The sequence below is a fragment of the Anas acuta genome, chromosome 9 (assembly GCF_963932015.1).
Source record: "Anas acuta chromosome 9, bAnaAcu1.1, whole genome shotgun sequence".
NCBI classification, from domain to species: domain Eukaryota; kingdom Metazoa; phylum Chordata; class Aves; order Anseriformes; family Anatidae; genus Anas; species Anas acuta.
The window spans coordinates 15,714,454-15,958,246 of NC_088987.1; the positions used below are offsets into that span (position 1 = coordinate 15,714,454).

General features: G+C 49.0%; 1 protein-coding gene across 12 annotated transcripts; it reads right to left on the bottom strand.

Moving 5' to 3' along the window:
- Positions 1-114,142: 114,142 nt before the first annotated feature.
- LOC137860915 (uncharacterized) lies at positions 114,143-243,042 on the bottom strand. 12 transcript variants are annotated; one of them, XR_011099246.1, is made up of 26 exons: positions 205,453-205,841; positions 205,000-205,088; positions 203,968-204,198; positions 203,610-203,772; positions 203,082-203,306; positions 178,218-178,261; positions 174,855-174,909; positions 167,247-169,618; positions 164,499-164,566; positions 162,477-163,932; positions 158,965-159,016; positions 152,342-152,412; positions 144,706-144,819; positions 139,350-144,285; positions 139,090-139,207; positions 138,872-138,993; positions 137,303-137,732; positions 134,836-137,138; positions 134,539-134,673; positions 134,124-134,291; positions 133,874-134,032; positions 132,886-133,058; positions 131,839-132,023; positions 117,553-122,280; positions 117,378-117,449; positions 114,143-116,769 (listed from the first exon to the last, which is right to left on the bottom strand). XR_011099246.1 is itself a non-coding variant. In XM_068691727.1 (7 exons), exons 2-7 carry the CDS (start codon positions 131,911-131,913, stop codon positions 116,334-116,336), a joined length of 621 nt encoding a protein of 206 aa, XP_068547828.1. In that variant the 5' UTR covers positions 131,914-132,023; positions 132,612-132,866; the 3' UTR covers positions 114,143-116,333. The 12 variants fall into 12 exon arrangements, 4 of the variants coding, with proteins under 4 accessions (XP_068547828.1, XP_068547830.1, XP_068547829.1 ...); XR_011099248.1 differs by lacking the exons at positions 162,477-163,932; positions 164,499-164,566; positions 167,247-169,618; ... (5 more) ...; positions 205,000-205,088; positions 205,453-205,841 and adding exons at positions 153,954-154,044; positions 160,627-161,145; XR_011099247.1 differs by lacking the exons at positions 162,477-163,932; positions 164,499-164,566; positions 167,247-169,618; ... (5 more) ...; positions 205,000-205,088; positions 205,453-205,841 and adding an exon at positions 160,627-161,145.
- Between the last annotated feature and the right edge of the window lie 751 nt (positions 243,043-243,793).

Here is a 243,793-nt window from a genome sequence, read left to right on the forward strand (position 1 = left end):
GCACGAAGCTCGCACCAAACCACCGTGCTTTAAAACCCAGCCTCAAACCTGCTTTCACTCTGCCTTAAAGCCAGGCTGCAGTTCGAGGCAGCTCAGCAGGAATCCCTTGGGTGAGCCTCAGGAGAAGGATGGTGGAGGGGAATTACCCCTGCAGGCGTTGCCTGCAGGTTGCAGTGCTCCAATTGCTGCGGGAAAGCTTTAGTTCGGCTGGAAATCCTGCTGAGTCCTCCCCCGTAATAGTCCCTCTCCTCCGGGGACCCTTCCCTCTCAAACCTCCTACTGCCATTAAGTGCCACCAACCCTACGGTTGCAGAGTTTTCTGTAGATTGCTGTCTTCAGAGCACTCTGTATCCCCATCCTCCTGGCTTTCATTAGTGCTGGATCCTTTTCTCTCCTCCCACGGGCTTTTGGGGGAGCACGGGTGCCCTGCTGGGAAGGCTGCTTTATCTGGGCACGAGCTGAGCTCAGGATGCAGCCAGGTGGCTGAAACTCACTGCTGTGTGTTACACAAGGCAGGTCAAGGGACCACTGGGTGCGATGCTGAATATACAGTTCCATCTCTGTGAATGAGATTTGTGTTAGGATGGAAAAAAGAAAAAAAGAAACACCATAAAATAATGAGGATCTGAGAGGTAGGAATAGAAAGATGGAAGTCCTCCAAAAGAGAGACAATTATTGCACAGTGACTTAGAAAGTAAGACTTAGTATATTATTTTTTTATTGCTACAAGAGTCTGCTCGGTAATTGGTGCTGCCCTATTATTGCAACGGAATTAATTGCACAGTGGCTATTACTGAGCACCAGGGATCTGCAGCAGGAGCGATGGACGCAGCAGCTGAACATCCGTAACCTTCAGATCTGGGCTGGCGTGGGAGTTCTTGGCCATGAAGCTCTGTCCTTGTGATTGAACAAGAAAACGGAAGACCTGAGAATTAAAGGCTGAACAAATGACAGTATTCAAACCTTACAATGCAATTTTTAACTTAATAACAGCATCCCCTCTGGGCTACCTGCACAGCCGGTGCTGGCTGTCTCACTCAGCGTTCATGCCAAGGGCTGGAGCACCTTCACTTGGCTTTTAAGTACTTTGATATATCACATGAGGCACGCTGATTAAAAATATGGAGAAAAAAAGGGAAGAGAGCGCAGCAGGACCCAGGACCATGGAGGGTCAGTGAGATTTCTGCCAACAACGCCATCACTGCAAATGTTTGTCTGCTGCCACGACCTTAACCCATGGCTGACATCGGCATGGGTCTCGGTTGCACAAGGTCCCCTGAGGAAGCAGTGCTCAGGTAGCTGGAAAGAGGAATATTTTGAGCTGGATTCAATGTGGAATTTGGACAAAATGAAGCACGCTTTGCTGTTTGGACAGCATAGTTGCATAGTTAGAGGCTGCAGCAGGTTTTCCTGAGCACAGAGTTGCCTTTCTAGAAGGCAACCCTTGAACACAGGTGTGAGGTCAATTTGGCAGGATTTCTGTATCTGAAATACAGGAAAACAACCCGGCAAGCCAAGGGGCTAGCAACATGACATGCCTTGCAGGACCAGAGCTGTGATGATGTTCACTTTACGTGTTCCCCTTGTGTCAGGCACGGTCCAGCAGCAGCGCCGCGCTGAGCTATGGGTGTGGAGCAGCCCCTCGTGTTGCGCTTGCTAGGCAAAGGACTGCACCTTCATTTATTTATTCACCTGCACCTTTATTTTCCTCTTCCACTTCCTAGATGCACTGTGCAGCATTTTTTCATCCTTCCTTTTTCCTGAAGGGACCTGGTGTGCAGAGCCGGCGGTGCTTTCAGCCAGTGCGTTTCGCACGGTGGCTGGCCGGGAGCGCAGCCCTGCCCGTGGCTCACACCTATGTTAATATGCACACCATATAAACAAGCTGCACAGCCTGCCCTCACTTCACAGGGTTGCTTTGGGCACAGGAGCTGCCTGCACCCTTTTTCCTTTCCCGGGTGGCTTTTGACTAATTGCCAGTGAGGTTTCTGTGCATTGTTTCAGCCTAGGTAACAGCAGGAGTCTCTCTCCAGACCATTCTCCCCAGCCCTGCAGCTATCAGGAGCATTTTGGACATTTCTCAGAGCCCAGGCTGCTTCCCTCAAGCTCTCGCTGGACTGGCTGCTCATGGAGGTGGAGGAGATGCTGCTCTGAGGAGGCCACCCAACTCTGCCCAAGGCAGGAGGAGCTCCTGTAATGTGCTGGGGGGGCTTGGCCAGAGGAGGATGGTGGCAGTGCCTGCCTGCTGCTGATGCTTGCACTCTCCACACCGGCTTTGCTCCAGGCAGGCACAGAAATCTGCTTCGGCTGGCTTTGGCCGCAAGCAAAATGCACCCTGTGGCAGGGTACCCAGGGCCAGAAATGCTGTGCTCGTGCACTTTTGGCAGGATAAAGCAGATCCTTGCAGGCAAGTCCATACACTAGCACAGTAGCTATTCCAACAGTATCTGTGGTGTTTTCAAAGACATAAAATAATTTGGGACTAATTAGATCATTGAAGCTGCTGGCGATGGGTGATTCACACATTTATCTTGTGGGCTGCTGGAACTGCCTGAGGGATGGCCGGGAGCTGCTCCTGTGGTCCAGCAGCCACGATCAAAGGGTCATCTGAACCTCCAAAGCCACAGCAGGGATGTTTTAAGGAGCTTCTTCCATCACAGAGAGCTGCTGTATCATCCTTGTTTCGTGCTGCTGAAATCTGGAAGTCGTGCTATCCACTCTGGTGTGCTGTGTGGGTTTGGGGATGTGTTTAAATGGTGGGTCTGGTTGTTGAAGGGGGCAACGGATCAGGGCACCATGGTATCTGCAACATCTGGCTCGCAGCATACTACAAAGGCCCTGCACTAGGGCAGAATAAAGCTGAAACACACAGAAACCATGAGGGTGTCCTGGTCCACCAGGGGAATTATCAAAGGCAAGCTGGTGGCCCACTCTTCTAGTGCCTTAGACAGTCTTGCAGCCTGCTTAATGTGATATTTTAGGTGTATTTAGGAATATGTGACGAAACCTGATTGTTCTTTGAATATGTGCAATATATATAAGTTCATACACATGGCACAGGTTAGACGTGTTGCCTCAGGATCCGTCAGAGTGCTGGTTGCTTTGTCATGGAGCAGTGCTGTCAGGTCTCCACCGTACTGAAGCAGATGTACCGAGGGAAAGCATCACGGGTGCCCAGGGATCCCTTTCTGCTGAGGGCTGCTGGGCGGGCGCTGTTGAACTAGGGCAGCGCGTGGCTGTGTGGCTGCTGCCACCAAAGCCCCAATGTTTCCATGTTTCTGTGAAAAACTGGGATCCTTTGGAATAAAAGTTGCTCAAATTTAATCAAAATATGCAGGGAAAAATAGGATTTCACCACAGTTCTCACGCCACAGTGTCAGGAGAGGTGAGGAAGGAGATTTTCCGTACCCAGCTCTCTGTTACGTGTCACTTTTTGACTTTTTGGAGCTGGAACAAGGGTTTCCTAAAGCTGCAGAGATATCTGCTCTGCACACACTGCAGCTACCATGCACACAGGATTGTAGGTTTGCAAATGGACAGCTGATCACCCCGGTTCACCAGCCTCTCTCTTAGGCTCTCATAATGCAATAACAGGGGAAGTTACCACTGACCAGAGCAACTCTGTCAGGACTGCTCCTCGCAGTCCTTGACAGGACTCACCTGGCAGCTGGTGACAGCTGGAGGTGGGTAGATTTAAAAGCCACACAAAGAGAAGTGGTGCCTGGGGAACCCCACACTGCAATGTCAGTGCCCAAAGGCACTGGAGATGGGGATGGGCCACACCAGCACTGTGCTGGCCCCGTGTCCGTGTGGTGTGGGATGGTGCAGGTGGGATATGGGGCTCCCTGACACAGCCATCCCTTAATTTTCCCTGTCCCCCTGCTCCTCCATGCAGCGCTGACCCTCACTGGAGCTCACAACCCAGCCTCGCCTCTTCCTGGATCCCAACGCCTGAAATTAAGTCAGTCCCTGGTTAGTTTGCTCTTTTTATTTCAATGTGCCCATGGCTTAACATTCCCTGATCTTTCTACATAGAAAAGCTCTCTGCCACAGCGTTGCCTCAGTGGTAGATGCCCACGTTGCAGAGGGGAAGAGGCGTACATGGGGACAGATGGGTTTGGGTTATGGTTGTGGCACTGATACTCAGAGTTTTTTGGGTTGATTTTCAGGGAGACCTAAGGCTGTGAAACACCCTGGTTTATCCCAGCTGAGGTTCTGCCCCACACTGGCAATAAGGTCGCTGCTAATGCCTCTGGGTTTCTTACATGTGGAAAGCTAAACCTGTGCTGCCCATCAGGCTCCTCTCTTTTCCTCTTGGTTTACATCCGTGTTCCTTCTCTGGAGCTACCCCAGTGCAGAACAGCTCAAGCTGCTGTCTCTGGGGGGCAGGAGCATCCTTCCTCCTGGTTTCCCCAAGCCTCTGCTGTTTGGAGAAGGATTTTCTACTCCGTGCTTCTTCTCACGTTCCTTGCTGCTCCAGCGTATCTTGGAGGAGGAGGAGAGATCTTGCTGCTGGGAAATGTCCTGCTCCATCTCCTCCCTGCCAAGCCGGGGGCTGCCGGTAAGGTGGATGTACATCTTCTCCTCCCCTCCCAGTCAGCTCCGGCACGCAGAAAGCTTCTCGCTGAACGGTTCAGCAGCAGCCTGTATGCATGGCCTTGTTCCCAGTCCATAATGGATTCTGCCTAATATATATTCTCCTTCTCTCTAATTAAGTGGTAACACCTTGGTGGCAGAGTGAGCCTGTAAAATAATGAAGGGTTTTGCACTTGGAGGCACGGGAAGGCAGGCCCTGGGGAGTGATCCTCCCCAAGATACAGAAATTATTGCAATTACAGAGCGATTGTATGGAAAGGGGAATGGAACAGCAGACTTTTCAGACACACTTTTCCAGCATTAATATTTTTAATTAAGGTTATTGGCAGTGAGTTATGACTTTGGCATAACAGGCGGCACAACCTCTGCTGGCAAAGCACGTATGCTGTACTATCTTGTCCCGTGGTGGGAAAGTGCAAACGTGCTCCTGCAAACATTACCTCGGTCCTGCGTGAGCCCTCCTTACCCACCAGGATGGGGACACTATGGGGGAAATGCAAGGTCCTCACAATTCAGGGACAGTTTTATTAATGTCAGGCAATTCTGAGAGGCCATCCTGGCCCCTGGTCACCTCCTTGGTTCCTGCTCTTCCCAGGCAGGAAAGCTGGAATCCAGGAGATGTGGTGGGGTTTCAGACGATCAAAAGCATTTCATTTTTTTTGAAAGTGTCACTCGGCACTCGGGAGAATTTTAAAATTAATGTGTTAGGCACTTCTGGGACTCTTCCCCCTTGTTTAAAGTAACATTTTAAAGAGTTTACATCTCTGTAAACTGTAAATGTGGAGGGAAGGGACGCCCAACAGGGGGACCTGGACAGGCCTGAGAGGCAGGCCCATGCAGACCTCTTGCTGCTCAACAAGGCCGAGGCGTTCGGCATGGAGAGGAGAAGGCCAGGCTGGGTGGGCCTTGGGCAGCCTGGGCTGCTGTGAGGTGTCACCAAGGCAGGGGTAGGAACTAGGTGGGCTTTGAGGTCTCTTCCAGCCCACAGCATCCTCTGGTTCTGTGATCGTTGAGTATCAGGCAGCAAGTGGTTTTCCCAAGGTCACATAGAAAGAAAACGTCAGATCGAGGAACCAAGGCTGGATCAATAAAACCATTTATCATCCCAAACCCTCAGGGCAAAAAGTTCTGCTGTCACGGCTTTTTTCTTGCTGTGTTTTGGGGTATTCAGCAGCCATAAAGGGCTAACCCCCCCCCCCCCCCCAGCTACTGCTCTTCACACTCCCCCAGCTTCTTCAGCGTGAAAATGCCCCTGTTTGGTTATTCTGCCTCAAATGTCAAAGAGGTTGGCCAAGACCAAGCAAACGATCAACACAAGGAGATTGTCGACCTGTGCATGGGTTGTTCATGCACTTGGAGACACGGTCTGTGCGTGGCCCCACGTGCGACCCTGCAGGTCCTATGGGAGGAATGCAAGGCTGTGTGGTGGCTGGACTCAGAAAGCAGGAAGGCACAAGTACCCCAGAACACAAATATTCATGTTGTACTCATCAGTTTTTGGAGAGTCTGTTGTTGCATATCCATGTAGACATGCAGATAAAAGTAGAGCCATTGGTGTGACGCGGGTGTAGAAGTCACAGAAGAGGTGAGAAGTCAGGGAGGTGAGGAGGGGTCCAAAGGGATCGCAAGCTGTGCAGGAGTCCCTGATCACCCTTGTTGTGTGCTCTGGGATGAGAAGAAAGGAAGGGGGAGGTTTCCTTGAGATCTCCAAAATGACATCTAAAGAGTGTGCTCGTGTCTGGTAGCATTCTGGAGCATTTCGGGGAATTTCCAGCAGTCAGTTAAGGTGCTGTCAGTACAAATGTGCGCGGCGTTCCTGGAGTGATTGGGGGTTTCAAACCTCACTGCATTTATGACTGCCTTTTCTGGAGCTTAAATAAAGGTCAGCTTCACACAATGATGCCATATTTCAAAGTTAATGCCTTTTCTTCCACTTTGGAAAAACTTGACCTCCACTGTTGTCGGAGCCGACAGGCAAAGTTTTGTGCAGACTTCCCGGCACTGCTCGCCGTGGAACAGAGCGATGTGGGGGAGAAGTGAGATGGGAGAGGCAACCTCAAGCTCTGGGCTTGTAATGAAAACTGTTCTGATTCATCCTGATGGCACTGATAGCTGAAACCCAGCATTTCGCAGGTCATCCACAATCCCTGCATTGGAGCCGTTGGGTGTTGATATCATTAAGCAATGCTCGTTTTAATTATGTAGACACTAGGCAACTCTACACATCTCTACTACTTCTCTTTCCCCTCGGACACAGATGCAGTCTATCAACAAATGGTAGTTGTTTATTACAGTAATTCTCAAACTGTTTCTCAGGAACACACTCAGAGAATTTTATTAACAATACAAATTCCCTAGGATTTCTCCTTTTACTACGCCTATTAGTGTAGATGCTAATTTGATCGTTTAGATTTCCCATACGACCTATCCTCAAACTTTGAAAGTGAAGATCAGACCAGGTCTCAGTGCTTTGAAGGATGCTTTTCTCTTTGAGCACTGTAACATCCTCCCTAAAGTTTTGCAGGAGGGCTCCACGTGTGGGCTAATTCTGTGTACTGCTCTTTGCAAGGCCCCAGGACTCGGATCACTTATGCTTCTGGTCAGATCGCAGCGGCCTTGGCACCCAGAGCCTTGCCTCTAGGCTGCCAAAATGATCTTCCCACCTCTGGTGGAGTGGCAGAAGGTGTCAGGTCAGCCCTTTGGGCACCTCCCTGGGGAGGGAGGAGGAGCGCGGTGGGGCCGGGTGCTGCCTGCAGCGCAGGGCTGCACGCAGAGCACATCTCACCACAAGTCATTTCCAGGCGAAATTGCTGTAAAGAAAAAAATTGACTTTTGACATAGGCTGATAAGCGCTGATGTTTGTTTCCAAGAGTTTGTATTTTATGCAATTTAATGCTTAACAATGACTGACAACAGTAGTGATGGTGTAAAACATTAAAAATGGGGAAACTGCAGTCGCTTCAATTGGCTGCAAGCTTCTCTCCTGGTGGGTTTTCCACTACCTGAATCCCGTGATTTTCAGCAGAAAGCCAGGTCTTTCACATGCCGTTGGTTTTGCAGGTTGAGGCTTGTATCCCCAGATACCAAATTTCCAGCCGAACACAAAGCCAGCAGTCTGCGTGAGGGATGCACTCGGTGTTGTCCAGTCTTTCAGGGGGAAGCATCTTTCCATGATTATCTTCATGAATAAGAAAAATGAAATGAGTGTTAACATAGGTTCTGTCCTTCTGAGAAATGTCCCTTAATTGGGGTTCTTGCTGAAAGGTCTCTTTTGAAGGAAAGAAAGAGTCAGTTAAGCTCAGTGTTTTAGCTCATCAATCATTTCTGGTCAGATCGATACTTCCGTTAGGACAAATATAACAAGGGTTTGGAGGCAGAGGGCTGGAGGCAGGCTGGAAAGGAATAAAGAGCATCAGCCTCTGATTCTTTTTTAGTGGTGGGTAACATGGTACGGCCCCAAATCAATCGCTCCGGGAGTCTCAGGAGCTCTTTTCAGTGTCCTCAGCCCATTTACTGCTGCTCATCTTTCTTGGGGTGGAATATGGGGGCTTGTGGCTCAAACTGCTGCCTTCGCTTTGTGTCAGTACATTTCTGGGTCATCGCCGTAGCATGTACTGACCCAGGTGCCCAGTTTTTACAGACCGTCGATGCAAGGATCCTCAATCATTGTCTTCTCTCATGTCCTGGCTGAGAAATTCCCACCTAAACCCTGCCTGACACCTGTATGTAATGCTAGAGCTGCAGGGTGGTTAGAAAGTGATGGAGCCCTGTGCTGCGAGAGGGGTTCGGCACAAGTTGTCTGTTGGGAGCCTGCAGCATCCATCGGTGCTTCCTGCCAAGCAGAGAGACCCTTTGTTTATTCCCATCTTTATTCATCATCATCATCGTTATTTATTAATTAGCTTTGTTTGCAGAGCCAACAGTGTGAGCTCATGTCTGGACTCGAGTGCATCTATAATTAATTGCTAACTCTTGCTTGATGCTGTTGTGTGCAGAGAAGTGGTGAGTCACAGCAAAACGCTCCTGGGAATTTGGGGCTGGTGTGCAGGTCTGAGTCCTCCTGGAGCAGGGAGATCTGGAGTGAAACGCGTTAGCCTTGTGCCTTTAAATATATACATCTGGGCTGCACCTTCAGAAGTGAATGATCTGATGTCACCCTGTCAGAAATCTTCCTTAACAGCCCGGAGTCTACTCTAAATCAAATAAAGCTTTTCCTTTTAATAACAACTTACTTCCTCCGCTCTGCTGACCTTAAAATGAGAATCAAAGGGAAAGAGATATCATACATAAAACAAAAAGAAAGAAAAACACAAAGAAGTGAATTGAATTCCACCTAAATGTCACCTTGCGAGGTGGGTTTTATTATTTTGATAGCAAGGCAATTTCGCTGACAAATCTGTTACCGGCTGCGTGTTGTACAAAAGCAGAGGCAGGCATGTTATAGGTCATTGAAAAGTCGTTTTTAAATAACACCGGTCTAAGTAGTGCGTCGGAGCACTTGTTAGGGAGTATGTATATAACCGCACTCCGAGCATGCTGGAGAACACCGTATAGGGGGCATAAATCAATCCTGTTTAAGCCGAAGCGTTCCCTGAGAAGTCTCCTCAGCGTTTGGATGCATTGCAGGAGAGGCAGCGTGAGCTCCTCCGGGGGAGGGACGGGAGGCAGCTGCCTCCTCTCCCCGATAAGAGGATTTTGTTCTGCCCTGCAGCGGGCAGCCCTTCCCTCCCCTCCGAGACGGAACAGCCCGGGGAGAAATTTCCATACTTACCAGCAGATCAGGGGAAGGAGAAAAAGCCTCAGCCATCCCCTGCCCTCCCTGATTTTATTACCCTCCCATGCCTTAGGTGCTGCTGTTGCTGATTTACCCCTACAGGTGCTTTTCTCCCCCTGGGACACCGAAGTTGCATGAATGACCGCGGTGACAGCAGTGCGTGTGCTCCTTCCTAGCTCTGCCTCCTGCACTGAGGGTGGTGCCAGCGATGCCCCGGGGGCTCGCTTGGTGCAGCCTCGCCAGCTCTCATCTCGCACCACTGCGCCCAGGAGATGTCCAGCACGGAGCCAGGAAGGCTTTCAGCAGCCAGGAGCACAAGTGGGCACAGCCCCTGGGGGTGCGAAGCCAAGCGAGCCCACACGCACCAACTCAGCTTGATTTTTCAGTTCACTTGACCTCTTACCGACTGCCACGATAAGGATTTATGTGGTGATCCTCCCCCTTTCACAGCCTTTGTAAGCTGTCTTCCGTGCTTCTAGTTTCTAATGCTGCTCTAGGTAGACTTGCTTCTAGTTCAGTTGCTGACTCTTTGACGGAAAGAATTTAAAAATTTGCAGAGTTGAGCAAAAATCCATGCTCAAAAATGAGAGTAAGCCTTGTATTTCAGCAGTTTTATGTGTTTGTCTTTTTCTTTTATTAAAAGAGACATTTCTTAAAAAGCCACCATGAAATTCTAAGTGCACGGGGGCAGTTTTGTGCTGTAATTACACACTGCACGAATTACTGACTTTAATTCTGTCTGTGCAGTTGTGGGACCGCATGGGATGCAGCCTGTTGGCATGTGTGAAGCTCCAAGGGACCGCAGTGATTTTTTGCAGATACCTCCATAAGCTGCCTCGCTGCCTGTTTTGGTAATGAAACACTCGTGAGATTGATGGGCAAACCTGAAGCTGAAGCCAAATGAGCTATTTAGGAGTCAGGCCCATTAGCACATGCTCCCAGGCTTAATTTAGTGCCCATGCAATCCTGTAACTCCGTGCTGTTGCGAGTGATGCTTTCTTGCAAGGGCAGCACTGGCACACAGCGTGCTCTCTGCTGGAAGGAGAAGCAGTTGCCCAAACTTCACGGTGCCCTCCTCGAGGGGCTCCCTTCCTCTGCAGCCTCGGGGCTGTAAATCAGATGGGAGCAGGTGAGAATTGCACCCGTATCATCGGAGGCAGCAGCAGAGCAGTAGCGCTGAGGGTTTGCGTTGAGCATCCAGGATGGTCTCGCATGCGTAGCCGTGAATTTATTCGTTTTTTAGCTTCAACAAGGTCATTCACACTGCTAAGCATAATCCCGACACGTTAGCGGGAGTGCTGTCCAATTCATTCTCACTCCATTAAGCAACACGCTAGTCAGGTTTTCCTCCTCTCCCGGTTCTTTTTTCCCCCATCACATGTCGTGAATCATCTCTCAGAAGCCCAGGTACCCCTGAGCAGAGCAGAGCAGAGCGCATCCTGCAGTGCTTGCAGCACGCTTTTGGAGATGATTGCAAACCTCAAGGCTTTCAGAGAGGCATTCTGGTGATCTAAGCTGGACATACCCTTCCTGGAGGTACAGTGCCATACCCTGGCCTGGGTGCTGCTTGCTGGCTCGGGGACCTGCATCTACCCTGCAAAGTCCTGGACATCCCAAATGTCTTGAACGGCAATGTCTTCTTCACAAATTAAGGTGGCAAGATAATTTATCTTCTGCTTCAGCCTGAGATATGCATCCAACATCCTCCAGGCCTGTGCTAACATTTCTGATTTGCTTCCTGGTAGAAATGCCGTGCTGGGTTTTTGACAGCAACCGCTCCACCGGGTCCGAGAGATTCTCTTTGCCTTTGTTTCGCTGCCCTGATTTTGTGACAAAGCTCAAGGAGCCTTGCACTCCCTCATCCTGCTAGGATAGATGTCAGTTCTGCATGAGTTAGGCCAGCTCGAGAGGTTTGCAGAAGGAAATGTGCCCTGTCGATCAGACTCTAGGAAGTGTCAGAAGGAGAGGAGCAAGCCCATCTTCTTTGAGAGGTCTCCTCCTGGGAGCCGAGGCCCTTCACCGGTATAAGCTGTCAGCCCGTGTGCTGCTTGTCCATCCAGACGTGGGGTTCACCAGGAGACAAACTCCCCATCTTTGAAAGCCTCCTGCGGTTCCCTCTGCCTCCCCAGCAGGGCTGTCACCAGCTCGGACCTCGTAGAGGTGCTCCCTGCTTTCGGCACAGCCTGCAGGCTAACCATCAGCTACGGCAGCGCACTGGGAGTGCAGAGAGTTGTGCTTTAGTTCTGGTTACCCACATAAACACCTGGAGACTGCAGCGTGTGTGTCTCTTCCCTTTCGCCCTTGGCCATGTCTGGGTAGATTGTACAGGGATGAGGCTTGCTGTGTCCTGGTGTGCAGCTCTGCTCACCGAGCTGCCCCCAAAGCCATGGCGAGGGAGACACAGGGTAGTGAAGGCAGTTTGGAGGAGACCCCAAAGCTGAAGTTGGCGTCCTCCCTGCTCTGCTGGGAGCCATCGGGGATTGCTCCTCGTGCCCTGTCCGGGTGACGGCCCCACGGACGCCTCCTGCTTGCCACTCACACTCCGCCTCAGTTCACATCCCCACCTGTAACTGGAGCCTTGGTAGAAGAATGTGAGTCCATGGAAATCAATGGAGAAGAGCCGAAAACAATTGATTTGAATCAAAACACACTGCAATCAAATTTGGAGGGATTGAACTAATGGATCATAAGGTGGCTTGTGAATGGGCCTGATTGAATTGAACTGAAAGGTCTTGCATCTTCATTACACCTAACTGAAACTAGTATAAATGATGAATTTTCTAACCATGTTTAGAGTCCCTTTTTTCTGTACTGAAAACTGAACTGCAAAACCAGCGCTTGGGAATTAGCCCGTATCTACAGTGCTGGGAGAGATTGAGGGTGGGATTTGCCATTCACAGGTCCCCGCACGTATTCAGGCAGGGCAGTGGCTGGATTTCCTGCTGCTTGCTGCTGATGCCTCTGCCCTGCCCCTCCGGGCACTCGCAGTGTTAGCAGCATTTTCTTCTTGTTGTGTTGGAGCCTTTGGTGCAGGCACTGCTCTCAGTCTGTGCGCTCACCGAGGCGCCTTCACTGGGGCAGATTTGTTTTTGACAAGCGTGCTGTGGAGCATCTCCTCTTACTCCACCAAATCCTCGACATTCCTTGTTTGCAGCATCCTCGTGTCGTGCCCCTCTGTGGACAGAAGCAGACGGCATGGCCGAGGCAGTGCCTTTCTGTGACACCTCTCGGTGGTCAGCCGGCACTCCCCATGCTGTGAGCTGTGCTTTGTCGCTGCGGTGATTAAGGGACCTTGTGGATATTTCTGCAAATTGTCTTCCAGACCTGAAGGCTTGCCTAGGAGTCAAAAGACAGGAGAAATATATGAATAACTGGGCATGTAATGGAGCGTTTGAAATTTCCTATTAAGAAGACGCTCATATTTGTTTCATGCTCCCCTGGATAGGGGTAGTGAATCAGGAGCCGTGCTGACGAACTGCACTTGTTCCGTGGGAGCTGTGGTACGGGCGTGAAAGGGAAATGTTTTCTCGTGAGCTCGGTGCTGTGATTTATCTCGTGACAGCCTCAGATCGGTAGCCTCTCCTCTTGTCCCTGCGCTTGTTTTCCCTCTGGTCGGCCTCAGCCTGGCACGGGGCCCCAGCTTCTTGCCCCACCGGGCATGGCCATGCAGCAGCCCCTGCTGTTCCCTGAAGCACTGGGACCCCTCTCTCCTAGGTGCAGAGGAGTTCAGCCTGGAATACCTTTCCCAAAGCTTTCAACAGCCCATCAGCCTCCTGCACATCACTACCATGGAGGGGTCCCCAGCATTATTTCTGGGAGGGCAGCAGGGACAGAAATGCTTGGCAGCGGTGTGCTGCCTGACCCCAGCAGGAGCAGCATACGTATAAGCACTTCTGAGCCCACCACTGCACATTGTATGCAGATGAAGCTCCTTGGTTATGCCTGTCAGGTCTGAGCGGGTGGCTGATCTTTTTTTTTTTTTTTTTTTTTTTTTTTTTTTTTTTTTCCCTGCTTGTTTATCAGGCCTAATAGAAAATGAAGTTTCTTCGGGTTGATGAGCAATGTGAATCTCTGTCTCTTTCCTTGTCTACCCACCTGAAAGATGCACTTAATAACCATTGATTGTCTGGGAGGAGAAAGAGAGTGGCTGTAAATGTACCTTTCCACCCTTACAAGGTGTCTGATTAAAGAGCAGGGGCAGCAGCAGATCAACAGCAACTGTGGGCAGAGGACAGATGTGGTGGGTGCCGGTGGTTCTCCTTAACACCCCCCGAGCATGAAGGCCTGCTGTGGCATTTCCCAGCAGCTCAAGCCCAGAGGAGCTTGCACATCGTGGCAGGGCTTCCAGGAGGCTGAAGGGAAGGGGCAGTGAAAGCAGCAGGTCCATGGGGCTCCATGGGGCTGACATGCCAGGGAGGCTCAAGCCCTGGGGAGCAGCAGGTGGGCATCTGGGGGCTTGAGCAGCCACAGCCAGGGGGAGACTGCTGCGTCTCTGCTCCAAGGGCTTTGCTTTTCAGCAAGCTGTGAGATTTGCTGCTGGCACTGTTCTGTTTGGTCAAGGCTACCATAAATTGCTAGAAATAAGAGAGGGAGTTTGCGGATGAGGGCAACAGAGAGCTGCGATCGGGTCGTGTTTTGTGGAAGGCCTGTGAGTAAGCTGGAGGGTGTGGGGTCACCAGAGAATAATGAGGTTTAAGAAGAGACTTCTGAGCAGCATCTTCCAACACCAACACAAGGCTCTGTGGGTCCTTTGGAGAGTCTTCTGGGTGTCCCCAGACATAGCTGCCCAGGAGTCAAACCTCCCCGTGGTTCAGATCCCTTTCTCCTTGCCATAGCTACAAGGACACTGACTCCCTTGTTGCTCATGCTCAACAAAACTTCAGAACTGCAGCTCACGATCAAGCTTGGCTTAATGAAATCAGCAGGTCAAGGCAGTGCTCGCTTTGGGTTCTCTCTGGTGTTCTTCTGTGCCGGGATTTCTTACCACTGGTGTATCTCTGCAGGGCACCAGCCAGCTTGATAGCTTGAGCGTGTTTGCATGAATGGTACAGAGCTTTTTAATTTAAACCTGACTTTTGAATTAGAACAGAAAACAAAACCTTTAGATTTTAATGAACTAATTCAAAAGTAAGGTTTAAGTTAAAAAGCTCCTCCTGAACATGAACAGAGCTCTTAAGTCCCAGTCCAAATGGGTTTGTCTACTCCGAAACAATCCCGGGCAGGTGCACCCCGTGTGAGGTCAGGTGCCTGGCACAGACACCAAAACATAACATTTTGGTACTGTTCAGGTATTCTCCCCTGAGTTACATGGACAGTCCAAGCCACCACAGCCTGCTCGCTGATCTCCAGGCACAAACTGATCCCCGTCTCCCTCCTCCTTTAAATTGCCCTTCTCTCAGCCCTGCCCCAGGATGAGCCTTCAGGGATTCACATCTGGCTTTGATCAATGTTTTTTTGTTGATGTTCCGCTTTGCAGCAAACCCATGTCTTTAAGAAACCCCAATTTCTCTTTGAAGGTGGAACCGAGGTCCTTTGAGTTGCTCTGATAGCTTTGAAAATTGTATCTATCAACAGAGGGTGACAAATACTTGCAAAGGAATGTGCAAGGCAAGAAAAGAGGAAGTAAGAGACACATTTCTGTTGCTTGGCACTGATAAACATCCATCCTCAGGGTTTGTCACGCTATTTGCTCTATTTGAGGATGTTTTGAGGCCACAGAGAGTCGAGCTCACCTGTTCCTTATGAAAAAAATAAATAAATCCTAAAGAAAAAGAACAGCCTAGCCTTCAGAGCATTGCAATTGGCCACTATCGCAACCTGGGAGAATTTGTAGCAAAGAGACTAGCAGAAGTATATTTGCATAACAATTCAAATCAGTATCAATCACCTCCCAGAGCCGGCTGTCAGCTGCTCGTAAACATGTCCCTGCAGTGACAGATTAGCTCGTCTGCTCAGGAGTGCTCTGTCTGCAATCATGGACTGTCAGGACTAGCTCCCAGACAGTGCATCCTTCAAAGGGCATCTCAGAGAAAGAGTCCCAAATTCTCCAGGGTCCTGGGGTGACTGGGGTTGGCCTGAGCTGTTCCAGAGCTCTTGAATATCACGGTCTAAAGAGCTGGCTGTAGATTGCTGTTTTTCTTTTTTCCATGTGCTTTTGATCTTAAGGTTTTTTGTTTTGTTTTGTTTTGTTTTGTCCTTTCATTCTTAGTGTTTTTGAGAGTCCTTTCTAGTAGCCAGGGAAGATTTTCTCCATCAGCTCTAAATCCAACACCAAACTGGGCCCAGTTTACTTTGCAGCTTGCAAATCCAAAATGAAAACCAAAGCTGATCCAGCTGAAGCCGTCTCTACTAAGTGATATTACTTGAGCAGATACTAGCAGCACGATCATCCTGCTGTTGGGAGAGCTCTCCTCCACCGAGCCAGCTGCTTACAAACTCTGCCAGTGAGCATCCCAGCGAGGGTCTGTGAGCAGGCTCAGGCATTTCCCAGCAGCTGCAACCCCGACTAGGGTGGAGGGTGGGCACAGCTGTTGCAAAGACCTTTGAGAAATAAGTAGCTTTTGCACTTAACAAACTGAAGTTTGGTACTTCTGGTGGCTGGGTGTCACAGCAATTGTGTGGTCAGAAATCAGGAGGGCTTGTGGATTACCTAAAGCTTGCCCCGTGTTGGGCTTGTGCTTGGGGGCAGCAGTCAGGCTGAGTGTTCAGCATCCAGGCTCCTGGCCCCGTATTTTGCTACCTCTTGGAAGGGACGTGTGGCTGGAACAAGTGCAGAAGCTCTGTGCGAGGGCTGCCAGTGATCCTGTGCAAACACTGCTGGGAAGCCAGAAGCTTCTGCTAGGTGTACCTCGTGGTGAAGCAGCCAGCACCGAGATCTGTCAGCTAGCTCAGCTCCCCCTCGGGTTGGATCCACCAGCCAGCAGTTCTGGAGTTGTCTCAGATCTGTGGGTGAAAAGCCACGGAGCTTTCCTCTTCCCTTTGGAAGAGGTGGGAGCTCCTAACACGGGCCTGCAGGATAGTCCTGGAGCGATGGCTCCTTGTCATCACAGCCACGCACTGGGCAGGGTGTCTGGGAGATGTGTGGCGAGACCTTGCCATAATACGTTTGCTTGCTTGAGGGTAATTTAATCAGAAATAATACAAACACAGAAGTCTCATGTACATGAATTGCCAATTGTTATTCAGCCGCCTGTAAAGCTTGTGAAATAAGTGATAAAATGTATTCAGATCGCCAGAAATTTGTTAGACACCAAGGGCAGCGTTCATTTCACTAACGCATCTCATCTCACCAGAAGTTAGGCATTTATCTTGAGCTAATTATGTGAGTTACTTCTATCAGCAGAGGTGGGAGACGTGCGCTCGCAGAGGCATCTGATGGCATCCTGAGGTAGATGAGACAGAGCCAGCCTTACAGCCAAACCCCCAAATCAGGGAGCCGTGTACCTGCTCATCGTAGTGTATTTGTACTTGTGGACACAGGTCCTTGACACCTCCTGGGAGCTCCATTTGTTCACACTCCTGAATGGTGTCCAGAAAAATGGATTACTGTTCAGTTTCATGTCTTGTGCCATCTTTTGCTGTGTATCTCAGCAAGACCATATTGTATAGGAAAAAAAAAAGACACTTGAAAACTAGATGGACTGCAGAGTGAACATCTTGTTGTTTGGAAAGGGCCAACGTCAGTCACCTGGAGGTATGGTCACGGGTCTGGGTTACTCCTCCCTTTTCACATGTTTTCTAGTCCTCCATCCTGCTGACGAACCCTGTGGCATGCACCCCGCAGCACTCAGAGAAAGGGGCGATCCTCAATCAAGGCTTTGCTTCATTAAGAAGGGCTCCCAAGCCCAGCCCAGCTCTCGGAGCTCCTCTCACTCACCACTGACAGCCTTGCTGCAGGGGATGGAAAGGGGAGCCTTGCGTTTGCTGGCAATAACTGTGAGAGCTGAACCTGAAGATCCCTTTTTGTGCACATCCATCCTCCCTCCACTAATTGCTTGGCTTCTCAGTAGTGCTGCGGGCTGTCGGGCTCTGCACTTCAAACCTCACCCTGGGAAATTTGGCACAGAATAGCACACGGTGTTGAGGAGAACGCTGCAATTGTTCCGAAAACCCAGAGGGATTTCAACCCTGCCTTGGAATTTTTTTATTTTTTTTTATTTTTTTCTGAGGGGTGATTTTTTTCCTAGTAAATCACCAAGGAATATAGCATTGAAGATCAGGTTTCTCTAAGCATCCCATTAATTTTTTCATTTAGTTTGAGCTAAGCTAATATCTTCTCCTTTTGTGACAAGTAAAATGGAAACTGTAATGCAAAGTATTCAGGGCGATACTGCTGCCTATCGAGTCCTTGAAATACATCAGCTTATTCATCCCTTTTGAAACTAGGAGGTAGCTCTTTCTCCTTTGTCAAATATGTTCAATTTTGTTGATTTGGAGAGAAAGCAGGAAAAAGGTCGTCATGCACAAACAGTTGATACTCTTCCTTGTATACCCAACATCAGCCCACAGACTACCTTTGCCTTCAGAGCTACCATTTGACTTGCAGTGTTTGAAGACCCAAGAAATTCTTACTGCCTTGTCCGGAGGCTAGTATATTACTTTCTGAATTTTTTCTACAAAGGTTTTAGAAATGACCAGAGGACTTGTTTTGGAAAAACAAACAAAGACGGTGTTAACGTAACAGCAGGTTATTTCATTTTGGTACAGAACACAGCTCCAAAATACCCACACTTTCTCTACCTTCAGTCAGCTCTCGGATGGGTATTCTATTAACAGTCGATAAACATTGACCAAAATAACCATTGTGCTTAAATTAGTAATCTCAGAATATCTCATACCGCAGATCTTTATTCTGTAGCACCCTTAACCTGACTTAATGTGCTATATAGCACCCATTAGCAGAGTGTATTAACTTCAGATGTTCGCATTTGTACATTAATAATGCAATCATGAACTTATAGCAGGCGTTTTCTGCTCTAAATTGCGTGAGAAAGAGAGATCTGAGAAAACAGGAGAAAGCTTGTGCGCATCTATTAAATAAGAAATACATTGTTTTGTAATATTTTCTGTTAGCTTTCCGAGAGCGTGAAAACAAAATATTTGAGGTTTGGAACAAATGACGTGAAGATGAGCAAACCAACAGAGCAGCAGTGTGTTGGTCAAGGTTAAGACTCTTTTATCGTAATGAAAGATGTGCTCCTCTGAGCTTGCCATGGGCAATGTGTTTGTTCATTATAGGGGAAGCGTAAGAAGTCTGGTGTCATTTCATTTGCTGGCTTTTAACTGCTTGTGCTTTTGAAAATGAGATGATAGGTAATTATAATATAATTGCCACTTAGCGATCTTTATTAGCCTTTGGCATGATGGCCTTTCCGTGTGATTTGGGAGGCTTTTAATATGGTGGCCTGAGCAAATTCTTTATCGTTAAGACAGGAACTATTTGGCATACATTCGCCAATGCTTGTCTGGCTGGGGCTTCTCCACAGATCAGTTTTTCTGTGAAAGGAGAGAAAAGAAGGCAGTACGAACAAGTCACAATCATCTGGTTCTAAGTATCCAGTACTGACATCAGGTATCTTCTCAAAATCAGCTCACACGGTGAAAAAGAAAGGCTCAAAATCACCAGCCAGTGCGTTGAATAATTTTCAACAGAAAGAAACCACAATTAGTTCATGCACATACCAGAAGCAGAGAGAAGACTGGATTTGTCACGTAAATCATTTCTCATGAATTACTCACTCCATCTTAGTCCAGGTACCAGCAAGGCAGGGAATTTTCCCTGGGAATCAGTAACCAAAGATGGGAATAGGGGAAAAATCCACTTATCTGATAGCTCGGAAATGCATATTTCAGTATGAGTAAGGTGAAATGAAACATACAGCGTCATCTGAGGACCGAACAGTAATTCTGGTGTTTTCAGGTTGTTGTTAGCAGATGCGTCCGTGGCTGTGCTGATTTTCCTCCTGCGCTGAGATTCCTGTGCTCCAGCATTGGCCACCCCCGAGCTGCAGCTGTGTCTTTCCCGTTTCCAAAGGAAGCTCCCCCTCGGGTGGACCTGCCCGTGGTGTGTGCCCAGTGCCTCCCAGCAGGACTGTGATATTCTCGTGGTTCTCCAGGTGCTGCCCTGACATCAATAAATCATAATCAAGGAGTAATAGGCGTGCAGAACGAAGATGCAGCTAATACACCAACAGTCATCAGAGGTACACAGCTGGCATTAATTCATCTTAGCCTTGGCTGGGTGAATTTGCATATATGGATTAACAGGCTCCAGAAGCAACGAGTGCTGGCCAAGCCCTTGGCTGTGCCTGTGGGGTCCATCTCGGTATGCTGCCCAGGACCTGTCCAAGGGCCATTGCCTGTGGGTCACTGAATGAAGCTGGTGGCATGAAGGGAGCAGCACAGCCAGGTACAGTACGCACATTAACGGAGTTAACACCTCTAGCAGCTGTCTCCCTACCTCCTCTCTCTGTTTTTATTTATTGGGATCACCAGATATAACCTCTTCACCAGCATCGAAGCAGCTGGAAAAATAATAGGACCGAGTGGGAGATGCAGCCGTCGCCTTCCGAAACCTGCCCGAGTCCCACAGGAGCCGGGAGCATGCAGGAGCCCGGAGGGGCTGCAGCACCCACAGCTGCACCCAGAGCACTTGGAAAACGGCTGCCACCGTGCAGCATCAGCTCCCTGACCTCAATTTTCTCCGTGGAGAAAAGAGCAGGTCAAGTGGAAAGCGCTTAAGGAGGAAATTTGTTTCCTTGCAGACGAGGAGTCAGGGAAGATAGGCGGCTATCGCGTGTGCTGGAATAAAGCAAATTAATTTTGTACTGTGCGGTGAATGGAGGAGCTGGGGGCAAGGGGGAGAAGAAAAGAGAAGGCGTGGAGGATAATGGACTTTGATGTTTTACTTGAACTCAACAAAACACCTGGCAAGAAGCAGGGATGCGAAACAACCACAGCTCACAACGCTCCTAACCGAGGCAACTGCTTCCCTTTTGTTTTCTTTCTTTACAGTCTAATCCCGGGCATTAACCGCAGTGGCTTATATTTCCACTGTAATAAAAGGTGCATTGTGAAGGGGAGATGGAGACAAGAGACTTTATTACCTGCCCCCAGAGGGCCTGTGCCACCCCACTCTTGCTGCACCGAACTCCCCAAGCGAGGCCCCGAGGTTTCAGGGAGGTGCAGGGCTCTGGGAGGATGTAACTCCCTGAAATCAGGATTAATGCTGCATGTTTCTGGCAGGCTTCTTCCAAATGGCCATGCCTTCCAGCCGGTCCTGGGATCCCCGTCAGAAATGCTGCTGTCAGCACCTCCTGCTGCTGTCACGCTTTCTCCCTCTCTGTGGTCTCTGCATTGGATTCACATCCCTTGAACTAGCCTGGGTTTTGTTATATTTTTGCCTATGAATACCAGTCAAGCTCTCGTTCCTCACTTCTGGGGCAGGACCAGGTGAAAGCTATTCCAAATCTTGTCCACGATAACTTTTAAGTCGGGCTGGAACAAAAGTGACGGCACTCTTGTACTGCGAGCTTCTAAAAATACATTACGTGGTTGATAACTGAATGTGAGATTAAAGACAAGTTTTAAACCGGAGTAAGAGCTGCCTATTTCTGGCAAATTCCTGTCCCACCCCCTCATGAAATGTCATTGTGCATCGCTGTGGTTTGGCTGGAAATGTTGGTGAACTGGCAGTCTCTGGTGAAGAAGCATCTGGCTGGGTCGTTCTCACCTTCAGCTAGATCCGGGCTGTCTCCTACAGCCGTGCCTTCCCTGGGGTGCTGGGGCTGGTGCCGCAAGAGGCAGAGCCCCAAAGCCCAGCAAACCTAAGGGACATCTCTGCATCACCCACAGGGCTGGACAGGGGGGTGCAGCCTCCTGTCGCACATGGTTGCCCCTGTTCCCAAATCCCAAGCGAGGAGCTGCTGGGGCAGGATGCTAGCTAAGGATATTTTCCGTTGCTTCACCAAAAAAGAGGCCTTTCACCGAACAAAGAGGGCTTCCTCCATGTCTCTGCGCAAGAGGTTTGGCTTGTTGGAGGCTCATCATGGACCAGATCACAGATGACATTTAATAAGCGACTTCCCAAGCAAGGACATGACATCTTTTTTGATTGCTGTGAGATATTTATTATTTTTTTTGTGGCTATGCAATAAGGGCTGCCAGGATACCTTTGTTCTAATTTACAGATCTGCAGATCAACAAAGTGCATGAGACAGATAAAAGTGCTTTAGGAACCCCAAACTGGTTTTGTCCCATTTTTCACCTAGCTCCAATGCCTAGATCTATCTGCTTGGTCAAAAATGGGAAGGGTGAGCCCGTTACCTGTAGCTTTACTGAAACATTTGCATGTTTCCAATAAAAATGGGTTCTTTTCTCTCCTTTCCCCAAGTCACTGGTTGGAAAACACTGAAGCCACAAGCACACAACAGGGGAAGCCGGTCCTGAGCCATGCCCAGCCCGCAGCGAGGTTTGGTGCCACCGGCAGTTCTGCTCCTGCCTTTGTTGCAGCTTTTTGATCACTGCCAGGCCAGCGGATGGCAGTGTTGGAGGTGAGGACCTCTCCTGCTGAGTTTCTGGCCAAAGAAAGCCCATTCCTCCTTCCCTTGTATCCTGCGGCTCATGGGATCTGGAGGCCAAAGCATATAAATAAATAAGAAAGCAGAGTCTCAGTGAAAGTCAATGGCACTTTGAGCATCTTCTGAGTATGGACACGTGCTGATCGAGCGGGGCAGGGTGAGCACAGAAGACCCATCTGAGCATTTTGAACCTTGCCCTGCCCTCACAGGAGCCCGCTCCCATTTTCTGTGCAGCTTCAGCGATGGTCCTGGAGGCGGCCGCGGCTCTGCCTTCCACGCATAAATCCTCAGTAGGAGCTCATCTGGCTGAGCCTCAGAGCTGACTGCCTGGCTTTATGGACATCTCACACATTTGTCATCGCGTTTGCCTCATCGGTGCCGCTCTCCTGCCAGAATGTGAAGAGCCATGAAAAATCTGATCCCTTTGAAGCTGACATTAAATTATGGCAAATAAATATGTCGTTTCGATACAGTTATCACCGGCCATGTTGTTCCAGTGCGCCGTGTGAAGATACCATCCAAATATGTAACTGTTCATCTGACCTCCATTATTCTCCATAAGCTTTATTTAGAGGAGGGAAGTAAAAATAAATAAATAAAAGGCTTTTCCCTGGGGACTTCTTTTTCTTTCATACTGCGGTTTGCTAGATCTTATCTTACTACTGTGAATATATCTCTGTAAATCCGATTCTGTGGATAAAAAGCCTCTAGCAGCCTCCTGTGACCCTACCTGGTAAGGCTGCGAGGGCATTAAATAATCTGGTGTGAATTAAAAGCCCGGCGGAGGTGGCACCCCAGCCCTGACAGCTGGAGCGGGCGCAGGGAGGGCGGCGCTGCCCCGAGCGCACAGCAGCGTTCGCCCATCCCTTCTGTCTGCACGCCACCTGGACCAGTTTCCATCCTGTACTTTTTGAAGCTGTGCAATCCCCCAGGGACGCTCAATCTGTTCTCCCGTTATGAGCATGTAGTGTTGTGCTTGTAAACGCCTGCCCGTGGCCTTTTCCAAACAGCGGCGCTTGGGCACGCAGGTACTGCTGCTAGGAACGGGTGCTGCTGACGAGCGCGGAGCTGAGCATCTGTACGCGGGGGCAGCTAATGAAAAAGGAAGCAGAGCCCACGCTCGGGGAAGAAATGGCTTGCAAAATCCTTCCCTCAGCTTTCTGTACGTGGCATGTGCTGTTCCCAGCGCTTCTATCTGTGGTGGAGCAAACGCAACAGCCTCTGCTGCTGGCGTGGGACTCGTGGGTGATTTCCTGCAGGGTTTGTAATTACTTAATTAATAAAGAGGAAGAGCCTGGGTGTTGTCGGCTCGCACTCCGAGCTGGGAATCCTGAGCCAAACGAGAAAAAGTCTGAGCTAAATCCAAAGCAGCTCTGAACCTCTCTGAGCTGTTGAAAGCGAAACGTGGAGAGGCTGAAGCCTGGTTTGGTGCTCCCCGCACGTCTGAGCACACGTGGAGCTGGGGGCTTATGAGGGAGAGGTTTTTGTTCCGTGCATGCTGGGTGGATGGAGCAGCAGTAAGCCAGGTAAACTCCACAGCAATGTGAATACTGGTCCTGCTGCGGCTGCAGCATATAAAGCAAGTGTGTTGTAATGCTCGGGAGGAGCGGAGCCTGGCTTTGGCATTTCATACTTGGTTAATGATGCAATTCCTTGTGTCTGGGCATCTGACATGAGTACGCTGTAACCAGAGCTCCCATCTCGCTAATGTGGGTCTGCCGGGCTGCCGGTTCAGCCTGGTTAGCCGCTGTCGAGCAGCCCGGCTGGCAAAAGGGCTTGGACGTGTGCTTGTGATGCTCTGGCTCAGCGCACCCCAAAACTTGCTCCCCCACTGCAGCCAGAAGCTCTGGGCCTGGGATGCAGGGAATGAGCAGCCTCTGCCTCTCCTGGAGCCGGGCTCAGCACCCTTGTCCACCCCGATGGCTTTCTGGCCCTGTCGAGGTCTCCTCGCCCACCAGCCGGGCACAGTCCCCTGTGCAGAGGGGGCTCCCGTCCTGCTCATCAGCACTGGCGCGCGGATCGATGCCTCTCTCAGCGCTATTGCATAGCAATGTGGTGCTATTGATCCTCTCTGCTTTATTTTCTCCTACAACCCCCGAAACATCTCCTTTTTGTCAGGCTCCCGTGAGCTGTTCTCATGAGAAAACAGAATGGGCATTGTTAGGAGAAATCTTGCTGCATTTCCTCCGCTGAAAGAAACTCTGCCCTTTTGTTGCACATACAAGGTGTCTGAGCCACGCTGTTTTCTTGGGACCTTGTTTATCATCAAAATCCGAGATTTCTCGTCCCGAAAATAATATAGCTTCTTTGTCAGCATCCTTCCCAAATAAAAATGAGACGGGGTAGAGGCGGTCTCCAGGAATGTGTCTGGGAGTAGAAGGAAATGTGCTGGAACTATTGCAGTGGGAGAGATGAGCATCACGCTAGCAGTGCCAATTAGCATAATCTTCCTCAAATCTTCTGCGTAATAATGATTATTATCAAGTGCATCATCTTGAGCCCCTTTTTCTCTTTTCAAAAAAGGAAGCAGAGCGTTGTGATGTTTCCCGATCGCGTTGAGCTCTGTGCTGGTTTGCTCAGCGTCAGGGCTGCTGTCCCGTGCCTGCGCTGCATGCCAGCACAGGGCAGGAATTTGGGCTCCGTGATGATGAAATGACCCAGAGGGGGAGGAGGAGGAGATTTGCAGCATCGGTAAGCATCGCTGTAAGTGGGATCCCACTGATGGCAGAGGGCTGAAGTGCTGGTCCAAGTGCTTTTCTGTGGCCGTGTGCTTTATGCAGTGCCACGCACAAAATGCCAGTCGCATTACTGAAGTCATACTCCTGGGGACAGCTCTTCAGACAGGGACGAAACCATTGCCTCTACATCAGTGAGGCATCTCCAGATGCTGTAAATCTGGCCAGTATTCCTGTGGCCCATTCACCTGCACAGAGAAATCCACTGCTGCCAGCCAGGGGATCAGTGCTGAACACCAGCCTTGTTGCTTTTGCTCGTTGTTCTCCCTCCTGACCCATCTCTGTCTCGCCTAGTTAGGCTGCAAATTTGTCAGGACCAGCATCTTATGAGCATACATCTCCTCACCCTGCAGTGCTCTGGGTCATTATCTCCCTCCCCACGTGCTTCAAGGCAATTAATAAATAACGTTCCCCCTCAGTTTGGTTATTCAGCCACCAAACAACTTAGTGGCGAGGGAGTGTGCAGGGAATGGAAGCTCGGGTGCTGGGAAGGGCTCAGCACAGAGGCTGCCAATGCAAAGAGCAAAATCTCCCGGGTACTGCAGCTGCCCCTTTTGTTTGCCCCCTGCTCTCTTTAAGCCTCAGCTGGGCTGGGGAGGACCCGTCCACGCGCAGTGGCTGCAGGAGCAGTCCAGGCTCCTGGACAACTCTCATGCTGCTGCCCCATCTCCCCCAAATTTGGCTGTGGTTGTAGGGAGGGAGCTGGGAGCGCTCCCTCTGGTGCGTGATGTACAGCAGTCATTTCTGAGGCATGTGAGACGTGTTTCCCCAGTGCACAAATACAGGTGTGCAGCACCGAGATGGATCCTGCCGTCTAACAAGCCACCTTGCTTGTGACTGGCAAATGACAGAAGTTTTCTTCCCCGCAGACAGGCGGTACCTTAATGTAGAGATAAGGTGGCCAGGCAGGCAGGCAGGCATGCGTATGATTTGCAGCTCCAGTTTGAAACCCCTACAGAGTGTAGTTCAGGCTTTATAAAATAAAAGCTAATAAGAATCATAACAATTTTGCTTTCTCTCTATAGCCTGCAGCAAGCCAGCCGCAACATGGGAATTGAAGAATAAAGGCCATCAACTTCCCATGGCTCCCCTCCTACTACCTTCCTCCTCCTGCTCCAAATTGTTTTGAAAACATTGCTTCTCCCTTGCCTATTTCATTTTTGCAATGAAGTCATCAAACAAGATGACAGGGACTTTCCGAGACTGAAATCAATCAGCAAGTTTCTCTCTTGCTTTTTCTGCTCCGGCAGGAAATAGGGGAATAAATGTTAAGAGAGTCCAAGGGAAGGGAAGGGGGCAATGGGTGGGTTGGAGTCAGCTTGGGGAGGGGTAGGTAAGCAGATGGAGCTTCTGGACCCCGTCCAGCCCCTCAAAACTAAATAAGCCCCTAGCATGTGGTTGTTCTGTTGCAAGAAGTTGCAGCACATCACGACGGGGCTCTGCTGTCCGCCAAAAAATAAAAGAGACGTTCTCAGAGCATCCTGTCCCCTGCCACCGCGGCTGCGCTTAAAAGGGCACTGTGGGATCCGCAGAGGACTCCTGCCAGCGCCCCAGCTGCACGGCCCTCTTGCGGTGCTAAAAATCACGTTCAGCTCGAGCCGGGCTCCGACCATCCTGCTCACATCCGTCGTGAAGACCTCGCGTGCCATTCTGCAGTGCCGATGAGACATCATCATTTTTTGTGATGGCTTTTATGGCTTCTTCCCTATTCCTAGCTGCTGTTCGGCGGCGACTTGCCGTGCATGGGAAGCATGCTCTGTGCAGCGGCAGCCCCTTCTGCCAAGAGCCATCTGAGTGCAAATTGCTTGGACATTATGCAAGAAAAGTGCTGACCTGGTAACACGGGGATAGCAGGCACAAACCAACAGGTTTTACTGGAAAAGCATCTCCTTTCAATAAAAAGGGTTTGAGGCTCGGAATGCAAAGTTGACATTTTGCCCCCGGTTAACTACATCCTTTTACACTATTTGATTTGGTGAGACCCTCTGGGTTCTTGTCTTCTTCCAAAACAAAGCGAGCAAATGAGGCAAAAACGAGACCACTGACCGAGCCCCTTCAGTGCATTTCTTGTTGGCCACTTGTAGGGAGGACTTGGCTCAGCCTCGCTTTACTGGTGAGCATTGGTCAAGGCGGTAACGAAACCAGCATTTCTTGTGAGTCTTGGAAGTGTAAAATGAGTGTTTGCCACACGTTCCCAGTGTGTCTTCTCCTGAAGGGTTTTATGTCTTGCCTGTAGAGATGCGCACTCATGGCCAAGCCATTACCTCAAGTGGTACCAAATGTTGGCTTCATTTACTGTTATGTGTAACATATGTTCCTGTACTCAGACCAAGCCAGAGCATGCTTAGTAGCAGAAAAATTCATTTAGCCTTCGTTTAGGGTGGGGAGAGCTTGCAAGGGGGCAGTCCTGGCATGCCCAGGTTACTTGGATTGTCCTCCAGAGCTCCCGGAGCGCTGTGCAAGTGCTTTGGGATGGGGCACAGCCACCAGTTACACCCCGCTGGGAGGTGCTGTGGAGGAGCCACGAGGTGACAGAGCCTGCTGGAGGGGGGTCCCATTTCCCAGGATGGAAGCCTGGAGGACTCAGGGGCCCCAGAAGCCCATGGCCAGGGCCGGAGAAGGGGTAAGGGAGTTAGGCATGTGCCCTCAGCTTCTCCTAGAGCCCAGCGATCGCACCTCGTATTGTACAGCCGTGCCTCACCGTCGGGCTTGCTCGGCGACTTGAGCAGGGGACATCCTGAATGTTTCTTGGTCCCTGCCACCTCCAAAACTCGTGCCAAGCCCCCCAGCAGGAGCTGGGGCAGCTCCCGGTGCCAGTGACGGTGGGATGAGGACCGCAGTGCTGTCGTCCCCAGGTACCCGATGGCAGGAGCCAGCTACAGCATGCGGTGCCGGGACATGCTGCTGCCTTGTACGTGTAGCAGCACCGGCAGAGAGTGCGAGTTTGGTGTTAATATGGAAATATGGATAAGAGCTTATGCTGTGACAATGATTTACTGCTTTGGTAACTGCACCTGATAACGCAAATTTATCTTGGTCTCTCCACTTCAATTAGATTTTTTCTAATATGTGTTTTGAAATACAGATTCTCTTGGCCACATGAATTTGTAGGAATCACCGTGTGACTCGGAGCATTCAAATCGATACAGGAACACTGCCTTGCATTTTGCTCCAGCATCTCCCTATGTATATTCCACCTTGCCATATAATGCATATTTTTACACACTCTGCTTGAAAAAGAAAACAAACAAACAAACAAACAAACAAACAAAAATAAAACAAGCAGGTTCAGGCAGCACCAAGGGGATGTGGAGCGCATTGTTCCTAAAGGACCTGCCGGAGATGCTGTTGGCCCCATGTGGCCAGGCTGGAGATGGGGGGCTGGTGAGGCAGCGGGCATCCCGATGGGATACAAACCCTGCACATCTCTCTGCCTCTGTCTTAATCGCCTCTCCGGGAAGGAGGCACTGCAGATGTTGCTCCCCCCTGGTGGAGGTGCAGCAGCAGTGTGAGTGTCAGTGCTCCCCCAAAAGGGGACAGCCCCGGTGGGTTATTCATGCCTGTCTAATGAGGTAACGAGAAGGCAGGTGGGTCCCAAGCAGTGCTGTAAGTAGCAGTTGGTCTCTAATGAATATGTTAGGCGAGAAACCATACCAGGCAGCCGCAGCAACCAGAAATATGTTCCTGCCACGCAGCAGTAACCAAGGTCACTTTTCAGTTTACTCAAAAACACAGTTTGTGGCGCTGGTTTGGATGCTGGACATGACAAAGCAGCTCTGACCCTTGAGCGGGAGCAAATGCCAGCGTTGTGTTTGGTCCATAAATAATAAGTGCTGGGCTTTGCCGGTACAAGTCATTAGTCCACCTGCTTGCATTTCCTGGCTGATAGCAGCCATTATTCTTAGTCATTCTCCAAATTTCCGCAAAGAGAAACAGGTCCATTGCTTTTTTCCGAGGTTGCTGTTGCTCTCGCGGTCCTGCTTCTCACTGAGCGGAGTTCCTTCACCTCTGTGCGCCCTGGGGAGCTGCCGGGCACACACCATGCACCATGATGGGATGGGATGGGATGGGATGGGATGGGATGGGATGGGATGGGATGGGATGGGATGGGATGGGATGGGATGGGATGGGATGGGATGCCTGGGGATGTCAGGGGCTGGCACTGCTGGTGGCCTGCAGCAAGCTACCCCAGGCAGCAGCAGCCAGAGGCTGGGCAGGTGTCGTCTAGCAGGCGCAGTGCAGATCTTTTCCTTTCCAAGTCAGACTGCATCTCCCGCATGCTGTGGATCCCCCATTTGATCTGATGTCGTGGTTCAGCACCGTTGGATGGAGACATCACTGGTCTTCTGGTTGTGTGATTCCAGGAGCTGCGCTGTCTTCTGCCACCTGAAATCCTGCAGAGAAGCTCCAGGACGCAGCGTAAGCCCACACGTGTTGCTCGTGCTAGCAGCAAGGTCAGGGACACTCCAGGGAAATGCTCATCAGTGACACGTTACGGGCTGTCCTAAGGTGCGAAGCGTCTTCTAGAGTCCTGAGCCTTCAAGGGCCTTCGAGGAGGAACAGCACAGAAAGTTTGGACCAGATCACCCCATCCCTCTCGCACACATCTTCATTGGGTCTGGAGCTCCCCCTGAAGAGGATGTGACTGACAAACCCGCGGCAGCATGTCCCTCCTGTAAGATCGAGCTTTGCACAACGCTTCAAACTCCCGTCTTGTTTGAGCTTATCATTGCAGCTTCCCCGCGAGTCAGAGGGGAGGAGACGAGCACCACAAAGCTGGGACCTGGCGCAGTCACCGAGCTCCACGTCACCACGTTTCCTCCCAGCGGGCCTCACCTTCGAAGGGCTGTCGGAGCAATTGACATTTAGAGAAATTTTGAGTTTTGAAAGGACCTGATTAATTTATTCATGGTTTAGCTTCCCGGCGAACAAAGCTAAGGCAGGATCACCTTTCTCCACAAAGGCCTGACACATATTCTCCAAGATATTGGAGATTAAAGAGGCATTGCTCCCCAGGCAACGTGGTATCCAAAATTAAGTCCGGAAGACCTTCTGATGGACATTAGTAAGGAATACAGTGTAGTCATTTCCATTTCTGTAAAATGGACAGTAAATGGGTTGTGTCCCCCTGGAGGAGAGGGAACGTGGAGATCTGTGGAAAGCTCTTTCAGCTGTTTCCATCCCCGCCCCAGGTGTCATTATTGAAAAATACCGTGTTTCTGCCTGAAAATTGGGCCTGTCCTTTAGCTGTACACCCATCTTTCACATCTCTAATAGTTATCTCTGTAGCAGTAGAAGTGATTCCTATATAGCAAAAGATCTGTTGAATGGATGGGAATATTTGGATGGACCGAATTATGTAAAACCAAAGACATTGCCATCGTCATTATTATCACTATTACTGCTGTTAGGCACACCGGTCGCACATCAGTCATCCTGCACAAATAACACTCTTTGCAGGAGAAAGTCAGGAGCCAAAGAAGTTGTAAATTCCCCGTGTTGCGCTCAGCCAGCCGTGGTTACACTCGGCTGAGCAGAGCAAATAAAGGAATCGCGAGTGGTCGCCAGCTCCAGCTCAGGATTCAGTCCAACCGTGTCCGGGCAAATATTCTGTATTTGCACAAATGTGCAGAGAGGGACTTCTGTTCTTGCACGCGGGGTCTGGAAAGGCTCTGGGTGCTGGTGAGTGCCTTAGCACGCAAGCTGGGCCACAGGTATGCTGCTTGCTCTGGGGAAGGCGGTGAGGTGAAGGATGGGTGGGCTGCAAGCCTGGTGCAGGGAGAGGAGAGGTCCTGCTCTGTAATTCCTGCTCCAGGGGTTGTTGCTTTGCTTTGTGCCATGGCTGTTGTGTAAAATAAGTGTTATCTGGTTTAGGAGAGACTGAATCTTTCCTTGCTGGGGAGCCAACCTCCCCCAACGTGGAGATTTTTCCTCCTTCTCCTTCCTCCTAAGTGTCTGGCATTGTTGCTGTGTGGTAGCCCAGCTTGATCTCGTTACCAAAAGCACAGGTGCTGAGGCATCCTCGGAGGAGGAAGAAGACACAGCTGAGGCCAAGGAAGGCATTAGATCTGCGCCTGCCCCTTCCTCTTGAAGAAGGCAATGGTGGGTGCTCATCTTTATTGAGCCTCAGATGAGAGAGATGGAAGGATGTAAGCGGGAGGTGGCCGCTGACCTGGCCAGCCCCATGGTGATTTTTGGACGTGCTTGGGGTTCTCCTGGTTCCTGCACTCTGCTCGAGGTCCTTGGGGGTGTTTACATCCTGGTGGGCAGCAGGAGAAGGAAGAAACTGGTCCTTCGTTAGCCAAGGTGGGTGTAATTGACTCAGAGCTGCACACAGAAACAGCCCTTGGGTTCCAGGAGTTACTGGGATGACGTGGGAGAAAGTCACCCAGTGTCCCTTGTAGCAGGGAGAGCATTTGTAGGGTGCACCCACCGCATGTGGGTGTTGTACCAGAGCTGTGTTAAAGGCGGTGTGGGACCTAGGCATGCCCACAGTGGGAATCATGGGGGTACCACAGGTGGGAAGAGCACTTTGAGTATGAATCCCACCTGGTAGCCTAATGAAGCCATTTGTGTTCTTTCTCGTCCTCCTCAGTCAAGAAAAAGTCCTTGAATCACTATAACCAAATGCAAAAGGCCTTATGGTTTAAAAAAAAAAAAAAAAAAGGCAGCAAAAATCCCCCAGACCTCTTTAAACAGAGGTCAGGTTTTCCAGGTTTAACCCTGCTTGTTCAGGGTTAGCATCCTCACAGCTCCAGCCTCCCCTTTGCTCAGCCCTCCAAGGGGAAGGAGGGGATGGGATAGGAGGCTTCGTTAGCAGCAGGTGCCGTCTCTTCAAGTGTTCCTTCATCCTCTGCTTCGTCTGCACGTCCATCCCTAACAGCATTACAGGGGGTGAGGGAGAGGTGTTTGTTTGTGTGTCTCTGAATTCTGTCCTCCAGGAATGGGAACAAGGCTCCATTTATCCTTCAGCACAGTGATGGCAAAATAGAATTACTGGTTAATAAATCAGGTTAAATTATTTTCCTTTTAACGCTTCAGGAGAGGGAACGTGCCCGCTATCAGCCTGCCTTCAACCTGATGCAAAAAGCCCTGTGTGAACAGTTGGTCTACCCTCGTCAAAGCCTCTGTTCGCTTCCTAAATGCCACCAGGCTTTTCATCGCTCATCCCTGCTTCTCTGCTGGGTACTGGTGGCCCTGCTTAAATCTCCCCTCTGATGGATCAGATTTTCTCTGTACAGCTAAGCCCAGGATGGGGCAGGGTTGTGTGACGTGGTTATGAGCCATGGGAAGTTCCTGCGCTAGCATCTTGCTGCCTGGAGCTATTTTGTGGCTCCATCAGGAAAGCTTCCCTTGCTCGCACGCCTTGTTTTTGCCATTCCTAGTTGTTTTTTCTCCCTGTCGAAAGCACTTGTCTCTTGCAACCAAACAGAAGTAGCTGCAGTAAATGTTTGCGCTGCAGCGGTAGTTTTTCTGTTAAACAAACAATTAGAAAGCGACAACTTCCTGCCACTTCACATGGCTGTGTGGAGAAAAGCGAGCTATTTTTTTAGGCAAGCTGGAAAACGGAACCACACGCAGCCCCTGGAGAGTTTTTGCTCAGATTCAGCCGGCTAGCTGAAAACGTAGGAGGAGATCGTGTTTACCCCAATGCTTCCCTTTCCCCCCCAGGGGTGCAACGCTCCCCATGCCCCAGCCCCCCAGTTTTCCCCCCAGTGCTCCCACCAGCTCCAGAAACCAGGAGGAGCTGCCTGAGGGAACAGGGGCAGGACGGCACCGAAGATGTGCCCAGAGCTGCCCCTGCGTGCTGCAGGAACTCCAGCCTCGTGTCCCTGGCTGAGGACCCCAATGCACACCAGCCCCAGCCCCCTAAGCTCTGCGTGTGACCTTGAAAAGCAAAGGTATTTTATCCTGGCACCGAGCGGCTCTCCTAATCCCACGCTGCCGAAGGACAGCGTTATCGTGCTGGCAGAGTCAGGGGGAAGGGCTCACAACAGCCTCCCTCCCTCCCCGCGGCTGCTCCCGCATGATATTAACTTTATCTATCGCTTGCTGGACTGCCGGCGGGGGAAGGAGGGGAAGAAAGGCGAGGGCTTCTACTTGCTATGCCAGGCAGCGACCTGCTTTTAGGGATGGCTCCAAAGGGGGAATGTTAAAGAGACTCCATTTGGGGGGCATCCTGCGGTGGTACCTGCCTCGCTGCACAGCATCACCATGCCAACAGGCAGGATGCGGCCACCATCGACTTCTCTTCTGTGCATCCTCCTCCACCTGAAATGTCGCCTCCCCTGGGAGGTGTGCCCACAGCAGGTGGGGAAGGAAAGGCAGGAGCACCCTGCTGAACTGCCCGAAGCAGGGCAGGGAGGCTCTGTGCAGGGTCCTCAGCGCTGTAGAGGGGCCCACAGCACAGCTCGCCTCATCCCGAGCATCTGTCCAGGCTGCCCCAGGGAGGGCTGCACGAGAAATAGTGTTCGGGAGTTTAAGATCCCGTTCCTCACCCTCTGGCTTTTGCTCTGCATCGGGTCATTAAGTCTTGCAAAAAAGTCTCACATAAAACAAGAGGTGGAAAAGCACCTCGGGGAACCCCTGCCCAGGGAAGCCATGAGGAGGCTCCAGCTGCTGTGTTTAATTTGGAACCAGGGCTTGTATGGGGAGAAAACCACATCAGTGCCCCACATCCCATCTCTAGGGTCAGGAGCCTTCGTCCTCCTCCTCCTGCCTCTCGCCCAGCATGCGCTCGGGTGTGGGAGGCAGGAGGGCCCCGGTGGGTGAGGCTGGGAGGGGAGGTTGCAGCTTCCCAAGCTTCAGGAGGCAAAGCAACGCGGGTCAGGGTCTGGCTTCCCGTTACCCCTGCGGCACTTCTTGCTCTGCCTCTCCCCATCTTTGTCATCCAGGCATTGGGAAACCTTCCCATTGAAATCAAGAGTTTCTCTTTCAAATCCATGTTCTCTGGCTGAGGCCAAAAAAAAAAAAAAAGATGCATCCCTGCCTATGGGGCTCCCTCTGAGCCAGGGTGTCTGCAACACCCGGTGTCCCCTGCAGCTGTGGGTTTTTGGGGACAGTTCTTTTGGGGCCAGCAGCTGCAACCCCCCTGCATGCAGCCGTGGAGCCTCCTCCTCCTGAACCCAGTGCTGGCAGGGCCAGGGGAAGGGGCACAATCGCTCCTTGGGGCTCCCGTTCCCCAGCCCAGGGGATCGGGCTGGGTTTTCCTTCAGCTTGGTGTTTAACCACATGGCTAATCCGAAGCATGTGCTGCTCTTCCTGAAGCCGGCTGGGGTTTCAGCATATGCTTAACGTTAACTACAGCTTTACGAGGCTGTAGGCTCGGGAGGCTATCTCTGGTCCTGGATATCCTTGAGTTTGCCAAGAACATTTGCTTGCGTAGACATTCATAGCTACACCCCGGCGCAGATAAGCCCAAGCAACTGCTTTCCTTCCAGCAAATGTTCTCCCATTGCTGTCCCCGTGGACTTGTTCCTGCAGCACTTAACCCAAACTCTTCCTCCGGGTACCCTCTGGCTGGCCAGCCCTGGGGACCTTCGCTGCTCTTCCTCCAGTCCCAACATCTTCCTCCCCGAACTAGGGTTTTGGCAGGAACCGGTCCCTTCCAAGCCAGGTGAAGGGGCATGGGTTTGTCCTCTCCATGTAAAGGCCCTTCCAGAGGCAGTGCTGGCAGCGGTGTTCCTGCATTGCCTTCACCCAAAAAGAGCAGCAAGCGGAGGGGAAGAGCTGCGGTTGCCTGGCGTGGTTGGGCAGCATGTAACGCACATTAAGTATGGGCTGAGAGAGGGGAAAACAGCTGCTCTGGGCTGATAACCTCGGCGTTTTTGGAGCCTGGCTTTGTCGAGCAGCTGCAGAACTTAGTGAAAGAAATAAAAAGGTCTTCCTCATCTCCCTTCATCCTTTCCTCTCTTTAAATCAATTCCCTGCCCTTCGCTGCCGGTCACCTCTCCCACGAGCAGCAATCAGTCTTCTTTGGTTTTGCCTCCAGCCCCTGTGCCTCCCCGTGCTGTGCCCTGACCTGTGGCAGGCTGAGCAGCGAGAACATCCCTGCCCGCGTGTCCCCGGGCTGGCGCTGAGGGGGATGGAAAAAGCTGCTGGGACCCCCTCCAGGGATGATGGTGGCCATTATAGGGCCGGATTGTTTCTAATTGCAAGCCCAACAAAGTGATACGAGGAATAATGCTGCAAACCACTGTGAAAGGGCCAGAAATAATCGCAGCGGGCAGCTAGGTTGCTGCAGGAGCAGTTCATGGCTGGATGGAGGGGAGGCTATGGGAAAACAAGGCACGGGGCAGGGGAGAAACCAAGCCAGCTGCCAGGCTTTGTCAGCTTTGTGGCTGCTGGTTCCTTGCTTTTTCATGGCCTCCCTGCTTCAGCAGGGTGTTTGATAGGCTGGTTTACCATGAGGTTTGTGTAGGCTTTGGACTTGGCCATCCATGCTTGGCTGGGCTGCGTCTGGTGTCCCCGCTCGGGCAGGCTTATCGGACGCTGAGCACTGGGGGTTTGGGGCAGGAAACATTTTGTGGGGCTAAAGGCACTGCCCGTGGCACCGCAGTGCTTGGTGGAAGGGCATGCATCTCAGGGACACCCCTGGGTTGGGCTGCTGCGAGGGCAGCTCCGTGGAGAGGCTGCGCTCAGGGTGCCACTCCAGCTGGCGCTGAGCTTTGGAAAAACACATCTTCAGAGCTGGGTTCCTCTCCTGATACTAAAAGGTCCAAGCTTTTGGGGGCAGCTTTTAAGCAAACCTGACCCCTGGGCTGCAGCTCTCCCTTCTGCCCCCCCAGCCAGCACAAAATGTAAAATTTCGCCAGCCCTTCTGTGTGTTTGGCTGGGATTCTTGTCACCGCCCAGACACCCATTTGTGAACAGCAACACCAGCGAAAAGGTAGGTAAATCATCCCAGGTTTGTGGGAAGGTAAATACCTCACCCTCCAGTGCCCCTGACAGCCCGCGACATAGCTGAGCTCCCCCCAGGAGCTCACTGCCATCCATCTCCTCCAGCATGGATCCTTCCTCCTGGCCGGGGCTGCCATGGCCGCGGGTTCGGCTGAGAGCTGCTCCCAGCCCCGGCCTCGCAGGGGGAAAATCCGACGCTGGAGGGGAGCCAGCACTCACTTATCTGCCTTGCTTCCAGCTGCCGAGAAGAATGAAATGTTTTTCACTCGGTGGCTGTGCCGTGTTTTGCTTTTCCCCTTTACCTCCTTTTTTCTTTTCCTTTTTTTTTTTTTTTTTGACTTCTTTTAATGCGATGAGGGGAATCCACTTATCGCTGCCTGCACAGGGCTTTGGTGCTGAGCCGCAGCGGGCACTGCGCGTGCGGGGCCCCGCCAGCACCGCCACGGCTCTGGGATTAGGGAATGGCAGCCTGCACACCGCTAATAAGAAAAGGAGGGGAGAGGATTAGAATTCGTATTTTTTTTCCTCAAAGCAGTGCAGATTGTCCGTGCCAGTCAGCATCGCGGCGACGTGTTGGTGTTTTAGGACAACAGCAATGTTTTAGGCTCGGGGTGCGGGTCAGGAGGATGGGGGTCCTGGCACCCTTGGGCTCCGCACCAGGTCTTGTCTGATTTCACAGCCCCTCTCATGTTGTTATTGCTCTGGGGAAAGAAGCCTTGTTGTTAATTTGCCCTCTCGTAAAGCTGGATTCCGCCTCCCCAGCAGTGTGCCCAGTGCTCCCCGTGCTTCTTCAGTGCCTGAGCCGGTTCCATCCTGAGGGCATCCCAAAAATGTGAGCACCAAGGGAGGGATTTACCAACTAGTCTGGGTGGCTGGTGCATTTCGGACACCTAGCACCTACATATCCCCAAAACCCCTCGTAAATGTTGGGTCCCTAGCACCCAAAGGCCTTCCGAGGTGCCAGCCCTGTCGCCCACGGAGAGCTGGGTGTCTCGGGGAGGGAGGAAATGTTTTAACAACCGTGTTAAAACTGCAATTACAATTAGCATGTAGCAGCCTATGGACACTGCGTGCTGGGCTTTCCCTTCCCTACAACACCTGATCTCCAGGGCTGCTATGAGGTGCTGCCTCCGGAGGATGCTGAGGCTCAGGAGAGGAGCCTGTCTCCTCCAGCGAGGTGCAGCCCCAATAGCTCTGCTCTCCTGATATCTGCAGGGTAGAAGCAGCCCAGAGAGCAGAGCCCCTCGCTTTGCAGCTTGTTTTTTAACCACTGCACCCTTCCCAACTCCCCACAGCTGCCTAACTCACCATTTGTCTGCTCAAAGTGCTTTTAATTGCTGCTCCTCACCAGCAGGCTCACAAAGGCAGCCGGAAGGCGTAAAGGTCTCCTTTGCTGCAAAGTTAGACTTTGCTTTTTGTTTAATTTGGAAGACCTCAATTAATAAAATATTGCTCTTTTGCTAAGGTCAGGTTTAGCAGATCAAATGCTTTTTGCTTGGGATGTCTGCTTGGTGGGCTCTCATTTCTGTGCTCTTGTCCAATGTGAGCGAAAGCTAAACCTGAAACAAAGGGACCTTGTGCCATTGCATTTTACCCTCTCTGACCCAATAACCAAGTTGATTTTTGACTCGGTGCCTGCCCATCCTCCATATCCTTGCAAATCTCAGCAGATTTGGGCAGGATTCAGGACAATATGGTGTCTGGCAGCTGGATGCGGAGTCCTTCGTGCTCTGGCAGCAGGGACTTTGGTAGCTCTGGCTCATGGAAACACAGCCTCCGTGCGTGAATGAGGCCAGCGGAGCGACCCCAGATTTCCATCCTGTGCAGCTGGAAGCAGAGTGCAGCTCTTAGTTTCTAAATTCATAAGTCACCACCAGAACATCCATTTTAATAGAGTTCAGGCTATACACCCTTGAAGGAAATCGTTCTGCAATAACCAGCTCGTGTGTAATAGTTATGCCCAAAGTGAAAGCTTCTCACTGCAGTCCATGATTTGACTCCTCCCTGAGGCGCATTTCTTTGATGACTTACTATTATTATTTATTATTTCTACGGTACCATAAATGTGCGTGGCACTTCACAGCAAGCACAGGACAATATCCCCACATTGAAGAGGTCACAACGTCCCTGCCCTTGCTCCAGCCAAACTTGTGACATGACGCAGATAACTAACTGGCGTGCAGGCGAGGAGAAAGTTGCCTGCAGAAATAATTTAGCCTCGGTCCCCGCTGCCTGTTCATGGATGAAATACCAGGCATTAACTCAAATGCAAAGAGGGAAGTAGCAGAGAGGAACACCTAAGAAAACAGAGCTGGGTAGCACTGGGGAAACCACAACCACAGCATACCTCAGTGACCAGGGAGGACCTCTACAAGCTCTTGGCCTTCTCCCCTTCAACCACACTGCTCGGCACTGCATGCCCAGGAGTTCATATCCCACATGGGGGCACCTGCCCAAAGGGCGCCGTGGCTGCAGGCAGTGCCAGCACATCCATGTGCTGCTGAAAGCTGGGGTGCACAAGGTGGGCGCCCATGTGGAGGAGCAGCCCAGGCTGCGGTGACTGCCAAGTACTCCCCAGTGTGATCTGGACCCTGGACAAATTTCACCCAGGTGTGTTTTGTGGGGAACCGTGTTTTAATCCAGGCACTGCAACTTCCCAAGTCCATCCCCCAGATTTCTAGACAGGCCGTGGTCACCCCCACTTTACAAGACATGCACCTTCTGCAGGGTGACCCCAGCAGCCTCGGGAAAAGCTGGGAATGCTTTGGCTGTCACAAAGCTGTCACAGGGGTTTTGCTGTGCCCTGCAGGTTCTCCAGCGCTGTGCAGCTCTTGTTGACTGCGCTGCTTTCCTCCAAGCACCTTCGTCCTGTATTTTCTGCGGCAGCTGGGCTGAGCAGAGCAGCATTGCTTTGACACAAACAGTTTTGCCAGGGATTTCGCAATTGGCTGCCCTCCCTCACCTCCGAACCAGGACTTCTTGCCAAGTACGTGTTTCCCAGCAATGCACTTCCAACCCTGTCACCTGCAAACACAATTACTCCTTGCTTTCCATCAGCTTCATTAGTGATAGGGATGGAAAAGGACTGAAATGGAGCATGCTGCATTCACGGAGGGGGGGGATGTTGTTAGCAGGCGAAGGGAAAGGACATTTGCCAAACCATCTCTGTCAAACTTAGTGCAGCTGTTCCTGGTGAAGCTCTCACTGTCTGATGCAAGTCAGCGAGGCATGAAGAAGGCTTCTGGGAGCTGGAGAAGGGACCTTATTAAATATCAGTATATTAAGCGGAGAATGTGGCTGTAATAGGTTCACCAATGCTATGGGCTCCGACTCGACACCTTCCTTTCTCTGCGATGGCAGAGGACCTGTTCAGGGACTTGCACAGGGAGGCTGTTATCTTTGTTTGTGGTTTTTGACATAGAGTTTCTTTTGGTGGGGAAAAGCGGGCTGGGGGAATAAGCATGGTCATTTAATACATTGCACAGCAGTCTTTGGTAAGAATAGGAGAGAAGATTCAAGCTTTCTTGCCAATCACCACCTTGAGGAGTGCACTTTATTTTTCTGAATATTTCTAAATTGAAAGTATCTCAAGGTGTTGGCAGTACCCATGACCTTCCCCGCTCTGTCCCTGTGTGGTTAGGATGGTGGCTCTTTGTCCTTTGTTGTTCTGGGGCTCAGGGCTGCTTGATTTCCTCCAGTCGTGTTCCTAGTAAAGACAGGTAGTTTGGGAGAGATGGAGAGAGGAGCAATAGGAATCATGTCCTATTCTGTGTGACCATCCTCATGTCAGTAAGTCTGAGAACACAGCGCTCTTTCATGAAGGGCCAGGATCTGCCAGCTGGCACCCAGCATTAGTCCCTGTAGCAGGAGTTAAGTGGTCTCTTCTCCTGCATGCCCACCTCATGGGGACACCACGGCCTCCAAGGCTGCAGAGGCCTACCACGACTCACGCACATGCTCATCGCTCGTGGAAGGGCCAAAATGGAGGCACCTCTCTCAAGCACCTCTGTATGAAAGCAGCAAGAAATGATACACTTATTTTAATCTAATCTAGATTGGATTTTGTGATAGCAGCAGATTTTATCACAGAGAACGAAGTTACTGTTGATTTTCAAGCATGTGGCACAACAGCCTCATGTTCTTCCAACACAGGCAGCGTTTTCCTGGCATCCGCTGAAAACGTGGTGTCACCGCTTTTGTTAATGTTATCAACAACAAATTTGAGCCCAAAGCAGGCTGTGGGCATGGGCAATTTTTTCATGAGCCATTACAGTTTGGCAGGCTGTGGATGAACAGGGGATTCTGTGCGACCTTAGCAGTGGAGCCTCCTCTTGTAAGGGGCAGCTGCTGTCGGCACAGAGCGCTGTGCCGTGGGATGGGCTCACCCCTCTGGCAGCAGAGGCAGTGGAAGGGGGCTGAGGAGGGAGCCGTGACCACAGGGATGCCTCTTCCTATGCTTGCTCCCGTGGGCAACCTCACAGCACTCATCTGATGGGCCTGTGCTCGAGGCGCTGCTCTGGACATGACTGGAAAACACGCTTCCCACCGGCATGAGTGGAAACGTAGAGGGTGGTGAGCTCCCTGGAGAGAAAAGAAGAGAGGGTGTTTGTCGTGCTGGCCTTCACTGTCCTCCTCCTCTCCCCCCCCCGAGCTTTTGCTCTTGCTCAGAACTTCCCGTGGGGCTGACGGAGGGGGAGGCTGTGCAGCTGCACATTGGCCTTCTGGCTGGAGCTGGGCACGTAACAACCAGCTGCGAGCTCCCATCTCATCTCCCCAGGGGCTTTGGGCAAGGCAGGCTGCTTCCAGCGAGTCATTTACCCAGCAGGTCCTGAATGCTGGCAGAATTCATTATCTTGCCAGTGTCTTTCGTTGTCCAATTGCCTGTGTGTGTTCCTAACACCTTGCTATCTGAACACCTTCTGGTAGTGCCCTGAGCAATTCAGCTAGTGTCTGCTTTGCGTGGTTTGTTTTCCCATCCAATTCCCCAGGAGAAGTGAATGCAGGAGAGCGCAAGGGGGTATGGAAAGACTCGGTTTGTTTTCCATTGCTTATTCATAGCTATACACAGGTTTGTGTTTGTGTTGGAGAAAACACAGTGAGGGAACGGTCCTCACATGTGGAGCTGGTGCTGGAGAAGCTCATGTCCCAGTTTCTGCTCTGCAGCATAGGCATTAGGCTTTCACCTAAACCTGTAGAGCATCCCATGATGCAAAAATTTGTCCTAGCTGGCTTTTCCCTAGGGAGGAGGTGTGAAAAAAAAAACACGAGACTGGTCACGGTGCCTCATGTTCCTGGGGAGACCATGGTTGAAGAGCCCACGTGAGACCGGAGGCTCCCTCAGGCACTTCTCTCTGCCAACCAACATCAACAAACTTCGGCTGGAGTCAACTCCATCCAGATGCTGCTCTTGGCCAGGCGCTGGCCCATGTTGACAGCAGTCGTGTGGCAAGGCAGGAAGCCCCTTGCAGACAGCTGGTTCTTGGATCCATCTTGTCTGTCCAGCTTGTCTTCAGGCTGCTTCTGGTGGCGGAGCAGGGCTGGAGGGAGAACCGGTCTTTGTGCCGTGGGGGAAGCATAGGTTCCTGCTGTGGTTTGGGTGTATCCCACCAGGAAGGCCTCCAAGCATTTCTCACATCCGCTGGATCTCTGCCACCTTGCAGGCAAGAGAGCAGCACCGCACGCTCTTTCATTATCAGCCAGCAGCGTGGATGCAACATACTGCTTTCATTATCTTTATTTTTAGCCTCTGTCTCCTTCTAGCACATCTGCTGCTATCCAGGCTGTGCACCATTAGCCAGGAGCAAGTGGCCAGAGATGGAGGAGAGAGATCTCTGCTGAGCGCACCGCGAAGCTTGTGAGAGACCAAACCTCTGGAGGTTGTGAAGTAATTGTTCCCAGCTTTATTCCTGAGCTTTTGGTATTATGGAAGTGAGACTAGCCAAAACCTGGCTGTCCATCATTTGTTCCTGTCCTCCTGTTCTGTCTCAGGAGACAATCACTGCCTGCGGGCAGCCAGCCGGGATAGCTGTCCACAAACAAGATCTCGTTGTCCCTGAGCCATCCAGGCTTTCGTGCAAACAACATCACTGGCGTAGCCTCCTCGTGACACTCAGCCACGTTACATGTTCAGATTAGCTTCTTTCTCTACATCCACTACGCTCCCTTCCACCACTCAGAGCTCAGAGAAGGGTGTTTCAGAGCTTACACTGAAAGAGCAGAGCTCCTGGGATTTGTCTGCATCCCATGCCTGGAAGATCAGGCTGTAGCAGACTTGTCCACAGGTCCTGTGAGGAGCCACTTGGAAAACTGAACTGTCAGCACCTCACCTCACTTCAGTCCTCCTTTTTAGTTCCCAGTGGATCTGATTAGCTTGACAGAGAAATGAAAGCTGCCAAAGCACTCGCTGTAAGCAGAGACGGGGCAAAATGGGACTGAAGAGAATAGAGTGAGGAGTGCTTTTTCTGTAAAGGTTTCCAAAATGCCCTCATCTGATAGGCAGAAGTGCCTTATTAGAGAGAAATGGACAGAAGCCCCAGCAGTTACCTGCTGACGTGTCATTCATTCTGATCCCCAAATGTCAGCAAGAATGTTGCAATCCAAGTCGCTGCCTTAAAACCGGACTGAATGAGCTCCAGGTGGTGCGCCAAGGACAAAGACTCGAGGAAAGGTATGTGGCCCACTGGGAGGTGGGCTTTCGAAAGAGCCTTTGTACCGCAGGAAAGCGCCTGGAGGCTGTGTGACCCAATGGACACGATCACCGAGCCTCATCTCCGCTGGTGCAAGTCCCCTTGTGCTCGCAGTAATCCTTGCACAAGTCTTAGAGGCGGTGTGGTCCCCATATGCTCGATGAGTTGCAGATTTGTAATGAGACTTACAGGTTGTGGTGGCCCACAGCAGAGGAATGTCGTTTGCTGGGCACGTAGCAGCTTTATGGTGCATTGGGGAGTCCAGGATGTGTTTCCAGGATTCCATCCAAAGCAGCAGTTTTCAGTTTTGCTCTCAGTTGTAGACACTTCTCTGAAGAGATTGAACATAACCAGGGCCTGTAGGCTCAGGCCTTAATTCAGGCCCAGGGGAGGCAGATGAAATGCTGCACAAATGAAGACTAGGATGACTGAATGGATGCAGAAGCCGCCTGTCTCATCCCATCCTCTCTCTGTGCTGGTATTTTTCTGGAAAGGGGTATTGTTAGATCTCACTGTGGAAAACATCACTCCAAACATCCCCTAACTCACACCACAAATGCCATAAGGGAGTCAGTGTAATACCAGTGTAAAGCAATTCCCATGCCAGCTCCCCAGAGAAATCACTATGGGATCCAGTTGATTTTATATAGAGGATCCATCTCAACTGCTTTCGGGCTCCTCAAAGTTAGGCTTCCAGGCAAACCTGTTTTTTTTTAGGGCCCTGTAACCTCCTTTAATCAGAGGCAGGCAGCTCCAGAAGATGGTCCTGCCCTTCCACAGCAGGGTCCTGAGGCCAGTCTCTCCCCAATACATGCATACGGGTACTACAGCTCCACGACAGATGGGCCAGGTGAGGTTATTGCCATGAGGACTGTGCAACACGGGCTGTGCCTTGTCCTTTCATGGTCACTAGGACACGTTATTTGTCTTGAGTGCCCACTGATTTCTAAGCAGTGCATTAGGCCTATGAGAAGGAAGTATTGTAACTGAAATCCCCATAGCACAATGTGGAACATATGTCAAAATGGATTTTTGCTCTATTATTGCTATTGCCAAAATGAAATTAAATTAATCCAGTGTGTGAAAAGTCAGGAAAAAAAGCCCTCTGTGACACAGCAGGGTTCCTGCGTGAGTCTTTTAGCAGAGCCAGCAGTGCCAACAGCACAGGAAAGTCTCAGCTTTGTGATGGAACTGAAAATTGTGGCGTCTCCATGCTGGTGCTTGGCATCTACCAGAGAGATGAGGGGAGTAGCAAGGTGGGCATACAGGTGTTTAATCAGCCCTGGGACTGGATTGCCCAACCCATGGGCCCAAACAGCCGGGCGCAGATGAGCGAGGAGTGAGCTGGCAGGGCTAGCGCCTGCGTGCGGATCTGCTCTGCTTCTGGAGCAGGAGCCCCGATCCTAAATTCCTGCTCTTTCCCCGCTGCTCCCTACTCCATGGCTGGTAATTTCCCTGGCATGTAAAAGCTTTGGAAAATTAATATAGAGCGCCGGTTCACACCTTGTCACAAAGATGCAAAGTTTAATAAACTGTGGAGCCAAACTGCTGGCTTCTTCCCATCCAGGCAGGAGAGCAGCTGGAAATAGCTCTGCTGAAGCAACCCGCAGCAGGGTGCCAGAGCTGGAGCACCCAGAAATTCCCCAGCAGCTGCTTTGCTCAGCTGCTGCAGTGATTGCCTCTGGAAGCGGGCGCTGTCCTGAGCCAGCCAACGAGGAGCAGTGCCCCAGCCCGAAAGAGATAAAACTGCACGTACAGAGACCTAGGAGAACTTGTTCATTTTTCTTGTTTCAATCCCCAGCGGAGACTTTTAAGGTGAGCCTGGCCCTTTTTGAGGTGTCGCTGGAGCATCCGTCGCTGCTGGAGCTGCTGCAGCCCTGTGCTCCCCTGCATTTCCAGCAGGCCCCGTGGTTTGGGTGCCACCACACGCCTTTGTGCCCCCTGCCCCTGGCAGCAGAACATCTCAGCTCACACCAGAGCCTCTTGGCACTGCTGTGGGGACAAACCAGGACACCCAAACCAGCACGGAGTGCACGGCCACATGAACGTGTATGGACTGAAAGAGAAGGGGGATAGTTTTTACCAATGAAGCTTTCCGTGCTTCTTAAAGCAACAGATTGCAGACTTTTCCCCAGGTCAGACGACTCCGCTCAGACCTGCTGCAGAGGTTTGCGGGTTCTGGTGGTGCCTAGCGGCAGAGGGCAGCAGTGATGGGTTTTTGGGGGGCTGCGTAGGCTCGCTCAGTGCCAGGGCTGGGTCCCTGGGGAAGGAGGGCAGATCCACGATCAGCCCCCACGCCCGGGGGCTGCGCAGCCTCCATTCTTCTCCCCGCTGTAGGATCCACCCACAGCCTTTAATGATTCATATCACTCATTTAACCCCTTCTTCAATCACTTGCAGTCTGTTATTTAAGCAGATTTGCTAGGTCTCCTTTCCATCAGTGCTCCAGCCAGGAGGGCTGGGAAGGAGCTAGTTCAAGAGCGTGACCCAGAAAGATCCATGCCATAAGCAAGTGTTTTGGCTGTGGGATGGGAACAAATGCATGGCCATGGGAACCATATCCTGGATGCTCTGCCTTGACGTGAGGGGTGTTAGCTCCGTCCTCTCTGAAACTCCTCCATCTCTGTTCTATGCCCAGCACAGCAATAACAAATAAAAGTTCAAATGCCAGCAGGATGTAAATCTTCTGTGGGACATTTCTCAATATTAGAGTTCCCCTGGGGGTCTGCATGCTATCCATGGTCCAAGTACTGCAAATTGGGTCAATCTGGGTATTTCACCAAGTGAAGAAAGTACACAGGGCATAAGCTTCTTAAAGGAGCACAGCCATGCAGTGCGGGGAACGGCATTGCACAGCATCCCAGCGCCAGTGGTGGTGTGACATGCTGCTGGTCCCTCTGCAATGGTTCATTACACCAGAAACATGCTGGGATGCTCAAAGAGAGCTTTCCAGGTTCTGGCATGCATTGTCAGGCTCCGGGAGGCATTTCTTTTGCTGCAGGCTTCAGCGTTTTCTGTAGGTGTGAGGAGTCATGGAAAAGATCCCCCTGACAGCGGTTCCTTGACAATGGAGTAAGAAACATGGGGACAGTCTGGAAAAACCCTGACGTTTTCCAATTCCTAGCAGGCATCAAGAAGCTCCAAAAGGCAGAATGAAGTAACTCGGTGATTTTAAATACAGAACCCATAACAAGGAGACAATAAAAAACTTCCTTCTTAGTCATGCACACAACATCTGGACGAAGTGCAGGTGGAAGAGATCTATCTTGTAAAGGAGAGGGGGAAAAAAAAAAAAGAAAAAAAAGGTGGCACATTCCTTGTTAAATCTCAGGGGCGTAAAAATTCAAAAGTGGGATTAGTGGGAGAGTCAGAGCATCGGCGATGGAGTCAGAGCAGTAGGAAATATGTAGGAGTGGATTTTTCAGTGATGGGTCTGGGCAGCATCCCTGCGAGGCACAGCCACTCCTCTCCAGCATCCCCAGCGTGAAGCCCCCTCCTCGTGCCCCACGTGCCCAGCCCAGGAAGGGCTGTGAGCATTCAGTTCTGTGGCTCGGCCCCTTCCCAGGCACTGGTAGGACAAAGGCACCCCCAGTTTGCAACCTTTCCTACGCCGTTTGCACTATGTCCTGCTGGCTGCCGCAGCCTGGCACCACAGCTTGTGCTGCAGAGGGGTTGGAGGGTCACGGGCAGCATCAATGGCTCTAAGCACCAGGAAGAGGCTTGGCTGGAAGGGAGCATGAAACAGAGATGATTTTTATACCTTTTTTTTTTTTAATATATATATATTCTTTATTTTTTGTAATCATGAAGAGCAAATGCACCATTTCTCCCTCCCCTGCCATCTCCCAGAACCAATATACAATTCTGACAAATCAGCCCTGAATGCAAATCCAATAAAGTTAGCATAATTGTCTTTGTTATGAGGAGCTGGAACAGGCTGCTCTGCATGAAAATCAAAATAATAAACCACTAAAACAATACAGTCGGGTAACGGTGAACCTGGCTGAGTGGCCCCACGACAATGTGGTGCTGGTGGAAGGGGGGTCACAGGGCTGAGCTGAGGAGCTCTGGGCAGCTTTTTCAAGCTTCTGGCCATTTTTAATGCGATGGAGGTAGGAACAGCTTTTTTTTTTAATGTGTAGCAGACGAAGAAGTAAAACTAAAGCATTTTGTGATCACGAGGAACAACTGTGAGATCTTGCTACTTTTTCATGTTAATTGCATCTGATCTTAAAAGATTGTGCAAACGAGTATTGCAAATAAAACAAATCAAAACACTCAAAATGTTTTGCTTAGGAAATATCAACACAAAACCATTATATTTTTTAAAGGAGCTGTTCCAAAGTAAACAATGGCAGCGTTCAGGTAGTGAAAGCATTCCCTGCTTGCTCCTAAGCCCCAGCTCCGGGAGCCCTGAGCATGCGGGACTGCAGCTTGTGTTACAAACCAAGCAGACACAAAAGCTGTGGCTTTCCTGATTATGGAAGCGGGCTCGAGATGCGGAAAATGAACGAATCCTGCTGCGATACTGGGGAGGGGCAGGCCCGTGCAGGGACGGCCGTGGCCACGCTTGTCCCTGGGGATGCTGGGGCTGCCCTCAGCTCCCTCCACTTCCCTTATTCCCATTTTTCCCTCTGCAAACCTCCTGCCACCAGCTGCTCAGGAAATTATTGCTTTCTATAGGTTTCCCCATGCACTGTGGGGCCGGGAAGGCGATGTGACCTGGGAATGAGTCTTGCCCTGTCTCCTGCCCTGGCTCAGCAGGCAGCAGAGCAGCGCACGTGCCCCGAGCCCCCCGCCTGCTGCAGGGAGCCGGGGCTGCCCCAGCCCAGGTTTCCAGTTTTCCCAGTGGGTTTCCAAAGGCCCCGTTAAAAGAGGAGCAGCTCCAGCAAGCTCGGCGAGTGGGAGAGCAGCACTCGGGGTGCTGGAGGAGCCCAGGAAGAGCAGCTTGCTTCCTTGGGAGAAATTGATTTTCAAAGCTATTGATGTTGCTTTTGAAACGCAGCCTGCTGTTCGCCGGCATTTAGATTACCTTCCCTTCTGCGCGCCCGCCTTTGTTGTTCTAACATCAAAGAAGCGCTGCCCTGCCCCACGTGGAAGGCACCTTTCCCCGCTACTGGGGGCGTTTGTGGGGCCAGACTGCGGTTCAGAGCCCGGAGGGGCTGGGGGTGGGATGGGAATCGTGGCTGGAAGAGGTGGCAGCGGGGTGGGGATGCTGCCACAGGCATGGGGATCCATAAGGATGGAGGGCTGGGGGCTCCTGCACCTCATACCCCCCTGGGGGTTCTCTCATGTTGCAGGTCCCCCATCGCCAGCTGGGCTCAGCCGTGGCTTTGGGGGGCCCCCTTGGGCTACCATGGCCCTACAAGGTGCTGGTGGGGGTCACGCTGTGATGTTTTCTCATGGAAAAGCCAGCTCTGAGCTGCCTGAGCTGAAGGTACCGGGAGAGCTTGGCAAGCAAATCACGTCTGTAAATGACAGCATCAGTCCCTTTGGTTTTCCTTGGTGTCTTCTCCCTTCCCCCCCCCCCCCCCCGATCTCCTGTTTCAGCCCAAGCTCTTGAAGAAGGCTTTGGAGCTCATCTGTGCTATTGTGCAAAGGGAACGCAGAAAAGGTTAAACCTATCCAAATTGCTGAGCCTTTGAAATAAAATAAGAGTCCCTCCTAGCAGGAGACTGTGTGAACAAAAGGGCTGCAGCAGTCGGCTTGATTTCAGCAGCTCTTCCCCGAAGACTCAGAGGGACGACCCCACATCCAGGGGCAGGCCAAAACCCCTTGAAAATGAAGCATCTTCCCAGAGAGTCTCCTCCTGTCCCCCTTCCTCCTGCTCTGGGTGCCCCTGGCTCCACACTCAGCTCTCGGCCCCACACAAAGGGAGCAAACGGAGACCAGGAGAGGCCCTGGCTGTTTTCCTGGGCATTTCATCAGTGGGGATGCCTCGTGGTTTATGTGGATTTATGCTTTTTGCCTTCGTGCTGCACATGGGTTTCATGCTTACGGTTGCTTCTGCAAAATTGTTCCCTGTTCTGGGTGGCAAGCGGGCTCCTGTACAACTCCTCTTCCCTATTTGCATAATTAAGAGCAATTGCAGAGCATTTAGCCCGCTCTTAGTATTTACATCATAAGCCTCATGATATTTGCTTTCCTTAAACCTCCCCGTGCGGCCCACAAATCCCCCCCCAGGTAGGAGGCAATTTCACTCGCGAGCATTTTCTGCGAATGCCGAGGGCCAGACCTGAGCATGTCCTGGTGATGGATGTCATCAGAGACACTCCGTCACTTTTTATGTGCTTTGGGGAACGGAGGGTGGAAAATGAGGGGCTCACGCAGCATCTTGTGGCCAGGGACCAGCTACAGAAGGGCTGGGGAGCTTCTGCTGTGCCCGCCGGGAGTGGGGGGAGCCCTGTGGGGTGGTAGCAGGTCAGTGCCTGTGCCCTGAGACAAGGACATGGCAGAACCCCGATGTCAGCTGGGACATCACGGTGTTACCATCCAAAAAATGCATTTTTGCCTATTGCTTTTTATCAAGGCAGTTTGTTGCATTAGTGACACTCGCCAACCAAGCCCCCTGCCCTCCCCATTAGCCCTGCACTGGGAAACTCCGCCTGAGAGCTGCTTACAAAGGGTCTAATGAGAGAGGAAGGACTTTTTTCTGCTTGTGGAGAAGCCTAATTTTCTTCCCTAAACCTTTGCCAATGACAGACACTCTCGTAAAGCATTTTTATTGGATTTCCGAACAATTTAATTAGCGTCTCCGTCGGTGACGGCTGCAAAATTGGTGCAGAGCCGTCCCTGGGGATGCTAAAACAGAAGCAGCGGCCGTGCTCTGCGTGCAGGGGATGGAGGGAGGATGACGACGGAAACAGCAAGCACAAAAGGGTTTGGGGAGAAACAGCTTGGCCCAGTGCCTTCGGGTGTCTGCTTCCTCGAGGGGCTCTGCAGGCTGGGCATGGCCCTGGCAGGGTTCCTGGCTGGGCTCCTGGCATCTCCAGGCGGGGACGTCCCCACATCGTTCCCTTGGCCTTGGGTAGAGCCAGAGGATCAAGGAGCCTGCCTCACATCCAGCCACGGTCCCTCGCCACCCCAGCCCGCTTTGAAGTGGTGTGGCCTAGGAGCCAAGCCCTCAGTTGCCCCTGGGACCTCTGGCTGCCGCCTGCTCCATGCTTGAGGAGCTGCTGGCTCCTGAGCCTCATCCAGACACTCCAAGACCACATTTGGGCAGCTGCGGTCACCAGGCTCAGCAAGAAGGGCACCTGTGGGTGTTATCTGGGGGGCAGGGAGATAAAGGGGACGGGGGCAGCTGCGCCGCACAGAGGCAATGTGTTTATGAGCACCAATTCCAACCAGCGCACGGGGGCTGTCTGTTTTATATCAGCACGTGGCTCCCCTTTTATATGGGTACGGGACGTGCTGCGGGGCTCGTTCAGAGGCCACCGAGTCGCACGGGTTCCTGCGTCCCCGCCGCGGCTGCACCAACATCTGGATGGCTCGGTGCGCCCACCAGCCGCACGCCGTGCCGCGCCGTGCCGTGTGCCATGCCGCTCGCAGCGTCAGCAGCAGAGCTGACGGCTCCCCGAATCCGAAAAAGCAGGAGATGAGAAGCAGGACAGGAAAGAAACAGAGAAAGCAGAGGGTAAAGTCACGCGCTGGGGAAGGGCTGATGGAGAGCAGCCAAGAGGAGCGCTCGTGGCTTCCTGACATGGGATTCGGAGGAATTTTGCTGTTTGGCAGCAGAAATGGGGGTTGCTGAGCCCAAGAGCAGCCCTGAGCCCCAAAACTTCCACTCCTCCAAGGGAAGGGCCTTTTAATTGCGTGTCCCAGGGGAACAAAGCCTGCTTTTCAGGAAGGAAAAGTAAAACTGATAGATTTAGACTGGTTCGAAGGAAGGGGACTGGTTTACTTATGGGGAAGATGCATTTAGTGTTACCCAGTTTATTAACACATCCTCTATTCGACACGCAGGGACAAGCCTCCTCTCGCTCTCACTGACCTGTTGTGTGCAGATTTTCCCACATGGCTTTCAGGGATTTCAACCCAGAAAAGATTTCTTCCAACCTAGAAGGAGGGTGGACCCGGCACCAGGGTGAGAGACCCCGTATTTTAACTGGCATCACTGCTCACATCAGCTGGAGGCTTTTTTAGGGAGCACGGAAAGGGGATTTTGCCCTGTACAATGGTTTTCTGCTAAAGGAGGGAGGCGGGGAGGAAAAAATAAGCACCAAACTCTTTCATTTTTTATCGTAAAAAATGGTGGAAATGACTCTATAGCAGCAAATCTGTCCCTGTGGATATCCTCTTTGATGTGCAAAGGAAAGGAATGTTTTAGCTGATCTCAATATTTTTAATTCTCTTGCTGATTTCAAAACCCTCTTTAGCTCTAGCTACCAAAGGATGGCAGATTACCCTGTAAAAGCAGTTCTGTTATTGTCTCTCTTAACCCCAGCTAGCCTTCAATTTCCTCCCATCATTTTTATTATGTCTTCTTCCAGCTGGGAATGAGCAATGAGCTTTATTAGAAGAAAAGGTGAGAAATGCAATAAGAAAAGCCCCCCCTCATACCATGCCCGAGGCAGACACCCCGGCTGGGTACGCAGCACAGCACCTCCAGAACCCAAAGGGATGGAGCCGCAGGGGCTCTCATTGAGCACAACTTGCCTAATTCAAAGGATCCAGTCAGAAGTTATTATTATTTCTGCAAGGGATCTGTACCTACGGCGCCTTCGTCAGCTTGGTAGAATCATGGTTCCTTTTCAGAGCCAGGTTCTGCTCCTCCACTTTCAGGAGGAAAACATTTTTCTTGTCATTGGCATAGGGGAAATGGGGAAAAACAGGAAAAATATGGGAGAAGGTAAGCTTCTCCTGCCTTTTTATTTTAATGCTGGAAAAATAAGTTTCTTTTTTTCCCCTCCCATCAGTATGGAAGATTTTTGTTCTATGAGAAACACAAGAGAAGCTGCCAGGGGAAATTTCCTGTTGAGTTAGCCCCCTACTCATTCCTTTCTAAGTTTTCCAGAAACATGACGAGTGTCTCTCTCATTAAGCTCTTAGAATAAATTCAGGCCCTTAAAAGCCTTCCACTGCCCCCCCTCACATTATTACAGGCTGTTGTGCTGCTTCTGCATTTCCCACACAAAGCTCTAACGTAATCAGAATATTTTTGATACCAGGACCAGGCAAATGTCTCTTTACAGTCTCAGAATACTAAAGATTTTTTTCTCCAGTGGAAACGGCAAGGTTTACAATTAAGCAACCAAATGCTGCCTGTATTTCAGGAGATATTTGCTTCTGACATTCAATGCCTCGTTCGTGTGCCGGTTTTATGGTGCCACTAGTGGAGTACAGAATCTTTATTCCTTATATTGAAGATTTCACTCCTTTACCCTCTTTATTTGCTCCAGGATTGACTCTCAATGATACGGCTTGCTTACTCGGTGGATGGCTGTTTCGGATAATTGTTCTATTGCTATTAACACAAGTTCAAATGTTGTTTAATTGTGGGAATATACAGAACACTGTTGCCGATCGGGGTCATTTGGGAGGCGAGCTGAATGCTGATAGGGCTGTAAAGGCAGAGTTTATGCAGGGAGCCTCGCTCGTTCTCCTTAACGCTTTCTTTTTCATATCATTTTAAGATCTTAAAATAGTAGCTGTCTAGGTACGCTGACGGGCTTAGCGAGGGAAGATCGACTGGCAGATAGCAGGCGGCGCAGCAGCCCCAGCTGCAGCAGAGCACTGGTTTTGAAGTAATAATATATGGTAAAACTAGCGCACGTTGTGAGATAAAGGACGTTCTCGGGGTTGTGGGTGTTCAAACAGAACACAACAACATCTCTATTCATTCAGCGCACTGTTTAATTCACAGCTAAGATAGATCCCGTGTAATTGTAGCTTAATCCTGGTTGAAAACTCCCCGACAGTTTTCGGTAGAAACCGGAGTTTTATTGGAGAGATGTTTTCGCTTTCAGATCTGTTCTCCTTCAACGTTTGATTTTATAAAATCATCCAGCAGCAACAACAGAAAACCCCTCAACCGCTGTAAAATGCATCTGGAACCTGACAAACAAATCGGGGCTGGAGCCAAGAAGAAATCAGCGGCTTCCATCAGATTTCTGCTTGCTGGAGGGCTTGGGGGGAGGTGGCAGGTTTAGTACAACAATCCCGAGTTGCAGGGTTTGGTTTTCTAACACTTAAGTCAACACCGTCTCGGGAGAATTTGAACAAAGACAAAATAAATCTACTTTCATTTACATTTTCAGCAGAATGTTGCTGCTTTTTCCTGCCCGTTTCCCCTCTGAATACATGGTCTGGTTCCACCCGACAGAGCCAGCCCTGGCTTACAGCGTGCTCACCACCACTCCTACCCTGTCCTGGCATGCTCATGTCCTGGCTCCAAGGGAGAGCACTCTGGAGATTTGTTTCTCCTCTCATTCCCCTGCTTCCAAGTCTCACTGGAGCTCCTGGAAAGGACCTTTTGCTGTGCAGGAGCCCAGGCAGGAGCGGGAAGGTCCTGCTGTACCCTGGGTTAGTCTTTAGGGTGTGTGGAGTTACCACGGGGAGAAATGCTCGCCTCTTTTGGGGCAGGGTCCAGAAAATCTCTCACCCCACTTTTTCTCTGCCGGGAAAACCCACCTGTGGTTAGGGGTCAAACCCATCTGCTTACAATCGAGTCTGGCCACGCAGATACTGCCAAAACTTGTGTCCCAGAGCCCTTGATAGGAAGGAGGTGCATGTACCTCACTCGGATGTCTTTGCAAGACCCAGTGCCCAGCAGCAGCTCTGCCACGATGGGACTGGCCTCACCCCATACGTGGGGCTGAGGGCCTGGCCTCACCATACCTCTGCTCCCCCAGACTCTCCAGGGTCTTTCCCATGGGGAAAACACTGCTCCATCCCTCCTTGGAGTGAGGATGAACATCTGAGGAGTGTCACAAACCCTGTAATTGCTGTGGCACAAAATGGCACAACGTCAGCCGCCTTCCCCTCGCACCCGAAACGAAGCTCCACAGGCATGGACAGCTTGGCGTGGAGGCGGGGGGGATGCGATGGGCACCTGGTTCGGCTCTCTCCTTCTTGCCCCGACAACCCTGAGCCAGGACCTGCTGCCAGGCCCAGGAGCTGCAGCTGAGCCCCAGCTGTGTGCCCTGGAGCCATCTGCGGTGGGGTGTCGGTGTGGGATCGTGGCTGGGAGGCAGGTAAACACAGCTAAGCCCCCGTGAGCTGAGGAATGCTGATTGGGCTTATCTGCACGATGGAGGTAGGAACTTATTTCACAGTGCTAAGTGATACAGGTAATATTTCCAAAACAAAATCTCCAATTTGAAATCCAATTAGGGTTGCTTAGGAACAACATAGTTAACCAGCCAATATTTGCTAAACCCAGGCTTTTGCAAGCAAGGGAACAGCTTCAACAAATTGCACTAACAATATATAAATACGCTAATACCAAACCAAAACAAAAACGTGTAGTTTACTGCAAAACAAAACCTTTTAACATTGACTGCTAGGATTTTCTCGTTATCTGCCTGATTTCAGAAGCTGTTTTACTGCTTTTGACTTCCCTGGCTGGGCGCCTGTACTTGAAATGCAGCGTTGGTGGGACGGGCAAGGAGTCTGAGTGTTTGCTTCACGAGGTACCGCGTAACCTCCAGGGGAGCGTGTGTCCCACAGGCCTGAATGGGGGGGCCTGAAAAGCAACGCTGATGGAAGAGGCTTGCTTGAGAATGCTCTTTAATTGTCAGCTACTTCAATAAAACTGGTTCCACCCCAAAAGTTGCTGCAAGTTCTGCTGAAACAGGTTGTTTTCCATGCCCGATCTAGGCAGACACATGCACTGATCTCCAAATTCCCCGGTGAGCTCAGCTCAGAGCAGTGCTGTGAGCCGTGATGGCTCTCCTCCCTGCCCAGCCTCCTGCAGGGCCCAGCAGCTGCTCTGGCTGTGGGCATCCTTGGGACAACCGCACACCCCACGGGGACGTCCAAAACCAGGGCATTGCCCAGACACCAGGGCTCGACGTGCAGAGCCAGGCCAGAACCCACCGGGCACTGCCTCAGGTCTGCGGGTCCCACAGCTCTAGCAGCACGGCACTGGTGAGCATCCTGCTTTTTGTTTCGACTCCAGTTTTACTTTTTAGGCACTCCGTGGTCTTCCCTGTTTGGCAGGGCTCGAGGGAATGCCTCAGGGGTCTGCTCCCCCTGCCCCGCCGTGCCCCCCTTTGCCAACCGGTGGTGACAAGGAGCAGCAGGATGGGATGGGGAGCTGAATTCTCCTGCTGTGCTACAGACAGCAGCCAGATGGGGATTTTCTGGGCTGACACAGCTCCCAGACACCGATAGCCCTCCACGCATGCCTGGTGCGGATACCTCAGCGGCTGAGCCGCGCTTGCAGGAATCAAAGGCTTCTTGTCATGCTGGAAGGACCTCTCCCTCCTTGCTGCTTTTTTCTGCTGTAGCTGCTGTAGGCTAGCAAGCCTCCTGCATTTCTTTGGCTCCTTTGGGTCCCTGTAGGAGTGGAAGTCCAAGGCAATGGGCCTCGGCTGATGCCTGGGGCATGTTGATGTGCCCTCTGCGAGGAAAGCTGCTGCTTCGGTTTCCTGAATGCTCATTACAGCAAATTGCTCTGTCTCTGTTCAAGGATCTGTGTAAATATATGGACTAGAGATGGCAGGAGCTGCAGACTAGCATTTTTTTTACCAAGGAAAGATGATATTTCACGACTTCCTCCTTTTACATCAAAGGAAAGCAGAAAGTCTTCCTTAGATCAACCTGTCTTGAAGGTGGTGTCAGGCTCAGTTACAAGCTCCCTCCTCATTTTCGCGGTGCCGTAAGCAGAGTGTGGCTGGTGGCTGTGACAATAGCTGCATCCCCGGCTCTCTGCCAGCACCCCTACGATGGGGTTACCGGGGAGAGAGAGCCGTCACCCCAGGAAATCACACAGGCAGACCCCAGAACCACGCATCCACCCCACAAGGAGAAATGCAGTGCCTTGTCTGATAATCCCAGCAGGGACACGAGGCCGCCTGCAGCCCCCGTTGGGTCAAAGCTTGTGCCGGGGGTGAGACTCGGGGAGGAAAGCTGGCCGGGGCTTGTGTGCTCCTCGGGTTTTCCAATGACTTCAGGAAGCTTGGAAACTTGCCTGACGCAAAACAGTTTGACTCCTGACTGCCCACATCATGAAGGCTCCCTCATTAAGTAAATGCAACCAGGGAGTGGGAACAGAACGGACTTATCCCCGTCTGCCAAGACCCGCAGCCTCCTGCTGCTGCAGATCCCGGCGTGGAGCAGGAGAGGAGCAGGGAGAGACCCAAGGCACCTGCACCTGCAGAAAGCAGTGCCCAGGTGGCACTGCTGGCCAGGCTGTCCCCCCAGCAGGCATGCAGCTGGGACCCCAGGGACTGGAGCCTCAGGCTCTTGCCCAAATTCAGCAGCAAAGCAAGGCCTCGTGCCGGCCAGCCGAGGCTGGATGTAATGGAAGTAATGAACAGCGCGGCTTCAAATTAAAATAAAGCTAATGGAAAGGGCAAAGACCTTATCTGTCACTCTCATGCATCTCAGCAGAGTTGCTTATGCTGTGCTGAGCTCACCAACTCTGGGTAGCGTGACCCCCCGGGTCTGAGGCTGGCGTGCCATCCTAATGATGCACACCCACCCCTCCCAAGGGGAACGGGGTGAAGGGCTTGAGGAATGAGGGCTCGAGGGCAGACACCTTTATTTAATACACCATGACAATGCATAACTGCAGCTCTTTATCTCAACGGATTTTGCTGATAGGTGGCAGCTCTGGCATGGGTCTGATGCAGTCTGTCCCGCTCCTTCCAATGACATTGCTTTGGCTTTTGTCCCCTTGCCACCACTTCGCTGCTGCCGTTCTCATTCAGAGGGGAGCAGCACGTCCCTAAAGCTGGGGGACAAAGCCTACTAGGGCTGGTTCTTTTACCCCCTTGGTAAGGACACTGAAAGCTTTCCCAGTTATGTAGTAGCCACCTCCACAGCAGTTAAGAGCTTTTCATGGTGGGCAGGGGAAGCAAACAGAGATTTCCCTTTAGTTTCCTTGAAGGTCTTCTCCAAGGAGAACAGCAAAGTGGGGCAGAAGGCCAGCCTTCTCTCCAGGTCGCCTCTCATAGCTGAGGCTTTGGTTTGAAAATGCTCTTGGGCAGCCAGGGAATGAGTATTTGTGAGGAGAGTGCTTCTGAGGAGGAGGGCTGTGTGCCTTGGATGCTATAAAACCACTTCTGGGAGCTTTGTCTTACTCCTTAAGAGGTTTTGTACCTAATTGAGAATTCAGCAAACACTTGTGGGTTGAGAAAATAGAGCCTGGACAAACCACATGCACCAGAGGATGAAGGGGTAGGGAGAAATCCATTAAGGACCCCGAGTGTGAAAACTGCTGGGCTGCGACCCCCAGGTATTTCCCCCGTCAGAAACGCCTAGCACGTTTCTGCGCCCCACTCCCACAAGGCAGAAGTGCTAAAAGTCCTCGTTACAGGGCCAGCCTGCTAAATCCCAGAACCCCCCAGGTTTTCTGTGCCACGGCAGATGTTGCGGTACCGAACCTGGGCATCCTCACGTGGAGGGTGCCGGGGGCTGAGCAAGTCGGGTGCCCCCAGCAGCACAGCACATCGCGTGCTGGCAGCACACAGGTGAGGGCAGGCTGCTCGAGGGGTGCAGGAGCTGGCGGGTGCTGCCTTTATGACACTAACCTGCCGCCCCTGCAGGGCTCGGGGCCATCCCTGCCGCTTGCCGGTCCCCTGGGCTCTGCCCTCCCCTTCCCCTCGTCTCGCCGAGTCAAGAGGGGAATCGAAACTCGGAGGCCTCGCCGTGGATCGATCCGTCAGTAACCTGAGCAGAGGGGCTCCTGCTGACTTGGGCAAAACAGCCCGATGATAAATTGGATCGGAAAAAGCGCTGGGTGGTGGTGCCAGGGGAGGCTGCAGGACGGGGGGCAATAAATGGAGGCTTTGAAATGCCACCCTTGTGGCCGTGGCTGTTAATGGTGAGATGTGAGGTGCTGCAGGAGGCAGGGGTTCCTGGTCCTGTCCAGGGGTACAGCAGCTGTGCAGGGAACACTTGTCTGGTTTCAGGCCGATAAATGAGGCTGGGCACTGCAGAGGGTGAGGTGGAGGGGTGGCAGCGTGGCGGCAGCAGCACTCCATGGCTGAGGATGGTGGGAGCAGCCCAGGAAATCAAGTGGCATGAAGTGATCGCTCCATCTTGTCCAGAGGAAGGAAGGGGAAAAAAGACCTCCGAAACCCTCTCTTCCAGGAGTCTGACTTTCCCAAAAGCTGCTCTGCTGTCACCATGTCTGTCCACCTAGTCTTACTGGGCACCTCCCAGGGTAACAGGGGCAGTGCCGGACCTGGCAAGATGCTTATAGTAGCACATGGGAGGGATTTTTCTTACAAAGCAAACCATGGGAGCTTTGGAAATACAGTCCAAGCCTGTTTGCAGGCTATGCAGTGAGCCTCCCTGGCACCTTTGCAGTGGCTGTGCCCCAAACTTCACAAGAGGGCTGCTTGACGGGCTCGGAGCAAAAAGATTTGGCGAGTGTGGAACCTCTCAGCCCAGCCTGCTGGGCTGCAGCTCCTGGTGCTGCGCCCTGCGCACCTTGAGCCCAGCTCTGGAAACTCTTCCTTGCAGCTCGGGTGCTTCCCAGAGGAGCAGCACCCCAGCAGTCCTGATGGGGGCTTTCAGCACAGCCCCAGCCTTGGCAAACCATAGGTGGCAGCAAGGTAGCATCGCACGGGGGCAGAAAGCCTGGGATGCTGCAGTGAGCTGTGGCACTGCAGGACCACACAAGAGACCTTGCTGGAGGTTGCGGAGACACTCACATTTCCCTTGCTAAGAGCTAAGGGGGAGGACTGAGTCATGCACCAGGGCTTAAGCTGCTTCCCAGGTCCCTTAGAGTAGAGCTTAAGGCAGTGAAGCGATCTCGGGGGCGAAGAAGAGGAATTACTGAGCATCAGGCAGTCTGCCTGGGTTATGCCGGGCATCTAGGGCATGGAAAGGGACGACCACGGGTCTGTAGCAAGGAGAAGTCAGGGTGTGGATAGGTGGAGTCATCAGAAAGGATTAATGTGTGTCCTGCTGTGGCAACAAGCCTTCTACCTGTGTGTTTGGTTACAGCAGTTCCTGCCGACATGTGCGCCAGCACTGCGTATTTGGGGTGCTTCTGCCTCTGACCCAGAGCTGCTGAGGACGGGACGCTCATCCAGAGGTTGATGGAGCCTGAATACCTCCTGCGTATGCAGCACTGCGCTGCGAACCAGTAGCTGCATGAATATTTAGCATCTGCTGCTCTCTGCTCCGAAAGAATTTTCACGCCAGGTCCGTCTGCTCCGATCCTGCGAGGATGGGGCTGCGTGGGGCGAGGGCAGGGACCCAGCCGTGTGCCGTGGGGATGTGCCTTCCAGAGGAGGCTGGAGGCAAATGGCACCGCTAACAGCCGGTGTGACGGGGAAAGCAGCAAGTTGGGGAGCAGCTGGCAGCGGGCACACTTCACTGCGGAACACGTGTGGATGTACAGAGCATGGGTAATAGACCAAGAAGCTGCCGACAGCTCCCCACCCTTCACAGAGCGGGGGAGAGGAGGGAATGGGTTCGACCCCTGCTCCTCCCAGAGGTGGGGAACAATTTAAACACCGAGCTGAAGACCGCAGGCTCTCACAGCGTTCATCAGCTTGGAGCAGCTCAGTTGTAAATGCTGGTTTGAAATGAGGTCTGGAACTGGAGGGACACGGAAAGCAGTGAAACCATGTTGAAACCATGAAATGCCTGGGGAAATCTGAAGGAAACAGCATAACATTTAAATGTGCAACTCTATCCAGAAGAGTTGATTAAAATGTCACTGACTCCTAGGAAAAAACAGGTCTTTATGCTGGCCCCTAATACTACAAGCTGGAAAGATGTGGCTTGCAAAAAGGCACCTCCTGGAGAGACTGTGAGTAATTGGTTGTGAACCAGCCTGAACAAGGCTCTGAGGAAAAATAACCGTGGTTCTTCCCTATCAGCCTGAAACCAAGAGGGCTGGTGTGTGCAGCCAGGCTGGCTCCTGTCCCCTGCTTGTCCCCCCAAGCTTTAGTCTCTGCCTGGACCCCGCCACCTCCTGGGAGCATCTGAACCCCTGTGCCGTGCTCCTGCAAGCCTTTCCTACAGCACTTCTTTAACTAGCAAGCTTTTGTACAACTTCTTCTTACTCAAATGAGTGTGTGACAGCTCCCCACCAGCTTGGACAGTGTCCACGTATCAAGTTCCTCCCCCACGCCCGATTTCCTTGCCCGGGCTGCTCAGCTTATGGTTCGGGGTCAGCGGGAAGCCTGGCTGCAGATGCTGACAGTACAAATCTCTCTCTGGCAAAGGATCAGAGAAAGGCCATTAGGATGCTGGTGGGGTTGGAAGGCATCTCTGGTCCAGGCCCCCTCTAGCAGGGCCACCGGGAGCCTGGTGGCTGAGGTCTGTGTGACTCCCTGCCCCAAGGACCTTCCTGAAACCGAAGTGGCCCACGTAGCCTGGTCGTTCCTGCTAGCACCCCAGCAGGTACAGGCGGAGGACGGAGCTGCTCATGGGAGCCCCTCAGTACTGCATTGCCTCCTGCGGGGTATCAGATGGCTGCGTTGCCTTCCCTCCTCCCAGACGTGAGTTTTGGCAGTGCCCCCTCACCTTGTCCGTGAGTACCCACACGTCCCAGGCAGCTTCCCAGAGCTGGGTGAGCCTGTGAGGGGTTAAGTGGTGTCACTGTCTCCTGGGTTAATGATGTCCCCAGATGATGCAGGCAGAGCATTATTTACTGAGGACACCAAGCAGGCAATCGCTCTTCGGGAGAAAGTGATAAATCTTGCTACGTCTCAGTGATCCCATCACTGTTACTTACAGCCGCAGCGCTGCAAGGCTGCGCTTGCTCCTTCCCCCTGGATCCTGGAGCTGGGGGGGAAGCTGGAGGGGCTTCTGCCAGCATACCCCTGCCACCCTGTCCAGCCCCAGCCCTGGCCTTTCAGGTGAAGTTGTCCCGGTCATTCAGGAGTGTTTTTTGAAGGTCAGCCCTGAGGTGTATTCAGTGCAGGTCCTTACATCTCCTGGAGCGTGCCTTCCACCACAGCTGATCAGGCAAGCCTGCACTTAGCTGGGTACAGCAGAGCTCTTCCACTTGGCCCCTGAATAAATAGATGAGCTGGCTGGAGTTTGCTTTTGAAAAGCAGAAAACACGTTGACAAAATGAATGCTGGTGGTTTTTAGAGCAAGCCCTGGGGAGGCTGAGCCCGGGCTGCTGGTGTCATCGCTGGGTCCCCAGACCAGCCTCGTGGTCAAGCTGCCTGCTTGACCCCCAAAGAAAAGACCTACAGCCCCACATTTTGGGCTCTCTTTGTGAGGGGTTTGCTGACTGTCCAGCTGGTGAAGGCAGAGGGAATAACTGCTGTGGAGTAATTAGGAGACTTGGTGCCTTTCCTGACCGCTCCCAGTATGATCCTCTACGCCCATAAATTACAAGCCGATCCTGCACCTTTTCAGTGTAAGCTTTGATCTAATAAAGGATTTGTCAGGCTGAATTGCTACCAGGGTGATTTGCCAGCAATTAATGCTTTCCATTGAAACCGCCGCGTGCCAGCAGCAGAGGGTGTCTTATTTATGACAGCAGGCTGCCCTCCGACCTCTGCACGCCACATGCCGCTGCAGAGCTTCGCTGAGCATTGCTGGGGAGCTCTGCGTGGTGCTCCTCCGTGTCTCCCTCTGCTTGCAAGGCTTTGGGCAGCAGCCATGAAAGCCCCTCAGGTCAGTGGCTCGTGTCCCAGTGACCACATGGAGCTGAAGAGTCCCAGACCTGTCTCCAAATGGGATGTCAAACCACTCTACAACTCATGCAGCACTGCTCTTGCAGACCTCTGGGTGATGGTGCTGGCCCTTGTGGAGCTGGAAGTGGAACAGGAACATGCTGAGGATGCAAAGACAAGCCATTGCTCCGTGTGTGAGGATTGCTCACATGCTGGAAGGCAGGAACATCACAGAGGAGCATGCCTGCACTGAACAGTTCCTACATGAGGCTCCTTGAACTTGGTGACACGAGCATTTGTGGAGCAGAGGCCAGGATAAGGGGGAAATAAATGTACTGTGGCCTGCAGTTGTGCGGAAGAGTCACACTGACATACCTGAGCAATGAAATTGTGCACAGCTATAAGCTCCATCCTCTTAAAAAAAAAAAAAAAAAAAAAAAAAAAGCTGAGACTCTTCCTCCATCTGGCCCTGACCTCCAGCTCCTACCCTTCATCCTTTGTGAAGATGTGACCTTATCCTCCTCGGGAAGAGCCATCTTGGCTGACCAGGGGAGGCACGTTTCTGTCTTGTCAACCTTCTCAGGCACTTCAGAGGGGGAATGGCCATCAATAAATGGATTTTCTTGGCTCAAGCCCTGCCCAGTTGAGTTCTTGGATAATTTAGTGTGCCATTTCCTGATGCACTGCTAAAATGTATAGCGTGCAGCTGGCGAGAAAGGAGCCAGATCTTGTCTGCAGAGATGGGGTCGTGTCCTGCTGGAGGAGGGGGTGCAGTGGTGTGTCACTGAGTGTAACCTACGTGGTGTCCAGTGAGGATTGTTGTTAATTGAATTGAAGAAGACAAATGGCCATTAGCTCAGTCTCCAAAGGACAATAACTGTACTAATAATGAAGCTGAACTCCCTAATACTGCTCTCTAGTATCTGTGAAGTTATATAATGGATGGAATATCATTAGACAGGAGGAAAATGTCCAAATATGGGTGGGGAGGGGGGGGGGGAAGTTTACAGAATTTGCTGAGATCTGATGCTTGCTGCAAAACTTCAGAGCCAGCTTTTTTAAAGCGTGGAGACCTTTGAGTCTCATTTTTTATCCTCTTTCCCTTCCCTTCCCTCTTTTTTTTTTTTTTTTTAAAGACAAAATTACATTCTAGGCAATGATTGCAGTGACATTAAGCTCAAGTGATCAAAAAGTGTTTTGCTGCACCAATGTCAGCTGTTGAAGGGACAAGCGCTTGTGATGAATGTTTGATATCTGCCCATCTTGCTTGATATGTATCCCAGGAGGAAGACAGGAGACAACTTGATCAGCTCGGCAGTCCCGCTGGCATTTCTGTGGCCTCTGAAGCCATATTTCTCAAAGAACCTAAGGCCATCGTTGCAGGGGAGGGTCACATTTGATGCTGCTTTGACAAGGAGCCTTTGGCCACGGCTATAGGGCAGAGGAGGGATTTGTCATAATCGAACCTTTTTGCAGTTTCTAAAGGAAACTTGGGCAGAAAAATAAAAATAAAGTAAAAAGTGCTTTCTATTAGTAACATTAGGCTGGAACTAGATCAGCAAGCAAACCATGGCACCATCCTGCATGCCCCTGTTTCACCACCCCAAAGTCCCTCTGGACCAGGAAGGAGCGGTGAACTGGAGCATCCTGGGGCTGGGGACTTGACACATGTGAATGTTATCTCTGTGATAAATTGCCAGGTGATGATGTGATGAATTGTGTTTATCCTGAGCAGCTGACGGCCCTGTCTGCCCTCTACTTATTGCACCACAGGAGGTAGAATGCTCCCATCCTCAGAAGCACCTTCAGGCAGCAGTTGAGAGCTGCAGAAGCAACTATGGGATGGCTAAAGGCACGTGGACTTGAGGAAGAAGTCTCCTGGAGTTTTTTTGCGGGTTCACAGGTAAATTTGCTTTCCTGGAAGCAGAAACACTGCGGCTATTCCAGAAACCTTCTGCATAGTCTTCCGTAACAATCAGTCTCCTGGCTGTATGCTCTCCAATAACATCACCTAAGTGATTTCCCCCCAGGCAATAAGGTTAAGTCATGGGAAACAATTTCTATTTTTAATAACATTTTTGCTAAATATCCTGTCCCTGACTTTCCCCAGAGGCTTAGAATCCATCTGCAATAAGGGGGCTTTAAAAGGGCTTTAATAATAAATATAATACCGCCATTCTTTTATACTTGTAACTATTCATGCTTGAGTGAATTCCCTGATCTTTTTATGGGTCTGTTGAAATATATTGTGCAAGTCAAGGGCAGGCCTGTTTTTAAGCTTCTTGTGTTCCCCTGCTTTAATTCTTTTTATCTCTAGCTAACAGTCCAGATAATGTGGTCCTGATGTTGTATTTATCCATGCACAATAGCAACAAAGCCCAGGGAGCAGCACGCAACCTTGCTGCACCCCTAGGGGCTGTGACTACCCAGTGCTGTCTCTCGAAGACCATCAGGGCTCTGGTAGGAGTACTGCACTGAGCTACACCACCAGGAGACTTCAGTGGGACAGAGATGTCTACCCTTGGCCCTACCTTCAGTCTACCTGCCTTGACTTGGAGAGGAGTCTTAGAGCCATCAGAAATGTACATTTGAAACAAAAGGAAAAAAAAAACAAACAAACAGCATCCTTCTCAATACCTTTTCAGCCCAGCCCTATGCACATCCTGCAAAGGCATTCCTTTTGTTTACTTTTAGAGTTCAAACAGCCTGGAGATCTGTGACTTTCCCCTCCTCTTTTAGGAACCCTCCAGAAGCAGACTCCCTCGCTCTAAAGCTGTCAGAGCCCTGACAGCCTCAATGGCCCTGCCCAGCCTCACCTGGGCCCTCCACCCAGCCCACTGCTCCACCAGCTCTGTTTAATCTCAGATCTGAGCCTTCAGGCCTGACCGGAGCGATGCTGTAGGTGTGCCTGAGCTGTCCCCCAGCAGCTGCTGCGGAGAGAGCCTCTGTAGCTTCTTTCCTTGGAGATTTTTTTTTCATCTGAGCTGTTGCTTTCTGTGTCAGACCCTTTTCATCTCAGGCCTTTCTTCTGCTGAGCAGCCAGGCTGTGTTCCTGCCCTGGGTGTCTTTGCTCAGCTCTTCCCTGTGAATGAGTTTGTGTTGGCTGGAGCCGGCAAAGCCCTTGGCTGGCACAGCTGAGGGAGTTTGCCCTCTGAGCATGACAGTCAGAAGGATGGGAATTTCTGAACTAATTTGCTGTAAACAATGATCCATAATAGGTCGCTTTTCCCTTCAGCAGCTCAGCAATTAAATCTCTCGGAGACATGAATGTAATTGGACTGCTGGCAGTTGGCACTTGGAGGAGTCCGGAGAGCTCTTCCAGTGACTTCCATTGCACCACCTGGGATTTTATTTGCCTTTTGGCTGTGCTCGTTCAGCCCAGGAGTCCTTTGCTCAAGGATACCTGGACACCCAAGGGTTTAAGGTGTATAAAACTGAAGGCTGCTTGGTGAGGAGGAGGTGCAGGGCAGGACAGTGAGGGTGGACCCTCATGAGGAGAGGGTGGGCCAGGTCCAAGCCCTGCTTGGTGCCGGAGGCAGGTTGTCTGTGGCAGAGGCAGGCTGGTAGCAGGTCAAAGCAGGGCTGTGATCAGGGTCATTGTGGCTGTGCTGTGCCTCAGCTTCCCCCCGAAGGAGCAGGGGTCACTTGGGAGCAAGGAGGCCAAGCAGGGACACTTTGTGGCCTGGCACATACCGGGTGTCAGAGTGGGTCCAGGGACTGTGTTGTGGCAAGTGGCTGGGCTGTCCCTGTCCCCCCAGCCCTGGCAGATGCAATGGACAAACTGCTGGAGGTCAGAGGCACATAAATGACAGCAGTCACTAATAACTATTGGATTCAAGCCGATAATTCAAATACGTAGACACCACCTGGGCAATCACAGCATGAGACTGGTGTCCTCCTGGCAGGTATGAATGGGCTTTGATCATGCCTGTGGCTTCGTGACACCCAAGGAAGTAGGACTTATCTTGGGTTAAAAGGGGAAAAAGAACCTTGTTAGAAAAAAAAAAATGCACCAGATACCCCAGAGCTGGGACTAAAAATGTAATAATTTTTAAATTCTTGAATGAAAATGTTTCTAATCCCAGGTCGGGAAGCATGAAGAATCTCTTTGAATTCAATCTACAGAGCAGAAACTTTGCCAAGATCAGCCGTTGCTTAAAGAGTTTGGGTTGGGGCCAAATTTGGAGGCCGGCTGCCTTCTTGCTGAGCAGGTCTCTGGAGACAGCCTCAGTGCGCCAAGCTGAGGCTTCCAGGAGTGGCCACTGACGTTCAAGGCAGCTGATGTCTGAGGCAGCTCGAACCAGTCACCTTGAAAATCGGGGACTTTCATATCATTTCCAGTTGGACCATTAAGTATCAAAGCCCATAAAATCATTCATCCTCTTCTGCTGTGGCCTCTTCATTCTGCCTCCCCCTCTCCTTCATGGTAAACTGTTTCATCCAATCGGGTTTGTCTGAGGTACTTTGGATTTCAGCCACATATATATTATTTTTATCTCTCCTGCTATTTTGCTGGGCTTCTGTACATGCAGGATCACTGTTTTATCTGTAATTTTAACAGTGAGGATGTGAATTAGAGGATTTTTATTTCACTTGTGGCTTTCCATCCACTATTGTGTATTAAACCAAGCTTTGCTTGAAGACAATAATAATAAATATCCTTTGTGTCTTCCCTGTTATAATGTAGTGATCTGTTTGTCTGTATGAGAGAACAGTTCTGCAATATCATCACCCAAAGTCCCCAATATCTCTATCGTATCCCAGTTAATTATATGGTGCTGCTGTTTCGTATGGACCCCAGTTGGATCATTTTGCTGCAGACATTATTCTGGGAGGAAAGTAGATGCTATTAACTTTAACAAACAATTTTTTAAAGTGATCAAACCCACCCAAGTCTGGCTTTCTGCAAAAGTCCCAGGAGAAATCTGTGCTGCAGATGTACATGCTGGCATTGTCAGCATGAGTGGAGCTGGCAGGATTTAACCAGAGAGGAAGAAAACTTCTTTTGATTGAAAAATCTTACTTTCAGGGTAACAAAGATGATAATCATCAGTGGTGGATTGATTTAGGGACCTCAGTCTTCCCCACTGTCCTGCCAAGTGATTGATAATATCAGGAGTTTTGTGTAAACAAAAATGCATTAAAATATAGTTATTCAAGAAATAGAAAGGACTGCTGTTTTTAGTGAACCAGAGTTTGGAGGGGCCTTTCACTTTTGTCAGGAATGGTTGGAAAATCAAGGAGGCACTTGCCTAGCTGTCATCATACCACAACGCCGGGGACCTTCTCCAGTGACAGCATCTCTGGGCAAGCTAGCTAGTCCTTCACTGCAACTGTGTCTGGTTTGTGTCACTTTTTTTAGCATCTTGCTCCTTCTTTCCCTTCTGTCACTGCCTATTCAGGGCAGTGCTTGGGCTGTCCCCTCTGTGAAGATGGTGACAGAGGGCAGCATCCCTGGCTCAGAACAGGGAGGCACACAAGCTTGTGGTGAGGGAAAAGAGCCCTTGGCATGGCTTAACTTCAGCATTGTGCAAGTCAGCTGTCTGTTGAAGGGTGGAGAAGCCCTCTCCACCTCTATGGGAGTGGTGGTGAGAAGGGGACGCTGCTGATGTCAGGTTATTCAGGGACATGGGATGCATTTCAGGCATGCTTTGGGAAACCCTCTGCAAAGCAGCATAGGTGAAGCTTGTCTGACCTGAGATGAACACCACGTGTCAGATCTTCTCCATCAGTCAGTCTTTAAAACTTTGTCCAGCTGAGAAGTTAATTGTTAATCTGTTCTGTAGCTTTTGCAGAGTGTTTCCATTTACATGCACAGTCCGACCTTCCTCTCAGGCAGAATAAATAACCAATAAATTATTCAAAGAAGCATTTACCATAGGTGAAAATTAACACTTGCATCAGTGCAGGCAATTGGCTCTGGGGTGGGCTCGGCTCCGTTCCAGCTTCAGGGTGGGACTGGGAGCAGCCGGGGGGACCACAGGCTGAGGTGGGACAAACCACTTTGTCCCTGCGAGCTCTTCAGGGCCCTCCAGACACACTCCTCAGGGGAGGCTTAGGGGACACAGGGTGCTTTTCCCAAAGCTGGCAGGAAATCATGATGCCAGGATGAAGCTGTTGCAAAGGAGATGGAGAAATAGGAGAGGCAACCATGTTCTCTTATATTGAGAGAGGAGAAGACCTAAGCTGACCATGAAAGAAAATAGACATCTGCTGGCTCTTGCTCTTGCTCTCACTTGGAAAAAAAAGAAATAGGTCTGTTTGCAAAAGAGAGGCAGATAAGAAGCTAGATCCTGCTGCATGGAAAGCTAGATGAGGCTGAGAAGATATTGCAGCTGCACCCTGCAAGGCTGCCTTGCATCTAGTCATTGAAGGTGACTGCCATCCGCTGGTGTCACCACAGCTAACCATAGCTGAGGGGTGTGGAGACCTCCAGGGCTTTCTGGCAGCCCTTCAAAGCAGCAACAGCAGTGCTGTGCAAGTGGGTGCTGCTCAGGACCTCAGGCTGGTTCATCAGGGGACGCATGCCAAGAGATAAGAGTTCCACGATGCAGCATTGATCTGCACATACTCATCCGAGCTAGGGTGCTGCTTGGAGCTGGGTGTGCAGGCAGGCAATCCCTCCTGCTGCTGGCTAATCTGGTTTGAGCAGTTTCTGCTCTGATGCTGGTTCCTCGGTGTCATCAACCTCCCTCTCCTGATCAGAATTTACTGCTGATTTAGTCCTGCTGGCATAAATGTTGACCTGACTGCTCCTTAACTCTCTCCAGATATGTTTCTGGAGTTAAAATGCATGCAAGGGTCACTTGGCACAATGTTCTTTTTATTTACTTGCTGCAAAACTTTTGTTTAAATAACAAAAAATCTGTACTTTGCTAACTCATGCTGAAGGCTAAGTGTAAAGTAGGGAGGAGCAGGAGCAGCCTGGTGCAGTTTTTCTCATGGAGTCTGGGTGGCTGCGTCCAAGGGATGCACCCCAGGTCTGCATGTGGTGCTCGATTTGCCCTTCTGGGTACCGGGAGTGGGCTCCCTCACCTTCACATCGTACTTCTACAAGCAAGGGAGGGGACATCTAGAGGGAAAAGAACAGTAGTGAGACTAATTTGGGGGGAACAGGTGGGAAAACTTCCAAATGTGCCCTGCATCACTGCAGGGCTGTGAGTCTGGCAGTCACACGGCTGCTGAGATCACCTTGTTAGTCCTAAAACCCATCTCAGGCAGCCCATGCATTGCAAATAGCTGTTTATCTCCAGCTGTCCTTTTCCTCTCTCCGTCTCCAGCCCAAGGACTTGCTCAGGGGGTGGAAAACCATTTCGGGGTGTGTGGTGGGGTGAATTTTCTTCCATCAATGGGCAAGAAAATTTGCAGATTGAAAAAAAAGCAGATTGAAAATTTCCATTTTGTTTGCTGTTAAACCCATTTGTGTCTGAGAAAGGCTTTACTGAGAGAACTTGGATTGCTTCTTGTAATGGAGGAGTGCCCTCTGCTCCCTGAGAGCTGCAGGATGTGGGTGCAGAGGGCTTGGGCCTCCTGTGGGCCCCAGCTGGTCAGCTCAGAGTCCGCAGCTGAGCCCCGTGGGCAAAGAGCTGTAGCTGCCTGTCCAAGCCCTGTTGGCTAAAGCAGGATGCCTACAGGAAAATGCATCCTGAGCAGACCAAGTTGTTCTTAAAGGTCCGATCAACACGGTCATCATGCTCCACCACCAGGAGTCATCCCTCTGTCTTGTTCCCTGGCCTCTTGTCTTTTGGAGAATGCAGCATTCAATTATTATTTTAATAACTTTTTTTTTTTTTTTAAGCTACTCTGCCTGCTTTTCTGATTTCACAGAAGATTTCTGAACTCTTGGGAGCAGCAGCTTATCATGCTGAGGTCACCTGCTTATCTGTTTGCTCCAGTACAGCAGTGTCGTTATTGGGTTCCTCTCCAGCATTTGGCTGCAGCTCAGAAGAGGCGAGAGCTTCTTCAGGTATCATTTACTTCAAGGATAGTCCTGAACTCTCTATCAAGAAAATCTGAGCTCCCTGTAGGCGTGGATTGGTATCTAAGAAGCAACAGGCTGACTAAGGTTGTAGATGTAATGCTGAGCGTGCTTTTCCCCCTGTGTATCAGCCCTGAAGCGTGTGTTGGGTGAATGGGGTATTTCTTCTTCAAAAGGTTTGGGCATTTCATGTGGCACTGCTTTGACTTTTAGGGGGGAAATCATCAGGGCATTTATTACGTCTGGGCAGGAAAATCATCCTGCCTGCCTGAAGTTACCATGTAATTCCAATAATATTTCAGGCAATGTTAACATGGGTTCTTAGAAGAGGCAGCCCAAGGAGACGGGAATATTGAAATATTCCAGGAGTCCATTGTGAAACAAAGCACGAGGGCTTTACCATGGAGAATCTCTTCTCTGAACTAACCCAGGTAACTCCAGAATAAAAAGTAGCTATTAATATTAAAGGCAAGTGTTACCTGGTGCCATAGTCCCCACTGAATTCAAACACTGTTGGAAAGCACAAAAATAAGAGGGGCTGTTATGGCAGCTGGAAAAGGAAATATCATACATGAACCAAATACGAAACCTGAGGAAAAATCGTCCTGTTGGTGCTGTACCAAAGTACGTTAATTGCAAACTGTGGGTTTTTTGAAGGAACAGGCACTTTTGTACTCCGAGAACAATTCTCTGTGAGAGAGAAACCTCCTTTTTTTGGAAGAACCCTACAATTTTCACTATTTTGCAAGGGGTGGGAAATTTCCAAAACACCTGTAAATGAATTACATTCGTCAGGGTTCTCATATTTTCTTCCCAAGGACAGCATCCCCTAACCAGTGCACTCACACCAGCACTGCTCCCAGACCTCTTCCTGGCTGGCCAACATTGCCAAGCAGGTGATTTTCCTGTCCCCTGCCTCGGTTTCCCCATCAGCAGACTGGAAGCAGTGGAGACCAACTTAACCTGCTGAAACCCACTGAGGCGAAAGCAGCAGTACCTATTGTCAGCCTGAAACTGAACAAGTTGTTTGTTTCCAGCTAATCAGCACGTAACATAAAAGGTCACTCTGGTTGTAAAAGCAAGATGCTATTTTAGGCCTAAAGATTATTATTAAAGTGGAAATGGAAAATAACCTGAAAAGAGGGATTGAAAACACAACACAAATGTTACCCATATTTCACTGAAAACAAGAAATTGCTCGAGTCTTGACAGCATCCTTCCTCCTACAAGGATGGATTTTTATAACAGTGCATTATTAATAGTCACATCAATGCATGACTCAGAGGAGAGACTATCTGGTAAATAGAGGCTGGTTGGGATATTGCCATGTTACATTAACTTTATTTCTGTTGGGCCACGTATTTCCACCAGTTTGGGATTATTCTCCTTTCCTTGTCAATAAGGATGTTTGAAGTCATTTCCGCAGAAAGCCCCATTTGTTCTCAGCACGAGCGTTTGCAGTAAGTCTACACTTTCCTCAGATACAAGAGATCCTTTCTCCATCTCTACAAGCGACCACAGAAAGCCCTGAAAGTCTCCTTGTAGGTGGAGGGCTTTGGTGGCATTCGGGATGGTTGTGCTGTGGCCACCTATGTCACAGATCACCCCAGTGGGGCAGGTGTCTTTTGGGGAGTTGTTCTGCCTCGGGGGTTTCTGTTAGACTTGAAATGCTTGCTAGACACAAATCTGTCTTCCATCTAGATTTTTCTGGGACTAAACAAGCCATTCCCGTGGAAGCAGCCAGAAATTAGCCGCTCATGTTGGAAATAAGGTGTCAGGATGGCTGTAATGACTCTGGTGCAGACGGTACCAGATGCAGGCCGGCATACTGGCTCTGCTGCTCCCCCCAGGCACTACCTTTGCCAAAAGGAGTAACACCAGGCTTTCTTTGCAGCTTACTTATGCTGAAGCACTGGCTCGCCTGTAGATGCTGGCCAGTCTCGGGGCATATTGCTTTCAACACAGCCAGAGGTGCGAAGAAACAGGCTGTTGGAGTTGTAATTTGTAGGTGTTTGGGAGGGGTGCTTTTTTAGATGAAGATGCCTGAGTAGTTCGGATGCCAGCACAGCCACGGAGCTCCTCCGCTGTGGAATAGCTGCTCTCATGCCTCTGTGCCCAGGGAGCCTTGCACTTACACAGGCAGGTGGAAACCCTCCCTTGGCAAACAAGTCGAGGGGCTGGTTGTGCAGACGCCTGCCACCAGCTGCAGTATGTCCTGCTGTAGGTAGTGCTGCTGCCTCCTGACATGATTAATAGCGCTAAGCCCCGAGCTTGAGTAACAGCTGTTGCCACGATCAGGCCTCCAAATGAGGTGCCAAATAGCAACGAAGCAACAAAGCCCCCAAATCCCAGCAAGGCCAAAAAAAAACCACAGCCCAGGGAAAATAATTTTTGTTTCTGTGCCCTGGGGTGTGAATCCAGAAAACCTCTGTGTGTCAGCAAAGTCAGGCCAGCAGCGTGGGTTTTCACCCTGGATGCTCAGGACCCTTCAGAGCTGTGGTACCCAGTGGCTCTGAGCAAGGGGGCAAATCCCTGCCTGGCACAGGCTGCTCGTGCTGCAGCAGTACCCAGGGAGCTGCAGAGGCTGCCTGTGTGTAACCAAGGTGTTTGCCGAAAAAAACAGGTGTTGTTTCTGCTGCTGGATGTGAATGCTGTGAGCTGTCATCTTGGCTTTCTCTTTTTTTTTATATTATTTAGAAGACAGAACAAATACGAGAAAATGAACTGCAAATAATGACTAACAGCACTTCCAGTCCAAATATTTGCTCACATAATCATGTGGAAACTTTGAAGGCTTGTGAATGGTTCTGGCGCTGCTTATAATACAGCTGGGCCCAAAGGCAGTTGAGATGCTCCTCTCCCAATGTCAGAAGAGCCTAGGGCACTGGAAGCTGCTTTCAGGGCTTCTCCTAGGTCCTTGGAGAAGTGGGGTGATGGAAAGTCAGCACAATCCAAGGATGTAGTGGTGGATGTGCTGTGTGGGAGCATCCCTTCAGATTGATGCTGCAGCCCAGAAATCAGTGTCTCCCTTGAACACATCATTTGACATCTCTTTGCTTCCAGACACGACTGTGCTTGCTCAGGGTGGAGTGGCATTTCCCAGATCTGAGACTGGGGTTGAAATCAGTAGTACCAAATTCATTATTTTTTTCCTTAGTTTGAACCCTTGGAAGCTGTACCCAGTCTTCTTCCAGCCGTGCAGCCAGGAGCAGGAAGGTGGTGGCTCCTTGAGCGAAACAGCACAAACTTGTTTATCTCAGCAGCAGAATATACAAGTGAAGCAAGTTCCTGTCTGTTATGGGCACACTGGCTGATTTTTTGTCTTTCCCTATTTTCACATTCACTGATGTACTAGCATCAGTCTTGGCACTGTATTTAGCTGTGAATTTGTACTTTTTCTCTCCTCCCACCCCCCATATTTGTGGCTGCTGGTCTGGAGTGCCTAAAAGAACTGGACATGAAGCAATGATTCAACAACTGAGGTGCTCAGAAGAGCCTCCCTGGGTGCTTGTGGCATGTCAAACAGAAGGCTTGAGCTGCTCCTGCCCAGTTGGTGCAGTGGCAGCAGGCAGTGTCAGTAGGTTGTGAGCAAGCAAATCTCCTCCCTTGGGCAGCTGAATGGCGTGGAGCTGGGGCACACAGCCACTAAGTGCCCATCCCAGGATTAATTCTGCACTTGCAGGATAGCCGAGCCTCAAATGCAAGGTTTTGGAGCCAGTTTCACTGAATATAATTATTTGTATTCATATAATTAAGGAGGTGCCATTAAGACTGATATAAGTAGCGAGGTGGCATTTGGCATTTAAAAAATATGTGCAGTTCAGGATGTGTTGTCATTAGTGGCCAGGTATTTCATAGCCATTAAAATATCAAGAGATCCTGTGCAGCACTGGGTGCTGTTGATTTGTGATCAAATCCAGCATGCAGGTAGCAGGTGGCATTTCTACAGTTCCTGCGGGGAATATATCCCAAAACGTCAAATTAGATTATTCTGCTCTTTCTATTAGTGAAAAAATGTGTGAGAAAGGGACTGGGGGAAGAGGAGGAAGGAGGAGGAGAGTGTTTTTGCTATTTTAAAGTTAATATTTTAGCTTACAAGTGTTAAGGTGGCTTGCCAAAATTAGGAGCCATTAAAAACAAGAGTCATGTGCAAAACTTGTTCTCTCCTTGTTTCCACTGTTTTCTTTTGGTCAATTCCCAAACTTTCATTTGAGACACATCCTTCCTAGACAAAATTACTCAGAACCTGTGCAATGTTCAGAGGAAGTTTTTCCAAAACGTGCTTTTGGAATGAAGAATTCCTGACACTTAATTCACTATTCCTAAATTAATGCTTCCTGCAAAAATGTTCCCTGGGCAACCTGCTCTAGGTGTACCTGCTTGAGCAGGGGTTTGGATCCAGTGGGCCTCTGGAAGTCCCTTTCGACCTCAGCCATTCTGCTGTTCTCTCACTCTGTGTATTCTGGTTGTGACCAACCCCCATTTTTCTTCCTCAGGGATTTTTCCTCCGTTGTCCTGAAGCCACCGCCAGTCCTGGCCTCGTGGGGGCTGCCAAATGTGCCTGGAAGCCTCCTCCACAGCAATATTGCCAAAGCCACTTTTAAATGGAAGGGACAAAAAGTAAACCCAGCTAGTCCTGCCTGCAAACAGGGCTAGCTCTGTTAATGGGGATCTTCTCTTAATTATTAATGCATTAATGCTGCTGGTTGCTTTAAGTTGGGGAAAGCTTGTTTCTCCCCCCATACTTAAGAAATGATCTTTTATTGCCCCTGGCTGCTCACACGTGGGCTCATCCCAGCAGTTAATGCAAGCAAGATACTGGTGTGCTGCTGGCCTGCCCTTTCTCCAGCATCCCTGGGCAGTTGTTGTTGTTTATGTTCCTTGCATCCAGGGTGTCTTGAAACAGAGGATGGTTTATCTCTGATTTTAAAGAGGCTCGCTGTATTATGGCCCTTGTACAGCGCTGGCGAAATCTGACGACCATTAATGAGATTTGTTCAGTCTCAGGAGCTGGGCTGACAGATGGGGCAAGGACGGTGCCCTGGGCATTGGCATAGCTGGTGTGGGGAGAATAATTCTTGTGGGTCCCTTTCTGCTTGCGTGAGCATTTTCAGAGCATCTTTATAAGCCCCAGCCTCTCCTCTGTTGTATTATTTTTGTTTGTAAATCCCAACTGCAGAAGGATTTCGGCTCAAACATAAAGCTTCCTCTGACCTGAGCAGCGCAGGGCAAATCTGGGATCAAACCTGTGAAGTGAAATGGGTTTATTACCCTTATAAATTTAATCCGGAGCTTTTAGTGCAAGTAACCAACTACCCTCCAAAGCGATTCCGCTTTAAGGCAGAGTTTCCCAAGCTGCAGGTCTTAGAGACGTGATGAGACTGAAAAATACCAGGGAGGGGCTGGACAGCCAGGTCCCAGTCTGCTGTCTTTGGAGGTGGAAGCTCTCCACCCAGCCTGGAAAAGTTCCCTCAGCGAAACCATGATTTCACAGAGGCTTGTATCTCCTTCTCCTTAGGGAAGAAGGGAGTTTTGCAAAGATTTACCAGGCTCCTCCAGCTTTCCCCCACACACACTGACATCCTAGTGCATCCCTTTGGAGAACAAACCAAGAGGAATCCACATTTGGCTTCCTGCTACCAAGATAAATATCAAGTCTGTTAAACCCTACAGTTATCCGAAGTCCTTTAGAAAGGAAAGAGCTTTTATCCCTCGCTGTAAGGTATCAGATACTCACTGTAACTGGTTTGGTTTCCTTTCCTAGGAGGAGACGGGGAGCTGCCTGTGGGAAGGTTGTGTCACCAGGGGCGTCACCTTATCCTGCAGGCACCATGGAGGCTGGTCCCTGGGTGAGGCTGGCAGTGACTGCACACCTCCTCATCCCCAAAAACCTCGAGCCTACACAAGCATTGCCCACCTCCTGGCTCACCGCAATGACCCATTGGGTGCAGCAAGGGGTCTGGACGAGCACCAGGTTGTCCCCAGCTTCATCCCCTTTTGCCTTTCCATCTCCTTTTTTTTTTTTTTTCCTTGCCCTGCTCCTTTTCATTCATCTCCTCTCTTCCCTTGGCTAATTCATGCTTTTCCAGGCACTTTTTATCACTGCCACTGTTTTCCCCGCTCGCCCTTGATCCGTGGTGCAGTAACAAGGGTGTCGGTGGGGGGGTGGCAGATGGTGGCGGCGGCGGGGCCGGGCCGGGGCTCATCCATCACCGCCGGGCCGGCGCTGGAAGGGCTGAGCCGAAGCAAGGTAATTGTTGGCAGAGAGGAGGCATTTTTCACCGCTGACGAGGAGGAGAGGTGCGGGGTTGTGCTAATGCCATGGTGAAGGATTAATTCATCATGGTTTCTCTTTTTCTCTTTAATTCATCCCTTCTCCATCAGCGCCGCAGTCCTCCCAAATGCCAGGCAGCTGAGAAGTCTCCAGCTGAAACCTCTCCACCGAGCGGAGCCGATGGGAAGCAGCGGAGACCAGTGCTGCTCTTGTCATTATCATCCCCATCATGGAAGTCAAAGGGTCAAAAAACTTCCACTCCCACCCCCACGAACTCTATTTTGGGTTCTAGTGCTGCGTGCAGCAGCATTCATCTTCGTTATATCCACAGCGTGCCGTCAGCACGCAGACAGTATGACTCTGCGGAAAGGCAGATGTGGTTCGCCATGAGCCAGTTGTTCTCCCATTTGCACGTCCCAAAACAAGCTTCCAGCAGAGAGGGACACCTGTGCAAGGGCTTCACTCTGCAGGGTCCTAGCCAAGAAACCCCCAGAGGCAACATGTGTAGTGCACAGACTCGCAGGCTGGGTGCAAACTTAGAAGCAAGTGCAGTGTGGAGAACAAAAATTGCACAAAAAAAAAAAAAAAAAAGATATGTTAATGGGCGAAAAATTATCTCTTTCCTTCTGTTTTATTTTAGACCAGTTCTGAAGTAACTGGTAAAAATTGAGAAAATTTAAAATATTTTTTTAATGATTTCACTTCTCAATATTTTGAAAAGTGAAAATCTTATCTGGCTGAACAAAACTTTTTCCCATTGAAAATTTATGCTTAGAAAATAAATTTATAAGGGCAATGTATAAGGCACTGCAATGGGAATTGGTAGGAATACACCCTTCTACACTGCAGTAAAATTTAATTCTAGGTGATTTCAGTTGTGATCTCCAAAACAAATCCTGAATGCAGCTGTCATCCCAAAAATGCATCTCTGTTGGAAAGCGGTTCTCACATGGCTTCAAGCAGGTATTTTCAAAGGCTTTAATTCATCATATGCTGGCTCTACTGCAGATCAGTCACGCTGCTTGCGGGAGGGTGGGCATTCACCTAGCTTCAGCCATTCAAAACTGAGGCTTTAAGCCTAAATTTGCTGTCGCAGTTCCCTGGTGATTCAGAGGGAGGTTGGCACCAGCAGCACCAGCCCCTCCTGTGGATCCCTCAGTGGCTCCTGCCTGGTTCTTGCTGTCCCTCCTTGTGTTGGGCTTTTTTTGCTACCTGCCCTATGAGCACTCTGTTTACACTATCTGCTTAAATACATTTTGGCCAGGGAACGAAGTGCTATTCCCCTCTGTAAACACTTGATTTAGCAGTGCTTTCCTTTGACTTGCTTTATTATGACTTTTGCTTTGCCCGGGCGATAAGTTATTCATTATGCACAGGCTGCAGAGACAATTGTATTCGTTCCTCTTCCTGCTTGTGCAATATTTTGACATTTCCCTGTGTCTGTTGGAATTCAGTCCTGTCTTTAAATAAATATCTTGCCTTCCCATGGGAAGAGCTCCAGGAGCTCCTACCTCAATGCAGCTTTCCAGCTGTCTGGGTTTTCTTCATCCGCATCTTGGGTGATAGAAATGTGGAGGAGTTGCATTTTTTTATTTGTCTGTGGGATTTTTCCTTTCCTTTTTTAAGGTTAAATAGAGCCACACCAGATCAGGGTTCCAGCAGTTTACACTCACCAGCTTCTGTATTTTGTTATCTTTTAGCCAAAGATGTTCAGTTTTCAGGTCAATTGGAAATCACAGTTTTCTAAAGGGGGGGGATAGGATAGGATAGGATAGGATAGGATAGGATAGGATAGGATAGGATAGGATAGGATAGGATAGGATAGGATAGGATAGGATAATAGCATAGGAATGCCCATGTTCAATGAAATGCTCTGCTAGGTAGCAACTGGGGGAGAATTTTTCCAGCCAAGGACCAAACCAAAAGCAGTACACAGAGTGAGGAAGACAGAGTTCTGTTTTTCTCTGCATTGCGGTTTTGGTGTTTATATGACTTTCTGATTATTCTTTGTGAGATGTTTGGATTTGGTGACTGTCTTGCAGGAGTTAGGAGTGCTTTTCTTTTGGCCCGGGTTTTGGTGTTTCCCAAGTACCTGGAGGGATGTTTCAAGGCACATTGGAGGTACAGAAGGGAGGTAAGTGGCACTGTTAAAAAACACTCTCATCTACCAGAGCTTGCGAAAGCCAGCCCAGCTGCGAGGTGGGAAACACTGGTCCTGTCTTCCCATATTTCCAAGCCAGGTATCCTGTGGAGAGACAGAGTATCAGCAGCAAAAGTCAATTTGTGTCAAACTGATTTCATTGTTTAAAAATATAACAAAACAAAACAAACAAAAGCCAAATCACCATTAAATGCCTCAAAAGCTGGAATAAACCAGGCAGCCTGCAGAATAAGACATTGTAGCAGATGGGGCTGTCTGCTATGGGTGATGGCACTGCTATGGAGGAATGCCCAAGGACAAGGTCAAATTATGGTGGTTAGCAATACCCCAAAAAGCCAGACGGTGACAATTATCCAGCTTAAGTATTTTTGGTGGCAGCTACCCCCTGCCCAGGACACTGGGGTGTTTCCTCTCTCCCATTTTTAAATTTGCCTTCCTTTCTCTGCATCCCAAGTGCTGAAGCCCTGAGCTAGGGCTGCTCCCACCTCCCCAGGAGCATCTTGCACCTTTCTTGTCACCTTGTCAGCCAGGTGTGGGTCCTCCAGTGATGCGGGTGGGATACTTTGCAGATGGGCTTCCACTGTGCCTTACCCCATGCATATACTCTAGTTGAAGTGCTGCCCATCCAATCAAATCCATAGGAGAAATTAAGATAAAAGTGGCTTTTCAGCAGCCAAAAAGACTAATTATGGTTAGGAGCCCTGATGGTGCCATGTATTTTGGATGGTCTTTTAAATATCTGATTTTAAGCTTAAATTTCAGCTCCATTGTGGACAGGTTATCGTGCAGCTGCCCGCTGTAAAGGTCTTGTGCTTTCCCTGAAGCATCCAGTTGCAGGAGGAGATGGATGATGAGCTGGGTGGACCTTCTGCCTGCCAGGCTAGACCCTTGCTAGCACCCCTGGGGATGAGCCAGGGCAGACAGCAGAACACAAACAGTTTGCTCCAAATTGCACTTACTGGCAAATCACCGTGTTAGGGATTAATCTTATTACTCCCCAAATGTCAGCACTCCTTACATTTGAAAGGGGAAAGAAAAAAAAAAAAAAAAAAGGCGTCCTTGTCCTCATTTTAATGCCTAGCCTATGTTGTTGTTTTAGCCCTACTCGCTTCCAAACCTTTTATTAAAACAGGACCTGATGATTTTCAGGGAGCCCACATGGTTCTCGGTAGCCAGCCGCGCTGACTGAGGCTCTCGGAGCAGAGGGAGACGTTTACAAGTGTGCACGCCCTACAGCAAACCCTAGGGTGGTTGAGCCCGTGCTGTTCCCATACCCTTAGCAGCCCACACACAGCTCTCAGCTGTGCTTTTATTCACATTTTGAGCTCGTGGTTGCTTGCCCAAGCTGCACAGCAAGGCCATGGGCCAGCTCATTTGAATGCGAGCTCTTCCCATGCCTTTCCCACCATTCCCAGGCTGGGAAGGACGTCTCCTCTTGCAGCAAACATGGAGGAAAAGTCTCCGTGGTATGTGATGGAAGGCTGATACTAATATATCAAATAACACGAGGCAGTAGGGCAGGCACGGCTTCATGCTCAGGCCAAACTGAAGATGTTTATTCCAAGACCCAGCTCCATCACCCAGGACTGCTCAGCAGTGGATGGGCGCTCACAAATAGGGTCACTAATTCAGGGTGAACTTGTGCAATAGAGAATAGCAGGTTCCTTTTTTTTTTTTTTTTCTTTTAAACTGGTAACTTATAGGCAACAGGTTCATGTTTCTCCTCACATATGCCTCACATACTTGCCTTTTGTTGTTTTGGCTAAAGCTATCCTCCCAGGACCCCCTGAGCACACCGAGCAGCATATGGCCTTCTACTTGCTTCATTTCCAGCCCTCATTTTTTCCCACACTAAACCAGACTTTTTCAGGCAATACTAATCCCTGGTGCCTGTCACTGGTAGAGAAAAGCATTAATAACTGCAGTTATCCTGGAAATATCTGTCACCCACATTTGTTTTTTGTTTCCCTTTGGGTAATCATGCTCCAGATCTAATTACTGCAGAAATTTCTTTTGCTCCACCGAGCAGCATTTTGGGTTACCTCCCCGGCTGGTTGTAAGTTAACTCCACCGACTACGGGAGATCCGTATTGATGTGCATCAGCTGAGGACCTGCTGCTTCGCATCTTTATTCCGCGTGTGGCTTGGGGTTACGGAGATGATGGAGATTGATGGCTTCACAAAGCCATGGGACCGAGCTTGCACTAAGGCAAGGCTGGTTCTGAAGTCCAGCGAAGTCAGGGAGAGACTTCCATTGCTCCAAGTGGGCTGGGGATGAGTTATTTGGAGAGCAGGGAAAAGGGGGATGTTTTCCCCCTCTCCCGTAGGCTCCTGCTTTGGTGCAGGGAGCCAGGGCAGCCTTTGTGACAGCGATGGCAGCTCTTGTGCCATGGGGGTGATGTCCACTGCCACTGAAGGCTTCATGCAAGATCTCCAAGAACCATCATGGGCTGCAGTGAGCCAGGTCGGGCCCCTGCTCGCGAGGAGAAACCTCTCCTGCCTCAGCCGCACATGGAGGCAGCCAGGATGGGCCTGGAGGGACCCTGCAGAAGTTACCTGTGCCTGCAGGTAGGGCTGAAACCAAGCCATGTGAGTACATCTGGGTCTGGCTGACCACCCCCTGGACCACCACCAGCACACCTGAGCGAACCCTCAGGAAACCTGTCCCCATCTCTCCAGAGGCTCAGCAGAAGCCAACACGAAGCCTCCTTGGGCTCCAGAGGGTAAGGCCCGTTCGGGGGACAGGGTGGTCCTCATAAAGTTCTTCACAGAGAACTTTCCGGTGTCCCTGCTGACCGAAAACACCTTGTTCTTGGTTAGAGCCATATCCTATTTTTTGTCACATGGGGACTGAGGTGCACAGCACCGTGCGGCCTTGGTGTGCTGCAGGGCCAGGCACCAGCCCCTGCTCTGGGGCTGTAAGTCTGGAACGAGCTCTACAACAGCCCTAAGTCAATGGCCTGGGGAGATTTCCTGGCTTAGCTTTAGCAGCTGAGGCTGTTGGAGAGGATTGATGGTCAGGACAAAGCTCACCAAACCGATTCCACTTACAAAAACGTAGAAAAAAAAAAAAAAAGGATATATTATCCACGAGAGGGAAGAGGGAAATGTTGAGTGTCGCTTGTTTTGCTCTTCAGCGGTGTTCAGGGCATGAATGGAGAATAAGGGGCTGTTAAAAAAAAAAAAAAAAAAAAAAAAAAGGCAGGGAAAGGAGAAACAAAAGGGAGGCAAGATGCCTTGTCTTTTTTCCTTAATTAATCTAGGAAGGTGATGACAGGGTAGGATGAGAGATGGCAAGTAAATGCTCTGCTAACAGCCCTTCATGAAGATCTCTGGGTTTGACAAATGAGCTCAAAGCCACAGGGCCGGGAACCAGAGCTCCGCCAGCACATCGGGACTGCGGCGGTCAGAGGGAAGGTGCAGAGGGGCTGGGAGGAGAAAAAACCCTCAGCCCCCTCCCGAAGTGCTCCCTGGCCACTCGCCGTCCCCATCACTCACATTCCTCGGGCTGCAGACCAAGAGCCGCCTGCTGCATCGCTCATGCTGGCTGTGGAGAACGCAGAAGCTCCGTCGTGCTCCTGCCGTGGGTAATTTTTATTGCTGTGGACAAATCGCTGGATCGTTTTGTGCTCCTAGGGGGTGCCAATCCCAGCCTGCAGCAGAGAGGTGTTGTGAGAATAGATGCAGGGAAGGCAATGGATATATTAAGCATTATAAATTCCAAAGTTTTGTGGGGTAAACTAAGAAAGAATTTGGTGGAAGGATGGGATGGGATAGCGCAAAGTAGAATAATGTAAAATATTTTCTGTAAGCAGAAAAGCTTGCACTGTGACACGGGAGGGATTACTTTCTAATTTCATCATCATTGCTTTTCTGGAATTTTGATTTCAAGACAAATACCAAATTTCGGCTTTGGGTTGGGGATTCTAGGTAGAAAATCAGCAAATCCAAATTTCTGGAATGGTTTTTGCCTTCCCAGAGGCTGGGGAACATGCAGGAGATGGCTTCTGCCAGCGCCCCAGAGCCACCGGGGACACGTAGAAGTTACTCCCCCCCAGACAACCCGAGCCATAAACTTTATTGCCCTATAAAGAGTGATCTGCAACATCAGAGGCTTTTCAGGGATCAATAAAACCAGCGTTAGCTAAATCGTCAGCAGGCACTATCCCCTTCCCCCAGCCTGCTCCGCCTTTCACTTCCAATTATGCTAAGTTGTAACTCCGAATTTTGGGTGAAAGCCAAACTGTCAATCCCGTAATCAGTTATGAACAATGTGAGCAACGTCTGTCTAATCGGTAAATGACCAGCTAGTCTGGGAGGCTCCTACAATGGTGCTCAAATAACCGCCAGGTTGGTAATTATTCATGTCTGGGAAGGGAAGAAGAAATCCCCTTTGGGAAGCATTGGTCCTGCTAGGTCAGAGGGCATCAAAACCTGGTGCAACACATTTCCTCGAGAGTTCGCAAAAAGTGCAAGAAAATGGGGAAATGGGAAAACTTTGGGGGCATGGTGGGGTCAGCTGTTTTTAGGGACATGAGTCCTCCGACCTCTTGACTTCAGGCGTGGGATAATCGGAGCGGTGCAAGCTCGAGGCCCTGGTACAGCCTGCATGGAAGCATTTTTCATGAGGGCACCATGCTGTCAGCCCGTCCAAACACCTGAAAATTCAAGCACAGGCAGCGAGCAACCCCCTGCAGCGAAGCAACTGCCAACACGCGCGGGTTTCAGCTTAACCAGGGCATCACTTAATAGGTGTGAAAAGCGGCTGTGTGCAAAATGCAAACATCTATCGAGGAATGCCGAGCTTCGTTTAGTGGCGGGGCAATGGCAAATTGGGCAGAAAAAAACATGTAAATAACATTTACTCGGAGGTGTTCTCGATTGCAAGGCTGTGCACTGAGCAGTGAGATGAGCGCAGGTAGAAAGCACTGCAGAGGATGCTCCTGCTTGCAGCAGCATCGTGGGAGAGGTGTTTGGGGGTAAACTAGAGGCAATCCCACTGCTTTTCCCGGCCCTGAGCATCCCTAAAGAGCTTGCACAGGTTGAAGGACTCAGGGGGTGAGGTTTTGGGGGGGAAACACCCCACTTTTTTCCTCGCTGTTAGGGTGGGCTCCACCACCGTGTACATACACCCAGTGTGAGCATGCGGGAAGAATTCCTAACTTCATTATTCACCCTCGAATACATATCAAAGCCTCTGTCTGCTTTAATGCCTTTTCTCATCTCCAGCCAGCCATCATCAGTGCAGGTAAGAATACCAACGATAAAAAATTAAAAGCTACAATAAACATTATTGATGCCATTCCTAACGAGACAGAGAAAGAGAAAGAGGGGATGCTGCGGTGATAAATATCATCTGTCAGCAATAAATTACAGCCGTCATTAGGTTTCTACAGCGGGGCCTGACAAATTATTTTGTGGAAGTGCATGCTTAGCTGCATCTTACACAGTCTCAGCCGTTGTGAGGCTGCACCTTAAAAAAAGATCAATTGAATTGATTCCGTATCGAGCCGGCACACGAGGCATCGTGCAGGAGCAGTGCTCAGCGCTGGGTACCGCTGTCGCCCCGGGGCTGCATCCAGCTGGGCTGCTTGTGCAGGGTAAGGAGCATCACTGGGATGCTTTGTAGGGGCTGGATTTGCAGGGTTCCTGACCCCATTTTCCGTAGAACTTGAGAATTAATGCTTTTATTTATTTATTTTTTCGATAAAGGATATCTTCCTTGGACGCATGGAGGTGACACCCTGGGAGCACAGGCCATACTGTCCCTGGAGACCTGCAGCCCCTTCCTCACGACCTGCTGCTTCTCCTTGACCTTCAGGTGATCCCATGGTTATAAGCAGCAGGTTTGATACACGGCATGGTGCAGGATGTGTCCACCTCTCCCCCAAGCCTGTGCACACTCATAGCATCCCGGCTCTAGCCTGGCATCCAGGTCCTTTCTTGCTCTTCCATCCCACGCTCTGCGTTTCATCCAGCCTCAGCACAAAAACTCCTGGAAACACCTCGTCCTGCGCCTCATCCGCAAGTGACCCCGGGATTGCCTCCACCACACACCTCATAGACCTCAATTTGCAGAGCAACAGAGGAAAGGGGGAAAAAAGAGCATGTTGCGGTGCGGTCTTTACAAAAGCCATTCATCCCAGTGCTTTTACTAACAGGCATCAAATGAGATTCCTGCAGTAGATGATTTGTTTTGTCCTTCTCCTGCCGGCTCAGATTAATCTCTGCTCCTGAAGTGGTGGTGTCATTTCCCGGAGACGTACGGCAGCAGGAATCGCGGAGCCCCATAAATTCGACTCAATTCAGGATCCATCCGTCTTCCTGCGCGCTCTCCAGCCCCGCGCTCTCTGCAGGGCAAGGGCAGCCCCGCAGGTACCGGCGCGCCCGCCTGTTTGCAGGCTAATAAATAAAAAAGCCTCAAGATGGGAGCGGCTGGAGCAGAAGAGGGATGCTTGTGGTCGAGAGCAGTTTGCCTTCTGCTGCTTTCCTGCCTCTCGGACCATCGGAGGGGCCGGACTGTGGCTGATGGAGAAGCAGCAATGCTGGGATCAAGCAGTGACATGAAAGTGTAAAAATGTACAGAAGCCCACTTAAAACTCATTCTGCCAGTTAGCTAATGACTAAGTTTCTCTGGGTTTTTATTCAAATGAGAGCTGGGTTCATTCCCCCCCACACACACTGATTTTTTTTTTTTTTTTTGGATTTTTTTTTTTTTGAAAAAATGAAAAAGAGAGAAAATGAAAACTGACTTGTTTGCTGCAAAGGGTACAGGAAATCTTTCCCCACCGCTTTCTGCTCAGCTCCTGGGCATTTTGAGGCAATTTTTTGTTTTCTGCACCTCCCCAGGTACGCCCTGCTTTTCCTGCAGCTTGAAGCAGGAGCCCCCATCCTGATGTGCTTCACTGCTGCGCTGCCTCAGCTGAGAAGAGGACCAAGGCTTTGGAGCAGAGTGAGCACAAGGAGATGGGGTGGGAGCAGGAACTGGACCCCCATCACCTCTGGGTCTGTGTGCTGGTCATATATACACTGAATGCCTAGAGAGGTGTGTGTATACATGCACGCACACATACATACATTTATAGATGGATATGTTATACCTGGGTAATGAAATGAAAGCTTGGAGGAGGCAGCAACGCCGCTATTAATTATTTATCGAGCCCACACTGTGAGAAGCAGCATGCAGGCGTGAGAGCAAGCGCAGTCTGTCCCCTAAGGAGCACACCAGCTCCATCAGAGGCAGACAAACCGATTCGAGAGCTGCGAGGGCTGGCAGGAGCCCGACAAGGCTGTAGGAAGGTGATGAGGCTTCGGCGCTCCCGAAAATTTGGTTATTTCTTAAGCAGTCATCAGCATAATGCAGCATCGACCGCTGCGTTGCTCCTTCGCTCCCGCAGCAGCCAGATGCTGCTGAGGATGGAGGTGACACCGTGACAGTGACAGGGACACGGAGGCGGACACGTCCCTGCCCCAGGGATGCAGTCCCCTTGAGAGCCATCACCCGTCCCCAGCCCGTCCCCTCGCCCAAACCACGCAGCTGTCACCTGGAACTGGAGCAAAAGGCCAGCTGTTTATTTTGTATTAATTTTTAAAGATGACTTGTTTCAGCTGAGTGCTTGTCTGTCTCTGTCTATTTGCCACCGCTGAGAAGATTCATTACTTTGATGGATTTGTGTAATTTTTTCAAGTGCTTCAGGTGACAAACAACGCAGCACACTTCTCGCTGGGCTCCAGAGCCATGCTGAGGCAGGGGCCAGGGGCACGGGGGGGTTCCCCCAGGGACAAATTATTCATGCTCAGCACCCACAGCTTAAGTTGAGCCCTTCTCTGGGTCTCAGGTAGGGACTTTGGGCTATTTGGTGATGGAGCTGCTGGGAAGGGCAGGTCCATGGCGGTGCGAGACCACTGAGGCTCCAAAATTCATCACCCCAAGGTGGGGTTGAAATCTCTGCTCGATGCACCCTATACTGTGCTTTCCTTTTCCCCTTCTGCTGCCTGAAACTGGGTGCCTGCGTGGGACAGCCACGAGCTGCATGGGTGGCACCCCAAGGAGCTACTGAGTCAGCAGCATCGCTGTCATGGTTTGCTCCATCACCTAATGAGGAGCCCAAACAGCAGGGGACAGTGGTAGAAACGAAGCAGAGGTAAAAGGGATTAAGGAAGGGAGAGAAAGGGAGGTCAGGAGGGATGAGGGCATCGCAGAGAAGTGGCCAGGCAAAGACACAGGGTACGGATGGATGCTGGTGGTTCACAGATGCTGTGGTGTTTTTCCAGCAGAGCTCTCAAGAGGGATAGATTTCATCCCAAGCGCTGCTCCTTGAGCAGGCAATCATCTCTGCCATAACTGCATGGGCTCCGAAGGAATAAATTAAGTTAGACAGGCTCAATCACCGCTTATGGCAGAGACACAGGATTTACAGCCGCAGGCTCACGGACGCAGGAGTGCAGCGTGGTTTCAGAAACCCTCCTGCCAGAGATATGAGATCAGGCAGCAAAAGGTGGCCTAGTCCCGTGGCACCCATGCCAGGCAAGAGGAGTTGGGACAGGGAGGGGTTCAGCAGCCTGGGATGTCCATGGTGGCAAAGCTGAGTCTCCAAGATGCAGAGTGGAGTCCACGAGGCTCTGGCTGAGCCACTCATCTCCCAGGGAACATCTCAAGGGCTGAGGGACTTGTCCTCAGCTACAGGCCCGGGAAGAAGCACCTCAGAGGTGTCCATAAAACACCAGGAGCTGCTTTCCTTCAGCAGGATGTGACTGACATAGTGGTCGCTGTCTCCCCAGACCAGCCCACAGGGAGCAGAGGACAGGAGATGTATGGCAGGAAGACACGCTGGCTTGGTGACAAGACATCCCTAAAGGCTCTGCAGAAGCAAAACCCACCATCCTGGTGGACAAGGTGCAGGGCTGCCTCTTTCACGGTAGAGAAAGGTCTACATCTCCACTAGTCTGTGTCTTGCTGTCTGAAAACAACCTTTGTATGCCATCCGCTAGGAATAAGCAGCCCTGAGCATCTGCATCCAGACTGCGGCATCCAAAGAGCAACATCATGGCCACCAAAAGGGCTTGGGTCCCGAGTGTCAGCAGGAAGACGTTTGGCTGCTTTGTGCAAACAAGCAAGGGCAAAGATGGGAAGAGGAGTTATTTGCTTGTTCCTCACCCTTCATGTAATAAAAAGCAATAACCGAGGAGAGCGGAAGGAGCAGCACTAACAGCCTGGATTTATCCAGGTGTTGGAGAAAAATCTCTACTGCTGACCTCTAGATGGAAGTGTAGATAACTGTTTTAGCTTTCACAGAGTATAGCCTCAATTCTTGAAAAAAAAACAAAACACCATTTCCAGTCTTCAGGGGAATGAGCAGGGCCTTGATCTATAGCTCCAGCTTCCAAAGAGCAAATGAAATGCTTTCTCTTTTCATCCTCATCCCGTGCAAGGACTGACCGTCATGAAAAATGGGAGCACCTCCTTGAAGGAGATTACCAGCATGATTTCCTGGCTGAAACCCTGGTTTCTGGTCAATGCTGCTGGTGTGGATAATGGTGCCCAAAGCCTGCTCTTGCCTTTGAGAGCCTCCTGCATCCACCATGTGATACCTGATGGGGAGAAGGAAAGGGAGGGGAGACCAAGGGGAGATGGTGAGTTAGGGGGAAGGAGGAGAAGGAAGAGGAGGCAAGAGAAGGCTGGAAGAGAAGGAGAAAGAAGGAGAAGAGGAGAAGGAAGAGAAAGAAGAATGGGAAGAGAAGGAGAAGGAGAAGGAGAAGGAGAAGGAGAAGGAGAAGGAGAAGGAGAAGGAGAAGGAGAAGGAGAAGGAGAAGGAGAAGGAGAAGGAGAAGGAGAAGGAGAAGGAGAAGGAGAAGGAGAAGGAGAAGGAGAAGGAGAAGGAGAAATCTCTGGGAGCAAGAAGCAGATACTGGAATTGAGCTTTTTCAGCCACTGAGATTTAACCAGGGCTTTGCCACTTGCAAAAAACATCCTCACTGCTCCCTGAAGAACTTCTGATTCATCTAGCAATAACTAAGAAACTGACAAAGCATGGTGGGAGATGTCTGACCAAGTGGCTTCAGGGCTTTTTGGATCTGTGGATGAAGAATTTCACTTTGCTCTAGGAAAATGTAAAGGTAAAAAGAGACTTGTTCTGGGTTGACCAAAACCAATATTTTTTTTCAGGTTTCTTTTCTGGACCTGGCCATGGGTTGTTTCCACACCGTGTTATTCCCAGGAGTCAGGAAAAGCAACAGCTCCATTGATTCAGAGCAGGCTCGTCTGAAGGCTGAAGTCGGATCGCCGCCGTTTCCAAGGGTAGTGGTCGGGCACAGGGGATGCTTGGCAAAGGAGCCTTTTCCTGGCCGGCGGCTGACATGATTTGCAGACTTAAGGCCTGAAGCACTTGAAAATTTCTGGGAAAGGAATAATGGATTTGCTAAGTATTGTTATTATTTAAGTGACAAGACCGAGAATTGAAAAGAAAATCTGTTTACCAAAAATAACAATAGCAGATATTTGTCATTGCTGTCAGAAATTCAGACCCATGCAATTTCATAGGTTTCATAAGCTCTCGTTAATTTTCTTGTTTGGGAGGATTTGCTATTTTAATGAAACCTATTTACACTAGCGACTGCTGGAAAATCATTCATTAGTGGACAAGAACTATTGATTATTTTCATCCAACTGCTCAGACATATTCTAGCCAATTACTGGAACCAATAAATAAGAAATACCAACCTTGTGTTCCCGCTCCTATTTCCTGCAGAACTTTATTCCCCTGGATAACACGTGGTGTGCCAGCCTCAGGAGAAACCTCTTTTAACATTTATGTCACATTGCCCTCGTCTACAGGCTCCTATCGAGCAGACCAGCCCCAAAAAGGTGAGGACTACAGGTTAGTGCTCAAAGGTATTAACTAAAGTATTTACTGGGCACATGAAGGGAAGGATTGAAAATATAGTGGAGCATTTAAAGAAATGCCCGGGAATGCAGGAACTTAAATGATTTTGTTTTGCTCTGTGATATTTGGCAAGATGTGCCAAAGCCCTAAGCTCTGGAGAGGGATTCGGCTCACCTGGCCCCGCTGGCTGCATGACTCTCTCCCTACATTTTGGCTTGTGGCTTTGCTGTTGTTCAGCCTGCTCAACAGAGAGACTTTTCATTTAAATACTGTACTATGGAAGGAGCCATGGCTTTAAAACCTTGGCCATTCACGTACATTTTAATGGGCTCGGAGAAAGAAAAAAAAAAAAACACAACTACCTTGCCTTTTTTGACAGACTTGTAATTAAAGAAGATTTTTCATGGAGAACATCTGTTTCTCTTGACAGATATATTCTTGTTGGGAGAAAAAGAAGTGCCTAAAAAAATAGTTTGTCAGTCTGGGCTTTTTATAGGTTTTCATCCAAGAATATTTATCTCCAGGCTTTTTTGACAAAAAGTTGATGTTTCCTGTAAGGAGACTTATTCTGATCAAGGCTGAGCTTCAGCAAGTGCTGCCAGGGAGCCCCGGGTATCGGCAGCGCTGCCTCTGCCTCCTCTGCAGCCCCCAGCACGGGGGGAGCGCAGCTCTCACCCTCCCCAGCCACCCTGTCAACATCTCCCCTCGTTAATACAGAGTGGGAAAATCAGAGGTGAAGATTAATGGCTGGCTGAAGCATCTATATATGTGTATGTGTGTATATGTCAGTACGGGTGTATATATATAAAGGGTTTTTTCTATTTCTTTCCAAGCTGAAAGCACTGAAAGTTCCTCCTGAGTAATTTCCCAGTTGTCCTCGTTAATTCCTTAAGATTTTCCCCACCTCTTTTCAAAGCCTAAAGTTCAAAGACACAGAAAGCTGCCTCAGCACTTTCTTTTCGCCTTTTTTTTTCCCCAGATTTTCAGCAAGGTCCAATCAAGCCTTTTTTCCATTTCTCATTTCTTCCATTGTCCCTCCCTTCCATGGGGCTCGGGTAAGGCTGCCAGACACTGCACTGTGGGGAATTCCCTTCTCCTCCGTTCCTGGATGGCTGTTGGCTTCCTCAGCCAAATCCTGTCCCCAGCCCTCTGGCACTGCCTGTCCTCATCCTCCCATGGCATGGAGGGGACAGGAATATCCCAGGGTTCATCACACAGCCTGGAGCATCCCTGATGCTTCGATCCAGGTGCCACTGTGAATCTGCTGAGCTTCAGCAATAATTCAATAATTCAATTCAGGAATTCAGTAATGATAAATCCTGGAGCAGGATGAACCCCCAGCATCTTCCAACGCACCTCCCAGGTCCTGGCCCAGGCGATACATGGGGGAAGTGCTGCAAATTAACACACACCATACTTTAAGATGCTGCAACCTGTTACACTCACTTTCTCCTCCTTATTCCTGCTGTTTTCCTCTATTTTCCCTTTCAGCATTACAAGAATAAAATTGAGGACCCTTGCTTGATGATAAAGCACAGCCCTGCCTGCAGGCTATGCACAGCAGTGCTGTTCTCGTGTAGTCATTTCAATCAACCATGGGCGCAAGAAGTGCTTGGGAAAACCTCAGCTTCTCCACGCGCAGCACAATAATTAATCGTAGGATCGCAAGCGATGATTTTCCTTTGCCCCTCGGGACGTGCATCTCGCAGTGTCTGAGCGGCTTGCTTCACTATATCACCCTGAGCATTAATGCAAACTGCAGACAGTAATTATACCAGACATTAAAGTTCTGTAATTGTATGTACTGTGCGCGTATTTATAACACGGCGGCGATCATGGAGCTGTTGCAGTGCTTCTTGCTCTGCAGCACCGCATGGCTGTGGAAAAGCAAAGGCAAGCCACATAAAATGTAAAATAAAATCCAAATAGATAAAGGTCAGGGTAGTAAATATAAAAATAAGCATCCCTTTAAATATTTATCATTAGTGACATTTTCATTATAGGAGGGCTGAGACTTGCCGGTGGTGTAGTGAACGTGGGCATGGCGGGCCCCAAGTCTCAGCTCAAGGCCCCAGAAAGGCTTTGAAATTGTGTTAAAATATGTTGAAAATGAGTGTAGAATATGGGTGCAGATTTTCATGTCCCCACCTTGAAGCAGTTTTAGAAGAGTAAGTCGTTTGATTAAGGTGTACACTGCTCCTCCAGGTGGCTCCAGGGGTGGCTGAGGGATCTCCCAGAGGCCACACAGCTCTGGGTCGGGGACTCGGAATGACCCATCCCCTGCTCACTGCTCCCTTCATGCAACAGTGACCTGGCCTGAAAAATGGAGTAAAAACCTGAAGCAATTTTGCATTTGGCAGAATAAAGCCATGATAATAATGAAGACATGCCAAAAGGAGAGAAATGGGATGGAAAAACAAGAATAAGAACAGATGATGTCCAATTATACGTACAATACCCCATGTACAACAAAATAAGTTACTGTATGTTAAGATGAACACCTAGAGAAGATTTCCCACGGAGAGTGCGACCACCCTGTGGAGCACCAGCAGGCAAACCTGAGCAAACCCCACTCTCATCACAAACCCATCTGCACAACACAACCATAGCGTAAGTGACAGCCACTAGTTCGTGCTGAGAAAGCCCCTCCAGCAAGAAACGCTCCCCTTTGGGATGGCTCTTGCGAGGATTTAATATTTTTAAGTCCCTTGACTAAGTGCCGATTCATCAATGCATTAGAAACAGAACATTAATCTGTTCCTCCTGCCCGTGCCTTAATTGTAACATTTTCCTTTTAATGAGGTGAAGCAGGAAAATGGGAAGGTAATTGTGCCACCACTGATGGAAGGTTTCCTTTATAATCTTAAAACTATCAGTGACATGAGGCTTGTATTATTTCTCTTCAGCAAGGGGCCTTCCCCCTGACAGAGGTATTTGAGCAGGAGAGGAAGCGCTGACCCCACAAGGGAGGTGGGTCTACATCGCACCTGCCCCTTGGGGTAGGCATCACTGAAATGATGGAGGGAGATGCCCCCCCTGATGATGGGGCAGCGAGCACTGGCTGCTGCACAGCAATGCAAAAGCAGGTGAGTATATGCGTTTATATATATATGTTTATATACACACATTCACCAAGCTTTCCTCTGACAGCACTCCTTTCATCCCTTGAATAAACCTCTGGGAAGGACCATGCATTTGGCTGCTCTTTTTCTGGACAAATCCCAGCTATTGATTGTCATAAATGGTGACGCACACTGCTGGGCATCCCTCTGTTTTCCTGCAAGCAGGAGGAGTGGCAGAGACAGTAAAACTGGTCCACGGATGGTGATGTTTCACTGCTATCCTGCAGCATTGCCTTGTCCTTGCCTACCTGTGTCCCACACATCAGGTCACTTTGCTTCTTGCTTTGGGGTCCCAGAACCTCCCCCAGTGCACAAGCCAACCCTCCAAGGCCCTCCAGAGGAAAATCACAGGGATGGGTTTGGGCAGCATTGCTCCGGATGGTGGTGCTGGATGCAATTGGCATCGTTTTGGACTCCCACCCAGTGGGCCACCCCACCCCAGGCAGAGCTGGATGGTGCCTCCTTTGTTCCTTCTCCTGGCACCAAGGTTCACGGTGCATTTAGGGCTGATGAGTGGTCAGGTACAAAACCTGAGAAATAAGCCACTGGTGTCTTCGTGTATGGTGCTGAGATGTTGCTGGGACTCTGAGTTGGAAGTGATAGGGGAAGAGCTAGCTCTGCCTTGGGGTACAGTGGCACGCACTTGTGTGCTCTTCTGCCCCATTTTCCTCTGAATCCATCCGATCTCTTCTAGGCCATCTCTACCAAGTGGCCTCGCTTCCACCTCCCACAAGGCTGCTTCCTTTCCTGCCCACCACCAGGTAGGCCCAATGAGCCAGGCCTGGAAACTTGCCTCACGCTTTTTCAGAACTTTATTCGTCTAAAATAAAATATTTTGGCCTAGAAACTTCAAATGTGATTTAGTGCCTTGCCCGTAGCAAGGAGTGTTGCCCCTGGAGAGACTGGGGCATCTTCCATTATTAAGGACAGGATCCGCGCGCACGGTGAGGCCTGCGTGGCAGATGTGTGCATCGGAAAGTGCAGCTCAGGGCCTGACTCCGTAATTGTTGTAATTATGCTGGGGCCCTGAGCACTGCTTGGAGCACTGCTGGTCGTCCTGTGTTGACTGCGCTGGTGTGACATCTGTAGTGGAGACCTTGGGGAGCCCAGATGAGCGGAATCGCTGAAGGCACAGAGGAAGTGTGCTGAAAGCCCTCTACAGGCACATCTGGGGAGGTTTTGTCCCAAAAAGGGATGAGAATTTAAACTAGCAGAAAGCTGTAACAAATTACGAGGTCAGAAACTCGTGGTTTTAGAAAATTTCTTTCAGGTCGCAGTGTATTCTCAGGTTTGCTGGAGCATTGGTCAGAGGTCCTGATGAGGGGGTCTTCTTCTGGGGATCCACTGCCCCACAGCGGGACCGCCTCTTCCCGGCACACCGTGGGTCCCAAGGACACACCAAAGCCTTCAGCTGTCAAGGAGTCCCCTGGCAGAGGAGGGTGTCCCAGATTCAGCGCCGAGATTATCTCAAAGCCATAGGAAAAGTCTGCAGGAAAGCAGCCGCCAGGGTGTCTCTGCAGGGCGGCCTTCTCCTCCACCCCCCTCTCAGCAAAATGTCTTAACAAGCTCAAACCTTACTTTGTATTAAATCAAAGTCTGAGCACTACGCGAGGGCTCAGGAAAACATGATTTAACTGGTGCCTTGCCCATTCACATCAGATTAAGTCTATAGAGGTAATTTACTGCATATAGAAACTGGAAGGCAGAGGGCAGCTCATTAATGTCTAGGATTATTATTATTATTGTACTAAAACAGAAGATCTTTTTCATTTTATTTCTGTTCCCAGCGAATGCAAATTTGTGATACAAATAAGAAAACCCGCCCCTACCAATCCTTATGGGTCACTATTGATTTCAGGAGGGGGGAAAAAAAAAGGAAGAAAAACAGCAGAACAAGAATACACAAAGAGCCTAAAACCTCACAGAGGCAACAATTTAAAGGATTTCAAAGGCTGTTTTCATAAGCCTTTTGGGACTCAAATGTAGCATATTGATTAAACTTCGGAAGCAGCTAAAAGCAGCTTCAACATGGCTAATTAATACAGTGATGCCCTGATGCCCCTTCTACTTGTTTTACCAAGCTTCAGCCTGTCAAATCAATTAATATTCACTACCCTGATGAAAGCAGAAACTCTGTTTATCATTTGATAAATTGATCAATCTATTGATTCTCTCAACATAATTAACTGACCCGTCCAGTAGAGTTGAATGCAGTGTCCTGTAGATGCTTTTGGGGTGACACAAGACAAGCAAACCCATAAAGATGCTTGTTTTGACTCTACAACAAAACCCACAGGGTTTCTGATATAAGGCAGTGTCTGATGTCCAGGCTGCGAACCTTGTTCTCCACAGACCCTGGGACAATTTAAGGGAGAAAGGCCTGTGATTATTCCCTGCTTAAATGGTGATGCCTGTGCTTGCAGCACACACTGTGGCCTGCTGGGGTTCAGCAACGACAGCCCTTCTCTGGGGAAAATCCCCTTACTCCTTTGCAATTAAAGGCAAAACTGCCCACGAAGCTATGATATTGATTTTTGTGTTTCTTGGCCTCTGCCCATCCTTTGCTGTAGACCACCACACATACACGTCTCATTTCCTCACACAAGGAGGACAGCTTTGCTGCTTTTCCACCCATTCTGTGGATCATGCGATTATGCTGACTCTCACTGTACGTCAGCTGAGAGCTGGCTTTGTGCCACCATGGCCAAGGCAGCCAGGACTGTGATATAACATTCTACAATGGGGCTAAAAATCCAAAAATTGGGTTTTCCATTTCTCAAGTCTCCTTGCAATGAAAAGTTCACACCTGGATTCAGGTTCCTGCCTTGAAAATTTCCTCACCTGAAGCCACTCTGAAGAAGACAGATACCTCCATGAGGCTTTTTGGAATGGCCTTAAGGCAGTCCTACATTTGTGCTGTTTTATTTTGAGATTGAGGAGTCGGATTTGCAGCCTTCTAGCTTGTCATAGAAGGTGAATTATTGGGCAAAAGAGTGATACAAGGTAGAACAGTACAGAATGGCCACATCACCAGGATACTGAGGTGACAATAGATCCAATGGAGCAATATTGGCTGGCTGTGCTATGACAGATTTTGGGGATCCTACAGCTCCTGGGGTGAACTGACCACTGGATAATTTGTGGCTTTCAAAAGTAAGGCAGAGGGATGTTGGGGTGGGGACACATGCTCTGCTTTGGATGAGACACCAGCTTTGATTTAGGGCAAGTGTTTGGCACCCCCCAATAAATAGCTATGAGCTGTCTATCTGATTTAAAATTCAATGATTCAAAGCACCACATAAAAAAAAAAGGGGGGGGGGGGGGTGGAAATGGTTGAAAAAATGATTTCAGCAACATCTGCTGCCTTTCTAAGATATTTCACCAAAAGCCTATGGAGATCAAATATTTTCCTCTAATTAGAGTGCTTTCCTTGTGAGCAGCTCCCCTGCATGTGAAAATGCATGGACACCCCCCTTTGCTACCCAGAGAGCCTCTTGGGACCTGCAGCATCACCAGCTCTGAGAAAAGAGCACACATCTCTGTTCTAAGCCATCTTTGGTGAAAATACATCTCTTTCCCAGGAGGGATAATGTTGTTTGCTGTGTCTATTCCCACCTCCATCAGCCCACACTTCCCAGCTCTCCACTCAGCTTTGCCCAGCTGGACCAGAGTTGCTGCCTTGCTAGATCAGCCAGCACACCCCAAATGCCCAGTGACTGCTCTGAGGAGCTTTGCTGATCCATTCCTGACAGTCTGAGAGCTTCTGCTGCTTTCCTTCAAAACCTTCTTCAGAAACTAGCACTTCCTAAGCTTTGTATTTTTGGTCACCCAGGCTGTGCCCTGCCACATGATGAATTGCACTGTGCCTGTGATACATTTTCTGAGAAACCATGGCTTACATTCATCATTTCTGAACATATAAGTGGGTAGACAATGTGTCCTGTGTGCCTGAGATGTCCCACAATGGATGAACTCTTCCATTTTCTTGTCTTCCCCATGGTGACCTGCCTTGGATACAGACAGGGTGGCTGTTCTCTTCAGAACTGAAGATGCTGCAGATGCTCGTGGATTATCAGACCTAGCACAATCCAGATCAAACAAGTTGATTTATTATAAAGTCTTTAAGAAATAAAAAGAGGGAAGTAAGAACTTCAGCCAACAGGTTATGCTGTTATGCTAAGGCACGCTCCAAGGGAGAGATCGGTGGGAAGCAGCAGTGCATTTCATGGACTATTTGGGCTGTTGGAAATCAATGTGAAAAGTTATCTGGGCATCTGCCATTTCTCCTGGCATCCTCCCGGCTGGCCCTGCAAGCATCCTTCAGCAAACAGGAGTGCTTCGAAACCCAGCCCCTGGCTGCTGCTGAAGACATATCACACAGAATTTCTAGGTTGGAAGAGACCTCAAGATCATCGAGTCCAACCTCTAACCTAACGCTAACAGTCCCCACTAAACCATATCCCTAAGCTCTACATCTAAACGTCTTTTGAAGACTTCCAGGGATGGTGACTCCACCACCTCCCTGGGCAGCCTGTTCCAATGCCTCACAACCCTTTCAGTAAAGAAGCTCTTCCTAACATCTAACCTAAAACTCCCCTGGTGCAACTTAAGCCCATTCCCCCTCGTCCTGTCACCAGGCACGTGGGAGAACAGGCCAACCCCCACCTCGCTACAGCCTCCTTTAAGGTACCTGTAGAGAGCGATAAGGTCGCCCCTGAGCCTCCTCTTCTCCAGGCTGAACAAGCCCAGCTCCCTCAGCCGCTTCTCGTAGGACTTGTTCTCCAGGCCCCTCACCAGCTTCGTCGCCCTTCTTTGGACCCGCTCAAGCACCTTGATGTCCTTCTTGTAGCAAGGGGCCCAAAACTGAACACAGTACTCGAGGTACGGCCTCACCAGAGCCGAGTACAGGGGGACGATCACCTCCCTAGCCCTGCTGGTCACAGTGTTTCTGATACAAGCCAGGATGCCGTTGGCCTTCTTGGCCACCTGAGCACACTGCTGGCTCATATTCAGCCGACTGTCCACCATCACTCCCAGGTCCTTCTCTGCCTGGCAGCTCTCCAACCACTCATCTCCCAGCCTGTAGCTCTGCTTGGGGTTATTGCACCCCAGGTGCAGGACCCGGCACTTGGCCTTGTTAAACTTCATGCAGTTGACCTCAGCCCATCGGTGTAGCCTATCCATCTTCCACCAAGTGTTGTGCTCCCTGGGGGAATGGCTTGGTGTACAGAGCACCAGGCCCTTTGAGTGGCCAAACCCTGCCTCGAAACCCCGAGGAGCTGCTTGGCCTGCTGGCACGGTCAGTACAGACAGCATCAGGGCACTCCTGGAGCAACAGCGAGGAAATCGCAGGGGAGCCACCAGCCTCCAGCCCCAGCACAGGAGTGCACGGGGGGATGGCCAGCATTGCCCAGGGTGGGGCAGGATTTTCCACACTGCCCTCCCTGTTTTTTCCAGTAATGAACCTTACTGCAAAATAAATAAATAAATAGATAGATAAATAAGATGATAATAATAATAAAGACTTGCTGCGCTGTATCAGACAAGACAAACCCACAGTTTAGCCTTTGTGAAACAAGCGCTTTGGAGGAGAGGCATCGCCATTCCCTTGACCTCTGGGTTAAGGCAACCAATTCAGACCAGATCCATGTGGAGACGTGTGGCCCGTTCCCTGGATGGAGATGGCAGGAGGAGCATCTGAAGAGATCGTGGCAGTCAGCGGGTGATTTATGAGGCACTCCGTAAAGAGCAAAGGAAACCTGGGCTGTTAGCTCTGATATTTAGAGATGATAAACAACATGAAAGGGAGATTTTTTTTAATGCCTCCACGCAGATGCTAAACAAGGGAAACAGGCTTAATTTAAGAATAGCAAAATATTGGCTTAATAGTAGGGGGAGACTTTCTGGCAGAGGCACCTGCTGAGAACAGATCCGTGCTATAAACCGACCTCCCAAAGGCAGGGGGCTGCAGACCCCACACCCCATGCCCTGAGCAGATCTGCCCCAGCAGCGGATGGTGCCCATCGATTCCCCAAATTTTCCAAGACCCCCCATGCAGTGGAGGGCCTACCTGCTGCCTTCAAAGAGCTGGGGTCCTGGGAGGGTGCGATCCTGCATCCTCCCTTTTGCACCTAGAGGCAGAGACTGTTTTCCTCTGCTTTCTCTCACCCGCAGACGGGCGGTGTTTTACCGCTGTCTCTGTGGGCAGCCGCAGCAGTGGGACCACACGAGCCATTACCGCTTTGCCTGTGTTTTGTCCTTTGCCTGCAATCACTACAATTAATTCCTAAAACACGGCAATTATTTAAAAAGCACGGCATAGACGACGCAAGCCACCGCGTTGCACAGCAGGCTCCCGAACCCCAGGCGTACAAGGGGACCCTGGATCCAAGCAGCATGCAAACAGCAGCCACAGCCCCAAACCCGGGCAAACACAAAGCTGCCTTAATTACTGCTCCCGCCGCAGCCTGCTAATTTGCTGATACCAATGTCTTCCAACACAGCCCCTGTGATCTGCTTCGTAATTGGGATGCTTGCAACAAGCTGGGAGGACGAAGCCAAAAGGAGCTTTTCTTTTTTGCTTCCCCCACATTCTGCAGTAATCTTTGATCGTGGCGTCTGCAAAGGTCAAGTGTATTCCTCATTAGCCTCCAGACCAGCGTCTTCAAGAGACTCTGAAGTCCTTGAGATCTAAGGGAAGGGAGAGGTATAGCACGAAGGGGGGGTGGGAGACACATTAACAACCCAAAAGCCGTGGGATCTTCCTCCAGGAGGTGGCTTGCCAGCTTTGTCAACAGATCTGGTCCTTCGCAGGGTGCAGGGCCCAGCCTGGTGGGCAATGCCGGCCCTACAGGACAGCTGGAGGGAAGCCAGAGAGTGTCCTGGCATTGGGGTGCTTTAAAAAGTTCACATGCAAAATGGTTTCTGCAGGGAGAAATAGCCTTTCCCAGCAGACTTGGTGCAAAACGCTGCTTCTCCCTCTGCATCTTAAAAATTAGCATCAACATCAGTGTTGCTGAGAGAAAGAGTAGCTGGTAAAAAAAGCATGTGTCAGTAAGTGAGATATTTCAAAATGCATTAGAGAATTGTTCCTAACAAAGATGGATTAATCGTTTTGCAGAAATATATATATATATTTACACATAACAAAACCCAGAAAAGAGGTCTTCCTTTTGAACGTGCTTTCACAGAAACAGTTCCCCTTTTAATACTTTCTCTGATCAGAGAAGTTTACAGCAATTCCTTTAAACTGTCATTTGCTGAACCTTTCCCGGTGCTGTCACCACTGCAGTTTGTCTCCTTCCTTTGCAAACACTGCGTTTGAAGGGAGAGAAGAACACGGCAGAGCGGCACAGCACAGGCTAGGGGCAGGCTGTGAGCCCCCAGGCCCGGACAACCCCAGCCTGAGATGTCAGGAGGCAGGAGGAGATGCTCAGGATCCCTGCTGCCTTAGGAAGAAGACCTCCAAAGGTCTTCCAAAAACTCAAATACCCCAGGAGACGGCTCAACGTGCCCTATCCAAAAGAACAGAGCTAGTGATTCCCCTCCCACCCCAAACTGCTGCAGAGGCCACAGGGTTGTGGGGTCGTGCATTGGGCGGTGATAAAGGCACAACTGTTCTGCTTCCCTGGGATCCTCATTGGGCTGCACCCAGCCAGGTCCACATGCACAGGAGAAGCCCCTCCTGCTGCCCCCCGATGCCGCAGGCAGGGTTTCTCCACGTGGCAGGGGTTTTCTCTGGGGCCCAGGCCCTAATTAACGTGCACAGGGTTTGGTTCTCCTCCTGCCTGCTGTGACTTGCAAATCCCATCCATAAAAACTTGCCCGGATTTTCAAATAAATGCAGAGCCCGCTTTTGAGCTTGAAGCCGTACATTAGTCAGACTCATTTGCCTAGGAACATAAAAGTCCCTTCGTATTTATCTCCTCATTTGAACTACATAAATAGCCCACAGCAAAAATCCTCATCTTTCCACTATTCCAGCAAATAGCGGCCTTTGAAAAAGAAAAATTAGTGGTGGGTAATTATTTTTGAGGCAGATACCAAAATGATAATTTCTTAAACAATTACTTTGAAATATTAACAATTGTTCTCTAAATTCCAATTTAATTCCTGATATGAATTATAGTTTGTCAGATCTGTGCTTCTGAAGCATTTGTTCCTCGAAAAGAACATAAAAAATGCCAGCATAACCTTTTGCCTCCTCGCCCTCCAAGCAGAGCAAAACGCCTTCGCTCTTGTTTTATCAACACAAATAATTAAAACACAAGAGAATGTTTGGGATTTGTACAGTTGTTTTTGGCATCTTATTCATATTTATTTGATCTGTAAGATATAATTTTAATTAAAAGCTCACTCTCTCTTCCTCCCCTCCCTCCCAGAGAATAAATTATTTATAACGCCCTCACGGCTTCGCACTAGCAGACAGGCAGAGCAGGGGAAGTTGGATGCTGGCAGGGAACTTCTCCCCTTGAAGAAAAAAAATAAAAAAATAGACATTTTCTGTGCAGGGCTTTAATTTGTTTCGAAACACCTGCCTGGCTGGCAGCTCAGGGGCTGGGATTATTTGCTCCCCAGATTATCTGCCCATGGGTGCACACCAGCCCCCAGCCTCTGGAGTATAGGGACTACACAGACCTGCTCACCCCACTTCCCCCTCTACCCCCTCTGCTCCCCAGCCCACAGCCCTTGCTCCTCTTCTCACCACTGGGCTTTGGAAGCAGCCTGGTGCTGCTCTGGCTTCAAACAGCTGGCCACGGGCTACAGCCAGGGCAGACTTCCCACTGAGCTCAGTGCTCGTCGGAGCCAGCCCCAAATCCCATAGTTTTGCTGGAGTTTCTGCAAGCATTGCTAGCTCGAGCACTGGCACGGGTTGCCCTGAGAGGTGGTGGAGTCTTCTCCTTGGAGATGCTCAGAAGCCTCCTAGAGGTGGTCCTGGGCACCCCGCTCCAGGTGGCCCCAGAGGTCCCTTCCCACCTCAGCCCTGCTGTGGTTCGGAGATGCGGAGCTTTGCACAGTGTAAGGGCTGTGTCCTCCTCCTTGCAGGCATGATGTACAGAGGTAACAGGGTCCCCCAGCGTGCAGAGCAAAGTAGCAGGTGACTCCAGCAGGTACCTGGCACCACATTACTGGGAAATACAGCCCTGCTCCTAAATGGGCTGCTCAGGGGCTCCTGATGGTTAAAATGTGACTCCCAATAGCAGCCATAAGAGTTTTAGTTAAGCTAAATTATCCCTAATTAGTGCTAGTATTGATAAGACGCTGCAGGTAAGCATTTGAGCTGGGTCCCCATCCCTTTCTTCTTTACACAGCAACTCAACGTGACCACTTAATGCCCTGGTTTCCATTCAGCACGACTCGGATTTCCATAAACGAGGTAAAAATGCTGCCACAATATAGGTCAGATAATTAAATACTAGTACCTAGAATTATTTATGAGACTTTATAGCTATGCAAATTGAGCACTTGAAGCATTTTCATAAGTATTTATGAGTAACCAGGAGGAGATCAACCCAAGCTGCCAGCTGAAAGCCAGGGCTGGGTTTTATCTAAAATTAGCTGCCCCGCCTGCTGGTGAGAGGGCTTTTTCTCCAGGTTAATAGCTGTCCTTGCACCTTGGGGAGGTCTGCTTTTCAGTTTTTATTTTTTCACAGTATGAGTTAAAGGTTAAATGTCACCAATTTAATGCAAAGGAAGAGGCTGTTAGCATGACTGCGTGGAGGAACACGCCGTTGTGTCTTTGCAAGTCAAGGACAAAGCCCAGCTGCAGAGCTGGCCTGGGGGCTGCGGAGGTTATGGGGAGCACTGGGGGGGGCATGAGGGTCACGGTGGCCCTGGCAGGGGATTTGGGGGGCTCTCCTTGCCCCCCAAATGCAGACATGGTACTCATGCATCTTCCGCACAGCAGCTTGATCGTCAGCCCTGCCTGGGGCTGCAGCGCCCATCGTACCCATGCGTGCACACACACACACGTGCACACGTGTGCAGTCCTGAGCTCCCCACACAAGCAGCAAGAGGCAGAGCATTCCCCATCCAGCCCCAGGGCAGCTGTCCTCCATCAAATCTCCCAGACATGGCACTTTATCTCGGTCCAGCCCCAGACGGGTGTTTCTCCTCGCAGAAGCAGTTCTTCCAGTTCAGTTCACATTTATTCTCTTTTTCTTCCATGCTCCTTCTCTTCGCCCCGCTCCCTTTTCCCTTTCTCACTGGCCTCAATCTCCAGATATTGCCAAAGTTTCGCAAAGAAAGAAACTGCTTTCAAGTCAGACTAAAACAAACAAGGTCATTGGAAAAGATAAAAAATAATGAGTTCCTTTCTCTAGGACTCTTTGCTTGTCTCTCCCCCCGCCTCCCCCCTTTCATCTCACTCCAGAAAAGAAAAATAAATCTTTACTAATCCCTTTGGAGCCCTGCCTCCAGATCTGCCTGTGATGCGAGTTGTAGCCGCAGCGAAAATGTGGCCTCATACTCCAGGAAAATCAAATTATTGCTCAGGCCCCCACAGCTCCCCGTCCGCCTCTGTCCCGGACCCACTTCTCCAGGCAGGAGCAGCACAGATTAGTCACTTGCCAATGACTTCTCCTCTTGTTTTCTTTGATTTTTTTCTCAACTCCTCAGGCTTTGGAAAGCGAGGACAGTCTCCAAGCTGGGTTTTTAATAGTTGATTACAGAGGAACCAGCAGAGAAGGAGGAGGGAGCTCAGGGGGAAGGCAAGTGATTTGGGCACCCTGGGGGCTTTCTCTGCCTTGGGGTGCTCAGCACCAATGTCCATGAGAAACAGCATCAAAAATAAAACCAACACCAAACACACAAACAAAACCAAAACCAACCCCACCCCCCAAAATAAATAAATAAATAAATAAAATAAATAAACCCTGTAGTCATCTGGGGAGAAAAAAGTTTTAAAACACTGAACTTTTTCTGCTCTGCTACTTTCCGAAAAGGAATATTCTTCCAGCTAATGTACTGAAGTGACATTGCAGGCTGAAATTGAATAAAACATTTCATTTGATCTAAAATTAATCGGGGTGGGAGGAGAAGGGTTTATTTTGGTAGGAAAAAAAAAATCAAAGGGTCTGTACTTTGCATTGATCCAAACCACTTCTTGGCTGATTTTTTTTTCGGGAGGATCGGGCAGTGAGCTGGGAAGTTTCTCATTTGCCCAGCTCTAACTGGAAGACCCAAATCAGCGAGTACTTTCCAGTTGAAAAATGAAAAGCAGGATCAGGCTCAATGGGAAGAGGTCATCCTTGCTCTTTTTCCATTTTAATGGCTTGCCTGCTTGTGCCCAGCCAGAGAAGCCAGGCAGGGAGGAAGCCATCATGTCAAAGGGAGACAGCGCTGCCTTCTCACCCTCTTTGAGGCACTTTAGGGGCTCCCCATTTCACTCGGTTGCCTAGAAGTCAGCGTGTCTGCTTTAATTCTCAGTCCCAAGTCGTGAATTGCCTTCAAATCACATTGTCAGCATGAGCACCCCCAGATGTGCTGATCCCCTGGGAAGGAGGGATGGGCAGAAGCCCTCAGCACTGCACTGAGGTTGTGAGTGCTGATCTCAGGAAATATATTTGGGGTAAAAGACATCACTTTTGTTCTCCTGGCCGGCTCTCAGCCCCACCTGGAGCAGTCCCTGCAGCCGGCCACCACTGGGACCAGCACCACCACCAGCAAGCAGCCCGAGGCCGGGGGACCAGGCTGTGGTGCTGAGCACCCTGCACCACCGCAGGGAGCCCCGAGCCAACGAAATCAAAGCAGCTTGAAATGAGGACTGCTGCGAGGGAGGGGGGCGGAGGGCGGCTGTTTACTTTCATGTCCTTTAAAGCTCCCATTTTGTCTTTAAAAAAATAAATAAATAAAAATTAGAAGGCTGCTGGGATTTACTGCTCCTTGTCCTCGATGGAGATGAGGCTGGATGAGCGCACCTGATGGCCAGCGGAGGGATGGGGAGGTGTGGGGCCAGCTGATACTGGGGCTGAAGCAGCACTGTAGGGACCCAGAACTGGGTGAAAGAGCACTGAAACCACTGCCTGAGAAGAAATGCTGGGCTTTAATCCCAGCCAGCCTGAATTTTCTGCATATTTGTAAAATAGATGATCTCTCTGTGCTTAGCCAAAGCAGTTATTAATGTTTTCATTCCAGAAGAGAAACGCGGTACAATTTCAGTACCTGCTAGTTATGAGTAATGAACACATAAAGCAGAAATAACCAGCATTTGTTTTTAGGACATGGGTAACAAGAAGCCAGGGCTACTTCCAATAGCTAAAATCTGGCTTGACCTGCACTTGGATGGGAACTCCCAAAAAGCTTCCCCATGGGCTGGAAACCTTGAGAGCTGCAGACCTTCTGCCTTGGGTCCAGGCGTGGTGTTGGGTGGAGGCAGAATCAGCGGCTCCACACCACGCTTCGCACAATATCACGGTTCATTATAAAGGGACGCGGTACCCTGGCAGCATCCTAACCTAATGAAAGTCTTATTTTCCAGAGTAACAGTTCATTACTGGACTCGCTGTGCAGTGGAAACCCCTAAGGTGGGAAAAAAGAAAAAAAGAAAGCGCAGGGCTGCTGGATGCATAGCAAAATCCTCATGGGCTTGGGCATTTGCAATTCTGCTACATCTCTGCAGGAGGGTGGATGTTACTTGCTCTGAATCCAGGGCTTTTTAGGTCTGTATGTTTTTTCAGGCTTCTATGGATGCTTTAGGATATGGATGCTATCACCATGTGGTGGGAGGTGAACCACAAACACCATCGTATTCACCTGGCGGCCAGTAACCTCTCCTTGCTGCTGTGAACAGGAGTGTCCGTATGCAGGTACCTGAATGTCCTGGCCCAGATGTGACCAGCAGCCCCCAAATCACACAGCCACGCGTGCTGCATTGAGGTGGGTGAGCACCAGAGCCCCTCGGTACCCTTGGGACCTTCTGCCTGCAGCTCCCCGGGGCATCCCCAGCTCTGCCCAGCTGCAGGGGTGTGGTGGTTTTACTGACAGACCCAACACAAGGGGCCAGCTGCCCTTGGAGGGCTGTGACTGCAAGGGAGACTTCCCAAAGCTCCCAAAGCTGTGTGTGTAAGAAAAGGGGAGCAGAAGCCTTTTCCCCCACCTGCAGAGTCCCCAGGACTGCCACCACGAGCTGTGGCTCCTGGACAACCTGCCAGGAGCCTACAGAGACACGTCTAGAAAAGCAAATCTGCTCGTCCCTGTTTCCAGTAGGAAAAGAAGGCAGAGTATTGTCATCCGTGCCTTTTCCCCTCTCATCTGTTCACAAAGAAATGGAAAACACAGCAAAGACAGACACCCGAGAGCGTCTCCTCTCCTGGCCCCCCACCGGGAGGAGCCATGCTCTCAGGGAGCCCAAGGTTGGGATCCAACCCCGCAGCCAAAGCAGGACATCCGCACTGCCATCGCTGCCAGCCACAGGGCAGCAGCTTCTTCCCCACCTTACAGCCATGGCACATTGTCCTCAAATATATCAGCTTTTCCCGACAGCTAGGGACGTTTAAAAAATGAACATTAACTAACATGAAATTTTGTGAAACTGCAGTTTTTTGTACCTGTTCCAGGAGGAAAGATGGTTTGTCTCTGCTAACAGCACCAACTAAAAGGCACACATCGAGTCTAAAACTTGTCTACACCCTCACTATTGACAACAGGAGGAGAAACCTCCAGAGAACAACTGAACCCATCTGCCACGGGCACCCTTTGGGCCAGGACAAATCATCTTCTGCACGGAACCTGCTCCTGCACCGACTACAGAGAGCAGCAAAATGAGCGTGCACCTAATTTTTACACGCCTGGTGAGGTGAGAGGAATCCCAGGCCATATGTTTAAATACATTTGTTCTTCCTTCCTGACATCGCTCGCAATTATTAGCAGCGTCTCCTCCCAGCTTCTTTACCCGGAGTATTATTGGATGTGTCCATCACTGCAACGGGAGCGCTGCTGCAAGGAGGGAGTGCTCCGGTGTGGGTTCGGCACAGCTACCCGTCCCCACCTGCCCTTCCCCAGCACACGGGCTCCGTTACACCTTCCTTCCCAAAGGGACATGCTGAGCCCAAATAAAAGCCAGTAATCCCCTTCTCTGCGTTCCTGGTGCCTTTTGGATGCCCAAAGGCAGAAGCACGCAGTGTGGAAATGAAAAGCCAATGTGCTCATCTCTACCTCTGCCACAGGCTTGAAGGGTGAGTACAGGTGACACACCTCTGCCTCAGTTTCCCCTTCTACAGAATAGGACTCACTACATCAAGCCACCTTCAGAAGTGACATGAAGTTCTTGGGAGAGAAGGGAACATAAAGCTGGTCGCTCCATTTATAATATTTGCAGGTAATGGCATGCTAATACAATTCATTAACACGCAGACATTGCTCATTAATGTCTTTTTACTCTTCCATCTCAGGGTCTGCATTTCTATTTTACACATAATCTGTTTTATTAAGCAGTTTCTTAATAGAAAAAAAAAGTATTATCTTCTATGCAGATTTTGCTTAAATCCCCTCAAATATAATTAGGCCCCAAAAGGTTCAAGGAAGTTTGAGTATGTATCAGAGCTGCAGAAAACTCACTTGTACTCCACATCCTAAGCATTTAATTTTTACTGATCACTGCTACGTGCTCCACGTTCTTCTCCGTGCGATGTCAGGCAATATAATTATTCTGTATTTCAATCGCAGCTATCCTGGGAAAGTATTTTTTTTTTTTAATATCTGTATGGCTTTTGTAATATCTCCCCATTGGCAAAATTCAAGCAGCAGCCTCTGCCAGGGGCTCTGCTCACCGATCCCTTGGAAAATGTGAACAACCAAGCAGGGCTCCTGACGTCCTTCCCAGGTGTTTTTCTGTACTAGAATACAACACCTCTGGGGCCAGGGATGCTCCTCGCGCCAGGATGCTGAGGCTGGAAGCAGGACTGCAGCTGCACCTTGGGTCTGCTTCAGCCAGCGCTGGAGAAGGGAATGAACTTGTCCTGGTAGAGCGCCTCATGCAGAGCAACTCGCCTGGCATCAGGCTGAAATCAGGTGTGTCAGGAGGGTGGGAGGAGAATGAAGCCTCTACCCCAAGCAGCCCCATCCTTTTCCAATGCCGACCCACACCTGCATCTCAAACCTCTTGTGGCCACACGTCCACCAACTCCTCTGCAGGTGGGGTTTGCTGGAGAAGACATCCCAGCTGTGAAGAGCGGGGAACCTGCCAGGTCTCCAGACGTGTCCCTTGGTCTGAGTGGAGGTGCCTGATGGCCTTACTCACTGGAAATCAGTTGAAAGCAAAGCCCACAGACTCCAAGCCCAAAACATGCCAGCCCTGACTGCAGGGATGCATCTCCAGCCCAGAACCTGGCTCCTCACCAGCCGTCCCAGCAGCCAACCTCTGCAGGAACAAAAACCCTCAGGCTGCTGCAGGGGTGCAGCCCCGTGCAATGCAGCACACGAGGTTTGAAGCCGCACTTGTTGTCCCTGGGCTTTGCACTGTATTGCCCAACCCACAGCCGCTCTCCTCGCTGCTGAGCAGGATTTGCACTCCCAGGCAGCCTTACCAACCTCTCCCACTGCCGGAGCCTCCACTCCCTTCCAGGTGGAGGCTTGGGAGCTGCCATGCCTCCTCTCTGCCACGTGTTGCTCTGTGGTACGCAGCGAGCGCAATTTCATCTGTAGCTCTGAGCAAATAGGAAAATGTTCTAATATGTGGGCTTTTATTGAATTAAATATTAACATAAATACAGGGCTGAATGCAGTGCTGGATTATTAATTTTAATATTTAATCCAACAAGAAACCTTTCAGTTGTTTTAGGGTGGCATGTTTTCTTTCACCCAATTTGTTTTCCATCAGTGCTGAAATGAGGTTTTCATAATGAAGGAAGGTGATCAGGAAGGCGTGCTTGCCTGTTAGGGAATATTACGGGCTGACAACTGAGCACATACAAACAAAAAGAGAAAGCAACAGCAATAGCGATAGCCCTGGGTAGGGATGGACAAGAATGGAAGGAGCACCACAACTAGGATACACAGCTCTGAGGAGCCTCGGGAGGTCCAAGGAAGCAGGTGGCCCTTAAGTGTGATGATCTGGTCCATCAGCTTTCCCCAAACGAGCATCCTCCCACAAAGCCCCAGACATTGGCATGTGGAGAAAGGAAAACCCTGCAGAGGGCTGAGATGCCAGGCAGATTGGGCACAAGATGGCACAACCCATCTGGGATGAACCCTGGTGGAGAAGCTGAAGGTCTCCCCACGTGCCCTACCTTCCCAGCAAGCCAGCCAGGAGCCTGGAGGGCTGCACCTCACAGGGGCTGTCTGCTAACGGTGAGGCACGTGTATTTTTTCCCTACGTTAACACCAAGAAGAGCTCAGCAGGCAGGAAGAGGAAAGATGTCCCGTCCATGCCAACACATCCTTATATTTCATTCTTTAAGCTCTTAAGCTGCTATTTGAATTTCAGCTGTAAAACATTGAACTGATAATAATAATAATAATAATAATAAGCCCTTCTTAATCCAGAGAGGAGGGATGGATGAATGTCTCAGCCAGCTGCGTCGCTGCTGCATGGAGGAGGCTTTCTGCATAAACTCTGCCATTTCCCTGGCAATGGAAGGGGACCCATCTCACCAGGAAGGGGATCCATCTCACCAGGTTCTGCCGGGGCCCCCAAGTCCCCTGCCCAGAGCTGCTGGATAAAGGGGCAGAAAAGACAGGAAGAAATGCTCCCGTACCTGCGTCTTGCTAGAGAACAGCCTGGAGCGCGATCCTTCAAGACATTGCCAGCTTCAGATTATTACCTGTCACCACCGACCCAAGAGAACACACTGACCTGCCAGCATCTGCCTGCTGGGGAGCTGGAGATGAAAGAGTGCCAATACAGCAAAGCCTGTCTCGGAAGCAGTGACACGATGATTATTGCTATTGCTTATAATCACACATAATGATGGCGCAGGAGAGCACCATGGCCATTGGGAATCGATTTAGGACAAGCCCAAGAGAAAGCAACGCTGACAAATGCCCAGAAATGTTGAGGGGAAGTCAACGAGAAATGTGTCCACACCTGCGTCGCACACGTTAATGGCAGCATCTCTTGGCCCACTGCTGGATCTCCCTGAATGGTTGAAAATGACCAGGCATGGGCATTTGACAAGGAAGGGTTCAGGTCTGCATTTTCATACATACACTAGTGCATGCCAAGGCGTGCAACCAAGCCATGAGGTGCGAGCAGCTCATGCCCATGCTCACCAGCCTGTCTTGGGGCCAGCCCCATGGCTCTGCACCCTCCTGCTGCTGGAAGGAAACATCCAGAGAGTGATGGTTTCCCACCATGGGTGGGAAAGCAGGACTGGGACTGCTCAGGGGACAGCTGGGGCAAAGGGCTTTAAAGATGGAGCAAGCTCGGAAAGCCAAAGCTCCCTTGCCAGGGCTTTATTTTTTTTCCTACCTACCTTAAACCAGGGATGGGCTTGGTGCAACCTGCAGCCTCCACTGCTGCATGGAACAACATGCCAAGAGCAAGGGCAGAGCTGCTTGGCTTTGCGTGCACCAAGGGACGTGAGCTGCAGGGCTGGCCTCGCATGTGGTCACAGAGCTGGAAGCTCCAGCCAAAGAGGTTTGCATTTTAATGCCCACACAGGTCTAGGACACCCTGGCCCCAGTTCTCCTTTGGCACCGCTGGTGTGAGGCTGCAGAGATGCTGTTTACCACGAGAGGACACCATCCTACCTCCGACTTCCTCAGCGCACAGCACTCAGTAAAAATATCCATAATAATATTACAGGGACCGACTGGAACACACACGTTGGAGAGGAGAGCAAGAAAGAAACAATATGTTTATCATCCTGCTATAGCCAGCGAGAACGCTGCCCTGCCATTTATTTCTGCAGCAAGTACCCCTTTAAATATACAAATCGCAGGGACATTAGGCTGTAATAGGCAGACCAGGGATTAGTTTGAATATACTTCATTTGGTGATTTGTGTGTGCGTGCGGGTGCGCGTGTGTGTTGGTTGACTTTAAAATGGAATAAACCACATTTAGCAGCTAGGTAGCTATGGAAACATAACCAAAATTGTTCTACCACCTTTCTGCCGCACTGCTTTCCGCAGCCCTGCAAATACTGTCAAGGGAGGACTGAATATTGTTTCTTATAAATAATAGAATGTAAAGAGCTACAGAAAGAATCACTAAATTAGGATCGTGAAGTGGGGATGGTTCAGGAAAAAAAAATGCCCAGTAGATGTAATATTAGTTTCTGATGACTTAGCAATGATAAGGGACTTAATTTTATTCTTTTGTATTTCTGCAGTTTACAGAAAGATACAGACTGGGGAAATACACGCATTTTGGTGCATGTACTCGTGGGGAGGTAAGTATGTATGTATATGTATGTAAATATATGTGCACAAACACACTCCCAGCTGCGTATACACAAACAGAAATACACCAACAGCGTTTCGGTGGTTGAAAAGCAAAGGACCTTGCCTGCCGCCTGGCTCTGCTCGGGGAGCTCTTGCTCCATGGCTGCACCTGCAGCCCAGCCCTGCCCCAGCCCTGCTCCCCATGGTCTGTACACACCGAGGGGCTCCCGAGGTGCTGCCCATCTTGCTGAAGTGTTTGGAACAGCAGTGGCCAGGGCAAGGACAGGGGACGAGGCAGGACTTGCTGTCACAGAAGGCAATGGCGACACGGGTTTGGTCAGGTGTGTCACCTCTTGCTGATGGTCCTCCATTGACCTGTGTTTTGTGTGCTGGCCCAGTTCAACAGTCCCAAATGTCAAATGGAGAGCAAAGGCTGGGGTTACTGCACAGCACCAGCACCAGGAGCCCCACATCCACCTCCTCCCAGGCACCCAGGGCTTCCTTCCTCTCGTTTGCTCCTTCAGTCCTGTCCTCTTCAGACCAAGGACTCCTGAGCTCTCAAGGTCCTGCTGTGAAGGACTCTGCAATCCCTTTCACATTGTCTCTCTGGCCTGGCCCCCAGGGCACTGCCCCCAGAACTGCAGGCAGCACTTGATGTGGACGGGTACCGTGGATGTACACAGCAGTGTGAGGACAGGCTGCTTTATTCTCCATTTCTTTCCCCGTAGCTCCTAGCTTCGCCCTTGCCTTTGTGGTTGCTGCTGACATTTCCAGAAACAGCCTGCAATGCCTCCACAATCTCCTTACAGAGAGGTAATAGCTCATTTAGACTGTGTCGCTGTGTAGGGACAGCCACTGTTGATTTTTCTCCATGTGCAGTTACCAACAATGAATTTCCTCTGCCATTTTATCACCTGCATGCTGCTATCCTTCTGCACTTCTTCGCAGTCAGCTTTTGTTGGCACTCTCCTGAATTAATGCTGCTGCTGCCTTACAAATCCTGTTTGCTGTCTGTTCCCTCTGCCAGGCTGTTTGTGGGTATGTTGGACAGCACAAGCCCTACCACTGATCCCCGGAGTGCCTCACACATAACTCCTGCCCACAGAGCCAAGGGATGGCCCCCTCTCACTTCACTCCTAAACCTTATCTCCTTTTGAAAGCCCTTTTGGAGGACTCAGAAAAGCAGTTCAGCATCCAAAATGCTCTGAGCAAGTAGTGCCAGGACTATGAGTAATCAGACCCGTCCTTTTCCTCCCAGTGAATGGGTACACTTGCTCTCTCTCCCTCTCCAAGCCTAGCAAAGGCACATCTTCCCCTCCTGTCCCATTTGGGGTCTGGTGCTGCACCTAAGGTCTCTGGATGTAGCTCCCTAACAAACCAGCTCGCTCCCCTCCCTCCTCATCCATCGGAGGGTCCGTGGGCCTGGGCCAGCTGAGGCTGCTGTGAGGACAGCGTCCGTCCTCCAGGCCCACGCAGCACAACTTGGCTCCCGTCGGGGCCTCTTGGCAGAGATGCCTTCTGCCAGGGAGGAAGGAGAATGGGTGATGAAGCAGATACCTTTGGCAAGCTTGGTGGAGTTAGCGCTGCTAATTAGCAAGCGTAGAGGGCTTCAGAGGCAGCTGTGCTGCTGCAGCCCCCTGCCACTATCTAGCCAGCCTCGTGGGCCGTACCAAGCGGGGATAGGGCCCTGCCCTACTTCAGATTTCCTGCTCCAGATGCTGGATTTGCCACACATGGAGGAGGCGATGCCAGATGCTTCATCCTGCCTGGCGGAGGAGTGCTGCCCAGGCCCCTCGCATTCTGCCTTCGGAGGTTAGAAGCAGGCCCCTCCCCGGCCCAACGCGTTGTTGCTTTAACAGGCAGAGGGATGGAAAAACAAAACCCTTTACTGTCTATTGTTAAACTTTACTGTCTAATGTTTTAATAAACAGTCAAGTTCTTCCTCCGACCATTAAATCAGCAGTAAAGCAGGATGGAGACTGGTTTATGGGAATCTATCTGCATCACTAACATACAAATGTGAGGTCTTGGCAGCCGCGAGCAGCTACTCCCCGTCGCGTGGCTTCCTGCCCACTTCGAGGGCTGGAGCTGCTGTGGGTTTGGAAGGGGTACAGCTCCTCCTGCCTGCTGGGAGACGGGCAGAGCAGCTGCTCACAGGCCCTCCTTGCCCAGATCTCCACTGAACTCCACATCAGCCGAAAGGTTAGTGCAGGGGTGATGCTCTGTCCCCAGGAGGGGGACATCCTCCTTGAGACAGCCATATGGGGACATCCCAGTCCCAGAATGGTTTAAGACAGACAAGCTGAGCAGTGCTTTTTAGTCCTAAGTCTTCAGCAACTGAAGGGAAACATTTAACTGGCACCTGTTGATTACACTCCGTGGTCAGAGGCAGATTTTGCTGCCAGCCAGTGTCACCTCTTGTCACACAGTGACACGGAGGCCAGAGGCTTATCAGGAGTCTCAGAGGAGATGGATGATTTACTGGATAGGAACCAGAACAGCTACAGGCTCAAAAGTAAAAATCATTAAAAACGTAAGTATTGGGGTGAGAGGTAAGGGGCATATTGCCATACGGCCGGTTGCAACCCAAGGGTCACCTGTGGGAGCAGATTCTGGCTCCGTGCTCTGCAGCACCAAAGCCAGGGCTCTGCTTAGTGCACTTGAGTGCCATACAGTCAGTGTCTAAAGAAACCTAAACCCTTTGTTATCTCTGGGATGATTCATGTTTGCTTGATAGTACTAACACCCTTTAATCTCTGTTTTTCCAAGAATCCCCAGCCTGCAGCTGCGGGCCGTGTGGATGGGAGCAGGCATGGTGGTCCATTAAGCTCGCTCTGGGTAGGACTGACTTCTAAACACTTTCCAAAGCATATCTGCTACCCCTGCTCCAAAAGGAATAAGGATCATCCTACCCATCCCCAAAGTAATTTTTAACAGATCACAGTTGTTGCGTCAACTTTGATTACCAGAAATGAGGTTTTATCTCCTTGGGGGTGGCTCTGTCAGCAATAGATACCAGGTTTCCTGCTTACCACCATTTGTGGTCTGTTCCAACCGTTTGTCCAGTCATAAAATTATTAGCACATTATCCCTGGGCAATGGCTTGTAATTTTCTCTTTTTATTACTCAATAAACAGTTTGGAACCCAACCCCCCAGAGTGAGAATAGGGTCTAACTTACTACTTACACATACATAAATGATAGAGCAAAGAGAGAAGGTATAGGAACACAGAAATGCTACCAAGGTGGAAAAAAAGAAAAAAAAAAAAAAAAAAAAAAAAGAGAGAGAGAGAGAGAGAGAGAGAGAAAGAGAAAGCTATTTTGTAAGCTTTTTATTGTAATGAACAAAAAATGTGGTGTTAAGAGGACAAAGAGACAAGCCTTGAGAAGTCCTGCAGGAGAGGGTTGCTGGGATAAAACTTCCTCCATAACAGGCCCAGCAGCACACACCCTGGTTTTCCCTACACAGTCCGAAATGCCAACACACTCTGGTGAACATGCCTGGATGCTTGGAGAGCCTTGGGAAAGAAAAGTACAGTGGTTAGTTGACTCAGTATGGCCGTACTCACTCGTTCCAGCTACATTCTAGCTATTTATTTCCAGCTATAGCTAGAAGGGGCTTTGATGGAGGAAGGGGATTTTCTAAATGAAAAAGAAATGCAGTTTATGGAGAGTGAAAGCTGGTCCCAAATCCAAGTCTAATTGAATTAGAAATTGCCTGGATGCTTTCTTTCTATTCAAAAGCTTGTTAAACTTCCAAAAATATGTATATATATTCTTACATTTTCTAAACAAATCCATTCAGCTTTTTTTTTTTTTTTTCAACGTGACATTTTCTATTTCAAAGTTGACCTATTTTGAGAAGTAAGAAAATTAGCTAAATTCCCCCATATCAAAACATTTCACTCTGGGCTGAATAAAATATTGGGAGCTTGTTGGTTTTTTTTCCCTTTCTGCAAGGAAGTGTACTCCTCACTGGGGGCTACCAGAATGGATTTTATTTATTCTTTTGAAGTCCATTTCAGTCATGGAACAGAAAAAAACTGTCTGCACAATTTGCACAGCAATGATTTCCAGCCTACTTTTACATTCCACATTAAGGTATCTAATCCATCCCATGGATTTGGGATATAAGAATTTGAAGTGTAAGTAGGGATTGATAAATTGAGTAATGGGTTTTATCTACAACAAAAGTTTCTTGGGGCATATCTCCCAGAAAAGAAATGACCACAGCCTACGCTGTTCTGCTGGGCAAAGGTTCCTCTCAATACTCATCACTGTAGTTTGTTGGTAGCTTTAGAAATAAAGGTGAGCAGAGATTTTGTATTGCACTCCAGCCTGCCAGGCCAATCTCTGGATGACTTCACTCACAGTCAAGGGACAGACTTCACTCACAGTCAAGGGACAGCTTTTAGGAATCATTCTTCAAATGTTTTGAGCTCTTCCCCTGACAGCATTTGATTAAATAGATTTTTAATCGACACGATACTTTACACTACAGCTGCCACTGGTGTGAGAGAAATAAAAATCTATCAACTGTCGCAAAAGTCAAAGCTATATATTAGAGCATCTGTGCAAGATTGCATGTTTCATTTCATTGTTTTTGGAGAGGCTTATTAATAAGGATGCCTTGTTTTTTGCAAACAGTGGCAATACTTTTGGTACATGAGACATAGTCCTACTCTGAGTTGAAAGGCTGCCTCACTGGAAGGTCTGGGCAAGATGACATGGCAGGAGGGTTTTCTTTCTGATGCAGTTCTTTCTTCTTTGTAGCTATCCAATGACACTCTCCTACTCTGGAACAATGTTGGGCAGGAGAAAAAAAAATCCATTAGGGTTACTATTTGAACATCTCAGAGGCTTTGCTCCAGGCTGCCTGGAGGCGCAGTTGGCCAACTCTGCGTCATCAGCAGGTTTCCTTGACAATGCCTAAAAGATGTTCTTTCAAAAGCTGGACTCTGAAGCACAGTTCTTGTCTGCACACCAGCCCCTGCAAACCAGGTCTCATTTGAAGTCAGTTGCCAGAATATGTGATGGAGTGAGATCTGTGTAGCTTTCTGATAGCATAGCATGGAGCTCAACTTTCAAAAACTTTTCACAAAAGGTTGTGTTGGGACTGCTCAGTGCAATCAGTGCATGAGCTGTTAATGTGGAACTCATGATTGCTCGCAGCAATCACGGGGTCTGAAAACACAGCAGGATTCAAAGGAAGATCAGCCACTCACACAAGGTAACAAGGACATCTTAAAATGAGCATCTATTGAATTGGGATTCAGAGCTAATTTATCCCAAGGGAAGGTTATTTGTTAACTGCCTCTTGAAGAGTTTCTGATAGAGCTGAAGGAAGGGTGACAATTCCTCTTCACAGCCACCCCCAAGGATTATTCATTCTCCTTTGGAATGAAAACTAAAGCTTGACAGAGGGGTACAGGGACTACAGACCACAGCACAGATGCTGCAGGTTCAAGTCCCTGTTGCCTGAGACAGAGGTTCTCCAGCCCCAGAAACCAGGGCTGACCCTCCCTGAAGTTGCTGTCACTGACCAGCACTTGAGGCTCACTTGCTCTCCTTCTGCACCATATTCAATTCTCTTCCTTCCTCAGAGTGCTCTGAATTCAAAAGCCCTCTTTAGAAACAGATGGGTGGTATTCAGTTGCCAAAACACAAGGACCTCGTTCTGTTTGGGCTGTCCAAGGGTACTCCTCCCAGCTTGCTGCCACTCCAGATGGGCACCAGCATACCAAGGATGCTAAATCATATCTGCAGCTCCCCTGCAGATGCTCAGTACCTGCTGCCGGTGCTAACCAGCCTGGGTAGGTGCCTGCACTGCCAGCCCTGCCTCCCCTCGGGGGTGGTTGTGAAGAGGAGTTGTCACCCCTCCTTCAGCTCTGTTGGAAACTCTTAAGAGGCAGTTAACAAATAACCTTCCCTAAGGATAAATTAGCCAAATAGCAGGCACTTGAGAGACAGAAGAACCTCTTATTTAGGCAAAAATGTTTCTTCTGACTCCTACTGACTCCACTGGCTGACAGCGACCAAGATCAAAGTTAACAGATAGGACTGACAGTGCCAGTGTTCCTCATTAAGGTATGATCCTTACAAGGAAGGCTCATTAGGATCTCTAGGTTATCCATCACCCTTACACCTGCACCTGATGACCCATGCACATCTTTGGCACCATGACACCAAGCTACAGACACCAGCAGCGCTGCTGTGTCCCTCTGCAGCCTCTCCCAAATACGGGAAAAAAACCTTTGAAGCCACCAGACAAAATATCAGGCTTGGTGGCAGCAAAGAGTCCTGCCAAACTGATTTTTTTTTTTTAACCAATTTCACATGAGCATCACACTGCTCATTCTAGACCACCATTTCTGCCTCCTTGTTTCAATAAACAGTTGTATCACTGGTCACTTGCTAGGCCCTTTGCCGGCCAGCTCCTGAATCCAGGAACATTACAAATTTGTCAGTCTACTTCTTTCCTCTACATTCTTTGCAATGTGTCCCAGTGCTTCTCTTAATATCTCAGTGAAACCATCTGCCTGAGACACACCTGGGCCCTGCTTACCTCTAGGCACTTGCACAGATGCAGTGTTTCCACAGGGACACTACTTCACCACCTTGTAGAGGAGGGTTTCCTTTAAGCCCTTGGTAGGCCTGAGGACGTGACAGAGTTGGTGAAATGGAGTAAGTCCCATAACAGACCAACGATGTGATGTCAGGATGGAGAGGTTCAGTTTGAACAGCCAGTTCTGGGTGGCTGCAAAAAGTCAGAAATCAGTGATTGAGAAGCAGAGTTATTTCCTCCTTGGAAGCCAGGTGGGTCACGCTCCTCAGCCACACTACCAGCCCCATCCAGACAGAGCTGAGCATCCATTTTAATCAGTCCCCAAATGCCCTACCAGAAGGAAACTGTTTAACACCCTAAAATCTCAGGTGAGGGGACCTGGCATCACTGCAGGAGGCATCTGGCCATGGAGCTCTGCTCCAGAGGCAGCAGCTGACTCTGAAAAGGAGCAAAGACAGAAATGAGGCTTAGAGCAGCAAAATAAATCAGTGACAGAGTTTCAAAAAAAAGACAAATGAAGTTGAAATCTGTCCTTGTTTATTTTAATGTTTGGAATGCTTTCGAGGTGATTTATGCCCCCGCATCAATGTATTTCTCTCTGTCTCTCTCTTTCTTCCCTCCTTTTTTTTTTAACAGAAAAAAAAAAATAAAATAAAAATTGGGGGAGTTAATTGGATTTCCAGGCTTCACAGCCAGACACTGTAATTGATCTCTGAAGAGATGGATTTGTTGGTTAGCTGGGCATGAATCTGATAAAACAAGCAGGAAGGAATGAAAAATTCCCCCCTGCCAAAAGAGCCAAAGAGGGGCAATGCTGGCAAAGACCCCCGGCACTTGCCTTCACCAAGACACGGGATATTCCCTGCCTTCCCTTCCCCTCCCCATTTTTGTTCTGCCTTGCAAGGCCATTATTTTCAAAGCATGGCTGCATCAACCAAGGCCCCCTGCATCTGCAGCTCCTAGCACCCGAGAATCCCCCAGCCAGCACCACGCCTCATCGCAGCCCCCAAAAGTGAGTCCTTCACCCCCAAAGCTATGTCACCCACCTCTGTCTGTCCCAAAATGCGGGTGCCATCTTCAGTCCCCTTGAGTTTCTTGTCGCAGCAGGCTGGTTTGCTCTGTGAAGAGAGGAGGCACTGAGCTGGGGGAGAGGGGCAGGATGCCCCCCACTGCCCATAACTACATTTCCCATTTCACCCAGGCTGCTGTGCTGTAGGGTACCTTGCTCACCCCGTCACGGTGTGTGCTCTCTGCTGCCTGTTCCCACAGCAGATGGCAAGCGGCCGGTCCCGACAGACTGCAGCAGGCTCCGGCAGCGCCCGCAGGGAATCCAGCTTTGCACAGATCTCTGCAGGTGAGTCCGCATGGGAACATGGCACAAAATGAGCACAGGAGCAAACTTCAGGTGGTTTAGCATCACCCGCCAGCTGGGTGGGTGAGAAAGGTGTTTGTGGGAGCGTGCTGACACAGGGCAAGCACTGCTAACCCAGGCAGGGCAGCCTCCTCCCGTACCCATGCACTCCAAGCCCCAGGTGACCGAAACACCTTTGTTATCTGGGAGAGTGCCACATGCCAGGGAGAAAGCTCCCTGCAAAATTTGTCTCTTCAGCGCAAGACTCAGCTCATTCCTCTTTTTGTTGTGCATTTTTCCAAAATCCCAGTCCACTGGCACAGCTCAAAAGGAACAAGGAAAACTCATCTGCCTTTCTGAGCCAGAGACCCCCTCTCCCCCTTGCGGGTAACCCAAAGGAAGGTATTACGTTCCCGTTCACCTGCCAGCTCGCCCAGGAGACAAGGAATTTCAGTCCTTTTATCTGTTACAGGCTTGTCTGAAATGCCTGGCATAACCTGTGCCTGTGCTAGTTAGGCTGTGCTGATGTTTCACTGTTCAGAAGCAACCCTATAATAATTGACCCGGCTTTTCTGTGCTGCTGACACCACCTGGCATGGCCTCACAGAAGGAAACACTGCGCTTGCACAATGCATAATTAAACTATGGAGCTAACTTCCACGGGAAGTTGTCGTGGCCAAGAATTTGTGACATTTCGGAAAGGAAGCAGGCATGTATACGGATAACAAGAATAGCCAGAGTTACGACAGCTAAACAGCAACATCCCTGTTGACAGTGCTAATGATATTGCAAGGCAGCCTCCCGTTATTAGGGGTGATAAGCGTATCTAACATGGGGCAGATCTGCCTTCTGCTGCACCTCCCTTTGCAGCATCCGCTTCTGGCCACCCCTCGGAGAGGACAGAGCTGCACGGACCCAACCCCATGCATGCAATTCCCCTCTTCTAGTTTTTTTTTTCTAACACGTTTCAAAAATATTGTACGGTTTTATTTTGCTGTTGCTTGCACTGGATATAAAACTCTGCGCAACAGCAGCTTTCCAGAATTGTAAACCTGGTTTATGCTCAGGAATATTGTTCTGTGCAGGTGCAAGGTATCACTCACTCCCAAGCACTGCAGCTACTACAGACTGTGACAAGGAAGCTGCTCACAAATGGTCACGCAAAGGAAAACATCTGTTACAAACTAGCAGGTACACAGATCATCTGCAAATTGCACAGCTTGCGCCTGATTTTTCCCTTGCTTTGTTTAGCAACTTGCAGGGCTGCCACACAGGATTTGGGACCCCCATGGTGCAGAGGCAGACGACGGGTGCTGCTGGCAGCGCACAATCCGGCCCGGCACCCACCTGGTCCTGCAGAAGGCATAGGTCGTGCCACAGGCGTTATTTAACCCAGGTGCTCCTTGCTCGGCCACACGCCCCTGCGGGAAGCAGAGAAGACAAGGCAGGGCAGGGCAGGTCCCACCCAGCCTCGGGAAGCCCAGGTGGCAGGGCTTTGAGGGTATTAGGTTCAGAAATGGACGCGGGCTGGGTTGCCTCTGTTTCATTCCCGTGGCACTGCTTTTTATCGTTATCACTCCAGAAGGGCAGGTTGTGCTTCAGCAGGCAGCGTCCCTTTCCCTTCAGCCAGCTCTCTGCCCCACACATACCTGCTTGCCCCCTGCACAGGCTCCGTGGGCTGGCAGTGATTTTTATTTTTTTTTGCCTTTTTTTTTTTTTTCTTTTTTTGCCTCCACCTCGCACACAAAAGATTTCCTGATCTCAGCTGGACCTTTACATCTGCTTTGTGTTACAGGGCTTAGATCAGGAAACAGAAGGATTCTGTTTCCATCAGGCAGGATCTCTGGTTGATCTCCAGCCAGCCTCAGGACTCAGCTGCGGTTCCCAGCATCGCATGCGATGGTTAGAAAGGAGGATCCTCGTGTGCCTCATGGCACTGCCCTCCCGATTGTCTGCTGCCAGCACTCCCACCTGGGTAGGGCTCAACCATCTCAGGCACAGCCCGCAGCTCTGGATGTGTCCGAAACCTCTCCACCTGCTCAGCCTTGCCCAGGCTCCGCTCCCATCCATTGAAATCCTTCTCTCCTCCACCAGAGTGCCAAGGGTTCCATTTCGCATCTTTTTCTTTTAAAACACAATTTAACAATATTTACATGATCTTTACTCCTTTAGTAAAGCAAAGGGGGGCAGGAGGAGGGAACCCATCCCTGGCTGCACACTGCCATCACCTGCTTTGAACCACACGATCCTGGAGCTCCTGCTCCCCTCGGTCAGATGCATCAACACCTTTGGCACGCGATTTATCATGTCAGAGGAGTTCACCACTTCTGGCACAGAGCAACAAGACTTATTAAGTCCTGGACACACGCCTTAGCAATCGATGGGAATTTCAACTGTGACTTCATTGTGAAAGGGATCAAACCTTTTAAAATCCCATTCCTCAAACAGAGTGGTCTCGCATCCTGCAGAAGCCCCGTGTAAACACTGGGGCCTCATAAGTACCTGTGTGTGCTTCAGGGGGACAAGGGTCACTGCACACAGCCTGGCGAGACCCCGTGTGAAGCACCACACAATCCTTGTCACCCAAAATTGGGGTCAAGGATGGCGAGCTCAGGCTGGAACTGGCTCAGAGGAAGGCTATCTGCAGCATCGGAGCAAAGGTGGCCTTTTTACAAGAGTCAGCTGCTGGGAGGCCCTGACTTGTTAGTTTAAGAAAATGAAGGTGGAGAGGTGATAAAATTGTTCTCTCTTCATGTATCGGGAGGTTTAACATGAAGGAAGAGAAAGTGCTATTTAAGGTGAAAGGACAACATCAGCAAAAGGTCACAAACCATCCATGAATAAATTTAGGTGAGAAACTAGAATAAGGCTTTTCACTGTCCAAACAATTAGGAGGAAAGCCAGTGCAATAAGAAAGGTGTTTTTTTTTTCTTTTTCAGCCTAAGAAAGGGAAGAGAAGCTTGGTTGTCTGCAATAGCAGGGAGCGGGATGCAATGGCTTGGAGGTAGCACAAAAACAGTGTTTTTAAAGGAGCATAACTGCAGCCATGCAGACCGAGGCTGGTGGAGAGGCGAGGTGTGCAGGAAGAGACAATCCATTTGTACAAGGTCAACTGATTTAATTGGAAAAACGTGACAACTTTCAGGCTTGGGCATGACACAGGGCAGTAAAAAATCAAGGTAAATATAAATCAAAAGACTGTGAGAGTGCACAGAGGCCAGCTGGCCAGCCCAAAGGCTGCATCCAGCCCCACCACTGAGCGCTGGGGGAAGAGAGGGCAGCCAGAGCAAGCACGGGCAGAAACTCCCCAGTGCCGAGCCAGCACTGGCTGTCCTGTAGCAGCCCACACGGAAATCCATATGGAAAATCATTAAACAATTACAACCTCTATCGGAAGAAGATCATCCTTGGAAGACACTTCTCCAGAAACCTCTGTTTGCCGCTTTCAGATAAGCCCCTGCCCCATGGGAACAAGGGCCAGAACACATTTCACAGATCAGCAAACACTAAACAAAGAGACCAAAACAAACCGGGGGAGCAAGACAAGCCAACGCCACCCCACCACCTCCAGCTCCATGCGTCCTCACGGGCTGGTAGTCGGTCATGCCGAAACACCAACCCGTGGGCATGGCCCCAGCCACGCAGCCACCCCAGCGAGCCCGGGGCCACGTGCCGCTTCCAGCAAAGGAAGGTTTTCCATAAAATAACCGCTCGGCGCCAGCTCAGCGGTCTGGGAGAGGAAACAATCCGCCTGAAAAAATTACCCAGCCAAAAAAGTAAGGTCTAATGCGCTGGCTGATTTAGCACACAATTTTATCACTCCCTACAGACAGAAGCCTCTCTTATTTGGAAGGTGCTTAAGCACCTGATTTCGGTTAGGCCTAAATACCTCTCAAAGAGCTGGCCCTTCATGCAGAACCAAGATAATCTTTGAAGACACAGCAACTCACCCGGCTTTGCTAAATCAATCTCACTGTTATTTTATTCAGCGTAAAAAAAAGTTCCCAGGGATCACATTTCTACCAGAACTTGTTAACAATTTATAACTATCACCTTAATCATTAAAAACAAACAATGGGAAAGAAAAAATCATTAAATTAATCCCTGATCTGGAATCCCAGAAGAGAAAATGAATTATTTTTCAAGACTGTAAGAATTAGAGGCCAACCTTCCAGATCGTGTAAAAACACGAAGAGCAAGTGTATGCATACTCTGCCAGACAGCATCTAAGGCTGCTGGAGGAAGGCTTTTTTTTTTTTTTTTGTGTGTTGCTTTGAAGCTCTTTGCTGTCATTCTCCAAGGAGCCTGGCAACCACATTGTGATAGAGCAAGGATGAGCCTTTTAAGCTTTCACAGTTATTTCCGAAAGAGCACGGGCTGAGCTGAGCATTGCAGCTGATGTTCGGGAGCTCCTGGCTGTAGTGTGCTGAGTTCAGCCTGGGCATGGCGAGCAGAAGCACCGCTGGGACTGGAACTACAACCTGCCACCCCTGGGCTTCTGGGGGGTTCCTAGGGAGAGCTGCCTCCCCTGCCTCCCTGTGTCCCAGCCGAGCAGGCTCCAGCTCCCTCAACAAACTCAAAAATTAAGGCAGCAAGACCTGTAGGAAACATTAGGGGCTTTTATTAGACCAGCTGATAGAGACAAAAAACAAGGACTTACCTTGGATGCGTGCTCTATGCCCATCTCACGAGATGCCAAGACAGCTTGTCAGGTGTGGGCTTTCTTTTTCTTTTCTCCATTATAAATGCAATAAATAAAATAAATGGAAATAAATGCATTAACTAACCTACAAAAGCCATAGATCACTACAGTTATAACCTCACCATTGCTACAAATAAATAGCTACGTTAAACAGAGACAAAAAAGTGGAGGGACAGGCAGGGGAAGCACTTCCACTGCCTTACACAGGGAAGGCAGCGGCAGGCCTGGCCATGAGACCCCAGGCACGGGCTTGCCAGCACCCAGCTTGCCGCCCGTGCACCCGCGAGTAATTAATTGAGGGTGATAATGAGAAGGGATGGACTGAGGCAGGTATGCAGGCTGGGGCAAGAGAACACGCTCCCCAGCTAACTGCTCGCGTGCAGTGCTGAACTTAGATGCTGCATGGTGAGGCTTGGAAATTCATGTTTTTCCCCCCATTTAGCTGAAGGAAAATCCCTCTCCTTCAGCACGGCGATGCGCATGGCTGAGCACAGCACCCAACAGAGGGCACTGACACGCTGACCATGCCACCCACCTCTCTGGCCATCCCCACCAGCCCCAGCTTCTCCTCCCCGCCGCACCAGCGCTGACCTCCCCACTATCGAGCTCCCCATCAAGCTCCTGGTGGGGCTGCCACGTCCCCACCCAACACAAATCAACGGGGCCATCACCTCCGCGGGGCGAGGACGGGAAGCGAGCGTCCCAGCGCGGTGCCAAGGCGACTTCCTCACCCTGCTGCCGCGGCTCGGGCAGGCGGCCGCGAGGAAAGCTGGTGGAAAAACCTGGGCAGGGGGGGCGGGAAATGGGGGCCTTCACTTTTCAGGCTGTTAACTGTAATTAGCCTGGTTTCTGAGATGTAATTATCTTGCAATCTCAAAGCAAACACCCCGGAGGAAATTGCACAGTTAAAGACAGCATGGCATTAAAAATAAATTATGAGAGTCCTGCCCGCTATTGCTATGGATCTGTCAGCATTTTCACTCTAAAAGCCCCTGCTTGGGGGAGCTGCAATCACCCAGCTGTGACTTTCCATGCCAAACTGTCTGCCTAGATGTAGGATTGCGCCGCATCCCTGTTATGATGCAGAAATTAAAAACAATAACCCCCCTGATCAGGAGGCATTCAGCTTTGTCACAGTCCAATTACAAAATCGCTGCACTTTGGGGGTGGGGAGGTTGTTTTGTTTTGTTTTGTTTTCCCAGAGGAATTAAATTCCACGGGCTATTTAATACAGTGCACGAACAAAGCGTGGTAGGTGTTTGGAAACAAGTCAGATGCTAACAGATCACAATATTCCTTCCTCTCGCAGAAAGAGCTCCCGAGCCTGCTCTCCGCTGCCCTTTTTGTTGCTGCGTGAGCGCCTTCCAAAATTAGGACCGTGCTTCACACCCAAATTGCCATGGCAGGCATTCAGCCCAGGAGGTGGAGGAACCCGACTACTACAATGGGGAGCAGGATCTCCCCAGCAGCTCGGGGCTCATCCCTTGCTTGGGACACTCCCTTGCTCAGCCCAGCCTGCAGGGCTTTGCTTGGCCTCTGGCTCCATGGAGGTCACCTCTCTGCGATGCCTGGCTGGGGAGCAGAGGCAGGAAGGAAGGGAGAACTGGCTGGGAAGCAGGGCCAAGTTCCTCATGCAGCTACAGAGCGTGAAATAAGGCTGCCAGAGAGGAGATGCAGCTCGCTGTTGGCTTATTTTTAATTTTGGAGCATCTTTTCCATCCACTTCTACTAGACAACAGCCCCAACTCAGGCTTGCCCTGAAGCCAGCAGAGCTGTATAATGGTTTAGGTCAGCAGAAGACCATACCAACATCATCCCAAAGGGCCTTCCCTCATGGCATCCTCTCCCACAGGCAAAGTTTCAGATCACAGCAAGGTGCAGGTGATCACAAGGGACCATGTGCCCCAGCCAACCCGCGCTCTGCCACATGGAGAGAACCCAGAGGGAAGTGGTACCTGAATAAGGCTGTAAGAGACACTAAAATCCCCCCTCAACATCTGCAGAGCACTGGGACTTGCCACCATCTCCAAACCATTACACCATGCTCATTACACAAAGCACCACTTCTCTCATTCTGCCATAGCTAAGGTGGACAAGGAACACCCAGAAACATGCCGAACCCTGGCACAATGTTCAAGATGGAGAAGAGAAGATCCAAAAGATCATTGCCTTGCCTTCCATCAGAAATACAGCTTCCCTGAGGACTCCTGCAAATGGGCTTTCTCCAGAGCCCTGCCCGCTGCTATGGATAATTAGCGGGTGCTTCTTGAGTACGAGACGCAACCACCGCGGGGCTTCACGCAGCTCTAGCAGTGCTGAGCCCCACTTAGCTAAATTCTCATACTTCTTACAGTACGAATCAATCCCACCGTCTCTCCTCTCCACATATCTCGTCACTCACAGGATGCAAAAGAAGAAGTCTGGAGAGCCCATTAAAAGCCACTCGACTGGAAAATAGTTTCTGGCCTAATTCTAGCACCAGGGTCTTAGCTGTGGAGAGAAATCTGACAGCAAGAGTGTGTCTGCGGGGAGGAGGAGGCAGAGCTGTTAACTACTTCACCAATCTAACGTATAGCACTCTCCAAGAGTAATTAATAATTAATATTCGTAGCCTGCTTAAATCTGTTGACTCTGTAAACCGCTGCCTCTCACTTAGAGGACTCTCGGCATGCTGAGACAAACTGAAGAACATCCCCCATGGAGAGGCTCAGCATAAACAAGAGCAATGGCAACTCCCAGCTACTCATCCCTAGTTTTAATCCCTCTGCTTCTCTTGTCCTCTTTATCTTGTTTAATTAAGCATAATGCCTTAGGAGCGGCTCTTACAGAGGCGGATGGAGAGTCCAGGATGAGAAGACCTGGGTCTCCGGTCACTGCGAGGCTGCTACCAGTGCTCTAACTGGAGCAGTAAGGCCCTGGGTTAGCAGGGGACGCTGAAGTCACCAAGCTCCATCCCCTTTAGAGGGTGTGTTCAGTGCTCCTAAGCCACAGGCCATGCACTGCATGCAGGAGCGAAGCCGTGCAGCACAGCACTGGAGGCTCTGGAGCACTCGTTCCAACCAATCCTTTCTGCAGTGTTGCCCCTAATCCACTTTGTCCTCATTCAAAGCCACAGATGTAAATCAGTTTCTCCGGCTCCCATCTTAATCTGAGTTTCAGCCATCAAAAGATGCCTGACATTGACACGCAGTGGTTGCAGTAGCTGTGGGGTCTGGGTCATACCGGTTGCAAGTCAGCAGCAGGCTACCGAAACCAACCCATGAGTATCGGTAACCCCGTATAGGTCACACACATTGAAAGGGAGGTGGAATGGAGCAGAACAGGTTTCTTTGGTGGCAATCCACACTACTGAGGAACCTGGTGTTCTACATAATGTCATCTACATGTCTTCTACATTATGTCATAAACTAGAAGGGCTTGAAGTTTTGGACCAAGAAATAGGCACCTTTGAGAATGTATGCTATAGGATCACCGAAACTGCTCAAATTTTGTCTCAGTTCATCATCTCAGGGGCCAAGCTGACTTCCACTGAAATCATAGATCACTGTTTCTTTTGACTTTACACAAGACTTGAATGCCACCCTTAGCATCTTTTCATATCACATGTTGGGGTTTACAGAATGTACACATGCATGACTTGTTCTGTCACAGATCTGAGTCATTCATTATATGCGTATATTACTTGCTCTGCTGTATCCTGGTTTGGTAGAACGTGAAAAGTTCTCTTTTCATTATAAGTAACATTATTCTATCAACTGTGTTATGTTTAATCACAGTAATGGTTTACTCTGGTGATAGTTTTCTAAGATACAGGAAATAGTTTAAATCGGTAAAGTAGAAAATGACATGAGTGACTTACTTTCCACATAAACTCCAAACTCTGTTTAGTTAATCAGTATTCAACAAATACAATTCTGTTGAAATTTGCTTTTCTTTCAAGAGTGCAATGGAAAAAGGACTGCTAGCTAGCATTCAGATGTGAGCACACCTAAAAATACCATTATCAGGAAACAATTATACAACTTTCCCTGAATTGATAATTTGCATTTAGAAAGGAGGAAAATATGCCCATAATTATTTTTCTGTTGCTTGCTATAAAAGCTAAGGACAGACAGTGTGATTCTGTGGCTAATAAATACCGAGGGCATGGTTGTCCGGCAAAGTGGGTTTTTAGTGAGAAACCAAGCCGTGTGAGGACGGACCATGGGAGAACATTGCAGTTTTTGCACTGTGGCCCAAAAGATCAGTATACTTGGGAAAAAAAAAAATCTTTCTTGCTATTTGCCTCTCTGTGTTTGTGCATATTGTCTTTACACTCTAAGCAAATAAGACCTTTCCTCTGGAGTCTCATAGTAAGCTATATAAGCAACAGTTCTGGTTTTGCCAAGATTTCAAAAACCAAAGGAAAATTTTAAAAGACTGTTTTACTCTTTTTAGTAAAAAGGAAAAAAAAATCTTTTGGCTTTGAATGAAACACATTACTCAACTTAAAACCAAAATGCTTCATTTGGTCACCTAGCTTCTGTAAACATTTTTGTCAGGTTTCATAAAAAGGTACATGAGATTTGAAATTTGAAGTTCTCCATTTTAATTAGAATACATGATGGAAGGCTTCAAGGTCAAACAGGATCTTTTTGGTTAAAAAACCCTTCTTCTTTCCTTCCCTGAAATGGGCAAAATCCAAACAAATTCCTGAATGTTTCAAGGTTGTCAAATTCTTGGGAGGGAGCCCACAGAAGAAGTGCTCACATTGAAAAATGCAACCCCCCACAACCTATTTTGAGTTTGTCAGAATAGACTCAGCACCACCCAAATATCTGCTGGGGGATCCTACTGCTAGTGGGACAGGAGCCTGGAGTTGCCTTCCTTGCACAGGCAGTGGCACTGCACAGCGCTGGGCCCACCTTACAGCAGCTGAGCGCTGTCAGCTTAATTCCAGCCTTTCCTCCCTCACCTGCAAGATCCATTGCCAGAGCAAAAGCATCTCTTCCCATCCAGGCAACATGCACTTACAGGGAGAGCTGCTGGACTGTAATGCCAGGAGCAGGCCTAAGACACACCAAAGGCCAAGGGAGCGCAGGAAATGGCCGCCTTTCCTCTCATTCCTGCTGATGCTGCCGTTAGCAGCTTCCCAGCGCTCACCGCTGCTAATCTCGACACCCACCAGCAATCCCTCAAACCAATTCTTCTTCACATAATCTCCATTCCCCCTCTGCCCCCTCAGGTCCAAACCTACTGAGAACAACAGTGTTCCCCTGCAAGAGAGATGGAGCAAGCAGGGTTGGAGAGCGCAAGACTCCTTCTGAGAGCAGGCCCACAGCCGGCAGCTCCGGACAACAACATCCATTTTGCTAATGACTGGAATAATGATGGCATTCTTGTTAGTAACAGTGGAGATAACAAGGCAAACACTAGTCGTAATTATTGTAAAATGTGCAGAAGGCAATTTAGAATAATAAATGTTTCAAATGCAGAGAGCACACGCGCACACAAAAGAGCTCGCCGTTAGCTGGAGCGCTCCATCTGCGGCGTACAAGGGCCCTCCTGATTGCATTGTCGGGAGGAAGGAGTCCTCCTGTGGGCTCAAATTTAGCACTGCCATGTCCCCTGCCCCACCGGGGTAAGTGGCACGGGATCCTCCACTTGCCGAGCCATGAGGGTCTCCTGCTGGCTTTTGGGCTGAAACAACAAATAAAGGCTGCGAGGACCTTTCTTCACCATGGAGGATGGTAACTGATTCCCAGGCACAGGTCTCTCCTAGTCATAACCCAAGTCAGCATCTGCAGTGCAACGTCAATCAAGGGCAGCAGCGAGAGATGAGGGGCTGGAAACGGACCCAAGGGAGGAGAAGGGTGGGGTTAAGAAGTGGGGCCCAGAGGATGAGCGAAGGGGAAGAGGAAGGCCAAGGAGAAGAAAAGGGCGCCTGGGAGACTCTCGTTTGAAAAGCTGAAGAATGCCTGCCAAAGCAAACAGTTGGACATGCAGGGCTCTACATGTCTCTGGTTAATTTTGACCATCTGGCATTTATTGAAATTGCCTCCCTTTGTGTTTTCTATGATGAAGTGGTTTTGTGTTCCTGCTTTCTCTCCCTCCTTTCTCCTCTCCCTCAATCTGATGCGTAGCTTCTGTCCCTCCTCTCAGCTCACTCCACCCCGTGGCAACTCTCGAGCAAGGAACACGAGTGTGCGAATGGCTCCAAGGAGGGTGCCAGGGATGGGGAGCAAGCCTGTGCATGGGGACAGCCACAGTCCAGAGGCTCTGCCCTCCCCACTGCCCCTCATCTGACATACCTCGCCTTCCCTGACTCCCAGCCTGTGACAGCAGCAGACTGCGGGGAAAGATGGGAAAAGAAATCAGAGCAGAAGTTAAGGAGAAGAACTCAGCCACAGAAAAGCAGGGAGAAAAACCTTTAAAAAGGTGCAATTGCGAAGTGATGACAGGCTGGTGGAACGGAATTAGCAGAGAGGAGGGCTTTGCTCACGTCCTCCTCTCCCTGAACTGCCGTGCGATTAGAATTAAGCCAAAAGAGCCATTTTGTAGGGAACTTTGCCACGAGCTGCACTCCTGCAACAAGGGCGAGAGACTGAAATAATCAACATTTTCAGCAGAACAGAAATGCAAACATCCAAATTCACATTTTAACTGACAGTTTCAGTCAAAATACATCACCCTGACGTTCTTCAATCAGAAAAGATTCACAGACTCCCTTCCCTGCATAGCCTGCGGTCCCAGGCCAGATTATACAGCCACGATTCCATAGCTTAGATTTCCTGTAAGTCAGCAAGAAACCTCTTAGGCTCCTGGTGTGCTCCCCAGCCTGTTGCAAGGGGGGGCTTCTCCCAGTAGTTCCTCAGGAAGCCTGTCCCAGTGAAAAGAATGAAAGCAGCACAACCGCGAGGCTGGGGGAATGTCTCCTTTGCTCTGTGCAGACTCTGAACACTTCAGAGACGGTACATCACTCGTCGCAAGACCTTCTTCTTCCCCAGCGAAATCGCCCCGCTGCTTTGCATGCTGCTGCGGTGTTCCCAGTGGCCACGACGCTTGCAGGCTTGCACACGCTCCAAGGACTGCAGGCAGGAGCTCGGCGGCTCTGCTGGCACAAATTAGCGGAGCTGAAACTTTAGATCAGTGACAGAGAGTCTGCCTCCTGGGAGCAGTAAATTGCGATGCTGGTCCCCAAAGACCCTCCTTGCCATTAAGTGATTAATGAATTCATTAACACCTCTAAGAACACAGGAAATATGACACAGACAGCCTGCCTAGGCTTTGCAAAGGTTTTTTTCTTCCCTTTTAGGAACAGCAGAGAATAGTGACTAATTAAGCTATACGGCCCACGGCAGCACAACTACGTTTATCCAGTGGGGATGAGCGGAGAGGTGAAATCCTCCATCTCATGTTCCAATCAGCTTTCATTTGACCCATAATGAGATGCTAAAAGAAGGGGCTTATTGCTATTATAAACCTTTCATTTGAAAGGATAAAAAAAAAAAAAAAAAAAAAAAAGGACTTACTGTAATGGTTTTAAATGACTTTCCCAGCATTCCCAGTTCAAGAGTGGAATGAGCTTAGGGGATGGCTGGAGAAACCATCAAGGCTGGGAGAGGAGGAGGAATTGTGCAATGGTCTCTTCAAGACTTACAGTTCTTGAGAAAATTCTTCACTGTAAGAGTGGTGAGGCACTGGAATAGATTGCCAGGGTAAGTTGTGGATTCCCCATCCCTGGAGTTGTCCAAGGCCAGGCTGGATGGGAATTTGGCCAACCTGATCTAGTAGGTGGCATCACTGCCCATGGCAGGAGGGCTGGAGCTAGATGATCTTTAGGGCTCCTTTCAACCTGAGCCATGCTATGATTCTATGACACAGAGGGCCTTAATTTTTGCCCCCTGTGTGACACAAGGCACGAGGTTACCTCCCACCATACGCCAGCAGGACCTCCCAGTGTGTCCAGTGGACGTGGCAATCCCTCCCTGCGCAGCAGTGACAAGTGCCTCTCAGCCCACCAGCGCCACGGATGGGTTTCCCAGCTCTGGGTTCCTGCTGAGCTGAGTTTCCCAGTGGTTTCACCCCACCAGCCATGGCCAGAGAGGTCCCACCAGCAGGCAGGTGGGGGAGCTGCCCCATGCAGGAAGGGACACCTTTGTTACCAATTCTGAGGGGACAAATCTTCATTTCTCTTGGGCTTGCTTGCTCCCGTGGGCTCTACTGCTGCAGAGAAGATGGTATGCCACCAATCAGTACAGAAATGCTTCTCCATAACTCTCCTTCACCCCAAATGGCACAGAAGCACTGAGGCTGGCTTTTGGTGTGGCCTTCAGCATCCTGCAAGACCTGCCTTGGGATCACGGCCTTGGGCTGCATTACCCTTCGGCTCTGGCCAAGGGGACAAGTGGTGCTTGGTACCTAAGTCTTTGTATATCTTCTACATAAACAGAGTGGTGGGGAGCCACCATGTCCTCCTGTTGTGGGCAGATATCGGGACATGGGGAAGTTTGAAATTGTGGAGAATCAGGCCCAAAAGACAACTCACTTTCAAAGACAGATAGTAAATTGGAGGGAGTTCAGAGAAAGCCACTAAGAAGATTAAAGGGCAGGAGGTATTGATTTACGTAGGAAGATCAAAAGAGCTATATTTGTATATAGTAGTTTAGCTAAGTGATGACTAAGTGTTTAAAGGGAAGAGTTTGAAGGACATAAACCGAGCGAGGGACCATTACGGTGAGCACAGTGAAGAGAGCTTAACAGGAGCATTAGAGTGAAAGAAAAGGAAGGAAAAAACAGGAAACCTCAGCTGCCTGCCTGCTTCTCTTGGCAGGGAGATGCTGACAGCACCGCTGACACTGAGATTTGGCAAACCAGCTTACCAAGGCATTTCAGGGCCTGCACCCCTTTTCCTTCCCCTCTGCAGCCGTGCCATGCCACAGCAGTCAGGAGCACACAGGAAGACTCTCAAGTGGGCTCCAACCACCACGGCACACTCAGCACCCTTCAGCTCGGTGATATTGGGGCACCTTGGACGAATTCTAAACCGTGGGAGCCCTGTGACTGCTCTAAGCCCAAGCAAACCAGAAACAAGGCCTAAATCCTATGTCCTAAATCCACTTCCGAGCACTCCACTGTCCTGCTCCATGCAAAACAAGGCCTACAGATTTCACCCCATCTTTAAACTTAAACACTGTTGGATCTGTTGCTTCTTGTCAAGAATTAGTGTCTGTAAAGCATTAACCCAAGTACGTCACAAAACCAAACCCATCCGCACGATCTGGTGAGATCCCAGCTGGCAGGGACCAGCTGCCCGACCCCGCTCCCTCACACTGCCCTCTCCTAACAGAGCTGTGCAGAATTTGCAGGGGTAGGGCTGGGACCATGGCCAGAATACCCAAAGCTGTTCTGTTCCTTGAGATTATTCAGATCCACATGAGAAAAAGTCAGCTGAAGTGACTAAAAAGTGACCTACCTTGGCCTCCCTCTGTGGGCTCGAGCTGACAGATGTCTCAGCAGAGCTTCCAAGAAGAGCAAGGGCCAGGAGCATTCCAGAGAGCAGTGCCCTGGAAAGGCTCCATGGCGAGGATCATTCCTCCAGCAACGATCTCAGCAAACACGTCTTCCCCTTCCTGGGGGAATCTGACAGCAAGCCCCGTGCTGAAAAGGCACAAGGGTGTGCAGGACATGAGTCAGGGTGGACCTGGAGGCCAGATGTTTCATTGGCCATATACACAGCTGAATTTTTAAGCTACCTCATAGTCTGGTATCTGCTTACTGTGCTAAAGACTGCAGCTGCCCATCGTAGCAACACATAACTAACCCTTCAGAAAAAGCATTTCCTATCCTGACGGTGAGGAGAGGGGAAAGATAAGACAGACAAAGAGAATCTGATAAGACAGCACGATTGAATTGCTCTGCCATTGCCAGGGATATCCTGAAAACTTGATGGCCTCACTTCATAGTCCAAAAACACCAACAAAAAGCTTTTGCTCTCAGATCGGCAGGGTTCTCCAGGCAGTTTAGATCAATGCCAACACTCTGCTCCCTGTCCACACCATTTGGCATTTTATCTACCATTTGCTGGAGCGATACTCTTGGCTGCGAACATTTATAGACAGCAGAAAGCGAGGTCACGTAATGAGGACAGGGCAGGTTGCAGAGGGGGGTAAATGAGATCAGATACAAGGGGCAGGATTCATAGCCTGTTAGAGAACCACTAAATATATTTATATCTCCCTGACCTACCAGGTGCCAGTCTGCCCCAATCAACGGCCCCTTGATCTGCGTGACCAAGCAGATCCAAGAGGATAAACCTCCCTACGTGGACGAAGCAGATGACGTGACACACGAGCAGATTTGTTCAGCGGTGTCCGCAGCCACAAGCTGGTCACCCCCAATCTACACCACCTACTTACATTACTGCCGCGTGGAGAAATATGTTCTGATGCAACCAAATGCAAGAGGATGCCTCTGGGAACAACGCATGCAAATTACAGCTACTTACAATGGGAGAGATTACCTCAGAAAGCTCCAGCTCCACTGAGGACTGCAGATGCTTTCCATGGAATAAGTGAATATTCATCCAAGCAGGGACAGGAACCAGGTTTTCTCTGGCTATTTGCATCTGCTCCCTCTTTTACTCCCCATTTTGTCCCTCCTTAACTCCCTCTTTTACCCCCATTTACATGATTCCTTATGAAAAAAAAAACAACACGCCTGACTTTAACAGGAGTGTAGCACAGCTCTGCATTTGCAGAGATTTTCTAGGGGATATTGGGATGTCTTAGGCAGGAAAAACAACTGTGTCTACTTCAGCAACCTTGTGAACCACTTGGAGACAGAGCACATCAACATGTCCCCTCCCAGGAGAGCTGTGGGCAGGTGTGCCTGCTGGGGCAGGTTATCTGTAGGTTTGGGCTCAATGCCAGTGCTCAACCCTACAAATGCATGAAATAACTCGTGGTTGGCCGAGCAGGATGCATGGGTGACAGCAACACCCCATGGGGCTGCTGCAGAGCCACCACGTGCAAGCAACTAACCTTCTCCCACCGCCTGCTCCCTCCCAGCCTGTGCCCCAACCTTCAGTGTCCAGCCGGGGGAAACACCAGGGGGCTTTCAACTGGAGGCCACCCAAATATCTGAGCACTGGGAAAACTAACAGCTGAGCTCGGTTTGTTGGAGAGATGCTTAGGAGATCACAAGACGTCTAGACATCTTAAACATGGAAATATCCTAGGTTGCAGGGGACTTCCCAGGCCTTTGACAAAGACGTGGTGAGATTCAATGCCTGGAAGTTCAGGTCAGATAAATCCCAAAATACAGTGCAATTTCCCAGCAGGGAGGGAACCCGAACACTGGAGGACCTTGCAAGGGTGTGGGCCCTCATCATTTGACATCTTTAGCATAGCAGGAGATAACTTCTGAGCAGCTAGGCTTTATTCCAGCTCCTGGGAGAAAGCCCAAGCCCCAGGGTTAGAGGGAGTGGGACTGGATGGCGCAGGGCATACCTCCGGCCCGGGAACCCATGCGTGCCCCTGCTCGCTTCCTCCTTCCTCGAGCCATGACAAGAACAGGAAATTCTGCGTTATCTGCTGCTAAGCCTCGAAGCTTCTCACTGAGCCGATAGCTGTAGTCAAATCTCATTCTCCAAGACCTCAGCTGGTCGCCTGCAGACATAAGGAAGGAATTCATTTATTTATTTTCCTCCTCCAGGCTCATTTGGCCAGACAGATGTTGCTTGCTATTTCTTTTTCTCACCTTCCTCTGAATCATCCAAGATGAGCTGTGGCTGGAGGCACCACATGGGAGGCGCAGCGCAGCCTCTGCAGAACTGGGGAGCGGGGCCACTGGTTTTGCTCTATCATGAACCCTTTTGGGTTCAGTCTGTGTCATCTCAGCTGGTCAGTTACCCAGACAGCACCTGCTCTAACGAGGGTCATAAACACAGAGCTTCAATAACTCTGCTGTGCAGAGTTCTCTGCCTCCACAGCAGACACTCTGGGCTCTCAACCGGTATCACCATTCAGAGCCTTACAAGACTGCCTAAATAAACATATGTAAGAGTTTAAATTCAATCTCCCCCTTGCCCTGTCCCCTGAAAAACTCTTTGATGACTAAGCCCATTAGGGGAGGAGCAAATCTCCTCGAAATGTCACAGCTGATCTCCACTGACCTTATCAAAGTGCAGGATCAATACACTGACCCATCAGAGTTGGAAACCTTAAGCAAAAGCCGAAGAGAAGCAATTAAAGCAGAATTTCAAGAATGGAAGTGGGGGTGTTGAAATATCCCATTACGCCTCTGGAAACTGAAAAACAAATGAGCCAAAAGTAACCACGATGCTTAGAATTATCATATACATAATTAGTATTTGATAAAGCAGGAAATACAACATAACATCCATTCATCATGCTGACAGCTGCAAAACCATATTGCAAAGCTCTTAAGTGTTAGTGGTGTGTGTATGCACCTTCAGCACTGCAGGTACGAGCCCAAATTGCCAGCTCAGGAGCTAATGTGCCACAGGCTCCATGGGATCCTAGCAGCAAATCCCAGGGAACAGTTCTGTGATGCATGGCAGCAGCGTAAGGAGGTGACCGTGTGCTCTTAACTACCGGGATCTGAAGGATGGAAAGGCATCAATAAAAGTCCAGGGGCAGCTGACAGCTTCCAGTGAGCCTGTGACTTCAGGCACCCTAGAAAATCAAACCAATATTCCTGATATTTGGAACTTAACCACCCACACCATCACATTACTGCAACAGTCCCTACTGTGGTTTTGAACGCTGGGCCATTTGCACCCATTTCAAACGACTCCTTGTCCCATTCTGGGAGATGGCAAGGCAATTTAAAAACTGCTTTGGAGGAAGAGTATGGGCAGGGGACAAGGAACGGCCCTGAGTGCCCAAACAGATGCAGCCAAAGGGCTTGTGGTAAGAAAAGTGACAACTCCTCAGCCCCTACAAACCATAAAGCAGCACCTCCACCACCCGATACCTGGTCCCCATCAGATGGTAAAGCATTTTCATATAAACTTGCTGTTAACCTTTCTGCAAAGAGGGCTATTAGCAAGGCAGGGGGCCTGGGGTGCAAAAAGAAGCTATGGTTCTATGGGGAAGAGTTGAAAGGAGCACATGATAGAGAAAACACGAAATGAAAACAAAGAGAAGGGGATTAAAATGTAAATAACTTTTAGGAATGGTGGCTTTCTCTGGAGCAACTCACTCAACAAGGGCTTTGCCCAAAAGAAAAAGATATTTTTTCTTCCCTTCAGAGATATTTTTAAGATTTACCTTCCCTCACAAGGGTGAACACGAGCCATTTGCAAGCAACTCAGCGACAAAACAGGAAGAAATCAACTTCTGCCTCGCCTGACAAAAATAGCCAAGTGCCTGATGGCGAAACCACACACCCATCATTGCTCTGCCTGGCTGGAACGGAGCTGTGCCTGAGCCTCCCGCTGCGCTCGCTGATCGCCAGATTGTTAACTTGGGATAGGTCCCTGTCCATCTGTCGAGTCAGAATTATTCCACTTGAAAAACACTGAAAATTCCCTGGAGTACAGCAACTGTCCCAATTCCCACGTGAGCTGTCTCACCGTCAGCCACAAGCTGCTCGGAGGAATGGGAAGGGCTCTGGTCCCAGCCCTTCCTCCTTCCCTCCCTTTTTATTTGCAGATAAAACCACCACCTCTACTTTCAACAACATTCTTGTCTGGGCAGCCCTTCATAAATTCACCTCATTAACCCGACGTAAGGCAGGATCCTCAGCTTTCTGGCTGCTGACCTTTTTCCGGGACAGAAAGAGCACTGTGAACATTCTCTTTTGGAGGGAATCAAAAAAAGCAATCAAAGAAAGTCTCTGCTGTCCTGGGAAATTTTCTGTGCACTGGGAGTCTCATCAAACCAGGGGAAAGAAAGCAATAGCAAATTTAACAGTGCCATCCATAGCAGACACAGATGGCTGCAGTTCCTAAATAAGCATTACATTAGTACAAAGGAGAGAGAAAAAAATTAAAGGGAGAAAGAAAAAATATAACAGCTGTATCTTAAGCCTGGGGGCTGATGCTAAATCTATGTTTGTAGATGCTCTCAGCACTGGCAATAAAAGTCAAGTTGCTCCTGCGTTAAAGGGGCACTGCCAAGTGCTTTACGTACAGCCCTCCTTCATTCAGTGAGCATCCCTCAGCTGCCCCACAGCCTGGGACCTGTGATGGAATGGGAGGACGTGGGGGCAAAGGGAGAAAGCAGTGGGAAAAGCATTAATATTTAAAGCAGCATTTTGCACCACTCTGAATGGGGTGCTGTGATTAAAAAAAATCAATAGCCTGCAATGGCTTTCACTACACTGACAGAAAGATCATTTGCCCTCTCGTCACTGCTGTCAAGCTAAGACCACGGCTAAAACAACTTCCCCAGTGCATGTCTTGTCGTTCTGCGCGGCAGGCAAAATGGAGGCGGATGAACTGGGGATCTCGACTAGAAATCCTGACTCCCCCAAAGCAGGGGAGGCCACCGGTGCCCCCGGAGCTCAGGCGAGCATGGTGAGGTTCAGACAAAGCTCTGTTCTCAGCCCAGGGCTGTTGGGAGATTTTTCTCCATGATCTGGAAGGCAAAACATGAGCTTGCTGCCAGCAAAGATCACAGTTGACACAAATATTGGAGGAGCAGTAAATGATGACACGAGCGAGCTGGTTACAGTAGGCAGGCTGTGTTGGCAGATACACGGGCTGACTACAAATGGCCTTTCAAATATCCACATGCCAGGCTGGACCTGAGAAATAAAAACACAAACAAGTGCACTTACAAGGCATGCCACAGGCAACAGGCAGGTCGGGGAGAGCTGCTGGCTGTAAAGGGGTGACCCAGTTCCTGAAGGCCAGTGTACAAGGACGTGGTGGGCAAGGAGCCCCCTCCAATGCCCCAGGCCCGGACTACCTGGGCTCCGTGCTGCTGCACGTGTCCGAGCCACAGGGAATTCAGGCAAGTGCTTAAGAAAAGGGTTTTCCCAGCTGAGCATCTTTGTCCTCACGCAGCACCTGGGCAGCTCCCTAGCGATGCTCCAGCTCTTCGTGACTGGAGGCCACCTAAATAACTGAGAGGACCAGAACATCGAGCTCAAATGACACACGGATTGGCCTTCAGGGGAAGATGTTTCTTGTCATCTCACACGTTGGTTGTTTCTCTCCTCTGCTTTCCAAAAGCAAGCAGTCAGCTTTCATTCCTGCTATTGTTCCCATTAGTCGATGACAAAGTGCAAAATTTCTCATCTCTGCCGCGTCAAAGCTGTGCTATCTTTCACCTCCTTCCCCTGAATTCCTTCCATCCGTTACTGAGATGGGTTCACACTGAGCCAGGGGAAGAAAGCCTGCAAAATCCAAGCATGGGAAAGAGACAGGACCTGCATTCCTGGAGGCACTGGAGTGTCTGCGAGCCAGGAGAGCACACCAGACAGCTCAAAGCCACATACATGCTTGGGCCTGGGCAACATTTTTTTATCCCATTCATTTCTTTTTTATCACACTGCATTATAACATTCACATTCTCTAAGATACTTGGGTGCTTCAGCAAGCCCTCGTTCACCTCCTTGACTACACCATTGCTCATGAATGTGTTTGGTGGTTTTTTTTGCTATCATCTTTCCTCTTTTTCTATGAAGAAGCTTTGCTGGTTAATTATCACCTTCGGGATGCCTCATAGAGCACAAGCTTTGAGGCTGAGGAGTTGAAAGGATGACATCACACAAGCAGGCCAGGTTTGGCTGCTACTGCCAGAGCTGCCTGGGGATTTCCCGTCCGGAGCACGCTGAGTTCTGGCAAAGGAGATGGTTCACCTGGACACGTCGGTATCAACACGCTCCTGATTCCAGACAAAAATCTGACCCAGGTGTTTTCATAACATCAAAACATTATGTTTCATTATTTTGAGGGCATGGAATAGTTTGATTTTCATTTTAAACCAAGTTTGCACTTGGAAGCTTTTTTTATATTCCAATTGCTTTTAAATGCCAAAAAAATCGACTCAAAATATGTAAACAATTTTTAAATGGTTTCACAGGGACATTTCAGAACAAAAAATACATTTAAATTAAACTCTGCAATTTTGCCATGAAATGGAAAATATGCTTCTTGCTCAGCTCCAGACATTAACATAGCACCTCGATGGGACTGAGTATGATTGAGGGAACCCACCCAGGCGCGACAGAGCCCTGGGCTTGTGTGGGCTGTGAGAGGGGACATGAAAATGCAGGCTGAGCTGGGAGAGCAAAGAGGCAGAAGGACCAGCCGAGAGCAGCGCTGTCAGCCAGGGGAATGTGAATTTGTGACGCCAGGTGGGGTGTCTGCACGTAGGCCAGCTTTCAGAGCTCAGGGATGTGAATGGAAGAACCACCAGAGAAGGAAATTTCAGAGCATGCATTTCAAGGGCATTCCACTGTAATATTTTTAATCCCATCAATTAGCTAAAAAAACAAAGAAGAAGAAAAAAAAAAAGGAAGAAAACCCACACATTTTCTTTCCCTCCCTCCAAAGCAGACTTCCCATTGTGTCAGTGCAGAGTGGCACCGAGGAGCTCTTGGTGGCATCATGGTCTGCAAGCATCATCTTCATCAGCCCAAGCTGCTCTGAACTCTGATGGTCACCAGAGAAAGTGCATCAGTGCTTAGTGGATGGCTGGGATAAAAGGCATAGCCATGCTCTAAAGCACATTAATTGCTTATTAATTACCCCATTAATCACGGTGACACCTTTGTCTGCATTCCCAGAGGCACACTTGCAGTTAGCTGGGACTGTCACATCGCTTTGTGTAAACGGAGTGAGCTTTGCTCCCCTGCTCCAGACTCTCCTGGGTAAAGGGTAAAAAGAAAACAAAACAGAACAAAATAATTAACAGTAATAACAACAAATAGAAATCAACCCATGTGTTACAGAGTATCCCAAGAGCAGCAGGGCAGGTCCTGGTACAGCGCAGGCAGTAGGAAACATACCCTTCAGTGGCAATGGGCAGGGCAAGAAAATGCACGGCACAGAGGAACTGTATTGCAGCGATGTTCTGAAGTCCTCAAAGCTTGGGATTTAGGCAGCAGTTTGCAAATCCAACATCAGATCAGGCTGACCAGCAACGAACGGAGCAACCAGGATGCTGAGGAGACTCACCCAGGCTACATCCTCAGCAAGGGCAGCTCGCGGCATCCTACCAAGACACGAGCAGGTCTGGCAGGAGAGGCCCTGCACAGCCAGAGCCAAGCAGAGCAGCTCGAGGAAAAAGACAGGGCTCAGGCATTGCTGCAAATGCTGCTCACCCTGGGCTGACAGCAGTGGAAAAGCCTCCTCTAAGGCCAGCCGGGCTGCCGGCTCACGGAGCACATCCAGGGCTTTGCTGCAGCTTCTTCCCACAGGCAACTGCAAGTTACCATTAAATCACAGAAAGCTGTAAACCAATCACCAGGGAAAATTTCTGTTCCATCACCGGTGCTTTTTCTTTATTTTATTATTTATAGCACACTCTGATTTCCAGCAACTTTTTTTTATTATAAAAAAAATTATTTTCTTTGTCTGAAAATTGATATAAAAAGAAATCCATCTCTCAGCCGTCATTTCTCTTAATGATGTTTACATCAGCAGATGGGGAAAAAATCACTTTTTAAACAGAATTTATTACCCGCTGACCCAAAGCTTTACCATACATCACTGTGGTTTCAGAAAGTTAGTTTCCACAGCAACATGATGTAACTCTCCAGCGTGTCTGCGAGCTGCCAGCGTTAACTCTTCCAGCCCTACTCCTGTGCTGCATCTTTTGTAAGAGGGTATCTTGGCCTTGTCAGCAGTCACTGGAAGAACTCAGAGTTGGTTAGAAGGGAAAGCTCAGGCACAGGAACCCTGTGCAGGTAGGGCCACATGAATTCCCTCATTTGGTGAGATACCAAGTCAGTTGCAAGCAAGTGTGAATGCCTGCAGGTGTCCCGAGCAGAGGGAGCAGCACTGGGCACAACCAGGACCCGCTGGGCACCAGCAGCACTGAAGGAAGGAGAAGGATGCCTGGAGATGCTGGCACAGGGTGCTGAAAGCGAGCACCATCATCTGCCCCACCAGCAGGAACCCAAGCCTCGTATCAGGTCCTCATCCGTCCCATCTGCTCCAGTGCTAAGCCAAGGCTGCTGAGGAAATCAGGAAGGGAAAAGCAATACAGGCATGGGGGCACTTCAGATGCAGCAAGAAGACCCTGGGGACTTCAAGTTAGATGGCCAAGTGGGCACAGCTTCACTTTAGACTTCAGAAATGGATGGTGAATTCCTCTGGGACTGAGGAACTAGGGTTTGTCTCTGGTCCCGTGTTTCCCTTCTTCACTGTGAAACTGCAGCTTGGTGTGGAAATTCCCAGAGACCAGACACGCTGGCTATCTGTCCACATGCACCCAAGCATCTCCTGAGGTCTGCCAGACAGCAGACACCAGCAGGCCAACGAGGATGAGCCCCAAGCATTAAGCACCACCACCTAGTGGAAGGGATGGGCTCGGGCAGCACAAGGCGCCCCTCAGGTCTCTACTCTAAGATCCTCCAAGATCCATCCTTTGGTCCCACAGAAACGTCCAGGCTCCAGCCACAGGTGGCTTTAGCAAAAAGCTGGCTACTTAGCAATCAAGGCCAAGCTCCAATAGAGACAGTTGCACCTATCACTGCACTTATTGATTGCCGGGATGTTGATAAACAATTGATTTTTTTTTTCTGCAAATGTCACTTGGAAGGAGTTTTATACCTCTCTCTACAGGGAGCAAGCAATTGCAAGAGCCTAACAAACACACAAAGCAAACTCCCTTCCGCTAGGACAGATAACTCCTGGCAGCAACAGTCGAGTAGCAGGAATAAGTTGCTTCTACTGGGATTTCAGTCTACTGTGGTGGGAGACACGAAAAGCATTTACTCCAGTGTTCTGGCTCAGACACCAGAAAGTCACTTGCGCACCTTGTAAAAGGAATTGAACATCTACAGGCCCTTGGTGTGAGCCAGGCTCAGAGCAGCACTGCCCCAACTGATGGGAGACGCTCGTCAGATTTCGACGCATGCCCGTGGTAGACCACATGCTGCAGGGACGAATGCTGCAGGGGCTGTGGGAGGTGGCAATGCACGGAGACAAAGGGTGCAAGGCAGAGAGCAGCCCCTCATGAGCCATGTTCTAATGCTGGACACGAAGCTGTTGAGAAGAAAAAAACCACCAATGTCAAAATGAAGAGAGGACAATGCAGGCGGGATGTTTCTCCATGCATTAGTGGCCAAGGCAGCACAATTACAAATGAACAACTCAAACCAATTAGGCAATTAACCAAGGAGACAATCCCAAGGATGCCGACAAGGGTAACGTAAGCATCAGCATTCTCATGAGACAGCTGGGGAGAGGGAAAGGTTTGTGTTTTGCAGCTCCAGAGGGAGTTTACCAGCCCGGGCAGAGGCAGGTGCCCTCTCAGCGCAGGCTCTGGCCACATGCACTGCACAGACCCTGAGGGCATCCCTCTTGCTCAGCTCCCCTGCCAGGCCAGGTTATGCCATGTTAGGGTTTGCACGAGCTGTTCCCCTTGGGAGCAGCATTTTCTCTGCACTAAACATTACCAAAGGAGAGAGATCCATTACATTTCTGCTGATGCAGCACTTCTGCAAAGAGGCGAGTACGGCAGCGTGCCACTTGGATGCTCTTTGAAGGACCACACAAAAATAAATAATAAACAAAAAAAGAGACTGTGCATTACTGTGAGCCCGTCTTACCTCTTCACCCTCATTTCTGAGGGAAACACTCTTGCTGCACAGGAGTGTGGTGGTGTGCATCCCTGGTAACTTTTGAAGCGATTGGCTTATTTCAACCAAGATTGAATAGAGAGGTGACAGCATCAGGGATAATTATGTCCTTACAGATTTGGGAAAAACAGATGTTTAAAGAGAAGACAAACAGAATGCAAGTTACCTGGTTCTAAGAATACCTCAAAACTGATACTATAAATCATGTTAAAACCAGAGGGCTGTTTATATATCACCCTGCCTTGAGAAAATTTTAATTAGCATTCACAAGAGGCACCAAAACCCTCCAGCTGCACAGATATGCTGGAAACCAGACCTCGCCAGCCCTGATGTCCCCAGGAACCCTCAAGACCTTTGCTGGGTGAGTCTAAGGAATAGAAACACACCGCTCTGTGTGCTGCACAGTCTGGTGCTCACACAGCCTCTGCCGTGGTCTCCAAAGGTGACAGCAGTTCTTCCATCACCCACCTTCTCTGCTTCTTACACCAGGAGAAAGTTCCCACAAGAGGGGACGATGCTCAGCCCCACAGAGGCACAACCACAACCAGACTGGCCGAGCAGCTCTGGGGAGGAAAGCTTGCCACTTCTGTTCACTGCACAACCTTGTTTTAACAGCGAGCATCCAGCCACAGAGACTGAGGTCCCAGTGCTGTTGAGCCCGAGAAGGTCTAAACCCACATCTCCACATCCCAGGCACTTCTCAGGCTTCCCAAAGCACAAAGCTCACCATGACTCTCTTGGCCCTCTTGCCTTCCTCAGCACTACTGATAAAGGGCAGTCCCTGTCCTCTGCCTGAATAAAAGGATTTCTGGCACTTGGAACTGTTCTGCAAAAAAAAAGAGAGTCTGCCCCCAGAAGTGCATTCCAATTGTTATATCAAATCTGTACTCATCACTGCAATAATTAATTAGCAAATACGTCACGGCTTTGGGAAAGCTGACTCAGGAGGTTGTGACCATATGCAGCCAAAAACAATTACTCTGACTGAATCTGCCCTAAAAACAATTCAAGGTTCCTTTTCTGCATTTTATACAGCAGCCCATGCACAAGCTAGAGTCTCCAGTAAAGCTATTCTGTGCTAACCAGCATTGGTTCTGCCAAAAAAAATACCAGTCACATTTTCAGAGATATGAGCGGCACACCGATAGGGTTAGTATCATTATCAAAGATCAGACACAAGATTAGTATCATTATCAAAATCAGCCTACCAATGCCATTTCCTCCACTTATCTTAAAATCCTCGAGTCTATCAGAGGATGTTGACCTTTATATCAAAAAATGTCGAGCAGCCTATTTATCAGAAAGCTCCGAATTAGATGACCTAGAGGAAGAAAGCTTTTGCCGAAGCAAATCCCGCCCCTCCAGCAGGGAGGTGGTCTACGAGCTGCAAAATGCGCAGACAGGTTGGAGCCCACGTCTCGGAAAGCCAGCTTCAGGCTCGCACAAAATAGTCTGCTTGATTGAAGGAGATGTACTAATCGATCGGGCAGCGCAGTCATGAGGTGTTGTACAATTCCTGCCGAGGACTGAGAGATCCATCCATCATCACAGCTGGCTGCGCCAGGCGGGAGCGGCGCGTGCGGGGCTTTAATTCCTCACCTTCTTGAACAGCACCAGCCCACAGCACGGGACCAGGCTCGTGGCTGGATTTGGGCAGGTGTCCCCGCATCAGGCACAGTCCTTTCCCACAGCTTTCCGTGTCTGCTGCCTGGGCCACACGAAAGCTCATCTCTCCATTTCTATTGTGAGACATTGAGAAATGAACCTGGGAACACCTGCACACCCCACAACTCCTCCATTTCCAGCATTCCTGAGGTCCTCACCATCTATCCATGCCATCGCAGTGCCGGGGGTCACCCTATATCCTGCCATCACTGCTCCACACCACGGGCTGACAGCAGGCTGCTCCTTCACAGCCCTTCCTCCAGATATGCTCACCAGCGGGATCTGTCATTGAACCCAGTCCCAAAAGTCCTGCACTACTCATGCGAAACTCCCACTGAAGTCAAAAGGAACATAAAATAAAACCAGCTGCTCTTTGCTGTCACAGCCTAAGTGCATTAATGTCTTTTTATCTGCGTGGGGGCAGCACGGCCGACCTCCGTTTCCATGCAATCGGTGTTAATAAAATCTCCCTCTGCAAAAGCGACAGGGGAAGATACACTTCAATTGGCATATTTTATCTGAATTGAAATTTGAGTGCGAGTCTCATGTTCGTAAAAACCTCTGTTAATAACTCTCATGTGTGACCCTCCTCTGAGACCAGCTTTGGGGCTGATTATTGCCAAAGAAAATGCTTAGGAAACATCTATATACAGCAGCCCCCAGCTTTGGCTTACAATCAGGAAGTCATCTTTGAAATGCTTTTTTTCAGTCAGTTTAGGTTATTTTCACAGCAAAATTAAAAGCAATCAGCCAGCATCCCCAGACAGCCTTTGCTGCATGCAGACAGCTTTGTGGAGATAGGCACTCAGCTGTCCCCAGAAAACAGCAGCAACTTCTGGCACGTGTTGTGCAAACACTGCTCCACGGAAATAACCCCCTTCAGAAATCTTACCTCCCTCTTTAAACCGCACACGGTGCCAGGGTGGTTGTGAACTCTTTGAAGAACCACATTATGGACATGTCTCCCAGGTCGCATCCTTCCTCTTCTTCATTTCTGGCACAGTCACTGAGCACACAGACACCAAAAACACACTTAGAAGAAGTTTAGGGGATTTACCAGCACACGTAGAAGCTCAGCCGTGCTCTAGCCAGCTGCTCACACTCCCAACCTGGAAGGGTTGAGCCATCCCAAATCTCAATAAGTCTCCAAACACCAACAAGAGAGAGAAATGAAGGCTAGCACACAGGGCAAAATCCAAGCAAAGATCTTAAAGAAAAAATACAGCTTTGATGGACGTGAGGCACACTAGCCCACAAAATGGGCAGCGGCTTGCAGGCACCCGAGTTTTCATACCAAGAAACAGGCTCTAAAATTCTGTAGAGGCAAAATTACGCAGTCACTCCTTCACCTACCTGCCAGTTATAGCTGCTCAGGCTTTCCGAGCCTGGCATCACACAAAAAGGGTTGCACTGATCGAAACAGGAACAACTTCACTCAGAACCACTGGAGGTGTGGGAATCCTGCATCAGATACCTCCACAGCCTGCAGGGATGTAATTCATGTCTCCCCTGCTCTCCCCCTTTGCAAAGCTCCCAGGAAAACACCCTGTTTCGCAGCTACCAACCAGTCTCAGCAGGCTGATAGCTGTCTGCTCTTTTGCTCAAAGCCAAACCTCTGCACAGAAGCAAATTCAGGATTCCCAGGGCAGAAGAGTAGGTGAGAGGAGGCACGGTTCTGCAAGAGAGCCTAGTGCTTGAAGCTGGAAAAGACCGAGTTGGGTCTCTGGGTTATTGGTGGTGCTTATTGCAGAGAGCACCATAAGCAAGCACGCCCGGCAGTGCAGGCAGCAGGGACAAGGCAGCTCCCTGCCCCGATCATTTTAACATTTTCAGGGGAAGAGGAAGAGCAGGGGAAGGAGACGGGAACCCAGCAGCACTGCAGCAGAGTTGGCCTGCACAGGAGGCACAAAAAGCACAGTAAAGGAGAAGTGAGGAGCCTGTCCAGAAGGCTCAGTTTCACAAGACGCATCCCCCAGGCAAACTAACAAATATCCATGAATTCCACCAGGAGAATGACCCCACACAAGGGACAAAAACTGTCTGGAGACAAACCATTACAACCAATGGGACGTGGGACACAGAACTTGGCCCAAACCAGGTCAGTTTAGGTAAGAGTCACATCCTTGGAGCTGAGAGCCAGGAGGGGAAAGGCAGCAATGGGGAGGGGAAGCAGGGGGATACCCAGGAGGGCATCAACCTCTCTTGGATAACATGGACGTGGAGCCCTGATGGTCCATGGACCTAGGCAAGACGTGCTCTCAGCAACAACTCCTCGAGTTTCCCCAGCTACATCTACTGCCCAACCTTCCCTTCCCCTACCCACAGACTTGCTTCATCCTGCTTACATTTTCCTCGGTGCTCTTGAAACGATGCTCAGACATTGCTTTCTTCAGATGCATGCTATTTCTGCCTTTTCCCTACAAATCTCTTGTTGTGTTCTAGACTGATATTAACCATTTTTACCAGAAGCTCCTTTTCTGAGCAAGCTGCTGTTAAGAGCAACTGTGTCTGTCTACAGCAAATGAAAAGAAATGATGAATGCGCTTCATCAGTCAAGGCAGAAGTGAGAGCAACACAAAGAGGTGGTAAACAGGCAAGGCATCCACAGAGTATTTCAAAAGTAAATCAAGTTACGGAAACAATTAAAGGAAATAGAGAATTTGTCTGCAATTACTAGTTATATTGCTTTTCCCATTTGTACAGTATGCTATGCAGTATCAAAATGAAGAAGTAACCTGCATTTTTAAAGTTTCAACATTTACCTGTAAAAGCAGATCTTTTTCCAGTTGGGAGAACAGGTGTAAATCTCCCTCTCTTCTGCGCAGCTCCACCGAGAGGGAACTTGGCTGTAACTTGAACACTACATCCAAAGCTGGGGCAGAACTGAGGCTGCAGAGGTGGAAACAGGGCCAGCACCTCCCCAGCAGGCCCTGACAGCCTTTCTGGAGGCTCTGACTGGTGAGCAGACAGACACATCCCTTCAGCCCTCACTGCTCGGCAGGTGGCAAACCACCATGAAAAGCAGTAAAGCAATTGATGATTTTTTTTTCTGGCATTTTTCAGAGGTTCAGGCCGTAGCAGGTGAACCCCACTCTTCCCAATCTATGTTAAAGCAATGACAATAATGATTTTTTGGTCTACACCATTCCAGCTCAATGCACGAACCACAGTACTGCCGCCTCGGTATTGAAAAAGGCTGAAATATCGATGGGCAGCAACTAATTGATTGTGGAAGGCTAGTGAATACAGACGGAGAAAGAAGGGAGCAATTCACCTCAGTTTTACAATTAATCTAACTAATAAGCCTCAATTAATTTATTATTATCTCTCAATAGGTGCAAAAGAGAGGTGTGACTGCTACAGATCACGACGCGTCCCAGCAGCACTGACAGCTTTAGGGTGACAGCCTGCTCCATCACCCCATCCCAGGCAGTCCCTGCATTTCCTCACCTCTCCCAACCCCTGTCACCCATGTCCAAACAAATCCAGCCCATGGGGCATGAATTTCGCATTTCATCTTTCTGTGACTGCAGCCAGAATGAAAGCAGGAGCTTTCCTTTGCATACACATTAAAAGAAACACGTCTGGTTACTGTAGGGAAGGGCATACTGCTGCTGTCCTGCAGGAGCAGGGGAGACATTTGATAGTTTTCCCTCCCCAAAGTTAGACAAAATTTCAGCAATTCCTAAAATTTGCCAAAACAAGAAAACAAAAAGACTCCAGGAAAGACTCAGATCCAAAGATAACGGTGGCTCAGTCTGAAACAGGGCAAACTTCAGCTCATCTGGAAGTCTCACAGAGCAATTGGAACTTTAATTTAAAAGAGAATATTTCAAGCATCCCAGATTTGCTTTCTTTTTCTTTTTAATCAAATGAGAATATTAATTTTTTAAAATACTCCCTGCGAAAAAAAGGTTTCAGTGCAAAGCTTCCAAAATGAAAAATTCTTTTGCAGGCTTCATCTAAAGAGACAAAGGCTTTGCATTTTTTAGTTCAAATGGATTGCATCTGTCTTCTTTCCTGATAAAAGAGAAAGGTGCTTCTGGACAAATCCTGAGCTGGCCTGGGGGCAGACTATAACCTATGCAGCTCCAGCCAGCAGCGAGGAAATGGAGTGAGGAAGCTGTGCAGCACTCACCTGCTTGCTTAACCAGTGCCGACTGATGTAATGGAGTTTCCCCCAAAGTGAGGTTCAGAACAGAATCAAGAATAAAAGGTTTTTAATCCTAATTAGCATGATGAAGGTCATTTCAGAGCCCAACATGACTAGTGTGCGTTTTGGCAAATCCATGTGGAGCCATAAGAGTGGTAGTTTGGGATTATCAGACTGCTTTCCTCTGGGTGCAGGTAGGACAGCAGAGCGCAGTGGAGATGAGCTCACCCTGAAGAGGACAGTCCGCGCCAAGGAACCGAGCATCTCAATTACAGTTCCCCCAAATCAGTTCTGGCAGAAGCTCTCTAGTGTTGCATTTGCTCCTAGCTGCAGGCTTCGGTTCATTTAAAGCAAACAATTTGACTCAACTCAAAACAAAGCTCTTCAATTTGGATTTGCCCCAGTTGGATTTTTTTTTTTTTTAATTTATTTTTTCAAGTGTAAGATAGAAATCAAGAATTACATAAGTTACTATGCCCGTGTAACTAGCACTAGGGCAGAAAATTTCCATCCAGTTCTGGAACCAAATAGAGAGCAGGTCCTGCACACAGCATTCACTTACAAGAAACAAACAATTTTTCCTCCGAGTTATCAGGAAGCACTAATGAAAAATCCTTTTATGAATAAAAACAGGCTGCTAACTTCCAGCAAAAATCCCAGCGTTAAAAGGGTTCATTAATACAGGCAAGATTTGCCTGACCAGACAAGAGCAGCGGTGCCCTACCAATGCAGAACGATGTCTCTGGAAGTGCTTAATTCCATATGCTTCAGAGGACAGAAGAGAAAAAAATAATTAAAAGGTTCTTAATGCATCTGGCCAATTAAATAAAGCTGTAAATGGTGAGGAAATAATTCCTTCCTGACCCCTGCAGCAATCAGCTGCTGACCTGAAGCATGAGAATTGATTAGCCTTATCTTACTGTAGCATGTATAACTACAAATGTTATTATTGGCCATAAAATCAGCCAACCCTTTATGGAACCCATTGGTAGCATTTGGCTTCGTGACCTCCCAAACTATGAATTTTGTGGGCTAGAAGAAACGCCCAGTGGTGGATGAGGCTCCCCGAGAAGCTCCTGCCCTGCAAAACTGGGATTTGGGGGAGATGGCTTCCAGTGATTCCCTAGTCCAGCACTCAGAAATGCAGTGATGTGCAGGGTAAAAATGTTCACAGGAAGATCACATTCACAGCTCTGAGCCAGTGTCATTCCTCACCTCCAATCAGCCACCCTTCATCTCCTCTCGCTCCATTAACAGCACGGCCGTCAGCACAGGACTAAGTGAATGTCGTCATGTTTTTGCTGGGGTGCGATCCACCCTCATCTTCCTCACCCTTCCTCCCCACATAAATCCCATGCCCCTGATGCTGGTGATCTCTCAGCACCTGCTCTGGAGCAAAACACCATTTGCAAAAGCTGGAGCACCACCCTCCGAGCTGACTGGTAAGCAATCGTGGGCTCTCTCGCTACGCAGAGCAGTCTCTCCATCAGTCCTGCCTCTCTCTGCTCCCTCCCTCAGCCTTTTGTGGCTTTGGTCCCCGAGGGTGGTATCAGGGAGGGCACCAGAGCTGCAGCCAAAATTCATGTCTCTGATGAGTTTTTGTGCAGTTCAGTCTCTCGGGAACATCAGGGCCCAGATATCTCGTATGTCCCAGACAAGCCCGAAGGGGACAGGCATTTGGAAAGGCACGGCTCAGTGTTCTCCGTGATGGAAATGAAAAATTCCCAAATTCCTTACGGGCGCAACACAGAAGGCCCCATCATACTTCCACCCTTTCTGTAGCCACAGAACAACGAGACAACAGAGCATTAAGAGTGCTATTAAAACTGGTAATGCTCCGAGGACAAAAATTACATTTGCACTGCATCGAGAGGGGAGCCTGAAAGAGGAATGATCAGTGCTGGTCACTCCAGGGCAGCAGCAAAGCCCAGCCATTAAAGCCGAACAAAGTAAGATGAAATGCTGAAGAAATCCAGCTTGAGCCCAGCTCCATTAGCGGTACTGCCAGCACAGAAAGGGGATGCAACGTGGCCTGTGTGAGCAAGATGGTACAAAAGATCAATGTGCAAGTCTGATGCCTTTGAGGACCAACTAAGAGTTCAGTCTCCTGCAACTAGGAGTCGCAGCCTCCTGATGGAGGGGCCAAACCCATCCGGTTTGGGGCACAGCTTTAAAGAGCATCTTTAAGTGAGCAGTCAGAGATTACCCGGAGGGATTTGGAGATGCAGGCTGGAGGAAAAGTCAATTCCTACGGCACCAGGGATGTGTCCTCACCTCAGCCTGGCTATGAGTGATGCTGACAGCTTCTGGCATGACCAGTGCCTCTGTAACCCCGTGCCCAGCCCACAGAAGTGCACCAGTTGTGTCATGTCTTAACCACATGCCCAAGATCGTCCCACCAGGCTTCTCCTCCCCGTCCTTTTCTAGGTGGCTGCTTTTCTAGGGATGCTCCGTGACATAAACCACGTCCCCGTACCCAGCCTTACACCCACACCTCAGAGAGCAGAGCCCTGCCCCGCACTGCGCCGCCTGCGTGGAGGTACCTGTGTGCTCAACTTCACCCCTCCTGGTCAGGGGGCATTTTACATTAATTAATAATAAAATTAATAACAGGGGGACATTTACATTAATAACCTCAAAAAAAAAAAAAAAGTAAAAAAATAAAAAGAAACAGAGGAGACAGAAGAAAAAGGAAAGACAGAAGGGGAAGGGAGACAAAAGGGAGTGGGCAGCTGCACACTTCAGATCCAGACCTGCTTGAACTCAGCTCGCCTGGAAACTCATTTCTTTTGATGACAGCCCCAATTAGCGTGTGGCTGGCTGGCAACCCAGGCAGCGGGGAGCTGGTCTCTATGGAGAGCTGGAGAGGGAGGGAAGAATTCATTCACCTGTATGGCTGGCAAAAGCCTGATGTGCTTAAATCTTTCAGATAGCTGCCTGTGGTCATATTTAACGTTGCCACCTGACTAGAGCGGAGAAAGGTGGTGAGTATCTTGACTGGAGTCAGTGTGAATATGCAGCATCCCAGTGGGCTCCTGCTCAGGCTCCCTCCAGCTCAGAGAGAGGCACGTGCCACAAACAGCTGTGAATTTGCAACAGAAGGCCACATGCTTTTATGTAGGAATGAGTTTAGATCCGGCAGGATTTTTCTGAGGACCTCCCCACGATGGCCACGGGTGAAGCATTCCCCCTGGGGGGAGTGGGCACAAGGGCTGGACAAGCTGATCCTTGTTCTTCCTCTTCGCTTAATGAAGAGATGGAGAAGAAATGAGCTTTGCCATCCATTTTGACTATCAGAAGCCTGAAATTAAAATTAAAAAAAAAAAAAAAAAAAAGGAAGTTATATTTTTTCCGGGCAGGGACATCCCATCAGGGTGGTATCTTAAAGGCTCTTGGGCAATGGGAACCCTGCAAGCCATGTGCCAGGTTCCAGGAGCAGAAAAGTGAAGATGAAGTGGAATACAGAGAGCCAACAGACAGCAGTGAAAAGAGAGTAAGCAAAATAAAGAGGTGAGGGGGGACAAGAACACAAGGTGCAGAGGGCTGACTGAGTCCATCGGAGGAATGTCTCCAGCTGCTCCCTGCCTTCCCCTGAGCTTTGCAGGAGCTTTACAGCTAAGTCCAATAACAAATACTCACTGTACCAAAGAGATTATCAGTGTTTAAACAAGCAAGGGGGAAGGAAGGCCAGAACACAGAAACAAACTGCATCCCCGGGGCTAAGTGGGGCGTTCCAGCGCCTGGGCACCAAGTTGCTGCACACTCCATGGCTCCATCACAGGAAAGGGCTCATGTATTCCTGCTTGTTAGAGAGTCCTCTCAGCAGCACTCCCCTTGTACACACCAGACTGCAGCAAGGCCCGTTTTTAGCCAGAGGTGTGCTTCTTTTTGCGCACCCAGACCTTAACAAATGGGAGAGACATGCCATCGCCGTGCCCTTTTAAAGCACGCTTCACACGGCTGGCAGGTACAGACTCACCGTGGGGCTGGCTTTTCGTATATCACCAAGTTGCTGCTGAGATAGAACAATGTGGAAACAAGCTCACCGCGTGGCCCTGCCTGGAGGCCACCAGCCCAGCCCCTCCCTGTACCCAACCCCATCCCTGATCTTCCACTGCTGCTGGACAGCCCAGACCAAGGGCTCTCATCCCTCAAGTTCAGATGCCAGGACTAGGATGATGTAGCATAACACAGTGCCTGATTAAATCTTCTTAATCACCTCCACGAGGTCTAGATTTCAGCTCATTTTAACTACGCATGGCTGCACTTATGAAAGCTTTAACTAATCGGTCACTCAGTTTGGGGTGAAAAGGAACAAAATTTTGGTTTGTGCACATATTATCAGATGAATGCTTTATAGATACGTTTGACTCACCTAAAAGATATCCTTAAATAAAGCAGTATACTCTCATCTTGAAAACCAGAAGATTCAGTAACGAGGTAGACCTGAAAAAAAAACACCAAGTCAGGAAAACAAATGAGATGCTATGGTCAGAGTTAAATAACATAAATAACCTTAACTCTGCCCTCCATTTTCAAGCAAAATCAAAACACCAGCCAAGCCTGAAAGTATGCTGAGATGCTTTCATGAAGCACAGAGGCTTTGAAAAGCAGCATATGGATAACAGCACCATTGAACAAAACATAATGAATCTCTCTTATTAACTCTCTGCCTGCAAAATCCATTGTACATAACACATGGCCAGGCTTGTGTTAGTCTCCCCTTGGCTTAAATACATCATCCCAATCAAGCAAAGGTCCAGGACATATAGTTAAGAACAGATTCAAATATTTCTGGAGTTTTCCAGCAAAGAAGCTTTTGGGATTCTGAGTTGCAAACTAAGTTATGAATATTACCCAGAGATTAAATAAATGTTTTACTTTATTCCTTAATAATACATGTATGCATCTTAAATCAAAATAAATAAATATATATATACATATATATATATAAGCACTTCTGTTGCATAATGAGGTAATACTGGATTGGATGAATGAGTTCATTTATGATTATTTACAGTTTTGTTTACGTTCCTACATCTCCTCATCCTCACTGATGCCACATGAGTGCAGGCTGAGTGTCCAACAACATGACTAACATCTGTCTCATGTGCTGCCTTCCCTCACATCCTGCTGACCCAATCTCCTCTTGCCACCTCTCCCCCCAAACAGAGAAGGAAAAATGTGCATTGAAATGCTTTCTTTTAGTGGGATTTTGAGGTAGGGTATCATTCCTTTTCTTTCTTTCTTTCCTTCTAAACTGATACTTGACTTAAAAGGGGGCAAGGTATCACACTTATGTTCCAGGAAAAGCCAAAATGTAGCACTCTCATTCTTAACATACAATTTTTGCATGGTGCCACCTTGAGTTATTTTCTTCTTGTTCTTTCAGTAAATACCCTAAAGGGAATAAAAAACATCTAAGGCTGAACAAAAGGGCTCCAGACTAACACATAACAACCTGCTTTTTAGTGGAGTTTGGTGAACCCTTGAAAAAAGCCAATAGTCACTTGACTAAATGCTAGAATCCACTAAGCGGCTTTTTAATCTACTTGTGCTTGTTTCCAGGTAGGAAGGAGCGAATACAAACACAAGCACAAGAAAGCACTCTCAGGCATCGTTAGATGACACTGTGAATCCTGTTTCTCATGCGGGGTGCACAGTGCTGACCCAGTTCACTCTCACTGGTGGCTCAAGTCTGCTCAGACCACGTAGCAGCAGGTTTCAGATCAGGTCAGCTCCTTCCCTTGGCCAACATACATCCTGCAGCATGAGATGTAGATAATCCAGCAAAGGTGAAACAACACGTCAGCACCCGATCTGAATGAAATGCATGTGACTGGGTTAACCAGAAATTCCCTGACCCTGACACCACAGCTCCCCAGACCAAATTCTCTTGGTTCATTACCCCTTCACGTTGTTGAATTCCCACCAGGTGAAGACAAGAAGTGGCACATGACCAAACTGGCCCATCTGAACTAAATTACCTGCTTTTGCATCAGGTGTCAGCTATTGAACCATTCCTAGGTGGTTCCTCACTGCAGACCCAGCTTGATTTGCAGCAAGCACTCGTGTCTCCTGTTTCAGAAGCCAACAAAGTGGTTCTGGGTGCAGATGAACTTGCAAAGCAGCACAGACACAACCCTGGCACTGCATCCAGCCACCTTGGTTTCCTCTCTACAGAGAAGCTGCCATGTGGCCACCATACAGCAACCAACTTTTTTTTTTTTTCATTAAAACTAATTGATTCTAAGCAGGAAGCACTTTTTAATTTCCTTTAGCATTAGAAGTAATGTTAGCCTCCATAAATGAAATGAAAGACACCTCCCAAAATGCATTTTCAAATGTTCCCTAAATAGCAAATGACATTCAAATTGGATGCAGCCAGAATTGTAATTGGAAGCTGCAGAGAGTCCTCTTTCAGGATTCATAATAATTGCAGTTTCACTGAAAAGGTTCATGTAATAAAAGCCTTTGCAAATAAGGGCCAGCTTCTCCAAAACATGCAGCTAATTCTGGTCACTGCAGCAACACACAGTGCCCATAAATTCCCTTTAAGCAGCCAGGTAGTTACATGGATAGTGTCACCACATAGCTACAGAAGTGCAAAGCAGAAGGAATACAGCTGGGAAAGGTTCACAGAAGGACAAGTGCAATGTAAGGTCTGGAACAGCTTCTATATAAGGAACAACCAAATGCGTTGGGATGTTTCAGCCTAGAAAAAAAAAAAAAAGATCAGGACAATTTAACAGAGGTCTACAAAATCCCAAGCTGACTGGAGGGGTGGGTGGGGATTGCCTGTTAATCATCCCATCCAACCCACAAACTAGGAGTATCAGAGGAAAGTAATCAGAAACAGGTTCACAGCAAGTGAAAGGAGATGGTTCATCGTATAACAGGCAGCAGATGCTTGTGAGATGCTGCGGGTGCATAAAGTTTATAGGGGTTCGAGGCAAGACTGGGCCAGTGCTTGGAAGGGAGAGCCAGCAAGGATTATTAGACAGAGGAGTCTTATCAGACACAGCAAATATCCTGAGCTGAAAATAATTAGAGCCCAAGAGAGTACTCAAGGGAAGTATCATAGCTGCTTGCCTCTTCTCACTGTTCTTCAGCAAACCAATTATGGTCAGTGGGTTTCTGGAGAGTTAATTCTTTTATTATTTTCTATTTTTAAAGCAATCTGCCTTTGCTGGGTCCTCCATGTAGTGCCAGGCACCAACCTGACCCAGCTAACCCCCACAACTCTCCTGGAGAAGGGGAGAACTGTGCAAAAGAAAAAGACACAGAGAAGCCACCTGATGGCAGGGAACAAGAAATGAGAAAAAGGGAGGTAGACTGAGAGGCAAACAGATGAATGCAGTTGTATAGGTGGCTCTTATGACTCTAATCCAGGTCTAACTGACTTCAAACGAGAGGGAGGAGAGGGCTGAGCATTTGCAGTTGTGCTGTTGTAGCCGTGATGGTGCTAGAAGAGCAAGGTGAAGTTTACAGAGAAAGGGAACTTCTTCCAGTAAGTCACCTGCTCGGGCAGGGAAAGCAGTCAGCCTCCTGGACATACAAAAACCCTTGATCAAGTCAGCAAAAAAATCTGAAGTGGGCCTTGAGCATCCCAAAGCTCATCTCCCTCCCTGCCCCAACTCCACCACACTTGACCTAGTAACAGATGCTACCTCTCCCTCCCAGCCTCGACTCCCCAAGTCTCAGTAAGACAGATGATACCCAAATAGGAATCGATAATCAGGTGGAATAAGGAAAGATGCATCATGCAGCAAATGGATCCTGAAAAGGGCAAACTCTAGTGAGGACAAATGATTGAGAGGGGGAGTTTGCAGCGGAGCAGAGGAAGCCTCGCTGCTCAGCTTTTCAGGACTTCAGGAAGGGAAGATTTTGGAAGGAGATCTGTGTCCAGAGGACTGAAACACAGTTAGGAATCCAGATGCCTGCCAGAGTCCTCCTATCTCAGTTCTATGGGGTTCAGACAGGAGGGATGGATCCAGAAATAGAGGACAGAGGTCACAAGTTACGGAAACGGGGACATTTCCCAACAGTGGGACATGAGGTAGAGGCTTGGGCCAGACAGCTAGCCAGATGGCTCAAGGAGGGATCAGAAAACGAAACAAACCTTTTCATACCAAAGTCACTATTTCACTCTCCCATAACAGCAGAACCTGGCCTCTTGCTTTCTGCAGTTTTTGCCTCTTTTCAGACCATAATGCTGTGACTGACCAGGCTGCCAGCACACTAAGAAGCCCGTTCCTTCAGTCCTCTACCTCTGTGTGGGGAAGGACGACAAATGCGCCTTTTCTAGCAGCTGCCACACAGCCTGCACCAAACACAGGGTGCCCGGAGAAATGTTACCTCTGAGAAAATTATTAAAACGGGGCTAATTCTGCGATTCACACCTAGGCTACAAATGTGAAAGAGTTTGCAATAATCTCTAATGAAATATTACATTGTTTAAAGAGTTCCCAGAGAAATTCACCCTTAATTGATTTTTGATCTGTGAAAAAACACCGCGGAGAGAGAGAGAGAAAAAAAAAAAAAAGATATTAGTCATACTCCTGTTTTATCACTCCTGCAAGCGCTTTCCTTCCTTTGTTTCCTTTGTCCCCAGAGAATCAACATGACACCGAAGAAAGCAGCCTGGAAGACACTACAGAAGTAATAAATAACACTCGCACAGGAATCCTGTTTGAACAGCGCTGTACCCCGCACACCCTCCTAAATCATTCTGCAAAAGGTGAAGTGGTCTCTGAGGAGCACTCAAAAATTAGAAAACATGGGTTTGTAGCTAGCGCTGTCCCGGGCAAGCCCTGTGGGTTCAGGTCTTCTCCATGCAGCCTGTCCTCTGCTAAGGAGGGAGGCCAGACCTCTGCCACTCGCTGGGTCACAGGAGCCCCCGGCAGGACTTGAACCAGCCCCTGGGGTGGATGCGTGCTTCAGCTCCCTCGCAGAATGCCACAGGGGAGCTTATGCCAGGAGTGAATGACATACAGCAAAAGCCAAAAATATTGACCGCAAAAGGCTGACAGCAAATTCATTACAGCATTCGTTTTCAAATCGGGATGAGCCAGGGTTCGAGCAGCTGTTGAAGCCGAGGAAGCAGGTTGGTATTAACTGCCAAGTTAATTCACTGAAAATCACTTCCAAAAACCAGCAGCAAACTGTCACAAAGAAAATGACCGAAGAGTAAAATATAGTTAGAGGACACAACAGGAAACGCATCCACAAGCATCACTGGAGACAGAAAAAAAAAAAAAAAAAAAGAAAAAAAAGAAAAAACACAAAACCACAAAACAAAACACCTGCTGATAGAGATGAGTGTAAAACACTAACCACTTGGTACGAGTTACCAAACATTAACAGCAGCCAGAGCACTTGTTATGGATGAACAAGGGTTAATAATAGAAAAGGGGAAAAAATAAACAGATTTTCTTAAGAACTGCTGTATGGAGCCACATCATAGACTGATTTGCCCAAACAGACACTGTAACATGTTTCATGGTAAACGAGTTGTGATGGAGGTAACACCACATTTAAATCTAGGAGGTGGTGAAGTGGAAGTCCCTGAGCATGCTGAAAGTCTTCAACAGTAAAGCCTTTGATAAAAATCATAGTATTTATAAAAAAAGAAAAGGAGAAGAAAAATCCTCCAGTACTATGGAAAACCCAAGAAGAGTCAAGCCAGTGAAAGAAAGGTAACCCAAGTGACTGCAGTAGAGGGTGAGGTGGTTTTTCACCCTGCAAGCATGGATGGGACAACCAGGACTCTACAGTTCCACACAGATTTAAAATATCTTTAAAAATAAGGATCTCTGGAAGACACAAAGCATTTACGGCATTCACCAAGCACCAAACATGAGATTCGCCATAAGGACCAACAAAGTAAGAGCATCTCCTAACCATGCAGCTGGAAAATCACAACCAAAGCCCTAGCTGCAGCACTACCTCCGTTCTACACCCAAGCTCTGAGATGTTTCCCACTCTCTACTTAATGCAACAACCTGCAGCATCAAGCAGTACCTCTGCTAAGATGCTGAGCACCCTGGTTTTCCACTGGTATCTCACCCCTTTAGATTCAGAGGCTTTCATCTCTTTTGATGAACACTAAAGCTGTTCCTCCCCGTGTAGCTATACCTCAAGCACTTTTGCTCTGAGTCTGTGCATCACCACCTCAGGCTCTCCCTATGTTTCCCCGCTACCTCTCAGCCCACTCATACTTCATCCACGTCTATCTGATGGAGATAAACAAAGCAAAGTGAAGGCTTAGTGAAGTCTCAATGTAACAGGGGAAAAAAAATAAATAAAAATAATAAATATATATATATATATATATGTATAAACAGTTAACAAGTTACTTGTTAGGATGAAACTCAATCCACCCACACCCAGCTCAAATATTTATCTCTGGAGGAACTGGACCAGAACAGCAGCTGAAAGCTAAATTCTGTGGGCAAGTCAGAATGCCCCGGCTCCTTTTAGCCTGTGCAGAAATGGCCATTGCAGACCTCACTCAATTTCTGATCTGGTTCACAGTGCTCCCTGCTTACTGCCGGGGGCACCCAGCCAGGCAGGCAGGCGGCCACCACAGCATGGCTCAGACACAGCCCAGAGCAGGAGCCTGACCTTAACCACAGCCTGCGAGCAAGGGAGGGAAGCCCTGGGGAGGCCCCGAGGAAGCTTTTAATACTGGTGTTCTCTATTTTAATTACATCAATGAGAAGATGAATTAATTATATTTCTTTAAAAGTTTAGCTTTGTCTGTTTTTTTCCTAATGATTAAAAAGTACCCAAATTCACACCTTACTGGGGATGGTGTAAGAAACAGCATGCAGCATATGTTGTATTTGGTTATAGTAGTTAATCTTGAATTCAGTCAAGCTCCAACATGTTTCACCTAGATAACGAGTTACTATATCTCAGCTAAATCACAGTAACCACCCACGTGCTTACTTTTAAACAACAACAAACATGACACAATTGATTAAAAGGACATACTTTATGATTTCCATGCTCAGGTCAGTTGTTGCTCGTGTTTTTGTATCCAAACCTGGAAAAACAGATAACGCATTTCCTTCAATTTTATACCAATAACATAAGAATCGTAATATGGTTCTTACAGGAACTATTGGATCAATTTTGCCTTTTGTAAAGGATGTGTTGGCTTACATTCCCATCAAGAGGTTGTACATTTCAGCTACTGCTAGAGAACTTTTCTTTACAATTCAGATAATACACACAGCCAAGACTGGTCTGTAATACAGTTGCTGAAGCATCTGAGCAAAAATTGCTCAGATATTATAGTATAAGGGATCTCTCTCTGTCAGAACTAGTGAAATTTCAACCTCAGATGTGGGACTGGGGAAATTAACCCAACAGGATTTGAAGAGGGTAGTTCACCTGTGACCACAAGTTGGTCCTTAGGTAGGACTCAACTGGGATCAGTCTTTTCTTTACAGGAATGGAGAAGTGGAAGCATCAAAGGGAAGCTCTGCCTGCAAGCTGTCCATTTCAAGGGCTTTTCGTGTCTGTACCAATCAGAGGAACCACTTTCTGCATCTCTCCCTCAGCAGCCTTGTCTAGACCATCACACTGAGCATCTGGGGCATTTCATAATCATCTCAAGAAGTGTGACCTTAAGTTACAAGTTACAGAGTGACCTGAAAGATTGTTCAAGAAATATATGGATTTGACTTCAACAATACACAAATTCCTCCAGCTCAGATTTTCCTGTGCAGGTCCAAAACCACACATTTTCTCACAACTGCAAAGAGTATTTCTTGGGTTTGTTGGATATGTTTTTTGTGTATAATCATGACAATTTTTTAAACTTCAACATCAGTGAAAACAACCCTTCACATCCCATACATGTGTTTGTCTTCTGGAAAAAAAGGAGCAAAAGAATCAGCAATGTCCCAGAAGATGACAAGTGTTAAGATGGCCCATTCAAAAAGAAATTTCAGGTAGCTCTTTCAGAGCAAGACTCATTTTCAGATCTTAAAAAGCATCTTCTGTGTCAGGTGCGTGCTCTATTCTGCAGGCCCAGAAGCTAATGCACCAGGAGGTATGATGATCTGAGCAAGGTCACGAAGCCTTATGGCAAAGACAAGGGGAGCCAGGTCCCACAGGTCCCAACCACAGCTCTATCACTCTCTGGATGTGGAGGCACCTGTTTTGTTGTTTAAGGTACAATCTAGCGTACTTCTTACCTGATTCCTTTGAATATAATGCTCTACATACTCAATTTGATTTGTCTGCTTTGGAAGTCTGCTCCTACTAATTCACATTCATCTGCCTAGTTGTTCTTGTTCCTTGTACACTGTCATTTTTCTAACTGCAACATATTCAACTACATCATCCTAGGCATTTTATTTGTGTGGTTCTGCTCTAACGGCTAGCTTAGCTGTTTCAAATTATGCCTTGCTTTCAGTTTTGCTTGAGTGTAAAAATGTCGTGTAAAAATGAACTACCCTCTGATGAAGGCTTTCAGACTTTCCATTTGAGGAACAGCATGCAGCTTTTTGGGGGAGCAATGGGAGAAGGATCAATCCAGCTTTTGTTTTACAGATTGCTACAATAGATAGCTTCCCCATAGGGAGTGTTACAGTACTATATTATGCTTATATAAAGGGTAATGACTAGGAACTTGGAGAACTCTACCCTTAGGAAGTGCTTGACGAGTGAGAACAGCAGGTGTGGAGGAAGGAAGAAAGACTAAATGTCTTTCTGTCCTGACTTTCTCTTCTTTTATGTTTGGAGACTGAACTTGGAGTCAGAAGCAAGTTGGCTCCTGCAGGTACTTGAAAGCTGAAAGATATGAATGTGGCAAGACAGAAAACCCAAACAAAGAGAGGAAACCACTAGCCCCAAACCCTGTTCCTAAGCAGGTTGCCTTGAAAGGAGTTGTTTTCAGCAATAGGGTGCTCTTTAGCTCACTATGGGAAAACGAGGCAATTACAAGAGGGGCTGGATATAGGAGAAAAAGCAACAGCACGCACACCGCTAAGGTGCAGCAGGGAAAGGCTGCTTTATGCTGCAAGAGCTTCTGATTGTGTCAGCAGCAAGCTGAGGAAAAAATAAAATAAAATCTTGGATAGGCTCTACAAAGCCATTTTGGCCCACACAAACATTAAATGCAAAAAGTATCATCTCAGCCCTTGTAGACATAATGCTAAATGTGCCTTTTTGTTGCAAAACAGCATAATGAACCCACCACAGGAAAAAAAAAAAAAAAAAAAAAAAAAAAAAAAAAAAAAAAGAGATATTGATCTGTTTCACGTATAATAGGCAAAAAATATGTAAAACCCACAAAGGGAAGACCCCAAAACTGCCACCAAAATGCATGTCCAGCTGAAGTCTAAGCTGCACGTGGCTGCAGCAGACACAGCTGCCTTAGGCAGCAGCTCAGGGAAAGCAAGCAAGCTTCTTGTGCTAAAGCAAAGTCACATCCCTGAGCAAAGGCAGCCACGAGAAGTGTCTGCATTCATGGACGTTACAGTCAAGAAGGGCAGGAGCAGAAGCCATCACATGCAAGGCCACTCTCCTGTTCCCCCTTGGTTCTCGAGACCCCGGCCTCGACCAGCCTCTCCCCCTTTCACAGTGCTTTGAAGCAGTTTTAACAAGACTTCCTCTGCCTCCCACTGACTATTTAGCCCTTCTCTCCACACAACACACCAAACAGCCACAAACACAGACTGGAACAGCCAATGGCTATGGTGTGCATCCATTTCTAGGCTGTGTTTTATGAAACCAGCAGCTCACAAACAAGCAGACAAAAAGACGGTAAAAAAGTAAAACATCAGTGACCATGCTGGACAGCAACAGTGCTCCGCAAAGGAGACACAAAGACAACAAAATAGAGCCAAATTAAAATGACTCTACCAGTCACAATACCACAAAGACAATACAAGTCATAACTGAATACTAAGGGAGACTGAAACTCCAAGCACAGTCAGTGCAGAACTACTACATTAGCCTAAAACACAACTTAATCCACAAAGCTGTGATGCAAAAGCTGTAGCAAATGAATATATGACAGACACACAAGCAACCAGAAACAAAGCAAGAATGACCTCCACAGTCCCCACATCTCTGCAAGAGAAAACATCAAATGGTATTTGAAGGAGAGGGATGGCTCTCAAGCACACTACAACCAGAACTCGGTGAGAGGAGGGCAATATAGCAATACTTTATGAGAGCAATATATAGAGGGGACGCACTACATTAAGAAAAAAAAAATAAAAAGAAAATCATCATTAGTGCAATAGACATTTCTGGTCTAGAGAACTCCCCCACGCTGGATAAGCTGCAAGGCAATGGAGCCTAGCAAATAATGGATTTGTATGCGAGTGAGCAAATTCACCACTGGTCAGAGAGCTCCCATCCAAATACAACTGGCTGAGGAAATGCTAATTCTTATGGCAGAAGCAATAGAATTTGACAAAGTCTAGCTCTGGAAGCAGAGCACACACAAGACACACACTTCAGCACCAGGGAAGCCGCAGCCTTACCATAGCCTAGACACTGGCAGCTGGAGGTGCAGGGACGGGAATGCTGTCCAGGATCCAGTCTGCAGGGGAAGATCTTCTGTGCCACCAGCAAGTTGTACAAGCCAGGCTCCAAGCAATTAGGATCCTCTCTGATGCTGCTACGCCGCTCTATGTGTGAACTGCCAACATACGGTTTAAGATCTGGCATACAAGGACTAACTCCTCTTTGATTGCTGGAAACAGCCAGGAGGGGAGAGCTAAAACCAAGATGAAACTGATACAGGATCATACACAAGCGATTTCCCATCTCCAGGTTACAACCCCATACCACACAGTGAAAGCCGCACAGCTGACATCCAGAGATATTACAGAGACTCAGAGATTATTAGGACTTGTGAATGATCTAATAAAACATCTTCCTAGTCCTGCTGTCCCCCAAAGGCAATGCCTGGACAAACACACATTACAGCTGCATTAAGACAACACAGCTGCTATATAAAACAAGAAGCTTTCTCAGAAATGCCATAATAAGAAGGAAGGTGAAATCAAACCAGTGGCAGAGGATGGGGACCTAAGCTATCCCTCATTCAAAAGAGTAGCTAATACCTGCAGTCATAATAATCGATGGAATAAGTCCGTCTTGCCTTAAAACCTGCATGTAAAAAAGGATGCAATATGTGTGTGTGTGTGTATATATATATATATATATATATATATATTCAGAGTCAGTAAAGGCTTCAGGAAGGAAACCACAAACAAACGCAGAGTGTTGTGTTTTTTTTTAAAGCTACAGTCTGCAGTCCAAAATATTTCCTTTGCCACCCACTGAATCTGAAATACCACTGCTTTGCCATGCGCTGCAGAACGGGGAAATGTCCTCAAGGCTGCGTCTCTCCCCTAGCATTCTCCCAGCATCAGCAGGGGCTGCTGTGATCCCAACCCTGACAGAAGTTCAGAAAACTGCCCAAAGACAAGAAAAATATCAAGCAAGCTAGCCAGCTTCAATGCCAGGCTTGGACAGCCTCCAGGAGCTACATGAGGCCAAGCTTTCTTCTGCAGGGGCTCCCACCCACCTTCCTGCCCAGGTGAGCACTTCAGCCTTCATCCAGAGACCCCCAAGTCCACCTGCACCCTTCCTGAGAGTTTCTCCTTTTCTGCAGGTTAAGTTACACAGGAGAGAGTGTGTCAGAGGTCTGGAAAGTGACAAATGAGTGTAGAAATGCTGATCAGAAAAGAGGCAAATATGAAGTGCACACCATCCTCGAGAGACCTTAGAGCAAAGTAGGAAGGAGCGTGGCATCAAGAACAACACCTTATCATTAACTGCTTCTCATCGGCCTTCTGGAGAACTGTCAGGTGCGGCTGCAGGAAGCACTACAAAAAATACAGTGAAGCTGTTTGGCAACAGGTTAATCCCAGCACATGCTTGTTCAGACAGCGGGCTCCAGGTTGCTTGCTGTGCTTTTGTACCATTTACCTGGGAAGGAAATAGAGCCAGATCATTAGCACTGGGCTACAGTAACAGCAAGAGCAGAATCAGCAATTCAAATAGCTATGAATTAGCTAAAGAAAAGCTGCAGAAAAAAAGAGCAGGGCAGCAAGCCACTGCTGGACAGAGAAGGATTCCTTCTGGAGACTTGAGCCATGCTAGAAGTCTGCATCCAGTCTAGCACCTCTTGCTCCCGTGTGACTCCAGCTAGCAGTGCTGGTAAGAGGACAAGAGATAAAGACAACACGTAGGTGATAGTCGGTGTTGCTGCGATGAGCAAGCTAAGGATCACAGGATTACAGCCAGCCTGCCTGCCTTCTCTGGGACAAACAGCCCCTTTCTGCAGGACCAGCCACACGTGGGAAGGAAGGTAGATCAAGCACACATATTCCCACTCCTGAAACACCCCTAAATCAGGACAATCCCCACAACGAGCCCAAGACAAAAGCAGCGAGCAGAGGAAGTGAAACAGGAGCAAAGAGACTTGGTGAGCAGGGAGGAAGGACAGAGCACCAGCTGACAGGCCTCCCACAGATGCCAGCAGAGACACTCACCATTGCAGGCAGGTCCCGCAGGAGGCCCTATCCTGCCAGAAGACAATCTTGCCCCAGGATCGCATCACCTGCAGGAGAGATGCTCTTGCTGCATTTTCAGATGCAAGCCGCAGATGACAAGAAACACACTGTGAAGCACAACCACAGCACCTTACACAGATGGAGCGTATGGGATTCAGGCTCCTGCCTGCCGTGCCATGGGAAAGCAACGGTGCTAAGACAGATGGCAGAGGGCACTGGGATAAACTGGGACAGCAGGGGATCAGGAGACTGCAGAGTCTCCATATTTGAGGATTCTGCAAGCAAGACAACACCCGTCTGTCAGGGATGGTTAAGCAGCGTTGCTCTGGTTGGGGTTGGAGACCACCGACCACCCTGCTCTGCATGGCTAGGCCTCCTCTGAGGCCTGAGGACATTCATTAGAGCTGCCAAGCTCAAATAAACACCTTAACCGTGCTCCCACAGCCCGGCTGTGCCAGAACAGGGGTGCACCTGGTTAGTAACATCACACAGCGTTCATCCCATGTTTCCTTCACTGGGACCGGGAGGACAGTGGGGATGGTATTCCCACTTGGTCAGCGCTGAGAGCTCGCTCACGGGAGTCGAAGTCGCGTGAAGTCAGTGAGAGGTGCTGCCTACCCGGGCTGGAGTGGTTATTGATTTCCTACGTGACCTTGGCTAAGTCACTTAACCTCAGTTTCCTCATCTGTATATTGGGAATTATGGGACTTGCAGAGCGCCACAAATTCATCAGAGGGAACTACTTAAGAGTCCTATTATGAATTAATGGGATTTCCCACTTCAAAATTACTCCTTTGAGGATTGAAGCAGTTGGACTGGGATATTCATAACCCTGACTCCTTCTGTAAGTGCAGAGCATTTTATTTTACGGTTTTTCCCCCTAAAAACACCCATGTAAATCATCTAGCTCAGGAGCACACGGTGTAAGCATGCCCAGGTTCAAGGCTCTTTACAAACACTTGCTTAAATGACTTTGGCCTTGTCAGTCATCCATACTAACAAGCCCCTCTCCTTGCCCAATTCATATGGTTCCAACCATACGGAGTTTCACACCGTGAGCTGTTGTGGTAAGAAGCTCAGCTGGGTTCTCGTAGTGTGAAGTCTGTTCAAATTAAGCTGCAAACTGTCACGCAATGGCTCCCTGGAAGAAGTAAAAATCCAAAGAATCATCTTAGAAACTAAATGTAGTTGTGGTGTCTTGGTAAGCCCAAAAAGGCTTATACAAATAAAAGCTAATACAATCCCATCACCCATGGCAAGGTCCTGATCACTTGATAACCCCTGCAGAGCCAGACCTGCAGCTCCCTGGGCTGCACTTTGTGCTACTGCCTGGCATAAAACCAGCACTTTGCTTCCAAAGACCAACCAGTGCATTGATTTGCAAAGCAATTCAAGGTTCCTTGAGGATGAAACAGGCTAGTGTGGTGAGAAGCTTAAAACAAAAGGCTTCTCTACAGTGGGTACTTTTTCCAGGGAAGCTAAGATAACAATATTCAGTGTTTGCGCCTTACCACAACCAGCGCTCTGTAAGCACGCTCAATGATCAATACCCACAGACGGAAACATCCCTTCAAGACCACAGGACTAAATCCAAAGAGCTTTCCTATGCTATTTCTATGCTAACTTGTTCCTCCCTGGGGAGTTAAAACACTTCCGAGACTGAGAAATACCTCTGCCCCGTCACACTCCCTCACTTCTTCCTCACCCTTCCCTTCATCCTCCACACAGTTGCTTGGTATTTATTCTCTTCCATTTTATTTGGATTTTCTCTGAGCAGAGTCATTAATCTTCCCCATAGACGCACAGCTCTGACAGCTAGGGTCTTGACACCTCCAGTGCCAGTGAAGGACATTCTCATACTCTTCTTTTTGCTTTTTTCTTCCTTTCTCTTTATAAAGAAACCCTTCATACCTCACCAGCCACAGGGTTTTGATTAGAAGGCCATGCAGACCGGGGTCATGTGAACTGGAGACAAGGGGGCTGTGGGGGAGGAAGGCGAGGGGAGAGGATGCGACTCCCACAAGGAACTCCCAGGTCCCACTGAAAAGGTCAGCATGCTTTTGAGTCATCCGCACTGCTCCCTGACACAAAAAAATATACTCAGCCCAGTGCAGAGATACTTGATAAAGAGTCTAATGAAGTGGAAAGAGTGTTGCACGGAAAGAATAGGCCTCTCTCATCCTGACATCCCATGATGCTCCATCGAGTTGCTATGGAGACTTAAAAGAGAAGGGGGTTTTGTTGTCTTGAAGGGCCTTCTCCCTTCCCAGCAACCTTGACCTTTTCCAGGTTTGCGTGTTGGTGTGTGTATGTATTTTAAAGAGAAAAAAAGAGATAAGGAATTCCATTTCTTCTTATCTGGTCATGGCTCAGTGGCTGGCACTGATGCGTGTGGGGGGCCATCAGCCTGTCTCAGTGTGTAGATTTGGAGAGGATAAGAGCATGAAAATGCAGAGGGGAACAGTTAATTAAGGCTGATATTGCGAAGGACGCTGTTTGCTGAATAATGAATTCCATATGCTTCAGAAACACAAGTGCAATTAAAGGTGTGAGGGATGAAGGGCAGGAGAGGAGTGATGGGTCATACATTACCATACAAAATGGCCCCACTGGCCCTCCAAAGCTAGGGGTTCAAATAAAAACACTACGTGTATTACAACCAGAGATTATTTCTCATAAACAAGGCAGAGGTGTTGCTGCCAGTACCCACGGGTGAAGGAGGGTTACCTGGAGTTGACAGCCATTAGAGAGTGATGTGAGAGTCATTTAGACAGGTCGCAAGCAGCTCGCTTTATCTGATACCTAAATCAAGATGAATATGGAGTTAAGCAGACAGGCTAATGCAGAATAATGCTGCTTGTAAGATGTTCATGCTCATTCCGTACCCATTATCCAAAAAAGCTTCCTACTTTCCATTTTCAGCCAGCCATACAGTCAAACCAAGATGTTCAGAGATGGGGCTGTTGCTAGCAGCCCACAAATTGCCCCCTCCTTTGTCCCTCCCAATGCCTGATGCCATCTACATCCCACCGAGACACACGCCACCCTCCCCATCTCCTTCCCAATGGGAGAGGGAGAAACGTGGCACTGGTGTTTGTGCCCTCAGCTTGGGTCCTCTGCTGCCTACAGATCCTGCTATGCCCTAGATCCCAGGGCATAAGCTTCTGTGCCCTTGCGTGCCATGGGACAGATAAGCAAGTGAGAAAAGATGATGGAAAAACATTAATTTTGCAGGACAAATGCCCTCTGCTTGGCTTAAGAAAATTTTAATACCAAAAGGGGAAAAAAGACAGGAATCATCCCCTGCCATAACCTCTCCAACAGAAGCGAAAAACAGCCAGTGAACTCGACCTGAGCACACAGCCACCTCCAGGATCAAGGTCTGGATTTGGATGGAGTGCTGCACTGCCCAGCCCCATCCTTAGCAGCTGAGGGTAATTCCTGTCAAGTAAGAAAATCAGAATTTGACACCATCTTGCACCTGGTTTGCTCACGCTGTAGACTAATGAGAATCTGCTCTCTAGGACATCTTTGAACTCCTTTCAGTGATCTGTAATAGAAGCATCCCAGGGTCAGACTTCTGTCCGTTAGGGATTTAGCCTCTCTGACCCTGAGGAGATCTAGGATAATGTTTACGGTCACCACTAACCCTGTGTCTGTGCACCCCTAAATTAATTCCTTACCTTGCAGAAACTCGGGTCAGTGCCACGCTAATCTGAATGAAACCCCTGACAAGTAATCTTGGCAGCTGTCTGTTCTCCACCCTCCGAGCCTGGGTAAGCTTTCTCAGATTCTGACTCACTTGAAGCAACTCCACTGCACTTGCTGGTCCTGACAGCTTGCCACATTACCGCTCCAAGTGAGAGGAGAGTACAGAAAAAAAAATCATAACAAAATTATTGGAAAATATTTCTCTTTCAGCTGAGAGTGCTGTTGATACGATCGCCTTTTCATTTTCTGCAAGAGTATGTGCGCGCGTATGTGTGCTTCTCTCCCCACCCTGTCTCTCAAACTTATGATGTGAGCAGTCGCCTGGGCTTGTTTGTCCATTCCCAGCCTGCCAAACCATTTTCAATAATAAGATCCATCTCCTCCTGCTCAAGGCTGTATTGTCTTCATATCCTTGGAGATCAGATGTCTGTTCTCCCTTTTATCACTTGAGCTGCACGTGTTTTGATTGTAAACACCCTGATAACACTCTTGTTAGCCCCTCACAAGTGAAATAATAAAGGATAGATAACATTTCTAGCCATGATACTTATACTGTCATCCTACACTGAGATAACAAGGAGCAGAAAGCCTGTGAGTCTGTCTTGCTCCGATAAGGATCTTGTCACCATAGATACAAAAGAGATAAACTTTCTAAAATAATATCCTTGTTCATGTCACTTTGCTCGAGTTGGATAATAGATGGTGCAATTCCTCCCTCTCCCCCCCATGAAGTATATTTATGGTTTCTACCATTCACATCACTAGTGAAACAAGACCTTGATGTGTTACAAGGCAGGCAGAGCACACAATAATTCACATTTCTCACCCAGGTGAGAGCAGCTGACAGATATCATCTCACATGACGACGTTTTGTGGGCATCCGTGAGGAAACGGTTGTGATCCCAAGCACATTGCCTGGCAGACTGAAGAACACGCCTGAGGCTTCTTGCAGAAGGGCGCTAACGCCATGGCCCCGACAAACACGAGTTGTCTGCACACAGGCCTGCTACATCTCCCTGTTCACAAAACCTACCCAGAACCAGCAGAGCCTACTGCAGCAGCAAAACCAGGATGCCACCAGCTGAAGCCACTGTCCTTCTGCCATTTGTGCTCTCAGAGACTGATTATGTGGAGGTGAAGGACTGCTTTAGCCGGACAGGCTGAAGGTTTCACACAGGTGAACACACATTTTCTCCTAGAATAACAGTCATGCAAAAGGGTGCAGTTGACCCAAGACCATAAAGCTAGGGGCAGGAACAAACCCCGATGCCTTACCCCAGGCCAGACTCTGCAAAAGGTCGCTTTTCACCACACAGCACCAGCAGAGAACAGGACAGGGCAGGGTGTAAATGACACAGCCCACGGCCACCAGCCTTGCTCTGACAGCCCTAGGAACAAAGAGAAAAAGCTTACACAAATTTATTGCTCTTCCAGGACGCATCAGAGGATCCCTCGTGCTACCAAATCTGTCCCATGTTCCTCAATGGCGCAAACTCTTCCCATCTCTCCCGATGGGACGATTTAGGGCCCTTGGTGTGGTGACAATGACAACGATGCTATACCTATTCCCCTTGATTTTGATGTCTGAAAAAGATAATCCTGCCCAGGGAACACAGCACTGGAGCAGGTGCCAACATTCAGAGCCTGTCTTTATCCATGGTAACTACAAGAGATGCTTGACATTTATGTGTTGAAGCATTTCTTAAATGAAAAATGGCTTTGCAATCAAAATGAATACGTGTGCAGAAAATCTCCAATTTGGTTGAAAGTTGCCAGGCTTATAAATTGGAAGCTGAATATTTCTCTAATAAAGTAAAATAAAACACAATAAAATTATAACAGTTATTCAAGAAATACACCCAATTATTCCAAACCACTGTACCCCTTTAGAGTTGCATTTTTGTTTGTTTGATTTTAGGGAAGTATTTTTATTCTTAATAATACTTTCTTAACTATTTAAAAGTATGGAAATAAAATGCTTTTAAATTGACTTTTGCTACAAAAGTATGAGGTGAAGCACCTGGCAGTAGTCTGCCGTACTTAGCTGTCTCCTTGCAAATGGCAACAATCACCATAAAAGCAGCTGACATTTTACTGGTGACTGGTTTGTATGGTCTCCATACCATAGGAATATAAGAATTTATTCTCCTAGTGGTAAATATTGACCCTGGCTCACTTCACTGAATATTTACCTCTTGGGTCAATAAATCATCATGTTCATCTCAATAGAAGTCAGTATCTGCTTATTATTATATTAACCTTTATGAGGCAGATAGCTGTTGTTTTTCCCTATAATATGATATTGCACAAATTGGATAACTAAGAAAGATTTCTTTGTGATAGAATTTTTGACTTCCAACTTTTTTGCTCAATTTGAGGCACATAAAATGAAACATTTAATGCACCACATGGAGCTGCTTTTCTTTTACAATTGGCTTTTGGCAAATATATTAAGAGTCCTAGGACACGTCTTGGGACACCTGAAAGATCTACACATGGATGTGTCTTCTGGCCAACATGGTGAAATTGCTGCACCCTTTGGCTCTCACAGGCAGCTGCATGTGGTCAAACTTTTGTCCTGAACAGGTGTTATTAAGCCTTATGAGAGCACACATCACAGGATGCAGTGAAATGCAGCCAAGATATGGGAAGAAGAGGAAAACAGATACGCGATTTTGTGAGGAAGGATGGAAGGATGGCTCAGCAGAAGGACAAGTGGAAGGAAGTATAGACAGAAAGAAAGAAGTCTGACAGGAAAAAAAGGAATCTTCATTAAACAGCAGAAAGGCCATGTGCTGAAGCTGAGCCTGGTCTCTGTTCACCAACATGCAGGAACATTTTGGAAAAAGGAGATACCTGGTGAGGCAATGCTTGCTGCCCTCTCATCTCCAGCCTTTGTAGATTAAAGAGAACATGGCACTTCTTCAAAAGTGCAGAAGACAGCCTTGACATTCTGGCAAATTCATCCCTTCAATAAAAATAAATGATTTCCAAGGCTGCATGTGAGATATGGCTACACATATGGCTGGCACATTTTCCTACACATTGCTTGAACTATCACTATCTACCTCATTGCTTCGTAAAGCACTATGAGATACAGCTTCTCAACTATTAAAATTACAGTATAAAACATAACTCTCCTTCATATGGTAAGCTCAAAAGCTCTTTTAAATATGATATACACTCTTCTTCCCTTCGAATCTAGATTTTAACTGTGCTTCCTTCACATGAAAGTACTGCCCACAGATGCCATCCAGACTTGCCACCCAGAGGAAACTAAGTACTGCCCGTATGTTTCATTTATCTGGTACTCCAGTACATACTCTGGTACATAGCTACCCAGTGAGGGGGGTTGAGTATTATAAAGGAGAAAAGATTGAATGAGAATGATATTGTGGCAGAGGCTGGAGTAGAAAAGAAACAGTACAAAGTCATATTCATAATCAGTATAAAACAATGCTGCAGTTTGCTGATTTATTGTGGACATAACTGTGGTCCCAAACATCCCTCTGTTTATAAACACTCATTTCCAAAGGCTTCTGAGCTGCCGAACAAAAACAAACTCTAGCCATGATATGTGATAAACAGGAAACAAGCCAGAGTAAATACTGCAGTGGGAACAAAGCCTGGGATAGCAAATACAGAGCCACAAGGGACAGATACCACACAAAACACGAGCGAAGCACACTCTCGTGCGTGGTGTGAACACCTACTGTCAAGCAAAGGTTAGAACTCAGCTGCAGCCTTGAGGGCTGCAACACCAGGTTTGTCAATGTGGAGAACCAAGCCACATTTTAGAGCAACATAGCAATGTTGCTATAACAAAAAAGCAAAATAGAAAAAAAAGGGGATTGTCACCTTCAAAATACAACAGAACTGCAAGGCTGGGCACTTGGTCTAGATTGCTTCAGCCGACGATAAAATCCAGGTTAATCCAGGCAGATGCCGCGGCTCTGTCAGCAAATGGTGCCTCCAGAAAAGCCAGCAACTGTTCCTCCTCTCACGTGCTAGGCAAAAGCCTGGCTTTGCAGAAATTCCACTTCAGCCAAGACACCCAACTTCTCCAGCCAGGAAAAGAGGAAAACCATTCCTGAGCAGCTCCATGGGGCAAAGTATGTCTAGTTCCCTTCGCCAGGAAGGGGATGGACTACAGCCATCTCAGCCAGCCTAAGAACAATGTGAGCATCATTAACAGAGCAGAGAAGGCAATGTCAGACAGCACACCGAACAGTAGCTGGGGACAGGCTGCCACTACCCTGTGTGAGCCCAGGCTTGTTCCTTGGCCAGAGGCTGCAGTGTGCACAGGGACAGGAAGGACAGCAACATCAGCCACTGCACCACTTCATCACCGGCCAGCTTTCAAATGCACCCATCCTGCTTCCAAAATCCAGAGCTCTGAGGATGAAGAATACCTCTACTCAAGGGCATGTTTCAAGCTGATGGGGCTTTACAGCAGGGAAAAGGGTGACAACCCCAAGCCTGTGTCCCAGAGACAGGAGGCTTCCTTCTGTGACTGGAAGGTAGTGGCCGAGCAGCACATACTGGAGGGGGGTTACATGCAGTCCAAAAACTTTTTGCCTTTTTTGTCTTGTTTTTCATGTGATGGAATTGTAGGTTTTCCTGCTGCGCTTTAAAAAGGGCAGAAACAATAACCTTTGTAATTAGTACTTGGCAGAGCAAGCTCCTGTCCACAATAAATTAACGGAACCAATTAGGGAGGAGGGAAAAATAATCAGATGCCATAAGGTACGTCCTGGCTGTGCCAACCTATGAGCAGAGGCCATTCTGGAGCACAGTCAGGCGGGGATATCCCAGTGGGTCTGAGGAGGGCCAGGCCAAGACCTCCTCGCAGTGCCCAAGCCTTGTCCCAGGCAAGGGAGGGGAGGAAAGTCAACGAAAGTCAACGCACACTTCTTGTTGAAACATGTCGTATGGGATTTATTGCCTTTCTCTTGCCCCAGTGATGACGACCGCACCCTGAAAGGGCCTATCAAGGAATGAGGTGGCCAGAGACCAGTTCCCTCACGAAAGGAAGCTCTCAGTTGGGATATGATGGGTGGGTAGCCCTGTGTTATAACCTCACCTCCTCGATTTGTTTTCTCTAAGGCCTGCAACTCCTCCACATTGTGCCTCATGTCTATCACTACCACTCCACCTGGACAGCCCATTCCCTGCTATTGGGACATTGTGGAGAAGCACTTCTTACCTCTATCAATACTTATGCTGCTTTAAATAACACCACTGATTTTTCAGCCTCTACCCGGTCAACTTCTCACCTCTCCATCCCAGAGCCAGAGTAAAAACTGTATTTCAACCTTAGGAAGACATTTGATCCATCAACCTATGAAAGATCACTCCAAGAAGCCATTCAAATCTGCTAGGACATGAGAGATGTTGTGTGCTTCAGAAAGTGGGTAAGAAACCATAAACCAAGCAAGATGATAAACAGCAACTTGTCAAGATGGGGAGATGTACCTGGTGGGGTTCGGCAGAGATCACTGTTAGACCCATCTTTTGTCACCTCTACATTAACGAGCTGGAAAAAGAAGTAAAGAGCAAATAATAGAATTGGCAGACCAAGCTATATTAGGAGGTGTTGCCATCACCAGGGAAGGACAGGAACATAAAACAAATTAGAAGACAGGTTAGAAATCAGGGTGGAAAATAAAGAACAGGGAAGAGAAATGTCTGTCCAGACAGATTTACAGAGTGGATCAAAAGCATTCAAGCAACCAGAAATTCTGCTCTGCAAAGGATTTTGGTATTTCAAATTTGTAGGTGCTGTTAAGCAAAACCCAAAACTTTCCCCGTAATAAAGTGCCTGGGGAAACAGCATTCCTTTGACTTCAACGAATTAAAACATTGTAAAAGGCAGTCACTATGAAAGGATACACATAACATATTCCACTCTGAAAAATATCAAAAGAGGGTATTTCAATATTGTCAGAATGCTCCCTTCACAACAAAATTTTAGCCACATTTCCATTCCAAAAAAAAATTTCCCAAAGGAAAACTTCTGAAAAAATATCACTGACCAGCTAATGTCAAATCTAACCTTCAAAGAGCCATATGTAACCCCCTTTTTGCTTGCTTGTTTGTCCAGAAAATAGAGGAAAGGAGGAACAACAGTTCCTATCACTCCTGAATAAGTGATATTCAGCATGAGGGTCCTGCAGACAACCTCAGTATTTATTCCCCAAGGTAAGTCGCTCAGGGGGGAATGCAGTCCCACTGCTTAGCATCCAAAAAGCCTGGGGGTGGGGTGTTGGCCTAATTTCTCAGCCTCAGAGTACATCCAACTTTCACCTCCCAGGCTTTTTTCTCAGCAGCCTTTTTTTCCTTTAGCGCAAGCTATATAAACAGTCAATTCCCAGAAACAGGGCTGTAAGAAAATATTAATTCTCGTAAGAGCCCCTAGCATGCCTCTCCGGTCAGCAGCACAGGAAGCTCAAAGGAGCAATGCAGTGTATTTGTGCACCCAGAAAAAAATCTCAAGTAGCACATTCTCAATTTTTTTTATTTTTTAAGTAAACTCTGTCACTGCATGCAAAATAGCATTCCAGAAGCAGGTCAATGAAATAAGCAAGCAGCTGGTGGAAACATTGCTGTTAAAGCCATACTTACACCATAACACTGCAAGGCACGCTGATAGTTCACCCAGGTATCTCCAGCAGTTCACCTAGATGTGGGTGCAATAGAAAGAATGAGATTTAAACAAGACAGATACACACACAGGGCCGATAGGTGTAGAAGGGCTGAAGAAATATACAGCTCTAGTATTTTAAGTACGTATACAATATTAGATGGACATGCTCAGAAATCTCTGAAGGTGACATGATGGGCTCTCAATGTGAAAGATCACTCTACCCAGAATATTTTTCCCATTCTGGCTTGCTTTCTCCTAGTGGATTAGAGAGCCAGCACATTGGACCATAAATGAATACCCAGCCAGCGCTGGCCTCCTCCCAAGCCTTAAATTGTTTATAGCCCATTCGATCTCCACTTACAGCCTTGGTTCTGCTAATCGAATCACATCTTCTTTCAATAGCCAGACTTCCCCCCCCTCCCCCGCCCCTTTTAAACACCATCTTATCTAATCTGCACAATTTGCATTTTGTCAAGTCTGTACGTGGTACAGGAACCCAGTAAATCGAATTTAATGGAGCAAAGAGCTCTTATCTAAAGCTCAACAATCTTTTACTTAAGCGTGCATATTTGCGCTTAAAGTTGAGATTTGTGAAAGCTGTTTTGAATCACATTCTTTTCCTTGAGATTTAGGGAAAAACATGGGGCTAAACCGTGGCTGGGTGGAGTCTGAAATTCTCTGATTTTGCCACCCTGTCTCCTTCTCCACTTCACGACCCATGCAGCAGAGATCCTGCTGCAACCTTTCTCCTCCCTGAGGAAAGATGCTGCCTGGGATAGGCATGGCTTATCTGGTGCCACATGGGCACCTCTGAATGGGAAGAAGGGCCACAGTGCAGTCCGATTCTCTAGAAGAGGTGTGTAAGTCAGCTGTGGCACAGCGAGAAACCCAGAAGAGCTCTGCGTGTCTTCCAGCACCTGAACAGCTACTGCAGCGTGGTGAGCATGGTACCAGAGCAATGGCAGGCAGCACGGTGGACCTCTGAACAGTATTTCACTGCTCCTCACTTCTCAGCTGGCTTCTGCAGCTCTCAGCCACTTTGACTTCCCAAGAGGACACGGCTGGCACACTGTCCTTCGGGTCACTGAGAAGAAGGGAGCCTCACAGGCAGCTGCAACTCACTGCTTCCTGATTTATAAACGCTTTTCCCCCCCTATTGCTTATTCACACAGAGATCTTACCTTCCACCACACATCCTCACGTACTTAGAGAGCAAAAACCTTGACTAATTCTAAGGCTTTTAACAACCAGTTTAAAGATATCATTACAAATATATCTTAGAGACTAATTAACCAAAGGTTTTAGGAGAGGACCGTGAGCCTATTTGCAAAGGCCTACCAGATAAACCCTTTCAGCTCCCTGTATCAAACTGGCCATGCATTTGCTGTCATTCTCCAGAGGTTCCTTCCTCCATGTCTGCAATTTCTATCTGAATTTGACCTCTAATATCCATAGCCCAGAACCACGGGTGTAGAGATGTGGGCAAAGACTGCACGTTGTTCTCCATCCCACCTCTGCACCCTGGCAGCAGCCATATCACCTCAGCGTCCTGTGCTGCTCACTCCCTGGCTTTGGTAGGCATCACCTGTGAGACAGAGGATTCAGGGGAGTTTTATTGCCCCAGACTCACACAGGAGCCTTCAAAAGGATGACTGAAAATTGTTTCAAAGAACAGATTGCAACTCTTCATTTGTGGTATGATGAGACCAGGGCCATGTTTTCTCCCAGAGCTCAGCCTACAGGGTCTGAATGAAGAGCAGTGACCCCACAGTTTTGCCTCTAGGACCTACACCAAACAGTGAATCCCAAACACTCCCTCCTTTTGTCTCTGTGGTGAGCAAAGGAGTAAGGATGAGGCCAAACAACAGCTCTGGATCTGCTTGGCATTATTTTACCCAAATCAATGAACACAGAAAGGAAAAAACCACACACGACTAACCCACAGACTCATTCACTCTTCCCCTACCGCTGCTAAAATAACCACATCCCAAAGAAACCACGTCCTTCTCCTGCTAGACTGGCTGTGTCCCATGACAGCAACAGACAGGTTTTCTTTTTCTCCTGGGAGAGCTGATTCGGAGCCTCAATTAAAGCAGATTTCAATAGACCTGAAGGCAGTAGGCTTCACAATTATTCCCTTTTTCTTTCTGTGTGTGTTTGGTCACTGAGCCTTGTTTCTCTCCACAGGGGAGTCTGCTCACTAAACCTGCTTGCTTATTTAAAACTCAGCAGCCTCAACACACTCCCATTTTGCCACCTGAGACCAAAAAACGGGAGTCCTTGAGTCATTAAAAGCAAGATGCAATTAGTGCCAACACTGACTGGCTCACTCCCTCCTATTCCATGCCCATGTCTGAAGCTCCTTCCTTTGTGAGCTCTAATGCGTGTTTAATGTGCAACTTAATTATTTGATTACAATGGCGTAATTATGTAATTGTAATGTATTGTGCAAGTTGGCTGGAAGGAGACGGGAGACATTTGCTGAGTGACGTGGGATAAACAGAATAACAACAACATCAAGGAAACAGAATAAATCTAATGAGATGATAATTTGGAGGAATAGTTAAGAAAATGGGTACTTTGGAAAATGAAAAGTAGCTGGGCTTTTTTTTTCTAAAATTTTTAAATTAATTTATTCTTCCCTCCCGCCCTTTTGTGATCAGCCAGAAATTTCTCTCGCACTGCCAAAGAGGGAGAACGCGGCTGTGCTGGAAGGGCAGAGCCAGGCAGGCTGCCGCAGGGTGTCCTGTCCCCGCCACGCTCCTCTGGCTGTCACAGCTCCTGGAAGGACAACTGAACACATGCCCGAGCCGTTCCGAGCTGGCCCTACAAACTGCTCTCACTGTTCATGTACACACGCTTTCCTGGAGTACAGGCACACAGGAGCAGTTTGGCCATAACCACTGACAACCCTACGACGCTGAAAAACCTCCCGTTTGCAATGGAAATACGGGGGGATGCACTGAGTGCTTCGTGGTAATTTATGGTAACGCGGTAATGCAAGTACCTGGACAAGCCCTCCCAGCCAAGTCAGAGTGCTCTCCAATTTATGGACGCTCATATCTGTACGCTGAACCCAAAAATGAAGGGAAAATGCTAGGCAAATATGGTCAAGGTAAGCAACAGCCACAGGGAAGCTCATTGCAAGAGCCATAAACCACATCTCGGAGACAGATTCCAAGTCCTGCTTTGTACAAGCCCTTCTAAGTTCTCTGGTTTCTCTGCTCTCCCTCAGAGGACTTTAACAACTCCCTTTCTCCCAGCAGCAAGCACATTCTCAAGGAGACCACATCAGTAAATATGGCAAGCAGGAGTCTAGACAACCAGTTCAGCCTACTCACCAAAATTCTGCTGAGATACAGTCCACCTGCAGCATCCTGGGTTTCTGTGGGAGACATAAGCCCATGGTAAGTATTTCAGGGACACTTCCAAACCTGTTTCTCATCACTAATTACTTGATATTTGGCAGAAGGCTCAGACCAGTAAGGTTTTCCATTGCATTGTGTTTCTCCAGTCAGAGCTCTGGCAGGTAGACACCAGCCACCACCCCAGGAGAGAGATCTGTACCCACTATACGTGGCAATACGTGCTGGTGGCTTGTTTTACAGGCGACACATACATACACAACTGGGTTTATATTCATGGCTATTTCAGCCAAATTCTTCTTTTGTGAAACAGCCTTCCCAAGCCAAAATTTGGGAGATGTGGGAATCTGACCCATTTCAACAGCAAGCTGCACTCTGATCTTGTCAAAACACACATTCCAGAGCAAGTAATATTGAAACTGTTCTGATATTAGCAAAGCAAACAGAGGCAATGACAGCCTGCAGCATATCTATCTGCCAGCTATCCAAATAAGATTAGCCAAGGAGCAAACTCCGTGATATAGAAGTGGACTCTCAGTCAGCCAACTTCAGTAAACACGAGCTGCCAGCCAGAGAGAGATGATGAATGTAACCAAATAACCGCAGGTACATGCAAACTCAATTTGCCAAAAGTTGTATCACTGACTCTTACTGATTTTGGTCCAAGGGGTCTAACTGTCTCTGGGGCTTAACACAGTTTAACATCAGGGTTAAGTGCATGCTATATACAATTACAGTATAGTAAAGCTTCACACCCCAGTTTGCCCACGAAAAGAGTTGCAGGAGCTATTAAGAGAAGAGAATTCTGCCCCAGGCTCCATCCCTTCCCAGAAACACACGTGTTGGATTTAGCCTCCTTTCTGAATCTGGATCAATCATCATAACCCTGAAAAATTCTGCCATCTCCTAACTCGCAGTGAGACAATGAAATATTTTCCACCAAAATAAAAAGTCAGCACTCTGAGCCAATACTTCAGGATAAAATGTTGTTTGGTGGGGTTCAGTTAATTTGTTTAAAGAAAAAATGTCATCTGAAGCCAGAGTAAAAGCATTTGTGTTTTAAAGTTAAAAAATAAAAATTTGTATGCACTCCCAGCTTTAAAAAATGAATTTTTAATGGAATCCTAACAAATCAGATCTGGCATAGCCCACACATTCCATTACGTTACTTTCAAAATAAAACTGACAAGAAAACTTTCTATGATGAAGATTTCTTACTGTTTGGCTGATTACAAGGTAAAAGAGTCTGCAGACTGGCTGGTGCCATCAAGAGTTTCCAGAGCATCTCTCTCAAAAGCAATTGGGGCTATCAGCTTTAAAACCTACCGCTGATTCCTCTGTCGCTCCTGGAGAATGCATTAACAATTTGCTCCTGGACAGCAAGAGAGGTCTTCTGTGGATCTGGGCAGCTGTGGCCCCCCCAGCAGCATCCGTCACCCAGCATGTGAGGTCTAAGATTCCTGTCGTCGCACCAGGGTATTTGTATGCATTTCTAAGTGTTTAAGAATTATTATGTTGTGCAAAGGCTTGTATAACTCTTCAGGGAGGTCGCAGAGACGTGTTATATATTCAACAGACGTGCAATAAACACAATTTAACACTATCTACCCACCTCCAAATACTCCAGTTCTTGCTCGCAGGAAAGAAAAACAAAACAATTTTAATAATGCATCAGCGATGGTTTTGATTATTAGATTTGCAGATTCGCTCGGGGTGGTGTGACGTTCGTTGCATACATACCCACCCCAAGCAAGCCGCCATCCTGACAGCGACGGGCGGATTGATGCGGAAGAGAAGATCCCAGCACTCAACAGGGGACAGGAGCGAGCGCGACCTCCCCGCACGAAGGATGCCAGACTGAGAGCTGGAACAGTGCCGGCGGCCTCGCTGCTTAACCTTGGCCCATCCCCAATCTGCCATCACAGCTGCCACCCATGCTGGCCGACACAAAGACAGGACCTGGGATGCGCAGAGACTTTGAGACTTGCTTTTACGCAGGAGCAAGCCTGGTGCTCGTATGCTGGCACAATCACTGACAGTTTCTCTGTAGCGAGGGCTGAAGTCTTCTGTTAGAGGCAAAAAAATGGATTAATGCTGGTAATTAAAGGAGACAGAATGTGGTGGTTAGGACTTAACAGCCGCTCTTCAGTGGAGAAAATGCACATAGTATGTCCCAGTAATCTAATTTAGATCAGGTAACATAGTACGAACTATGGTCTAAACACTCGTATGCAAACTTGGCATAGCTCTGTATCTCCATTACACATCTACGTCCTGCAGGTCTGCCCCAAAGCAGCTAAAGTTGGCGCAGAATCTGACACAGGCTTTGGGTCAGGCCTTTATCACACTGGGCATGAGCACTGCTGAAGGATCTGCTAGGCAGAAGGGCTTGCATCCTTGCAACCCAACACATTAGTTTTAGCTGAAGAGTTAACAGACATCAAGGCCAGGAAAGATGACCGACATTACGGACTGATGCCCAGGGAACACAGGCTGGAGGGACTGGAGCAGATCTTTCAGACAAAGCATCCAATGTGGCAGATTCCACTGCCTCTCTTGGGAAGCGGCCCAAAATTTTGTGGACAAAGTCAATGAAGAAAGTTCCTCCAGGACAATTAAACGCAGAAGTACCACCTCTGGCTGATGAAGCCTCTCTGACACTGATGCTGGAGCTGGAACAGGACACGAGGAGAAGCACCACAGCCCCTTTACCATGTTTCCTCTAACTTTTCACTACCTGCTAACATGTACTGCTTCTGGTGTCCAAGAGGTGATACTGGATGGATGACTCCCGGGCTTTAGCAGGCAGAGCCCTTCTTGTATCTTCTGGTAAAAGGTGGGATCTTATTTCTGGTTTGGATTTTCTATTGGGTCTTTGCAACTTGGACTACCAAGACCTCCGCTGTCAGAAAAACAAACAAACGAAACAAAACAACAACTCTCTCCTGCTTATAGACTGTAATCCAGCTGTATCCTAGCCTATGAAACACTGATCTTCCATTCCTCTAGCAATGGAAAGGCTGCTTTTTGATCCTGACCAACTGCATCCCATCTTCTCCTTTCTTCCCCACTGCTAGAGGAGCCACTTGGCCTCCTCTGCCTGACCCACAGGTGAACAATTAGAGAAAAAAAAAAAGATCTGTTTCTTATAGGCAACCAGCCTTCCCTGTAAACATTAAATATCAATTATAAGAGAAGCCATGCAGTGCTTTAATTATAGTGATGAAAAATCATCCCATTAATCAAGTTTCTAATCAGCTAGTTTCTCGTAATAAGGTAGCAACTGTTATTTTATCGATTAACTCTTAACAGGCCACCAAGATAAATCAATTCCACATTTTTTTTTGCATAGACCTTGTTTTACAACAGGAAAAAATCTTCCTTTAGCAGTGAACTTGCCTGAGCATGAACTCCTTGCTGTTGGGTTTTTCTTTCTTTAATTTTTTTTTTTTTTTTTTTTTTTTTTTTTTGGTAGTGCTGCTACCTCCCTCTGGGGCTTGCTCTTCATGGCCAGAAAGTGGGCTCCTAGCTCTCACTTGCTCAGGCTCAATGGAAAGCCCTGTTGTCTTTCAGAGCTGTGATTTAGGCGGCTGGGTCCAATTCAGATTGGAAAAAGCTGCAAAATAAAGGGTAATACAGGAAATAGAGAGCTTTGCCTTTTGAGAGGAGATGAAAAGAGCTCCGCTCACTTAGTCTAGCAAAACAAAAGCCAAGAAGAAACATGGCTCTGGTCTAGAAATATATGGAGAACTGGAGAGAAAAAAGGGAGAGAGGAAACAAGGGTGAAAAAAAGCCATTTCAGTCGAAGAACAAATGGGAACAAAGCAGCTGTGAATTAATATAAGCTGGAATTTAGAAATACATGCTAAGAGGCTCAGAGCAGAAAGACTTTTTGACAAGCTTCCCTTGGGAGTCGCTGGGCAAAACCTAAACGAGTTTTTCACAGAACTCGAGCTGCACATGGGAGAGATGTTATTGCAAGGAGTTTGCAATGGTTAGGCACGAACACAAGGCTCCAAGGAGCCCGTCCTGTCTTCAGAGAAGGTTTTCTAGGATCCGCATCTAGGCTAGACATGAAGCCACTTGATTAATTATTGCCTCTGCTGACTTCTCCCACCTACTGCTCAGTTCAACACCAATTATTCAGGATCAGCTCATAATAACCTATTGAAGAGGTACAGCTTTTCATTTGCATAAGCAGTTTCAGCCAACACAGTCTGCTGAGACAGAAAATATACACTGAATATTTAGCAAGTCTGACGGCATTTTAGAAGCATGTGATAGTACACAACTGATGACATCACATGTTTGTCATGCTTCCTGAAGCTGAAGACTAACACAGCTAAGAACTTAACCCAAAATTGATTGGAGCAGTGTTTAAAAAACAGATTGTTTCTAGATTTAGATGCAACTCCCTGAGAACCCATCATATGATATCAAAGTTTACACAGAACTGCAAAATTAGATGCAAAGCCCTTGAGCAAAATAGAGGTTTGAGACAAGAATCTCACACCACCACCACCACCCCGTGGAAACATGCAACAGGGTAGAATGCTAAGGCCCAGATTTGGCTTGACCCACAAGCCACCGACAACTCAAACCCCACATAAGCCACAGCCGACTGCTCCAGCCTGGCAGGTAGCTGTGTGACAGCTTTAGGAGCTTGCCCAGGTTTCAGAGAGACCTGTTCCTTGTTGGGGTCAGCTGCTGAGTACCCAGAAACAGAGATTTATGCACCTACACTTCATTTAGCAGCTGCTGGCCGATGGCTAGCCCATTTGGGATGCTGCCCCGGGAAGGGCAGCCAGCAGCACGCGCCTGGCTTGGCACGAGGTGGCCTCCCGCAGCATGCTGGAGCCAAGCAGCCCCCTCTCAGCTCCTGGGTCTCACAGCATTACTTATTGGTCCTACGCAATACCTCAGACCAAAGGGAGAGGTGGCCAGAAGGAAGGCTACAAGACACAAAATCCCTCCACTGTAAAACCTCTGCTGCCTAAGGGACACCCTGGCACCAGTGCCCTGCGGTGAAAAATTCAAATGGACAAAGGAGAGGCGCTGGGGCTGGGCCTTGGGAGAAGCCTGCTCAGCGTTTTGCAGGGCAGGTGGTGCTGGGGACACAGGGCACCGAAAAGCTCTGCCCAAAGCAAGATCCAGACCCACAGGCAGGCTGAGAAACACAGACAGTCCTCACCTGCGTCCCCGCTGCACTGGTCCGTTCCTGCCATCCTCACGCCCACCCGCTCACCTCCGTGCAGACACAGGTCAGAAAGAAGTTTTGCTCCTCGCTGTTTGCACAAGAGCTGTCAGAAGGTATGTTTACATCGACAAAAGCTTCCCCAAACTAGCACATGCCCAGCACAACAGCTCTTATTTTACCTAATTTTAACTGATACCAAATAGCAGGGCATCTTTTCCTGCAAATACCTGCTAGCTTTTGGGGAACAAGGACAGAGCGCGTTGACCTCTTCACAACCCATCTACACCTGCTTTTCCTGAAGCCCCACCACATGCTGCAAAGCTTCCCCCCCACCCCAGTCCCACTTTGTGCACCCCACACGTTTCAACCTGCTCCAGGCACCGCAAGGAAAACACAAAACCATCCCAGAGCAAATTCCCCAAACGGCACCAAGTGACCAGCTCCGTAAGGAACAACAAACAGCTCCTCTGTGCTGCTTCCACCACCCGCCTTGCCTCAGGAACTGCTGCTCAGCCTCGGAAACCCTGCCACTTGTGTGGCCGGGGGCAGCACCTGCTGCAGGGGGCACGGGGCCGGGAGGACAAGGGCGAGCAGTGGGGAGTGCGCTGCGGCTGCAGGCTCTGCCAGGCATCACCCGGAGCTGGATAAAGGGAGAGGAACCAGCTCGCCGAAAGCATCAGTGCAGTGAGAGACTTTTGATTTATTCTGTGCTGAGGCAGTTATTTATTCATAAATAAAGAAAAAAGAAAAAAAAAAAAAAGGGAAAAAAGACCGGACGCCTGTTCAAAGGTGGCACTGTGGGAGGAAGGAAGGTACAGGGACCCCACCCAGGGAGGGCGGTCTGACACTTCTCCTTCCCCCACCCGCGATCATAACCTCTGACTTAATTATCTTAATGGGAATTGGAGGGGTTGGGCGTGGGGGGAGGGCTGGGGGGCAGGAACAACAGAAGAGGCTGAGGGAAAGCAGATACTTTTCTCAGCCGAGCTGCCCGCCTGCACCCACGCTGCTGCTCCCCGACCTCCTCCAGGCCCTGCAAGCCAGCAGCAGCTCCCTGGTCCCGGGATGCTGGGAGGGCTGCAGGACACAACCCGTCCCCATCACGCAGCCCCCGCCACGCTCCCTGGCCACATCCCAGCAAGGAGGATCCCCCTGGGTTCCTCTCTGTAAGGTTAAACCGGCAAGGACAGACTTGCATTTCAAAGAACGAACGAAAACGCCCAAGGAAACAAAGAGAGAGCAATTAAATAAAACAGCTCACTACCACCCAGATCAATTTTATTGAATAATACATTTTCAGGCCAGGCCTTGTGGGTCTTGGAGACAGCCTGAACAAGCCAGGGAGAATTTGGACAGATGTTCAGTATTGATGAACCCAAGCGTAGGGCAGCGTGCCTCCCAACCTGCGAGGCTTTGCTGTGGGATCAGAGGACAGTATGCTTCAGGGAGCAGGTATTTGCCTGCTGGCTTTTCCACATGCAGGAATCGTATTTTCCAGCATGTCAACAAGGCCAGGAGGGCTAGAAATGTACATTTGCTTTTTAGTGACAGCTGAACTGCATGAAATCTGGCTCTGGGGCTCTAGGAAAACACAGTAAATACCGTTAAGACGTGCAATAAAACTCCTCCACTTGGCAGCAGAAGGCTTTTCTTACCCACTGCTCCTCTGGGCTCCTTCGCTTTCTCTTGCTCAGGCACAGCAGCTTCATCTTGGCTACCAGGAGGCAGCGCCTGCAGCCTTTGCCCCATGCACCAAGTTTATGAGCAGATCGCCCCTCACACAGGACGCTTCAACACAGCCCCAGCACGCCAGCCAGGAGCTTTCAAGCCCCACATAAGGCAGACGAGCTCCTTGATGCAAAGTCTCCCAGGCCCTGGGAGACTGCACAGCCCTGGAGACACTTCATCTCAGACCTGAACGATCCCCACGACGCATTAGCTGGGCTCCATGCTGCTGTACAAATGGGCCTGTCAAGAATAAATGGATTTTGCCTTCTCAGAGGGGGGAAATGAAGAGGTGGGAGAGACCTCCTGGGTCAGCAAAACCAGGTCGTTGCTGCAGCAAGCAATGCCTTGTGCAATTCCACATGGACACAAACCAAACGCTGCCCTGCTGGCTGCACCATGCCCTCAGCACCCTACAGGGCTGGAACCAGGCCCAGGGAATACTCGTCAGGACACTGGCTTATCTAGTAACAAGAGGTTAGCCCACCCCATCAGCAACAGGGCAGTTAAACCCAGTCCCTCAAGTGCTCTCCCTCACCCTCTGGCTATGTTTGTGTTGTATCGATGCCGCCTCCAGCGCTCCAGCTTTCCTAGCTCCTGTCATTACAGGATACGTGATTTACAGATTGCGCGTGTTTAAATATTAAATGGGGGAAATGAATAATAAATACAATGAAAAAATAAAATTTATCACTAAATGGAGACATCGCTTGCAGAAAGGAGAGGTGAGAGGAGCCTGTCCCCAGGGCCGTAACACTCCACGGCACAAGGTGCCAGCCTTACCTCCACTCCCCGAGCGTGCGGTGCCGTCCTGCTGCGAGGTGCTGGCAGGCAGGGCAGGCACGGCCTCATCTCACCACTCAGAGAATTGCCTCTGGGAGCCGGGGAGTCACTGCAGCCAAAATTCTGCCTTGTGCCTTCAGTTCCTCTAGCCAGCAGGGGTAACACTCCACAGAACCTGTCGGAAACTTAAAACAAGGAACGCAGCCTTTGATGAGAGAAAGACTTCCATCAGAAATCAATCAAGGTGCCCAAAATCTGTCTTCCAGGGTGATTTTATCCCTCCTTCCTGAGTTCTGAAGCTCCTCTCCCCAAGCCTGTCCCCTCCGAGCTCTCCCAGATCTGGCCCCTGTGCAAGGAGGAGACAGGCAGGATGGAATGCCCAGCTTTCTGTCCATGCAAACACAGCACACACCAGCTAAGGGAGCAGGAGCACTCTTACTGTGCCCTTAGGATGGCATCGAAGGCTGGGACTGCTAGGAAACCCAAGACTCGAGGACATTCCTGAAGGTGGGCACGTGAGATATCAGCATCTCCTCATCTGCAGCCACCGCTGGTCCTCTGGAATCCCCTAATCCCAGTGCCACTCGCACTGTCATCACCGAAGAGGACAGTGGGAACACCTCGCTCTCAAATACCAGCCAGTCTCTCACATGCACTGAAATGCAGTTTTCAGCCCATTTTGAAGCACAGCAGAGAGAAGACGAAGACTGGAGCACGCGGCCCCTCTGCGCCTGGAAGGATTTCTCTCAAAAGCTCCTGTATGGATCCACAAACTCTAGTGACAGCGTAATCGCACATTATCTCCTACAACCTCACTTTGACGATTTAGGGGACAATATAAAGAGATTGTAATACTTATATTGACATTTCCCCGAAATGCCTCCCTTTCTGATAAAGCCATTGTCTTATGAATATGGAAAGCTTGCCTGAAGGCTGTGCTTAAATGTAGAGTGTTGCTGCCTCCATCTCAGCCAGAAGGAGATGGAGCAGTAGCAGCCCCTATACAACAATGTCCCAGTGCTTTTCAGGATGTGCAAGACATATTCCATTTTCATGGACAATTCTGTTTACAACCACTCCTCTAAAAGGGCTTATAAAAGATTTTGCGTTGGTATTTGAAAGAAGAGTTATTCAGAAAATAGGATTTGTCTCCTAGTCCTTTCCCTTGAGAATTTCTAACAAAAAAAAATAAAAAAAACACACATCTTTTTGTCTAAACTTTTCCATAAGAAAGATTTTTTTTTTTTTTGCAAGGGAAGAAAAGTGGAAAATAAAATATTTCAGCCACAACCCAACATATTGTGAATTCAGATGACTGCCAGAGTGCCTTAGAAGAACTGCAACGGGTGAGTCGAATCAGGGAAGCAGAGTCAGGCTAACAAAAGTTACCATTTCCTGTGGGTTCCTGCAAGGTCAAGACTTTCAAAAGTTTTTAGTGCCTTTGGGTGCACATCTACAAGGAGTAAAGCAGCTGGGTTTTCTGGAGGAAGGTACAAGGCCTCTTCTAGAACTGAAAACTGCTGACAACCAATAACTTGAGCTGGAAGATAGGTAAATGCTTAGGTCAAATTTTGAGATAAAGTACATGCTTTTTTTTTTTTTTTTCCCCCTCTCCTTTTCTTCCCCCAAGCATGAAGTCCGTGGAAGCCTTTTTTTGCCCCAGAGTTCAGCAGAGCCAGAACCTCACTTGTGCAGCTCATTGATCCGTCTCCAGGTCCACGATGGACACCCGGCACCTCGGCTGCCAAGCGCGATGCTGACAGCCACCAGGAGGATATTCCCCCTGGCTCGCTCGTTCAGTGCTTTGGACACAGACACCAGCAATCAATTGGTCTACTTTAATGCTGCTGCAGAGAAGAGCCTGATTTTGACAGACTTATATTTAGACTCACTTTCTTCTATTTATTTATTTATTTTAAGGATTTCTGTTTACCTTCTGGATCGTGCTCCAAGTTCACCCACAGAGGCAACCATTGAACCATAGAAAGTAACAAAAAGTAAAGGATGTGCTCAAAAAATCCATAGTATCTGTAATACCTCAGTTAAGGAAGCATAACTATTGAAGCCTGAAGTATCTTGAGAATCTAAGCTATCAATTCTGACAGCAGAAGGTGCAACTGCTAGAGCTGGGAAAAAAATCTTTGCCTTTCAGCTTGTGAGAAGGGAATCTCCATCTTAAAAAAAAAAAAAGCCAACAACAATAATAATAAAAATGTAATAGTATTGTTTTAAGTTCTGTTGAAACCCACAATTTTGTTTTTATGTTCTACCTTTCAGATTTCTACTGGCAACTCTGGGTTTTCTTGATCCTATAATAAATACTCTGGTTTTGTGGTATGGCTGGAAAGGTTTAGAAGAAAAGTTTGTTCCACTTTCGCAAGCTGGTCGATTGACAAGGATTCAAACACCTTGAGTGTAAAAGGGATAAGCAATTTTCCGGTCACGGTCCAAATTTCAGAGAGTAGGGCCAGAAAATCTATTCAAGGATGACACCAGCAAACTAGAAAACACCTTCAAAGATGGCCAAACACTTACTCAAAGAGACCGGGAATGGGAATTGTGTGAACTGGCTGCAGTTCAGGGAGCATTTTGTTGTCAGGTGCTCCTTTCACTCCAGTTTCTTCCTCTGAGAAAGAGCAGGACAGACAGCATTGGAATTGGAAAGCTTTTTGTTTTTCCACCCACGAGTTCCCTGGACAAGCCCCCTCCAGAAGCTAAATCCTTCCATTTGATGTCCTTCCAGGTCACCAGCCAATCTGTCACATCCCTGGTGTGACCTGGCTCTCGGGGAGCGGGGAAGCAATGGGGAAGCGCTGCTTTAATATGTGCGACTGCCATAAAGCAAACTGCCATCCTGGAGGCAGCGTGGCTGCAAAGAAGTGACTAAAGGCGCTTCCAGGTTTCCTCAGCACCAGAGATTTCATCCCTGTGATTTCATGCACGAGGACGCGTTTTTCTTTTTCCCATGCACAAGTGGTTCAACAGGATGCTGTGGGCGGCCACTCCGCAGGGTGGGAGAGAAAGCCCACGCACAGACTTTGGAGCTGACGAACAAAGAACGGACAAAAACGGAGCCTCCTGAGAAAGGGCAGCGCATGTCACAGAGACAACAGAAATGCTATCAGCCTCTCAGCACCACAAGTGCTTGGCAAGAGCCCCCAGGCCAGGCTCAGCCCTGCCAGATCTCCTGCTGCTCGCACCTCCTGCTCTGGGCCACGGCTTCAGCCCCGACAAGAACCTCTCCTGCCCCACGGCTGGGCCGGACCTGCAGGACCTCTCCCCAGGTCACGTTGTGCTATTGCTCATCCCGATGCATGGTCAGGTCATCACAGCAGGGAGGGATTTTGCCTCCTCCCATGCTGTGCTGATACCAGGCCCATCCACCCAAGGACAAGGCAGGATCTGGACCTGCCCAAGGCCCATATGGCAGAAACGTGAAGGACAAGCCAACCAACTCACTGTGGAAATCATTGCGATCTGCCTCTCGGACACTAATCCAACGCATCCGGCACAAGCCCCAGGGCTCCCTGTGGACAACGCCTGCCTGCCAAGGACACAGGCCCCACTGCTTCGTTTCAGCGACTTTCCATCTAGGCCAACAAAAAGGGACACTCAGGTCACCACCAGACAACCAGAGGGTACTTATATCAGATGTTTCTCCTGCAATCCAGTCTTAATGCGACTATGAGCACTGCGCCCGCCTCTCTGCTAGGTCCCTTGGCATCCCGAGGGACTTCGCCCAGGCCACCAGCACTGCTAAACCCCTGGTGCAGGGGACAAATCCCTCCTGCTGCCAGCACAGCCTCCTGCTGGGGTGCTGAGTGCTTCCAGAGCAGTGCCAAGACCCCTTGGTGCCAGGCCCCTCTCCCCAGGGGCACCCCCAGCAGTAGCAGCAGGCTTTGCCCTGTGAGGCTCCCTCTGGCCGAGAGCACAGGGTTAGTGCTCCGTGATGGAGGATGAACTCCCCAGCCCCGAGTGCAGCTTCATCTTATTGCAATAAAGCAGAATCGCACCGTGAGAAACTGAGGGGTGAGTGACGGGGTAATGGGCAAAGTGCCACGGAGCAGGGTGAAGGAAGACCCTCTCCTCCTGCCCGGTGCCCTCCGCCGCTCCCCAGCCGCTTGCAGCGCCTGTGGAAGTGCCAGACCACACCGAGAGCTGTCACCAGAGGACTAATTCATAGGCACTTCACGATTTACGCTCGGCCTTCCAGCCGGTTGCTTCCTCCAGCTGCGGCAATTAATGACAGCAGCCCCCTCGCCCCCCCCGGCGCTCTACCTGCTCAGCCAGCAGGCACGGCTCCTCTGAACCCCTCACATTATCAATACCGCATTAACAGCGCACACTTCTTTAACTCTGCTATAATCACCGCTCAGGAATATTGCCACGTACAGCACATTTGCCGTAAGAAGCAAATGCTGATGGAAAAAGCGTTCCCCGTTTGTGCAGGCACAGCCCCCCCTCCGCCAGCTTTGCCCCAGGAGGCCGGGACTTCTTCCTAGCACGCTGCAAACCTGCCATTAGCAGCAAAGCTGACTTGGTTTTGCAGTGCCTTGGACAAGCTCGTTTGCATGGTACTGCAGGGGCTTGGCCCTAGCAATGTTCCAGGCAGACTCAGGTGACCATTTGCCCTAAATCTGAGCCAACTTCTCCTCCTCTCAACAGCGGGGTGCCTCACCACAACTACAAATATACTAATATGCCACCAAGTCATACGTACACAAACACAGGAGCACCGGGAGACTTTGGGGTAAAAAACAGTTCTACACCCTCTGGGATTATTTGAGCTGGGATTTTTCTTGACCCAGAAACCACAGAAATAATTTGCCCATGAGAAAGTCAGACCTTCAGGTGTGTTACAGGTATCCATCAGGACTCAATTTTCACAAAGAAGCAGAGTGTACCAGGACAACCAGAAAGCAACACGCCTCACAGCAGACCCAGCTCCTGAACTACGAAGGAATATAGCCTCCCCAAATCAAAACAAACTTTTAGTAAAGCCCACCTCAACAATGGAGATTAATAATTTCACAGCTCATTCATTACAAAATCCCCAGTCCAAATTGCCTCCGACATGGGGGAGAATCAGATGAGATCCCACGTTGCTGTGACACACACCAGCCTCTACAAATAGCCAAGACAAATGCACCAGACTTGGAAGGGTTTGAAAAAGGGGTTGACCCTCTCTTCCCTGTTTGTGTGCATTTCAGATTTCGCTCATGCTGTGGCATCTAGGGCACCCAGCTGGACAAACAAGAAGCTGATGAGCTCAGACTAATTTACTGGGATAATCACACAGTGTAGTCACCCAGCATCACCAAGTCCTTGTCTAGACGGGGGCTTCAAGTGCTTGCCATGGCACACGCAGCTAGGGGTGTTATTTTTCTGCAAGGCAAAGGGTGCGTTTCTGAAGGTACCAGTACCTGCCCAGCACAGGAGGTCATCTCTTCTCTGTGGTGAGCTCATTCAACATCCGAGTCTCAGTCCCAAGGGATGAGCAGGGCCACCAAAGAGAGGAAATACAGGGAAACCAGGATCATCTGCTACTGACCCTTGGCACAACCGTCATCTCTCCTGCTCTCGCCTCGAGTGTTTACCTATAAACAGGGGATAATGGCACTGTCTCACTCCCACGGGGAGCCTGGAGGAAGGGGAAAAGCATTCAAGTCTGGGAGGTGCTCAGGCACTGCCACAATAGGGGCCAGACAAGAGAGGGAGGACTTTCACCCAAGAAGCACATAAAACGTAAAAGAGAAGTCACCATGGATGTTAATATATAGCATCAGGATTTATTCCCCCCTCCTGTTCTCAGTATCATGTGACAACATTAATTAAATGTGTTTCTGACCCTGCTGGGCTTCTTTAAATATTTGCCATTCTCCACAAGCACTGTTTGGTTAATGAAATGAAATTAATGAGCTCATTAGATTGTGCCGTAATCTTTCAGATGCAAGCCTGGCACTCACAATCACTGTTCCCTTTCTCTGCTCTCTCAGTTTAACTCAACGCATTCAGCTCCAGAAGCAACAGCAGAACAGTGGAGTAATCAATTAACGGGGCAGCCAGACAAGCAGGGGAAGGAGGAACGACCACAGCCAACACGACGCAGCTTGGTAACTTTCCCACGGGAGCTGATCCTGCAGCGCACACGACTCACGCGCCGGCACATAGCTTTGTTTTGTGGCAGCTTCACCAAGGGGAAGATCAGCTAGGAGGAGTCTGATGTGGCAGGACCCGAATCCATGACTGCATCCACTCTGATTTGTATGTGAAAGCCTAGAGCCCTCCCTCTCACCCTGCGCCCTGCGCCCTGCTCTCGCACACAGACTTGGGAAAAGAGCTCGGCTTGGAAACTTCGAGACGTGCCTGGGTCGGCTGAAAGAGAAGGGGTCTCCCCCAGACCTACCAGAGACAGCAAGGCTGTCCTCCTGGCCCTCAGACCACCAGGATCTCTAAAACCCTTCCAGCAAGGACGGCACACAGAGCCCCCATCGCTCAGCCCCGGCAGCTCCCCACTGCCACTTCAATAACCACGCGCCCCACTTCCCTGCCACGTTTACACCACCAGCCCTCAGGCGAGGACTCTTTCCCCATCTCCCCCCTGCCCAGTACTCACAGCTTGGTGTCCAGCCATGAAATAGCAGCAGAGGGGCTCTTTGCCCTGGGGCCACACCACCTCGCACCACTATCAGCTACTCCTTCTGAGAGGGAAGCATCCTCCCCAGAGCGTGCTCAGCTCCTCCATTGTCTCGTGGAGCTTCATCAAAGAATTAACTCAGATCAAAGAGTCTCTACAGCAGCACGAAATCCTCTGATGGGGAGAAAGGGGGGTGGAAGGGTGGACAATAACATGAAAAACGCTTCAGTAAATCTCTTTCCAAGAAGGCAAATAGGTGTGCTTCGGCACGCACATAAGCCCCACAGTTCAGAGATTGTGTTAGCTATGGTGACTCCTAATAGCACCGGAGGAATTCAGGGTAGGAAATGTATGCAAATCGAATTCTCTCCGTGGCTATATTCGCCAACAGATTGGATCACAAAGCTTTATCAAGCTCTCAGTCCCAGGGTGTTTGAAATTTACCTTTTAGCCCAGAAGTCACACAACAGTGAACCAGGCCTGCTGGGGAAAAACAAGGGGCTGATGAGCACAAACCAGGGAAAGTGAGAGGAGCACATTCATGCTGTAAGACGCTGAAAAAATCTTAAAGTCAAAAAAGAAGCAATTCCCCAGATCTCCACAAGACCCTCAGGGAAAGCAACGCCACAATCACTGCTATGCAGCACATGAAAAACATTTTTCCACCGGCAGAGCCGAAGCTGGAGAACCCACCCCAGCTGTATGCTCAGACCCGTTCACCACACAGCCCTCCTGCACACAAAAGATAATCTCAGAGGAGCCTCGAACTGTGTCCCCTCTGTGTCTTAAAGGATTTTCTCATATTAACCCCAAAATACCTGTGTCACCTCTATCTCTCCAACTCTGAGAGCTGGTATCACAACCATCAAAATGCCGAGCCCTGTTCTGCAATAACCCCAGGTTAGCCAGGTCTTTCACACCCCTGCTGCTCGTGGTTCAGACACCTAACAACCAGCTCCATGAGGTTTGACTTTCCTCTCAACATATTTCAGTGCCACGGCCTTTGGTGACTGCTGGTTAGAGCAGAGGGGGAGGCACGGCTATCGATTATCTGGGACCTCAGGGGGGCTGCAAATAACGCGGGCTCATTTAACAGCAGAGCTCCTGGCCAGAAAGTGGAGGATCCGCTCTGAAGGGCAGCAGTGCAAATAACAAAGGGGGGCAGCCTGACTGCCTCCTGGGGCTGGAGGCGTCTCAGCACGACTGAATTTTCAGCCACAGGCAGGGGCTGCCGCCGAGACGCAGGAGAAAGCACAGAGGGGAGGATGGCACGTACCTGAGGATGGCAGAGGAGTGGTGGCAGAGCATCACAACAAGTCTCGGACCTCTCTTGAAGCACCAGGAGCATGCTGGATCTCCAGCAGGTTTTTTCACCAACGGGTGCTGCCAATTCAGCAGAAAGCATGCAGCAGACTACAGGCAGCACAGACAGCTGTTAGCTTAGGGAGCAGGGCCTGCACGCTGCTGTTTGCTGAGGAGGAGTTACCTCAAAGGGAAAGTCAGCTATTCCACACACAGGGCATCGCAAACAAACCCAGTCACCATGTTTGTAGACATAACCCTGTGTTTAACAGTGGAATCCTGCCTTCTGTCCTCCGGAGGCAGTCACAGTGCTACAGACAAAAGTCAGGTACCTACACATCGTGCTCAGAGAGCTAAGCTTGCTGCTGGGGGCACCTGAGGCACAGCATGGCCACGTACCCCAGCAAGCTGGTTGGTGCATGTGAACGGGCTGTGTGACATGAGGCTGTTGGCCACAAGGCAGCACCAGCCCTTACGCTGTCCCCAAATGCTAACTTTGGGGTCCCTGCACCACGCTCTGTAGCTTAAGCCCAGACCCAGCCAGCATAAACCCCACTGCTCCCACAGCGCTGGCTCGTTTACAGAGGATGAACATCTTCAGCTTTATTCACATCCCATCCAACCTCACGCCTGGGCTCACTGCAGGTGACTTCACCCTCATGCAGCACCCCGAGGTGTCTCCTGGTGCAGACGCGGGCACAGACGGGGCCCCGCAGCGATGCGTGGCAGCCCATGCAGGAGACGCCTTTGTGGCAGCTGCAATGAGCCACGGGGCTGGTTCGGTATACATCCTAACAAATGCAACTGCATTTCCGAAGTGTATTTATACCTTATCTATGCTGTTTACCCATATGTTCAATAAATCATTATTCATTATCTGATAAGGCGCTTGCACTGAATTTCTAAGCCAGCTTACAGTTCGCACAGAACAGGACATGCTGGGAATACAAATCGAAAAATAAATAGAGCAGCTGTCTCCAGTGAGGCTGCTCTGCTACCAGGGGATTCTGGTGACATCGCCAGCCATGAGACCAAAGCCTGGGTCACCAGGCCTGCTGAGCTGGATACAACGGGCTTGTGTTATGCAGAACAGCCTCCTTTTTAGTTAATTACGTGTCTGAGATCCCTTCCGATGATAGAAGTGACATTACAAAGCAAGCCATGTTTCTTCTCCTCTGCGCTGCATTCATCTCTGCCCTGCCCGGACCCTTGCAACAGCCAAGCAGTAACAGCCTCAGCTCTTCTATATCCACAGGGCTCCCACAAAAGCCTGGGAGCGAGGAGGAAAAAGAAGGAGCTTAGGTCTGAGACCTGCATTTTGAATAGGCAGGGAAACTCTTCCATGTGCTAGTTTGTGGCCCAGGCATAAAATCAGAGGAGCAAGAATAATGCTAATCCAAAGCCCTCCCTCACCCTGGCATCTCATTTTGCCTTGATACATCTGTACTGATCAAAGAGCCAAAGAAAGAGCAAATGAGCAGAGCACCCGAGGCCGGGCATGGGGGGACAGACACCCAGGAGGTGCAGGGCTGCTGAGGAGGAGCATTCAGGGCAGCGCAGATGCTCTATGACTGCCAGCTGGCACACTCGGACCAGGTTTGGGGACATGGCACTGCTGGGGACCTTCCAGTCTCTCTTCTTTCTGTTAGCACCAAGATCTGCCGAGCAAAGTCCACGTAAGCTGGGTCTGGGACTCCTGAACTCCTTTCAGCAGGTAGCATCAGTCAGATACGACTTTAAGCCATTGCAGGCAGCAGTCCCGTCTCCTTTCACAGGCTGGGACACAACTGAGCCCCGGGCTTGAGAGAGATCCCCAGACCAGACAGACAATAGCAACGATAACGCAACATCACTGCATATCAGCATGAAGCAGAGGGACCAGGAGCACCTGAGGCTGCTGCTCTGTGGTGCGAAGCAACCTAAAGCCTCCCCTCTCCCTTCAATGCTCCTTCCAACACTGGGAACGAAGGCTGGCTCGGTTAGGCCAGGGAGAGCTTTAGCATGGCTTTAAACAGGGCCGTGGGCTCTACCTCCACTTCAGGACTGAGGATTAGCTGTACCATGCGATGGACATTCCCCTGGGGAACAGGGGGAGGAAGGTGAGGGAAAAGGGTAGGGAGTCAGGTTCAGGCCATGAAAATCAGCTATAGCGGATCTTAAAAACAGGCTACAAGGAAGTGTGACATCCAATTTCTTGGGAAGGGGAGGCAGAACGGTAATTAAATTTTCTGATCTTGTTAGCCAATTTCTCCAATCACTGCCCCTGAACTGGAGAATGGGAAGGGAGAGGGGAGATGCTTGCGTCAGCGACGCTTGTGAGGGAAATTAGGTTTTCACGGATTATTGGGTTAGTTCCACTTCTCCCACTTTTTAATTTATTTGTCTGTATGTGCTGCCGAGCTGAAAGGCCGAGAATTCCCCCCCACACTTTTTTTTTTTTTTTTAATTAAAATCTGTAGTTTTGGAAGATGAAAACTTTGGAAGTGTGGGGGGGCAAAGACTGCAACAATGCAGCCATGTCAGCCAAAATCTGCTTCTCACCTAAACTTCTCTGTTAATCCCTCTACAAAACAAGAACCTAATAAGATTTCTCATTTGAACTCCAAATACCCTTTGGACACTTTTACAGAGAAAAAAAAAAAGTATCAATTAACTTTGTTCTTATGTATAAGAAAAAAAAAAGAAAGAAAAAAAGAAAGAAAAGAAAAGGAAAAACAGAATTTACTTGCTTACTGCTACTTGAAGTTTCTGCAATTTTTTCTTAATACCACAAAAGAAATTGAAGAATTGCTGCCTATGTAACCCTCTGCCTCCATTATTTCTCAAAAGACAGTAACACTGCCCCTCTTTCCAATTTCTTTTGAAATGGAAAGAGAAGTCTAAAATGTGCATATCGGCAGCGTTCAAGTAAATTATCTGTATGATTATTTCAGACTGCCTGGTGAGTGGTTTCCTAGGAACAATGCCAAGGGGCTATTTTGTTTAAGCTTTCTCATTTTTTGGATAAGAGAAAAACCTGAGCGTAGTTCACACGGTGCCTGGACTTCTCCTTTCATGGAAACTTTTGGAAGGACGTGTGGCTTCGTGGATCGTCATTAGCTGCAGGTTGCATGCACAGGCTTCTGGGAAGCCACCAGAGAGCTGGAAACAATAGCTTACAGGAAAAAAAAAAAGGCATCATGGCTGCTGAATAAAAGAGCAGGGGAAGGTAGGTCACCCCATTTGGCTTAGAAAGCACTATGTATCAGCAGCGAGGGGCTGTGATCAGGGGACTGCACGAGCATCTCGGACGTGAGGACAGTGGTGCCAATGACCCCGCTCTCCGACCTGCCCATCATGCAGATGGACGCTCTCCCACACATACCAATATATGATCCACCTGCCAGGGACTAAGTCTGGTCCTGAATATCCTTCTTAACGACCTGCTCTGGCCTGATGCAGAAATCTCTGCCACTAGCACAGCCACCCAGGTCAGCCAGATGGGATTTATTTGGCTGCAGCCTGCAAAGTTATGGAGGCTCACACAGGAAGACCCCAGACCTGCTGCTGAGGGTCCCAAGCTGGGTGCAGCACCCAGGAGGTACCCGTTCTGCAGGTATACTCACGATCCTGCAGCTCTTATCCTCCTTCTAGACCCTAGAAACATCACCTGTATCCGGTGCCACGGAACTTGTTAAGGATGAACCCACATGGGAACAAGACAGGGAACAGACAGACACTGGCAGAGTTCAGCTTGGCAGGAGCTTTGCAATCACTCAACATTACTGCTCGATTCTCTTAGCCAGTTTTTGATCTATAGCTAACAGTAACTTAACTGCTCATCCTCACCTTGCCACCGTAAATCTCCCTCTGGGGAGGGACCTCACCAAAGACATTTGGAAAGCAGAGCTGGGTTATTTCTTTCCCCTTCACCCACTCGTTCAAAGAGCACGGCACATCAGGCACGTCCATCACACAGCCCATGCAGGATGCTAGCACCCATCGCACACTTGCTGCTTTCTGGGCAAATCACATCCATACCTGTGACCTTGTATAGGGAAGTGTCAGAGTCCTCAGCTGGGACAACGAGACCCAGCCAAGACCACAAAGCCTTCTAACCTGTAAGTACAGAAGCCCAGGTTCATCCTGCCCGAGTTCAGCCACACACACACCAAGTCTGGTCCATTTTTGTTCATGCTCTCCCTCACCACAATGCCAGAGACCCCGCCAGCATCCCTCCGGGGCACAGGACTGCTCCTGGACATACCAGGTCACAGTACAGCATGAAGCAAGGTCCAGCCAGCATTGCCTCTGGCCAGGGAGTGACAGAGAAAAGCGTTTGGGCCCTAATACTGAAATATACGGAAATCGGGCCCATGTTAAGCCAAGGCTTCATGCAAATATCAGATCCACTGCAGCCTCCCTCCCTTCCGGCAAAAGGAGGTGGCCCACCTCCATGCAGTGGCAGAGTTCTCTACTTGTAGAGCTGACCAAAGGTCATTTCATGAAAATCTTTACATGACGCAAAACACACAAGAAAAAAAATCACCCTGCTCTTCCTTCCCAATCAGGGCGAGCACACTGGCTGGAACCCTGATTAAGATCCTCATCATGGCAGAGCTCTGGGCTGACCCACCCTCATCAGGCTTTGTAGTTAGGAAAAGCTAATTCTGATGTCAGTGAAGAGGAGGGGAATTTACTCTGATCTGCGATGACCCAGACTTCACAGCCATTCAAAAGGAACAGCAACAGCCATTAAAAACTTCACTTTATACACTGAAGAGGCTCATAAAGAGAGTGTGAATTCACAGAGCATTGGCTCAGAAAACCTATTCCCTGGGTGTCCTGCAGACTGCTATTGTCTGAAATATGGAATAAAAGGGAGGTTCATATTTTACTTCAGACTTATTTCACTCTTCCCTTGTTTTCTCTGTGGACTGACTAAAGAGGAAGTGATTTATAAGGGGAAAACAAGGGGAAGCAGTCCTAATTAATTGGCCATAACTGTTACAGCTGTACTGGCATCCAGCAAAACATAGGGCAACAGTTCTTAGACAGAGATGCAGTACCACTGAGTTTCCCTGACAAAAATGGACCTTTTGCCCTCAGTGCTGGTAGAGAAGTAGTCACAAGCACATCAACTTCCATGCGTTATCCCCTCATGTGTCCTTCTTCCCTAAAGAAAGGCCTGAGCTATCTTGTCTTAATTTGAGCTGGAATGTGTTTTAGCTCATATGATGCTTTCAATATAGTTTGACTGGAGAAAAGGTCCTGTAGGTGAACTGCAAGAGAAATTCATAGGAAATCACTACTACTAGTTCTAACAGCTTCTTAAGAAGCTGAATGCACATATACCAAAATATATTAGGGACTCTGGCACAGGAGCACTTTCCTCGCTCCCTCTGCTACTACACGGCCAGCCAGTGCTGCGAGCCATAGGGCTCCTTGCCCTGTGGCAGAGATTTGGGCTTTCAGCCCCAGAGCCTTGCACCCAGCCTCAGTTCCCAAGATGAGGGGCACAGCCAGCCTCCCTTTCTCTCCCAGTCATGTCCTTTAGGAGGCTGCTAGCACCTGAGCTGTCCTTTTACCCCCAGGGGCACAGGCAGGGATTCACCCCAAGTCAGCACGAGCAGGGAACTGAAGGGGGGCCCTTCCAGGCTGAATCTCTGCTTGCAGATTGTCCAGTCCCTCTCCAGAGAGGGCTGGGATTTCATTTTCACATCAGCTGAAGTTCAGGATGAAGGGAGCGGGTCCAGCTTAAGAAATCTCAGTTCTGAGCCCAGGAGTGAGAAGCCTGAGCTGACAGGCTCAGGCTCCTTGCTTCACTGGGTCTGCAGTCTCCCAGCTGGGAGGAGAACACGGGGCTCCTGGTGTACTGCAGAGCCAGAGAAAAAGGAGAGGTTCTTTCGTGTCCAGAAATAAATGTTTGTTCTGCTTTCAGCAAGATTATAGCCAAGAGAACGGGCCTCTAGGGAACAATAGATCACACACTGCAGGTGTCTAGTTTGGGGGGGTGGTGTGGGGGGGGAACTCTCCAGTTTTCCTAACTCTGTGTGCCAGAAATTCTCTAACTGAAGTTCATCTTGACCTCAGAGGGCTGGCCTGCTCTATGGGAGGAAACAGAAAGCCTGGGCATAATCGGAACAAGCTCATAATTAAAAGCGCTTTAGCCTTTATGAGTTCCCAGATCACATAGCTGTAGTGAGAGAAGTTGTTTTCATTTTACCTCATTATGTATGGAGCAGTGCAATGGTAATGAACAGCCTGGTATTTGCCAGAGCCTGTCACTTGCAGAAAGAGGGCAGCCAACACCAGAGCAGACGCAAATACAGTATGCTGCACCCTGGTGTAGCTGCTGGCACTAGCTTACCTCCCGGTGAGTCTCTGCAGGGGATTTTTATGAGTAGTAGGTGTGGGGAGCAACTAACCAGGACAGCCTTTAAAACTGGAGTCAAGTAAGAGGGGAGGGGAAAAAAAAATGTGCAACACGAAAATAAGAATGGGCTTTCCCAGCTACCCCGCTGAAACATCCTGTCCCAAGCCCCTTAAAGGTGGTTGCAGAAGAAAGCCAGGCTCTAGGCAGCAAGCTTACAGGAGCAGACAGTGTAGCTTACTGAGAGAGATAAGTTTCAGGTTCTGCAACAAGTAAAATAATACACTAATATTTGCCCAGCACTTAGCCAGTGCTCAGCACTATTATTACGTTCCATATGAGATTAGCACAAACAGACTGCTTTGTGGACTCACTACTTACTGACTTCCCCAGGCAGATATTCCTCTACGTGCTTTGAAAAAGGTCTCAGGACATGAACTTGCATTTAGCAGGCAGCACGAGCTGCTCTGCAAGGCCCCTAATTTCTTCTTCACCTGGGATCCTAGCAAGCCACAGTCCTTCCCATGGAGCCTCCCTGATCATCTGCTCAATTTGGGGCCGTGACAGCCTTGGGGCTTTGTGTTTCAACCTCCCAGCACAGCCTGACATCTTCACAAGGTGGTGAACCCCTCCTACAACTCACCAACCCCACTTTCAGCCAAGAGACTCTGGCAGGGCAGAAGTGCCAGGGGGTTATTTATCTCCAGCTACAGGGAAGGGAAAGCAACTTCTGTGCTCTCTTGGCAGTTTCTGCCACATCAACTGGAAAAGCATTAGCCACACAGAAGAAACAAGTCCCCTGTACCTGACTGGTGGCACAGGACGTTCCTGGGGGCAGGCAGGTGCAGCAGGCTCTGTGGGGAAGAGAGGAGCTCTCTCCGGAGGGAAGAGCCCCAGAAAACTACCAAGCACCCCGGCACAACAGCCAGAGCCTAATTCACACCACCTTCAGAAAGGAGATTTCAAAACAGCTGAGAAAAACAAAGATTCATTGCTACCCTCCAGTGACTGCCCATGGCAGCCTGTGCCCTGCACACAGCTCAGCAGGAACAACTGCTGAGACACCGGCCTGGCACACGGGGTGGGGGACCAGGGGTGCTCGGGGGAGCAGCAGGGTTGTGCTGGCTTTATGAAAATGGGACAGTCCCACCAGCTGCTCACCCCCACCAGGAAGCCTGGAGGCAGAGGCGATGTCCACCTGAGGACGTGAAGGCCAAAGCTGGCACGGCCTCCAGAGGGCCTGCACTGGAGGCAGAGCTGGGAGGAGGCTGCGAGGCAGGCGCTGATGGCTGCACCGTGCTCCTGTGTTTGTGCAGCTGGCTCCAGCACGCCGCGAAACCGCCGCCACGGGGCAAGGCAGGAGATTTTCATGTGGGATATTCATTCCTCATCTGTCTGGCTTCAAGCAGGGGTTTCAAACGCTCGAGCGTACACTTGAGACAGCACCTGGGGAGGCCTCATCCCATACGTGGGGGAGGGAAGACAAATTCTGCCAAGATCTAACTCAGGCTCCTCGTAAAGAACAATGCAATCAAGTTACATTGTGATAACTTCTAGTAAAGGAGGAGGAGTGAGCTGTGGCCAGCAGCAGAGCCAAGTGCAGTAAAATTGTGCTATCCCAGGCTACGAGTAGGCTTTGAACCCTCAACCTGCAGCAGGCTGTGGTGATCTCTATCCAGAAAGTTCACTCTACTCAGGGGCTGAGCCCCCACTGTGCCAGCTCATCACAACCTGAATTTCAAGCAAATCTCAAACTCAGTGCACAGGCCCCTTGCACAAAGAGAAGAAAGAGTTGGGTTCAAGGGTTAGGCAACAGGCATGCAGACCCACGTCTTGCATCCCACCTGCATCTGGTGTTCAGCACACAGGTCCCAGGGCACACAGCTGAGCCATGCAAAAGTCCTTGAACAGCCTTACTCTAGCACAGGGAAGCCCCCATCCCCTCTCTCTGAAGGAAGCAGTTTTGGAGAGGATGTGAAGATGTCTCTTAGATCTCCAGAAGCAAGCTGGGGACAGCTACAGGTGCCCATGGCTCATGCAATATCAGCAAAGGAAAGTGAGCCCAAGCTCAAGAAGCACTAGGATAGGTAGTGCACGGGGACACTGGGGCAGCACCCAGGTGCCAAAGGGCTGATCCATTTCTTGTACAAGCTCAGCCCCAGCCCTGCAGCCCTGTCGACCACCTACCTGCCTCCACACAGACCCAGAGACCCACACGGTCATTCAAACTCTGTTCCCTGGGCTGTTTTCTACTCCTGGAGCTTCTATAAAGCACCAAGTAAAAAGACCTCCAGGACCTTGCACTGAAAGGCCTCATCCTCCACACTTCATCATTAGCCCCTAGGGACTGCCCCTCCTGATTGAGCTGACCAGAGGACCCTGAGAGAGTTGCACAATCAAATCTCACCAACATCACTTACCTTTGAAAAGGTTTGGGGCATTTAATCAGATGTCTGACAACCCCCCTTTTCAAGCATTTTCTGAAATTCCCGGAGGCTTTCACTTCAGGTGAAGAGTAATCCTTCACCTGCCACAGCCCTGAACAGCCCTTTGTATGGGATTTCATAGGTAACAAGCAGGGGGCTGGATTGCCCAGTCCGATGCACACGTATAAGTTTCTAAAGAAGCATCTCCAGAACTGCTTGTATCAACTCAGCTGTGGTAATCAAAATACACAATCCATAGGGCAAAACCAAGGAGAAATGCACCTAACTTTCAAGAGCTATGCAGCCAGCAAGCGTGAACAACAGACTCATGAAGCAGCTTTGTCTGTGGAATTGCATATTACAGGCAACAGAGGTTAGATACTCAAAACTTCAGTCCCAGAACCAGCTTAATACAAACCTGTAAGCAGCAAAGAGGATCCCAGCCTGTGCTCAATTTTCTGTCACATGCAGGAACAGCAGTGCTGATAATATCTGCTAATAGTGTTATCCTCCAGCCTATCGCTGCTCTTTATCAAACTCCTCTGTATGTGACCATTGAGATGAGGCTTCTCTTGCAGTGTTGATACAAAGGGGACTCCAGGGATTAGGGTAACCCATGAAAAGCAGAATTACAAAACTCATCCTGGAACAGACAAGTAGAAGTTAACAGCTGGAACTCAGCACAGAATTTATAAACCAAAAGAGGCAGGACTGGGGAGGACAGGCATGAGCAACAAGAGGAAAGAGTCCCGGTGGTAAAACACATCTCCCCCATCCAACTCTACAATTCACAGAACACTGGTTCATGTTGTAATCCTTTTTTTCCAGTAAAAAACATTTGTAAGCTGACATCAATTAGACAGCAGAGCAGTACCCCCAATAAGGTGGTTTAGAGCATGATCGATAGATCTGTTTTTTGAAAGAAAAAAAAAAAAAAGTAACATACTGTAGGGGAAAGTTCACTCCTGGGGAAACTCCATGCATTGCAGTGATGCCATCAAGATAAGGCCAGAATTTGTGGGCCCTGTCCATCCACAATGAAAGTGAACATTTTTCACTTCTGAAAAGAAAAGTCCTGATTCTGCAAGGTGTCCTTGGGGGCCTATTATCTGTGATTAATAAGGAATGATGCAAACACTTAGTTAAATCTGATTAGATCAATAGTACACCATGAATCACTTCTATAGGTTTCCTATAATATTTATATATACTGCAGTTATCAGCAACATTCTACCGTAAAATTGTCTGCTTTTAAATTTATTTGAAAAAGTACCTTCTATACTCTATTAAAAAGGGAAACTCACTTTTTTATTCTCTTAGAGCTGAGCTTATTAGGCAAAATCTTGCAGAACAGCATATGGTTTTGCAAAATACACTGAACTGGAATCCCTGCTCCACTCCGTCTTCCCGGCCACGTGCATGGTGAAAAAGTGTTTCTGCTGTCTGCAGTTTAATGTTGGTGGGACAGAAGCAGAAAGCAGAAGAGCAACTGAGATAAGCAGGGGTGGGGAAGCCAGCACACTTGCACACTGGTTCTGTGATGACAAAAAAAAAAATAAAAAAAATACCATGGTGAAGATTTGCATTGGTTTCAGGAACTCCTCCTGCACTAAATCAAGGCAGAGAATTTACAGCAAATTAATGAAACTAATTTTCTGACTGGAATCATCATGTGTGAATTATCATGTCTTTACTCATTAAATAAATTATCTGTGTCTTCCAAGACATTAAGAACGCATCATAAATTACAGCCCTTCATAAATAATTTGTTTCTGCCTGGGTTTAAATATAGAGGGATAATAAAGAAAGCAAGAGGAAAAAAAGAATACAAGAGATAAGGAAAGCAAAGAGGCAAAAAAAAAAAAAAAAAGCACAAAGAGAAGGGAAAAGGGTGAAGTGGAGAATGAGCAGAGGAAGAGGGAAGAAAGAACAGTAAAAACGGAGACATACGATACGGCCAGCTCAGAAGAGAAGGAAATGAGGAAGGCAAAAGGAAGTGAGAGGATGAAAGAGGAGAGAGAAGACAAGTAGCACTCTGTAATCTTTCAGGTCCATGTTAATTGCAGCTTGGTGAATGCGGCAGGAAATGAACCACAGTGTCCAAAGCCTCTCCTGACTTTTATAAATGATTTCATTTCAGTTGAGCTTGTTCCATGTCAATGAGTACAAACAATCTATCCAACAGGTACCTGAAAAGCGATGCCAACAAGGGAAGCACACTTTGTCATGAAGTAGTGACAGTATTTGCTGAAAGGGGCCCTGAAATTTGTAAATGACAACAGAAAGGTAACAGCAAGATCTGAGGGTCAGGGTGACACAGCTCCCCCACTGCTTACCTGTCAAACATGAGCAAACCAACACTGCTCAGACTTCTGCTGGGCAATCCCTGCAGACTGCGCTGGAGCAGGCTGGGAGCAGAGTGCACCTGCAAAGAGAACCAAATTTCTGGTTGGGGGAGAGGAAGAGAAAGCACGTTGTCTTCTTAGGATCCTCTCCCTGCTCTGTCTCTGATCTGGTACAGCTCAAGCACACATTGAGGAAACACAGAGTATTTGCCCAGATGAAGCCTCCCCAGGGGAAGGAGGCGATGCCCCTGTGCACACCATGCTCCATCACCCAGCAGGGCTTCTGACCAGGCACCATCCAGAACTCAGCACCCAACAACTCCATGCTAACATGCTGCTAGGAAAGCACAAGTACAATCCTTGAGACTTCCTGGAGAGCCTGTTGCTCTGGGCAGAGGCTGCAGAAGTAACAGCCAAACTATTGCCCAGAAGATGGTTTCCCACCTCAGTTCCACTGCCAACAGGACAGACATGGGTCAGCATCATCAGTTGCGTCGCAGAGTTTCTGTACGGTGCAAGAAATGAACCGAATTCTGGGAAGAAGCGGGGATTTTGAGCTTCTTTGCTTGCAGATGGTGAGATCTGCTCGACTCAGAGAGCCTTTCCACTGAACAAGCCCCTTGCCCTGGAAATCATTAGCTCTGAAGAGAAGTGGTTTAGGGCAAGGGAGCTTTCTCACTGAGAAGTGCTGAGATAGATAGAGTTTAGCAGCCGTTTTGGTGATGAAGAGCAAGTCTCTCGGCCTTTCCCACGACACAGGACAGCCACATGACATTTTACTGGCAGGTGTGAGCTCACTTGGAGATGGCCAAAAGTCACGCAGTCAAACAAGAATGGTGCCAAGCCCAAGCCAAGTATTTTACCTTCTAGTGAAACTCCTTAGCTCAGCACCACAGAACTGCAGCCGTGTGATTTCTTTCTGGTCAGCTCAGAGCACAGGCATGCATCTGCCTTCCAAATCTTCTCCAGCTATTCCCCTTCCGAAGTCTCTCAAGCCACTAGTGGTTTACACCCTTGCTTGAAAACCTCGAGTTTCTCATCCTCACTGTTCCCTCCACCCCGGGATCCGGCTGTGTCAGCAGCTACGGCAGGGCTCAGGGCTGCAGCGTCACAGCAGCTGGCCCACCTGTAGCCTCCCAGCTCACCAAAGGGTTTTGCTAAGGGAAGCTGGAGGACGGCCAGTTCTAGAAGCTTTTAGAGAATGAACATAATGGCAGCTGTTTCCTATCTGGAAGCAGAAGGGCTCTGATCTCAGCCTGTGCGAGTCAGTAGTCAGGATGAAAGGAATGTTTGTCCCCGTTCTTTCAAGTCAAAACCCTACCTTGGGTGCGACGAGCAGTAGATGTAAGCCCTGAAATTCTGCTCACCCATGATCAAAACCGCTGCTTAACAGGCAACAATAAATATGAAGCCACAGCAGGGTAGGTCCCAGAAAATACAACATCAGTCCAAGCAAACATTGCTCACAGTGTGAGAAAACCACAGCTAGGTCATGGTATGCGTGTCCTTATCAACAGACCTGGGTTTAATGCATGTATCTGAAGGTTTTTCCATTGAGAGACCACCAGCAGTATTTGAGGCTGGCTTCAAGCTGGAACAGCGTGTCCCTGCCCACGCACTGGCCCATGCACGAGGCTCATGCAGCTCTCCCGGCGCTCACGAGCTGCTTGCTGACCCAGGGTGCTCCTGCACTGGCCCTGAGCTCCGTGCATCACGTACAGCACGCTCCCTCAGCCCAGAACACCTCGGCACTGCTCTTCCCACTCCTCAGATTTACCCAGTGCGAGGCTGCGAGTTGTTTCCCCAGCTAATTTCGTCATTAGCACAACAGCCTGCCAAGGTTCAAACAGCAGCAGCAGGGGCTGGTGCCAGGTTCACTGCCTCAAGTCCCTGCTCAGAGATCCTGGATGCTAAAATTGAGCCATTTGGGCGTACAACAAGTTCCTGGATTCTGAGCAACGTGTCCAGCAATCAGGGTGCAGGAAAGGAGGTAAAGAAGAACAATAGAAACATCCTCTATGGCAGGAAAAAGGAGAGAACTCCACTTCACCTCTTCTTGGGGAAGGATTTAGCTGGGAAGCGACTTCCACCAGCTTCCCTCAGCCCTGCTGCTGCCAAATCCCTGCCTGCCACCATGCCTACTTGTGCTGCCGAGAGGGGGGCACTCCGCAAGCTGAAGCTCCCTGCAGCACCCACCTCTCCCCTGGTCTCAGTGGCTTCTAGCCAGCCTTTCCAGCCAAATAGCGGGGGTACGGCACCATGGAGGCTCTTCTCAGAAAAACAGGGCTCTCCTTTCTCTTTCCAGAACATCTGCACCCAAGACTGCCACGACTGCTCACAGCAGGCACAGTTACATCACTCAGGCTTTTCACACCTCTTAGAAATGGCACCATTCCCTCCTGCTTCCGACTTGACTGCTTCTAAAAGAAATTACCCCAGATACCACGCAAGCTGCAACATAACCTGAGCCTGCCCTTTGCTCCTTTCCGTTCAGATGTCTCTCCTGACCCCACAGAGCACCGCCACTCCAGTGCTCCCCAGAGGGACTGCTCTTCCTGTAGGTCTCCAGCCCAAGCTCTCATAACCTCCTTCCCCACGCTGCCCTGATGATCCTGCTGTCTATTAGCCCTCAAGGGAGGTAACATTTTACTGACTCCAGCAGCTCAGGACGGAGGCCAGTGGTGACTGGTAACAGGAAAGCCTTTCCCAGAACGGTCTGCAGCTGATTTTAGAGGGGGTCAAAGCAGCCAGCACCAATCCCTACACCTCCATACAGCCAGCATCATCCCTGGGAAGGTTTACCTCCCGTTTCCTTGGGTAAAGGGCTTGCTCAGTTCTGCTTTCTGCTTATATACTATATACATACCTATATATCATGGTATATAGATATACCTGTACTGCCCAAGGACTCTGCAGAAGCCTTTTTTCCCCCACCATCAGCTCAGGCAGTTTTGCTACCCGGTTCAAAAAGGGGATTTTTATCAGTTCCCGAAGTAACAAGTGAGTCCAGCCAAGTGTGAAGCAGGTCACTCCTCTCCTTCACAGCTTTTCATGCCATGTGTTTTGTGTCAAGACCGTGACAAGAGCTGGCCTCAGGGGAGGTTGGAGGAGCCAGCTGTAGCAGCCTTTGTTCGCATGCAGCCTCTCTGCGCACGCCTCTGCGCAGTCCCCAGGTCCCTTCCCTGAGTCTCAAGCCAACGCACATCTGCCCCACAGCAGGCGCACAGTTCCTTCCTTGCGATCCACGAGGATGGAGAGCCAGAGATTTATGTACTCCACAATTTTATGTGCTCTCAAGAAAGCTGTGGAGGGAAAACTTCGCCACTCACAAAAGCCTCCATCTGTGAGTTTATTTATCCATGCTGGGAAGGCTGTTTATTCTGTTTCTGGGTGGAAACTACACTGGGATCATGGCTTAATTGTATTGTTTGTTGAATTAATTGCTCTGTTTGATCAGTCTTTCTCCCATAATGCTTGGGAATGAGACGTTTTTGCTGAAATGTGGGAATGGAGAAGGCTGAAGATTGTTTCTCCTTGGAAAATGAACACAGACTGGTATGCAGTTCGCAAAAAGGGCTACAGTGGGGACAGCACACGAGCTGCCCAATGTAAATATTATTGCAAAGAATGTATTCAGTCAAGTTAGGCGTCCTGGGGAAAGCGTATGGACCAAAGGCAGAGAAGCATATGCATAGGTAGCATACTGATCTGGCCTTTTGCTTCATTTTCCAGCTGACAACTGCATTTTAAGAAACTCCTCTGGGCTCTATTTGTGGCTGTGATCATTAACTTGGCAGTCAAACATGACTGGAGTCTCTCCCCTGTTGCACCTGGACAGGACTGTGACTGGTCACAGAACAGAGCAACAGCCGTGCCCCTGCACCCTTTCGTCTGCCTTCCCACATGTTCCAAAGGTCAGTGCCCACGTGATGACCCCAAATCAGAGCAAGAAAAAATGAAATAAAAAACACCACAAGGCAATCCAAAGGGAGCAACACAGATGGAAAAATTTTTCCAGCTCACCCCTTCCCATTGCAAGGAAGCACAGCAGGGAGAGGGTGTTTGCCATTGCTGCAGCAGGGTGGGCAGAGGAACAACCTGCCCAAAGAGCCCAAAGATGATCCTGCAAAGTCTTGTGCACAGCCAACACTCCTGGGATCAGTGTGACCATGGGGATCTGCTGTCAAGGATTGCTCTGTCACCAGCCAGTGGCCTGTGTATGGCCTGTACCCTCCTCTTCGGTTCTTCAGTGAATTTTCTGGGTGACCTGATGAGTCGTGGAACACAGGACAGAAGAGCCCAGCATTATTTTCATATTGGAACACTGTCCCCCTTGGTTTTATCCCCAGCTTTTTTTTTTTTTTAATCTTCTCTTTTCCTTTTTACGTTTTGCCAGCCAATATCCAGCTCAAATGAACTCCTGCTCATTTTGCACTCCTTTTTTCCACTTTCACAATCACAATGCTCAGCCTTTTAGGTTTCGTTCCTGCCTCTCCCACTTCCCACACACACTTCCTTCTGCCCGGTGGCCTTTGAATACAACACAATAACTAGTGGCCACATCTGACATGGCATTTCCCACACACACACTTTTTCATTTCTCTTCTTCCTCTCTGCAAAATGAAACACACATTAAGATTCCCAACATGCTGGGGTCACTGCTCTTCCTTGAACTCTTACCCAGGCAGGACATCTCTCCGCGAGATGTAACTCTGTAGAGCCTGGTCTACCCAACACAAGAACTGGGCACTACAGGTGATGTGGTCAGCCACACCACCATACTCTCCCACCAGGTCAGCAACAGCCCAAGATAGACAGCAGCACGATTTCTCTAAGTAGACATCCCAGCAGAGCTCAGGGAATGGCTCAAGCCAGGAAAGCGAGAGTGCTGGAGGACCAGTTCTCCAGACCTGATCCTCCCCTGCCCCTTCCCCTCACCCCTGCAGACTGGGGACCTCCCTTTGGTGGCAGAGGGAGCTGCTGGAGACAGCAAGATGTTTCAATCAGTAAGTCTTGCGTGTCTGAGTCAGACCCCTTCCTCGCTGATAAGGAATGAATACTGTCTGTGTCTGTCCGGGTGTGTGTCTCACTCTCTATTTCTCTTTTCTCCTTCATAAAGCTGTCAGGCCAAAAATAACATATTAGTGAAAAGAAAATAAAAAAAAAGGAATGTCAGGTGTAATATAATAACGTGATCAGGGGGCTGGGGGAGTGTGCGTGCCTGTCTGGCTGCTGTACTGGAGGATTTCTGCAACGGTGATAAACAGCCGCAGCTCAGAAGCACCCTTCGTTCCCTCACACCCTGCTCTCCCACTGCCCACATGGCCCCCTCAGACATAGCAAATGGGATGATAAATAGCAGGGAGTATGTACTCAGCACCTTTCTGCTCTCAAAAGCCACCTACGCTTGGTGCTGCAGGCAAATCACACACCCGCAGGCCAGGGATGGGAGGACACAACGGGAAGGGCCAGGCCATGCCGGGCTGGGCTCTCTTGTGCCCCATCTCCCCCACCAGATGCAGAGAGAAAAGACACACTGAATGAGTCAAGCACACACAGCTCTTCCCATGGCTCTCATCAGGCTGTGAACAAGCACACAAGGGGATCTGTGCCAGAATTAAGTCCTTGTCCTCAGTCCCTTAGGGCTAAGCCCCTTCCCACCAGGTGTAACCCCTGGGCTGTGCCATAGAGCCAGGCCAGGGCACCACTCTCAGACAACCAGACTGACCCTGCCCTGCTGGTGCATCCCACATGTTCCTGCACCAGCTCCCGAAGAGCAAAAACCCAGAGGGGAGTTCTCACCAGCAGGAAGGTGTGAAACAGCGACAGCTTCACCCCTACCGCAGATCCCCAGGGATTGCTTCCCACCAGCTGTGCAGCATAGGTCCCACCGATCAGTGCTGTGTCCTTCTTGCTGGCCTGCCCCCAGGAGCTTGCACGGGCCTGTGAAGCTGTGTCCTTCAAGCCAGGCAGGAGCACATGGCTGTGGTGCCAATCTGGTCCCCACATCTCCCAGGCAAAGTACTCGAGCACCTGTCCAGACATACACAGTAAGGTGTGATGGGTTAGTGCTCTGCAAGAAATACCTTCCCCCCTTTAACAGCTTTTCAAAGCATTTTGTTTCCCCACTTTTCTCTAAGCCAGCAGCGTGCTCAGGTGGCCAAGAAAACCAACAGCAGCTTGGCTCATATCAGAAATTGTGTGGCCAGCAGGACCAGGGAAGCGATTGTCCCCCTGTACTCCGCTCAGGTGAGGCCACACCTCAAGTACTGTGTTCAGTTGTGGGCCCCTCACTACAAGAAGGACATCGAGGTGCTGAAGTGTGTCCAAAGCAGGGCAACAAAGCTGGTGAAGGATCTAGAGAACAAGTCTTGTGAGGAGCAGCTGAGGGAGCTGGGGTTGCATAGCCTGGAGAAAAGGAGGCTCAGGGGAGACCTTATCATGCTCTACAATTACCTTAAAGGAGACTACAGCAAGGTGGGGATCAATCTCTTCTCCCAACCACCAAGTGATGAGAGAAAACAGCCTCAGGTTGCACCAGGGGTGGTTTAGAGGTTGATATTAGGAAAAAAAAATTGTTCACCAAAAGGGTTGTAAAGCATTGGAACAGGCTGCCCAGTGGGATCACACTGCTGGGGCCAGCTCCAGATTCTAAGGCCAGGAAGACCTGGTGTTACTATGATGTCTGGCTATTTAACAATTCCTGGCAACATATCCTCATGGAAACCAGTGTCTCCTGGTGGAGCTACAACACATCTTCTACACTGGTATCCAACACATGCCTGAGAATGATTTCCAGTGAGGGAGAACTGATCGCACCTTCTCGTGATCTGTTCCAGCACCTAAATGCTTTTTCTGCAAAGGAAAAGAAAGAGAAGGAATACACAAAGAAGAAGAAAACATGTATTGCTCACACATAGGTCTCTGTCATCTTCAACTTGAGTCGGTGGGTCCCATTCTGGCACCAGCTGGCGAGGAGCCCTCAGGTATCAGCTCTTCTCACATGGCACTGTGCATTTCAGCACTTTCCAAAGAAGAACCCCAGGGCACAACACTATCACATTTCACAGTAGTGCACATTTTCCATCCAGGAGCTCTGCCTCGAACGATGACATTAATTGAAATGGCTGCAGAAGTGCCAGGGCTGAGATCCAGCTCTGTGACCTGCTCTGAGTGTAGGCTCCTACATGGCTGGTGCAGACCTGCTGGCTTTCTGCCCGCTGCAGAGAAGTTCTTCTTCGCTATTAAATATTCTCCCTCCTGCCCATTCATTTCCATTTCCTCCATCCCATCACCACAAATCCAAGACCAGGAGAACTGACAGGCAGGAGCAGGCCCGTGGCCATCTTGTCTGGTGTCCAATTTGGGGATGTGCCAGGCTGAAGTATAAGATTCCTACCGACAGCACATATGCAAATCAGGTCTCCTTCTGCAGTCTCTAATAACCCAAAACTGATTTAACTCTTCAAACAAAGTGTAAAATCCCTTTCAGAATGTGTGCTACTGTTCCAAAAATTCTGGCTACTTTTGATATGCAAATACAGACCCAGCCTCCGTATCAAACTTGCCAAGTTCTTGATTTCATTTTCTTAATTTCATCCAGTAGCACTGTATTGCACAGTCTGCACGGAAAAACGCAAAGTGTTTCCTGTAGCAGTTGCTAATTAATTCAACAACTGGTCCCTTCCCTTCTTTGTTTTCTATCCTACTCATTTTCAACCTGGTCAGTCACTGTAAGCATCTAAGGCACCCATGAAAAGTAACAAAGCCATAGAGCCCCTGTGATGATTCTTCAATTAGCTGTACAAGGATGTGCACCATCACAGAAAAATGTTTCTTCTCCTAATGAGAACTAATGATCCTGTACCTGAGGGTATTCTGCATTAGGATCAAAAGAATCCAATCAAAACCTCTGCAAATTTCTGATTAAACCAGACAAAGGAGGGGAGGAAGGCACCAAGTCAGATGCTGAAGAGATAATAAAATTCCCTTCCACTTCTCCTTCCTAGAAAATGGTAAATCTAATAGGCATGACTAAGCAGCTATGAGGGAAGACATGAACAAATTTGTAAAGCAAAGGGGAGTTTAAAGTTCATCTCATTTTCCCCTTCTGCAACATCGTCTGCAATCATATTATGATTTAAAGGCCACCTTTCCCCCAGTGGGAAGCGGGTGAGAAGGGTGTGATTCAATTTTGCATACCAAACATGATGGGAGAAGGAGAAAGGCCAGGAGGCACTAGCTGAACAGCCGCATCCCTTTGGCACTGTTAAATGTGTGTTTCTTCTTCCAGTTCTTCAGGGTACAGGAAAAAATAAAAAAATAAAATAATGGCTTGGTGGCATTTTCTGTCCAAGCTTGGACATGGAAAGACTGCACCTCTCACTGCTGGGAGCTTAGCCAGAACAAACCCCGATCCAACCAACACCAGCCTCGTGAGACCTTGGTCTGCCTCAAGAAACCCCCTGGAAACTAAATGACAATCCTACCCTTTTCCAGAAGCTGTCACTGTTCCCTGCTGCATTTCCAGCTCACCAGAAAGCTGTCACGCTGCTGTTGGCTTACACCTTTCCTTCTTGCCAGCAGGATTAACCTCATCTGTGTTACAGCACTCAGAGATGGCAGCTAGGCTGTGCCTAGGGAACAGGAAAGATTATCCTAGGGGTTGCAGAGGAACGAAGCAAAGCAGCAAGTACCACTGCCTAGGCACACCCTGCCTGCCCCGATTCCTTGGTAGATAACTTTTTTCCAGATAACATCTGATTACAAACAATACGTCATGTCCATGAATGGCTACAGAGGAGTGAAATGCAAGAGGGGAGCCACAAATGGAGGAAGCAGGTGCTGGGGGCTGTCTGCAGCAGGGGAGAGATTTGGAGAACTGTCACCAGCCAAACACAGTAATGGAAGTGCCAGCAAAAGTGATTCAAGAGCCAGCTGGTCTGCTCAAGAACTGAGCAGACCTGGATGTCAGGAGATCCGGACACTGCTCCATCTTCTGCAAGACCACAGGCAAGCCACATCGCTTGGCTCTACTTCTCCCTCCCCTCCGGAGGTGGGTTTGTCTTACTAGCAGCCCAGCCTGTGCCAGGGGATCATCAGGTTTCAGCAGAGCCCTGAGCCATGCGGGAGCCTTCCAGCCCCAGTTGTGGGGCCAGGTAATGGCTAGAGTCCCCACTGTCCCACTGTCCCCACCAAGCTCTCCTCTGAGAAGTCACTGCTCCCCCACCAAGAGGACAAGCAAGGAAGAGAAGAGCTCATACTTCCTGGCCCCATGCACCTGTATCCTTCAGTTCAATAAAATGTCATAAAAGCAGAGAAATTTCACGATAAACACAAATAGATCAATAGCATTAGAGCTACTCTTAATAGCTGCCTCAGGCTTTTCATACTACACTTTCGAAAATGTCCAGTAGTGAGTAATTAATGACCGAACCAAGTAATTACTTTCTTGATTTTTCTCAAAACTAGAATTCACTGAAAGAACTTTGAGCTTTACTGGTGCTACATAGCAAATTAATTCAGTAAGTGCTGATATTACAAGCCTGGGCTGCCTGTTAAAAAACAGCACTGCTGTAAAGTCTGTCTTTTCTTGCAGTCTGATGTAACCCTTTATATGCTTCTCCAGCTCCCTGCGAGAAAGCAACTCAACCCCATATGGCTCTGCACATCAAATCTCGAAGATTTTGCTGCAGTGACCTTGGGCCAGGCAGCAGGGAGACAACTTGTCTTAGAGGAGACACCGGGACCTCAGCTGTCCTGTGCCAGGAGCCCTCAAACGGCAAGTGAAGCAAATCCTCACCGCATGCCACCACGGTCACAACAAGCAAGCAGGAGCAAAGGGAGGAAAACATGGGCTGCTCCAGGAGCCTCTGTGGGAGGCTCGGCCTCAGTCTGCCGCCTGTGGACAAGCAGGAGGTGGGCTAGGAGGCATAAAACACCCCCTGAGGAGCCACCGATACCCCGTTCTCCCTGCAGCCCAAGAGGTGGTGATTCCAGGTGTGCCTACGCATCCTTATTTTCTCTGCGCTTTAGGTGGGGGAGGTTTTGCTAGGCCTGCCCTTTTTGGGTCTCCCTCATCTCAGAAACCAAGAGCGGGTCCACAACAGACTGCCTGACACCTGAGCTTCTTTCACCACCTTCCTTTCCGGAGAGCAGGTAACCCATCAAGAAAGGCAAGAGAAAATGAAGATGTCCAAATAGAAGTAGATGCAGCAAACAGCACAAGGCAGTGAAAAAAAAAAAAAAAAAAGATCAAAGATCCTGCCTCTGTCAATACATCCTGCCTCTGCCTCTCCACCAAACCTCTCTCCCAGAGGAAAAGGAAGTATACCTCCAAGTTCTTTCCACCTATTTTATTACATACACTTGATTTCTGCTGTGAGTCTCATTCCTGAAACCAGCCTGAGCTGCCACCTCAGGACTCTCCATGGCTCCTTGCCCCTGCCTACCGACCCACTCCATAAACCCAGGAGCCCTTCCAGCAGCCGTGGCACACCTGCATGCAGCTGAGAGTAACCTTCACAAGGTGCTTGTAACGAGGCTGTTTTTACTCTCTCAGCCTCAGCCACCACAGTCCCTGTGCCCATACTAACCTCCTTAGACAACTTTTGCATCACAAGCCACTGCCATGGGAGAAACTCTTGGAGTTTCTCATGGGAGAAACATGGAGCTCTTCCACAGGTGGAAAACCCAGGAAACTACGAGCTGTACGCTGCCTGCTAAGGATCCTGTCACAACGTCAGGTTGTGATCCTACAACCTGTTGTAGGATCTCTGAGGAGGAGGAGGATGGGCCAATGCCACCTTTCTCTGTGTGTTGGGCTGCCACAGGTAAAACATGCACAAAAAAATAGACCCTCATCTTGGAGGAGGGACATGAGTTCAGGTCCTCCAAGACTTCCAGCCTTTGTCACCTGGCCCATCCTTGGCACCACAAGGCATCTTGCACATGGTATCTGAGGCCAAACTCTAGAAATGATCCTATATTTCAATCATCCGCAGCGTGAGATGCTAATAAAATGAGTGCTGTAATTGCGTGTGCTTGTGCATATGCATGTACGTGCCTGCATGAGAAAGAATACCAGTCAATAAGGAAATTACTGAAGTAATCCTTCCATCCCCAACAGTAATGAATTATTGTTTCCCTGCTCCTGAGAGCATGGCTGTAGCTTGGGAGCTTAACATTCAATCTGACATGGACCTATAGCATGCACTTTTAATCCCTTTAAGCACAGTGACAGCTAACAACAAACCCCTCAAGCAGAGGAAGCACCGCATTTCTTTCCCATCTTTCCATTACCATATTTTTAATTGGCTGGGAATATCCTTTGCTATTGTCAAAACAAATTCTGCTAAATCACTGCCTCAGATTTGAGCAGAGGAGCCTGGAACAGAGCTTGGCTTCTCTATAGAAGCCAAGAAAATCCACCTGCAAGTGAAGATTTCTGCAGGTGGGAGCACCGCGGGGCGGCGCAGGGGCAATGTCAGCTCCTGTCTGCTGGCCCCAGCGCAGCACCGTGCCCGAGGCTTCAGTGCAGAGCAGGTGATGGAGAGGGACACACAGAGATGGATCTGCTGACTTGGTCAGAGGGAACGCGAGAGGGAAACAGAAATGATTACAGTAAGAAGGATATAAAAAGAAAATACAGTGGCAAGAGTCCATCTGGAAGTTCAGAGGCCAGCAGCTGAGTGAGACAGAGCCCGGAGTGTGATGAAGAAATAACCAGCACTATAGAGAAATCAATTTTAAGAACATGAGAGGCAGAAGGCCCTGGAAGGGAGGCCCTGTCAGAGGGAATGTGGGGAGAGGAGGAGGAAGAGGAGAAGCAAAGGGAACACTGAACAAATTATGCTCATGCACGTAAGCTCCTGACACAAGTTAGAGGCTTTTCCTTGGCCTCGCTCCCTCTCTTCTCATCTCCTCTCTCATCGGAAAATGAGGTTTTGACAAAGCCTAAACATTAGGAAAATAATTCCAATTCTCCGTCTCTTGCTTTGTCTTAAAGAAAATGTTTTTCTTTTTGGCCACGAGGAAACAGCTAACCTCTTTCTTCCTAAATAAAACATTTCTCAGAAAAATGCAATTGAAAACAAACAATGCTGAAGCTGCTGGAAAGGGGGAAGGTGGGAGGTTTCTACCCTGCTCTGTCTTCCCTGTGTCATGAATCTCTCAGGGAAACTGCTCAGCAGGTCCAGAAGAAAGTGCAAATAGAGCTCTGAGCAATTTCTTTTCATCCATCTTCACAGCTGAGGTCAATAAGGAAAAAACTACTCACTCTTGCAGGCAGGGAAGCTGGGGCAGGGGGAGAAGTTGTTTAAACACACTCCAAGCTCTAAGCACACAGCAAACCCCACTGCAGCCATCAAGACAAGTGCCATGCAGAAATCCCTCCTATGCCCGAGCATCCTGCTTGCCCTGGGGCTGGGCCAAGGAGGGGATGCAGTCCATCTAAACAGGCTCACTGGGCCGGCTGGGGAGGCTGGAGCTCCCTGCGTTCACCCCAGGACTGACAGACAGCACTGGGCCATGTCTTGGATCGGCTTCCAACCTCAACATATCAGCTAAAGCAGAGGGGGAGATCATTTTCCTCCACCAAAGGCCTAGCACAGCCCCTCCGGGACAAGGAGGGGAGTTACAGCCCCCCGTTCGTTGCCTGCTCTGCCAGAGACTCCACGGTGCAGAGGGTGCTGGCTGCTAGATCAGGTCACAGGATCTGCTTCATTAACAAGCTGCAAGGGGGCTGGTCAGGAAGGCAAATCCTGACTTCATTCACACAGTTAAATGAGGAAAAACAAACACCGAAAGAACCTGACAGAGCAACTAGAAGGATTATCGCTAAGCACAGGTTTCCAGAAGCTTCAGTGTAACAGGAGGTTTAAGTCCAAGAGGGTTGGCTTTGCAGTGTTGGAGAGGCCTTTTTTGTTCTTGCTTTGTTCAGTATAAAATGAGTTCTAAATAAGTCAGCAATGTACAGGGTTTGTGTGAAAGCAAGCAACAGACCCTGTTCCATAATGGCGCTGAATGGCTCCGTCTCCTAGGGGAGATCACAAACAAGCCGCTTCCACCAGCCTCTTCTATCAAGTTAATTTCCCTGCCCTTTTATTATGATGGGCAGCCCGTACGCTCATTTGCGGCACATACAACAAGGGCTATACACAGTAATCTGGGCTTAGAGAATACTCAATATCCCTGCTCTGGAGCTAGGCAACATAATGCAGCGATATGGGAAGGACCTCAGGATACAGCCCGCCGTAAAGCAGAGTCCCCACTCCATGAGTCATGCCCACAGCCTAGCATCTGCCTTGCACCAGAATATTCGCAAGAGAGCTATAAAATATGGAGATAATTCTCCTAATGTCTCCAGCATTTAAAGGCTGATTAGTGTTGCTTCTAATATAGCTGGGCCAGGGACTAAAGTGGCACGAGGCATCTGGCCCAGAATTTAAGTGCAGGTGTCAAAGGAGCTGCTGCTAGCACACAGGCAGAGGCAAGGCTCCGTCTTCCTGCCTCTTCTCTTGGCTCTGACCCCAAGCCATCAGCAGACCAGGTAACAAATGATTCCTGCCCCTGGAAGGGACAGAGCTCAGCTCCTGGCCTCCTCCCGTTTGATGCACAGGGCCCTGCTCAGCTGGTTCTGCACGAGGACAAGTCGTACGGCCAGAAAATGGAGCAGCTCCTGCTAAGCCACACAGATCTGACCCTCTGTCACCCTCATACGCAGGGGGCAGCCACGCCATGAGGGGGGTGGCCCTGTGGTCTCCCCATGCTGCACGTGTCAGGGACAGTCACACCTCATACATGCCTGCTCGGGAGCCAGCGAGTCTTTTTGAGTTCCAGACCTAGTGGTCTCTGGATGCACAGAATGCTGTAGGTACAGGCTTTTTTCTTTTTCCCCCTTTGGGTAAGTCCTAAAAAGCTAGGGTGGCAGCATAACACACAGGGCAAGATACCAGCAAGGCCCTTTCAAGGAAACAGCTGCAAAGCCACACAGCACACCTTCCCCTACTGCAACATCAAGAAATGGTAAATCCTCCCACCACAGCACAGGCGTTATTTGCCATCAAGCAACGTATCACCCAGACAAGTTTCTTAGCCAGGTTGTAACCCCTAGAATGGAAACAAGTAAGGCAGTGGGTTACTGGACCAGAAAAGGCTGGATCTGCCTCTTCCCCAGAATACGGACATGATTTCATCAGCAGCTGCGTTATAAACTGGGCAGCGTTTGCCCTGAAGCAAAACACTTAATACCCCCACGTCGGAACTGCAGACTTATCTTTGGAGGGTCTCTCTGTCCTGGAAAGGCGTGTGGTTGAGCCTGGCAGCCTTCCCACACCGCACCTGCCCAAACACATCTGCTCTGCATCAGGGCAGCACAGAGCTCCAACAGGTGGATTTGGTTTGGATCACCATGAGAGCTGGGAGAGGATTTCACACAAAGGGGTCCCATTCTGCACCCCAAAGACATCTAAGGCTACAGAGCTGATGGGGCCAGGGTGGGTGCACCTCTTGGGACACATCCTGGGACAGCAGGACGGGATCTTGGAGCACAAGCAGCCCAAGCTCAGAGGTTCTGGTCAGGATTTTTTGACCAAATCCAAAGCTCAGCTGCTGAAGCTGAGTCAAAGTTCTTGGAAATTGAATCCCTCTGTGCAGAGCAAAAGCAGCCAAACCCACTAACCTGAATTCTCAGACTAGGGGAAGAAAATCCTTCCCACACCCCTAACTGGGCCACATGCTGATCCCACAGAACTGGGGATCGCAGCCCGCACTGCTTTGGCCACTGCTGACAAGGAGCCAGTCTGCCGGCTCCCACGGGGGAAAGCCATTCCCACCCACCACCACCCCGTCCTTTGGGAGGCCAAGCCTCAAGCAACAAGGAGGCCTGGAGGCAGGGTCACATAGGCATCCAGCCCCACTCAAACAACAAACCTTCCCACACTGCTGGAGTCCTTCTTTGCACTTCATTTCTAGCTGACAAAGCGAACGCAAGCTGCTCTCTAGCACAAATCCCCTCCTGGCAATCACGCAAAGCCCTTACTTTGGGGGGATGCAAATGAAAGCTTGGTTATGTGTACAGAGCCTACAGACAGAGGAGATGGCCCTTTCTGTTCCTGTGTAAGATCAGTGCATTTGGAGACTGCAGTTGGGCCAGGAATGGCAGGAAAGCAGCTGGTGTCACACCAGTTCCTCCATCCAGCTACTCGATTGGGGCCAAATTGGAAAAGTAGCAGTGTGCAGGCTTCCTTTCAATGATACCTAGTCTTCCTTTAAGCCCTTCTCATACCCCCCCAACAATTCATGTTCAGTTCCTACTTCAAGCAAAAGCTAGTGTTTCTTATCACTTACTTGGGTGATATAAAGTAAACATCCCCCTTCAAGGGGCTTCGAGTGGTCCCTACATTTAGCTCAGCAAACCTGCAGCAAGTCTGAACACCAGGCTACGAGCACATGCCACAGACCAAGCCCAGAGGGCAGGCCATGGTGAGACACAGCCGGAGATAGCGCCGCACGCAGGGAGCCTGTCCCCACCACCACCCAGGGCAGGCATGTTCCCGATTCCTCAAGGTGCAGCCAGGTGAAAGCCAGCTGCCAAAAGCCCCAAGGAACAAACACAGAAGGAAGACTTGCATTTTCTAACCCACAGGTTCTCATATTGGGTTTTATGTAGCCGTATTAGCTATTTCTATCCATTGCTCATGTCTACTACAAAATAAGACTTCTACTGAGAGGCTTTAGGCTGATTTTTTTCTTGCACTGGAAAATACTGGCTTGACAGCCCTAGATGCAAATCCTCCATACGCAGGAAGAGCAGAGGAAGCCCACTGCCTGTCTAGGACACGTTATTTTAGCTCCACTGAGGAGATCCCAGTCTCCGAGGAAAAGGACTTGTACCCAGACAGGCCTCAGGATCTCAGCTGGGATCCCTACAGAGTAGATGTGACAAATGCTGTACACCCAATTTCTCCTTCTACCTGCTCTGCTGCACCTGCTGCTGCTGAGGTTTGCTCCGCCTTGCTGTCATGAGCTCTTCCATCATTTCTCCAACTCCTCCTTTCAAGCCTAAGATGTAGTTTCAACTTTCTGCCTTCTGCAGCTCAAAGATTTGGCTCCTGACCCTACGTCTTGCATTTCCAAACTGCAGTCACCTCCTGTCTCGATCTCAGCTTCCCAAGCCATTTGGGAACTCATTTGTGCTCTGACGACAGAAATTGTGCATAATTTGCTTTCCTGAATCTGAGATCATTCCCTGGATCTGCACTTCTGGGAATCAAATCTCAACCTACTGACCCCCCTCCTCTGTTCTTCCTTCTCTCAGCCACTATAGCAAGTGGTTTAGAGACCACGGCCACCCCTCCTGCTCTGCAGTCACAATGCCCCCAGGCCCCAGAAGTTAACCCTGGGGTACTCACATCTGGCACCCTGGGAGGCTGGCGCAGAAGTAAAACTGATTTCTGCAGCTGCAAAATGGAGTAGGTGACATTTACCCACCTTGCTCCAAGTCCCTGGCCAAGGGTGCCCTATACAGAACAGACGGAGACAGGCAGCACCAGCCCATGACATAGCCTTCCCCTAGACTTCACCACAGCTGTGAGACCCTCAAGCATGTCACCTGAACATGTCACCACCACCGCGCTGCTGCCAACTGAAAGGAAATAAACCTACTGAATCACTAACAGGGATGCAGGGCTAAAATTCGTAACTCTGTAGATTGAGACAGGCTCTCCTCCTTCTGCAAACTGCTGAATGCTAAATCTTGCCCTATCTGCCACGTCCATCATCCAGACTGCAAGCTTCAGCAGCTAGAGATCTGTTTCCTATAAATTTTCTGCAGTGCCTAGAACACTTGTAGTCTCCCTAAAATAATGATTGGAGGCTGGATAGAGGAGAACAAACAGTTCAGATGTATAGTTTATCTGATGAATTTAGCCTCTTCTCCTGTTCCTGCAATATCAGGTGGACAAATCCAATTTCCTCAAATGCATTTGTTGTTTGAGTTTATTTGACAAATACTTCCCCAAACAATTGCCTCTACATTCACTTAGCAAATATTTAAAATATGAACTGTGCTGTTTAGTTAATCCCCTGGCATTCTGCTATTCCCTCGTGCAGTAGAAAAGTTAGGGGTTTTTTTTGTTTGTTTGTTTTTGTTTTTTTTTTTTTTCCCCCAGTATTAATGATGACTGAATGTCAAATGCAGCTTTTACCAGCTTTGTTCTTTCTCTGATAACACCGGATGATCTGGCGGCACTTATTAGGAAAGGAGCTGGTCAGTTGTCTTTCTGATGAAATCAAATTTTGCTGGAAAGCAATAACCCATTGAAGCAGACATTTCATCAGAAACTCCTCACAGTCAAATGACTTGCAGCAGCTGAAGGGAGGGTGCCCGTATGAGTTCTGCCCTTGGAAATCCCTGCCTGATGTATTCCCAGGTTATGGGCACACGTTTTTGTCAGTCACCTATTCACTCCGCATCTTCAGCCAAAAACTGGGAAGTTTTGGTCTGGTCGATGTTCTTTGAGCTGGGGATATCCTATGCTAGGCACAGGTTTACAAGGGGAGTTGGGGAGGCACAGGAAAACATGCAGGATCCAGAATAATGGTATACAAGGCATTTTTCCCACTACTTATCTCCCAACCTGCTCAGGAAGATGTTTCCATGCAGCAGAAGTTTCAATATCCATAAGAAGGCAATGAATGATGGGGGCTAGCAATTTTGCCCTACAATTTTAACTGATGAAGTAAAGGGTGATAATTCAGGGCTACCTTTGTCCCTGCAACAAAGAACGCTTCTCAGTTGCTCCAAGGACCTTGGCTAGACATGCCTGACCTCCCTCTAGGAGGGAACGACTGCACCTGTGGGTGAAGGGAGTGGAGGTTTTAATTACATTCGCTTTAGCAAGGCTTTTGAAAGGTCTCCCAACAATATCCTGCTATTCAGTTGGAGATGTTACAGCCTGGAAGGCTTGGACAGCTGGAAGGGTAAAAAAGTGGTTGGAGGGTCATGCTCAGAGGGCTGGGGTTACCGGGTTCTGCTCTGCCCTGAGGCCAGTTACAGGTGGTGACTGCCACACTTATACTGGGACCTGTCCCACCCAGCAGCCTTCCCAGTGACTGTGAGAGGCAGAGAACGCTCTCAGCCAGCCTGCAGGTGACACCAAACTGGGGGAGCCAACGGATATGCTCGGGGGCATGCTGCTATTCAGGGAATCCTAAATAGCTGGGAGGAAGGGGCCGACAAAAACCTTATGAAATTCAACCGGAACAGACAAAGTTGTGCCCCAGGAAGGGAAAACCCTTGCAGCGACACTGCTGAAGTTCGGCAGAGGCCACCAAGAAGGTCGGAGGCTGGAGCAGTTGGCCCCATCAGGAGAGGCCAAGGGAGCCAGGCTCTGGGGACTGGCAGCAGAATGGGGGGTTACCTGCACAGAGGCTACCGAGAAGATCAGCCCAGGCTTTGCACCTAAATACATGGCAGAAAAACAGGAAACAACAGGTCAAAGCTGACACGCTGGCCATAAGGACGGTCCCCCTGGTCCGATCTCAAACCTAACCCTGCCTTGAGCAACACGTGGGTCTAGAAACCTCCTGAGCCCCTTCCCAACTATGACTCTAGGAAGCCTTTTTCCAGTGGCAGGTGAAGCTAACAAAAATGATGGTTATGCAACAGAGTTTGAGGGTTATAACACCATACCTTGGCAAACGTTTGTCTCTAGAGTTGCCTGCTCATAGCAAAATGTGGGGGGAAAAATTATTTTGATCCAAACTGGACCAAACCCAACGTTTGAAGAAATGCTGGAGTACCAAAGTCTACATTTCAGCAAGCTCAGCTACAGAGATGCATCATTTCAGACCTAGAGAAAATCAGTTTCTAGGTCCCACAATCGCAAAGAAAAATGCAAGAGTTAGGTGCTTAAGAGTTCAACCAGAACCAGAAGGCAAATAAAAAGAAATCACAATTCATTATTCATCAAAATCTTCTCCAATCTGTTTTAAGACCGTGTCAGGATATTTTGGCACTGCAGGTACCAATAGAGGGGGGAACAACTGCAAATATGACTTTGAAATTTGCTTTTCATGACTTTTTTTCCCCAGTAAAAATCTCATTGCCTGAATGTTCTTGGAAAGGTACCAGAGAAAGGTTGGGAATACCGCCCAAGCAAATTCACTTAAGAATTCAAACAAACACATCAGGACACAATTTTGCTTTTGTCACCCAGCTCTGGAGAAAAGCTGAGCAGTTAGGAAAAGGGCAGTAAAAGAACAAATGCTTCATTAAACCTGTTTTCAGGCATAAGAACAACAGAGAACCCATTACTGGAAACGGCCTTCCCCGCTCTTTAGTCGAGCAAGAGCCTCTGAATGCAACATTGAGCTGGACAGCAGTTCTTCATATTCCCATTATTTATTTTGCAACTCCGAGAGACACAGCCAGGACAACCCATCCTTCTAAGCTGCGTACCGACACAGGAGAGGGAGAAACTTCACATTCACACTCCACAAACCCCCACCCACTGCCAAGATCAGCAAACGACACAAGAGCACAGCAGGCAGGCAGACAAAAAGAGTAAAGAAGGCTGGAGACGCAGTGAATTCCTTCCATGCTCACCAGCACACCTTTCTTCACCAAAGGCAAAGGAAAAAAGGGCCAGGTGGCAGCTCTGGCAGGGGATTTCTGTGTTTTGTTTTGCTTTTTTTTAACCTTCAACCCAACTGTGTCAAATGTTCACAGGGCAGGGTCAGGAGAGAGATAGCGGTAGTGGCTTTAACTCACGACTCCACAGCTAGGGTGGCTGGAGGTCCACATCCCTCCCTTGCCTCAAAGGGAGGCCAAACAGCAGCAGCCGTGCTGCAGGAGCCACCGAGCTCCTCCAGGCTGGGCTGTCTGGAAGCCCAGCTCCAGAAGGCAGCACTGGCAGCCAGGCACAGACCGGCACCACGCCGCCAGCATGCACCCAGCTCTTCAGCTGGGGGCTCCTGATCCAAACACACTTCCAGGGGGATGTCTGTTTGAAAACACCTCCCGCCAGCCCATCTTTGGGCCTCAGAGAGTTAAAAGAAACTGGACCTATGGCTCTGAGCAGGGATTTTTCCAACCCTCTCTCCCTGGGAAAGGTGGGCTTTGTAAGGTGTTTGGAGAAGCCATGCCCTGTTCAAAGAGGCTGCAATTGCTCCTGCATGTCCTTTAATCCCTGGCTCCATCTCTGACTCAGCCTGCTTTACAGAATACTCCTTAATGGACTGGCTCACTCCAGCTACATGCTTTATATCTCTTTAGCTCCATGAGCAGATGGAGTCCAGGGACAGCAGGATTTATATTTCTTGCTTGAGTTGCAGCTTGGCTAGGTGGAAATAAAAAACGAGAAAGAATGAGGAAATGGCATCGTAACAGCATTTACCTCGTGGGCTTTGGAGCCTCTATATTCTACCTGGGTAGCGTTTGCAGTTGTCAGTATTAATCCCGTGTCTTCCTCCCCAGCTGAAGAGAAGGAGCCCCAAAGGGATGGTTCTCCTCCCTAGGCCATCTGATGGATGGAAGGGAGTTTCCAGAAGCGCAGAGAAATACTCAGCTAGTGAAGTCTGTGCATCAGTGCTGATTTGCACCAGCAGATAATCTGGCCCAGACCATTTCCTTCAGGGCACGCAAAAGAAAACCAGGAAATGCTTCTGACCTCTGAGGGCTTTAAAGAGGGAGAAAATGAGACAAAGGTATGAAAGCAAACAGCAAGATTGACAGGGGCTGAGGAAGGAGGAGCACAATAGGCTCCTAAACTCCTTACCTTTCTCTGTATTTAGCAGAATCAAAGGGGAAAAGGAAAAGAGGGAGAGGGAAGGAATTATAATGAACATGAAGCCTTCCCTATTAATTAATTACCCCCTTTATTTTGTGAAAAGGAGGCTAGAAACGCATGTCTGCTCAGCTTGGAACGCAACCCTGGCACTTGCTCCACACGTCCCCTCCCCGCCTCGCCTGTGCACGGGGATAATTAATCCATTATGGGATGGAACATGCGCTGCTCCGCCATAAAAAAAAAAAAAAAAAAAAAGAAAAAAAAAGAGATCTATTTCTCCTTTGCTTTTCCCCTCCTCCCCAAAGAGACATCTGAAACATATCATGTAATAAATGTTTCTTGGATGGAAGGAGAGGTATTGTTCTCTCGCCGTGGAAACAATCCCATCGGTGGGGCCAGCCAGGACTGAGTGAGGCCGGATACTTCACTCAGCAGCTCTGACGATATCCTGCATGACAGGGTGGCCTCCAAAGGCCACGTTTTATGATACTCCCTTTGAAAAGCAGCGCTCGGAAGAGGGCAGGGTGAGCCGTCGCTCACCGAGAGGGACGAGCTCTCAGGGCTGGAGCTGGGCATCCTCCGCAAGGGCCAGCGGTCGGCAGCAGCCGCTCAGCACAATTCGGGGCAAAGCTCAGCCTTCCTGCAGGCTCTTCCAGCTCGATGCTCTCCTCGGAGCCTGTGATCCAAAGACCTACAAATGAACTGCAGTGGACTCCCGGTGTGCATCTATGACAAACTTGATCCCCCCTCCAGCATCTATCATGATTTTTCTATTTCTGGCCAACCTTGCTTCAGCCCCCACTGCATCTTGGGTGAGATGTTTCACCCTGAGACACCTCTTCCATCTTCCCTGCCTGCTGCCCTGCCATCAGCTCAGAGGGCAGGAGCTTTCTTCTGTAGTGCTCAATTCATACACAGCGCAAGGCTTGCTCTATGGCAGTACAGATTCTTGCTCCCTAATTAAAAAAATATGCATGCCACGCTCTTCATGCCCCTTTGCTGGTATTTACGAGGAACAAAAGAAGCAGTTACACTAAACGTTCCCTGAGAAGGATGGGGCCGGTTGTCAGCTACCTGCACGAGACCCTTTGCTCCACGGTGGTTTGCTATGCTCAAAGCACGGAAATTGCATGAGATCAGAGCTACCCAGCGCTGATCTCACCCCTGATCCCAGCATCACATTTGCATCAGTTTATCAGAAACATTTCTTCTTTCTGCTGACATCCAAATATTCTTGGCATGAAGGAGCTGCTGACATTTATTCCTGAATTGCCACATTGCAGGAGCCTTGGCTAAGACTACTGTTGCATAGGAAGAGCAAAGGGACCTTGTTACTCGGTAAAGAGATGTCTTCTACAGTGTATCTGTCTAGATTAGACCTGGGTCACTTCCTCTATTCATTTACCCAGCTGATTTTTTTTAAGGCTCTTTGAAAGGAACACTCGAGCTCAGTACAATGTTCTTGATTGCAACCAGAACTGGTTGAAAAATGCTGAACAAATTGAAAGAAATTCTCTTTTTCATTCCTTCCTCAAAACATTTCCAGGGTTTTTGGTCAGTACTTGGAACCGTGAAAAACCCCTAGGCTCCACTATACAACAGCAAAAGCTTTTTCCACAGAGTCAGCAGCGTTTTGAAAGCCTGCGTGTTGATCTTATGGCTGCAAATGACTTCTGTGTCTGTCAAAGACAGAGGAATGTCACGACGCCTCTTCACGTTTTCACCAAGACATCTCTCACACTGACACCCAGGTCGTGGAGAAGCATTCCCTCACCTCTCCCTCAGCACGTTCTGCAAGGGGGCCCCAGAGCTAAGAGCAATCACAGCACTGCTGATCCCACCTTTCACATGGGAAAGCTGGAGCACGGGGCAAAAGCAGCGGGGGCCAGCAGGGCCCTGCCACCCCCCAGGTTCCCAGGCAGAGCCCCATGCTCTGAACCACAGCAGGGCACCCCCCCACCAGCCCCACATCCACCACCAAAGCCAGCCCCCACCCCACAGCCACGAAGCTCTGCAGAGCCAAGGGAAAACCAGCTTCGTGGTGGCTGTTGGGGATCTCATGGGCTGATTTCTGCTCTTGAGCATCTTATTCTGTGCCTCCCAGGAAGACGGCACATTTCACTTCAAACAGCGAGCAAAGCAAACAGCCACCTACCTACCCAAAGTGCCCAGCCTCTCTGGCAGAGGGGAGAGTTTCTGCACTGCTCGTTTCCTTTCTTCTTGAATTAACACAAGCTAAACAATTTCCTTTCTTCCCCTGTACACCTCTGCTCCAGGCATCTTCACCCCCCCCTTCCTTCTTTTCCATGCCAGCCACCTCAAGCAGAAGGCCCTTCAAGGCACTAGCGACTTCAAAGACACCGGGTCCAATGTGCGGCGAGTGATAAAAACCTCCACAGCATGTGTTGGGCAAATTAATATCCCCTCCAGAGCCACAGGCTCCTCGGTCCCAGCAGCACTGTAATGAGATGTTATACGGGAGGGGAGGGGGACTCGATGCAGAAGGGGAGATGTATTTAATGTATGCAAATTGACTAGCATGCAAATTGCCACTAAGTTAAAAATAACGCATTGCATGAGGAGTCCATCCTTTAAAGCATTTGTTTATTCATTAGGGTAATATCAGTTATCTGTCTCCTTGTTTCCTTCTGCATCAAGCGCTCACTCTCAGGGAAGTTAGCGCTTTGCAGATTTGGGGATAGCTGTGATTTCCCACTGATCTCCAGCACCGCTCAGCAACACTAGTTCCTTCCCCTTTCCTTTTCTTCCTGCTCGCAGGCAGGATTAAAGCCACCTTTCCTCTTCGGGGAGCTGCTCAGAGAACAGAGATGATCTTGAAGGGCAGAAGGGGTCCTGGACACCCAGACTGGCTCCTGTGAGCCAGAGCCCTCCTGAGGGCTGGAGCCATGCAGCATCCATCCCACTGGGCTCGTGGTTGCCAAATTATGCTGAGGGCACAGCGCCAGGCTCTGCTTCTGGGAAATGGCAATGTGAGCTCCTCCTCCTCCCAGCCACAGCTCCAGAGGCAGCTGCTCCCGAAGGCAGGTCCTAACTGGAGTCCTAAGGCTGCCACTGAGCATCGGGACAGTCACTGACATAGGCAGGCACATCCCAGTGATCCTAAACAATTACCCATTGGAGAGCAGTGGGGCTTTGAAAGGTGCTGAATGAGAAGCATTGTAGGGATGGCACCTTGCCTTTCCTAGACAAAGGCTATAGCAAGTCCTAGTGCCTGGGGAGCCCTTTGGGCCCTAAAACCCTTCCCTTTGTCCAATATTTTCATACAGACTTCCTGTTTGCAGCAGGTTTCAGAAGGATCTCAAGTGGGAAGCCTCTGTCTCCCACACACACCTCAGGTAATTCTTCATGCAACCTTGCTGAAGCGTGCCAACACCTTGCAGCCTGTGCACACACAGTGCCTTCTGAGACAGAGATGGGGGGATTTCCAATGGACTCGAGCACAGAGAGACCATGTGAGCCCTGGAGAGCTGCAGGGGTCTTACAGACAGTTCATGGTGGAGCAGAGAACCAACAACTGGACGGAAGCTTTTGCAGTCCCCAGCCAGGAGAATGAACCCTGCAGACCAGAAAAAACCCGCTGCAGCTGCAACTGATGGGCCTGGGTCAGATCTATGGCAGCTGGACTGTCTCCAGGTCCTCGAGAAGCATGCTCAGGGGTTCCAGTTCTCTTACTGGGTCCCATTTATTATTACTTCGCCAGAGACTGACAAAGTTACAGTGTCAGTACAACCCTACAGCACCTGCCAATAAGCAAGAGATTTATTACTTCACTAGTTAACTCTGCCCCTCTTGGGAACCTTGTTCTCCTGTCCTGTGTGTAATAAGAGCGGTAAAATTCATATGGAGACTAAAAGGAGTCTAATTACAGCAATTAGCATTACTCATTTTATTTCAGCTAGAATCTTAAATCAGCACACAAACAGACGCTCGCACTGCCAAGAGCTGGGCTCGCTGATCAAGGCGAGGAGGGAGGGAGGCTGCGGTGAGATGCCGAAGCAGCAGGGCTGGGATCCCCTCGTCAAGCTGGGAACATGCAGGGAGCAGGGCATACCTCTGCAGGGACCTCGATGGAAATCCTTCCTGTTAGCAGCAAGGGTAGATTTAAAGTGATTGGGCTGAACTGCATTAACCTCTGTGTGGACGTGGTCACTCCAGATTCAAGTGGCCATTGCTCAGTGTAACATAAGCCACTTCAATTTGACCTAATTCGCTAGGTGAGTAAATAAGCCAAACCAAATAAAGGTTAATGACTGCGAACAAGTGCCACCCCAGAGGAGAGTGATCCACTCTGAGCTTACATATCAAGTCAACACAGATTAACAGCCCGCTGCAGACACCGTCTCTCATCCCTCTGCCTGGAGCTGCAGCTCAGCAGAGCCACTGAGCCCTGCGTGGGAGCAGGACACCCACAACTCAGGCGGGTAAAGAAGTCAGGTCCGAAACAACGCTTACCCCTATTGCACAAAATCTGACTTCCAGCTAAAACGTAAGCATGCCAAGAGGAGGAATGGAGCAGCGCACAGCACTATGGCAGAGCACCGAGCAGCTCCCTTCAGCTGTCAGGCCATGGCAAAACTAGCTTCACCTTGTCACGGCGGGGAGGCTGCAGGTCCCGCTGCAGCGCTGGCAACCCACCTCCACCACCAGGGCAGGCTGGAAGAGCCAGGCTCCCCAACCCTTCTACAGACAACTAAGTTGGCCACCAGGAAGCAAAACAAGATCAAAAATTCATGAATGATAGATCAAAAACCAGAGGCTACCTTCAGAGAGATACCTTCCAATGACCTACAGACACTTGGGGAAGGGATGGCAAGAGGGGCCAGATCCCCACGCCTTCTTCGCAGGGCACCTGCTACACCAGCAGGGCAGGGTGCTGGGCTAGGCTCAGCGGGGCACTTCTCATGTCCCAAAGGGTCCTGCTCTCAGGCTGCTGCTCGCCATGCCACCTCTTCCCACCTGCAGACCCCTTGCCCACGCAGGCAGGAAGGTCTCGCCTGCCTATGCAGAAGAGGGTGGAGGAGGTGCTTACACAAAGCCAGCTGCTCTTTCAACTTTCCCCGAGCCCATCTCAGTCAGATGTGGCTTTCATACACTCCCTTGGCAATTCTCTCCCCACCCTGTACTCCTCCCCCCCAATTTGTCATTTCCAGTGACATGGCCCCAGCAGTGACGGAGAGCTGGTGGCCGAGGTGCATGATCCTGCCAGGTGGTGCGTTTTTCAAAGGATGAATAGCGACTGAGCGCAGCACGGCCCCGCATCTCAATGAGCTGCCACCCTACTGCAAGGGTTCACTAATGTTTTCCTGGCGTCAATCACACATAAATAGATTATCCTGCCCAGCCTGAATCGCGTGGGCAGTCCCTTTCTCATTCATGAAGCCCCAGCAGTTGCTGGTGAGAAAATGCAGAACAAGGAGCTTGCTGGGGTGCCACGGGTGCTGCATCTGCTGCCTCACTGCACGCTCGGCTTGGAGATGCCTTCCCCAGGGGGAGGGTTTCTTGAGGAGGTTCAGGCATGGCCTGATTTCATCACAGACCTCATCTAATCACAAAGTTCCTCTAACACAGTTTGCTGTCTCAGTTACCGAACCAATTTGTTCAGCCAACCACTGCCAGGTATCCAGCAAGAGCTGCTGGTGGTCTGGGGCATGAAGACCCCTCAGAGTCACTAATCCATTTGTTTCACCCCAAACTAAGCGTCCTCTATCAGAGAAGTCCTGCACCACTTCTTCCTTGACCTAGCACAGCCAGCCAGCCCAAGGACAGACTGACCTCTCCACTCTGAGTATTTTATTTCCCTCACTCTCCCATTCAGTAGTGCCAGCAAGCAACAGCAAGGGCAGTAATCTTGAGACTTAAAGGTTATAGAATACGGGCTCCTGAATTTAAGCTCATCCCAAATTAGGTACTAGCATCAGGAATTCCTACTTAGTCTGCAAGGTCTGTTCTCTGTTAACATCACTGAACAGCCTGGAAACATTCCCCACCACACGGCACAAGCTGGAATGCTTCCTAATTAACTGCATGGGATACGATAAAAATTCCCTGCTCTTCCCAGTCCTGCAGGAATCAGAGAAGCTGAGAAAGCAGCCACAAAAAACTGACACCAGAACAGGAGAGATGGAACAGCCTCAATGAAACATGTACCCACCAGCACACCAGGCTCAGCGTAATTGCCCAGGGCACACGAGGTGGCCATTTTCATAAGGCAGAACACGCCCCCAGGACCAAATAGCAGGTCCTGAAAATTAGGAGCTTCACAGCTCAGAGCACAGGGATATGCTCTGTGAAACTCTAATTGCACGATGCTGCAGCAGCAGGCAGGACTGTCAAACAGCTGGTGGAGCAAACCCGGTCACCTCCAGGCCTGCTGTTACCTGACCTGGCCACTTTAACCACCGCATCCTTTTCCAGATCCATTAATTCCTGCCAAACGCAGCAATTCTGAGGAACGGCAGAGAGGAAACAAGGCAGCTTGCTAATGCCCATCACATACCACAGCCTGAGGCCCACGCTGAGCTCTCTGTCAGCCCCAAGCCTAATTCTCAGCTGCTAGATTCAGAGAGGATCTTATTTTTGAAGGGATCTGCTCGCTGCTACAGCCCATGACCTTTTGCTCAGGATCACGAAGGTCATCACAAAAGGAGGCTCCGGAATCCTCACTGCTGTCATTTCCTCAGCTCCTTGCCGAAGCTGTTTCATCGCTGCTGCTCTGGTTTCAGGAGTCACTGCTCAGTTCAGCTCCCAGCTTTCCTTCCCGCTGTCCAAATACCGCACGCCCGCTATGATGGGGAAATCAAGGTATCACAGCAGTAATGAATTATTGCTCACAAAAAGTGAATTGCACCCTAAAGATCTAGGGTGAAGTGACCTCCATGAATATCTCCACACATCTTTCCTTTGAGGATTCTCTGTCTAAGCACCAGGGTTGCACAGTAAACCAGAGATTAATGCAGAGCAGAATGGAGCACTCCAAGGCGAGAATACAAAGCAGAACAAAACCTTGTCATGTACTTTCTCACTCTACTTTCTTTAAAGAAGAAAAAACTTCCCATGCCCAGCTCCCAACTTTCAACTCTGACTTTGCAAATGCAAGAAAGCTAAGAGTATTTTGGGAGCTATATTAACCTCTCAAACCCTCCTGAGTAGCCATGTCCCAGGCAGACTTGCTTTCCCTCACTCTGGTTTGAGAGGGTCGAAGCCAGGCAGAGGCACCTGGGAACCTCAGGCGTGAGCTCTGGCAGTAGGGAGGCAGCAACCTGTGGGTTCTCGTTCTCCACAGGTTAGTCGCAGAAGATATGGTAGAAATTCTGCAACTCCCTGCTGCAGCTCTTAGGATTAGTCTTTCCCAGGAAGGCTGGGACTAGAAGCCCTTGGAACAGTAACGCAGACTTCATTTAGTTCTGCTGGTTTTCCTCAAAACCTCTGGCCTTAGCTCAGAAGTCAACCACACAAGAAAACCCACAACTATAGACCTGTGCTGGGGCTGGAAACTAATCCTCAATACCTGTCATCTGCATTCAGAGACCGCACCGAGGTTTACAGAGCCCCATTACTGGTAGTTCAGCAAACTCCATTAGCTACTTTGACCCTTAGCAGGAGCCAGGGAAGGCATTTGGGATCACCGTTCCACCCTACTTCAAAATGCAGCGAGAGAAGCAGAGCCAAAAGCGAGTGAGAAAACAGAGCCGCGTCGGAGGGTTTCACGTTGCATCTTAGCAGAAAGCGATTTATGTAAGTCCTTCTTGGCATAACATCCTCCGTGCCTTACTCTGCTTATAAAACACTCTGAAGGCCAGCCAGTTGCCATAGAATATTGTTTTTCTTTCACGAAAACATTTTCAAGGTCTTCCCATTGCATCCAGAGAGCACAGAATTATCTCCCAGAACGCGCCGGTCGACATCCACATGCGCTGCCACACCCGGGGGCCAAGCAAAGAATTGGCACAACGAGGGTGGGTCGATCACTCAAGGAGCAAGGGCTGCCAAGCGACCTCACCTGATAGAGCTTCTCTCACACGCTTCACATTCAAACACACTTCAGGGTTTTTATGGCAAAGGTGTTTGTTTAGGACAATACTGCCTCTGAAACATTTTAGTGGACTGGAAGCGAGGTGCCACGTGCAGTGGTAGGTTGTGAACTGGGATAAACTGAGAGAAAAATGAATACAAATGCACTGTTGTTTATTTCTAAAGTTACAGCAAAGGGTAGAAAGTGCTCTTACAAATTCCGGTGATGGAGGAGCTCGCCTACCAGTTGGTTCCGGCCCATCAACATTTCCACAGGCACGCCGTCTGTACATGGGGGCTGCCACTTTAAATTTGAATTGCCCAATTTTTCCTATCGCAACAGTCTGATATTTTTTGCTCGTGAAGAATAAATATTTACAAACCTTAACTCTAGCCAACAAAGGCATTCTGTTCCAGGATTTTCTGTTTTTTTTGTTCTGTTTTTAAACAGTTTTATAAACCGTTGCCCAACACTTTAATTTCTGTTATTAAAACAAGCAGTGCAGTAAAAAGATATATGAAGTAGGGGCCAGAGCACAGAAGCACAGTGTTAATATTCAAAGGTTTTCAGCAACAAGTCGGCAAATGGCTGAAAGCATTTGCAGAAAATGCAAAGGGTAATCGTACAGTAACTGGACAGGTCACCAACACGTAGGAAATCCGTTTTAACAATTACACACAAGCAAACACAAGACTGTAAACAGACAAAAAGAAGATCCAAGACAAACACCCACTCATCGCAGCAGCACCTCTCCTCCAGCCAGAGAAGCTGGCTCCACGCTATTCAAACATCTAGAGAGCTGCGAACAAAAACGGAGCCCAGGAAAGAAGCAACCAGCTCACCATTTAACAAGCATTTGTCATCCCTAAGTACTTGACAACCCACATGCATACATCATCGTCAAGTGCAACACACTTCACTGGGATTTGGAAGCGGGTTTAGTGAGCCTTGCTCGGGGCAGCAAGCAAAGGTCAGGGTAGACATCTGACTAACGCAAGCTTCCAGCACCACGCTTCCTCCGCATGGTGGAGCACACGGGAGGCGTACTTTGCATTGCTACCTGATGCTGTCAAGAACATTGTGTCCAGTTTCTGTATTCACACTTGTGAGAGGAAAAAAAAAAGTGTCAGAAATGGAGAGTTCAAATAATAGCTGCAATAATAATTTAGGGTGTGAAAATCCAGCCTTAAGGTGAGAACCTTAAGGAGTTCAGTCAATTCAGTTTCCCAAGAAGAAGGTTAAAAGGTAACTTGACTCTGGTCTGTACATTCCTACACAAAATGATTTCTGATATTAATGGCTCTTTAATCTTGCTAACTGCAATCCAACAGCTGGAGGCTGGAGTTTGAAACATCCAAAAAAAAAAACAGATCTTAGGTGAAAATTGCTGCCATGTGGGTCTGCGACATTTACATGTCTTTCCAGACAAGATGTTCCCACTTGATTACAAATGGTTGGCCACATGGCCAGAATTCAGGGGTCGCATCCTCCAGTCTGAGTTATGCTGCAGCCAAAGCACCACCATGCCAGAGTGGACCCCTTGCATTCATCCCTACTAGGATGGAACAGCTCTGAACCCCCAACAGTAACAGCAAGGGAACCCAGCATGTCTGTCCCTGCTTCTGATCTGACCTTCTTGGAGCCTAGATGCTGCTAACTGCCCCTGCTTGCTTTTGCAGGATGTGCAGCTAGTTTTGTAAGGGGATGATCTGTCTCTCTGACTTGCAAATCAGCAGGTGCCCCCGCTGCCCACAGCTCTCCTCTGTCCAGCACTCACCCACTGGGCTTCGACCACAGCCCTCACTGGTATCCCCAGAGCCCCATCCCAGCTCCAGAGGCAACAGCAGAGGTAACACCCTTGCAACCTTACAAAAGTTTTACAAATTGAGGTGAGAAGGCCCCTGACCCAGGCCATACGGTTGCACCAGTTTATCCTTTTCTTGCTGGATGTTTCTTACAGGAACACAAATAGGCAAGCAAGGGCACGGGCACAGCTGAGTTGGCATGGGATAGCAAAGGAGAAGGCACAAGGGGAGGAGAGCTCCATCACGTTTGCACTACCATGGATCCCAGGACGAGTGGTCAGCCTGAGCAACCTGGCTGCTCTTGCAGACAGAGAGATGGAGAGACCAGGCTGGGAGCAATGAGATAAATACTGGAGGCAGAAGATGCACTGCATACCCTAACACACAATATATAGCTGCTCAACTCTATTAGGTAGATAGATGGCAGGGAATTTTAGAGGAGAAATAGATTTTATTTTTTTTTTTTACTAAGCTAATTAGCTAAAAAGGCTTGTCTGGAAACACGGGCCCCATTGCGTCTGAAGTCTGCTGACACACAGCCCAGAGCAATATTTTTCTTCCCTGTTATTACTGTGCCTCCAAGAGCATCCCTCACAGGCACATAGCAGGGGGCGGTGATCCCCTGCAGCAAGCCACTGGCACCCGAGTCACCCAGGAAGGTCCCTAGGTGGTTGGATGGTGCCACAGTAAATACATGTGCCTCTGTATAGATGCAGACATACTTGTGAATGTGTATGTATGTCTGTATCTATAGGTTACTTACAAACACATGTATATATTTGTATGTAGAAAATGGAGATGGATGTCATGTCAAAGCTGGAGAAGAACCTCCACAAGTGAAGCAGGTTTCAGTCTGAGCCTTACATGCACGTGCAGCCCTGCCAAATTCACCTGGCTGCCTCCTCCCCGGGGCAGGCAAGCAGGCTGTCTCCTGTTCCCCACAGAAACAGCAGCCACCACTCTGACACCTGCCATTCTACCAAAGTAGTGACAAGGGCAAGGGATGGATGTGACATGCACGTATAGACAGCTCCCCTCTAACCCAGGGAGTACAGGATACATCCATGCTCTAGAAGCTCTCAATCAGAGAAAAAATAGGGAAAGGCTGACTGCAGTACGTAAAAGCACAGTCTGCAGTGAAAACTGGTTTGCTGCTTCACATTAACCAGGCCCTTAATTTAAAAGGGAAACAGAGGGTACTTGATGGAACAGAAAGGCTGTAGATTTGAGACAAATAAAAGAAAAATACGACTTGACCCAGTACAGTCACTTCTGGAATCCACTGCCCAGGAAGTCATGGAGACGCGCACCAGTGGAACAGACATTTTAAGGGACTGGATAATTTTATGAGCATTAATAACATTTGCAGCTATGCAAGCTAATAAAATGTTACAAGGGTAATCAAACTTCATGCTTCAATGTGTAAGCTGATCACCTGTGAGCACTGGGAAGGAATTTCCTCTCTGGTGCTGTTGCATTGAGCAAGTAGCCAGCTGCACCACAGGGGCTTTTTTTTCCCCCCTCATCAGTGTCACTGTTGCTGCTGCTGCTATGCTTTTGATTTGTTTTTTCCTCCTGTAGTAGCTGGCAGCCACCAGAGAAACTAAGCTCACGGCATCGCTGTCAACTTGCTAAGATTTCCTGGTGCAGTCTTGAGACAACTGATCAGCCACAGTCCCAGAAGAATATCACCTTACTCTGGGGCGGTGGTTCCTACATGCCCGTACCCTGGCAACATCTCACGCCAAGCCCAGCCCGTCGTTCCAGGGCCAGGCATCCCACGTGTGCTCTTTGCTGCTTCCACACTGCGTGAGCTGTGGTGCCAACAAAGTGCCGGCTCTTCAATTAACATTGCTCCGAGCCACAGGTACTACAAGGGAAACCTGGCAGCTTGTGAGCCCTCTTCCAATTCAGAGCTACCCAACGGGTTATTTATAACATCTGAGAGGCAACCTTGGTATTTCCAGTGTTTGCTAGTCTCGGAAGTTAAAGCCCCCGTAATTAATGAACTGACAGAAAACTCTGCAATCTGCTACCACAGGCTTTGCAAAGAAAATGACAGACTTTGCTCCTGTGCCTACCCTTCTGTCAGAGGGAATCCAGATACAATTCAGCCAGCTGGGAAGGAGGCTGAAGCGAAGATGGGACGCAGCCACGGTTTCAAAATAATCCTTTCCTGTAAAAATAACCAGCATATCGTTTTACAGATGGAAGTCCAAAGGGATGAAGAGGGCTACCGCGTGCTGCACTTGGTGAGGAAACACTAGAGGCAGGAGGAGGATATCAATGGAAGGCCCATGAGCCTTTCTCCCTTTCTCGCCTGAAAAAAAATAAAGCACTGGAGCAAGGTAGTAAGGCCTCTGCTCCGGGCTCTCACCCACTGGCCAGGAAAAAGGGATTGAGGCCTGGTCGGTAGCCATGCTTATCGCCATGGTAACTGAACACCAGCACCAGTAGCTCGCTAAAGCCAAGCAGCCCACGCCATGGCCTGCTTTCACTGTGCCCCTCAGGAGCACCTTTTCTTAGGGAAGGCCCTTGGCCCTGGGACCTTTTTTCAACCTTGGTGAGGTAAGACATGTTTCCCTGGAACAGGAATTAAGAACATCTTGGGGTTCAGCACGCCACTTCTCCCCCGTGGTCTGTTTTATTCAAGGATTTCACATTTGAGCTGGAGATGGCACGTTCCAATGACAGCCGTGACAATCTGCCAGCTAACCTGGCCACATGCACATCTTGGCCTGCAGCCTCAGTGACCAGGTGATATTTCTTCTCTGTCCTATTTGCTCTTAGAGAACACCAGTTTAGTATGCCTTTGGGAGAGAGGAGGCAAAGGACACAGGGATTACATGCGCCAGTCACCCTTTCATCCCCTAACAATCATTTTCAACCTGACAGGGACCTCCAGGCCAAAAAAGTCCATATTTTTCTGAATAAACTGCGTCTAAGAACTGCACTCACTGCCCTCCGAAGACCTTTCCAAATTACACTGCCTCGTCAGAAACAGCAACAGTTGTTCTGGAACATGATATGCCCCGAGAAAGCAGTAACTTCCCATATCAGGACAGGAAAGCGCTTTAAATCACAAACATAAGGGAAAAAAAAGAGATTAAATGAAAAGCACCGCCCAATGATTAGAGCACTGCCATCAGAGACAGGAGCTGACACACTGTGCGATGTCATACACATGAACCTCAGCATGGTGACAACAGCTCTGGACCCAGATGGATTTTAAAATTATAGGCAATAAAGTATGACATCATAATGACATCATGGAAGGAAAAATTTAATTCCTAGATCAGAGGCTATCAGTTCTTACTTTATTCTAATATCTGTCACGATCTGCATGTGCAATGAGCAGAATCAATCATTTCCACAGGTCTTTATGGCGACCATAAATTTTGAACACTTATGTCTCAACCATTTTCTCATACACATATGGGTCCATCTGTTGGCTCCTGTGATTTTTCCTCAATATCCTGGCACTACAAAACCCACAAGCACATTTCAGGCATAATCACAGCAAATAAATGAGATTCACGGCCATTATGAGATCATACACATTTGACTTTTGGGTTTTCAGATACCTGTCAGCTGTACATTTAGTTTCATCCACCGCCACGCTGACACAGATCGGTACACTGTAGAATAACCTTCTGACACTTGCATGACCTTTTAAAGTCATTTTAAAATCTGTTTTGACAAGCACTCTAAGACAGCTGCTTCAAGAAGATCGCCCATTGCAAGCTGCCTGTCTCCAACCCCCTTCTGCCAAGCCTCGCAGCAATATATGCTAATAAAGTATTATTTTTACATATATGTAAAGCATGCAGCACACCAGGTTATGTCAAAGGCTGAGGAGAACGTGCTTTGTCAGTGAAGCTGAGGCAGATGGGATATTCTGGGGGTGTTCTGTTTGTTTTTATGAGTTGATGATACTGATCTGGCTACTTCCAAATATGATACGGCTCAGGCGGTCTTAGAGACAGTTAACTCAGTCTTCATAAGACCTCCAGCAGAGATAAGGGATGGATTTTTCATAAGATTCTTGATAGAGAAGAGATGCCCTTTTTCTCTGCATACTTCTTTTTATTTATTTTCATATTTTACCCGTTTCCGCAAAAACACAAAGCAGTGCCACGACCTGATAGATAACTTCTAGAATATCAGAGCATATCAGAAACCTCTTGACTGTGTTATTTCCAGTTATAAGCTAGGAAACTTTTCCATTGCAATGAACTGCCATTTCCAATTTCCTGACCTCTGTAATATTAGACAAGGCCAAAAAAAAGTCCGATTTTTAGTAGATACCTTTGAAGTACAGAAACACCCTTCTATCTGCTCACAACAAGTTTAAACGTACAATTCCCTATACCTATTAGAATAACAGGAACAGCTCATTTTCATCAGTTCCAGATACACCTGTACTGCTAATGACTTACAGGTCACAGGTAGAAAACTCATCATGTACAGAAGCGCCCCTCCTATGCTATCAGCAGGATGGGAAAATGTTTACCAGCCATTTGGGACCTCTTAGATATCCTTGACTCATTCTCAAAATCCCTGGCCAGCATGCTTATTGGGGGTGCCTTAAGGGAGCTCAGCTGATAAGCATCAAACACAACACCAGGTTTTGACACATTTTTGACTGTTTGTTGATGTACAAACATCCTTGCTGATGCATAGTCCCTGAAAAAAATAAATAAAATCACAGCAATGTTTGGGCTCAAAGTAACTAACTTCTGCTAACAGATACCTCAGTTATAGTATCAGCTGCGTCACAACTCAGTGCAGAGTTCACTTCATTTTCAAGATATTTCATAAGATAGACATTACAGCACAATCTCAATTCATTACTTCTGCAGAAAGATCAAGGATAATACTGGGTTTTGGAGATGAAAGAACTTTGTAAGTCACCTTCTCGGTTCTGACAGAGAATGAATATCCCCACCAGTAAAGCAACCTCATTTAAGAAGGGCTGTTGAGCAAGTCGCTTTTGAGGGAATTTTGGGGAGGCTGCTGGCATTCGGGGAGGGCGAAAAGCTGCTAAAATTCTCCACATAACAGCCCACTTCAATTCTCAGGTCTTGCAGTCACAGAAATCACTGTATCATTTCAGATCTGCACCTTTGATTACTTGTAGGCTTTCTGGAAGTGTGACTTCGCACTAATATCCAGCATCAAGAAAGATTAAAAAAGCCAGTGAATTTTCCTTAACCCAATTTCCACATTCCTCATCAGTATCACAGGATTAACAGATGATTTTAGGCAACTTCTGAGACAGCAGTCTGCTTGTAACACTCAGCATGCTCAACATGGCTAGCACACTGCACAGCTACACAGACACCAACCAGGACACTCGCCTCTCTGCATAGAAGGGTGGATATAATAAGGGCTGGCTATACTATTTAAAAGTTGCTGTGACTGGATCTATAAATGTAGCTTAGAGTTAAACATTCAAAGCTTGTGTGACCACAGGGTTAGCAATTACTGAATTTGTTACTGCTTCAACTATCATGACAGGCATTGAAATAAATCTCATTTATATGACATGCAGTCATCTAAAAATGCATTTTTTTGTAGAAATTCTTCTAGCATGTCAATGTGCTACACATTGCTCCATTTTGAGACCTCTCCAGACTGGAGATCAGGCAAGACATACAAGTCTTTCAGCCTGCCAAGTTTCATGCTTATTAAGATTAAGCCTGAATTCTGCACATTTTCTATACAGCAGCTCCGTGAATGAGATTAAGGAAGGCCTCTTGCCATTAGATGTTGGCTGAGCATGTGCAACATATACCAGCGTGATTACTGCTGCAACCTTTTAAAGTAGGGTGAGCAGCTCCCTGCTTGGTGCAGTAACCAAGCGAGCAGAATACATGTGGGGAGCGGGCAAGACAAATTCAATTTCCTTCCCAAGCTGCAGGGATTCAAAATTACCTCTCACATCATCCCACAAGGTTCCCTAAAGATTGAGTTCCCCACTGCTCTGCTCCAGACGTTATTTTTGTATTTGCCTCTGTAGATTTACAGTCTTTCTTTGGGGCCAGAACCAAAGCCTGGATGTTTCTCCTTGCTCTTGTTCTGCCAGTATCTTTAAGCAAAGGTGGCAAACATCCCCACCCACCTACTGGTACCCTGCTTCCCCATCCTCTCAGCATGCTGACACAGCCACGCCAAGCCAGAAAGCAAGCTGGCAGAGTCCAGGGATGCCAGCCCTCCCAGATCTAAGGCTTGAGCAGTAAGTTCCTGACACCAAAAGCCACCAGTATCTCCCGCAAGAGATCCTGCATTCAGACGGGTTGCGTTCCTGAAACAGCTCCGCCACATCACTCTTTCCTTAACTACTTAGAAAAGGGACATTATGGCAGATGCTGTTACTGGGACTCACCACATCTACCCACTGAGCAGTGAAGAAAAACACCTGTAATATTCTTCCATTTAAGTATTATGCTACCACAAATTACAGTGCAATTAATCTCTTCTGGAACCCATCACACGTCTCTGTAAGAGTGCGGTCCAAGCTACTGAGCTATCCAGGCAAGTTGAGGCAGTAAATAAAATAAAAATAAAAGCTAACTGGTGAAGGGGAAAAATGTATTTCCTGATGTTAAAAATATCTGCTATTTCCAGGAAATAATGGTATAAATAGAAAATGAAACCATTCCTCCTCCAAAAATATTTCATAATTACATGTCATAAAAATAATTAGGTTATGGTGAATTAGTACAAATGTTTACAAGAAAATTGCCATGCAAAACATTATGGGTAATAACATGCTAATTGCTGTAGAAGCAAAAGCTGATTATGTTTCAGCAATATTAAAAGTTGCCAACTCGGCGCTTCTATCCAAGCTTCAATATCGCTCAGCAGCACCCAGGGACACAAGGAAAACTAGTGATGAGCAAAGGAGATGGCAGGTAGGCAGCCCCAAGCCCTGCTCTGCCAAACACTTCCCTTACTGAGAAGCAGTTCCTAGAAAGCCTACACCAGGGTACACTCACACAACACGACGGAGGATGCCAGCATCAGCCCTTACCCCCTGGATGCTGCTCAGAGCACACGGAACAACCAGAGTGCTCAGTGCAGGTACAGCCCCCTCTCTGCATGCTGAGCAGCCAGATCATTTCAGCTAAAAGCAAACCAAGGGCGAGCATACCAGGGAACTTTGAATTCCACTACAGAAGTCCTCATCTGCCTCTCCAAGGGTGCAGCACCTCCACCTTCAGCAGCATGGGCACGATGTAGCTACAGCCCTCTCCTCCTCCAAGCTCAGGAGTGAACTGCAGCACTGAGAGCCATGCCACACAGGTGTGACCTGAGAGCTTTACAAGCCTTCCTCCTCACCTGGGCACTTCCATTTAGGTCAAATTCTCAGCTGACATAAATCAAACAGGACCACAGACACCAAGAGGGGAGAGATAGGAATAATCTGGTCAACAATTAACTTATTGAGAGCTTTTGCAGGGCTTGAAGAACAGGCCTCGTTTAACAAACAGCTCCTTTCCTTTCCGTCTTCATCACCAACACAGAGGATGGGGTCAGAGAATAATTTTCTATGAAAATGCCTAACTTCAATTTTCAAACAGTTATCCCATCACAGCGCTAACCTAGGGCTCGTCGTTGTCCTCCTCATGGTGCTCAGACCCTGCCAAGGATGCCAGACACCCTCGGGAGGTGAGAACCTAGGTGCTGCTCGACTCCGGCTGCATGAAGGATCTCAAGTGGGACACGAGCAGCCTCGTGCCCCTGTGCTGAGGCCAGGCTGCTCCATCCCACCCGGCACAGGAGGTGAGCACACCTGAGTGCTTCCAACAGATTTCATGGAGCTGTGGCGCTTGTGTTAACTCCAGCCCATCCCGCTGACTCCCCACGCACATGCTGCCTTCCCAAGAAGAGCTCAGTTCTCCCTGGAGTTGCAGTTCACCCTCATGAAGGAAGCAGCGATGTTGACACAACCTGGTTCAGCCCACACTGGCTCTTTCCTAGAGCAACAGCCCTTGTCCGTCGGTTTTCTTAGGCTCCAGGAGCACAACTGCTTTGCAGGGTGTGTTACAGGAGTGCCAGCACAGACACAGGGTGCAGGACAGCGTTACCAGGCACCTGGCAGCAGGCAGCATGGCTCTGTGGTTCAGCACTGCAGCTCCGTGTGCCACCAG

Bases quoted from the DNA above. Each gene is read 5' to 3' on its own strand.
- LOC137860915 (XM_068691727.1), bottom strand. From the start codon at position 131,913: ATGCTCCTGGCCCTTGCTCTTCTTGGAAGCTCTGCTGAGACATCTGTC. The intron at 119,104-131,838 runs GTAGGTCACTTT...TGCTTCCCGCAG, and splicing joins GCCCACAGAGGGAGGCCAAG to GGGCGTGTGGCCGAGCAAGG. The intron at 117,473-117,552 runs GTACCCTACAGC...CCTCTCCCCCAG, and splicing joins ACCGTGACGGGGTGAGCAAG to CTCAGTGCCTCCTCTCTTCA.